Here is a 288358-nt window from a genome sequence, read left to right as displayed (position 1 = left end):
AGAACTCTCATGATTTTAAACACATCTATCATATCCCTCCTCAGCCGTCTCTTCTCCAAGCTGAAAAGTCCTAACCTCTTTAGTCTTTCCTCATAGGGGAGCTGTTCCATCCCCTTTATCATTTTGGTTGCCCTCTCTGTACCTTCTCCATCGCAACTATATCTTTTTTGAGATGCGGCAACCAGAATTGTACACAGTATTCAAGGTGCGGTCTCACCATGGAGCTATACAGAGGTATTATGACATTTTCCGTTTTATTCACCACTCCTTTTCTAATAATTTCCAACATTCTGTTTGCTTTTTTGACTACCGCAGCACACTGAACCGACAATTTCAATGTGTTATCCACCATGACGCCTAGATCTCTTTCTTGGGTGGTAGCTCCTAATATGGAACCTAACATTGTATAACTATAGCATGGATTATTTTTCCCTATATGCATCACCTTGCACTTATCCACATTAAATTTCATCTGCCATTTGGATGCCCAATTTTCCAGTCTCAGAAGGTCTTCCTGCAATTTATCACAATCTGCTTGTGATTTAACTACTCTGAATAATTTTGTATCATCTGCAAATTTGATTACCTCACTCGTCGTATTTCTTTCCAGATCATTTATAAATATATTGAAAAGTACGGGTCCCAATACAGATCCCTGAGGCACTCCACTGCCCACTCCCTTCCACTGAGAAAATTGTCCATTTAATCCTACTCTCTGTTTCCTATCTTTTAAACAGTTTGTAATCCACAAAAGGACATTGCAATCTATCCCATGACTTTTTACTTTTCCTAGAAGCCTCTCATGAGGAAGTTTGTCAAACACCTTCTGAAAATCCAAATGCACTACATCTACTAGTTCACCTTTATCTACATAGTTATTAACTCCTTCAAAAAAGTGAAGCAGATATATGAGGCAAGACTTGCCATGGGTAAAGCCATGCTGACTTTGTTCCATTAGACCATGTCTTTCTATATGTTCTATGATTTTGATATTTAGAACACTTTCCACTATTTTTCCTGGCACTGAAGTCTGTTGTGTTTTGGACATTGAAATGTGGGCCCTTGGTCGCTGTAAGAGATGGCACCTCCCACAGGGCAGGGCCCTGTGGGGACTTGCAGTGATAGGCTAGCTCAAGGCAGAGATGGATACAGATAATTAGCTTTATTGTACTGCAAAGTAGATGGTGACCCGAGGAACGGATGATGATTCCAGCCAGGAGATGAGGAACCAGATGGCAAAGTTCTGTCTGTAGGTTGCAGGGTGGAAACAGCAATTCCACAGTCTCACCAGGTCCCAAGAGGGAGATGGGTCCGGTAGGGCGTGCTGCGATGCACTTCTCACCCAGTACTTTCGCCTGAGTCCTGAAACCATACCTGAGACCTTCTGAGTAACCTGAATCCTTGTCTGAGTCTTCTAAGTAACCTAAATCCTTGTCTGAGTCCTTCCAAGTTCCAAGTCTGGGTCTGAGTCTTCCGAGTAACCTGAGCCCTTGCCTGAGCCCTTCCAAGTTCCAAGTCTTTGTCTTGTTCCTGCCTTCAGCCTCCATCTGGTCTCACGCACTCATCGTTCCCAAGCGGCGGGTCCGAAAGGGCTTTCAAGTGGCTGGAGGGCTACTCCTGATACCAGCATTGCGTTGCTGGGTCTCCTTGGTGCGTGTAGGTCCAGCGGAGGCCTGATCCTGCTTGGTGCTTGTTCCGAGTTCCTTGATTTAGTTCCAGTCCTGCTTTGTTCCTGCTCCACCCTGCTCCCACGGTGTGGCTCGGGGCCCCTCTCTGAGTTGTGCCATGGTTTAGGGGTTCACACTCTCCCATGAGGTAGTGGCCGTGCCCGTGTCAGGATCTGTAGGTCACAGTCGCAACAATACCCATAGCTGTGTCATTATTAAGAATGGATTTGTCCACTAACAAATAATCAATTATCGAGTAAGAATCATGAGAATTGGAATAAAATGTATAAGAGCGTGAAATGGGGAAATACATCGTCCAAATATCTATTAGATGCCGGTCCTCCATAAGAGCCTTCATTTTTCTCCTATGAAATTGCACTAAAGAAGAAAAGCCCTGCAAGTTATCCAGAGCAGGAGATTTAGCTACATAAAATCCCCTCCAAGGATCAAATTACCCGAGCAAGAAAACATGGATGAATACAGGGGAAAAGACCAAAACAAACCACCCCAGAAGAAATACTAAAAGAAAGGAGACCCAGTCTGCAAGAAGTACAAAAAAAGAACTTGACACCCCGAATAACATTCAATGTGACAATAAAGGGTATGCTTTTGAGAGAAAAAAGAAAAGGGGAGCAGTACAAAACCAAAAGTGTAGAAAGAACCCCCTCCCCACCCTCCCCCCAAAAACCTCCCCACTCCAGAACCAATCAGATCTGCTAAGACCTCTATGCAGATCATCTCCACTTGTACCAATAGAGGAATATTGATCATCCACAGAGAATTCTCCCATTACCTACGAGAAAGCAAAAAAGAAACAATACCTGCATAGAACAAAATAAGAAACTGAGCATTTATTAAGATTTACATTTATTAAGATTTATAACCCGCCTAACACTAAAAAGGCCTAGGCGGTGAACAAAAATAACATACACAATTTGAATCAGAAAAAAATAAAACAACATACAATTAAAATTAAATTAAAATATATTTCAATAGTTCAAAAAAATAAGAAATATTGAGTTAAGACAGTTGATGAACACAAGAGTTAAATGATAAAAACAAATTTAACCATAAGCTAAATTAAATAAAAAGGTCTTAATGTGTTTTCTGAATTGGTTGAGCGAATCACATTGTCTGATTTCTATTGGAAACAAATTCCATAAGGTTGGTGCTGCGACAGAGAAAACGCACTCACAAGTTGGCATGTGCATTGTTTTGTTTTATCGGTTCAGGCTTTGTTTTCGGGCCATCAAGGGGAATTCCGTTTTTCCCGTGGTTCGTGGTTTTGTTTTTTTTTCGTGTTTCTCTCTTTTAGGTGTTAGTGCGCACTAACAGGGTTTAGTGCACCCTAACACTATGTTAGGATGCACTAACGGTCAAATTCTAAAACCACCACGCGCACAAAAAACAGGAGTTATGTGTGTGGTTGGGCTTTGTGTGCACCGCGCGCATCTTCAAAGGGTCCCAGCCATGCGCATAATCCTAGTTACACGCCAAAGTGCTGGGTCCAGTTAAGGGGGCGGGAAGGGGCAGCTTGCGGGCAGGGAGGGGAGGTGCTGGAGGTGGCCGGTACAGCGGCTATTTGCCACTGTACCAGGGAAGGGTCGGAAGGTGCGCACAAGTTGCTACTGCTCCATTGCAGTGCCTCCTCAATCTGCTATTGCGTTTGCCACACGTTGCCGCGCAGGAAGAAAGGACCTCTTGTTGGAAACGTTTGCCGTCTGCAGTTCCTGCGTAGAAACAGTGAAGCAGTGGGATCGAAGAGCAGATGTGGCACCTGCAACAGAATGAAGTTTAGAAGTCACTTCCTCAGTGGCGAAAGATAATCCAAAAGAATGACGCCACTGATATTTAATGTTCTCTTTTTGCAAGAAGAAGGTAACTTCATGCAGTTCTTATCAATTTTGAAAGGTAGCATGGGAAAGGTCAGCGTACATCGCTATCTCTTGGCCCTCCCAGGCCCATGAGAGTTGTTTTTTAGCAGCTGAAGCGACCTTTTCTTTCACCATGAAATCGTGAAAGCAAACTATGACATCACGGGGCCAGTTATTATTGGGAGCTCCCAGAGCCCAATCGGCCCAATCCAATTTAACAGTTGGTGGATGACTCTTGCCATCTTCAGAGAAGGACAGGAGGAGAAATGTGCAGGAACGCTCAATGAGAGCCACACAATTGGCATTCTCGGGACACTCCCAAAAACCAGAGAAGCACAAATTGCTCCGACGGGCCTTGTTCTCTAGGTCAGCCAATTTTTCTTTCAGTAGAAAGGTATCATCCTGAAAAGCGGAGCAAACCTCCTGAAGATTTCTAGACATCTCTGCTTGGTAGTCTAGGGGAGTATCAAGCTCATCTACACAATGCCCTAAGGTAGCAATCTCCTCCTTGATTTCTGCCATCATGCTGATTAACTCTTTCTTGTGGTCCTTTAAATCCTTACGCAGACTGCAAAACCATTCCCTGAATTTGTCACAAGTGGATATGTCTGTCAAAATAGTTAGTGGTGTGTTCATAGGATCGGAGCCTTCTTCCAGGCCTTTCGGGTGATCGGCAACATGGCTTTCCTCTTCTTTGGCTGCATCACCCTTGCAATAGGAATACTGATGAAAATCTATCAATTTTCCCTTAGTGGCCATCATACTGGTAACACAATAAAGCAGAGCCACTAAAATAGTAGAACACGGGGTTCTAGGGGCTCTGATGCAACAAGATTCAGTAGGTGAGGAGAAGAGCGTTGCTGTTAAGCTGCCTTCTCCATCAATGTTGTCACTTCCTCCCAGTGTAAAGTTCTTGCTTGCTGCCAGCCTTTCCCCGTCCTGCAGCAGCCCCCTCCCTTCCCCAGTCCCACTCTCCAGGACACTCATTGGTTATATAGCCAGCTACTCCTCTCAGAGCTCAGTCCAGTCACATTGTACAGAAGCCTCCCCAATACTGCACAGGAACTTCCTCCTGCCTTACCCCGTTTCCCTTCTGTGCTTGTAACTTGCCTCCACTTCTCCATCACCCTCCCACCACTCCAGCGCATTCCCATTGACTGTGTGCCATACAGTCTGCTGATTTTATGGTTCCCCAGGCTCTGCTCTGCCTACCTACTCTTTGATGGGGGGGGGGGGGGGGGGGGGGGGGGGGGGGGAACGACACCAGAAGTAATTCACACTGTTTCCTGGGCTTATAAAAAGAGAAAACTAAAACCTGGCTGAGACTGGGGAGAGCCACTGACCCAAAGCAGTACAGCTCTAGATGGAATTTTGCATACTCATTGTTGCACCCGTCGGTCGCAGACGGCTGCGCCCTCTCTGTCTCACCTTTTTTCTTTCTCTTTCTCTCCTCTGGGCAAGATGGGCTGCCTCCGCCCCTCCTTGCCAACCTCTCCAGAGTCTCTTGACCGACATGGGCGATTGCGTTCGCCATTCTTACACTGAGGTCACTTAGGGCATGTGCACACGCGCCGCCCTCACTTTTGAATACATCATGGCGGAAATCTCAGGGGCGTCCCCACCGCATGACATCACTACCTCCAGGTACTTAGCCTCCGATCTCCAATCCAGCTACAGTTAGCAAGAATTCCGCTCCAGCTAATTTTTTTCAGAGGCGTTCCGCTCTGAGTTCTCGCTCCTACCAACCCTCCAGGGTTACGCTGGCTACACCAGGACGTTCTAGGTACCCGATCCACGGGGGTCTTACCTCGCTCCTGTCTACTGTCCAGGTTTACCAGCTCATCAGGACCCTAGGTACACGCTCCCCAGGGCCTTGCACTCGCCAGCCTTCTTTCTGGGTTAAACCTGCATCTACAGAGGACGTCTTGGCTCTGGCGCTCCAGGCCTTGCATCATCTCTACCTCCGCGCTGCGGAGGTCACTTCTCCTGCAGCTACCAGCCTTCATGAGTACGTTCTCTCTTCAGTCTCTCCGCCTTGTCTCACCACAGAATAGATTCTCGGTGTATTCCAGTCCGCGGACCACTACCGGATCTACCATAGCTGACTACGTCAACTGTGACTGGGTTCTCGGCCTACCCCGCTCCGAGGACCACTACCAGACCCTTCACTTCCAGCTTCTGATGAGACCCTCTCTGTGCTTGATACAACACAGTGCCAGGACTGAACTTTATTCATCTGAGAACTACTCCACTGGCTAAAGAACGCAGCCCGCTCCTTGGGCATTGCCTACTGCCGTATAATAAAGCTTCCATTCTCTCTGTGGCCTTTTACTGTAAAGGCAGCCTATTGCTGTATTTTCCCCATGGGGCTCCTCCCCATGGGAGGAGTCATCATTTCAGCAACCAAGGGTCCATAAACATGTCAAACCCACAATAGATTGCTAACTCCATGGACCCAGCTCAGCTCTCAGCCTTACAGGCCATTCCTGGCCTGGCCCAATGGATCACCAATCAACAAAAGACTCTGAAGTCATTAACCATCGCCTTCAACCAGTTGAATGCCCAACTGAATGCCCCATCGGTTCCAGCTGAAGGCTCCTCATCTCAGGTAGTTACTGTCAAGACTACCGTACCTCTATCTACTCCTACACGTTTTTCTGGAGATACACAGATGTGTAGGGGCTTCATTAACCAATGTGGATAAAGGTGAACCGGTAGATATAGTATACTTGGATTTTCAGAAGGCGTTTGACAAAGTTCCTCATGAGAGGCTTCTAGGAAAAGTAAAAAGTCATGGGATAGGTGGCGATGTCCTTTCGTGGATTGCAAACTGGCTAAAAGACAGGAAACAGAGAGTAGGATTAAATGGGCAATTTTCTCAGTGGAAGGGAGTGGACAGTGGAGTGCCTCAGGGATCTGTATTGGGACCCTTACTGTTCAATATATTTATAAATGATCTGGAAAGAAATACGACGAGTGAGATAATCAAATTTGCAGATGACACAAAATTGTGCAGAGTAGTTAAATCACAAGCAGATTGTGATAAATTGCAGGAAGACCTTGTGAGACTGGAAAATTGGGCATCCAAATGGCAGATGAAATTTAATGTGGATAAGTGCAAGGTGATGCATATAGGGAAAAATAACCCATGCTATAATTACACGATGTTGGGTTCCATATTAGGTGCTACAACCCAAGAAAGAGATCTAGGTATCATAGTGGATAACACATTGAAATCGTCAGTTCAGTGTGCTGCGGCAGTCAAAAAAGCAAACAGAATGTTGGGAATTATTAGAAAAGGAATGATGAATAAAACGGAAAATGTCATAATGCCTCTGTATCGCTCCATGGTGAGACCGCACCTTGAATACTGTGTACAATTCTGGTCGCCGCATCTCAAAAAAGATATAATTGCGATGGAGAAGGTACAGAGAAGGGCTACCAAAATGATAAGGGGAATGGAACAACTCCCCTATGAGGAAAGACTAAAGAGGTTAGGACTTTTCAGCTTGGAGAAGAGACGATTGAGGGGGGATATGATAGAGGTGTTTAAAATCATGAGAGGTCTAGAACGGGTAGATGTGAATCGGTTATTTACTCTTTCGGATAGTAGAAGGACTAGGGGACACTCCATGAAGTTAGCATGGGGCACATTTAAAACTAATCGGAGAAAGTTCTTTTTTACTCAACGCACAATTAAACTCTGGAATTTGTTGCCAGAGAATGTGGTTCGTGCAGTTAGTATAGCTGTGTTTAAAAAAGGATTGGATAAGTTCTTGGAGGAGAAGTCCATTACCTGCTATTAAGTTCACTTAGAGAATAGCCACTGCCATTAGCAATGGTTACATGGAATAGACTTAGTTTTTGGGTACTTGCCAGGTTCTTATGGCCTGGATTGGCCACTGTTGGAAACAGGATGCTGGGCTTGATGGACCCTTGGTCTGACCCAGTATGGCATTTTCTTATGTTCTTATGTTCTTATGTAGTATGCATTTTTCTTTGCAACCCAACTACTTCCCTACTGCTATAGCCAAGACCACGTACATCCTTTCGTTACTTGAAGGAAGAGCCCTGGCCTGGGCTTCACCGCTCTCGGAACGCGATGATTCTATCTTGAACGATTTGACCGGCTTTCTAACCCTTTTCAAGTCAGTATTTGATGATCCTGCTCATCAGTCTATTGCAGGATCTAATCTGCTGCATCTTCAGCAAGGGAACAAGCCTCTACCGGACTATGTAATTGAATTTAAGACTAGCATCCGAACTCCATTGGGACCTGGGATGCTTGCGTACCATTTTCTTAGAGGGTCTCAACTCTCGACTGAAGGATGAATTAGTGACTCGTGAATTGCCTGATATGCTGGAATCTCTCTTCGATTTAGCCGGAAGGATTGATCACCGCATTCGAGATCGTACCCAGGAGGCTAAGAGTCTCAAGAAGCCCATCTCAGGAGTACCCGTCCTAAGCCTTTGCACACAGCTCCTACCCCACAATTGTCACCTAGCGAGGAGGACGAGCCAGTGAGTTAGACCACAGCCATTTAACTTCTAAGGAGAGACGCTACCGTAAACGCATGGGTCTCTGCATGTTCTGCGGTCACTCCGGACATGCTGTCCAGACTTGCCCTATCTGTCTGGGAAACATGCAGACCTAGGATCCGCTGGAGGACTCTTCCTAGGTCTAACTACACCTTCTCCTCCATTATCACTTCCTGTCTTGCTTATCTGTGGAAGCCTGGAGTTTCAAACACTTGCCCTCATAGACTCTGAGGCCAGAGGAAATTTTATTTTAAAACAGCTGGTGGAACATCTGCGAATACCTACGATGCCCATGGCTACGCCTTTGCTGCTATCTTCTATACACAAAGAACCACTTCCGGGAGAAGTCTCTCTTACCACTCAGCCCATTTGCCTTCACACGGGGGCCTTACACTCAGAGACCATCTCCTTTCTTGTTCTTGAGAAAGCCATCCATCCAGTGGTGCTCGGCCTACCCTGGCTACAGGATCACATGCCTCAGTTTAACTGGGCTACTCTGGAATTGTCACAATAGGGTCCAGACTGCCATGGTCGATGCCTGTCTAAAATAACCCCTGTGCCATGTATGCCCACCATACCATCGTTACCCGGCCTACCACCACAATACTCATCTTTCCAGGATGTTTTCTCCAAACAAGCAGCAGATGAATTACCTCCTCATCGGATATTGGATTGTGCTATCAACCTGAAGCCCAATACAGAGCCTCCCAAGGGAAGGGTGTACCCCCTTTCAGTAGCAGTGACTAAGGCTATGTCAGCCTACATCCAAGAGAACCTGCAAAAAGGTTTCATCAGGCCCTCTAAATCCTCAGCTGACGCGGGGTTTTCTTCGTGGGAAAAAAGAATGGCTCCCTTCATCCTTGTATTGATTACAGAGGGCTCAACGAGATCACCATCAAGGATTGTTACCCTCTACCATTAATAACGAACTATTCAACAGACTTCAGGAGGCTAAAATCTTCTCCAAATTGGTCCTCAAAGGGGCCTGCAACTTGTTCCAAATCCGTCATGGGGACGAGTGGAAAACAGCCTTTAACACCCGTGACGGACACTTCGAATATCTAATCATGCCCTTCGGCTTGTGCAATGCACCAGCGGTGTTTCAAAATATGATGAATGACATTCTGTGAGACCTCCTGTACCAGTGTGTGTGTATTTAGATGACATCCTGATATTCTCACAGGATCTACAGACACACCAAGAGGACGTGAAGAAAGTACTGCGGAGGTTGTGAGAGAACCATCTGTACGCAAAACTTGAGAAGTGCGCTTTTCATCAAGAATCCTTACCCTTCCTAGGCTACATCGTCTCCAAGAAGGGTTTTCAAATGGCTCCCCAAAAGATGAGAAGCATCCAAGAGTGGCGTCAACCCACGGGGTTGAAGGCATTACGTTGCTTCCTTGGCTTCACGAACTACTACCATTCATTTATCAAGAATTACTCCACCTTGACGGTTCCACTCATGTCCATGACTAAAAAAAGGGCTAATCCTTTCAAGTGGTCTCCTGAGGCCGTGGCGGCCTTTCAAACTCTCAAAGAAGCTTTCCAAAAAAACCCTTGCCTTCGCCACCATGACCCACATCATATTAAGTCAGTACAGCGACTCCAATGTTCTCCATCCTTGCTCATTCTTCTCACGATGCTTTTCGCCTGCTGAAAAAAACTATGGAATTGGAGACAAAGAATTACTCGCTATTAAATTGGCCTTTGAAGAGTGGTGCCCATGGCTAGAGGGCGCTCAACATCAAATTCTAGTATACACTGGTTATAAAATCTTGGAGTATCTTCAACATGCACAGCGACTTAACCACCGACAGGCCCGGTGGTCACTTTTCTTCAACAGATTTGATTTCCTACTCAAATATTGTCCAGCAGAAAAAAATGTCCGGGCAGATGCCCTTTCACGCTCATTTTCTCCAGATGACATATCCGATGAACCTCGCCACATTATCAGCCTCAAGAAAGTGTTTCTGGCAATCAAGCACACAGTTCCTGCCGGTAAAACAGTTGTGGCTTGGAGTATGAGGAAAAAGCTATTAAAATGGGCACATGATTCCCGTCTGGCTGGCCATCCTGGGCAAAGCCGTATACTAGGCATGCTCCTACGCTTCTATTAGTGGCCTACAATGAAGGAAGACGTACAAACCTATGTATCCTCCTGTGCAAGACAGAAACACCCCTAGGGTCTCTAACAACCTCTGCCGGTTCCTGAGGAGCCCTGGACACACATTGCAACCGACTTCGTAGTGGATCTACCATCCTCCGGCGGAAACAATATAATTTGGGTAACTGTCGATCGCTTTTCAAAAATGGCACATTTTGTGGCACTACCAGGTTTACCATCTGCTGCTGAACTAGCAAAGCTATTTGTCAAACACATTTTTTGCCTCCATGGGATGCCCAAGCATATCTTATCTGACAGGGGTGTACAATTTACCGCTAAATTCTGGAGAGCACTTTGTCAGAAGTTTGACATTTCACTGGACCTAATGTCTGCCTATCACCCACAATCCAATGGGCAAACTGAAAGAATGAACAGGACACTTAAACAGTTTTTGCGATCTTATGTGAACACAAGACAAAGCGACTGGGCAGAATTACTATACCTTGGGCAGAGTTTGCCTTAAACTCACATTCTGCCACTACTGGGTCCTCCCCTTTTCAAGTTGTATACGGTCGGCCACCACTACCTCCTCTACCATTACCACTGACTGTGGCCTCACCTGCAGCTCAAGCCACGGCAGCAGAATTACATAAGCTCTGGAGACAAACTAAGGAACTGCTATTCAAGGCAGGCCAAAGAGCCAAGAGAAGCTACAATGCCCATCATAGAAAGGCACCTCAGTTTCAACCCAGAGACAAGGTCTGGCTGAGTACAAAATTTCTTCACCTAAAGCTACCTTCGGTACACTTTGCACCACACTACGTCGAACCCTTTGCCATCCTCCGACGACTGGGAAATTTGACGTACAGCCTAAAACTACCTCCATCCATGAAGATACACAATGCCTTTCATGTGGCTCTGCTAAAACCACTTGTTCTCTCTTTCTCTATCAAGACTCCCGAACTTGCGATTCCGGATGCTGAGGAGGACATTGAATACAAGGTTGATGACATCTTAGAAGTTTGCAAGAGAGGCAAGACTTGGGAGTATCTTATCTCCTGGGAGGGATACGGTCCTGAGGAGAATTCATGGGAACCACTTGTCAACATCATCAACAAAGACATGATTCGTCAGTTCCATCAGACGCATCCTCGGAAACCCAAACCCCCTGGAAGGGGGCCTGGAGGGGGCCCTATGAAGGGGGATACTATTGCGCCCATCGGTCGCAGACAGCTGTGCCCTCTCTGTCTCACCTCTTTTCTTTCTCTTTCCTCTCCTCTGGGCAAGATGGCTGCCTCCGCCTCTCCTCGCTGACCTCTCCGGCGTCTCCGGACCGGCATGGGCAATTGCGTTCGCCATTCTTACACTGAGGTCACTTAGGGCACGTGCGCCACCCTCGCTTTTGAATACGTCATGGCGGGAACCTCGGGGGCGTCCCCACCGCATGACGTCACTACCTCCGGGTACTTAGCCTCTGATCTCCAATCCAGCTACGAGTTAGCAAGGATTCCGCTCCAGCTAATTTCGACTTCCTTCAGAGGCGTTCCGCTCTGAGTTCTCGCTCCTACCAACCCTCCGGGGTTACGCTGGCTACACCAGGGCGTTCTAGGTACCCGCTCCTCAGGGGCCTTATTCACTCCTACTTACCCTCCGGGGTTACGCTGTTCCAGCAAGGATGCTCAAGGCACCCGCTCCTCGGGGGTCTTGCTTCGCTCCTGTCTACTCTCCAGGTTTACCAGCTCATCAGGACCCTAGGTACCCGCTCCCTGAGGCCTTGCACTCGCCTTCCTTCTTTCTGCCTTCTGCCTTCTACAGAGGACATCTTGGCTCCGGTGCTCCGGGCCTTGCATCATCTCTACTTCCTCGCTGCGGAGGTCATCTCTCCTACAGCTACCAGCCTTCGGGAATACCTTCCCTCTTCAGTCTCTCTGCCTTGTCTCACCACAGAATAGATTCTTGGCTCACTCTGCTCCGCTGACCACTACCAGATCTACCATCGCTGACTATGTCAACTGTGACTGGGTTCTCGGCCTACCCCGCTCCGCGGACCACTACCGGACCCTTCACTTCCAGCTTCTGGTGAGACCCTCTCTGCATTTGATACAACACAGTGCCTGGACTGAACTTTATTCATCTGAGACCTACTCCATTGGCTGAGGAACGCAGCCCGCTCCTCGAGCATTGCCTACTGCTGTATAATAAAGCTTCCATTCTCTCTGTGGTCTTTTACTGTAGAGGCAGCCTATAGCTGTATTTTCCCTACGGGGCTCCTCCCCGTGGGAGGAGTCATCAATACAGCAACCAAGGGTCTACAAACATGGCAAACCCACAACACTCATATGGAGCCAGTACAGCCAGGGGTAAAAGTATTAGGTATCGTAGGGCAACCTTACAGCCTTGCACACACATCAGAACCCACCCACCTCACACACAATAAAAAATTATATGGTCAATAATTAAAAGCCAGCTGATTAGTTAAGTTAGCCAGATAAATGTATCTATCTAACAGCCAGGATATTCTGTGTCATGGCCATGCTGCTAAATATATCCAAATAAGTTTACATTTAGCTGGATAAGTATATCCAACTAACTTTAGACCTGATAGGTCTAATTTATCCGGCTAACTTAGCTGAATATCGACGCATCTCCAGCTAAGTAAGCTGGATAAGCTTCTCTTCCTTATTACGCCCCAATCCTGGCTAATGATTTAACCAATTAAGTAGTTAGCTGGCTAAGAGGCGGTCACTGAATGGGGATGGATACTCAGATGTCATCATTTATCCTAAGACCTCTATACATTTCTAGTAACAGATTTTACATGAAAAAGAACACAATGCAATCTTCTGAGGTAAAAATATCACTTACAAAATGTATATTATTTAAATGCACTGCTGTAGTACCAACCAGAAAACTTTGTAAAATAGACACTTGCAACCATATGGTATTAGGCCTATTGTAAAGCATGTTGGTGTGGCCTAGACCCTCAGAAAGCCATGAGTAAACTGAATTACAATATATTAAGCAAGCATCCCATACGAAGATAGCACTAACTATCAGCACTCAAACAGTAACAACCTTACCTATGATAAGGTAACACTGCAAATATTACACCAGACCCTAAACACCAATACACCACCTATTAGGAAAACAGAACAAACCAGGCTACTATAGATCACGACACAGAAACTACACACTAAAATACCCCACACAGACAGACCATCACCAAATACAGAATAAAGAGACCATAAAGTATGAATAGAAACCTGCAGACAAAAACTGAACTGGAAACCACAACAAGCTAGACTTTATATGCTGTGCAGCAATGGGAAAACAAAAACATCACCATGCCACATAATACATCAAACTATGAAATCAAGAAATAGAATTTTACAAATGTAACCACCAAGAACTGTAGATTGAGCGGGTCAAAATTTTTAAATAAATAAATATAAAATAATCATAATAGTAAGATCATACTCATTAAAAGAATATAAACTTTCTAAAATAAATAAATAAAATATTTCAAGACAGTTGATGAATAGAACACCCAATCATTACAAAATCATATAAAAATGTTTTTTTTTAGTTTCCCAAACACCAATAAAATATTTCAAAACAGCAGACACATCAAATAAAACCTAATAATTACAAGTAAGGATAAAAAAAATGCCCTGCTTTCCATACCTGGAAATTTAGATTCTAGTTACCCTGAGATTATTGTGGATTAGTCATTCTCACACAAACTCCTTTATATTCTCACTCACACACATGCTTACTATCACTCTGACACATGCTCACCTGCTCACACGTTCTCACACACATGCTCATTTCACTTGCTCTCTCATGCACTCAATCATGCTCGCTGGCTCACTCGTACTCTCTCATTCTTTTTCTTATTGTCTCACTCACTTTCTCTTATGCTCTTGCTCACAGGTTCACTCGCTATCTCATGCTTTTGCTCATATACATGCTTACTGACTCACATGATCTTTCATGCTCTTGCTCACACACATGCTCATTGGCTCACTAGCTCTCTGTCTTATTTTATGTGTGGGTTTTTATATACTGTCATTCGGGTTTGCCATCACAACGGTTTACAAAAATGTTAGCATGTTCACTGGTTGACATAAGACATAAGAACATAAGAACATGCCATACTGGGTCAGACCAAGGGTTTATCAAGCCCAGCATCCTGTTTCCAACAGAGGCCAAACCAGGCCATAAGAACCTGGCAAGCACCCAAAAACTAAGTCTATTCCATGTTATCGTTGCTAGTAATAACAATGGCTAATTTCTAAGTCAACTTAATTAATAGCAGGTAATGGACTTCTCCTCCAAGAACTTATCCAATCCTTTTTTAAACACAGCTACACTAACTGCACTAACCACATCCTCTGGCAACAAATTCCAGAGTTTAATTGTGCGTTGAGTAAAAAAGAACTTTCTCCAATTAGTTTTAAATGTGCCCCATGCTAACTTCATGGAGTGCCCCCTAGTCTTTCTAATATCCGAAAGAGTAAATAACCGATTCACATCTACCCGTTCTAGACCTCTCATGATTTTAAACATCTCTATCATATCCCCCCTCAGCTAACTCTAACACTCTCAGCAATACACATGTTCACTGACTCACTTGCACTCTTTCATGCTTGTTTAATCCCCTTCCACCTGTAAATAAAGTAATATATTTTTGCTTACATTGGTGGTCAGGAGGAATCCAGGCAGGTATTATACCTCAAAATGTGGTATTAGTCCTTCATTTGCATAATTTTCTTGATTTTGCATATTCATATTTAAGTACTAACGCATGTTGCGATAAACATGCCTCGCGCAGTTACACCCCATTTACTGCGCGAGGCTGCCCTAACGAGGCTTGATGAATGACCCAGTTAACTTGATACAGTGAGGAGGTTTGCTGATCTGAAAGGGCACACTTGAATAAAAAGGCTCACAGTTCAAGGCTGGAATTCAAATAATAAAGCGGTTTACTTCAGCTTGAAAATTAGGATCCATGCAATGATTCCAAACATCATGAATAAAATGGGGAAAATAAACCAACTTTTTCTTGATTTGTCTCTGTCCATGGTGCCTCTTTTGATGACCCTTCTGCTTTTAATGTGCCCTGGTCCAAAAGGCCTTCCCCAATAAGGGTGGGTACATACTCCTCCAATACCAACATGTACCAGGGATGACAGAAAAACTTTCCCCCAGCTTCAAAAATAGATGGCTTCTCAGAAACTTCAGTCTGTCTTCCACCGTGCTGCTAACTAGGCGCAAGATGCAAAACCAGAGATACAGCCCTTCCTTCCAGTGGGTCCTCCCTCTCAGTCAAAAGCTGTTCCAAAATATCCAAAAATCCTCTTAATCTTCTACAAAAATATCTTAGACTCCAAAAACACTCCTCAAATAACTAGGCTTTGGGGACCTACTCCAATTCTCCTTGTCAATGTGTGACTCAGGGAAGATCTCATTACTCTCTTAATATCGCCTTCCCTCTCAGTGTCTCCTAACCCTCTGACTACTGCACATGCTCAATGACAATGAGCATGTCATTGAGGATTTGAGGATGGCTCAAAGCTGGGGAGGTACAGGATATGCAAAAGGCCTACCTACAAAATCCCCAGATGACCAGTGGGAAAATATTCTAATCCCTGCCTCATAGGAAAGACAATCTTGATTAATATGGGGAAGATTGAAGGTTTATTTCTAGAGGTTACTTTAAAGTGGTAGAGGTGTGCACAGGAAAAAGTGTATTTGTTTCATTTTGGGGGGGTTTTTTGGGGGGGGGTTGTTGCCTTTTAAAATTTTATTTTGTTTAGTTTCATTATGCACATAAAAATGTGCTTTTACGTGCGCGTGTTCACGTGTGTGCATAAAATTGATTTTATGTACATAAATATGATTTTCCAAGCATAAAAACTGTAGATGTGCGTGATAGCATGCGAGCGGTCTTTGGCTTGCCAGAAGGCAGCGGATTTATAACAAACGGGAGAAAAATCAGCGGAAATCATTTTGTCACGGACTTTTTTTTTTTGTCATCACATTGAAATTTCCAGGAAAAATAACATAAAAATTAAAAACAAGGGTCCTTAGTCATAGAGCAGTGCTGAGAAATCTTCCTGGAGTGTAAGGCCTGAGAGATCTGCCTAGGCATGATGCTGTAGAGTTGGGAGAGAAAGGGGCAATAAATAAATGTCTGTGTTTGAATGTTTTATGGTATTTTTATTTAAAATGCTAAGTGACACATGCATTCCTCCCTGAGTTCTTAAATCTTTCAAATATCCCGTTTGAAGCTTGCCTCACATTTCTTCTGCCCGGGGCCTGTGAAATCTGGAACTGGGCTGCAGCCTGGGACTGGGCTACACATACAAACACTTCCAGATGTGGAGGGGGATTAAGCAAGGAATGTGGCAATGATACAGTATGTGCTGATCAACCAGAGAAAGTGGAAACAGCAGAACATTAAAAAAAAAAAATGCACTTTTCCAGAATTGGATTCAGAAGGCAGATGAGGAGGGGGGGGGGGGGTTGGATTACACTCCTTAAAGTCCTCCTCCAAGAACTCTCTCTCTCTTTTCTCCGGTCTTCCTAACAGGGCTGGCTGAGAGAAGGGGAGAAGAATACAACTCCTAGGAAATACGCCCCTCCTCACCCCAGACAGTCGGGCTATTTTTGGACTACTTGCCATCAGTACCCTTGAGATACCTCCCGAGTCTCCCTGTACGCCAGCAGCACCAGCTTCAGATCTCCGGATGATGCAGGCCCCCTCCCCCCCCAGTCTAATCTTTTTTTTTTGTTTTTTGTCAGATTTCCGTGTAGTCCCTGCCCGGCTGGCTAGCAGAGCTCAGTGCCTCACCGGGTGGTGCGGGACCACAATCCGACCCGTTTCTTCTCCTAAGAGGGAGGAGAGGGAGAAAAAAATCTTCCAAGGCCTGTCGGTTTTCTTGGAGATCTTCTGCACTTCCAGTAAAAGAAACCACACGACGTTGTTTAAAAAAAAATAAATCTCTTTTACTAAAAACTTGACTGCCGATGGATGGCACAAAGGAGTACACTGTTGAACAACAGTGCACATCAACACAGAGAAATAAAGTTCCAAAAGAAAAATCATGACACACTCACTGATAAATGTATACTCCCTGGGCACTTCCCCAATGGCACCTGCCAACTGGATGTAGCCTCCTTCTCAGCAGGAGACTGTAAGTCCTGCTGATCCGCTTCAGAAGCCCCTAAAACCCTGATGCTTTCCTTTAAGCAGCAGCTCTGGGAACCTTCTCCCTGCAAAGAAGTCTCCTTCTGACTCCCCGCAAAGAAAATCCCTTTTCTCCAACGCTCTTAAAGAGTATGAGATTAAATCCCCTCCTGTTGGGGGCTTTTTCTTTTCACTTCTTTAGGATATCTCAGGACGTCATTCTTGGAGCGCAGGACAAAATCTTCCTGATCCTAAGGGTCTGGGAACCACGCTCTCCTGTCACTCTCTCAGGACAGGAGACAGGCAAACAGGGCCTCTGTCATGGAAAAAGAGCCCCCCATGAGGAAACCAGTTAAACCGAAGTCTCAGCCAGTTAACTCCAAATGGGCTCATGGGTATTGTCAAACTACTCACAACATAAAGGCACCTTCCACTGGAAAGGATCAGGCACAATAACATAGGGTTGGAATATTGCATTCACTTGTGGTCCATGGCCCCCCCCAATCAACACTCGACACATTAATGGCATTTAAATTGGCCGCAGTTTATTGCAAACAAAACTAACCCGAGCCCTTACAATTATAACATATTCAACAACCCCAACAGCCCCTCCTCCTTTTCCTCCCTCCCTATCTCCACCAATTTGTCCCCGGTGGTGAAGTGAAACAGCCCCTCCCCTTACCCCGCCCTCTCCGCCTCAAACCAGCAAGAGTTAAGCTCAAACCGGGAACTTTAGCCCCGTAGTTCTCCGGTCCTCCTGTGTAGCAGCCCCCCCTCCCCCCAACTACACGAGGATCACCCCCATTCCCCACCCCCATAATCCTGCCCCATTCCAAAGACCCCTTGGGCTCGGGTTTACCGCCTCAACTGCGACAATTAACAACAAATACAACACCCCCCCTCAAACACGAACATCAAAAGCAAAGGGTGGGCGGGAGGGACAACAAGTCAGGCCCCCTGCTCCCTCCGGGACTGCTCTTCTGTCTGTTGGCAATTTGCTCCCCCTACTGACTGAAATTTGAACGCTACTATGCCGCCGTGGGTGGTTCCTATTGGTGCTTCCTTCCCGCCTAATCTCACAAACTCCTCCTCCCCCCCATCCTGCTGCGCCCGGCCCGAAACGTAGATTCCCCCCATGTTATGTTCGCAGCACACGACAAGCTTGCGCTGCTCCTCATTTCTCTTCCACCTCCTCTCTCTTTCCTCAATGGAGACACTGAAGTCATTAGTAAGGGACCACGTCGGTGACACTCTTACATTTGGAAGGGGATTTCCCTCTGCCAACCTACCACCATGGTGCTTTGGATTTTCAGAGGGGGAACTTCCCCATCGCAAACATGTTGGGCTAGCTGTTATAATTTGGGCTATAAACCCCTTTACAAAATTTGAGAACACTGGTAGGACCATTTCTGATTGAGCTGTAAGCCCAAAGAAATGGGAATTGAGAGACTCCACTTAAAAAAAACCAAAAACAACCGGGGGGGGGGGGGGGGGGGGGGGGGGGGGAGCGGACAGTAGAAGAGGTAATAATAAAAGGTGCACACCTTTTACTCCAAAAAAGAAAAGTCAGCACATTAGAAAACAAAGTTAGTATCAAAAATAAAAAAAATACTTAGGAATTAAGAGTCAATGAGGAAGCCACAGAGTTGAGAAACAGCAAGTTGCTATTCAGGAATAAAACCTGTACTGCTCCTCAATAAATGCTTAGGCCAGCTACAGTGTGTTCTGGGATTTGTAGTCCTGGGAGATGATATGAAAAGCAAAACTACAAGTTCTGCATGTACTGGTATAAGAGTTAACAAAACATTTGGAATAGACCATTAGCCTAGTGGTTAGAGCAGCAGCGTGAAAGCCAGAAAAAACAGAGTTCAGATTCTGCATCTTCTGCCACTTCTGTGACCTTGGGCAAGTCACTTCACCTTCTATTACTTCAGATCCAAACTTGGATTCTACATACTTGTTGGCAGGGAAATAACTACAGTAACAGAATTGTAACTTGCCTTGAGCTCCGATATGGAAAGGTGAGTGATAAAATCCAAAATAATTGGAAAAAAAGACCAAAATACAATTTGTAAGATTACTGTAGTATATCTGCCAAAAGACCCTGGAATCTCTGCTGAGGATCTCTTTAAAATATGGATTTAAGAAACATATTTCCCATCTTATGACTGCTGCTTGCTGTACTATTGCAACTCAGTGGAAGAAATTAGAGCTTCTTTACTAGCAAATTGGTTGTTGAGAATTTGGGATGGAAAAATTTGGGATGGAAAAACTAACCTATGTAAAGAAAGGCACAAAATGCATTTTTTTTTTAAAGGTGTGCTTTCCCTTTCTGAAGTTTATAGATTGATCTGTAAATCTCAAAGTGCCAGTTTGCCTAGAAAAATATTTATGGTTTTGGATCAGTTTCTTGTTTTGTTATAAAAGATGGGATCTTGATATCATTGGATGCATTATTTGAATACTGTTGATAGCTTCTGTAGAAAACAAACTGATGGTTTGTATACTCTGTACCTAACAATAAATATGAGTATCCTACATTGCTTGCTATGATCCCTATAAAAAAAAATATCTTCAAATATACATAACAAAAAGTAGAACAGGCTCAGTCTCTTGCCAGCAGTTTGGAGTAGGGTTGCTAACTAGTTCCATTTTTTTTCAGGGCAATGTGATCCAGTCCTGTTTTTGTTTTTTAAATCATCTCCTCACCTCCTCCCCCCACCCCTCCAAGTTGCATGCAGAGAAATGTAGTCCTGGTTTTCTAAAATAAATTAGATCTACAAGTTTATGTTATGCAAGAGGTATATGTGAGAAATTACTACTTACGGTACCTCATAATTTCCTTTTCTCTAATGAAGATGGGTTAATCCACAACCAGTGGGTTATGCATATCTACCAGCAGATGGAGATGGAGCAAAGCTGACATCAGAGTACATATACCCCTGCTCTGACATCAGCCTGCCAGTATTCTCTGCAAAAGCCACCTGTGAACAAACTAACAACACTTGATTATAAGCATTAACAAACAGCCACTCAAGCACTTAGCAACAGGAAACATTGAGTTTAGCCAAAGAATGTAACATCACTAATATAGGGGCCGATGCAATACAGTGCGCTCAGCTGAGCACACTGTTTAACCCGCTGTTGGATGCAGTTAAATAGGTGCTAATCCACCCCCTAATGCTATAGGGGGATTAGCGCCTATTTAATGCACGTCCGACGCGGAGTGAATGAGTTAGCGCTCATCACATGCAAATGCATGTGAATGAGGCTATTACTCATTCACTCCAAATGCAAAAAAATAAATGTGCATCTCAGAAGCACATTTATCGCTCAGATAAAAAGTACAGAAAAGCAGAAAAAACTGCTTTTTTTAAAACTTTTTTTAAAGTTAAAAAAAAAAGAAAAAAAACCCTCTTCCAGCCGCTTTGAAGACCGACACCGATATGCTCGGCGTCTTTTTTCGAAACCGGCCGGCTGCAGTAATGAAAACCAACGCCGAGTTTATCGGCATTGGTGTTCATAACCGGCAGACCGCTGGTAACTGCGGGGTCTTGCTAGTGACCCTAGCACCTCCTTGCTAGTGCGACCCTCTAATTTGATTTTTGCATGGCGCCCCCCTTGCGGGCGCTATGCGTGCTAAGAAAGCAGGTGCTGAAAAGTCAGCGCCCGCTTTCCGCAAATGTTATTGCATCGGCCCTATAGGGACTAAAACCAACACTTACCAGTTATTCCCGGAATGAAGCCACTCAGGACAATAGACCCATAAATAGGCAGCCAAGGGTGGGAAGGAAGATTAACCTGTCTTCATTAGAGAAAAGGAAATTATCAGGTAAATAGTAATTTCTCATTTATCAGCATTCAGACAGGTTAATCCACAACCAGTGGGATGTACCAAAGCTATTCCCAAACAGGGCGGGAGGCTGCCCACAGTCCAAGCAACACTGCACACATAGAGGCTTTGTCTTCCCAAGCCTAAACATCCAGATGGTAATACCTGAAAAAAGTATGTAAGGAGGAGCACCTCGTAGCTTGGCAAATCTCAATGGGAGACTTCAGTCGAAGCTCCGCCCATGATACTACCTGAGCCCTAGTGGAAATAGGCCTAACCTGTTTAGGCAATGGTTACTAAGCATCCACATACATGGCCATGATAACCTCCTTAACCCAACGGGCTAACATAGCCCGCTACGCCGACTGACCCTGTTTACCTCCACCATGGAGAACAAACAGGCAGTCAACCTTCTTGAGAAGTTTTAATAACCTCTAATACTGCATCAGATGCCTCTTGACTCCAAGGTCCACAACAAACGATATTCATCCACATTTCTCTCCCTGTCCAACATTGGCAGGGAAATTGATTGATTCAAATGAAATCTGAGGCCACTTTCGGCCTGCAGCTCAGACCTGATGTGTGAGTAAATTGTGTGGAACAGTTTACCACGAGAAACACCATCTTCAAGACTTTAAACCTCAAGGAAATGCTATGCAAAGGCCTAAAAGTGGAATTTTCCAAAATTCTTGAACTAGATTGAGGTTCCATGAAGGCACTGGCAACCACAAGGGAGGACGAAGAAGCCTCACCCCCCTACAAAACCGGGCCACATCCAGATGGGTCTACAAGGGTCAGCCATTCCCCTAACCCTTGAAAACAGGCAAGAGCTATCACCTGCACCTTCAAGAATTTAAGGTTCTCACCCTTAAGGCATCCAACCTGAGATAATTCTGAAATGATTGGGATCTTAACCAAACAAGCATCAATACCTTCGAAACAAGGTGGAAAACACAGCAGTGGAAATTCCATGCTTTATCAACTGAGCCCTTTCGAGGACCACACCGAAGACAAAATCGAATAATAGATCCCTGTTGTAGGAAGTCCCTGAGGACCGGTAACCAAAATGGAGATTCCGCCAGGAGCCTCTGCAAAATTGCAAACCACAGCCTCCTGGGCCAATCTGGAACCACTAGAAGCACCAGTTCTGTGTGTCCTTCAATCTTTCAATCACTCTGCCCAACAAGAAGCTTGTCTTCCAGCCACTTCTGCTCGAGAGCGACTATGTCCAAGGACTTCAGATATCCCCTTCGAATGAAGAAGAGGAGGAAACTTTGCATTGAATGATGTCACCTGCAAGTCTATAAATGGTAGGCCCCAGCAGCCCACTATGAGCAGAAATGCTTCATCCGACAATTCTCATTCTCCTGGATCCAGACTCTGTCTGCTAAAAGATCAGCTCTTACATTGTCTTTTCCACAATGTGGGAGGAGTAACTTTCCTGAAAATGTACTTCCGCTCATTCCAAGAGATGGACTATTTCCTGCGACATTTGCTGGCTCTTGGTGCTTTCCTGGCTATTGATATACTCCACTAGCATTGCAACCTCTGACATTACTCGGAGCGCTTGTCCCGGCCAGCAGTCAACGAACCTCAAACATGCCAATTATATGGCACATGCTTCCAGATGATTGATGCTCCAGAGAGACTTCTCTGCAGTCCAGTGCCCCTGTGCCATCCGGTGGTCATAGAGAAATGTCCTTCTTTAGATGATCTGCTTTTATCCACTACCATATTTGGATGCTAGTCTTCACCGGTAACTGAAGCCGTATCGAGAAGTCTTGACTGTGGATTCCCTCGTGCCAGCAGTGTGTGCTGAAGAGAACGCATATGTGCCTTTGCTTCCGGAACCACTTCTAGGGTGGCTATCATCAACGGAACATCTGCAGGTAAGACCATACCACCGGGCGAATTGCTTCTGTCAGTAGCCACACCTGCACTATCCATGTATGATTGCAGGCCTTCAGCAGGAACACTCTACTTAGCTTTGTGTCAAAACAAACACTAAGACACTCCAGCATCTGAGATGGCTATAACTTGCTCTTGGTCAAGTTCAATACCCAACCTAGAAATTGCAGCAAGGAAACCACCTTGCATGAGGCCTGAAAACTCTCCATGCCCTTGGCCCAAATTATCCAAATGTCTAGGTATGGGTGGACCAGAATACCATCTTGTCTCAACACTATCGCTACCACCACCAGGACCTCGGAGAAGGTTCTGGGCGTGGTGGTCAAATTGAAAGGTAGTGCCAAAAATTGATAATGTTGCCCCAAAACAACAAACAGCCAAAGCAGTGATGCTGCAGCTGAATGGGAATATGTAGATACACCTCTGACAATCCAGAGATGTAAGAAACTCCAACAATTGTACTGCCATTATCAATGAGTGTAAGTTTCCATGCATAAACGAGCCACTCTCAATGACTATTGACTTCTATTAGGATCAGGATGGGTGAAAGGAAACCTTCTTCTTAGGTACAATTAAGCATTGGAACCACAGCCCCCCAGTTCAGGGACTTTGGCAATGTAACCTACAATGTAACCTCCACTGCCAGTCTCATTTCCGGAGAGTCACAGAGAGATGCCATGAAGTCATCCCGAGGAACGCAGAACTCCAGAACATGGCTGTTCCTTATCACCTCAAGAACCCACTTGTCTGACGTGACCTTGACCCACCCCTGATAAGAGTAGACAGGCGAACCCCTATCTCCGGTTATAGGAGATGGAGAATACTGGGGGGGGGGGGGGGTTTGATATCAGCTTTGCTCCATCTCCAGTTGCTGGTAAAGATTCATGACCCACTGGTTGTAGATTAACCTATCTAAATGCTGAGAAAACCTGTTCTGAAGTAGAAGAGCCAATGGTAATCCCTTAGCTAATCTAAGGCCATAAGTAACTCATCATTAATTCCGGCGTTCCTCAGGGCTCATCTCTCTCTCCTATTCTGTTCAACATATATCTGTTCAACATATATCTTCTTCCTTTATGCTATATTCTATCCTCCCTTAATCTTCAATTCAAAATTAATGCAGATGACATCCAATTCTTTGTCCCATATAAATCATCATGGTCAGACACTCTATCTTTAGTTTCTCTTTATATATCTACTATCAATTCTTGGCTCTCCCACAATCGATTAAAACTAAATCCGGCAAAAACTGAGCTTATACACTTAACTTCCATCTCTGATTCTTCATTAGGCCCACCATCACATCTGACAATCAATAATGTCACTATCCCCATAACACGTTCTGCTATAAGCCTAGGTGTAAACATTAACTCAGATCTTTCTCTAAAACAACACATATCCTCACTTACAAAAAAATCGTTTTTCAAACTACGTCTGTTAAAACATCTTCGCCCTCTACTATTCTACCGAGATTATAGAACCATTCTTCAATCTTTAATCTTCTCTGGCTTAGACTATTGTAATGCTCTTTTCTTAGGAATGTCAGACTCTTCACTATACCCCCTTCAACTGATCCAAAACTCTGCAGCCCGAATATTAACCAGAACTTCTCTACGCCATCATATCACTCCTATTTTACAATCGCTACATTGGTTACCCATAAAGTTCAGAATAAAATACAAAATTCTCTCTATCATCCATAGCTTAATTCATAACCATAATCATACATCCACCTGGCTTTGTTCACTACTGCACATATACAAACCGACACGTCACCTAAGATCACTTAACCAAAATTTACTAGACATCCCTTCTCCTAAACAAGCCAGACTAGACCTCACTAGAAAAAGAGCCTTTTCAATAGCTGGTCCAACACTCTGGAACACTTTGCCAAACCATCTTCGCTCAATATCCAACCCTTCTCATTTCAAAAAATCTCTCAAAACCTATCTTTTTCAACTTGCATTCAATACGTCTTCTAACTAAACTCAATCATCAATACTGAACCTACATTCATAAACTTAATTACACCCATTACAACCCCATTTATGCCACTCATAACTACAACATACTTGCTCATTCACACGTCTCCAATTATCATATCCTCCTTCCTTCCCCCCTTTATTATTATATAATTTTTACGTTGTATTTTTCCCCTCCCCTCCCCCCTCCCGTTCCCCTTTCCCCCAAAACAATAAGCCCATGGCCCCAAACTTTTATATTTTTTAAAAATCTTATATACTAGCATCCTGTCTAGTTATTGTCTATTTTTATGTAAAGTTTAAAAATTCCATTTTATTTTGATTATTTTATTTTTGTTTTAAATCTGTGAACCGTTTTTGATAAAATTCCTTTTTTAAAAAATGGTATACAAATACTTTTTAAATAAATAAATAAATAAATAAATAGCTTACATATTAGTTACTACTAGAGATCTCCAGCATAGTTGTTAAACTCTGTCATCAAACCTCTGAAACATTTTACTGGGAAAAGGAAGCAAATGCCTTTTAGTGTGCAGAAAAACCTAGTGAAGTATTCAAGGATTATTGCTGAAAGTTTCATATCTCAATTTAACATTTGCATGTGAAGGACAAAACAAGGAGTCACCCTCTCAAGCTGAGGGGAAATAGATTTCAGCACCTTCAGAGGAAGGGATTCTTTATTCAGAGTTTTAAGTTATGGAACATTTTGTCAAAGGAGACAGTCATGACCATGAAGCTAAATCACTTCAAAAGAAAACTGGAAAAGCTTTTGAAAATAGCAGAGCTGGCCATATGATGTCAGATTCTAAAGTGCCTACTGACATTTCTGGGGGTCAAAAAGGAATGTTTTCCACGCATGCAGAGTGTTTAATTTGTCAGCTTCCTCTGGATTACCAGATAGGGTGGTTAGGCAGGCAGAAGGAGGTCGGACTCTTGATGGATCTCTGGTCTGTTTTTAACCTATGTAACAATGGCACCAGGCCAGCATTATTTATGTATATATATATATATATATATATTTATTTATTTATTTATTTAAAAGGTTTCGCATCCTCCTGACAGCTAGTGTTTGGTGCAGATTGACTACTGAATGACTACTGCCCATTGCACCCTTTCCTGTTTGGCCAACTGAAAGGGCACGCTGAGGCAAGATACCCAGTCATAGTGTTTTGAGATAACAGTACATCAGAGCAGATTCCTGTTGAAATGCTTCTAATCTAAGTGTTTTGGAATTTTTCTGGTAACTTGCGATATTCATGTTTCCTTCCTGATTTTGCGATGCTGTTTATGCTTGGTTCCCATGATCCTTCTTCTTTTCTGTAGTGTTATAATAATGGAAGTGAAGGGTTAGCTTATGGCAGGGACAACAATTCAAATAGATGGGAGAAGCAGTAAATGCCACTAGACCTTTAACTGTGCAACCAAGAAGATGTATTTTTTATTCCTATCCCGATGCTAAAAGTAGTACCACGCCAGGACTTTGATTGGTAGGGCTACCATAGAGCTTCATGTCTGTAGGGAAAGGCAGAGCCAGTCTTGGATTTTTGCTCATTGCAACTGACCTACCAAGTCTCTTATATCTTGTGGGAGTCTATCTCCCATTTTCGTACATGATGGGAGTGAGATCAGGTATGAATTTGCTCAGCTGCTATCTCTAGGCACTGATTCAGAGCCATTGTGTGAGATCCTGTTGGGCAGTTAGAGATGCTACAGAAATAAAGTTCCTGTATGGAATAAGTGACAGCTTTATGAAGCAATTGGTTCAGGAACTGATGAGAGAGGGAGCTATTTTATTTCTAATTCTTAGTGGAGGGCAGGATTTGGTGAGAGAGGTAATGTGGTGAGGCCGCTTAGCAATAGTGATCATAACATGATAAAATTTGAATTAATGACTGAAAGGGGGACAATAAGTAAATCCACGACTCTAGCAAAAACTTTCAAAAGAAAAACTTTGATAAAATTAGAAAAATAGTTAGAAAAAAACTGAAAGGTGCAGCTGCAAAGTTTAAGAGTGTGCAACAGGCATGGACATTGCTAAAAAATACCATCTTCGAAGTGCAGTCCAGAAATATTCCACACATTAAGAAAGGTGTAAGGAAGGCCAAATGTTTGCTGGTATGGTTAAAAGATGAGTGATAGAGGCTATTTTAGCTAAAAGATCTTTCTTAAAAAATTTGAAGAAGAAAATAGGAAAAAGAATAAGCAACAGCAAGTTAAATATAAAACACTGATAAGACAAGCTAAAAGAGAATTTGAAAAGAAGTTGGCCATAAGGGCTAGAACCTTATAATAAAAACATTTTAAACAGATCCAAAACAGGAAGCCTGCAAGGGAGTCGGTTGGACTGTTAGATGATCGAGGGGCTAAAGGGGCATTTAGGGAAGATAAGGCCATCGCAGAAAGACTAAATTAATTCTTTACTTTGGTACTTACTGAGGAGGATGTTGGGGAGATACCCGTTCCAGAGACAGTTTTCAAGGGTGACTATTCAAATGAACTGATCCAAATCACGGTGAACCTGGAAGATATATTAGGCCAGATTGAAAAACTGAAGAGTAGCAAATCACCTGGACAGGACGGTATACATCCCAGAGTTTTGAAAGAACTAAAATATGAAATTTCAGACCTATTACAAGTAATTGGTAACCTGTCATTAAAATTACTGTTGTACCTGAAGACTGGAAGATGGCCAATGTAACCCCAATATTTAAAAAGGATTCCAGAGATGATCTGGGAAATATAGACCGGTGAGCCTGACTTCAGTGCTAGGAAAAATCGTGAAAGCTATTATACAGAATAAAATCACAGAACATTTAGATAGACACGGTTTAATAGGACACAGCCAGCATGGATTTACCCAAGTGAAGTCTTGCCTCACAAATATGCTAAATCTTTTTGAAGCTGTAAATAAGCATGTCATTAGGATCCTGCCCGCGGCTGGATCTGCAGGCAGTCCCCTACCTTCTACGAAGCTGTCACCAATGCCGTCCTCCAGGGCCCGGAGGCCGTGGCTGTCGCCTGTCCCTTGCGGCAGGCTGAGCCGCCCGATGCCTCCTTCCTTCTTCGCGGCTGGAGCCACTGCCGAGGTCCTTGCTTGAGCAGCAGGGAAGCCATCTCAGCCACTGCCTGTCTCCCTCCTCTTCACGACAGGGAGCCATCTTTCGTAGGGCCTTCTACGTGGCAGAGACGCTGCTGCAGACTCCTGCTCCTCAGGCATCCCATAGGCGCATGTGCGCACCTCACCTGCTCTCTTAAAGGGCCAGTGGCAGGAAAAGTCCCGCAGCCCTCAGCAGTGATGTCATCAGTCTTTGCCGGACCAGCCCTATAAAAGGGCCCAGCCTCAGTGCCTTTGGATCCGGTCTTCACAGCATCTGTGGTCTTCTTCCCGATCCAGGTCCTCTGTGGTCTTCCTGTGCCTTGATGGATCTTTGTTCCATGTCCTTCATGTTCCTGAACTTCATCACCTTGGTGTTCCTGGTCTCGTCCCTCGTTGGAGCTCCCTCGTCACCTGTTTCATGTTCCTGATGTTCCAGATGTCCAATTCTCCTCATGTCCTGATGTTCCGTGTCCTGAGGTACCATGTTCCACGTTCCCGAAGTCCGATGTTCCTGTCCTGACTCTGTCCGTCTTATCTTCAGCTCTTCATCCAGTTCCCTGGTCCTTCATCTGTTCACCCTTCCTGGCGTGCCACTGTCGTGGTCCGTGACAAGCTCATGGGGGGCTGTGTAGGGCGCCTCGTGGCACATGGCCTTCTTCTCGTCTGCAGCGCAAGGCTCTGGAAGGCTCCTGTTTTTAATGCCTTGCTTCTGAAATCCTGAGTCTTGAATCCTGTCCTGGTCTTCGGAGTTCCTTGTGTCTGCTTCCGTCCATGCCTAAGACTGCCAGAACCTGCTCCGCTCCAGCGTGGTCCGCAACCAGCCACATGTGGCTGTGTAGGGCGCGCCCCGGTGCAGGCCTCTCCTGAATCTTCGTCATGTCCAGGCTTCAAGTTCCATTGCCTCATCTGGAGTCTGCTTCGCTTTCAACGTGGTCCGTGACCAGCCATGGGTAGCTGTGTAGGGCGTGCTGCAATGCAGCACTCACCCAGTACTTTCTCCTGAATCCTCACCTGAGACCTCCTAATAACCTGAATCCTTGTCTGAGTTTTCTGAGCAACCTGATTCCTTGCTGAGTCCTCCAAGCAACCTGACTCCTTGCCTGAGTCCTCCGAGTATCCTGAGTCATTGTCTGAGTCTCCTGATTATCCAAGTCTACGTCTGAATTCTCCGAGTATCCTGAGTCTTCGTCTGAGTCTTCTTGTTCCTGCCCTCAGCCTCCATCTAGCTTCATGCACTCGTCGTTCGCTAGTAGTGGGTCCGGAAGGGCTATTCTTGAGACTAACATTGCATTGCTGGGACTCATTAGTGCGTGTAGGTCCAGTGGAGGTGTCTGAGTCTGCCTTGTCCCTGTTCCGGATATTCCTCGCCTTGTCTTTAGTCTAGCCATGCTCCTGCTCTGCCCGTGCGCGTACCTGCTCACCTCTTGTGGTGTGTCTTGGGGCTCCTCCCTGAGCTGCGCCGTGATCCAAGGGCTCACATCCTCCCTTAAATAGGACCGCGCCTCTGCGCGCCTAACACACATTCTTTCCCCTATTAGTCTTATACCCCCATTCTCATTTAACTAATACATCTGCTCTCTTACATGCAATCATGACCTTCTACGCCTACATTTTTTTTCCCTCACAACGTGTGATAAGCCATGTCTTTGCCCTCATGGTCTGTTCATCTCTAGAGTTGTTCCCCTCCAAATAAGATATTATTTTTGCAAGCTGTTAATCCTACACGTTTAATTTTACCCTGTGCTTTACTTGACACGTAATACTAAATGATGCCCCCTTTGATAAGTTCCCATTAGTATAACCCCCTCTAATAGAGTTCTATAAGATTTGTACCTCTAATTATAATTAACTTTCATTCTCCTTCCCGGTTAACTTAAATTATGTTATGTTTTATTATTCTAACCTGTTCGCTTAGTTAATTTCTTCTATGCTAATTTCTCTGCTTTACCTGGCATTGTCATTATTCTCTTACGTTAATATTATTTGTAAAGCACTGCTGCTTTTCAGTTTTTAGTTTTTAGGTCCCCTAGTTACAATCAACGTTGTTCAGCTCTTTATCCTCCGGCTCTCCGGAAGAGCCCATCTTCTACTGCCCGGTTTATCCCAGTTAATGTATCCCTTGTTGTGATGTAATGCATTCTTATATGCCAGTTCACGTTCCAGTGTAAACCGAAGTGATGTGTAATTTGTTACATGAATATCGGTATATAAAAATTCTAAATAAATAAATAAATAAATAAATAATTGCTGTTTTTTAGCGCTGTTGCGAAATCTTGTTGATTGTGAACCGATGTGATGTTACTAAACAAATGGTATATAAAAGCCACAAATAAATAAATACGTCTCTGCAGGATGATTTGCATATTCCTTCTGAGACTCTTCCCCCTAATAGTAGGGCTTTTTTTTTTTTTGCCTTCTGAGAAGAAGTCTGAAGATTCATTTGAGAAAAAATAGTCTAGATATTGCTGCTATTGTTGAGGGGGCCTAGCATTATTGAAACTTCAGAGAGGGACACTCTTGGGTAGTTTTGCCTGTCTGCAGGATAAAGATATGGTAATGAAGTTGTACTTTAGGCATTCTTCAGCTTTGTTTCATGGATATAAAATATGGATATTTCCAAATGTCTTCAAAGCAACGCAATTATGCAGGAAAAAATTCCTTGAAATGCATCAAGAAGCATTAGCTTTGGGTGCATGATTTGTTGTGCACTATCCATGCAAATGTATTATTAGCTTCAATGATGTTAAATATATTTTTTTTGAGATTCAAAAAAAGTATGTTTTTTATTGTATATTATATGTTATATGGTATATTATGGGGCAGATTTTAAAAGCTCTGCGCCGGCGTGCCTATTTTGCATAGGCCGCAGGCGCGCGTAAAGCCCCGGGATGCGCGTAAGTCCCGGGGCTTTCGAAAAGGGCGGGAGGGGGCGTGCCGCGGCATTTCGGGGGCGGGCCCGGGGGCATGGCACCGGCCCGGGGGCGTGGTCGAGGCCTCCGGACCAGCCCCTGGGACCGAAGGACAGAGCGGGGCTGCCGGCTGACGCTCGCAAAGGTACAGGATACGCTACGCGCGTATCTTATAAAATCCAGCATACTTTTGTTCGCGCCTGGTGCACGAACAAAAGTACGCAATCGCGCAAGTATTTAACATCTACCCCATTTTGCATAGGCCGCCGGCGCGCGTAAAGCCCCGGGACGCGCGTAAGTCACGGGGCTTTCGAAAAGGGGCAGGAGGGGGCGTGTCCGGGGCGTTCCCGAAACGTTGCGCCATTTCGGGGGCGGGCCCAGGGGCGTGGCGCCGGCCTGGGGGCATGGTCGAGGCCTCTGGACCATCCCCCGGGACCGGAGGTCGGAGCGGGGCTGCCGGCTGACGCGCGCAAAGGTAGGGGGGGTTTAGATAGGGCCGGGGGGGGTGGGTTAGGTAGGGGAAGGGAGGGGAAGGTGGGGGGAGGGCGAAGGAAAGTTCCCTCCGAGGCCGCTCCAAAATCGGAGCGGCCTCGGAGGGAACAGGCAGCACGCGCTGGGCTCGGCGCGCACAGGTTGCACAAATGTGCACCCCCTTGCTCGCGCCGGCCCCGGATTTTATAAGATACGTGCGTATCTTATAAAATCCAGCGTACTTTTGTTCGCGCCTGGTGCGCGAACAAAAGTACGCAATCGCGCAAGTATTTAAAATCTACCCCTATATGTTTTTTTATGATATATCTAGATTATATTTTTATTGTATCTTATGCTATTTTCTTCTCTTTTGTTTTATTTGGTTGTATGCTCAAATCTTTATTGGATCTCCCACATGGAGAACTCTTTAAAGCATTATTATTATTTTTGTTTATTTCCAGTTTTGTATTTATTCTGCTTGAATTTCTGTAGCAATTTATGCTTGTGGTATGATTTGAAAATGGTAAATAAAGAGTAAAAAAAATCAATCATTTTTAAGTTAACATTTACAGTATGTAAGTTTTTTGTAGGCTTAATGTCCCACATTAATTTAAATGCTTGCAAATCGCAGGAAGGCCGATGTAATAAGGTGCACTTGCTTGTGCACTTGCTTGTGCTCACATTTTAGTGCTCACATTTTAGTGCTCCACATTACTACCAGTTTAACAAAGAGTTTCATGCACAAGTAATGGCCCCAATGTAATATTGTGCCTCAGGCTATTGTGCATGTCAGTACGTGGTTCTGTGCACATTTTTTTTTTTTTTACATAGAACTGCACCCCCAATGTAGCATGGAGTTTTATGCACAAAGGGGCAGATTTTAAAACATATGCACGGGCGTACATTTGTGCGCGCAAACCCTCCCCCCACCCCACCTTCCCTTCCTTTCTCCAAACTCTCCCGCCCCCAGCCCTAAGCTAAACCCCCCTAAAAAAGTTATCTTACCTAGTTACACCTGCCTTGGGCAAGTGCAAGTTGCGCGCGCTGGCCGATCTTCCTGCTGGGGGGGGGAAGCGGACGTTGTGCGCTGCGCTTCCGCTCCCCCCCCCCCGACAGGAAGTTCGGCCCGACGCCCGAAGATAGCAGGAGGCCGGTGGCAGCAGGAGAGGCAGCTGATCTTCCTGCTCTGGGGGAGAAAGCGGAAGCTGTGCACGTGCTTGAATGTGTATGTGTGGATGAGAATGGGAGTGTGTGTGGGTGAAAACTGGAGCCTGGGTGTGTATGTGGGTGAGAATGGAAGCTTGAATATGTGGGTGAATGGGAGCTTGAATGTGTGTATGTGTGGTTGAGAATGGGAGCCTGGGTTTGTGGGTGGGTGAGAATGGGAGCTTGAATGTGTGTATATATGGGTGAGAATGAGAGCCTGGGTTTGTGTGGGTGGGTGAGAATGGAAGCTTGAATATGTGGATAAGAATGGGTGCTTGAATGTGTGTATGTGTGGGTGAGAATAGGACCTTAAATGTGTATATGTATGGATGAGAATGGGAGCTTGAATATGTGTGGGTGAGACTGGGAGCATGGGTTTGTGGGTGAGAATGGGAGCATGGGTTTATGTGTGTGGGTGAGAATGGGTGCCTGGATGTGCGTCTGTGTGTGCATAAGAATATAAGCCTGGGGAGGGGTGAGAAAGTGAGAACTTGTATGTGTGTCTGCAGAGAATGTGAGCTTGTGGGGGGGGGGGGGGAGAGCATATGAGAGTGACAGCTTGAGTGTGTGAGAGGGAGTCTGTGAGAGAAAGCGTGTATGTGTGTGTGTGTGTGTGGAAGGGAAGAAGACAGTAATAGAAGAAAGACACTGAAAAGGAATTAGGAAATGAGCTATAAGGGAAAAAATGGGAAAAAGAGACTAGGACCAACTGATTAGAAAAATACAAAGATCAGACAACAAAGGTAAAAATATATATCTATATTTTGAGATGTTAGCAATTTAAATATAAGCAACACAACCGCTCTCTCAAAATTTATGGACAGGTAGGAGCCGTGTATAAAATCGTAATAATAAGAAGGCTAAAGTACCACAAATCACCGTGAATTATGTTTGTATCATTAAGTAAACCTCATACTTAGGCGTAGATGTGAATGCTATGCTGCATAATTTGGCATTATTTATCAGTAAAAAAACAACTAGTAGACCTGCGTGCCTACAGCCCACCCATGTTAACCTTGTGCCCACCCAAAAAATCAATTCTGGCTACGCCACTGACACACATGTATGTAGGCATACAACCAAATCTAAGCAGGACCTCAAGACCTGGCTTTTCAAGCAAGCTTTCACATGACCCACAGCTACCCAATCCCCCTTCAACCTTATCTACCCTTTCCCCTCAGCCTTTACCCCACATCCGCCCTCCCCACTTCCACCCTCAGCTTCTACCTCTCATCCCCCCTTCCCCCCCATTTAACCCCCCTTTGGCCCTTGTCCCTCCCTCCCTTCCCCCCTTCCTGCCCCCTCCTTTCTCTTCTCCTCCCCTCCCCAACTTTCACACCTTCCAATTGTAAATATTTTGCGAAAATCGCCTATAGCCTCTTTACTTACTTATGTCGTGCATCTTTGATCTTCTCCTTGTATACAGATGGATAACTAAAGTAATGAATGCCAGGATGATTATCCCAGGTTTTGGATCCACGGATGAAAACTCTCAGCAAGTTGCTTGGATTACTGGAGGCTGGGTGCTTCTTCATCGACCGCCAGGATCAGCTTCACTGGACCTCCTTTCAGTCTCGTGAGAGTCAATCTTTTCTTTTTGTTTTTGTTTCATAATCTAATTTCTCTAATTTTTGGACGTTGTTTTCTCGAGACCTCTGACTGGGGCCTTGCAAGTCTTCCCTGCACATGGCCATTTCCGCTGTTGCTGCTGGAGCCACTTGCTCAATGAAGAGTACATTGCCTGATTTCTTTTATAACTTCTTGCATTTTTGCAACTCGTCCGATAATTTTGTTTGGGACTTCTCCTTTAGCTGCAGAATTAATAATGTGTTGGGGATATTGGGATAAGTAAGGTGGGGTTAAGGGAAATTTAGAGGGTTTCCCCCTCTTTAAATTGCATCCAGCCCCATGGTGCTGATTTCAGTCCCACTATGGGGATTTGTGGTCCATAAAAATATGGGATTTATTTCAGTGGGGGTCTATTTGGGTGAAGTGGAAAAATATTGTTGGTCATGTACCGAGCCTCTTTGACTTTGGAGCATTTGAATTTTTGAGCTACCCTGGGGTTAGGGTTCATTGGTGTTTGAGAAGGAGCTATTATTTTGTTTGGGTGGGGTATCGGTTGTGGGGCTGAGTGGAGGGTGGGTGAAAAGCAGGCATACTGTAATACATTTGTTGGTACTGCATTGTCTCTGTGAGAGGGTGATAATTTTTTAAATAACCATTTATGTGGGTGAAGTTATTAATATCAAGGGTCCTTCACTGCTATGGTTGTGGTACAAAGGTACTGGAGAAAAATCCAGTGACATGGGAATTCACACTTCGGCTGATAATGAATACAAAGGGTGGTTATGATGTCCTGTGTTAAGTGCATGTCCCTCAATGTACAAGGGATATCCTCACCAATAAAAAGAAAGAGGATATTGCAATCTGCTCATCATAATAAAGTACACAATGGGGCAAATATTCAGCCACAGAGCGGCTAGTTAACTTAGGGCCTCATTTTCCAATATCGCACGGTATACCAAAAAGGGGTGTTACTATATGCTAATAAGCATGTGCTATTAACCCAATTTGGGCTACATTGCAGTTCACAATGTTGAGAGAGAGAGAGAGAGAGACTTGCTATAGTGCCTCTTCCCTAGACAGGTACTTGTATCCCTATGGGAGGCCCACCTAGTAACTCAAGGTGGGGATTAGGTATGAGTGTAGGGGGTTGGGGGCCACTTTCACATTCAACATGAGACGTACGAACAGAACAGTGGTCTCTTGTGAAAATTTGATGGCCTTCGGAGTGAGGAAACTCACTCCAAGATGAGATTTGGACAATGTTCTCTCCACCTAGCTTGTTGTTGCCCAGGTAGAGTGTCCATCCCCCCCCCCCCCCCACCCCAGTCACAATAATCTCTGGACGCTTGGAAATGAAAAGATCCCAGATTTGGAAAGCTAGAGATTTTTTAATCATTATTTAAATTTTGGGGTGTTACTTCATGAGTCTGCTGTTTTGAAATATTTTATTGGAGTGTGGGACATATTAGACCAAATTTATGCAAGTTTTTTAAGTGATTGGATATTCGATGTTTTGAGATTTATTCTTTTTATTAGTATGGTTTTAAAAATTATTAATGATGTTTTACATTTCTTGATTTTATTGCTTGGTGTTTTGTGAGGAATGATGATGTTTCCAATTTTCCATTGTTGTACTGCATACTAGTATAGTCAGGCTTATGGTTTCCAGTTCAGTTTTTATCAGCACGTTTCTAGTTATATATTATGGTATTTCTATTCTGTATTTGGTGAGGGTTTGTCTGTATTTTAAAGTTACAGTTCTTGTATAGCTTTAATTCTTGCTGTGAGAAAGATTGGTCGGGGGGTGACTGGTGTGTGTGAGAGAGAGAGACTGCTCTGGGGAGTGACTGGTATGTGAGGGAGATTTACTAGTTGAGGGTGTGTAACCGATGTGTGTGTGTGTGTGTATGTGTGAGAGAGAGAGAGAGAATGAGAGAGCTGTTGAGCAGGAACAGTTAGGAAAAGGGGACAGGGTAGCTGGGAAGGAAGGGGACAGGGAGGAAGAGGTTAAGAAGAGTTGAAGACAGGAGAGAGGGCGCACATGGAAGAAGATGTATGGGGTGTCAAGAATGCTGTGTAGGAATGTAAGTATGAGGGGATGATCGAAAAGAAATAATTGGGAGAAGTGAGGGATGATGGGGGCAGGGAGTGGGAGTGACAGGGTGCAAGAGACATAGTATATCAGTTTTGGGAATATGCATGTCTTCTTTCTTTGGGCTTTGCTTAGTGCTAGAGGAAATATATTTCTGTTTTGTACTGCATGCAGAGAGGCCTTTTTAGATATGCATTCCAGTATCTGTCTCCACAATTTTAATTTGTGGTCTTTTATTCTATATTTGGTGAAGGTTGGTTCTGGTTGTGTGATCGATGTGAAGTATGCAGAGATCCCTGGGGTCTCTACTAGATGTCCCTAGTCCCAGCCCTTGGGTAGATAGCTGCAGGGGGACATACCATTCTGATCCACACCTCCCTCAGAGGTTGCTGGGAACTGGAAGTCCCTTGGGGAGGGGGGGGGGCTAGTTTAGGTGAGAGTAGGGCAGATAATGTTTGCTTTCAGATGGGAAGGATGTGTATCATCTGTGCTTTCTGAGTTAGGCCCCCAGACTGACATAGGAAAAGAGAGGCATTTGCCTTATGAACTGGAAGGAAGAGGGATATGAAGAAGAGGTCCTATAGCCTGCTATATGGCCCCTCCCAGGGGCGGATTGGCCTATCGGGGGATCGGGCATCCCCCGGTGGGCCGATCGCTCCAGTCCCGTGGTCTGTCCTGCGCCGGCCTGGGCGGCGAATACCTGGGCCAGTCCGACATCGTGAGTCCGCCGCTGGCCCCTCCCCTGAAAATCCAGATTAGTCCTCAGGAGATTCAAAAGGTGTGGGATCCTGAAGGAGACTCGTGAGTTCTTGCTTGATGTGTTTTACTGTTCTGCTATTCTAGTATGTTTGGAAATCTGTACCTTGTCTATAGCCAGAATTCTTGCCTTCATTTGTGCTGTGTGCTGTTACTGGAAAGCGTCTACCATGAAAAGACCTGGATTGAGTCCTGGACTGGAAGTAAGCCTTATCCTTATTGTGAAGTGTCTCTTAAATTTTGCCTGCAGTGCATAAATCAGGAATGTTATATTGTTTCTAAATAATCCACTACTGCAACCTAATTCCTGTGTTAGTGTGCTAGGGGTCTTCAGCCTGACAGAAGAGTCATGAGTGACTACCTGAGCAATTCCTAATTACAAAGGTGGTCTATGTTTGTCTGCTATATGAGTTAAATTGCACTTACATGTAACCCTTTGCTGGAGTTTTGTTGGTTCCCCTCAGGCCATATAAGAATTTATAAGTCAGGGCTGCTCTTGTCATCCTTCCACTCCTTCCTGAACTTCCCAGGGAGTGAGCTCTTCTGTGGGGGGGGGGGAGAGGAAACGCTCTGTGTCCCAGGAGATGGAGAGTCCCTCCTGATGTGTGTATATTTTTTGTTGTGGTTTTCTCCTCAAGGACAGACAGACTGGGTGTTCAAATCAAATCTACTGATCATTTCCAAAAGGTCAATCACTGTCCCACAGATATTCAACAAATGAAACTGTACAGTTGAACTATTTACATGGGGTCTCTGCTGGGTTGCTAGTGTCTATCTCTCCAGGTCCTGGGAGGGAGCTTACCCCTGCCTACTCGTCTGTACAACAGCCCAGTAGAGGCAGAATCCTAGTGGGGGGCCCCACACCATGAAAAGATCCTACCTGAGTCCAAAGTTCAGTTTGATGCCCACAGCCTGTGTCCTGATCCCTTTGGGGTGGAGATCCGATTGGGAGACTCCCAAGGCTTGATGGTATAACCAAGAAGGTCCTCTCAGGGAGAGAGGACAAATGTTCCAGTTCAGCTCACAGCTCTCTATCTCCTTTACCAGGTTGGGTAGAGGGGTGGGACAAAAACTTCCACATGAACAAAAAGGGGAAAAAAAATCCAAAAGTCTGCATCCAAAATTAGAGGTGTGATCGATCGTCTTAACGATCGATTTCGGCTGGGAGGGGGAGGGAATCGGATCGTCGCAGTTTGGGTTTTTTAAATATCGTGTAAATCATGTAAATCGAAAACCGGTACACTAAAACATCCCTAAAACCCACCCCGACCCTTTAAAATAAATCCTCCACCCTCCCGAACCCCCCAAAATGCCTTAAATTACCTGGGGTCCAGTGGGGGTGAGGAGAAGGGGAGGGCGGGAAAACCAGCACACTAAAACAAACCTAAAACCCACCCCGACCCTTTACAATAAATCCCCCACCCTCCCGAACCCCCCCCAAATGCCTTAAATTACCCGGGGTCCAGAGGAAGGGTCCCGGTGTGATCTTTTACTCTCGGACCTCCGGGTGCGTTGTAGAAATGGCGCCGGCGCTACCTTTGCCTTGTCATATGACAGGTCAAAGGTAGCGCCGGCACCATTTTGTTTTTTGTCCCCCGACGTCAGGAGAGTAGGAGATTGCTCCCGGACCCCTGCTGGACCCCCAGGGACTTTTGGCCAGCTTGGGGGGGCCTCCTGACCCCCACAAGACTTGCTAAAAGTCCAGCGGGGGTCCGGGAGGCCCCCCGCTGGACCTTTAGCGGGGGGCCTCCCGGATGGTAAGGGACCGAGTCCAGATGGTAAGGGACCGAGGGCCATCTAGTCCAGATGGTAAGGGACCGAGGGCCATCTAGTGACCAACCAAATGGTTGGTCACTAGATGGCTCTTAAATCTGTATGTGACCAACCAAATGGTTGGTCACATACAGATTTAAGATTTACTGATGAAAATATATAAATATGTTGCTTTTATGGGAGGGTGTTGTTTTGTTTGTGTTCTTTTACAGTATCTATCTCAAGCTTTCAATCAACCAGCCATGAAGAGGCCAATATTTAAAAACAATTTAGATGGATAACTGAAAAGGTATCCATCTAAATGGCTTAGCCACGATATTAAATGGCTTATCCAGCCACATTCTAGCTGGATAACGAGTTATCTGACTAGAATTTAGATAGATAAGTTTCTTATCTATCTGGGACAGGAGGAAGGCATTCTGAGAAGGAGCAGAGGTAGCCGGTTAACCTACCTGACTAACTTTGCTTGTGCTGTAGGGCTGGTCTAAAGTTAGCCAGATATACCTATCTGGCTATATTCAGCGGCACTGCCATATCACTGAATATCCTGGTTAAGTTAGCCGGATAGGTGTATCCGGCTAACTTAACTAACCGTTCCACAACTGAATATCAGCCTCCTAGAAACCAAGAAGAATGACCAAGAAATGCTACTATTTTATCATGGATTTGGGGCATTAATTTGATTCCATATGAGGGTGGGAATGTTTGACTATTCTTGAGGCTATTTTGATTATGCTTGATTATTTCTAAAAATTCTGGAGGTATACAGATGAGTTGTGGGATATTGTACTGTGAATTAGATTTTTCCGTATATATGAAGATTTCACAGATTTGTGTTAAAATATTATGTCAGATGTTCATTAATAAACAAAAAAATCATACATCAAAATTGTAAAATATTTAAAAATTATAAAATCATTGGTGTTCAGTATATTTATTTGTGAAATTTGGTAACTATTTAGTTACCACCCCCCATTCTCCTTTTGGGTATCTGACTTGAAAGAGTGGCCTAGCTTCCTCATCCAGGAAGCTCCAGTGCCTTGGCTAGGATTGGGGTTATTTTGTTTTTCTTTAACAGTATCCCCCTCCTGGGGAGGTACTATTGGACTACGTGAATTTGTTATTTTTTTTTCATGGATTCCTTTCCTATGATTGCAGGAGTACTCTTGTTACTTTCTCTCCTTGGAGAAGTAAAGGTGTGTGTGGTGAAAGTCTGTAAAAGAGTGCATAATGGACTCTCCTTAAAAGTCCAGGATCAGGCATTTAGCTTGGTCCACCTTAAAACAGCCCTCAGGGAAGTCCGAGGGGAGAGGGGTTAAGAAGACAGGTCCCAGAGAGTATATACCCCTGCACTGACATCAGCCCGCTAGTATTCCCCGTTTCCAGCAGATGGTGGACGTGCATCTCCCTACTGGGAATTGCCAAAAAAAAAAAATGAAAAAGGAGTAAAGAAAAAGGAAATTCATTTGCCCCACTCTCCTATGGTGATACCTTACGGTCCCTTTCTCAGTCGAGTTTTCCTGAGGTGATATCTGAAGATCCCTCCCTCAGTATAGTGCCTCGGTCCAGTAGCTGGCTTTCCAGCGTGGACTTAGCTATAGAGAGAGAAACAGCCGAGAGGCTGGTGGGTGCAGGAAGCCGAGTGTGGCTGTGAAGGCCTTTGCCCTCTCTCTCTCTCTCCCCGTAGCCGGAGACTGTCTCTATACTCGGCCGGGACGGGCTGACCTCAGATAAAGAGTAATTTAAAAAAAAAAAAAAAGTGAGGGATTCCCTTCCCCTTCTGGTCTCTGAGCCTTGGCGTGCCGATCTGACATCCATTCCCACCTCTGAGGGAGCTTGGGGAGGCGTGGCAGCTTGGCAGGTTGAACAGACCTTTGGCTAGGCCCTGCTCTCAGGCTTTGCTCAGACTCCGTGTGGTGTTCGCACGCTTTTCTAAGTGCAAGTCTGCCACAGAACAATGTCTGATGTCAGGTCACGCTTGCGTGCCCAGGTGGGCACCTACTTGGACTGTGTATTGGATGCCTAAACTTTTGGGCGTCTGTAGTGCATGCTTATTGGACAGAGTTTGTTTTTGGGCGCCCTGTCCAGGCTCGCTTGTGCCTGGTCAGGGATGCACAGTTGGGTGCACAATTGTCAGACACGTTTGGGAGCATGATGCTAGTGGGTGTTTATCCATGACACCAGTAGCAAAAAAGCCTAACCACCTTACCCTTTGTGCTGCTTGCCATATTCGGGCATCTCAACCTGGTGTCCCCTCTAATTTGTGTCAGCGCTGCTTGGAGGCTCAGGGAGAGTTATCTCCCACTGATTTTGCTGAATGCAGCCCTTCCCAGCATGATGTGGGAATGGGACTGGAGGGGGATCTGCCAGAGGTTTCGCCTGGTTTTGGGGTTCCCCTACTGGTTTGTCAGCAGGAGAAGGGCACAGGACCGATGCCCCCTGATTTTAGTATGGATCCTTATACCCTTTCTTGGGTGGAATATTTTTCAAGGGCTCGGTCCTTTCTTCAGGCACAGTCGGCAGATCTGGCCAAACCCAAGAGTTCAGGATTGCAGCCTGCAGATCCCTGCATACCTGGTGCTGCAGGTAAGCATTGGAATACATCTAGACCTGCTGCATGTTATGTTGATAGGGACCCAGATGGTATGGATAATGGAGGCAATCCTTACTCCCTGGAGGATGGAGAAATTCCTCTGGGGTTGGAATCGTATAGAACAATGTTGCCAGCTCTGATCTCCCAGACACTGAAGATGCTGAGGGGGGCAGGTGCTGATTTCATGTCTGAGCCAAAGAAGAATACCATTTTAGTTTTTTTGCGTAAAGCATTATGGATGCTATTCAAGAACTGATTAATTTTGAAGGGGCTGCCCCGGTAGCTAATTTTAAAGGGGGGACAAGCCTTGGAAGCGCTGTATCCCTGGATCCGGCGGCGAGAGAGCAGTTGTGCTTTCTGAAAGTGGATGCGCTGGTGTGTGCCGTCACCAAACAGATGACTATGTCTGTAGAAGGGGGAGCAGCATTGAAGAATGTACAGGATAGGAGAATTGAGGATTATCCTTAAGCAGGCCTTGAGGCTGCGCCTCTTGCTGCTCCCTGGTGGCTTGCTCTTGCTTGCTTCTCTCTCAAGATGTCGATGAGTCCATTTTGAATTCCAGGGCAGTGATGGAACCGGCAGCTACCCTTTTGGCAGTTGCGGGCTACGACCTGATCCGCACTTCTACCAGAGGGCTTTTTAAAGGATCACTCTTGTTCGGGAGGGAATTTTAAAAATCACCAACAAGTGGGGTGAATCCCAGGTTCCTCGGATACCAGAGGATTAAAAGCAGGCGCCAAGCTCGTTTGTCATGAAAGGTCGCGCAAGGGGTTTGAAACATTTTCAGCCTTACAGAGGAGCAGCTTCTCAGAGGGCTCGATCTTGGGTATGTCTCAGTCTTTCATCCCAGGCAGCCCATACAGGGTGCAGTCTCGAGCGGCAGTGCCCCCAACCCCCTCAATCAGGGTGTGCCAACCCACCCCCCAGGAACAGGAAATAGAGGGTCATCTGTCTCTCTTTTTTTTTTCTTCAGTGGTGGGTTGAGATCACGTCAGACCAGTGGGTTCTGGAGGTGATAAGAGATGGCTATGCTCTGGAATTTCTCACCATTTCTCGGGACGTTTTTGTGGGGTCTCCTTGCAGCACTCCGCAGAAGAGACAGGCAGTGAAGTGTATGTTGTCAAGACTGCTTGGCCTGCGAGTCATGATCCCTGTGCTCATGTCACAAGAAAATACGGGCCGATATTCCATTTATTTCATTGTACCTGAGAAGGAGGGGGGTTTTTGCCCCATTCTGGATCTCAAGGGAGTCAACCGGCTTTTGCGAGTGACTCGATCCCTCATGGAAACCTTACACTCAATGATAATGGCAGTACAGTCGGGGAAGTCTCTTACATTTCTGGATTGTCAGAGGCATATCTGAATATTTCCATCCAGCTGGAACATCAACAGTTTTCTGCGTTTCGTTATTTTGGGGCAACATTATCAGTTTCAAGCTATAACCTTCAGTTTGGCCACCACGCCAGGAACCTTCTCCAAGATCATGGTGGTGGTAGCGGTAGTGATGAGAAAGAATGGCATTCTGGTCCACCCATTCTTAGACAACTGGCTAATTCGAGCCAAGAACATGATAGAGAGTCTTCAGGCCTTGCACAAGGTGATCTCCTTGCTACAGGAGTTAGGTTAGGTGGTGAATTTGGCCAAGAGCAATCTGCAGACATGCCAAACACTGGAGTATCTCTGTGTTCATTTTTGACACAAAGCAAGGCAGGATGCTCCTGTCAGAAATCCACATTCAGAAACTGATGGCGCAGGTGCAACTTAAGAACATAAGAACATAAGTACATGCCATACTGGGTCAGACCAAGGGTCCATCAAGCCTAGCATCCTGTTTCCAACAGTGGCCAATCCAGGCCATAAGAACCTGGCAAGTACCCAAAAACTAAGGGCTAGATTTTAAAAGCCCTGTGCGCGTAAATTTGTCAGGATTTACGCGCGCAGAGCACTCGCGCACCGGCACGCCTATTTTGCATAGGCCGCTGGCACGCGCAAAGCCCTGGGACGCACGTAAGTCCCGGGGCTTCATAGAAGGGGCGGGAGGGAGCGTGTCCAGGGTCAGTGGGCGGAGTTCCTGATGGCTCGCTATGCTGAGAGTTTTGTGACCTTGACCGGTTTCCCAACAGCAGGGCAAGTATACCCTATCTGGGCAGGCTGGATTTTCCAGTTACTTTGACCCTGCAACCAATTAACAGTGGGCAGATATTACTGGACTAGACAAGTTTTGGTGCCCAGTTTTGAAGTAAGAAGGGTTTTTTTTTATTTCTTACCTCCTACTTATGATTTTGAGAGAGGAGAGGAGAAGGCATATTGGACATTGATTTAAATCAGAGGAGGAGCACTACGGACAAAGAAACTACAGCCCTTAGAGTTGTGATTATTCTTTTTATGATAATGATCTTTTTTTCATTTTGGCATGGATTGTGTTTTTTTAAGGGGAAGTAAATCTATTTTTGTTGAAGACTATCACTGGACTGCTGGCTGTGTTTCTCCAAGTGATTCAACTCATTGAGACCTCTTTCCTATGTGAGTACCCTCTGGACTGAGATTGGAAGGCTGTTTGAGAGTGAATGCCAATATCCTGAATTCCCACCACAGCACCTAGAGCCCTGGAAGTCAGACCTCCTTTCCGCTGGTGGAACTCTGGTACCCATTCTGACGTACAGGAGAAAGATAATAGGTCTGGGGTGGTAAACATAGGCCCTGGGACTTGAGTGGCCCCTTTTCAGTCTCTAAAATTAAGACAGGGTTACAATAATATATATGCATCTGTATTCTTGTGCCCATCTTTCTATACTCACTACTTATTTCACCCACTTGACATTTTATTATCTGTTATATGATGTTCTGTTTCATATAATCTACCTCTTGTCTTTTTTTTAATTATTATTTTTATTGAATTTCAATCAATTTTACATTAAGAAGAAAAGGAAATATTATTTCCAACTCAAAAAGCCCATCTATTGGGCACTCGGTAACAATCATCTGTATATTATAACTAAAGTGAGGGGGAGCAAGATAATTAAAGCAGACTATGCAGTAATAATTGCTAACAAATACTACATAGCATCATGCACCTATATTTTTATTAACTAACTCCTTCTCGGGGTTCCTTAGGAGTGTGAATCCAAATACTGTTTTAACTGCTCAACTTCAGAAAAAACATATCTATTATTTTGGAAAATAAGTAAACATCTGCATGGAAATCTCAGATAGAATTTAGCTCCTCTTGCAATAACTTTGTTTTTCATACGTAGAAAACGTTTTCTCTTTTCTTGCATCATTTTTGTTATGTCTGGAAATATTCTAATTTGTTTCCCATAGAATTGAAGTTGTTGTTTCCGAAAATACAATTGTAGTATCATATCTCTATCCGAGACCAGAGTGAAAGTCACTAATAAAGTCACTCTTGTTTCTATATTAGTTTCAAAGGATTTTTCTATTATATCTGATAGATTATCGCTTGCTCCTGATCTTGATCTTTGAAATCTGCTTTCGATGGTGCATATAAAATTTTAGATACCATTGGAATCATTGCTTCAGAAAATCCCAATATATTTAGGAAATAAATTTTTAACAAATCTTTAGAAGAAATCCATTTTGTCCTTGGAAAATTAAGGAACCTTAAATTAGGTCTTCTTAATTCTTTTTCAAAATAGTCCATTTTCCTTATCATATTGGAGTCAGATTTTATTAGCTCACACTGTACTTCTTTAACTTTTTTTTACTTCCTTATCAATTTCTTTCACTTTTGCCTCAGTCTGTGTGGTCATATTCTCTTGGTTTTGAACTTTCCTTAAATTTTCTTTAACAGTATTAGTCAACTCAGTTACAGCTTTATTTAGCGTTATTATTGCCTTCCATATTATCTCCAATGTTATTTTCTCTGGCATTTCCAAATGCAGAGGCAGTAAGATTTGTAATTTGGATTTTTCTCTCCCTACCTCAGAAGGACGCCTCTCCACATCTGAACGTGATTCTGCCTCACTCCGGTCCCTGGAACCCTGCAACGGTGGGCTCTCCGAAGCATACAGCTCTCCGGTGGTGCTTCTCTGGGGTAACGGGGTCCTTGGGGAAAGTTGTTCCATCGGCGTTCCTCGATGTATCTTCCCCATTCCTTCAGGGGGACCTGTTGGGGGAGGCGGCATAGCTGGCGCTCCAGGACTGAAGGATGTTTCATTGGGCCTGGAGTCCAATGGCTGCCCTCCGGTGGAATCTCCCGCGGCCCCTCTTACCGGTTCTGAGTGCATGGCTCTCCCAAAGACCTCCTCAATCCTGGGTTGTCTCGCCGTAGTAATTGGTGTAGAGGTAGTAATCTCCCGTATCCTAGCCTTACGTTTCGTGTGAGGCATTTTTAGAGGTAATAATCACAAAGCAAATTTGTTAAGGCTTCCCAGGAGCTGAGCCACCTAAGTCTTGCTATGCGGCAGCCATCTTGCTCCTACCTCTTGCCTTTAGCAATACCTGTATACATGCTCTAAGCTCATATTTAGTGTCTTTGGATTGTCTTTGGATTGTAAATGTAATTGTAATCTGCTTTGCGACTAACATAAGAAAAGGTAGAATATCAAATATTTATAAATAAGTACATAAAATAACTAAAAAATCTATCACAATTCTCCACCCTCTTATAATTGGACATCATACATTTTGGAGGTAATTTCCAAACTGTGCACATTGGGACAAAGACTGCACATATTTTTTACTCACAGGCTTTCATTTTTAAACTTGCCGTGGGTATAGAGTCTACACCTACTTTTACTTTTAAACTTGCTGCAGGTACAGAGTGTGCACACTCGCTTTCACTTTTAAACTTGCTGCGGGTACAGAGTGTGCACACTCGCTTTCACTTTTAAACTTGCTGCGGGTACAGAGGGCGCATGCTCGCTTTCACGTTTAAACTTGCTGCGGGTACAGAGGGCGCATGCTCGCTTTCACTTTTAAACTTGCTGTGGGTACAGAGGGCGCATGCTCGCTTTCGCTTTTAAACTTGCTGCGGGTACAGAGGGCGCATGCTCGCTTTCACGTTTAAACTTGCTGCGGGTACCGAGGGCACATGCTCGCTTTCACTTTTAAACTTGCTGTAGGTACAGAGCATGCACACTTACTTTCACGTTTAAACTTGCTGCGGGTACAGAGGGCGCATGCTCGCTTTCACTTTTAAACTTGCTGCGGGTACAGAGGGCGCATGCTCGATTTCTCCTGCTTTTTCTGTGGGAAGAATATTGCCAGAAAACTGCATGTGACAATTTAAAAATGCAAATCTACGAGCATACAATGCCTCCCCAGGTCTGAACATGTCCCAGGGAAATGCCTTCCCTCAGTGCACTATAATCACATACACAGTGAAACACCTCGCAAACTTTTAGCCACATCCAGGAAGGGCAATTTTCAGACAGATAATTAATATGAATAAAATGCTTTTTTACCCACACAAATTGCTTTAAAAATTGTCCTCCTAAATATTTAAGGGTTAGCAATCAAAACTGCCCACGGCTCTTTTTTACTCGCTGGCTTTGCACCAATAATCAAAGCACAAATATACACAGACTTTTGGTTTGACTTTTGTCGTGGGAAAAAGCCTTTCCCTTGCAAATAACACACATGAATTTTAAAAATGTCATCTGTGCACTATTTTGTTCTCCATACCTAAACATACCCTTGGGAATGCACAATTTTACATGCATTGAGGGCAGGCAGGTTCTGTGGGTTAAACACAGTTTATTTCTGCAGAAATAACTTTGAAAATTGCCCTCTAAACATTAAGGGGCCAATAATTAAATAATCTTGGGTTTACTCACATAAAAGCATAGTCTGAGTAATGCCCATGCAGAGAAAAGCCAAAAAAAGGAGTGCAATTAGGTTAGGGAAGGGAAATTACACGAGAAGACTGCATAATCTAATCTATGCATAGAATTTAAGTCGTAGCAATTTCTGGCACCTTGCACCTTTGTATGTTGACAGGATTTCCAAAGAGATACTCCCATGAGATGTTTCCCTTTGAAAATGAACTTGCAGTACTGCAGACACCTTGTATCTGTGGTTTTGCAAGGCTGGCAGGGAGCCTCATTATCGCCTTCCAAATGAATAATCAAATTCTGGAGCTACCTTAAGTAACAGCAACACAAACTCCTTCCCACTGACCAGCATACTGTGAAGTAACACAAAACCATGGCCAAAAAAGCACACACTCAGCACCTTTGCAGCAAACCTGCCATATGAAAACAGCACTAACTGGCAGGATTCAAACAGCAACAACTTCTTACCTGTGAAAAGGCAACACTGAGAATATTACACCGGACTCTAGAACACCAATGTCCCCTCCTGTTGGGAAAAACAGCAAGCCAGGTTACTATAGATCCCTTCACAGAAACTGCACATTAGCAGAATACCTCATCTCAGTCACACACACAGCACACAGATATACCCTCACCAGATATGGAATAAGTAACTACAAATTAGAAATAGAAATATGCAAATAAAAGTGAGTCATTGAGGTGACTAAACTCCTGTCCTTAAGGGCCTTGGAGCTTTGCTTTTCCCATGTTCAGAGCACACCTGGGAGTGGGACTCAGTCAGCTTTCCCAGCTAGCCTTCTTCTTTAGTAGTGAGGACATAAGACAGTTACATATTTATTTTATTATTATTTTTTTATTTGTGGTTTTTTTATATACCGCTCATCGTTTGGAACATCTGATCGGTTTACAGTATAACAGCAAAATTCAGCATCTTTAGGTCCTTACATCTCATCTCTTTTGGTTTATTGTAAAGACTTTGCACTATTTTGGTAGCTATTTTCTGGACTGCCTCTACTCTGCCTTCTAGAGATGCAACCTCCAGAATTGACCCCCAGTACCAAATGGTGTCTTACCAATGGATTGGTTTGATGTGTTCACCTCTTTTCTCCTCTTTTTTTTTTTTTCCTGCTGCTTACAGAACAGGAAAAAAAAAAATACATGGTGAAAATGTTTAGCGATGGCTAAGCTGAAAAACAATTCCTCTTTGAGAGCTCAAAGAATTCTTAGGAAAAGCAAGGGAGCTATTTTTAGAACCTGTCTGAGCTGAATATGTAAGAACAAAAACATTTAAAGCGTGAAGAGAAAGGAGAGAGAGCCTTAAATTGAAGTAAAATGAAGCTAAATTGCTCTTTAGTTGCTGTATAAACACGCTCACACAGGATCCATCTGAATTTTCACTGAACGAAGTTTATCCAGACTGGCTTATTATCAATCTTCTTTATTTCTGAAGATAACATTTTAGGCAGATGTTTAATCCTCCTGCTTTGACAGTGGTCATGACACCATTGTATCTCCAGTGGGGTTGGGTGGCAGAGCGTCAATCCCCCACATTGTACAAATTCTCAGTCTCAGACGAAAGGGACCTTCCTCAGCTCAGAGCTCACTAAGTAGTTCAGATCCTGTACTTGAATTGTGGGCAAAAGGCGAGTAGTATGAGTATAGTGGTCAACCCTAATTCCTACGTTACATGAATCCATGTACTACTGTATGTCTTTCATAAAGCGACAAGGCTTCAGCAGAGACTGCACAGCAGCAAGTGACTCTCTCTGAGTCCACCAGAAAAGAAGGTTCTTTCCTTGACATTATCATTTTGCAATTTTTTTCCCTTCTTTTCCTACCTTTGTATTTTAATCATTCTGTATAAGACTTTGGCAACACATGCAAAATTGAGACCGGCTGGAAGAAATCCACTGAGCTCAGTTCCCTTTCAGTTATCCTACACCGGGGCTGTTCTCTGACTGCGGTGCTCCATAATAAGAATGAAACATGGAAGCATAAGAGCAGAAACAAACCACAAGGCCTATCTAGAAACCTGTTTTCCATCTTCACTTCTTCTCTCCCCCGGTTCCCGGCTCTGCTTTTCTGCTTGCTGGTGGAGTCCTGCCTCCCCCACCTGACACACTGCCTGGGGCTCGCTGGTCTATTATAAGATCTGACCCAGAACGACGGAGGCATCTGCACCGGCACGCATGCACCATCGTGTACGAAGGAGCCTGCCCCCTTTGTGTGCTCCTTTCATGCACATCAGAGTGCTGCCACCCTTCTTTGTCTTTTGAACTTCTGGGTCTTTCTTCCCTTTTTTTTTTTTCGGGGGGGGGGGGGGGGGGGATGCTACTCACAGGAACCATTTTCTTCAATATGAATATTCAGACTGTTATTGGCCACGGTCGTTCCAGCCCTATATCACGATGACATTGGCTGTCCTCTAGAACAAGATCAACACCATTTATGCTACATTCCCCCTATATGTCCCCACCTCCTTTCATAATCCCTCAAGTCTTTGTCTGACTTTCAACCTATTTCACACTCTGAAACTGTTGTGCTCGGGGGTGGACCCTTGTCCTGAGGCAGTAGAGAACTGCATCCTGGTTGGGACCAGGAAGCAACTGCCCCCAGGGGGCGGAGCACTGGAGGAGACAGGGCCTAGGTAGGGCTTCACCACTGGAAGCCAGAGGTCCCCCCGGGAGGAGCCCGTAGGGACCCGGGCCGCTTGGACTTAGGTGGGCCTTGCAGGGTCTCCTGGGAAGGTGGAAGTCCGGCGTGCCCATGGGCAGAAGGGGAGCGTGGTCAGGTTCGAAGCAGGAGGTCTGATGTAGCAAGGAGAACCAGAAGAGCGTGGCAGATGACAAGGCGAGGAACAGAGCCAGAATCTAGGGACGTGGTCAGGCAGGCAGAGGTCAAAGTCCAGGAGTCAGTCCGAGGAGTGGTCAGCAAGCAGAGGTCAGGTACCGAAGGTCAGACGAGGTCACAGGCAGGCCAAGGTCAGAAGGCAGGCAGCAGAGAGGCAGGTCAATGAATAGACTGGAGTCAGAGGCAGGCAGCAGGCAGGCGAGTCGAGGGACGGACTGGAGACAGGAGGCAGGCAGCAGACAGGCAGGCAGGTCAAGGAGCAAGCCGAGGTCAGTACCATTAAGACAGTCCAGGGCACTACCTGGGTAGACGAACAGACGAACAGGAAAAGGAGGACGCTGGAGTACTAGGAAGCAGGAATAAGGCAGGAACAGAAAGATCCTGGAACAAGACTTGGGACAAGACAGGAGCAAGAAACAAACGCAGTGACAATCTAGCACAAACGCCGACCCGATTGCCAAGGCAAGGAAGTTCAAGCAATGACTTCCTTATAATGGGGAATCAATCAGGGCGCATTGCGGAGCTAGGACCCGCCCTTGGGCCTACAAGAGGCCAGGCGGTTCGCGCGCGTGCGCATAGGGGCATGGCCAACACAGCAGAGGACGCTGAACTCCAGCGTGAGGCCTGGTGAGCAGTGGAAGGCCTGACGACCGCTGCTGTGGGACGCCAGGGCCTGGAAACGCTAGCAGCAGCCGCTAGGGAGGCCGACCCAGGACCTGCTGTGGAACCATGAAGGTGAGTAGGCCCGTCCGCGGGACAGGCGTGGACAGGATGCGTAACAGAAACACTTGCCACTATCAATAAGTTAAATTCTTCCTCTTCCCCGCTAAATTCCTGTTCCACTGCCCTACTCAAAACTTCCCAACATGAAATCATTAAACCCACCACAAGAATCATTAACCTATCCCTTTCCTCAGGTTTCCTTCCAAAATCCTTGAAATAAGTCCATCTGCAGACCCCTCAGGTTTCTCAAACCTGCGACCCATTTCCTCCCTTCCATTTCTCACTTAGTTAATTGAAGCATCCATTTTGAAGCAATTGACCACTTTTCTTGATACCCACTCCGACTTGAACCAGCACCTATTTGGGTTCAGAAAATACCACAAACAGAAAGTCTATTACTCTCCAGCTATGATTCAGTCCTTAGAGGTTTTGACTCCGGTACATCTTAAATGCTAATTCTTCTCAACATTACCTCCACATATTGACACACTGGACAACAACATTCTCCTTTCATGCCTTTCTGACATTGGATTGCTGGCTCTGTTCTGTCTTGGTTCAGTTCATTTCTCTTAGATAGGTCACAACAGGTTAGAATTGCTGCTTCCTACTCCTCATGGTACCCTATCACCACTGGTGTTCTCAAAGGATCTGCTCTTTCCGCTGCTCTTTTTAATATCTACCTATCTGAGCTTTGTCGTCTCCTATCTATTCTAGACCTAACATATGATTTATGCAGACAACATACAATTTCTTTTCCCCTTGAAATCAACATGATCGTCTACTGATCATGATCCCTTTCCCTCCCCCTACTTTGCACCATGGTCCATTTCTACCCTGTTTTCCTGGTTTTGTTCTCTTCGATGTAATCCTCTAGCAGTTAGCTTTGGCTCTCATGTTAGATTTCATAGAAATGAGACATTATTTGGTGTTCTATAATAGTTTCTCGCTCTTTAGAAGAGCTCAGTACTTATTTGTACCCTTTTCATTCCCAGTTACATGTATCCCTGTTCGATGTAATGCATTCGTTTATGCTTGTTTCATTTCACTGTAAACCGATCTGATATGTTCTTTTGCACATGAATGTCGGTATAAAAAAGTTCCAGATAAATAAATAAATAATAAATACTGCTGATTTTGCTATTCTGCCTATCTAGCATAAAAACCTGGTTTACACACAACAGATTAGCACTCAATGTGAAAAAAAACTGAAATAATCATTTTAGGTTGTTGTCTGAAGTTTGATATCCTCTGACTGCCTCAGTTTTTTCAATGAACCCCTACTCTCCATGAAACCCATTATTTCCACTGTCGTGCAATCTTCTCCTTCGCAATACTGAACCTTTTCCTCCATATTAAACCTTCTCTAAATCCATCATATTTTAGAACAGTTCTTCAATCTCTTTTCTTTTCTTCCTTGGTCTATTCGCTACACATCGGTCTGCCTGAATGCACCATTAGGGCCCTTCAAATTATCCAGAACTCTGCTGCTCGCTTTCTTATTGGCTCAAAACTCCATGACCATATAACCTCAGTGTTGTTTCAACTACATTGGCTTCCAATCACATGGTGCATGCAATACAAAACAGTCTCCAATATTCATAACCTGCTTCACAACATTACCTCTCCTGGGATAAATGCCACCTTAAAGCTGTATACCCCTTGTTGTTCCCTTCGCTCCTTTAGGCAGCAATACCTTGAAATTCCTTCCCCCAAATATGCCAGACTCAGCTCCACCAGAAAAAGGGCCTTTTCAATCAGAGGCCCCGCCCTTTCCAATTCTTTGCCTTTACACTTGCTCAATATTGAGGTCCCAAAAGGAATTTAAGAAGGCCTTAAAAACTTTCCTCTTCTCAGCCGCCTTCAAAGATTTGCTGCCCAAGCAATGTGATAGATGATACATCTCTTGCTAATTCCATCCGAACATTCCTGAACTAAGCCACAAGTTAGGTTCAGCTATTTATGAGCCTGCTGTGGTTCCTGTGTTTGTCAGGATTAGTTCTGTACCAGTGTATTTTGTTTTTAGCTCTTGTTTTAATCTTGTTATTAAGTATGTCCCATAGTACCCCACCCCGAACTTCGGAGGGTGTGGGCTATAAGTGAATTTTATGTTCAAATATTTTTATTTTTATTATTATTAAGCAACATATAAACCGAAGACATGTGGCGAAGGACTCCGTACATCACACATCCATAAACCAAACATTAACTGTAATAAACAAAATCCCAATTGTATCTACCCTTAATCCCCTACTGAACAGCAAAAAGAAATGATACAACGCCATACTGCAGAGAACAGAGGATTAAATAGATTGTAGAGATGTGAATCGTGTGCCAGATCGTCTTAACGATCAGATTCGGCTTGGGGGGGGGGGGGGAAATCTGATTGTTAAGATATGTGAATTGGAATCGTTTCCGATTCCAATTCACATCGCTAATTTTTTTTTTTAGGGAGGCCCGCGCCGCTAAAAAAAACAAACCACCCAACCCTTTAAATCGACCCCCCCCCCTTCCGACCCCCCCAAAACCTTTTAAAATTACCTGGTGGTCCGGGGGGCCTCGGGGGGCCTCGGGGAGAGATCCAGGGGGGCCTCGGGGAGAGGAGAGATCCAGGGGGGCCTCGGGGAGAGATTTCCCGTTCCCAGGCATCAGCTGTTCTAAAAAAAAAAATGGCGCCGATGCCCCTTTGCCCTTACCATGTGACAGGGTATCCGTGCCATTGGCCGGCCCCTGTCACATGGTAGGAGCACTGGATGGCCGGCGCCATCTTTACTCATCAGCCCCTATTATAGAGTATAGTATAATAGGGGCTGATGAGTAAAGATGGCCGGCGCCATCTTTAAAGATGGCGCCAGCCATCCAGTGCTCCTACCATGTGACAGGGGCCGGCCAATGGCACGGATACCCTGTCACATGGTAAGGGCAACGGGCCATCGGCGCCATTTTGATTAGTGGCAGCTGATGGCCCGGGAGCGGAAGATTGCTCCAGGGACTCCCACTGGACCACCAGGTACCTGTAAAAATGTTTTTTGGGGGGGGGGGGGGTCAGGAGGGTGGGGAAAGCTAAGGTATTAGTTTTAAAGGGTCGGGGTGGGTTTTTTGTTTATTGGCTCGGACGCAGCCGATAAACAAAACCGCGATCGGGCCCGATGAAAAAAAAACCACATGTGAATCGGAACTGGAATCTGAACCGATTCCGGTTCCGATTCACATCTCTATTATCCACATCAATTAAAAAGCAGAATGAAAATACAAACAAAAAACAAACTTTGAAATGTTTGCAATCTCATGCCAGATGTCTAAGAAGTAAGATGGGAGAATTAGAATGTATAGCAGTGAATGACGACATAGACTTAATTGGCAGCTCAGAGACATGGTGGAAGGAGACAACCAATGGGACAGTGCTATACCGGGGTGCAAATTATATCGCAATGACAGAGAGGAGCACTTGGGAGGTGGTGTGGAGCTTTATGTCCGGGATGGCATAGAGTCCAACAGGATAAACATCCTGCATGAGACTAAATGCATAATTGAATCTTTATGGGTAGAAATCCCTTGTGTGTCGGGGAAGACTACAGTGAAGGAAGTATACTACCATCCACCTGGTCAAGATGGTGAGACGGACAGTGAAATGCTAAGAGAAATTAGGGAAGCTAACCAAATTGGTAGTGCAGTAATAATGGGAGATTTCAAATACCTCAATATTGACTGGGTAAATGTATCATCGGGATACGCTAGAGAGATACAGTTCCTGGATGTAATAAATGACAGCTTTATGGAGCAATTGGTTCAGGAACCGACAAGAGAGGGAGCAATTTTAGATCTAATTCTCAGTGGAGCACAGGATTTGGTGAGAGAGGTAACGGTGGTGGGGCTGCTCGGCAATAGTGACCATAATATGATCAAATTTGAATTAATGACTGGAAGGGGGACAGTAAGCAAATCCACGGCTCTTGTGCTAAACTTTCAAAAGGGAAACTTTGATAAAATGAGAAAAATTGTTAGAAAAAAACTGAAAGGAGCAGCTACAAAGGTAAAAAGTGTGCAAGAGGCGTGGTCATTGTTAAAAAAATACCATACTAGAAGCACAGTCCAGATGTATTCCACACATTAAGAAAGATGGAAAGAAGCAAAATGATCACCGGCATGGTTAAAAGGGGAGGTGAAAGAAGCTATTTTAGCCAAAAGATCTTCATTCAAAAATTGGAAGAAGGATCCAACAGAAGAAAATAGGATAATGCATAAACGTAGGCAAGTTAAATGTAAGACATTGATAAGACAGGCCAAAAGAGAATTTGAAAAGAAGTTGGCCATAGAGGCAAAAGCCCACTGTAAAAGCTTTTTAAAAGGGCAATCAGAGCAATCAGAGAAGATAGGGCCATCATGGAAAGATTAAATTATTTTTTTGCTTCAGTGTTTACTAAAGAGGATGTTGGGGAGATACCAGTATCAGAGAAGGTTTTCATGGGTAATGATTCAGATGGACTGAACCAAATCACAGTGAACCTAGAAGATGTGGTAGGCCTGATTGATAAACTGAAGAGTAGTAAATCACCTGGACCAGATGGTATACACCCCAGGGTTCTGAAGGAACTAAAAAATGAAATTTCAGTCCTAATAGTAAAAATTTGTAACCTATCACTAAAATCATCCATTGTACCTGAAGACTGGAGGATAGTTAATGTAACCCCAATATTTAAAAAGGGCTCCAGGGATGATCTGAAAAACTACAGACCAGTTAGCCTGACTTCAGTGCCAAGAAAAATAGTGGAAAGTGTTCTAAATATCAAAATCACAGAACATATAGAAAGACATGGTTTAATGGAACAAATTCAGCATGGCTTTACCTGAGGCAAGTCTTGCCTCACAAATCTGCTTCATTTTTTTGAAGGAGTTAATAAACATGTAGATAAAGGTGAACCGGTAGATTAGTATATTTGGATTTTCAGAAGGCGTTTGACAAAGTTCCTCATGAGAGGCTTCTAGGAAAAGTAAAAAGTCATGGCATAGGTGGCGATGTCCTTTCATGGATTACAAACTGGCTAAAAGACAGGAAACAGAGAGTAGGATTAAATGGGCAATTTTCTCAGTGGAAGGGAGTGGGCAATGCAGTGCCTCAGGGATCTGTATTGGGACCCTTACTTTTCAATATATTTATAAATGATCTGGAAAGAAAAACGACAAGTGAGGTAATCAAATTTGCAGATGATACATAATTGTTCAGGGTTGTTAAATCACAAGCAGATTGTGATAAATTGCAGGAAGACCTTGTGAGACTGGAAAATTGTGCATCCAAATGGCAGATGAAATTTAATGTGGATAAGTGCAAGGTGATGCATAAAGGGAAAAATAACCCATGCTATAGTTACACAATGTTAGGTTCCATATTAGGAGCTACCACCCAAGAAAGAGATCTAGGCGTCTGTTGCGTTCGTGCCTGTTCTCGCCCTCGCTCCACCCTCTCTACCTTGGTGGCGACTCCCTTCGGGTCTGATGGACAGATGCTGCCGCGGCTTCTCCTCGCCGCTTCTCCCTGGAATCCCCGGGCTGACCTGACGCTGCGGATCCGCCATGTTCCTGATGACATAAGGGCTCACACGCATGCTCTAGAGTTTGTACCGGCAAGGGCGTGAACCTCGGGGGCATCCTCCCGTAGTGACATCATCCGCTTCCTACTTAAAAGGTCTTTGCTTGCAACTATGAATTGAGTTAGCAAGGGACTCCGTTGGACTAGCTTCGGCTGTCCAAGACTACTTGCAAGGGAAATTCTTTCTCCGCTGCTCTGCCTCCACAACCTTACCTAGGGGTACCCACTCCTCGGGGGCCCTGCTCTCTCTCTTCCTGATTTCAGATTGCCAAGACAGGATCCGGTACTCGCTCCACGAGGGCCTATGTTCCTAATCTCCGAAGACTCCCTTCTGTCTAAGACGTTATCGCAGGTACGGAGATCGTGAGTCATTATTGCAGATTGCAGATAGGAACCGGTACTCGTTCCACGAGGGCCCATGTTCCTAAATCCCTTCTCAACTCTCTTCTATATCAGAAGCTATCGCATACCTATATCTGGTGCACTACTATTTCAGATTGCAGATAGGAACCGGTACTCGCTCCACAAGGGCCCATGTTCCTAAAACCCTCCAAAGACTCTCTTCTATTCCAGAAGCCATCTCATATACAGATATTGTGAGTTCTCATTTCAGACTGCATATAGGAACCAGTACCCACCTACGACTCCTGCCCCTGAATATACTGAAGACTCTCTGTTGCATAGAAGCCATTCTGGTTTTGTATCCAGCATACCCTGTCTACTCACTACCTATAGCCTCTCTCTACAGCTCAGCAACCCAGAGACCGCAATTCCAGTATCTGAGGGACTTCAGCCCTGCCGGGCACATCAGCTCACTACTTCCACCTCTGGTGGTTCTACTTCCTGTCTAATAAAGAACTATCTGTCTTTGTCTCCATACTCCAGCCTAGCCGGTGGTCCCTCTCAGGATATCCTCCTGGGGGCGCTGTCATCTGCCATCGGCCCAGGGATTCACCAATTTACATGAAGTGTTCCTTCCTTATACTACTAGAGCGGTATTATACAGACTGCCACTCTGTGGGAAGCCAACCACTACAGATCATTGACTCCGTCTACAGAGTATTACCATTGTTAGCTCTTCCCCTTGGGAGGGTGATCCATAACAGATTGCTACTCTCTGGCGGACTTATAACAGATTACCAACTCCTCCCCTTGGCGGGGTGATTTGTTACAGATTCTAACTCCGCTCCCTGTGGAGCAGTTTCTAACAGATTGCTACTCCTAGTAGCAGGAAATTGATAACAGTGTGCTAATTCCTCCCTCTCCAGAGGAGATCCATAACAGATTGATAACTCCTCCCTCTACAGGAGATTTCTAACAGGCTGCTTACTCCTCCCTCTCCAGGATGAGATTGATAACTCCCATCTGCTTGCTCCTCCCATCAGCATAGCAGATCACATCAGCGTCATAGTGGATAACACGTTGAAATTATCAGTTCAGTGTGCTGCAGCAGTCAAAAAAGCAAACAGAATGTTGGGAATTATTAGAAAGGGAATGGTGAATAAAACGGAAAATGTCATAATGCCTCTGTATCACTCCATGGTGAGACTGCACCTTGAATACTGTGTACAATTCTGGTCGCTGCATCTCAAAAAAGATATAGTTGCGATGGAGAACTACAGAGAAGGGCGACCAAAATGATAAAGGGAATGGAACAGCTCCCCTATGAAGAAAGACTAAAGAGGTTAGGGCTGTTCAGCTTGGAGAAGAGACGGCTGAGGGGGGATATGATAGAGGTGTTTAAAATCAAGAGAGGTCTAGAACGGGTTAATGTGAATCAGTTATTTACTCTTTCGTATAATAGAAAGACTAGGGGGCACTCCATGAAGTTAGCATGGGGCACATTTAAAACTAATCGGAGAAAGTTCTTTTGCACTCAATGCACAATTAAACTCTGGAATTTATTGCCAGAGGATGTGGTTAGTGCAGTTAGTGTAGCTGGGTTTAAAAAAGGATTGGATAAGTTCTTGGAGGAGAAGTCTATTACCTGCTATTAATTAAGTTGACTTAGAAAATAGCCACTGCTATTACTAGCAACAGTAGCATGGAATAGACTTAAATTTTGGGTACTTGCCAGGTTCTAATGGCCTGGATTGGCCGTTGTTGGAAACAGGATGCTGGGCTTGATGGACCCTTGGTCTGACCCAGTATGGCATGTTCTTATGTTCTTAACAAGTGTATGGGTATATAGGTCCCTCCTGTGGAAGAGAGTATTTGGTAGGTTCCTCTGGTATATAAAGCCAGACCACCATCTTAGAGTGTGTATTTTCTATTTCTCTTTCCAGGGGCAGCATGCTTTGGCTGTCCTCTGATTTTTCTGTTTGTTTAATGCCTCCTTGGAGTCCTTTATTTGGATGGGGGTCTTTCCACACTTCTAAGCTCCTTTTATATTTGTCAATTGGACTATTTGAGTCCTGGGTACCCATTAAATAGGGACTCAGTTACTTTCCATTTTTCTTATTTTAACATCAGAGGGAGAGGTCCCTTCAGTGTGAAGGGACCTGTGGATCTTCAGTATTCAAAGGAGGGATGACTTACAGCCATCCAGAGGAGAACAAAGAGAGAAGAGAGGAAGGAATTGGGATGAACCCCCGAGTAGGGCACATAAACATCTACTGGAGATTTGGAGAAAAGGAGTAAACCTATCTCTGTACTATTGCTTATAACACCACATAATGGTCCTCTAACTACCTACCCCGCCCCCCCCCCCCCCCCACCCCTCTTATTTCTTAACTAAGTTATTCAACTCTAATCTTTTATTAAGATGCCATTTTATATGATTCCACTATTTTAGATAATGTTTTTATGTACAACCCCTTTTACTACTGTTTATTTGATGTTTTTTACTTTTATATAATTTAAATTTTATGTATGTTCTATTGTAAACCTCTCAGATGGATTAATGTAATCAAATTAGCGGTATATAAAAACATTTAAATAAAAATAAATAAATAAATAAATATCCTTTTGATACAGAAAGAGAGAAATAAAATGATTGGTGCCATTCAGGTATTTTGATGAAACTGGGGAGTTCAGAAGAGATGACACCATGGATGAAGTAGGAGATAATTGACTGGGTAAAATGGATTTCACCTTTAATTCTTCACCAACATTGGGAGGAAACTATGGAGATGTCCTAAACCAGTGAGATCGGAGAAACATCAGATTAAAGATTGAATTAATTGGCTTTAACATCTAAACCTTAGAAGAGACTATAGAAAATCACAAACTTATTTAAAGCATTGAAACATGAACTGAACCACTGTAAAGAACATTTTCATCATTTCACACTATATCAGGAAAGGTATTGATGGAAACTAAGTCCACTTTCAATGTGTGTTACTGCATAGTGACTAACACTTATCAGTGCTGTTCTCATCACTTGTATACAATAACTTGGAACTGGGACTTAAGTGTTGCAATGCAAAGGGCCTTGAAAGTTATATTTTATCCTGCTCAGGGAACCCTTAAGTAATATATTTTGACATTATGGGAAGTTTACCACCTGAAATTGTATTTGAGATATGGTCTCTGGTACCATTATCCAGGTACACCCAGCTTAGGAGTTAGATTGAATTCGGATAATATCCTTGTCTCCACCACCTCCATGGAGCTGTTCCATGCATCCACCACCCTTTCTATAAAGAAATATTTCCTTAAATTATGTTGTGCTGTGATGGACGAGAGCACCAGGGGGCGCTCTCCAGCACGGAACGAAATATGTGCCCCTGCGGTGAAACAACTTTACCCTGAGCCTCGACCGAACCTGCATGCTTCCTTGAGATCACCAATGCAATGGTGGTCTCTGAATGGTCCTCCGACCATTCCAAGCCCTTTCAGACTACCGCTAGGGAGCGGCGGGAAGCTGCAGGTCGGACAGAGGACAAGGCAGATGAGGACAAGACACAGGTCGAGGATTCAGACGATGACTCAAGACAGGCAAAGACTCAGACGTTGGAGTAGACGAAGGCTCAGGCATTGAGGTAAACTTGAGAGGAGTGCTGCGACGCCACGCGCCCTACACACCCCAACCGGGATGGCCGCGGACCACATTGGAGGCGAAGCAGCAAGACTGGCATTGACTCAATTATATTAGAGTTCAAGATGGCAATAGGTACTGAAGAGAAGGACTGGAATCCAAGGAGAAGGACATCAGGACAAACAGATGAAGGTAACCGGCCAAAACTCCAGGTGGCCCCGTCCTGACCTGAACCTCGGGAACCCAGCATGATTGACGTATCAATAAAGTCAACAGTAGGAGTACGAACCTCCGACCCGGTGTGGAAGATGCATCATGAAGGTATCCCGAAGTTAGACTTGAAGACGGACCACAGGAGAGAAACTCCAGAACCCTGAACATGAAGAAGATCAGACGAGAGTGAAGATCCAAGACAGTACTCAGAGGGACGAGGAAGAACTTCGATCCGAGATGAAGGAGTATCCAGATAGAGCACTAACACCCACAGCTGGGGGGCAGGCTGCGGGTGCCAGACCGGCCGTCAGGCTATCCACCGGAGCACTGCCCGCTGGGGGCTAGGCGTAGCCGGAGTTCCGAGCATTGAAGGAAAAGACGAGTCTCCAAGGCAAGGATCCAAGACATCCGGAACAGACTCCCCAGACACTCAAAGAAGAGCAGCGGGGACAGATGAAGCGGACGTCCAGAAGACTCCGGGCCTAGGAGAGACAGACAGGAACATAGGTACCCTCAGCTCCGGAGATGGAAGAATCCCACCAGCGCCCTAAACTCCCCAGCCGGGATGGTCGCGGACCACTGGGCCACTACGTGCCCTACCAGCCCAGCCGGACTGGTCGCGGACCACGAGGGACAGGAAGACGGAACCTCAGGAACCTCTGGACTAGAACAGAACATCAGGATAAAGCTGGAACAAAGACATGAGGATAAAGCTGAAACGGAGACATCAGGATACTGAAGACATCACGAAGACAAGAGACCACGAACGTAGAACATCAAAGTAGTCAGGAACAAGGAATGGGATCCCAAGACAAGGATGCTAGGCATGAGCTGGATACAGAGATCCTCAGGAGACCAGCTCCAGGAAGGAAGTTGCTCTTTGCGAAGGCGAGGAAGAACTGACAGTGGAAGCCTTTTGCAGGCTGAAGCAGGAAACACCCTGGGAGGAGTTTGCAGGAGGAGCCAGAGGAACCAATCCCTGCTGGCCCTTTAATTCCAGGAAGGAGGCGCGGCCCCACGCCTAAGGAGAGCAGGCAGAGGATTGCAGGACCACGGATAGCGGCCCTGAAGAACGTCAGCGCGCTGGAGCAGGAACTGGGCCGTGTAGGTCCTGACGTGAGAGGCGGAGCCAGGCGGCGTCCTGCCGTCGAGGAGCAGGCCTCCCGGCCTGACGAAGATGGTGTGGGCATCGGCTCCATGCCACGGAAGAGCCGAAGTTGGGCCGTGCAGGCCCCGACGGGGGAGGCGGCTCCTGCTGCCATGGAAGGCTGAAGGCAGCGGGCTCTCCTGGCTGCGAAGGAACCCTGGCACGGTTCCTGCCGTGCTGGCCCCGGGCCGCAGGAACCAGGACATCCAGTCGCGGAGGAGGACTGGCTCACGGCGGCTCCAGCCACGCAGGAGAATCTGGGGACGGCCTCCAGGCCGCAGAGCAAGCGGGGATGTCAGCGGCCTCCAAGCCGCAGAGGTAAGAGCCTGCTTGCGGTTCCTGCCACAGGCAGGGTCACAACAAATTACTCCTCAGTCTATTCGCTTTCACCTTTTTCCCCGGCCCCTCTCCATTCCTTTGAAAGAGGCCTGCCTCCTGTTCATTGATGCCGCGGAGGTATTTAAATGTCTCTATCAAAACTCCCCTTTCCCTCCTTTCCTCCAGGGTATACATGTTTAGATCTTTAAGTCTGTCACCATTATGCTTCACAGTGAAGACTACTGACCGTTTTAGTAGCCACCATCTGGACCAACTCAACCTGGTTTATAACCTTTAGAAGGTGCAGTCTCCAGCGTTGTACACAGTATGTCAAATGTGGTCTTAACAGGGACTTATATAGTGGGGGTTTTTACACATCCCCGATGATCCTAGTTTAAAGCCCTCCTCGATAGGTTTACCAGTCTGTTCTAGAAGGCACTGCACTTTCTTTGACTGGTGGATCCCATCTCTGCTCAGCAGTCCCATGCTCCAGGAAGCTAAAATTCTTTTGTCGACACCATCTACACAACCATTCATTCAACTCCAGAAAGTGAGCTTTTCTGCCTTTATCCTTGACTGGGAGAATTGGGGAAAAACTATCTGTGCACCTGTCTGCTTCACTCACTCTCCCAGAGCCATGAGGTCACTTTTGATATGATCAGTATACCTAATAGTATCATTCATGCCAACTTGGATGAGCAGCATTGGATTATAGTCAGTAGGCTTGATGATTCTCAGCAATCTCTCCATGATGTCTCAGATCTTGGCAGACAGCACACATCCCAGGACAGCATGTCTGGAAAATAACCCTGCAGAACATCAGTCAGTGCTGCTCTGCAGGTAAAGAGCTCTACATCAAATCTGTGAAGCACCTCTTATAAATTCTAATCTCACTGGATATGAATATCCAGCAGAAATTCTAGGAACAGAGCTGATTTAATTTAAAAAGAAAACATTTACAGGTGTATCTAGAATAGTCTCACTATTTCTGTGCAGATCCTCAGAAATATCCGGTCCATCTCCTGAGCCATCCATTCCTAGAGGTGAAAGGTTCTGTATCCCAGAATCCATTGGAAAGAAATCAGTAGGGATGTGAATCGTTTTTTGACGATTTAAAATATCGTCCGATATATTTTAAATCGTCAAAAATCGTTAGAAGCGCGATACAATAGGAATTCCCCCGATTTATCGTCAAAAATCATAAATCGGGGGAAGGGGGAGGGGAAGGGGGAGGGCGGAAAAACCGGCACACTAAAACAATCCTAAAACCCACCCCTACCCTTTAAAATAAATCCCCCACCCTCCCGAACCCCCCCAAAATGCCTTAAATTACCTGGGGTCCAGAGCGGGGGTCCCGGTGTGATCTTTTACTCTCGGGCCTGCGGTGCGTTGTAGAAATGGCGCCGGCGCTACCTTTGCCCTGTCATATGACAGGGCAAAGGTAGCGCCGGCGCCATTTTGTTTTTTGTCCCCCGACGTCAGGAGCGTAGGAGATCGCTCCCGGACCCCCGCTGGACCCCCAGGGACTTTTGGCCAGCTTGGGGGGGCCTCCTGACCCCCACAAGACTTGCCAAAAGTCCAGCGGGGGTCCGGGAGCGACCTCCTGCACTCGAATCGTTTTGCTGTACAAAATGGCGCCGGCCATACGGCGTATGGCCGGCGCCATTTGTACGGCAAAACGACATCAGGAGCGTAGGAGATCGCTCCCGGACTCCCGCTGGACCCCCAGGGACTTTTGGCCAGCTTGGGGGGGCCTCCTGACCCCCACAAGACTTGCCAAAAGTCCAGCGGGTGTCCGGAACGACCTCCTGCAGTCGAATCGTGTTGCCGTACGGCCGGCGCCATTTTGCACAAAATGGCGCCGGCCGTACGGCAAAACGATTCGAGTGCAGGAGGTCGCTCCTGGACCCCCGCTGGCCTCTTTGGGGACCTTACTAATTCAAACAGCACCCCCTTGTGGTAGAGGCTGTCTCCCGCTGTCATTACTGAGTCTGGTGGGGTATTAAAGGTTGCTGCGTTGCATGGCCTCTAAATGGAACCTCATGGGATGTACTGTTCCATGACCTCTTCACTACTGGGTCTCCTACACAGGAATGGGGTCCAGAATCCACCCAGCAAAGTCTCCCAGGGGCAGGGAGACGAAGCAGAGAGAAATTTAGGCTAGCCATCCTGAAGGAGGATATTACCTGGAGTACCTTGGAAATAAACAATTCATAGAAACATATAGAAACATAGAAACATAGAAATGACGGCAGAAGAAGACCAAATGGCCCGTCCAGTCTGCCCAGCAAGCTTCACACATATTTCCTCTCATACTTATCTTTTTCTCTTAACTCTTGGTTCTATTTCCCTTCCACCCCCACCTTTAATGTAGAGAGCAGTGATGGAGCTGCATCCAAGTGAAATATCTAGCTTGATTCGTTAGGGGTAGTAGGGGTAGTAGCCGCCGCAATAAGCAAGCTGCACCCATGCTTATTTGTTTTACCCAGACTATGTTATTAGCACTTATTGGTTGTTTTTCTTCTCCCCTGCCGTTGAAGCAGGGAGCTATGCTGGATATGCGTGACGTATAAGTCTTCTCCCATGCCGTTGAAGCAGAGAGCCATGCTGGATGTGCATCGAAAGTGAAGTATCAGGCACATTTGGTTTGGGGTAGTAACCGCCGTAACAAGCCAGCTACTCCCCGCTTTGTGAGTGCGAACCCTCTTTTCTTCTCCCCTGCCGTTGAAGCAGAGAGCTCTGCTGGATGTGTGAAGTATCAGTTTTTCTTCTCCCCTGCCGTTGAATCAGAGAACTTTGCTGTATATGCATTGAAAGTGAAGTATCAGGCTTATTTGATTTGGGGTAGTAACCGCCGTAACAAGCCAGCTACTCCCCTCTTTGTGAGTGTGAATCCTTTTTTCCACATTTCCTCTTGCTGTTGAAGCTTAGAGCGATGTTGGAGTCACCGTAAGCCTGTGTATGTTTATTTAATAAGGGTATTTAATAATAATAATAATAATAATAAGGGTTTATTTAATAAGGGTATTCCTGATGATTAAGTTTATTTTTAGCAAAAAGAAAAGGATTAGAAGTAATATTGTAAACAATATAAGTTCTTTAACATGTACCTTAGGAATAATATTTCAAAAAAATGTTGTTAACCATAGATAATTAGACAATTAAAAATTGTAAATTCTTTCCAAATTTTGTTTTACAATAGCAGTGCTAAAACAATATTAAGAATTCTATTCTCTTTTTTATAGGAACCTTATGCTGTATGCAACTCCAAGTCAGATAAGTATTACTTTTATTCTTTTGTGTGTTGGTGTTTACTTTACTCTATGTTTAATTTTCAGATTTTTATCATAAGAAATTAAGTCTTTGTGGGTGCTTTTTCTCGTTTCCAAGCTCTTCTAAAAAACAAGAGTCCCTCTTATAGTAAGTAAACTCTTTTTGTCTTTTGTGTTCGCTGTTCACGTTCAGTGTCATCTTCCCCTTTATGTTACTTTTCTATTGAGCTTAATTCGATTCTGCTAGTTTGCCAGTCTGGCCAGACCTAAGGTATGAATTTTGTAGGTGTATACACACACTTATCTGGGATCCAAGCTCAGTCCATTACAATGCAATCTCTGATGCAATATTGTCTGGCAAAGCAACCATCTCCTCCAGGCGATGGGTCCGAAGGTCACTGGCATCTTGTCTGCATCCATCAGCATTCGTCTTCGGGGGGAGGTGGGGGGGTATCTATTATCTAACTATACCAACTCAAAAACAAAGACTACCTCCCTGGCACCGAGTTATCTTCCGAAAGCTAAAGGTCTTTCTGCTTTGGGTGTACGGTGGCTTGGTGAAACTGTTTTATCAAGCTAAAGAAAATAAATGATAATCAGGAAATTCCTGTCTTTAATTTCAGGGGAACAGCAATTACATTTCGCACAAAAAAAAATCCCACTCCCCTCTAATTAGAACAGGCACATTCCTGTTCAGTTTCTTTTACTATTAATTACCCTGTCCCTTCTTTTCTTTACCTTCAGAGTACAGGAGTCTCTCTGGAATCTGTAATTAAAACTTCTTTTTTTCTCTTTCTTTCAAAACTTCCCAAGACACATTAACTCAGTGACCACAGTGTTACTGGTTTCTGTAGCTGTTCCACTCTGGTGCAGGCTGGTTCCACCACACATGCTTTTAAGGCTTGACAGAGCTAACGACCAGCACTTCTGCCTCCAGCAAAAGTCTCCTGCCTTCCTCTCAGTTTCCCACATGGAAAATCTCTTTCTCCCAGAGCAAATCCTTGCACCACTGACATCACTATAAAATAGTGCCACTTTTAAAAATCTTTACTTTCTCTGGTACTGCCACTCTCAGCCTACTTGGTGACAGGGCAGAGGTAAAAGCAACTTTTATTTAATTGTCCTTATATTTTAAAATAACTGAGCTAGACACCCCCCCCCCCCCCCCCAATGCTTTTGAACTGTACAATACACATCCTGGGTGCCTGTAGGAAAACCTGGACTGGATTCCCAGCAGAGGGACTTTCCCTGGCCACATAAACATACAAAATCAGGTTTGGCAAGTGATGGGGCTAGTACAGGCCACGCCAATACTCAATCTGGTCCAAACACTTATTTTAAACTATTTTTCCTGGGGGCTACATGGACTTGATTACCGGGATTCACTTTTCTCTCCAGGACCCTCTCTCATACAGCCCAGCAGCAGAGGCTATCCTAGCATTCCTTCCTGCTGTCCCTGCTGTGCTCTGTGCTTCAATATACATCTATGACTCCCAGGGGGAGGGGGCTGTGCATCCTGTGACTGAAGGGCTATGGGAGCTTGTCATTGCTGCAGGAGCTTGGTAAGTGCCCCTTGCATTTATTTTAACCTATCTTAGTTTTGTTTTACTTTGATTTCCTTTATTTGACTTTTGTGCCTGTTCCTGCAGTACTGATATAACCTGGCCCCTTTAAGAGGGTGCCGGGTGATGACATCATTGTTGCTGGGCTGCTAAAGTGAAACTGAACCGGCATCTCCTTTTGATCTTCCATGATTGCAAGCAGCAGCAGCCCTTCTCTCTTGCCTCAAACAGCTGATACACCAGGGGAGACACAGCACACAAACAAAAGAACAGCATGCTGACTCTACCTAGCCCTGCTTCTGCAACAGCCCAGGTTACTTTTATTTAATTTTTTTAATCTGTTCATACTAAGGCGTATGTCCCTGTATTAGGGTCATACTAGGCAGAATGGACCAGAGGAATGTACCTTTTTTTTTTTTTACAGCACTCCCACTGGAGATTGTTGTAGTATTTCAATCTCGCTTTCTTATTAGTGAGTGACCCCTCATGTTAAAGACAATGTCATCTAGGTGTCAACGTTGCAAATATGTTGAAATGTTCATCTCAGTGTGCAGCAGCAGCCAAGAAAACAAATAGAATGCTAGGGATTATTAGGAAAGGAATGGAGAATAAAGCAGAGAATATCATAATGCCTCTGTATCGCTTCATGGTGCGACCTCATCTTTGAGTGTTGTGTGCAGTTCTGGTCACCACATCTCAAGAAAGATATAGCAGAATTAAAAAAGGTACAGAGAGGGGTGACTAAAATGATAAAGGAGATAGAACAATTTACCTTGGAGAAGAGACAGCTGAGGGGAGATATGATAGAGGTCTATAAAATAATGAGTGGAATGGAATGAGTAAACTTTAATCAGTTGTTTACTCTTTCAAAAATTACAAAGACCAGGGAACACACAATGAAGTTACTAGGTAATACATTTAAAACTAATAAGAGATAATATTTTTTTACTCAAAGCAAATTAAACTCAGGAATTCGTTGCCAAAGGATATGGTGAAAGCTAAAAACATAACATAAGAACATAAGATATGCCATACTGGGTCCAACCAAGTGTCCATCGAGTTCAGTATCCTGTGTCCAACAGTTACAAACCAAGTCACAAATACCTGGCAAGTACCCAAACATTAAAGGAATATATCCCAAGCTACAAATCCTTATTGATTAATAGCAGTTTATGGACTTCTGCTCTAGGAACTTATCCAAACCTTTTTTAAACCCAGCTACACTAACCGTCGAAACCACTTCCTCTGGCAATGAATTCCAGATCTTAATTATGTGTTCAGTAGAAAAGAATTTTCTCTGATTTGTTTTAAATGAGCTACTTGCTAACTTCATGGAGTGCCACCTAGTCCTTGTATTATCTGAAAGATTAAATAACCGATTCACATTTACCATGGCAATTTCTTATGCTCTTATGTTCTTACATACAGGCTTATACTCTGTCACAGGCTCAGTCATTCACACACGCTCATATGCTCTCTCTCTTGCGTGCTCAATCATATGCACATACACACTTGTTCATTCTCTCATGCTCAACTAAACACAAACATAATATGCTCATTCATTCTCTTTCATATACTCAGCCTCACACACCGCTCACTCGCACATTCTCTCTCTCACAAGCTCAATCATACGCACACACACACACAGACTCTCTCTCACAAGCTTATACCCCTCTGTTGCTGCTGTTGCTCCTTGTGACCTTGGGCAAGTCACTTTACCCTCCATTGCCTCAGGTACAAAACTTAGATTGTAAGCCCTTTGAGGATAGGGAAATACCTCCAGTACCTGAATGTAAACCGATGTGATATCTCAGATGAATGTCGGTATATAAAAAAAAAACATGCTCAATGAGACACACACAAGCTCATACCTCTCTCTCACATCCTCACTCATACACTCACACACTCTCATAAATTCTCTCTCTCTCTCATCTAGCCTCCAGGTTTGCTGAAGCATGGGATGGAGGCCAGTGCTTCTTGGCGTTGTATGGGCCACACTGCTGCTGCTCCTTGAGGCCCTGCCAGACGTGCTACTTTCCACTGTCGGGCAGGGAAAGGGAGGAAAAGACCAATGCTTTTTGTGGCCCTGGGCCTGCGCTGCTCTGCACTACCAGGGCAGGGAGGTGAGAGGGGGAAGGAGGCCAATGTTTTTTGCTGCCCTATGGGCAGCACTACTCTTAATTTCCGGGGCGAAACAGAGAGGGGTCAGGAGTGTGGGCCGCACTGTTCTTCATTGGCTCGACAGCAGGAAGAAGGAGGAGATCTATTGTTTTCGAAGCTCCACAGGTCAATTTGCTATTTACTGCCAGGGCAGGGGGAAGGAGGCTGGAGGCCGATAGGTTTTGCACAGTGGCACCCCTAGTGGATGGTGCCTATGGCTAAAGCCACATTGGCTATAGGCTAGCCATGGCTCTGCCCAGGAAGCTACACAATAAGCAGCAGTGGGGGCCAGTAAACCAACATACCAGTATGGCAGAAGCAGTGGGGCTGACAGGCATTCAACCCATAGGTTCTTCAGCACACTCCCTCACAGCCTCCTCATTTGTGCTTGTCCAGAGACAGGCTGCCCCTGTCTCTGGATAAGCAGCTCCAGCACTCTGCTCTGCTTCGTCCAGGGGCTAGGGGAGCCGGAAATAATCTGAGCTGCTACTGGCTCTGCTCCATTTCCATGGGGGAGCCAGAACTGATCTACTCTGCCAGCTCTACTCTTCCTCCTTAGGTCCTAGAAAAAGGGGGGCAGAATGCAGTTGTGAGTCATTCCACCAGAAATTAAGCCCTAAGTAACAGACACAAAAGGGGGTTGAATTAATTCAGTCTAATTTGAAACTTCTGAGCTATAGTGCTGTTCATCAAAGGCCAAGGTTGAAACCTCAACAATTGACACTACTGATCACAAGTTTCAAACGTGTGCTAATTCAGCCTCTTTATTTGTGTCTATTCTTGCAGTGTCTGTTTCAGGATCATCCCATCCCCTCCTGTTCCCTACTGAACAAAAGGAGGGGGAGTTGGATTTGAGAGCAGAATGGCTGTAGTGTTTTCTGTTTTGTCTATTGCAGGTTCTCACGCTCTCCTCTTCTTCCCTGCAGACCGCCTGGTTGGGAGAAGCTGGAGAACAACCAGCCTGCTGCTGTGTCTGTTAAGTCTAAAAAGAACTGGTGGCACTCTGTTCCAGCATGTTACCCCCCCCCACACACACACACAATTTATGCCCTGATTTTCTGACTTCAAGATAATCTCCTCGCAAGAAGAGAAGATCCTCCAAGGAATCATTCGATCTGTGAGCCCTTTAGATCCTAGCCCCGCCAAGATTCATCTGTAACCTGAGCATGACCTAGGCCCCTGGCTAGCCATCATAAATAATGACATCTTGCCCAAGGGTCCCTACCCCTCTCGCTAAGAAAGGCAGTTTCCAAGCCCATCTCGAAGAAGCCAGGCTCTGATCTGGAAATAACTGGCAACAATCAGCCAGTCTCCAGCTACCCTTTTTGTCCAAGCTATTAGAAAAAAGTGGTTCACTTCTAATTCTTTTATTTCCTAGAAGTGGGCAACTTCCTACACCATCTCCATTCCGGCTTCAGTAAAGGCCATGGAATAGAATCGGAACTAATGGTCATCACTAACAGTATCCACCTACATGCAGATCAAGGTGGCAACTCCCTTCCAGTCCTTCTGGATCTTTCTGCTGCCTTTGACACTGTCAACCACCAACTCTTGATTTGGCATCTAAGAGACCTTGGGACTGAAGGCACTGCCCTCCAATGGTTTGAATCATTCCTAACTAACAGAACACAATCTGTCATATGAGTCAACAAACCAGAGATGTCACCTCTGGGATGCCCCAGGCTCAGTCCTCTCACCAGTCCTTTTCAACATTTATATTTACCCAATCTGTAACCTCATTCAATTGTTCAATATTGAATACCATTTTATTTGCTGAAGACAACCAATTCTGTATAAAAATAGGATCAGACCAAACCTCAACCACTGCCAATCTCAATGATTGTTTATGGCAGTAACCCAATGATATAGCAACCACAAATTCAAATTAAACCCTGCCAAATTGGAACTCCTCTGGCTCATTTGTCAAGGTCATACTTTGCAATCTTTACTTTCCTTGACAGGTACCCCCTTGCAACCTAAGGAATCAGTACAAAGCCTTGAGGTTCAACTTCATCAGAATCTCATGATGGAAATTCATCTCTCTAAAGTGGCAAGGACTTCCTTTATGCATTTGCGCCAGATTTGCCAACTGCACAACTAACTTAATAAACACAATCTTATTACCTTGATACATACATTATTCACAAACCGAACCAACTATTCCAGCTCTCTATTTAATGGCATCTCAGTCTGAAGTGCCTCTAACTTATTTATTTATTTGTTTGTTTGTTTATTTATTGATTTAAAATCCTTTATATACCGTCGTTTAGTAATACAACATCACAATGGTTTACATATAGGCACATATATTTGGTTTGGTTATAGATGAATTTACAAAAGTGCCATTACAATGTCGGTACATGCTCATATAAAATAATGTATAAGAAAAGTGGCATGGATCTAGTCCATGTATATGATTACTTATGTACTTGTATTACTTATGTAGAATACAACCAATAGAATCTCGGTAGAGCTAAAGCAAGTGACCACATGACATCAATACTGCACCAGCTGCATTGGCTCACAGTCAAAAGCAGGATACAATTCAAATCCCTGTGCTTCATCTACAAGTGCGAGAATAAACAAGGCTCTGAGTATCTCTCTCAACTTCTTTTCCCCTCCATTCCCATTATAGAACTCCAGTCCTCCCAAATAGTTATTATTTCCTCCCTCCTCTAGCTTTTAGAGTGCCCTATATGACACTCCGCCTTCAGTTGTTGTGCTCCAAAATCTGGAACAAGGGACTGCTGCCTCTATCCCTTGAGCCCATCTTGCCTCACTTTCAAGAAAAAGGCTAAGGCCTGGCTCTTTGACTACACCTTCCCTTACAATCCTTTCATCAGAGACACTCAATCTTTCCAACCTATCTACCTGAACCGTCAAGTAAGGATTATAAATTATACCCCTGGTACTCTCAGTGCTATCCGTTGCAAATCTGATTCAACTGTGATTGTAAGTGATTGACCAATGTACTGTAACTGTTAGTTAAAACTTCTTTTGTGATTTACCATGAAGTCACTCATGGAAAAAAGGCGGAATATCAAATGTCTATAAATAAATAAATATTGAATGCTTCAGGTGTGTAATATGGATGTCACTGCAAAGAAATGTACCAGATGTGACGTTATTTTCATTCGCGATGTGCCTCAGTAAAGTTTACGTTATGTTGGAACAACACATCTGTGTGCAGAATATTTATTGGAAAAAAGAAAAATTAAGGCATCTTATCAATGCCTAGGGCTTTGAAATTAAGTCTTCCCACCCCCATCAGAGAGCCCTCATCAGGGTTGTAAAGAGGAGTCAGGACTTATCCCTAGTATTGAGTGTGACCCACCTTGCTGTGGGACAGACCTGGAGAGGGTAACATAGATTTAGCCATTAGGTGTCACCGCTGAGTTGTAAGACTCACCTATAGCTTTTACACTGCTCTTTCATAAGAGGTTCCTTCAGATTCCTGGCAAGCAGTCTGGCACTGATGTATCCCAATAAGTTCTTGATGCTGTAGCTTTGGACTGGGATATAAGGGATCGAGTGGCACCTTTTCAGGACACTACTGGACTCACGTTTGGAAGTTCTTTAGCAAGAAAGTTATATGTTATGGTGGGGGGGTAGGGGAGAGAGGGCGAGGAGTAGCATGTATGAAGGACTGGTGTGAGCTATTGAATTGATAGGCATGGACAGAATGAATTATTCATAACCTGCATAAGAAGATTGAAATAGTCAGTGCATAGAAATCTGACAGCAGATAAAGACCTGCAGACCCATCCAGACTTTACCCATTCTCCCTTCCTGCTGAAATACTGCACACCTTACCTGATCTCCAGCTTTACCCCCTCGCTTCCCCACCATCGCTAAGGATCTTCCATGCCTGTCCCAGGATGTCTTAAATTCAGTAGTGTTTTTGCCTCTCCTAAGCACTCACCATCCTTTCCGTGAAGAAATATTTCCTTATGTTATTCCTGAGTCTACCCTGCTTTAAGCCCTGTATCATGACCTCTTGTTTTAGAATTTCCTTTTCTTTAAAAAAACCCCCAAACATATGTGCTTCTGATGCATCATTTATATCGCTGAGATTTTTGAAAGACCCTTGATCTGTTTCTTCTTCACTAGGGCATACACATCCACTCCAGTTCCACGGCCAGTGCAGTTGTTTCACCAGCCATTAGGTGTCACTGTAGAGCAGTGTGCCTCTTCCCCTCTCCTGCAGCCCTGCAGATGAACTGGTCTGGCTCCGTCTGTCCAGGTGACATGGAGTCAGTTGGTAAACTTAGTTCAGGACCAAGATGCTTCACTCCTGATCAGTATTTCTGCTTGAGTGTCTGGCCAGTGAGGGGCAGGGAAGGGGAGCTGTCCCTTCCCTCCTTGGCTTTGCCCATATAAAGTGATATGTTTGACACACAACACTGGGAAAAGTACACTCTTGGTCCTTGGAGAGTTGTTGGTATTTGGATTTACTAAGTTTTTTGTTTTTTTTTTAAATGATCAGTGTCAACTAAAATGTGCCTTCTGTCCCAGAAAGTCAGATGCTATATAAACACAACACAGGGAAGGGAACACGGGAGTGAAAAGGACTGAATGTGAAAAAGCTCGGAAAGGGGGGGGAGGGGAGGAGAGACAGAGGAGAAAGATGCAGAACAGAGCGAGAGACAAGAATGAGGAGGGGAAGAAAAAGAAGTGGAGTACAGAGTAGGAGAAAAGTCAGAGGGAAGGAGACGAGAGGGATGCAGAACAGAGGAAGGGAAAGGAAGGGAGAGAAAGATCAGTGAGAGGGCTGGGAGAATGGCCCAAGAATGGAGAGAGAGAGGAAAAGAGCAGGCAAGAGGAACACAAGAGCAAAAAACAGGAGAGAAGAACTGAGAAAGCAAAGGAATGAAAGGAGAGTGGAAGAGAGAGGGAGTGATGAAGGGAGACCTGGGAAGGAGAAGGGAGGAGTGGAAGAGGGTTGTTTTGAATGGTAATTTTCCTGGAATGTGCTCCCTGCTTACAGCTTGCAGACCTTTGGCAGACTGAAATGTGTTTTGTCTTTAGAAGTAAGGGAGGAGGGGAGGACAGGGAGAGGAAAGGGAGAGAGAGGACCCATAAGGATCCAAGCCAGACAGTGGGATGGTCCAAGCAGAGACCACAGGCCCTCCCCTCAGTCACAACTCTTCCCTCATTCTGCCCTTACCGTATTTTACGACTCATAGGCAGCCAAACCTCGGAAAGAATAATAATCGTTTTATTTAGAGAAGGCCGTCATGTGACCTGCAGGCCTTCCAGTGCTTCAGAATATCTGGGGGGATGCTTATTCTGCATGCTGTAGCAAATGTGTCCAAATAAATTGCAGCTGCAGTCCATAGATGCCCTGAGGGTAAAACCAGGACTGGCTCAGCCTGTCCCTGATGACATGGAGCCACCTGATAGCTTACCTGGTAGAAGGTAAACCATATGGTTTATACTACAGGGTTCCCTTCCTCAGAGCGACTTAGGGATTCCAGGGGAATTCTGTGCTCAAAATCAGAACGGGAGAGGGGAGTGGATTCTAAGCTGAGAGACTTTAAAGAAAGCTTCTGGATCCTGCAGAGGGGAAAGGAAATATTTTATACATTAAAGTCTGTATTAATTGGCAGGAAGTTGAAGTCTGGAGCACTTAACTTAAACACTGGAGATCCAGGCTCATTTTCCAAGCGGTGCACTACAGAACAACACAAATCTCCGAGACACTGGAGGAGGAGATTTTACAGATTTACAGTTTTTCCTGGCAGGAAAACGGCCATTGAAATACCCTAACCCTGATGTTAGAGAGGGAGACGCCACAGGCTGGCACTTGTAGAGTTGCGGAGAAGATTGCAGCGACATCTTAAAAGAAAAGGGCTTTTGGCTGGAAATCCAAGCACAGCATCCGAGCTGTGAGCTGTGAAAGATGGTTCCTTTCGGGCCTTTTGGCTATAAGAACCTGCACAATCTGGGGTGGGGTAAATGCCCTGTCACCTGACTCTGTAAGAACACAGGAAGTGCCAGGCCGGGTCAGATCAAGGCCCAGCATCCTGTCTCTGACGGTGGCCAGTCTGGGTCACAAGTGCCTGGCAGATCCCCAGTAGTTGATCTATGTCCCTGTATCACTGGGGGTCATGATGATGTAACAATCATTGCCAAAGCTGGAGGACTAAATATCCTGCTACAATAAATACATAAATTAAATAATCTTAAAAGAGGAAGTGGCATGGTGCAGAATTACTGCTGGGGTAAGGGGGGGGGGTGTTTCTAGATGCAATGGAGCTATGGGTGGAAGTTTTGAAAGTGATGAAAATAGGATGTGATGCAATTTTAGCAAAAATAATTAGCAGTTTGTGTAAAATGCCAGCAAAGCAATGGCACAAAGATGTGTAGATGCCACTCCTGAGCCCCTGGCCCTTCCAACCTGGCACTCCCACAGTTTCTGTAAGTAGAAAACACCGGATGGGCCACTGAACCGCTCCAAAGATCACGTGCACTTATTATTACCCAGATCGCTTCTCAGTAGCTCTTATGTCAGACAGGTTTTACCCAGGAGAATCCACTGGGACATGCAAGTCTTCACGCCTGTCTGACGGGCCATCCAGCTATTCAATCACCCACTGAAATTAGAAAAACAGATGGGCCCGTGCACCTCCTCCAACTTATTAAAGAGCTTTCAGTACACTGCCAGCAAAGAATCAGTCTCCTTATACCGTTAACTGACCAAACCTACACATTTGCTATGGGTATAATGCTTCCCTATAGCTCTGGATTACATAAGAGCCAGTCCTGTTTTTACCTCATTGCATGCATGAAATGTAGTTCTGATTTCCCAAAGAAAAGCAGGAGCTGCAATCACCTTAATCTTTGCTGTGCAGTACATCCCCTTAACATTACTCAGGGGGAAGGGCAGGTTCTGCTGTCAGTCAGCACCGTGGCTGGGATTAAGTGGGGTTTTTTTTTTTTCCCCAGCTGTGAGGCTTGGCAGCAGAACGTGCTGTGTATGTCTGTACATGCGTATACATGTGTAACCCCCCCTCCCTCCAGCCCAGGCGGTGCCCCTGCTTCAGCTCCTACATGAGAAGTTATGGTAAGCCGCACAGAACACAGGGGCTGGCTCTTCTCCACCCGTGGAGGCCAATCAGGGTGAGCGAGGGCAGTTTGGAACTGGGGAGGCGGATTAACTCCAGAGCAGGACCGCTTGCGAAAATTTATATCTGTTTAGTTTGCTTCCACCTCTCCCTGCCCTACAGCAAGCTCTCCATTCTCCCAGCCAGATGCACGAGAGGGGGAGCGTGAGCTAATCTTCTTTCATTTCCTTTTGCTGCTCTGCCTTTGCGAAGACTCGATGGATGTGCTACTTAGTGCAAGCCCTCCCAAAAACTGAAGCGCGGGGGTTCTTGACCAAACAGCAGAAGAGGGACTTTGGGGGCAGGGGTGCGACATCATGAAGGCCCCGCAGCGGACCCCAGCACGCACGGATCAAATGCTTGGTGCCATGGCTGACATCTTGAGTTCCTTTGCTCTGCCGAGCCATCAATGGGTATGTTCTGAGAGATGCGCTGCCTCAGGGAATAGGGGGAGAGAAGGAACCCAGTCGTCACTGGTTTCCAGCGCTAGATCTTCGTATCTAGCAGTTTTAGGGGCTTAAGAATTTGTGTGCATAATAAGGGGGCAGATTCGTCTTTTACAGCTGCTGGTTGATTTCTGATAACTCCTCGTACAAGGGCCTCTAGAACAGGGGTCCTCAGAAAGGGACATAGACAGGTCTGGTTTTCAAGATATTCATAATACAATCTGCATAGATAAGGTCTAAGAACATTGGGTATCCTGAAAGCTAGACCTCGTTAAAGCCCTCTAGACCCAGAGCTGCAAACCCCTGCTCTAGAAATGTCTCTCTACCCAGGAGATCCACAGTGAATATGATGATTTATCCCATGCAAAAGTCTTTGCCGACATCCTGGAAACCCAACTGGCTATGGGGTCACCAGAGCAGATTTGGGAAGCCCTGCTCAAAGACCTCTTCTTGTTTTGACTTTTTGTTACAATGACTTTCTGCCTCTAAGAACATTCAGTCAACGTCCCATCTGTGTTCCATGCTCTGGCAGTTCACTACTATTATAATATTTTTGTACCATGCTAATACTATGTAGGGAGGAAGATTAGTCTAGACTTAGACATCAGGGAGCACTGGACTTTCATTCAGGTGAAGCCCAGTGATGAGTTCAAGACTTCCCCTCTGCTACTGACTCTCTCTGTGTGACCCTGGAGCAAGACACGTTATCTCACTGTGCCTCACTTCTAACCTCCATTCTGCCCCTAATTATCTGCGTAACCTGGGGGGGGAAGGCATCTCCAGGACTCAGGATGAGAGATATGTGCAAACTAAGTCAGTGCATCCCAAGCCAATAGAGCATAGCTCTCCTGGGTAGGAAGGTGCTCTTCTCCACACTCTGGTGCAGCCAGTTGACTTTTCAATGCATTTGATGCATTTGCAAACATTGGAGACCCTGTATATGCTAATTTCTGGCATGCATATTCATTGTGGATCTCCTGAAAACTCAACTGGCTGTGGAGTCAATAGAACAGGTCAGGGAAGCCCTGAACTAGTGCATTTCTTTCTATGGAAATGATCACTGTCATAAGAACTTTGCCCATGGGTGCCAGCCTGCCTGCCTGCTTCTATAAATCTTGTAATTAGAACTATGGTGTTTTGGTCCAAGATGGCTTCTCATACAAAGAATCTTGATACAAGTGTATTGTTTCCTGTTTTCTTCATTCTCTTTTTTTAATAGTGAGGTTGAGTAGCCTTCCATTAGAGAGGTGGTGCAATGGAGCCGGGTGGCATCCTGAGTGATGCTAGCCAGAGACACCACTGGCACCAGCAGAACCTGTTTAATAATCCGTGATTTTATGGAACCTGCCTAGGCTCTCCCCTCCGGGCAGGGAGTAGAAGGGTGTAGTTTGGATTTGAGCAATCAGGCAGGTCAGGGGAGAGGCGTGTGCCTGCTTGGAGGAGGGAGGGGGGGGAGGGACAGAAAGAGAAACTGATAGCAGAAAAGGAAAAACTTGTTTAATGTCTGGCAAAGGCTGGGTCAGAAGGTTTCCGTGAAGCTTACTTTAAAGGGAGACTGCAACAATAGGATAATGTAGGATTACCAGACTGCATACATTATACTATAGTCAGTCACACTTATATACCACCCTTTTTACCCAAGAAGGGACTCGGAGCAGTTTACAGCATAAAATGCCAAAACGGTTTATATAACAAAAAAATAAGATACATCAAATATAATGTACACAAAACCCTAACGCAAACCCCCTCCCTCCCTACTCTCACTAGAAAGAGGACCAGGCTGTATCACATAACTAAAATAAAACACTCCCTCCCAAATATAAAGGGGCACCTAAAGGCTTATGCCCCCGCAGTGCTCTGACATTCCCTCACCCCCCAGGAGTGATATCATTTGGGCTGGGGCTCAGGAGTCCATGCCAGCAGAGAGAGCCGAAGGGTTTCTGCTGCAGGACTGGCCCCGGGTGCCTGAGGATTGGTCACGCTTGCCTCTTTCTGGGCTGCCCACAGTGCTCTGCCTCAAGTGTTGTACCTGGGCCAGGGGTCGGTAACTTCAGTCCTTGAGGGCCACCAACTGTCCAGTTTCTCAAGATAACCCTAATGAATATGCATGAGATAGATATCAGAGGCGGTGCATGCAAATCTAGCTTCTGCATATTGATTAGGATCGTCTTGAGAACCTGACCAGTTGGAGGTCCCTGAGGCCCCAGCGTTGCCCACCCCTGCCCTAGGCGTTGTTAACCCTGGCCATATGCTAGAGGAGTTCTGAGCTCTGCCTGGGAAAATCAGAAACTCAAGTGAGAGAGATCACTGTGCAAGTTGCGTGGGCCAATTGGTTCTAATCTGCCATCATTTAGTGTGCTCCTGTGTTCTGCCTTATTTTATTGCAACAAATGTGATCCTCTGTATATACTAAATAGCATTTCAAATGGATACATCACGCAGTACACTCACAGTGCACCAATAAAAATTACGATGGCCAAGCAAGGTGACCAGAGTGCTCCAGGTCATCCAAGATAATTGAATCAGTCCTGGTTTTGCTTCCTCTGGAACCGTAATTGCAATGTCTCTAAGGAAACCAGGAACTACAATCCCATAGACGTAATGGAAACAAAATCAGGCTTGACTCAGGTCATTATTTGTGAAATTCCTTAAGCAGTGACCCTGCACACCTGGAAATAGCCCATGCAAGCAAGCATCACCAATTTTTTCAGCCAATCACTGAGTCTAACTGGTCCGTTTTTGTAGCGATGTCACAAATGGCTAGATGAACCAATCAGATGCCATTCCATGTGTGAGGTAATTAGTGACACTGTTCCAAATGTAAGGGTGTCACCAAGGTGTCCCTTAATATATGCATCACAGACAGCACCTCGATGAGCTTTCAGGCTTGCAAACCTCCTCCTCCCCATCTTGCCATCTGCACATATACAATTAACTTTTGCAAATTAATATTGTACATTAGTATGAATACATAGTCTACATTTATAGTACCGGATTTATTGTACAATAAAAGGAGAATAGAACTGGATATTTAAAAACAGCACAGTTCTTCTCAAGTGGGGATCATATTATAGTTTCTTATCAAACAGTTCAAATAGGGAAAGACCGCAACAATACTAATTTAAAAAGTCAATCTACATGAAACATTTTTGAAACCATAGGGACCCTTCATACCAGAAACGCATTTAGCACTCTGTGCTTGAACCTTCAGCATAATCATCAGTCCCTCTAGTCTCTTTCACATTTTTTTGTTAATCCAGTTGTAACTTAATTAAAGAATTCATGAACAATAGATTAAGTTGAAATTTGGAAACATATCTTATCTTACAAAGACCCCGACATAGGACCGTGTTTCGAAACATATTTCTGCTTCGGGAGGACTTGCACAGCTTCAAAGGAACTCGCGCAGCTGTTTTCTGAAATAAAGTAGTAAAAGAAAACACACTCAATGGACCATACTTTTTTCTGCAATGCTATTTAAAAAAAAAAAAAAGTGCTGAAACATATACTTCCTGTACACAATTTGCTGTATGTTAAAGGACATCTTACCACTAAGCACAATCTGCTCCTTAGTATGCTAGTCAGCATTAAATTTAATAAATTACAGGTCACCCGTCTCAACTGGGTTTAACTAACAGTTACTAGCTGTCATCTGACTCTTCCAGGCCAATTGGAACACCTTCTTTTTTTTTTTGGAATGGCTTCATTTTACAAAATACCACCTGGGCATCCCAGGCTAGATTATAAAACTGCTATACCATTCAGTCTTGCTATTTAAACCTGCCAGGTGCATAGTTTCACGTGTAAAAATCCAGTACTGTTCCCTGTAATTCAATTTATTGTTCATGAAGTTTTGAATTAAATTACGATTGGATTAATTAACCAAAAAAAAAAGTGGAGAGACTAAGGGACTCATGATTATACAAAAGTTTCAAGTACAGAGTTATTCAAAGTACTAAATGGGTTTCTGGATATGATGGTCCCTATGGTTTCAAAAATGTTTTCATGTATTTTATAGTGACATACACAGCTGTGGTGCCAACCAAAGTAATAATTGAAAGCCTGTCAAAAAAAACAAACCCCAATTCACGTAGCAAACCTGCCATACTAAAATAGGACTAACTCCCAGGACTCACACAACAATAGCCTTACTTAGGAAAAGGCAACACTGTAAATAAATATTACACTGGGCCCTAGAACCCCAATGCACCTCCTACTGAGGAAGCAGAACAAACCAGAATGTGAAGAACTCCTACACAGACACTATCTACTACCAGAATACAGCAACTGGGTCACATGCAGAACACGGACAGACCCTTTCCATATACAGAAGAAGGAACCACAAATTAGAAAGGGAAATGCAGTAAAAACATAAGAAGCCAGTGTTTGGTTGGGGATACATACAGAATCATTGGCTTTGTAAGAACTTGTCTTAGACTATATTCAGAAAGATAGAAAGTATTTACAGTCTGTCTACTCTGGCTGCTTCCTACATTGACTGTTTCTGGTAGATTGCCATCTGATCTAATGCTGGTCTGCTGGAGGACTGCTGTCATAGAGGATGTTCCATTGCTCTGTTCTTTGCAGGTTACTGCTGCATGTTTGCCTACTGCCGGGGAGACTGTCTAGGTAACCTCCCCTTTCTCATATTTGTTTTGGGACAGCATCCCCTTACCCTGCAAACCTACATCACAATTAAACTGTGTCCAAGAAAGAGACAAACGCATTTTAACAAGAACTGTTAAACTTTGGGAAGAATTGTCCATGGGATGGATGATTATCGTTAGTTCAGTACATAGTCTCTGAATCTCATGAGTGCTTTAGGGTTGTTGCTTGAGCAGGTTGCTTGTGTGGTGGCAAATGGAGAGCCTTGTTGCATTTTTGGGTGTTCGGATTTGCATCTTTGTTGGTTACCTTCCCCTGAGAGACTTGCCTATTCCTTAGGTTTCATTTCATCTGCATTCAATTTACCTCCGCTGTGAGGATGACCCATCTTTTCATTGGCCACTGCAGAATGTTTCTCCTTAGAGGGTAGAATCGACAGACGAATCTACGATTTAAGTGGTATATTTGTCCATAAACTGTAAGGTGTATGACCAAGGGTTGATCTGGTCTACATATGTTGCCTGTTTCCAGAGGCTGGATCTGTTTGGAGAAAAAAAGTTAGACTTACATGGGGGTTGAACTGGAAGGCTGCTGGCTTGCCATCATAGTACTTTTCAGCTTCTTATGCTTCTGGTTATTCTGGTCTTGACTCTTTCCATCACTTCTGGTTTTAATAACAGAATGGCTATTGGCACGTCAGGCGCTGGTCTGGACTGCATGTCATCCCTTTAGGAGGAATATTTTTTCTATTCCAGGATGGTTTGCCAATGTTTTCTTTGTTCTTTTCAACCTTCTTGAAGAGAGGTTTTGCGATCCTGACAGCTGATTTGGTGTTCCCATTGGATTGACTGTTGTACGGAGCTATGAGATGCTGTAGTATGGTAAAACCCCCGATCTTTGGTAAACCATGCAGATTCCTCGATTATGAACTGTCTGAGACCACAGAGTCTGGTACGCCATACCTGCTGAACTGCTGCATCATTGTTTACTCAATTACTGCGACTGCAGAGGTTGTCTGATATCTCCCAAAGGTCTGAGTAATAATCTATAGTGATAAGGAAATTTGTATTATTTATGACAAAAAAAAATCCTAGTCTTACCTCAATCCAAAGTCTGCTCGAGTTTCTTTCTGCTGCCTTATTTGAGCCTTAAGCTTGCCTCACAATTCCCGATGAGGTCTTTAATGTCATTGATATTTGGCCAGTACACCGCAGCCCTTGTGTTTTGTAAGCAAGCTTCTACTCCTGAGCGGCTGTGAGGAAGCCGTGATGAGGTCTCTCTCCTCAAGGCTTCAGGCGTGACGATTCGGTGGCCTTTGAATATGATGTCACCTCGCACACTGAGCTCAGCATGGTAGTTCTGGTATTGCCATGTGACCCCTCCACCCTCAAGGGCTGCCTGGCCATCCTTGTAAAGCAAATATCAAGGTTGGCATCTCTTTATCCAATGGTGTATATTCTCGGACTCTGCGGTCTTTGCTGCGAGATGGGAACATAATAATCATCGTCATTGTTTTTCAAAGTGCAGTGGGAGAATTATGAAATTGCAACAGGTCTGAATGAAAGAGATAAGAAGAAAGTAAGGGCTGCGACCCTGCTAGCTGTAAAAGGGTAAGGATTTCTTTTGCTGGTGCAGCATCTGTGCACAATGCCACCAGCAGACAAGGAAGACCACACTATGTCTTTGAGGTTGTATTTATACCTGCAGGTTGAGGGCTTCATATTCTGGACCCTCTCCATTGTGTTGTCGCAACAGTGCCTGCTCTGGATAGGAAATCTGCAACATACATTTCTCGTCCCTTTCTGCAGCACTGTAGCCGCGGGAGCATACCCTGCAGATGTTTCGGAGCTGATAGCAGTGGGGGGGGGGGGGGGGGGGGGGGGAGGGGGCACGGGTATTTTAACATGACATCAAGAACTTTGTGGTCGATCTCTACCTGAATGCATTTTTGTCCCCTGATATGGTGGTCACATTTCTCACAAACAAATGCAATTGCCGCACAGTCTTCTGCAAACTGTGCATACCCGTGTTCAGCTGGAGATAAGGATCTGTATCCAAAAACTACTGGCTGCACTTCTTGTAAGAGTGCTGCTCCAAGTCTAGTGTCGCTGGTATGGTGACTTCATCTCGTATATACTGAGGTCCATATTCAGTAAGCCAATGAACAGACAAGTTATCCAATTATGGATAGCCAGATAAATTGTCCCAGATATTCAATGGGAAAAAAGATCCCACTGAATATCTCTGATTATAATTATCCAGCTATCCATAATTGGATAATTTGAAACCTAACTGGCTTTTGATTATTGCTGGTTAGGTTTAAAGTTATCCAGCCTCGTGTGGCCGGATAACTTTTGCCGTAATCAGCTATATTCCAAAGAAGGGAGAATGGGTAAAGACTGGATGGGTTTGCAGGTCTATATCTGCTGTCAGATTTCTATGCCCTGACTATATAGCTGGTTATGTGCCAATCTGCATTAAAAAAAAAAAAAACTAAAATGTGGCTGGCTTAGTGACCCTATCACTACCCCCCCCCCCCCCCCCCCCCCCCCCCACCACACTGAACTGCTGAGCTGTTCAGAAACCTCCCCCTACCCCCAAACATCTTTAAAAAAAAAAATGTTAGTTTTAAAAGGGCCTGTATGGCTTTCTCCTTCACCTCCCTGACTGCTCACGGATCCAGTCAGAAATCTGCCACAAATTGCCTTGTTGGACAAATAGTTATCCAACAAGCTGGATAAATGGACACATTTTCATTTTGCTGGATAACTTCTTTGTTATTTGGCTAAATGTATTTGAATATGGATCTCACATAGTTTAATTCTGAATTGACTTGTTTGTAATTTTGCTATTCCAGTTTGTACAAACGCTGAGAAGATCCATTCATGACGCACCCCTGTCTATCTGGCAGTCAATACCTTGTGCTTGCCTTGATTTCCTTTACAAATCATTTTGAATTCTCTTCCTGTGTTGCACTGATGTCATATATGGACAGGATCTCACTGTCGGGGTCTCTGCTTAGGTCATTGTTGTCCACTTCAGCTCTGTGTTGTGTCACTTTCCTTTGCTGTCTGCAAACTCTGGCACAGTGATTTTGTCTTTCCACACGTTCACTATTGTGCCATAGCCTGGGCACTTGGCAGCTCCATGTTGTGCCCCACAGTAGTGACAGCTAAGTTTTCTGTGCATGGCATACTGGCTTTCTTACCATGCTGCTTCTGCAGTTTTGATAGACACCTTTCTCACATGATGCACCATTGCACGCTCAGATGTGCTGGGTTAATGTGGGGATTCTAAGCATTCTCAGCGGAATACCCTTGTCTTTGATGCCTATAGCTAACTGGTCACAAATCAAGTCCTCTTTTAAGATCAGATGCTCAGACAAATCCAACTATTTTGCATATCTCTGTCATTCAGTCCTGTTGCAACTTCTATAATTCTCCCACTGTGCTTTGAAAAACATCCAGTTGTCTAAGACATCACCTGCCATTTCCATGGGCTCAGGGATTTGCAGCCATGGCTGAGGCATGTGTCTCTTGAATTGTGCTGGTTCTTTATTTATTAGATCTTTTTATTCTGCTTTTCGGCACTTCAAAGCAGATTACATTCAGGTACTGTAGGCATTTCCCTATCCTCAGGGGACTTACAATCTAAGGGGTTTATTTTCCAAGCCGCATTATGGGCTTTTTGCATGCGTTAAGGCATTTTTGCATACGAAAAACACCTTAAAGCATGCGGAAAGCCCCATAACACATGGTGAGATGCTAATTTAGAAAAAGGTAGAGAGTCCATCAAGCTAGGTTGAGAGAACATTGTACAAATCTCATCTTTGTGTGAGTTGCCTCACTTCAAAGGTCATCAAATCTTCACAAGAGTGTACTGTTCTAAGAACATAAGAAATTGCCATGCTGGGTCAGACCAAGGGTCCATCAAGCCCAGCATCCTGTTTCCAACAGAGGCCAAACCAGCCACAAGAACCTGGCATTTACCCAAACACCAAGAAGATCCCATGTTACTGATGCAATAAATAGCAGTGGCTATTCCCTAACTTGATTAATAGCAGTTAATTGTCTTCTCCTCCAAGAACTTATCCAAACCTTTTTTGAACCCAGTTACACTAACTGCACTAACCACATCCTCTGGCAACAAATTCCAGAGTTTAATTGTGCATTGAGTGAAAAATAATTTTCTCCGATTATTCTTAAATGTGCTACTTGCTAACTTCATGGAATGCCCCCTAATCCTTCTATTATCCGAAATTGTAAATAACCAATTCACATCTACTCGTTCAAGACCTCTCATGATCTTAAAGACCTCTATCTTATCCCCCCTCAGTCATCTGTTCTCCAAGCTGAACAGCCCTAACCTCTTCAGCCTTTCCTCATAGTGGGGCTGATCCATCCCCTTTATCATTTTGGTTGCCTTTCTCTTTACCTTCTCCATCGCAACTATATCTTTTTTGAAATGCAGTGACCAGAATTGTACACAGTATTCAAGGTGCAGTCTCACCATGGAGCGATATAGAGGCATTATGACATTTTCCGTTTTATTAACCATTCCCTTCCTAATAATTCCTAACGTTCTGTTTGCTTTTTTGACTGCTGCAGCACACTGAGCCGACGATTTTAAAGTATTATCCACTATGATGCCTAGATCTTTTTCCTAAAATGGATCCCAACATTGTGTAACTACAGCAAGGGTTATTTTTCCCTATGTGCAACATCTTGCACTTGTCCACATTAAATTTCTTCTGCCATTTGGATGCCCAATCTTCCAGTTTTGCAAGGTCCTCCTGTAATGTATCACAATCCGCTTGTGCTTTAACTACTCTGAATAATTTTGTATCATCCACAAATTTGATAACCTCCTCGTCGTATTCCTTTCCAGATCATTTATATATATTTTGAAAAGCATCGGTCCAAGTTCAGATCCCTGAAGCACTCCACTGTTTACCCTTTCCACTGAGAAATCTGACCATTTAATCCTACTCTGTTTCCTGTCTTTTAACCAATTTGTAATCCACGAAAGGACATCGCCTCCTATCCCATGACTTTTTAGTTTTCTTAGAAGCCTCTCATGAGGGACTTTGTCAAACGCCTTCTGAAAATCCAAATACACTACATCTACCGGTTCACCTTTATCCACATGTTTATTAACCCCTTCAAAAAAATGAAGCAGATTTGTTAGGCAAGACTTCCCTTCGGTAAATCTATGTTGACTGTGTTCCATTAAACCATGTCTTTCTATATGCTCTACGATTTTGATCTTTAGAATAGTTTCCACTATTTTTCCTGGCACTGAAGTCAGGCTCACTGGTCTATAGTTACCTGGATCACCCCTGGAGTCCTTTTTAAATATTGGGGTTACATTGGCCACATCTGTTCATACGTCTCACTCTGCATGCCAAAGTGGCCCCTAACCCCTACACTATTACCTAAACCTCACCTCGAGTTACTAGGTGGGCCTCATATTGAGGTATCTCTCCCCCCCCTCCCCCCCAGTGGAAGATAGGCTATTACCATAAAACACGCCCCTAGTTTGATGAATCCTGGCCTAAGTTTGTGACAAAATGCAAAGATATAAGAAATACACATTGCCAAAGCTGACACTTTCCAATAACTAACCTTAAAATAAAGGTAGGTTATAGCCACATTGATCCTGGGGGTTTTTTTTTCTGCTTTCCTCATGTCAGTAATTATAAACTACAACTACTTATCATTTTTAAAGTGTTTCTGGACATAAGACTCCTTTTCCAGTATCTCCTTTCCATTTTCAATTTTTTCTTCCTTCTATCTCCCTCACTTCTTCTCTTACATCTGCTCCTTACATTGATTTTTTCCTTTCATCTCATTTTCTTTTCTCTGCTTCTATCTATTTATAGCTTGATTTTAGCCCTCCTTCTCCCCATCCCAAACCTTCTCTCCAACTCTTCCCATCACTGGGTGCCTTCTCTCCTCAGTCTCCAAGTAACTGGCTCCCTTGTCCTTCCTTCTGCAGCAGCTGCCTCCTGTCTGGTTCTCAAACCAACCCCTCAAATCATGCCCACTCTGACTTTTTCCAATCATCTCCTTTTACTTCTCTGACCATTCTCTTTTCCCCCCTCATCCCCTTTTAAATGCGCCCATCCCTTCGAATCACCCCTTCTTATGCTCTCCCACAATCCCTTTACCTCGCTGCCCTCACCACTTTTCCAGTTCTTTTACTGTCTTGCACCCTCACTGTCTAGAGTCTTACTCCTCCATCCCATTTCTTTCTCTCAACTCCCATTGTCCACTTCTAGTCCTCAGTCTTCCTCTTTAAACCTGTCTACCAGCTTTCCAGCTCCCACTCTCACCCCCCTCCCCAGCCTTCTCATTCCCCTCATCTCTCACTCCTTCACCAATCCCTTCCCACCTTCCATCTCTTACCTCTATCTCGCATTTCCAGCCCCGTCTCTTACTCCCTGTTCATACACCCCATCTAATCACTGAATCCCAACTGTTCCCCTCCCACCAATCCCTTTAGTTACTGCTCTCCCAAGCACCTAATCTAATCTCCTTTTCTCCCCAGCCCCAAGTCTCTGCTCTATCTCCCAATCCCTGAGTTTCCACTCTCCCAAGTCTCCACCCAATCCCCCCAATTCTCTGGTCTCCACCCCATCCAATCTCCCAGCCCATGCTCTCCTTCTCATTCCCCACCCTCCCCCTTCCTACCTGACCCAAACTCAGTGTCCACTCTCCCCCCAATTTCGCCCTACCTAGCTTCAAATCTGCATTCCATGCTTGCCTTCTTGGGTCTCTCTTCGTCCTCAGCCCAGCAAGAGTGTTGTGCCAGCCAATGGTGGTTTCTAATCCCACTTCTCCACTTGCAATCAGGACCTCTCCTCTCCCTCCCCTGTGGCTCATATTAATGCAGAAGGGAGGAGAAAGGCACTGGAGGCAGTAGAAAGGAACAGGTTAGAAATGCCAGACCATTCCTCTGCTGCGGGTCAGGGAGAGTTGCTGCTCACTTCTTGGACCCAGGTGCAGGAGGCAGCAGCTTTTCCTCCGTATGCATGGGCCGTATCAGGAGGGAGATGGGGCGGGAGACAGCAGCAGCCACCTTATATTGCATTGAAGGTTTGCCTTAAGGCTTGAAGAGTGGAGTTTCAGGCGAGGGTGAGAGAAAGGGCTGCAAAGTTTGGAAATCCGCTTCTGAGTTACTGCTTACAGAAGAGTCGGCAGGGGGCTCATCGAGAGAGGGTTTCCAGAGTTCACTTGTTGGACTTCAAAGTCAGCATCAAGTCAGGTACCAAGCAGGGAGGGTCCATCTCTATAGAACGCTTCTGCTAGCAGGTACTCTGGTGGAAGAAACCCCCCTTGTGTGTGTGCAGATTGTGCATGGACTGTGTTGCTCTCGTGGGTCCTTGGGCTGAGGCGAGGTTGGTACTGCCTGCAGGGAGGGGCCCTGCAGGTCCTTGCCATTGGCAGACACAGCAGAGAGCAATTGGGGGGGATCTTCACCTATACCAGCCCTCGTTCCCTTTGGGATGAGCCCTTGGGTTCCGGGGCCAGCAGGACTTAGGTGGGGTCCTCTGCTGAAGACGAGGGCGGAGGTCCGTGGTAAGCACAGGTCGAGGCAGGCGGCGGTCAGGTGACTCTGGTGGCAGGCAGAGGTCAGAGGCAGGCTGCAGTCAGACGAACGTGAGGTCAAACCAAGTATCCGTCCGGAAGGAGAGTAAGGTGCAGATATGCAGGGCAGGCAGGCAAGGAGATGAACGGGCAGGCAGGGATCACTGAAGACACTGAAACTGAAGACACTGGACAAGAAGCTTAGGCAACTCACACTACTGCAGGAGTAGACGGACCTGTTGCTGAGGCAATGAGAGGGAGGTCGAGAGGGCCTTTTATAGGCCTGTCCGAATGAGATAATCAAGGGGTGCCACAGGGCTTTCTCCACCGCATGCTCTTTAAGTAAAGCAACGTCGGGCACGTGCACACCTAAGGTGGGTCAAATAGGGCCGGGTCAGATCGGCCGGATGCAGCAGAACCATATCGCGCACCTCGCAAAGAGTCGCGACCTCAGACGCGTTATTGACCAACTTCAACCAAGTATTTATGACAGTGCCGAGATTAAAGTTCATAGTGCGGATATCATGCGCACAAGTGATTCCCTGATGAAGAATTGATTTTCGAAACATTGCAATGTCGGGAATGATACACAGACAGCATGAAGATATCTCAACCATATGAGGTTCTCCCTAGATGCTTTCTCATAATCCTGTTTTTCCCAAGTGCGCTAGACTCCCTTAACCTCCCTTAACTCCTCAACCATCACTGACTCTCACTCCCCACCCCTCCCCAATCCCTTCCCCCCACCCAACCTCACCCTTTCCTTCTCCCTCTGGACATACCAGGCTAATAACTGCCTAGGACCAACCTATGTTTTTGTATCTTACAGTTTTTGTTGATTTATATATTTATCTCTCTCTAATTGTTGCTCAGTTTAAACTCTGCACTGTCTTCCATTGCCCAGGTTTTATGCTCCCTGTTTAATGTAACTTTACTTTCTACCTTGATGTTAATTGGTTTTCCCCTCAGTTACATTGTAAACCGGTACGATAAGACCTAGTCTTGAGCATCGGTATAGGAAAAGAAATTAAATAAATAAATAAATTATATATAAGGAGAAGGTTGTCAGGATCCTGCCGCATGATCGAGCTGGGGGGGGGGGGGGCCCCACGGACCGCCAAACGTAACAGACTGTGATATTTGGACCGTATCCTATTTTTGCTTCCGCCGGTCCCCCCGGTCAAAAACTCACTAAGAAAGCGTGCAATCTCGACAGCTGGACCCACCCTTTGGAACTCTCTGCCACCGGAGCTTCGTCAAGAACCTTGTCATCAAACATTTAAGAAACACCTCAAAACATGGCTTTTCAGACAAGCCTTCCCGGATTCCCAAGACCTTTCTGACAAAGGTCAGAGGACGTAACAGAACATAATTGGGATTTAAGATTTCTCCTATGTCCGTCCCCTTTACGCTCCATTTGATTTGCTATCACATTTACACTTGTTTTCTCATATTTATACTTGTTCACTTGTTCTCATATTTATTCTCATATTTATACTTTATTAGACCCTATGTTTTAATATAACGCTTTAGCTGCTACTGTTATGTTGTTCTATACACTCTATTAGAAGCTTTGTTTTATTGTAATGCCTTAGCCACGATTGTTTTGTTATATTGTAAACCGATATGATTTGTTAATTGTACAAGAATGTCGGTATATAAGAATTCTAAATAAATAAGTCACCTGCAGCAAGTAAACCAGTAAAAGGATTGTTTTGTTTTTTTTTTAACAACTCCCAAACTGGTGTGTGGTGAGATTTTTTTTTTCCTTGTTTGTACTGGGACTGGTTTGCAGGAGGAGCTCCTAAAACCCACGAGCTTTGAAAGGCTTTTGCTTCCCTGCCCACCCTCTCCCCCCCCCCCCCCCCCATCAGGAAAGCACTTCAGGCGAAATCGGTTATAACCCAGCCCCAGTGTGAGCCCCCTACGTCAGACTGACGGGTGAAACAGGGGTTACACAAACATGGATGCTCCTGGGATTTATTGGAGCTGCTTAAGAGACTGCAACCCCCCCCCCCTCACCACCACTGCAGCAGGAAATCTGGAAGCAATGCAACGGCAGGTATTATTGCTCGGTGAAAGGCTACAGCTTTTATTTAATCGATAAGATAATAAATCTCGGAAAGCAAAGAGGAAATGGTGTTAGCTTGCCAAAATTAAAAGTTAGTTGCAAGAAAACCAACCAAGAAGTCGGGTAGCGAGGGCACCAGAATAAGGCTAACAGACGTTTAAAGGCGGAAGCTTTTGTGGGCACTGAAGCCTCTTCTCAATATCTGAGGAAGGGACCTTAGTAATCAGGGCCCGTGCTTCCATTAAGCAAACTAGGCAGTTGCCTAGAGTGCCAAAACGTTTGGGGGTGGCATAATCCTGCCAGTGCGAGGCCCAGCAGGGTGCAGTCCCAGAGACAATACTGCCAAAGAAGGGAACGCTGCACTGGAGCCACTGCCAGTAGGAGGGAACGCTGTGCTGGAGCCACTGCTAGTAGGAGGGAACGCTGCGCAGGAGCCACTGCCGCCAGTAGGAGGGAGCGCTGTGCTGGAGCCACTGCCAGTAGGAGGGAACGCTGCGCTGGAGCCATTGCCAGTAGGAGGGAACGCTGCGCTGGAGTCACTGCTAGTAGGAGGGAACGCTGCGCTGGAGCCACTGCCGCCAGTAGGAGGGAACATTCTGCTGGAGCCGCTGCCAGTAGGAGGGAACACTGCGTTGGAGCCACTGCCGCCAGTAGGAGGGAGCGCTGCGCTGGAGCCACTGCCAGTAGAAGGGAATGCTGTGCTGGAGCCACTGCCGCCAGTAGGAGGGAGCGCTGCGCTGGAGCCACTGCCAGTAGAAGGGAATGCTGTGCTGGAGCCACTGCCAGTAGAAGGGAATGCTGTGCTGGAGCCACTGCCGCCAGTAGGAGGGAACGCTGTGCTGGAGCCACTGCCAGTAGGAGGGAACGCTGTGCTGGAGCCATTGCCGCCAGTAGGAGGGAATGCTGCGCTGGAGCCACTGCCGCCAGTAGGAGGGAGCGCTGCGCTGGAGCCACCAGTAGGAGGGAGCGCTGTGCTGGAGCCATTGCCACCAGTAGGAGGGAACGCTGCGCTGGAGCCACTGCCCGCCAGTAGGAGGGAACACTGCGCTGGAGCCACTGCCACCAGTAGGTGGGAACGCTGCGCTGGAGCCCCTGCCGCCAGTAGTAGGGAACGATGTGCTGGAGCCACTGCCAATAGGTAAATTAGGGGAGGTGGTGCATCACCGAAAGTCTGCACTAATACTCTTGTACCTGCCCTATCAGTAATCCCCCAAAGGTTGTAACTATAAATCCCAGAATTCTGTACGATGGAAAATGAAAACCAAAACAATGACATGACACTTGGCTAGACTGTATCAGTATTCAAGCTGCCATAAATATAAGGTGACCAGCTGGCTCCATTTATTCAGGACAGCCTGATCCTAGATCTCCACGGTTATATACACAGAGCTGTGGTTCCTGATTTTCTTAGGGGAATCATAACAGCAAGCTCAGCCTACCCTCAGCACAAGGTGTTGCGGCTTCTCAAGGACCAGGTCTGAGACCTAATGCCCTACGTTAAGTGGGGTGTAACTTCTGGGGGAAGGGGATTACAGATAACCCAAGTTTGGCTTGTTGACTCCAGTATGACAAGGCTGGGGAGAGGTTAAGGGAAAAGCAGATAAGATTTATTGCATGGATGCCTCTAATTCCCACTCTCTTCCAGCTGTAAAAAAAATGTAAAAACTTCAAAAATAGCATTTGCTCCATAGAGCAAACGAGAGAGAGAGAGATGAGAACTAGAACAGGAGGGCGAAGGGGGGACAAATCAGCTATTAAACTTTATATTTTAAAAGACTGTTTAAAAAGTATATCCAGCACAACCTTTGCTATATCCAGCACAACTAACAAGCTAGAGAACTGAGAGTGGTATCTGTTGTTAGATGTCCCTAGGTAAAAAGCAAAGCCCTTTCTGGACTCTGGAAGTTCAACAAGAAGAAGATCAGAAGCCTGGAGAGGTTGTCTGGGTCTGCGATAAAAGATCTTGGTCAGTTATCTGTGAAAAGGGCGGCCCGTGCCATACTCTTACAGGGTGGCACGGGCCACCCTGTAAGAGTATGGCACGGGCCGCCCTTTGGTCTCTGTTCATTCTGGGAAAACCCCAGAATGAACAGATTCCACTGGGTAGGCGCCTGCACCAAGACAATCGGCAAGGAAACAACAAGGTTGGGATGGAGAGGGAGACCAAGGACCACCCTCCCCGCCTTAACGCCAGCGGAGGCTCAGCAGCAGCAGAAGGGAGAAGCCGCTGCCGCCTGGAGTACACGCGTCCCACCACCAGCCTCCTGTCCCAGCAGGAGTGGCCCAGGAGGTTCAACCACCGCAGCGGACAAACTTGGGAGGTCTAAATGGAACAGCTCTGCCCAATCAGAGACGAACCACAATACTGGGGGGCGCGGAAATGAAAGAACAGTAAATGAGTGAGGAGGGTGGAGGGAGAAGGCAGAGATCTGCGAGAGGTAAAAGGGAAGCCCCTTCCAGGGCATCGTCTACCGGTCTAGAAAACGAGGGAGGTGTGGTGTGCGGGACACTGCTCTGAACAGTGACGGCAGCAAGATCGACCTGCGTACAGGACTGTGAGGTGGCGTGCTCTCGCTGCCCCCAGCCACGCCCTCTTCTCTTTTCAAACAGGAAACCCGGGGTAGCAATCAGCTGGGGGACAGTGATGGTGGCAGCAGAGGGGAGCTGAGGAAAAGAATGGGTGGGGTTTGTTTTATCATTCTTGAGGATTGACCTAGTATACTATTCTTTAACATTTAAATTAAGAAATCACATAACCAGATAGTTAAACGGAGTGTAATATTTGTTCTACCTTTGTTCCTTTGTTATTGTTTTTTTTGTCCCCTCAGGCTGTTTTTAGTCTGTCCTCTGCTCTCTCCTTGTCTGTCTTCTCCTGATTCCATTTCCTGAGTATCTTTTTCTTCATGTGCCTCTTCTCGCTCTTCCTCCCTTTGATTTCTCTTTGACTCTTTTGCTCCACCCTGCCATCTTTTTGACTGTGTACACTACCACCTCTTTTCTTTTGTCCTTCTCCATTTCTCCTCAGGTCTTTCACCTCTCATTCCTCTATCTCCCTCTTATTCCTCCATCTATACTTCCTTCTCTCTCCCTTCCTGCCAGTATCCCTTTCCTTCTCTACCTCCTTCTCCCATTATCCTCCCCATCTCTTCTTCTCAACATCTCATTCTTTTCCCCCTTCTCCCATCATTGTCCCTCTACCCTCTTCCGAGCATCTCCTTTCACTGTTGCTGTCTCCTCCTACTCCCTTTTTCACTCAGGACTAGGGTTAGATACCCAGGGACCAAGGGCAGAAATGAGAGAGCCTGGACAGTGCCATGTGCCCTGAAGCTCTGTCTGACATTAACTCAACTTTGCCAAAGGGGCACCTTGTAGTAATGTGGCCCTGCTGCCCCTTCACCCCAAAAATCAGCCCTGCCCCCAAGCCTTGTCATCATGGATGGTGGCTGTAGAGATGGCGGCCCATAGCATGGGGACAACGCTGCAAAGAGAAGCTGATATAATGCGAAGCAATAAAATAGGCTGTTACTGTAAGCTAATGGCTCATGTTCGTATCTGGTAACTCTCACGATTTCACCCAGAGACTCGGGGGAAATTGTATCAAATGTCAGGTCTCTGGGGAAGCAAGAGAAAGCTCCGGGCCTCTCTGTTAACTACTCCAGAACATCCCCCTCAGGAAGCCTGCAGGGAACGGGGGGAGGAGGGAGGCTGGAAATGGGAGAAGTGCAATTGTTTTCTGTTCTGCACTGTTTGCTCCTACCTCACTCTCCTCCCCTTAAAGAAGCCTGCGGGGAACAGGTGAAGAGGGATGAGCCCTGGAGCACAGGCAGCAGGCAGGCAGCATGTGGGGAGAAACTAGAAAGGGGCAGCAACAGGTATAGCTGAGTCTGCAGCTGTGATGCAGAACTGAGGGGTAGCGTGAGGATGCGCAAGCCAGGGAGATGGAAACAAAAGAGAGTGCTGGGGTCTGGGAGGTGGGAAGGGGAAGAATGATGCAGACGATCCTTAGAGCAGAAAAAAGTTGTGATGATGGGAGAAGCAGAGAGAGAGAGGGTGTCAGTGGATTAGTGTGGATTTGTGAGACGGGGGGTGGGGGGGGGGGGGTGGAAGAGAGAAAGCTGATAGACATTTTTCTTCCCCATCCCCTGCTAATGAACAGCAATCTCAAAGTGACCACAACTCAAAAGTTCCCAGATACGCCCATATTAAATAGCGCATGTTAAACGTTGTGCTAAAACATAGTCATTATCACAGAAAACCTTAAATACATCTCCCAGAGGTGTACTTAAGTTTCTCATGAAAATGGTATTTACATTCATCCGTTTTAACGTGTTATTTAGTTATACAAACATAAGATAATGAGCTGATTTGTGCAATTATGCAACGTATTACCCATTTTAGCAGAGATTTTGCAGCAATATCTAAAAACTGCATTATAAAACAGCAGATATCGCATGCAAATGTTCACAAAAGGGGTAGTGTATGTTATTTGCTGATTTAGCTCCCGACGATGCATTTGAATGCGTCAGCCTTTTTACAGTCCCTGCAACTGCCTTCCTGCCTTTCCCTCTGGGATGTGCTTCTGTTTCTAAAAGCTGGACACATGCATCCTGAAAAGGAGAAACCAGGCTGCCTGCAGGTCTGTGAGTGTGCACCCTGTTGCTCACAAGCGCAGCTGCTCCTGCAGTTCTAGTGACGGCCGCAGAAAGACGGGAGGAGGGGCCGCCACACGTGGGCTTAGCAGGGAGAAGGGGTAGAGGGCAGCTGGGAGTCTCCTGGAAGATCCAGGGGACGTGGGCCGTCTGGGGTGCGATTTTCCGTGCTGCCCTCTCTTGACACAAGGGCGGATCTTTATTTTTATTTGCTTCTTTAACTCAGTTCTATTTTTTTTTTCATTTATTTATTCTTCTATTGGCTTTTCTGGAGTCTCTGCAGAATTTTCCCATGAAGTCACGGCAAGTGACGTGGTTCGAATATCTCAGTTTATCTCCCTTCTGCTATTGGAGACTGGGGATGGAGTTGCTATTTTGGAAAGAAAGCAAAGATCAGAGGGGAACCATAAAGTTTGGACCCGAGGAAAGGGAGAGAGGCCATTTGGACTGAGCTCTGCTCTTAAGGGGACGGCAGTAAATCTTATTAATGGCAGCAACTCGCTAGACATTTGTCTTAAAGAAGCAGTGCAAGCAAAGAATTGCTTTAGATAATTCGGCTGGCAGTTCACAAAGTCATTCAGAGGATTGCCCTGTAGCTCCATGTTAGTAAGGAGAGGCTGAGCCGGTCTTGGTTTTGCTCTCATTTATATGCATGGATTTGTAGGTTTTTCTGTTTCAGGAAGGAAAACCAGATCCAGCTCGGCCTCTCTCTATCCAGAAGGAGCCGTAGGGCGACAATTCTGAAGATTCCCTCCTTTTCACTCCAGTTCCCGAGGCAGTATCTGTGTTTTTAAAGCCCATGAAAGCCTCAGGGCTGGCAGCACGAGAGGCAACCCCCCTCCCAAATCTCGCCTTTCCTCCTTCCACCACCCACCCACTTTACCTTGCTCCCGCCCAGGCCTTCAGCATCGCCCTGAGCTTCCTTGGTGGCAGGACGAGCCCTCAGCTCTGTTGCTCTCTCACCCAGCGGCAGAAGCAATGCTTCCACCCTTTGCCGGCGGATTGAGACCGACCCGCGCTCAGTGTTACCCACTGGAGGCCCTGGGCGTCCTGCTGCTCCAGCTTAAATGGGGAAAAAAAAAATTCAGGACCGGTAAGAGGAGAGGCTGATGGACTATGTTGGCTCACGGTCCCCATGCCCAGGGAAGGATGGACGCTGCCATGTAGTCAGTAGTGGGCTCGCGAGCCATCCAGGGCTTCGAATCGGGGAGGGAATGCAGGCTGGGGGAGGGGGCGGGGCCTGCGACGTTTTGAGGCCTCCACACAGCAGCAAAATTCCTTGCGCTAGGCCTGGAAAGTGCTTTTTACTTAGCCACGCCCATGTAGGTGTCACACTGAGTACAGCACGGACAGCTGAACAGCAGAGCCTCGTCAGAGTCTCGTGTAGCTGACACATTGATGCAGCAAGAACATGAATATAGCATGAGCAGCCTAGAGAAGGAGATTTCGAAAAACAGGGGAGATGGGGGGAGGGGGGAGAGATTATAATAAAAGGGCATGGCAGAGTCTCCCAGTGATAGTGATGGAGGTAAATACATGACTGAAATTTAAGGACAGGAGCAAGCATAGGGGAGTCTTAGGGGTTGGAAAGTGAGGGGGTACAGCAGGGTCAGAGCAAGAATATTTGGCGCCCTAGCTGAACCTTTGGTCATTCATCCTCCCTCCCCCTACTTACCCCCTGCACGGCACTCCTTCCTATCAGCGGCAGTGGCTCCAGCACAGCACCCCCCTCTGGGTCTCATGCTGGTGGGAGTTTGCCACCTCCAAAGTTTTGGCCTCCTAGTTTGCCTAGTGGAAGCACCAGTCCTGGGGTAAAGTCAGAGATCAAGGAAAGTCAGATTGGATAGAATTAGGGATTTCTTTGTGTAAAAGGTCAACATCTCCTAGTCTTGAAAATGTGCAAAAATATATTGAATATATTCTGCTAGGATGAAGAGAAAGAAGATCCAAAATGTGAGTAAGGCTTAAGTGGAAGAACTAGGGTGTACGTTGTGGTTTGCCAGAAGCTCCTAATAGACATACAGAAAGTATGAGAGAACCCAAGGGGTTCCGAGTTTTGTGAAGCCTACACTACTTTTTGAAAAACGCCAGATGTTTTTCAGTACAGTTTGTATTTTACAACACTTTTAGAACTCTGAAAACTTTTCCGAACAAAAAAAAATAATTCTATTGTTTTCTTCAGGAAATATTAACCAGAAGGCCAACTTGCACTGCTGCAATGATACACAGAGTAAAAGATAATTATCAAGCTGCTATCCTATCATTCCTCACCCCACATCCTCTATGTCCCAAAGTAATAACCATCAGCCTTCCCCCACCTATCATTCCTCATCCCGTAAGAATGAATGTAATGAAAACTGCGTACAGAAAATAGGAGCTGAGCATAAGTATCAGCACCAAGTAATGGGAATTAATGAGAACGTATCACAACAGGTTTCTATAACGCACTGGTTCTGATCTCAAGACCTACTACAGAAAGGTCCGGCTTTCAGGATAACCACAATAAACAAATAAGCCCAAATTAAGGTGACATATTGGCTCCATTTTTTTCAGGGCAAGCTGATTCGGTTCTGGATTTGCCCTTCCATTGAAAGCACCGACTTTGGACTTTCCCACTTAGGGTAATGAAACTTAAAAGTCCCTCCGTGTGATAGAGGAAAAAGCCACGTTTGGGTCGGTCTTTCTCTGAAAAAAAAAAAAAAAAGCAAAAAAACTGGAGCCGGCTGGTAATGCTGGAACAAATATCTGCCAGTTTGTCTGCAGTTATCTAAACCATGATTTGTTCTGCTCCCACCACTGCTTCAGAGTATTTCCAATGGGAAAAATGTAAGAGTTTTCCTAACAATTGGCCTTGTGTACTATGGGGTACTTTGCTCAGATAGTTCCTTCGGGCATGGAAATATTTCTGGTGAAAGGAAACTCTTGTGCAATGCCCATGATTCTGACTGCTGTTAAGCAGAATCCCAACCAGCCAGCAAAAGGCAGCCGCACACCATGGCTTAGGCAGAACATTTGCTCCCAGGCTTTGGTGGGAGTGAAGGTAATAACAGCAGGGCGCCAAATGAGTTACTAGATGGAGAGACAAGGTGCCTAGGCACAGAAGACAGAGTAAGATTTGATGAAATAATCAACAGTAAACCAGCAGAGCCCTTATCTGGGTAACCAGAATCTCAAACTTTGAACGGTATGCATCAAGTCTGAGCAGTATAATATTTCAAAAGGGCATACATGCTCAAACAGGCATCGTACTTCAGGCTCTGATCCTGTGGAAATCTCAGGATAAGCAAGGTTGAGCATAGACAATGCTTAGATGGAAGACCTCCTAGAAACACTGGGTGCAGAAGGAGTGGAGGTTGATGACACCAGAGGAGGAACTCATTCCTCTGAGCCAATACCGAAGAGCATGGTGTCTCAGACACTCTTCACACTGATCCAACACTGACCCAATGTCCCAGCTGTTATGGTTTTGATGAATTTGTGAACCCCGGGCCGTGGTGAGAGATGTCTCCGCCCACAGGGAGGAGCCCCGTGGACCTCACCGTTGGTGGGCGTGGTCTCAGCGACATAGGACACAGCTATGAGAGAGACTTTATTAAGGAGAAAAGATAGTACATAACCCGAGGAGCAGGAAATGTAATAAACACAATCTTTGAGCAAATACAGTAGTCAGGATGATGATGTAGATATGAAGGTCCGGAAGTGGCCCGCAGCGCGGGGTACACCCGGGGATTCCTGCAGGCTGATGTGGATACCTCTGAGTGCAGATCTGGTAGTGGCCTGCAGCGCGGGGTATGCCGAGGAAGCTGTACTATAGATGCCAAGGAGGCAGAGGTTGGTGATACAGGAGCCAGGCCGTAGACCTCGTATAGATGGTGTAGTATCCTGAGGCACAGATAGAGTACCGTAGACAGACTGAAGAACGGTAGTGCCCTGAGGAACGGGGTATGCCGTGGAATCTTCAGTAAAGTTGATAGAAGTTGGAGAATGTACTCACACAAGGAAGTCCCAGCAGGAGGGCCCTCCGAGGAGCAGATAGCCAAGATGCAGAAGAGCCCCCGAGGAGCAGGTGCTCAGAGTGTCCGAATGCCAGGAGAAGATCCAAGTCAGAACAGATTTAACAAGCGAGAGAACTCCTTGCTAAGTCATCTTAGCAATGGGCCAGTCCGTATAAGTACACTAGCGGTGTTGACATCATCGGGAGGGGACTCCCCCGAGGATCCCACCATGACGTATACATAAGGAGGCCCTGCGCGTGCGCGCCTAAGTGATGCCGGAAGTAAGATGGCTGTTGGTAGTGCCCACGCTGTCCCGGGGACGCTGGGGGAGTTGGTGTTGGTTGGCGGAGGCCGCCATTCTCCCAGTGATTGACGGTGCAGGGAAAAAAGAGGTGAGCATGAGAGGTCGCAGCCGTCTGCGACTGACGGGTGCAACACCAGCATGGTGTTAGATGACACTGTTCCCCTCTGATCCAGCACTGACCCAATGTCCCAGCATGATGTTAGATGACACTGTTCCCCTCTGATCCAGCACTGACCCAATGTCGCAGCATGGTGTTAGATGACACTGTTCCCCTCTGATCCAGCACTGACCCAATGTCCCAGCATGATGTTAGATGACACTGTTCCCCTCTGAGCCAGCACTGACCCAATGTCCCAGCATGATGTAGAGAACACTTTTCCCTCTAAGTCAGCATTTACCTAATGTCTCAGCTTTGTGTTAGGGCCACATCCAGGCAATTTGGCCCCAATGGCCAAGTGAAAAAGTGCCCCCTCACCCTATTCACAACACAGGAAGCCACTAGCTTGGAGACTTTGTTAAATGTTTGTTTTTTTTAACATTTTAAGCATGACTCTATTACTTGTAATGCTTTGCTGGGTTGTTAATCCCAAGGGCACACAAAACTAATTTATTTCTCTTCAGGGGCTGCTCCGGCTAGCAATTCCATCCCACGCTTGACTCTCAATCCCTGCAGGGGATTCTTTTTATGGGAGGAAGGTCTCGCTTTTGGCCCAGATGATGTTAAAAAGTTCCCAGTGTGTGTATACTGTGTTGGTGCTTCCCGTGAGGTGAATGGCTGAAAGAATTCAAACAGGACCTGGTCTGGGAGTTAAATAAAAGTTTACTGATCAATACTCATAAATTAAAGTCCTTCCATCCATAATACTGAAGTTCCATCTGAATGTTGGTACATGTGTGGTACTAGGTAGGTAGGTGTCCTTTTTTTCAGGCATCTGGATAGTCCCATTGTGATTTTAATGTGTTCAGCGTACCCAGGGGCTGTGAGGGAATCCTAATGGAGGGGTCCCCATCTTTACTGCAAAAATCCTACCTTTGGTCATCTTCTCTTCGGACATCCAGCCCGTCCTGGTCCCTTGGTGTGTGGAGATCTGATTGGGGTCTCCTGCTCTTGTTCTTCCTTCCTTAGTAATTCTTTCATCCTGTATTTACTGAGATTTCTGGGGAAACGTTTTGGAGAAAAGTCTGTGGGATCAGGTTAGATCTCAGCTCTGCAATCCCAGTGGGGAAGGGGGGTCCAGAAACCTCCCCACTCTTTACAGTCAAAAAAATACTTTAAATCTTAAACTGGATACATCTTCTGCCTTCGCTGTCTCTCACAGTAGGATCTATCACTGGTGCTTGCCCACCCAGGGTTTAGAGTGGGACTCCCCTGATGAGAGCCCTTTTGCCCCTAAAGAGTATCAGGCTTAAAATATCTTCTTTCTGTAAATTATAAGAAGGACCCTTTGGCAGGGAGTGCACGGTGAAGTGTCACATCTAAAATAAACTCCATTCGGGTGAAGCTGGGAGGCCTCAGCAGAGTGTAAAACTGAAACATTCCTACTCTTTGACTGCTTCCTCAAAGTGATCCCAAAGTGTCTTAAAAATAGCTGGGCTAAATAGTGATCAGGCATCCAATCCAGACCTTCCAGGTGGGAGGGACTGAGGTGTATGAATGGCTTTTTACTAGAGTGTTATAATACAGTTACAGTGACATCTGGTAGCGAGACTGGGAGGGTCTGCCGAAATAAAAATTGTCTTAGGAAGGACACTTAGTCACGAACAATTTCCTCAGTAAGACATAGAAAACACCCAAATAGTTATAATCAGGTGTTATACCATCTCACTACCAGGGGGTGCACTTCCCCTGGGCAACTATGACCAGGATAGCTGAAAGAAATTATATCTTCCATTGAAATCAAAACACAAATACAATACTTCACAGAACAAATACATCCTATGGCCTTGTACTCCTGTAGAGTGAATAATGGTTAATGTGGCATGGAAGGCAGCACGGTCACGGCTGGAAATGTAGGGGTGCTGCCACCACCCAGAGATGAGGTAGACACTCCAGGTTACTCAACACTGCAACATCTCCATCCGCCATCCCTGTGATAAAAAAAACATTAGATCTTTTCCACTTCAGTACTTTGCCCAGTAAACTAAAGCATCCCAAGAAGGGGATACCAATCAAAACAGAATGCGTTAGAATACTTTATTGTCAACTAGAAATCTCTTCCTCTTATAACTTCTTCTCCTTCCCATCATGTATAGAGTGACAGGTTTCTGCTTAGTGACTGGGACATAGGATTGATATTCCATTTTTCATTCTCCTGCAATTAAATAAAGGATTAGTATGAAAGGTGTTGAATCTTATTAGGAGACTCCACCAGTCAATAAAACAATAGTTAATCACAAAAAATGACAATAAATAAATCAAACACTCATTTTGTAAAGTTTTTAAACTTTATAACCTTTGGATAAAGAGAATCAACATTTAAATATGTCACATCAAGAATATCTGTAAGCAATTCAATCAAATTGGCATAATTGACTCTCCAACAAGAGTGATTTTTAAGTACAAGTCTCTTCCCTGAAGGGCTGCACAGTCCATACACTGAAGAACTTTCTTTTCTTCTTGGCCTCTGGTCCAGGCCAGGTCATCTCCTCAAGAGAAACATAATCTCCGCATGGAGTACTATTCCACCCTCTCCAGAGGGGATAAGCCATCCTCACCCTCCCATGAAGGGCAAGCAAAAAGTCTCTTTAACAGGAACAGCTACCAGAGTCTCTGAGACTGGAGCACCAGCCCTGCAACAAGGCAGAAGACTCACACCAAAGAGAAGAAGAGACAAAACGGAGTCTCTTCTGTAAAACAGGAACAGCCTTTGGTTTTTGGTTTTTTTTTTCTTTTTAAGATCTTCTTTACCCTACCTCACAGGGAAATCAAGTCTTCACTTGGAGCCTCTTCCTTCTTGGGAATCCTATGGCGCTCATGGTGTTCAGGGCTGGGTTTTTTTAACGGTAATGTTGTTGGGCAGGAGGCATTTTATTGAATAGGGTTTTTGACCTCCATTGCGCAGATGGTAGATTACTGCATCCTCGTAAATATTTCTGCCAAGCTCTACATCCGGCACTTTCCGGTCCAGTGCGTGACGGCAGTCAGGGCGCCCTCATATTCCCTGAAGTTTTGTTGAGTCCCTAACAATCAGCTTCTTGGCTTGCTCTGCTAGCCACACGTCCCAGGTCTCCTCCATAGTTCATCACATAAACCAGGATGTATGGATACTGGAGGCCAAAGATGCCATGAACTCTGTGGTCAGTGATCCATTGGCCCTGAGAAAATCTGTAAATATTAGGGATGTGCATTCGTTCAGGACGAATTAGGCAATTTCAACGAAATACTCTGCTTCAACGGCAGGGGAGAAGAAAAACTGATACTTCACGCATATCCAGCATAGCTCTCTGCTTCAACGGCAGGGGAGAAGAAAAACAATCAATAAGGGCTGAATAACATAGTCTGGGTAAAACAAGCATGGGTGTAGCTTGCTTATTGCGGCAGTTACTTCCCCTACTACCCCTAAATAATCAAGCTTGATATTTCACTTGGATGCAGCTCCATCACTGCTCTCTACATTAAAGGTGGGGGTGGAAGGGAAATAGAACCAAAGAGCTAAGAGAAACAGATAAGTATGAGAAAAAAATGTGTGAAGCTTGCTGGGCAGACTGGATGGGCCGTTTGGTCTTCTTCTGCCTTCATTTCTATGTTTCTATGTTTCTATTGTTTCGGGGACACCGAATCCGGATTGAATTTTTCCCAAAATTTTGGGAAAAATTCATTTTTGGATTAGTGCGCACTAACAGGAGTTAGTGCGCACTTACTCCCCGTTAGTGCGCGCTAACGTTAAAGCATGCACTAAAGGGAGTTAGTATGCATACTAACAGGGAGTTAGTATGCACTAAGAGGGAATTAGCGCGCACTAACCCAAAATTCAGGTCCCCCTGAATTTCAAAGGCCCAAACCACGAGAAATATGATATTTCCTGCAGCGGGCCAAAAACAAAGCCCAAACCTTTTGGTTCGGGCTTTGCACATAACTAGTAAATATTAGGCCGCTCTCCAAGGACACTGGGTACCACCCAATACTGGTCTCTCACTGCCAGGGGCAAGGGCTGGTCGATAAGGTCTCTATTGGCAGATAGGTCAGGAGGGACCCTGTTGTCGCCATCCTTCTGCTGGCTGCATATGGTGACTCACTTCAAAGCACTGACTCTGCTCCGGAGGAGATTCCTGAACTTGAAGTTAATGATGGCAGCTCCATGGCCATACAACAAAACTCTCTAAAGGTTTTGGGCCCTTTTGCCATAAGGTTACATTTAGATGATTCCATGCATCTCCTCAGCTTGCCATTCTATTTGCCACTGTTAAGATACCGACCACTGATGGCCCAATCATACTGAACTGGTCGACGCACTCTCCACAGATTTGTAATCACCTCGAGCCAAACAGGGTGGTAGCGCTGGCTTAAGATATCAGGGATAGAGTCACATTGGGAGTGACAGCCACCTGAGTTCAGTCTCCACTGCCTTCACTGATCGCCGGCCTCGCCCAGTTATGGAAAGTATCATTTCTGTTTCCAGCTTGCGTTGCTTCTGGACATCCATTTGCTCTGCCCAGGAGAGAGACCTGGGATCTCCGCTGGCCCCACCTGCAGGATGTTCCTCCAGGATGGCTTCCACCTCCATGCCTGGGCCTTCACTACTCGCAGGGTTTAACCGGATACATCTTCTGCCTTCACGGTCTCTCGCAGCTGGATCCATCACTGGTGCTTGTCCACCCAGGGTTTACAGTGGGGCTCAAAAGTACTTGGTCCCCTGGCGAGAGCCCTTCTGTCCCTAACGGGTATCATGTTTAAAAATCTATCTCTCTGTAAACTAGAAGCAGGACCCTCTGGGAGGGAGTGCACGATGAGGCATCACTTCTAACAGAAACTCCTTATGCAATAAGGGGATTAGCATGTCCAAAACGCACATCCAAACCAGCTCACAGCTAATAGCGCTCATCACATGTAAATTCATATTGATGAGGCTGTTAGCTATTACCCACCTATGCAAAAAAAAAAAAAAAATGCACCCGACGCACACATTTTACTCTCAAAAATGAATGCCTGCCCCGGAGGAGCCCCTAAAGTTAACCGAAAAGCAGAAAATACTGCTTTTCTGTAGTTCCTCCAACTTACTATTGTGGCGATATTAAGTTGGAGCAACAGAAAAAAGGAGTAAGGGAAAAAAAATTTTTAAAAGCTAATATAGCCGAGAGAGACCAGTCAGGTTAGGAAAACGGACGCTCATAAAAGTGAGCATCCGTTTTCCTAACCCAAATTGACAGCCACCTCTCCTGGGCGCCCGACGCTGAGGAGGCACTAGGGACGCACAATTTCCCCTAGCGCCTCCCTAGCACATGATTTTTTTTTTTAAACTTCCCGTCCAAAGAGAAGAAGAGTGGCTGCTGGGCCCGAAGAGAAGCCAGTGGGGCTGCATCAGACAGCCATGTGGGGCTGGGAGGCCCGCAAGGCTGCGGCAGAGCCCGTCCTGCCGCGGCTGGAAGAAAGCCCAAACAGAGATTACTGAAGCCGCTGCAGCACGATGATGACTTGCCCACAGGGATGCGGCGACATGGTGATGACGATCCTGTCCCGCGGCAGCACCCTGACGATCCTACCCTCCCGCAAGCACATAAGCACGGCCACGGCTCAGTGAAGACCTGCCCGCGAGGATACCGTCTCCTGCGAGCTGAAGACCATGGTGAATTGGACAGGCCTCAGGAGGTGCGGGAGGCAGGCTGTGGAAGGGAAGGTTAGGAGGAGTGGGAATGTCTCACTCCCTCGGCCTCCTCCCTTCCATTTCCATCTGCCTCGGTGCTCAGCTCCCCTTCCTTCCCTTCTCTCCCTATTTCTGAGAATGGAGGGGAGGAAAAGGGAGATGAGCTGAATAAGTGAAAGGGAAGGGAGGGGGTCGTGAGTGAGAGGAAAGGGAAGGGAGGAGTGAGAGGAAACGAGTATATGAAGATAAGAGGAGGAGGAATGAGTGGAAGGAAAGGGAAGAATAGTGAGAGAAGAAAAGGGGGTGAGTGAGTGAGAGGGGAAGGGAGCAAAGGAAAGAGCAGGAACAATGTTGGCAGTGAGAATGACTAAGACTGCTGGGGATTGGTAGACAGTGAGGGGTGATTGTGAGACTCATTTCTATTGTGTGTGTGTGTATGTGTTAGTGTGTGTGAAAGAGAGCTTGGGGGGGCCTGAGTGTGTGTGTGTGTGAAAGAGAGCATGGGGGGCCTGTGTGTGGGGGGAATCCTGAGAGCAGGAACCTCTGTGTGTGTGTGTGTGTGTGTGTGTATGTGTTAGTGTGTGTGAAAGAGAGCTTGGGGGGACCTGAGTGTGTGTGTGTGTGAAAGAGAGCATGGGGGGCCTGTGTGTGGGGGGAATCCTGAGAGCAGGAACCTCTGTGTGTGGAAGGGAGCTTGTGAGGAAAAGGATGTGAGAGTGAGAGCCTGTGTGTGTAAGAGAAGAGCGATGCTAGGTTCCATATGAGGAGTTATACCAAAGAAAAAAGACCAAGGTGTCATAATGGAATATACTTTGAAATCCTCTGTTCAGTGTGTGGTGGCGGTCAAAAAAGCAAACAGCATGTTTCTATGTTTATATATGTTTGGAATTATTAAGAAAGGAATGGAGCATAAAACAGCGAATGTCATAATGCCCTGTATCGCTCCACGGTGAGGCTGTACTAAGGAGGAAATTTTCAAAGAAGTTACGTGAGCAAATGTAATGTATCGTAGCAATTTTCAAAAGCCATTTACACACGTAAAATGCACTTACACATGTAAGACCTATTGACAATTCAATGGCATATAGTGTGTCAATTTTCAAAAGCCCACTTACATGTGTAAAGTACATTCACACATGTAAAACCCAGTTTTAAGTGTGTAAAGACGTCTGAAAATGACCCCCTTAGGGTACTGTGTACATTTCTGGCCACCATATCTCAAAAAAAGATTTAGTTGCATTGGAAAAGCTACAGAGAAGGGAGACTAAAATGATAAGGGGCATGGAATGGCTCCCCTATGAGGAAAGGCTAAAGAAGTTGGGTCTGTTCAACTTGGAGAAGAGATGTCAGAAGGGGGATTTGATAGAAGTCTATAAAATCATGAATGGAATAGAATGAGTAAATGTAAATTGGTTATTTACTTTTTAAAAAAATACAAAGACTATGGGGCATTCCAAGACATTAGTAATTAGCACATTTAAAACAAATCTGAAAAAATTATTTTTCACTTAGTGAACAATTAAGCTCTGGAATTCATTACCAGAGGATGTGGTTAAGGAAGTTAGTGTAGCTGGGTTTAAAAAAGGTTTGGATAAGTTCCTGGAGGAGAAGTCAATAAACTGTTATTAACAAAGTAGACTTAAGAAATGGCCACTACTTATCACTGCACGATAGCAGCATGGGATCTATCTATTTACTCCTTGGGTTCTTGCCAGGTACCAGTGACCTGAATTTGGCCACTGTTGAAAACAGGATACTGGGCTTGAGAGAGTGAGAGACTGTGTGTGTGCGTTTGGGAGCCTGTGAGAGCAAGAGCCCATGTGTGAGTGTGTAAGAGCCTGTGTGAGAGAAAAAGGAGAGGATGTGAGAATGGAAGCCTGTGATTGAGAAAAGAGAGCATGTGAGAGCAAGAACATGTATTTGTGACTGAGGGAGGAAGAGAAGAAGATTGGAGGAGATAGAAGAAACAGAACGAGAAAAGAGACCCTGAAAAAAGAATTAAGAAAAGACAGACAAGGGGAAAGTGGAAAAAAGAGATCAGGAACAACTGATTAGAAAAATAAAAAGATCAGACAGCAAAGGTTTTTAAAAAATGAGTTTTTAGTGACTGGAATATGCCATCTTTGGGAATGTGCATATAATCCTTTATTTTTCTTATATTTTTGTGTTTTGCTCTCTCTTTAGAGTTCCACTATTCAGAGTCTGGTTTCTCAGGCTTTCTATTTTGGTTTTATCTGCATGTTTCTGTTTCTAATTTGTAGCCCCTTATATCTGTATTAGTTAAGGGTGGGTCAGTGTTCTGTGTGTGATTGACGTGCAGTATTTCTGCTAGTGTGTATTTTCTCGGTAGGGATTTGTATCAGTCTGGCTTGTTCTTTTTGCCTAGTAGGTGGTGTATTATTGTTCTAGGGCCTGGTGTAATATTTGTATTGCTGCCTTTTCATAAATAATGGTGCTGTTTGATTCCTGAGAGTTAGTACTGTGATTGTATGTTATGGCAAGGTTCTAGGTGTTTTTGTTTTTTTACAGGGGTTTGTGTCACTTCACAAAGTGTTTAGCGGTGGAAGGATTTTGTTTTGCTGAGGTGACACCAGAATTTAAATATCTATAATATTTTTTGCAAGTTGGGTTGTAATGTGAACTGTCCTAATTCTGCTCTGCCCTCGTTTATGTGGTTATTATGATTATTGCTATTTTATTGTAGTTATGACGATCTCTTCCTTTTTAGAAAGAGGATTCATGAAAGAATACATTGATATTTGTTTTATTACATGATTGATTGGATTTGATGTTTATTTTCTTTACTTCTTAACATGATATTTTTGTCTATTTATAAACTACAATAAATATAAAATTATTACAGGTTAATAAGGAATTTTTAATGTTGGTAAGTGCTTGAAATAAGTTAAAATATTTTAAAGTTTCACTCATGATGCATAACAGCTGTTGAACTTAGAAGTTCTTTGTCAGGTGCCCTCTCAGCCATTATTTATAGATAAGGGTACAATTAGTAGGGCTCAGACCTGTACACCTACTGCCGTCCAGAGTACCCTGAAAAAAATAGGCCCATAGGTATAGAATAGAAATATGACAACAGAAAAACACCATATGGCCCATCTGGTTTGCCCATCTGTCCAATTTATGTAGTCCTTACAATTCCCATCAGTTCCTTAGAGATCCCCTGTATTTATCCCATGCTTTCTTGAATTCACTTACCATTTTATTTCTCCTCCAGTTGGTAACCCTAAGTTCTGAGGCAGATTGTTCTTTACAGCAAGAGAGTCCTATTCAACTTCTGTTGGTTGTATAAGTCCGCACTATATCCACCATTTATGGAGAGCAGGGCTTCCCAACCCTGGTGACCCTTCAGCCAGTCAGGTTTTCAGGAGACCCATAATGAATATATATATATGAGAGAAAATTGCATATACTGGGTTTCCTGTATATGCACATATATCTCATGCATATTTTCATTGTGGATCTCCTGAAAAGTCAACTGGCTGCATCAGAGTGTGGAGAAGAGCACCTTCCTACCCAGGAGAGCTATGCTCTATTGGCTTGGGATGCACTGACTTAGTTTGCACATATCTCTCATCCTGAGTCCTGGAGATGCCTTTCCCCCCAAGGTTACGCAGATAATTGGGGCAGAACGGAGGTTAGAAGTGAGGCACAGTGAGATAACGTGACTTGCCCCATGGACCCCAGGATGGGTTTGGGAGTTCTGGGGAATGTATAGATGGGGTATACACAGTTGCTGGAAAACAAGAGGGCGGAAATCTATCAGGAAATACCCACTAGGTGAAGAGCCACATAAGGGGCCAAGACCTTGAGCAAGCTGGAATCAGGGACGCCAGCTGGCTCTTTCTTTTCCCAGCAAGCTGACTCAGTCCTGGTTGTACCCTCATTGCATCCAGAGATTTGTGGCCCTGCTACTTTTCCTAGGAAAAAAATCACAACTTCACTTCTGTGCACGTGCAGGGATAACACCCGGGCTGGATCAGCCGTGTCCCTAAAAAAAAAAAAAAAAGGAATGGAGGCAGCTGGCAGCCCTAACTGGAATCTGGAATAACGGTTCTTCCCCCTTCTCTCCCCCACCTTTTGCTCCCTGCAGCTTTCTGACTCTTGCGCGGAGGGCGGCGACGACGGGGAGCAGCCTGCAAACAGCGAGGATCCCGGGGAGGGAAAAGAAGAGCAGGAGGAGGAGGAGGTAGAGGACGAGGAGGAGGAGGAGGACCAGCAACCCAGCCCTGGTCCCCAGCCAGACGCAGACCCCGCGAAAGAGGGTGCAGCGGGGTCCCCCTTGCAAGTGCTCAGCCCCGGCGCCGGGAGGGCCCGCCGGCTCTCGGACTTCCGCAGCTGCCTGTCAGGGGAGAGCTTCTTTAGCTCCCAAGAAGGTAAGGGCTACAGCCAATAAGTCTCCTTGTGAAGTGTCAGACTGCCTTTGTGCTGTCACAGGCCCCGCCCCCGGGTGCAGGCGGCTCGCCCTGTGACATCGCTTACATCCAGTCTGGGCTGCATGATCACCAACGGTTTCCAAAGTAGCGTTTGAAGCTTGTAAAACAAACAAACAATATCGTTTATTTTAGATGGTTTCCCAGAAAGCTTAAGTGAAGGCTCTTCTTGATAGTTCATTTAGCAGCAGCTGAAATGAAGACTTCATAAGATAGTGAGCAGCTTCATCCATTTTCTATGAAAAGAAAAAAAAAAACTCAACCATATCCGAACTGCAGTGATATAAAAAAAAAAAAAACAATTTCAGGGGCAGGCGCTAGTAATGAAAGCTTCAATCTTAAAGGTTTGTCATGGCAGGAACTAGGATTGCCAACGTGCTCCAGGTCGTCGGGGACAGGCTGACCCGGTCCTGGTTTTATCTGCTGGACTTGTAGTTCCCGCCAAGCTTCGCGATTTGGAACTACAAGTCCAGACGGGGGGGGGGGGTTAAAACCAGGGCCGGATCAGCCCCACCCCCCACCCTGATGACCTGGAGCTTGTTGGCAGCCCTGCGCTGTGAAAGGACCTCTCTACTCTCAGTCCTACATAGAAAATATACAGGAATAGGCAGAAGAGCGCCAGCACACAGCACCATTCTCAAAATGTGCATGATAATACTAACAGTAGTAAAACACAGAGACTGTGAATTTTACCTGTGATTAGTACCTTACAGGTACGCATGGTCAGGACCTACATCACTAAACAATCGATTGTCTTTTATGATATATTGTAACTGAATCTATTTGGCACCTGTTAGAATGTCCTAGTGTACGCATTCACCTAATTTAATTTATGTGCCCACATGTAAACCGCTGCGATGGTAGATAACTTAGCGACGGTATAGGAAAGATTTTAAATAAATAAGTAAATAAATAGTTGCAGCTATGTTTGCCTCCCATAAGGAAAAGAGACCATGATGATAATTAAAAGGCACATGGCAAGCATAGCAAAGCCTGGACACAAAACAGGCGCAGAACAGAGAGTCTGGCAAGAAGCCAAAAGCATATGGAGCTTAAAAAGAGAGAAAAAAAAAAGGACCCTGACTCATCAATCAGGAGACCAAAAATAAAGAAATAAATGGAGATTCTGCTGTCATGCAGCAAATATGGCAAAAATGTACAGAGGTTTTTGCAAGCTTTGGACAATCCTGGCTTGTTTGCATCCAGAGTACGGGTACACGGTGTTCTGCTGGCATATGGAAACCGTTTCCAGTGCCTTCAGAAGCCGCGGCCCACCCCCAAGAGGTTCCTAGGCTTAATGCTCCCAGGGGCAGGGTGGGATTCTAACATCTGATAAGCCCCTGTGGCTAATGGATTAGCTAGGGAGTTTTATCTCCTGTCTAGGGCTGGACTCCAACTGAAAGATAGAATATGTAGGGGAGAGTGGTTTAAGGATCAGGCAGGACTGCTAGGAGGGAGCCAGAGAAAAATAGGTTTTGTGTTCAGCTTCCTTGTCTCCCCCCCCCCCCCCCCCCCCCCCGGGACGATTCCTTCATGGTGGAAGGGAGGGCCCTAATGGTAGGAGAAGGCGCTGCAGGGTCCAGTGGAAGAGGGAAGATCTCTTCCCACGCCTTGGGGCTCCCTTTGGTGCTACCAGCAGGGGAAATGTTATCGAAGCAAATAAGAGGAAAACAACAATTTTAAAGCAGCGGTTTAGCTCCGCTCCAATAATGCTCCCTCAGAGCTATTGGGAGTCTGACCTGGAGACTCTGTCTCTGGTTTATCCAGATGGCCGAGCAAGGTGATCGACGTTTCAGAGCTCCGAAGAGACAAATCTATGGCTCTGCCGGGAGTCTTAGTACTGTGATGCTCAAACTAGTCTTCCAGGTTGGATTTCCTGATGAATATGCATGAGATACATTTGCATGCTTCAACTTAGAGGCTTCTATTAAAAAAAAGGTGAGCTCATTAATTAGGTTCCTATTTATATTTAAAATTAGGGGCCTAACCCTTAGGATAGATTTAGGACTGCTATTCATTTGCCTAGATTTAGGCTCCTAGTTCTGAAAATCAATGCTAACTTTCCTAATTTCTTTTATCCCACCCTGTTTCCGGTCCCTGTATCCGCCCACTTTGTAGGCTCCTAAATTTAGGGTCCTAATGAAACTAGGAGGCCCATATTCAGACATAGTCTGGATAGCAAAGTTATCTGGATAAACTTATCTGGCTAAGGGGCCGATGCAATAAAAAGCATGGAAAGCGGGTGCTGAAAAGTCAGCGCCCGCTTTCTTAACGTGCGTATGACGCCCGCAAGGGGGCGCCATGCTATACCCAAATTAGGGGGTTGCGCTAGCAATGCTAATGTGACCCCACCGCGGCTGCCAGTTATGAAAACTGACGCCGGTAAACTCGGCCAAGTTTATCGGCGTCCATTTTCATTACTGGCAGATGGCCAGTTATGAAAACCGATGCCGAGTTTACCGGCGTCGGTTTTTGTAACTCAGCGGTCTGCTGAGGTTTGTTTTTTTTTTTAAGTAAAAAAAAAAAAAAGAAGTACAGAAAAGCTGTTTTTTTCTGCTTTTCTCTACTTCTTTTACATGCGTTAATAACTGAGAGCAAAATGTGCGTCTGAGACGCACACTTTTTTTTTTTGATTGCGGAGTGAATGAGTAATAGCCTCTTTGTCTGTAGGGAGAGACCGAACCAGTCCTGGTTTTCTACCTAGTGCACGAATATTTCTTAATAAATTGGAACTACAAGTCCATGCATTAAATGCATAGAAAAAGCAGTTTGTTTACCTGTTCTCAGTATATGGCAGGATGAATCTACTATAACGCGTTGGCGATATCATCTGATAGTGCCAGCACAGATTCAGGTCTCAGAGCTCAGTAAAAGACTCACTGAGCATGTGTGGGATTCCTGCACACAGATGCTGCCTCGTGAGCCCCTCAAGCTCTTTCAGAGCTTAAGATATAGTGAGACTGTCGACTGTCTAGGGAAGCAGGTGGGCATTAAGCTTGGCTGATTCATCCTGCTGCCTACAAAGACACCTCTTTACAGGTAAGGAAACTTGATTTCTCCAGCAACAAGCAGGCATGAATCAGTCATAATGCGTGGGGAGTTCCAGGCTGAGGGTTCCATTGCAGAGCAAGTACTAAACAGAGAGCTTGAAGCTCCCCTGTCCCCTGCCCACCCAGTGGAGAGCAGAGTGGACTACTGGGTGAACAGGTTACACAAAAAAGCTTGTCCAAAGTTACTTTTTCCTTGGGACATGCTGTCTAGACAGTAGTGGGATGTGAACAGATGACCAAAGAGTAGCTGTCCATATGTCTTCAATGGAAGTGGACTTCAGATGAGCGACCAAAATCACCATGGCTCTCATCTGATAATTCTTGACAGAGTCGGTAATCTGTAAGCTGGCCGGCCCATAACAATGCACAATTCAGTCCACTAGCCAGTCAGACAGAGTTCTTTAGGAAACTGCCAATCCCAACTTATTGGGATCCTAGGAAACGATCATTTGAGAAGCTTGATGGTGAGATTGAGTCCTCCTCAAGTAATACGCTAGGGCTATCTTGCAGTTGAAGGACTGAAGAGCTCATTCTCCTCTGTGTGCACGTGGACTTGGGAAGAAAGAAGGCAGCACGATAGCTTGATTAATGTGGAATGCAGATACCACTTTTGGAAGGGACTTGGAGTGAGTACACAGAATAACGCTGTTATGAAAAAACTTCCAAGTTGGGTGAATAGTAAATCAAAGCCTGTAATTCACTTACTCTTCATGCTGAAGTGACAGCAACAAGAAGGAACACTTTCCAGTTGAGAAGCTTCAAGTACATTGACTTGAGAGGCTGAAATGGAGGCTTCATGGGCTGAGCTACGACTACGTCGGGGTCCCAAGCCCCTGAAAGTTTACTGGCCAGATGCTTGGAATGCCGCAGACTTTCATGAACTTTGGCACTAAGGGATGGAGAAAGATTGGAGCCCTTTCCACCTGCTGGTGATACACCACAATGGTGCTGAGATCAGAACTTTATGGTTCAACCTTTCTCATGAATCTTTGGTGTTGACAATTACACAGGAGAGCAACAAGAAAAGAAAACAGCACTGTCCTACCACCCACCAGTTCATTATTCCCGTAACCCCCCAGAGCAATCCACCAACAGAACATATGAGAGAGAACGTAGAGCATCTGAATTGTGCAAAAATGATAACACAAGTAATAATTTAAAACATAGATTATAGCCATGACAATATACTACAGAGAAAGAAAGCAAAAGGAAACAAAATTGAATTCAAATTTAAATTTAAATAAGAAGGAACTTTATACAGTCTCTAGTCTTCTCTAGTCTTCAGATAATGCAACCATATATGCTTCCAAATCTGACAAAAGAAGGCTGTGAGGGAGTGTATAGGCGTCTCCCTCAACCTACTTTGAAGGACCAGGCTCAGATATCCTGCCCGGTCCTCCTTAAGCTTGGACTCCCCAAGGTATCCTAGGAGGAGGGAGGAGTCCAACCCCTGAGCATAAAACCTGAGGACCTAGACAGGGTAGACGGGCCCTAGGGAGTTGATGGAGTTCCCCTGTATGGTCAGACCACTTATCTGTAAGGTTGGTAAATGGCTTGTACTTAAAGCTTAGAGACTGCCTGAGTTCAAGGAGTCTGTTCTTTTGTTTGCTGCCACTTGTGTGTCTTGAAGATCACTGTAAATAAAGAGCACTTTAAGCACAGCCAAAGATCCTGTGTGCTTTCCTCTGGCTGTAAGCACGTCACTGACTGCTTGAGTGCCACAAAGGCATACATCTTTTTTGTGCCCATCATCACCGACTGGCATTCCATATACGTCAGATCTGCCATGCGAGTCCAAGCTCGGCATGTCAAGAAGCTTATTAGCCAAGCAAACAATATACATGTTTTAGCCATCAAGTAAGCTTTAGCCAGGAAGAATTTGAGAAATTTACCAATAAAATTTTGCTCCTCTAAGAGATTCAAGAAACAGAATGCAGCAGAAGACAATATTTTACTCCCAGTCACCACACCCAAGTCTTGAACAATACTTCTGCAAAAGGATCGGGCATTTCCATAATCAGTGGCACAAAGTACCAAGGGCCCCGCTTTTTAAACAGGCTGATTGAGCAACTCCTGCTCTATATGCCCTTAGTAGAAAAAGAAAATCCTATGGAGAATGCAAATTTACAATTGTCTGCAACCAGTATTTGAGGTAATTCTGAATATCATTAAATTACAAGGATAAAGGGCCTTTTCCTTCAAATCACTACCTAAATCTCTCTTCCATACTCCAGTTAATGATCTCATAATTCCCTGTGGGGGTAATTTTCAAAAGGAGTTACATGCGTAAATGTAACTACTGTTGTAACAATTTTCAAAAGCCCAGTTTTACTCGAGGAAATGCTTTTTAAAATCAGGCCCTGTGGGTGTAAATTCAGAAGAAATGTATAGAAACTGGAGACGGTTACAGACTCTTGCTCAAAGAGATCTGTGAGTGAGCCAGACTTTGAGTCACATTGCATTGTGGGTGAAGTAAAACTTGTGCTCACAAAGTGTCAAATTTACAAGTAAACGCAAAAATCTTGTCGTGTGAACCCTTGCTCCTCGAGACAAAAACCAAAGGATTGTAAATTAACCGTTTTTTTTTTTTTATCAGCGCCCTTATTTTTTATCCCAACCTTAGCCAGTTTAGTATAAGCCCGAGGTAGCAATGCAGGGGTTGCCTAAATGAAAGGTTAAGCAAAGGGGAGTGAGTGTGAAAGATTCAGTTGTGACCTCACAAACCTTCAGGCCCTCCCTAGCCGAGGAAATTAGAAGATAAATCAGGCCAAAGCGTAATTTTTTTCCAGCATGCAAAATATACTTCAAATCTAGAGGAGATACCATTGGAGTCAACATCCAGATCTATATCATTATGCACAGGCAACCCCTGGGCTGGAAAACCCTGATAATAGACCCAAAAGCTCACGTTTCACTTTTGCACAGTCCTTGTTACTCTACCATTCCACTCTGAGTGTCCATGATCTCCTGGGGGTGGAGGGAAGATCAACTTCAAAGCCCTTTTATGCTGTTTACTCCAGATCACACTTTTAGTCTTCTGTAAACAGCACTGATGATCTCCCACTACAACAGCAGCAATAATCATGCTGGAAATAGTCTGGGTTCCAATTCAACATTCTAAAAGCGAATGGATGGTTCTGTACAGTTCAAATTGAAAAAAAATAGCCAATTGAGTGTTTCAAAATTTGTGACCCTTGTATTCTCTTCCAGCAAAATTCCTCCAATAACTCTGAAAATTCTTTGGGTAATTTGGCCTTTTCACCTTACCATTTAAGGTCCATGCCCTCCCCCTGGGAATGGGGCAGATTTTTTTTTTTTCAATTTGTAATTTTACTGAGCAAAAAAATTCAAATTTCAACAATACAACTTTTGCTATCAGCGCTGTATCAAGCAAACACAGAATAGCGTACCCGTGCAGTAACAGTATACTCAATATAATTTTATCATTTTCTCCCTCCCCCCCGACTGGAGATTCAACGCTGGAAATCAATACAAAATCAAATAGAATTAGCAGGGTTTTTTTTACACTTTTGTACAAAAATGCCTGACGACTGGGTACCAAATTCTCTGAACTACCTCCTCCTTTCCTCCAGCAGCACATTTATCACTGGACCTCCCTCCCAAAATAAAACCCGTCTGATCCCTGTTAACTAACTTCCTCATAAATTTATCCAACCTATTCACTAAAATCTTAGCAAAAATCTTCATATCTGTATTCAATAAGGAAACTGAAGCACAGTCCGCCCAAGGTTCCCCTTTATGAATCACTGTAATAACTGTCTCATATAACGTCGGAGGTAAAACTCCTTCCTCCAATATATTTTGATCTGCCTGCGCTAAGATTGGGGCTCGCTGTTCTGCAAAGTAGTGTTTATAAAAGTCTATCCCAAATTCATCTTTTCCACAAGCTTTCCCACTGCTCAGATTTTTAATGGATCCCATAACCTCTGCACCCAGTCATGGGCCTATCCAGGATCCCAGATACATCAGCCGATAGCTTAGGCAGCGTAACCGATCTAAAAAAAAACAAACTGTATTTCCTTCCTGTCCACCCCACCTTGAGCTGAACATAGGCCTTGGTAAAAAAAAAAAAAAAGCTTAAAGGCTTCTGCAACATCCTTAAGTGGGAACTAAAACTTTCCCGTCACATTTGATTTCAGCCATGAGACTCTGAACTTTCTTCCCTCTCAAGCGACGGGCAAGCAACCTATCAGGTTTATTGCTCTTCTCAAAATAAGTAGCTTTTGTAACTTTCATTAAATCGCCTATCCTGTCTTGTAATACACTATTATATTGAGCCCTCAGGATGCCCAGCTCTTGCAGAGTCGCCACCTGGTCCGTCCGTTTCTATTCATTCTCCTTGCCCTCAATTTCCTTTAATAAATCTTGCAGTTTAGACTCCCTCTGTTTCTTCTTAAGTGCCGCTAGACGGCGAAACACACTTACCCCTCAGTGTAGCTTTACCAACGTTCCAAAGCGTTGTGATGCTCAGCTCTGGAATATAATTAAAAGTGAGATATTCAGTCCAACTGTCAGCTACACCTGGGCAAGCCTCTGCATCAGAGAGAAGGGATCCATTCAGGCGCCATAAATGCCCAGTTCTGCATTCTCCAGAGTCCCAGATCAGTCCCATAGTTACTGGGGAATGTTCGGAGATCACCATGGGCTGAACAGTACAATCCATCACCCTCCTTCCCAACCCACCACATATCTAACCGACAGTATGACCCGTCTGGGGCCGAAAAGAAGGTGTAATCCTGCAATTGTGGATGTTTCTTATGCCAAAATGTCCTCCAACCCAGCTAGCCTTTCGACTGTTACTCAAAAACAGGATAGCCTTCCAACTTTCCCTTTACCAACAGAAAGCTGCCTTCCGGGTCACGGATCACGTTTCCTATCTGGAACTGAACAGATCTTCTGATCGAGATAGTCACGCTCCTCTTTTTCCTCCTTTAAAAGAGGCAGATAGGCACTCTGAGATGCAAGGGGCCTGTAATTTATAATATCCCGGGCAGCCCAGCCAATGCGTCTCCTGTAAAAATATTTTGTCAGAATTCATCTTAGCCAAATGCTGAATAATCTTTGCTCTCTTAACTGGGTGATTTACATTCCACGAGCAAAATCTAAGAACACCTGGGCAGAAAATTGTATCCCAATTTACTTCTGGTATAAAAGCAAGTCCCGGTCCTCATACCTTTCTGGTAGTCTCTCTTTGTTCCTCACTTCTCTCTCCAATGGGGGCACCAGAATTCTCACTCTTTCCAGATGACTCTTACCTGCATTCGTAGCACCAGATCCCAAAACCATAATCCTGAAATTCCTCTTTTCTGAGAATCTATGATGGTCCATTCTTAACCAATAACATCTCTTCTTCTCGGGTCCCTTCTAGGTAAAAAGACACTTCCTTCCTCAGACACCCCACTCAGTAAGATAAATGCAAACAGTTCACTCAAAATGGAAACCAATTTAGAGGCAGGAAGGGTGGAAAGAAAATATCCTCCTCACTTAATCAAAAGGTTTCCAACAAACCATGGCCAAAAAGGTAGGGATACGGTCCTCTGGCTCCATATTTGTCCCAGTCTCTGTTTTAGAGAGACCCCCAGAGTCCTAACCCAGGAAAATAATAATCGTGGAACAGCATAATATCTGCTGCCCTTCAGGGGGTTAACTCAAGAAATCCAACTAAAAAAATCCCATGCTCTGAGCTGGTGGCAGGGTTTTATAAAGGCTTGGTGCACACCATCTCCTTCTCCCACATGGGGGAGCAAAACCCCAAGCTCTGCTTAACTAGTCTCTCTGTACCTCCCCAGGAATTTGGTTCACCCCTTGAGGTATGGAACCCTTACATGTATCTAACAGCCAATCCCCTAGAAACCGAAGAATACAGGCCATGTTGGAGAGCTTAAAATCGGGAAATCCTAAAGTGCCTACTTACCTCAGTAACATCACTGTTTTCAAAGTTAGACATGTTATTTTCCCCTCCCAAATAAACTTAAGAGTTGATTTAAGAGTGTAACATCTTTACAGGCCGATGCAATAAGAAGGGCGGGAGAGCCGGCGCGCCTCCTTATTAGCGGAAGCGGCGGCTGTCAGCGGGTCCGACAACTGACGCTTAATTTTACCGGGCAGATTTTTTTTTTTTTTTTTTTGGTATTTTTGGTGCCTCCGACTTAATATCGCTTAGGTGTTTTCAAGTTAACGGCTGCTCTTGGGCTTGGCCGCACATTTTACTTTCTATATTCCGGGGTAATAACTAATAGGCTCATCAACGCGCATTTGCACGTGATGAGAACTATTAGTTTCTGGGGGGTTGGCTGTGCGTTTTCCACGTGCTGTTACCCCTTTCAGTATCACTGGTAATAATAGCGAGTCTAAAACGCGCGGCCAACAGGGCCGAGTGCACAGTTTTGTATTGGCCTGTTAGTTAATAAAATCACAGGGAGCATCTGCAAAGTGTACCACACTTTTGGCAAAATTATCATTTTAAACAAAACTATTCTCCCCTGGAGAGACAAGCTGAAACGTTCTCTAAATTTTTATTAATATCTCTAATAATAGATGGGATATTTCGATTATAAAGTATTTTAGGTGATTTTGTGATCCACACCCCCAGATATTTAATCAAGCCTTCAGTCTATTTAAGTGGGAAATTATCCCATCCCATCCTTAAATCCCCCAACACAGCTAAGGCTTCTGATTTATCCAAATTAAATTTAAATCCAGAAGAAAGCCTGTGGCTTTGGAAAGAAATTTCTTTGCTTCAGACAATGTCAATAAAATATCATCTGCAAATAATAATTTAATATTTTTCTTTCCCACAGAGATACCCTGAACTTCCGTAGATCATTCCTTTTTACGAATACAAGGTTCTAAAGTTAAGATAAACGGAAGAGAGGACAGAAGGCAAACTTGCCTAGTGCCTCTGTGCAATTTAAATGGGGAAGACAAACAATCATGCATATAAATCTGTGCAGTTGGACTAGAATAGAACACCTATGGTATATAAAATCCATAATTAGAACATAAGAACATGCCATACTGGGTCAGACCAAGGGTCCATCAAGCCCAGCATCCTGTTTCCAACAGTGGCCAATCCAGGCCACAAGAACCTGGCAAGTACCCAAACACTAAGTACATCCCATGCTACTGATGCCAATAATAGCAGAGGCTATTCCCTAAGTAAACTTGATTAATGGCAGTTAATGGACTTCTCCTCCATGAACTTATCCAAACCTTTTTTGAACCCAGCTACACTAACTGCACTAACCACACCCTCTGGCAACAAATTCCAAAGCTTAATTGTGCGTTGAGTGAAAAAGAATCTTCCCCGCTTAGTCTTAAATGTGCTACTTACTAACTTCATGGAGTGCCCCCTAGTTTTTCTATCACATTTACCCTTTCTAGACCTCTCTTTATATCCTTCTATCTTGGCTCAGTAAAGAAATAGATTTAAAAGAACATGGTTTGGTCAAATCTCGATCTGGCTTTGGAATAATTGTAATTGTAGGACCTTGCATGGAGTGAGGCAATAATTTTTGGCCTTGACATTTCAAGAAACAGAGATTTCAATGGCTAAAGGATTTGGGAACAGGCAAATTTGTATAATTCTGCATTTAGTCCATCCGGACCTGAAGATCTGAACTTGGACAAAGCACCAGTTACTCCCACAATTGCTTACAAAAAAGAGCACTGCATGTGGTTTGTTTGCAAATGCAATTGTGACAGTCGAGGAAGTGCTAAGCCATCCATAAATTTCGCTCTTACTGGACAGTCTTCCACTTCTGCAGTATACAAACGCTTGCAGAAACGATAAAACACCTCACAAATTTGTTTTGAAGAATTAAATGCTTTACCATTTCCATCCTTTAAGGCGGAAATAAACTTAGGAGCCCGAGTATGTTTTAATTAAGTGTGATAGAAGCCTCACACATTTATTATCTTAAAAAAAGAATTTATGCTTTGCTGTCTGTGAAGAAGAATGAGCCCTTTCTTGTAACACATTATTTATAAAAATGCTGCACTTCAATAAACTTCTTCCTTGGCTTTTCTGTTTTCATTCATTTCCCTTTTAGCTAAATTTAGTTGCTTTTCTAATTCTGTTAAGGGTAGATTTTAAAACATACGCGCGCCTCCATGTGCGCACACTACCCGGCGCGCGCACATGCACGCGAGGTTTTATAACATGCGTGCGTTGGCGCGCGCATGTTATTAAAATCCGGGCCGGCGTGCGCAGGTTGGGGGGTAGATGTGGCCAATTTATGCGTTGCGATGAGATCGGGCCTCCCCCAGTCCCCCCCTCCCCCAGTCCGCTCCATTTAAGCAGTGGACTGGGAGGGAACTTTCCTACTCCCTCTACCTACCCTCCCTCCCTCTTCCCCGACCCCTTTTCACGGCCTACCTTTTTTTTTTTTAATTTATTTCAGAACTTACGCCAGCTCCTGAGCTGATGTAAGTTGCGCGCGACGGCACTCTGCCATCGCGCGATCCCCCAGCACAGCAGCAAATGGCCGCTTCCCTGGCCGCCTCCAGCTCCGCCCCCTCCCCACCCCCGGCCCGCCCCTTTTCTTGGGCCTGGCACATCTGCCCGTAACAGGAGTTACCCGTGTGTCTGGGCCCTTTTGAAGATGCGCACAGCACGGGCAAGGCCCAGTCGCGCACGTAGCTCCCGTTTTCCCCGCTCGCAGGGGATTTAAAATTTTGCCGTTATTTTCTTATTGGATTTCTTTCGTCTAGCAATAAACATAACCAATAATAATTTCACCTCTCATAACAGCTTTGGCAGTTTCCCAATAAAGAATAAGATCATCTGTATGTTGTGAATTATGATATGCATAGAGTCCCCAGTTTTAATAAACTCTTTGAAATTCTTACCTGCACTAAGTCATAGAGTTAATTAACTCCAACATTCGGTATCCTAGTATCGGTAATACATGTGACAGGAGAATGATTGGAAATAACTAAGGCTTTCAATATTTACTGCTTCAGTTAATGGAGAATATTGACTCAGAAATTAATATGAAATATATTCGGGATTGCGTTCCATGAGCTCAAGACAAATGGGGAGAATCCCTACCCACAGAATTGAGTAGCTCTGCACACCCCCATCCTGTGTGGGAGGGAGACACATAAACAGGGTGAACACGTGTAACACGCCCACACAATTAAAGGTTCTCGCAAGGATGGGAGGAGAGGCTGGAGCAGAAAATGAAACAAACACAACAACATAAAACCCATAAGAGGTAATTTTCAAAGAAATGTAACGTGCCATCGTAGCAATTTTCAATAGCCCATTTACCCACTTAGGGACGGATTTTAAAAGGGTTACGCGTGTATATTACGCGCGTAACCCCGAAAACCCGCTCCTGCGCGCGGCGAGCCTATTTTGCATAGGCCCGGTGACTCGCGCAAGCCCCGGGATGCATGTAAGTCCTGGGGCTTGAAAAATGGGTGGGTCGGGGTGGGGCAGTCCGGGGACGGGGCGTTGGCGTGGCCAGTGGCGTCTCCACTGCTGCTGGGCCCGGGGATCACGCGCCAGCACTTGGCCGGTGTGCGCAACCTACACCTGCCCGGAAGCAAGCGAAAATAAAAAAATAAAAGTAGGGGGGGATTTAGGTAGGGCTGGGGGGTGGGGGGACGGAAGGAAAGTTCCCTCCGAGGCCGCTCCGATTTCGGAGCGGCCTCGGAGGGAATGGGGAAAGCCATCGGGGGAATGGGGAAATGGGGAAAGCCATCGGGGCTCCCCTAGGGCTCCCCTAGGGCTCAGCGTGCGCAAGGTGCTCAAGTGTGCACCCCCTTGCGCACGCTGATCCTGGATTTTATAACATGCGCGTGGCTGCACGCGCATGTTATAAAATCAGGGGTAGATTTGTACGCGCCGGGTTGCGCGCACAAATCTACGCCCACGCGTAGGTACAAATATCTGGCCCTTAATGTGCACTTAGCGCAGGTAAAATCTATGGACAATTCAATGGTGTATACTGTAGCACAGAGGTTCCCAAACCTGTCCTCGGGGACCCCCAGCCAGTCAGGTTTTCAGGATAGCCACAATGAATATGCAGGAGATTAAATCTGCATGCTGTGGAGACAGTGCATGCAAATTTAGCTTATGCATATTGATAATGGATATCCTGAAAACTCGACTGGCTGGGGGTCCTCCAGGACAGGTTTGGGAACCACTGCTGTAGCAATTTTCAAAATCTTACTTACATGGGTAACATGCATTTACATGTGTAAAACCCAGTTTTATGCGTGTAAATCCTTTTGAAAAATTACCCCCATATTTTATTACTATTGTAAGTAATGCACATAAAATCAGTGCATGCTTGTTTAAAAAATGTATTAGGATTCTTATACTCTATAGCATGGTTCTTGTGGCCTGGTTTGGCCTCTGTTGGAAACAGGATGCTGGGCTTGATGGACCTTTGGTCTGACCCAGCATGGCAATTTCTTATGTTCTTAGAGACACATGGCAGTATAGTGAAAGAAAAAGAATGTTAGCATTGGAAAATGAAGAAAATCAGTTTTGCAAGTTAGAAAAGAAAATGACTAACCCCACCCTAAATTTCAGTTCAGGTCACTTGCAGAATATTTCAAAATTCCCACCTAAATTCTGGCCAGAATAATAGATGTAAGTTCTCAGTTAAGTATCACACGATATTGTTATCCTTTCAGCAGTCCAGATGATTGAGGAAGCCCTTGCATATTCTTGAAGTCCAGGACTCACTGCAGATTCAATGTCCACTTGCTTCATTGAGATGAATGTCCAAACTCACAAAAAGAAAATATTCTCTTTATACATGTGCGACAAATCTTCTTAAAGTCCCTGCCACTACAGATTTGCTTAATATTATAATTTGCAAGCAGCTATGATTGTTCAACTAATTTGAAATAAAAACAAAAATCAGGAAATCTGAATATCACTTTCCTTTCCTTCACTGCAAAATAAGAACATAAGAACATGTCATACTGGGTCAGATCAAGGGTCCATGAAGCCTAGCATCCTGTTTCCAACAATGGCCAATCCAGGCCATAAGAACCTGGCAAGTACCCAATAACTAACAGGCCGATACAGGACTGGACACATGTTTTCCCTTACCCCTTATTCAGTAAGAGGCCGAAAACGCGCGTCCAATCCACCGAACCTAATAGCCTAGCCGCACATTTTACTTTTAGAAATTAGCGCCTACCCAAAGGTAGGCGCTAATTTCTTCGGGCACCGGGAAAGTGCACAGAAAAGCAGTAAAACTGCTTTTCTGTGCGCCCTCCGACTTAATATCATGGCGATATTAAGTCGGAGGTTCTGAAACTTTCCAAAAGTTAAAAAAAAAAAATTTGAAGTCGGCCTGTGGCTGTCGGGTCGAAAACCGGATGCTCAATTTTGCCGGCATCCGGTTTCCGAGCCCGTGCCTGTCAGCGGGCTCGAGAACCGACGCTGGCAAAATTGAGCGTTGGCTGTCAAACCCGCTGACAGCCGCCGCTCCGGTCCAAAAGGAGGCGCTAGGGACGCGCTAGTGTCCCTAGCGCCTCCTTTCACCCGCTCTCCCGTGGACTTTACTGAATTGGCTCATTAGTCTATTCCATGCTACTGTTGCTAGTAATAGCAGTGGTTATTTTCTAAGTCAACTTAATTAATAGCAGGTAATGGACTTCTCCTCCAAGAACTTATTCAATCCTTTTTTAAGCCCAGCTACACTAACTGCACTAACCACATCCTCTGGCAACAAATTCCAGAGTTTAATTGTGTGTCGAGTGAAAAAGAACTTTCTCCGATTAGTCTTAAATGTGCCACATGCTAACTTCATGGAGTGCCCCCTAGTCCTTCTATCTGTTCAGTACTGCTGTACAAGTACTTTTCTTCAGATAATGCTACAAGGAAACATCTATCTTACCTGAATTCTAGGCAGAAGCTGGAATTAAACCTTCACAGTTACATCTCTGCATCTCTCCCTACCCCCCCCCCCCCCCCTCTCTGTCTGATAAAGGCAGCATTATCTTTTTCATACCTAATTAAAAATGTTCATTAGTAATCGATCACCTGATCCTCATTGGCTCCAGGCAGGTATTATTACACACCCAAGTTCCAATTTCAATTGGTCCATTTGAATCAAGATTAGAGTTTATAACAACTAACCTTTCATGAAAATGAAATATCTCCCCTGTCCGGTAACATCCACTAAGTTTCACTGTAACCTAGCAAACCTGTTGTGACACAATATCTTCCCCCAGAGACATCAAGAACCATTGGACATTTACTTCAAACATAAGTCATTACACTTCCTTTGTTTTTCAAAACAACATTTGTTTACCTCCATTTGGTATTCTGGACTTTCAAAAGGAATTGCATAGAGCTGTCAGCGGTCCCTTTGGCCTTTTAAAATCAGCTTTGTTGAGAACAGGAAGCAGCAATTTGAATTATAGCTGCTCTGTTATCTTTATTCTTGCTGCAGAGGAAGAAAAAATAAAACTCAAATACTTTTTAAGTCACTGAGCTAAACCTCCATGCATCAAGAACCTATTGCGTAGATAAAACGAATATGCTTTTATCTGGCACCATGGGTTTCTGTGATTTATCCAATGAGGATCTAAAACACAATTACAATCCCCACCAATAATCATAGGATATTGCCCTAAGGACAAAATGGTGGCTATAAACAGGGCCGGATTTAAGATTATGGTGCTGTGAGGGAATCTGTAGGAAACTCCTTCAGACTACCTTAAGGGACTGGGCACAGATATCTCATCCAGTCCTCCTTAAGATCCAAACCCACAGGGAATCCTGGGTGAAGGGAGGAGCCCCCTCACTAGAGAATAAAAACTCGGGGCCTAGAATGGTTAAGCTGGCCCTGGGGAGCAGGCAGAGAACCACCGTATGCCAAGACCTGTTGTGTTTAAGGTCTGCGTATTCCCTGAAGCTAAGGTGAGCTGCCTTGCTTGTTTTGAATTTACTTTTTCACTGTAAATAAAGTGCACCCAGGGAATAGCCAGAATCTGTCTCCTTATTTCTCGGGCTGTTCCCAAGTCGCTATCGCCCAAGTTACCACAGGTGCCCATAGGTAGTGGACTGGGAATCGAGGGTGGGGGTTCGCTCCTGGAAATCAAAGAGTAGCAGGGAAAGTCCCAGTTTTTGGGTGCCTTCACCTGTGTTGCTTATGTCCAAATAGTTGTCAGGTACATAAACTTTCCGTACAGCTTTCCCAGCAAAACTAGAAATCTACCTTTGGGGTCACTAATAGACTGTTCCAGTTAAAAAGATGCACTTGTATGCATCAAAACAGCAACCCAGCAACTTTTAGAATTTCCAAAAAAACCTGCGAGCCCCACTTACGCTTCAGTTTAAGGTTCTCTAACCTTCTAAGGTGAGTCTCCTGCAGGAAAAGATATCTGCGACGTCAGTGTCTGTAAATCAGACAGCACTTTCTCTTTCTTCATAGGAGTATGAAGAGTAGCCACATTCCCAGCTGCATGCGTAAGCTGCGTCACCATCTTTCAGTATCCAAATGAAGACTGAATGAATCTGTCATCTTGCCTGCTGCCTCCTGGCCTAAGCAGCTGCATTTCCCAAAATTTGCTGCACAGCCCTATAACTTGAAGACAAAATAATCCAGTGTCACCCCTGGGTGGGATAAAACCTGGATACTGGACTCAAAGGCACACAATAAAAGATCAGGCCCTATTTGCCGTGGTCCTCGGGGATACGTTTGAATGGTCCAGGGCTCCCCCCCTTGGATGGAAGCAAAGCTGTAAGGCCTTTTGCATGCATCACAAATACACAACCCATTAGATCCCTTAGCATACAGCACTGATAATCTCTAAAGTCTATGCCAGCAATAAAATACACTGGAAGCTGAATGGTTTCCAACTTCTTTTACTGATAATTGATCAATTGGATGAAAATTGCTGATTACAGCTCTTTGATGTTAAATTTAATTGATGTACATCCTTGAAAGCTGCAATAAATCTGTGACCTTACTCTTCCAGTGAATACCTTCAGAATGTATGAGAAGCCAATTCTTGGAGAATTTAGCGTCTTCTCCTTTCCAATGAATTTGCCAAGAAAGTGTAACCCTTCCCCCAGAATTTCTAATTCTCTGCCCACACTTGGAATTGGTAGAATATTGTCCCAAGTACTCTCTGAAATATCAAGTCCTAAATCTCATACCTCACCAGTAGTCCTCAGTGCTCTCAATCCCTCCAGTCAAATCCAAGTAGGCAACTCATCTACTCTTCTTTTTCCAAATATGTCTCGCCTGGGACCATATTTGGAAAGTCTCAGAAAAAGAATTGAATCTTTACATCCTTCTCTCTGGCAATGGCTGCAAATCCATTGCTCCTTGATGATACATCTACTCCTCAGGAGCTTTCGAGGCGAAAGACTGCATTCTGGTTCCAAAATTAATTTTGAGACCCTAGATCCTAGGGTTCTCAGTCAGTAAAGGCATAGACAAAACTCTTAATGACAAAGGGGAACCAAAAGAGAGAAAGGAAGGGGGAGGGGGGAGGGGAAACTTCCTTCTCCAGCAGTAAATGGTCTTCAAAACTCTGGACTGAAAAAAATGGGTTAAGACACTGTGTTTCCCCTTCTCCTTACCCAGGCCCAGGGGTGGATTGCAGGAAAATGTCAGCCCAGGGGGTATCTGACTCCCACGTACTCTACAGCTCCCTGAAGCACGCCAAGTCGACTTTAAAATCTGGCAGAATTAAGCCTAAATATCTCCAAAATAAATTTCGCAATTTCATAAATAACTAAGAAATAGAGCACACTCTAGACAAGCAGTGAGTAAACAAAGCTTTAGACCCCGTTCCATCCATTCAAATCGGTTAACATACACATGCACGCAAATCCTGGTCTGGCCAACCAAGCAGCTCTTGAACTAATGAAAGTTATGAAACAACTACACTGCCAGCCAGTGTCAAACACACACATAAGAACATAAGAACATGCCATACAGGGTCAGACCAAGGGTCCATCAAGCCCAGCATCCTGTTTCCAACAGTGGCCAATCCAGGCCAAAAGAACCTGGCAAGTACCCAAAAACTAAGTCTATTCCATGTTACCATTGCTAATGGCAGTGGCTATTCTCTAAGTGAACTTAATAGCAGGTAATGGACTTCTCCTCCAAGAACTTATCCAATCCTTTTTTAAACACAGATATACTAACAGCACTAACCACATCCTCTGGCAACAAATTCCAGAGTTTAATTGTGCATTGAGTAAAAAAGAACTTTCTCCGATTAGTTTTAAATGTCCCCCATGCTAACTTCATGGAATGCCCCCTAGTCTTTCTACTATCCGAAAGAGTAAATAACTGATTCACATCTACCCGTTCTAGACCTCTCATGATTTTAAACACCTCTATCATATCTCCCCTCAGCCGTCTCTTCTCCAAGCTGAAAAGTCCTAACCTCTTTAGTCTTTCCTCATGGGGGAGCTGTTCCATTCCCTTTATCATTTTGGTTGCCCTTCTCTGTACCTTCTCCATCGCAATTATATCTTTTTTGAGATGTGGCGACCAGAATTGTACACAGTATTCAAGGTGCGGTCTCACCATGGAGCGATACAGAGGCATTATAACATTTTCCGTTTTATTCACCATTCCCTTTCTAATAATTCCCAACATTCTGTTTGCTTTTTTGACTGCCGCAGCACACTGAACCGACGATTTCAATGTGTTATCCACTTTGACGCCTAGATCTCTTTCTTGGGTTGTAGCACCTAATATGGAACCCAACATTGTGTAATTATAGCATGGGTTATTTTTCCCTATATGCATCACCTTGCACTTATCCACATTAAATTTCATCTGCCATTTGGATGCCCAATTTTCCAGTCTCACAAAGTCTTCCTGCAATTTATCACAATCTGCTTGTGATTTAGCTACTCTGAACAATTTTGTGTCATCTGCAAATTTGATTATCTCACTCGTCGTATTTCTTTCCAGATCATTTATAAATATATTGAAAAGTAAGGGACCCAATACAGATCCCTGAGGTACTCCACTGTCCACTCCCTTCCACTGAGAAAATTGTCCATTTAATCCTACTCTATGTTTCCTGTCTTTTAGCCAGTTTGCAATCCACGAAAGGACATCGCCACCTATCCCATGACTTTTTACTTTTCCTAGAAGCCTCTCATGAGGAACTTTGTCAAACACCTTCTGAAAATCCAAGTATACTATATCTACCGGTTCACCTTTATCCACATGTTTATTAACTCCTTCAAAAAAGTGAAGCAGATTTGTGAGGCAAGACTTGCCTTGGGTGACTTTGTTCCATTAAACCATGTCTTTCTATGTGTTCTGTGATTTTGATGTTTAGAACACTTTCCACTATTTTTCCTGGCACTGAAGTCAGGCTAACCGGTCTGTAGTTTCCCGGATCGCCCCTGGAGCCCTTTTTAAATATTGGGGTTACATTTACTATCCTCCAGTCTTCAGGTACAATGGATGATTTTAATGATAGGTTACAAATTTTTACTAATAGGTCTGAAATTTCATTTTTCAGTTCCTTCAGAACTCTGGGGTGTATACCATCCGGTCCAGGTGATTTACTACTCTTCAGTTTGTCAATCAGGTCTACCACATCTTCTAGGTTCACCGTGATTTGATTCAGTCCATCTGAATCATTACCCATGAAAACCTTCTCCATTACGGGTACCTCCCCAACATCCTCTTCAGTAAACACTGAAGCAAAGAATCATTTAATCTTTCCACAATTGCCTTATCTTCTCTAAGTGCCCCTTTAACCCCTCGATCATATAACAGTCCAATTGACTCCTTCTCAGGCTTTCTGCTTCGGATATATTTATTCCAACCTCCCTCTCCAGGGTTTAAGAAAGCAAAGAAATTCTTCACCAGCTCGGCTCTCACTAGCTGATGGACCCTCTGAGCTGAAGTTGGAGGAGAAATATCCTCTTCAGAAATCCACATTAGTTAATCCTCATTAAGGGCTGCTGTTACCGGTGGCACCGAGAAGGAACTGCCTCTGATGTCCTCTGTGTCTGATGCATCTACATCTCCTGCTAGCCAGCTTGATGTTCGATTGTCGGTACTGGTACCTTCTCCTTCTGTGCCGTAGTCCTGCTCTCCATAGCAATGGGGCTTTTGAGCTTAAGCGCCAAGATGCTCTACTCCAATAAAATCGCAGGAGCCTTAGCATGCCACATTGAGGGGGCTGACTGTGTCTTAGTATGCGTTCTCTGTGCCAGTGATATGGACATTGCCCTGGTTGGTGTCAGGTCTGCATAGAACAGATTGGGGATTTTCTGCACCATTAAGGATGATGGCACCTGCGCCAAGAAGGCTATTTCCCACTCTGACTTTTTCTTTGGTGCTGAGGGAGATGACCCTGGAAGGGATTCCTCATTTCACTTAGGTGCTCCTTTTGGTATCTCAGTGCACTCTACAGACTTCCATTCCACACTTGACCCTGACCTGTGAAGGATCTGAAATCTGGCGATATGGGGACCATGGGCATTTCCATGTTTTTGGTTGTTTCCTTTCTGACATGAAAAGTTCTGTAGAGGGTCTACCAAGGCAGTGGCAAAAAAAACATAAAAGATGCATCAAAGCAGAATTAAGCCAACTAACAAGGCAAAAAAAAAGCAAAATTGAAGAGAGCCTGGGGGCACGTCCATGCTGTAGTTATCAGAAGAAGAAAGACCGAGGCGTATTTGCAGGGAAACCCTAACACATGCTCAGTAAGACTTTTACTGTGTTCTGAGAGCTGGGTCCCTGTTGATGCCATCAGATGACATTGCCCACACGTTATGGTTAATTTGTGCCTGCTTGTCGACAGAGAACCAGGTCTGGTTCAACTTCTTCATACAGGTAAGGAGTATTTGGTAACCCTAGGACCTAGGCCCTTCTTTGTAGTTAGTTAACCTCTCAGAATATTTTTGATGGAAAGAAACAGGGTTGCCACCTCACTCTAGGTCAACTGAACAGGCTGATTCCATCCTGGTGTTGCCCTGTTATTTATGTATTTATTTCAAATCTTTTCTGTACCGCCGTTAAGATGGATACCGTCACAATGGTTTACAGTAAGGCACATAAAATAATGATGCTAAAATATGGTTCGGTACATAGTTTTTACACAATAATAATTGGTTTGTGATAAATAATGTCCAGATCTTTATATCAGTTTTGAATACAATACTAGCTTTATAATTGTAAATTTATCTTATAGTGATGAACGAAAAAAAAAAAAAAAATACAACTACACACATGTTGATTACTTTGGTGTGTGTGTGGGTGTTCAGTTGTTCGTACCTTGCACTTCGCCGGTTTTTATTCCCCCTATTTTATTTGATAAGCTTGTTTAAATAGCCAGGTTTTTAAGCTTTTTCTAAAGGTTTTGCTGTCTCTTTGTAATCTAAACTCCAAGGGCATGGTGTTCCACAGTATGGGTCGTGCCAAGGATAGCACCCTTTCTCTTACTTGTGTTAGTCTTGCTGTTTTTGATTGATGGAATACATGTTACATGCATGGACTTGCAGTTTTGATTTTCCCATTGAGTTCTCAAAGAAAATCTGACTTACGAGTCCATACATGCTATGGGGCAAAACATGGACTGGATCAGCCTGTTCATTCAATGGTCTCAATGTACAGTATAGGAAACATGTTTTGCTTTTGGCATCAAATTATTTAATTTGCCCCATTTTCTGTGCCACTTGTATTTGGGCCGAGCCCTCCAAACTGATGTAATAAATTCAGCACTGTTCTTGCAAAGTAAGTCACTTACCCCCCTGTTCCCTCCTGCCCCCTCCACCCCCGAACCTTCCAAAGAGAATCTGGGGCATTGATTTTTTTGCTGCTCATTCACATTTCTATTTTTCTCCTGCTCCCTTGTGCTTTTAGCTCAGTCAGAGCCAGCGTCTTGTGGCTATGGCACCTTGCTCCTTCATTAGCAACTACCCAAATTTGTTTTCTCCATTTTAAAATTCTCGCCCCCTTTTCTTCGGCCCCCTTCACCATAGTGACAGCCCGTGACCAGGGGCCACAAGACGTGGCTCCCTCTGGACCTCGGTGTGCAAGCAACCCTTTATCTGGCCACTAGGTGTTGCCACTGAGCAATGGCTGAGTCTCTCCCTCTCAGGGAGCTGTGAGCGCTGCGTCTGCAGCATCCTTGGCTGACCCGGGGAGCAGAAGGATGGGCTGAAGAAGTTCATTAAATACTTTATCTATCGGATGAAAATCTCCTGGCTGCTGCCTACTTTCCATTAATGCTGAGAGGCTCTTTAAACATCCATCGATCACCGCAACCCCCTGCACTGGTAATGGGAAGCAGGGCACAGGAGAGAGGGCTCCCAGCTGAAGATGGTTTTACTGCTAATGGAAGAGAGAGAGAGAGAGTGCATGTTTTGTGTACAATGTGAATGTGTGTGTGTGCCCAGTATAAAATATACTATATGTGTGAATAATGTGTGGGATAGTGCTAAGATCTGCATTACATTACAATGATAGAGAGAGACAGGCAGCGAGAAAGGGAGAGCATGGACAAGAGAAAGAGACAAAAAAAGAGAAGATGAGAGAAAGAGGATGTGTGTAGGTATGACTAAGATGAATAAACAGTATGAATGCTTATAGTTCATGAAATTGGGGATGCCTGGGAATCAGGCTTTGTAGGAGGGAAGAGGCTGTGCTAGAAAGCTTTACCTTGGGTTCTGTCATCCACTAAATCACTTAAAATGGAGAAATCAAATCCGATTCAGATTTAGACAACTTTATTGGCATGGCAAGTTTACATGTGTTGCCAAAGTAATATACAGAATGATTAAAATAAAAGGGTATGACAAGAAGGGGGAAAAACAATCTCAAAATGGTAACAAGTCAAGTAAAGGTACAGGTTATGGGGAGCACAGCACGAGGGCCAAGTCTCAGGATTTGGTTCTGGTCATTACTGACCCTGGTCAAGTTTATATTTTGCTGCTATAGCTGCTCTTTCTCCACTTTTCACCAGGATTATAGAGTTATATAGCTTTATAGCTGTCAAACTGTGCTCACTATGGTCCAGCTTTAATCCTGGCAAGATCCTAAGAACAGTTTATTAGTTTAAACTTTGTGCCACTGCCTTATTTTTAATAATTACACTCAAAGCTTGCATTGCTACTGCCTGTGCTGTACCTGTTCTGTGGTGGGGCAGTGTGTTTGTGTGAGGGAAGCTTGCACTGCTGCTGCCTGTGCTGTACCTGTTCTGTGGTGGGGCAGTGTGTGTGTGTGAGGGAAGCTTGCACTGCTGCTGCCCGTGCTGTACCTGTTCTGTGGTGGGGCAGTGTGTGTGTGAGGGAAACTTGCACTGCTGCTGCCCGTGCTGCACCTGTTCTGTGGTGGGGCAGTGTGTGTGTGTGAGGGAAGCTTGCACTGCTGCTGCCTGTGCTATCCCTGTTCTGTGGTGGGGTAGTGTGTGTGTGAGGGAAGCTTGCACTGCTGCTGCCTGTGCTATCCCTGTTCTGTGGTGGGGCAGTGTGTGTGTGTGTGAGGGAAGCTTGCCCTGCTGCTGCCTGTGCTGTACCTGCTGTTTGGTGGGGTAGTGTGTGTGTGTGTGTGTATGTAAGGGAAGCTCTCACCGCTGTTGCCTGTGCTGTACCTCTTCTGTGGTGGGGCAGTGTCTGTGTGAGGTAAACTTGCACTGCTGTTGCCTGTGCTGTACTTGTGCTGTGGTGGGGCCAGGCCCATAGGGTCCATGGTGCACAGTGGTGCTCAGGCACCACCAACCTGAGACGCTGTTGTCCTTCGTGTTCTTCCCTGCGCCATGCTCGCCTGTATTGCACCAGAGAGTGCGCATTCTCTGTAGCCGCCCTGAGTTTATGGAACGCTCTTGCCAGAGGCTTTACGCATGGCCGATAGCTTGAAAACCTTACAAGGATGTTGCAGACCTGGTTAATCAAGCGAGCCTACGACTAGGGATCAGGACTTGACTTCAAACATTCTCAGTAGCCTTAACGGGGCTGGTCCCATTTCCTTTTGTGTTTTTGTGTGTTGTGACTGTGTTGTAACTTTTATGCTTGCATCTTTTCCTTTCTATCACACCAGTCCTCCGCAGGCCGCTTTCCTGATTCGTGTTTCTCCCCGCAGTGTGACTGTTCCCCCCCCCCCCCTACCACACCACACCACACCAGTCAGCTTCCTGCTTTTTTTTCCTTTCGGTGGCTAACAAGCCATGGAAGGCGTGAGAGGGGAGAGAGCATGCTCGGGCTGCACCAAAAGGCCTTCCCGGTGTGCGCTCCACTCGCTGGGGGCCTCACTCCACGCTGCAGGCTGCAGCTGCTTCCTCAGCTTTCCCTTCGTCTGGCACGGAGACTCCCCCGGCTCCACCTGACTTTTTCCCTTCTGGGCAGCCGGCAGTGACGTCCCTGACTCAGGTCCACTGCCGCGGCTCTGCATTGCACCGCTTACTGCCGTCGCCTGCCTCCCTCCCTCCCTCGGGACTCAATCCTGCAACTCACTGCCCTGGCAAGGGGCTTGCACCACGGGCTGCAGCGGGACCGGAGCCTGCTAAAGAGCATTTATGAAATTTAAAAAAAAAAAAAGGAAACCAGCTTGGCAAGAATGGATGGGGCTAAACATGTATGGTAGTGACCCCCATCTCTACTCCTGGACCCCCTTCCTGATCCGCTGCCTTCCCAGCATCCTGCTGCATTACTCAAGCCTGGTGTTGGGTTGTCTGGGGGTGGGGGCAGGTCCTCCTTGGATTATATGGACCAGCCCTGCCAGCCAAGATGGTGGTTGTCTAGGGGTTAAGGGGCACATGCCACTAAAGCGGTGACATTAACACTGGCACTCAGTCCTCTGATGAGGCGCATTGGTATCCCCCTAGGCCTGACACCTCGGGCAGTTGCTTGCCACACTCCTTCCGACAGCCCTAGCACCCCTTCCCCCGCCCCCCCCCCCCCCAAAAAAAATCCTCTCTCTCTTCCCTATGCCTCCCTGCCAGCAAGTCTGAGAGAGGATCAGATTTATTTCTGTTGGAGCATTTCAAAATTCTAGTTTTTCAGTCAGGTGCCAGCAGCAAATTTTCTGGTGCACCAGCAACTTTGGCTGTCACTCAAGCCCCGGGGTGGGGAAGTGTGTGTGAGAGAGAACCTTCACTGCTGCTGCCTGTGCTGTACCTGTTCTGTGGTGGGGCAGTGTGTGTGTGAGGGAAGCTTGCACTACTGCTGCTTCTGTTTAACTGTCTGCTCCATGTGACTTGTTCACACAAGTTGCTCTTTTCATCTTACCTTTCTGCTCTAGACTACTACTAGAAGTAAGTTAAAAACTTCCAATTGGGGGGGGGGGAGGTTTCTTCCTGGTGGTTCACTCCACTCATTTTCCAGACTGGATTCCAGCCCCTGGGGGGGGGGGGGGGGGGGGAAGGGGGCCAGGACATTGCAATCATTGCACAATAGCAATGGCTAGTGGCCAGACTTATGGTCTGCCACTAGCCCCCAGCGGAATCCTGTCGCTGCAATGACTGAGCTAAGTGAGGGGGAACAAGGTATGAAATGGGGGAAAAAAATCACCAGCAAGTCATGTGTGGAGGGTCATGTAGCCCCACAAAGGCCGGTTGCAACTGAGCTGGAAGCCCAAAGGAGCAGGAGGAAACTGCCAAGCAAAATTAAAAAAAAAAAAATCAGCCCATTCTCACACACTTTTCTTTACTCTCATTGATGGAGTAGCCCGTTCTGACTTAGCTGATTAAAATACCAAAATTGTAAACATATCAAAATATTTCAAAATAAATTCCTTTTTCCGATTAGATGCAGGACTTGGCTCCGGCCTGTAAGTTTGAGTCTGTCAAAGACTGCCACCTAGTGGTGACAGTGAGACGCTGCAGCCTGGTGAAAAGCAGTGAGGATGGAGAACGGGCTCTTGCAGCGATCTCTGCCACGGAAAGAGATTGCAGCTGCAGGCGATGCGAATATTATTGGATTGCTGGCAAGTTGCACATGTCGGTGGTTTCAGTTGTCTACACTAGTTCAGAAACAAATCTTAATTGTAAGCCCCTGTCTATAATATAGGGATATTCTGATGGAGTGGGGATTTATCACTCTGTTTATAAACCTTGGAAATCAGAGTGGGAGCAGAAATGACCAGGCCCTTGATATGACCTTGTGCATAAAGGAATACATTTAAAAAAAAAAATTTGCCTTTCTTACTCTGTCTACACCTTTTCCGGAGACCAAGTCTCCAGAGGTGGGCACAGTATTCCGGCCAGCTGTGTTTGAATTAAGAAGTCAGCACAAAAAGGGGAACAGTTTTCTACTGATGAGGCATGCAGTCTATAGAAAGCTGAGTTTGGCAGTTCAGGCTGTCTTATTTTTTCCTGGAATTGGACTGGAGGATCTCTGCGTGATGCAGCGATGAGGAGCCGGGAAGGACGTTTGCTGAGAAAGCTGACAGCGAAGCACAGCAGCACAGAAAATCCATCCAATCTGGCCATGCCTGATGCAGTGCCGCAGAGCCTGCCTGACCTCCGGCTTCACCCTCGCAACCTAAGGACCTTCTTTGCTTATCCCAGGCTTTCTTGAATTTTGTTATCGTTTGGGCCTCCCTCCTCTTCAAGTGGATGCTGTTCCATGTATCTACAACCATTCCCCCCCCCCCCCTTGGCTCTGTGCTGTACATGACCATGTTCCCGGCTTTGACACCTGATCCTTTCTTCTGCTGCCCTGTGAACATGAGGGCTCCGGCCACACTGTAAATGGGCAGTGGTTGGCGAGCACAGGAACTGCATCATCCCATGACCCTGCGCTCCCAGGCCCTGCCTCCTGCATGGCGGCCCAGATTGGGCAGGAATTCTGCGGGGCCTGCGAGAGCGCATGGCCATAGGCTGACTCAGGCCTTGTGCTCGCTGCCGTCGCTTCAGAGCGTGGCCGGGTTCCTCAAGGTCTGGGGGAAAAGGGAGGTTGGACATTGGAGGGGGTTGGAATTAACACTGTAGCTTGGGATGAAGGCAGGATTGGCAGCTCACGGGTGGAACGGAAGGGCAGAAAGATTTGCCACCCCTGGCCTTGATCCACTAGGCCTGTGAATAAATCCAGGCCTGTACTGCAGAACTTCTTGTGCTTTCTTTATACCTGTGAGGTATTTGAGTGTCGCCATCATACCCCCTCGTTTTCTCCTTACCTCCGGGATGTGCATATTTAGGCCCTTAAGTCCCATCTCATAGGGTTTCTGATGCAAGCTGTACCATTTTGGCAGCCCTTCCCCTGGACTACCTCCATCCACTCTGAATATATATATATATCCTTCCGGAATTCTGCCCTCCAGAACTCCAGATGAGATTTCCCCAATGGGTAAAGATAAAAACATCAAATTTTAACTGGAATCCCGGAGATGATGGGAAATGAATCCAGCTCACAACTGAGATATTCGTTTACTTCAGTCTCTGTTTAATTTCTTTTTACAGAGGCTGAAGAACTGCCTTTTCCTCAGGTTACACTCAGTGGGGGCCGATGCAATCATTTTCACGGAAAGCGGGCGCTGATGTTTCAGCGCCCGCTTTCTTAACGCATGCATGGCGCCCGCAATAGGCAAATTAGGGGGTCGCGCTAGCAAGGAGGCGCTAGGGGTCGCTTGCGCGACCTTAGCACCTCCTTGCTAACGCGACCCCGCGGCAGCTGCCGGTTATGAAGACCGACGCCGGTAAACTCGGCGTCCATTTTTATTACTGGCAGATAGCCGGTTATTAAAACCAACGCCGAGTTTACCGGTGTTGGTCTTCAATAACTTGGCAGTCTGCCAAGGTATTTTTTGTTTGTTTGTTTTTTTACTGAAGATATATTGCATCGGCCCCAGTGTGTGAAGATTACTCAAGATATTCAAGTATCTGCTTTCTGTTTTCATTACTGTGTTTTTAGGTCTTTTTACCAGTTTTCCTTTGCTTGTTCTCCCAATAGCTTATTTCTTACATATTTACTTTTTTTGAATAAAAAGGCTTGCTTTTCATTATGGCCATACCTTTTGTTTGCAAACATCTTTTCCCCTTAATCCTTTCTTCAGCTCTCTGTGCTGTATTCATACTTTCCATGTATCACTGTGATCTCTGCATAGGATTCTGATGACGATCTGCTCTTCAGCTGTCTGTGCTGTATTCATGATTTCCACATAGTGTGATGTCTGCATGGGATTCTGATGAAGATCTGCTCTTCAGCTGTCTGTGCTGTATTCATGATTTCCACATAGTGTGATGTCTGCATGGGATTCTGATGATGATCTGCTCTTCAGCTGTCTGTGCTGTATTCATGATTTCCACATAGTGTGATGTCTGCATGGGATTCTGATGAAGATCTGCTCTTCAGCTGTCTGTGCTGTATTCATGATTTCCACATAGTGTGATGTCTGCATGGGATTCTGATGATGATCTGCTCTTCAGCTGTCTGTGCTGTATTCATGATTTCCACATAGTGTGATGTCTGCATGGGATTCTGATGAAGATCTGCTCTTCAGCTGTCTATGCTGTATGCATACTTTTTGGGTATTGATGTGACTCCTACATGGGGTTCTGATTATAATCAGCACAGCAGCGCTCAGTTCCTCTCCCCTTCCTCCCCTTTCCCCAATCTACTTACATTCATAAATGGGAATGGCTAAGCAAGTGGAGCTTTCAAAAACTTTAAACACTAATATTTCTTCAGAAATGAAATATAAAACAGAATGAAAACGGAGATCTTAAGGATTTTGCCAACTGAATTATCTAAAACATTTTTTTGTATTACTTGGCACTGAGGGGAATATTTTGTGGGTGGAACAAAGTTGAAAAACTTGCAGCTGCCAACCAGCTCTGATCCATGAGCTTGTACCTCCAGTTTCCCTTCCCTTGGCTGAGCAGTTTGGGATTATTCCTGCCCTTGTCCATGGGGACAGTGAGACTACAAATTCCCGTGCATTTAGCAACGAGTGTTTTCAAAATTACAGACTGCAGACATTTCTCCAGTCTGGCTTCCAATCACAAGCCTTTGACCTGAAGTTACTTCGACAATCAAAGATAGCATTGACCTGGTTCTTAAAAATGTGTTATTTGCTCTGATAGTTTGGGATTCATTTGAGTATATTTGCAGGATTCAGATATCTGATGAAGTTGAAGACAGCCCAAACCTTAGACTGCCTCATGCATTCACATCAGAATCAGGCAAGTGTTGGGATCCCAGTGGAGCTGTGAATGGGGTGGATTTATTTGATTATTGATTATCCACACACATACCTGTCTCTGCTCCTCTCCTCTGCACCTTCTGCTCTGATTTGGATGGGGTCTGGACTGGATATTAATATAAACCAGTTCAGTCACCCCTGTGCCAAAGCACAGGACTGAGAGCTTGGGGCTAATTGCTGAGGGTGAAACATGATAGTTTTGGGTTTTTGTTTTTTTTTTGCTTTGTTTTTAAGCTAAAATGAGTTTGTGTCCCCATATGAGAAAGGGAGACAGACAGCAAGAGGCACAGAGGGGAAGGGAGAAAACAAAGGCAGGGAGATGTATAGAGAAGGGCAGAGACCTAAATATGGGGGAAGGACAGAGAATGAATGAAAGTCAGACCGAAGGAAAGGGAAACACAGACAGAGAAACACATTATTATAAAGCTATACAGAGGGAGGAAGCTAGACAGAAAAAGCGAAGCGGGAAAGCAGATCTGGAGCCCCAGAGGGTTTAGAAAAAAAAGCAAAACAAAAAACGAAGCACAGAAGAGCGACAGAAACTGTGGAGAAAGATGTTTCCCGTTTAATCCCTCTGTAGCTTTAATGGTATTTAGGGAACAGATATTATTTGGCAGCTGGCTGCATACTTTCCAATGCGGCCCATGAAAAAAAAAATCTTTTGACCATTTTTGTAAATTTTTTTTTAACGTTTGGTTACATTTCCTGCTGCAGGGCTGGTACATTTTGTGGTTTAAATACAGAGGGGAAGGATTCGTTTTCTCGCCCTCTTTTATTGGATCTTGTCCTCTAACAGCAACTCCTGGACAGGGGGCCTGCCAAGACAACCCCCCCTCCCCATACTGCAGGATTTTAGAAGAGAACCGCGACTAAAATGGAACTTGAAAGCAGTATAGGAGGTAAAATGAAACATCAAGAGCTTTTTTTTTTTTTTTTTTTTTAAAAAGGAATACCGAACCAAAAAACCACAGGCCTTTTCAAGAAAAAAAAAAAGAAGAAATTAAAAGCATATTTGGTTGCAAATATATCTCGGGCTCAGCTCAACAAGTGAGTGGAAAGGCAGCACCATTTCAGGCTGCCGAAATGAAAGAGCTGAAAGCGAGCCAGCAAGAAGGAAGGAAGGGGAAGGCTCTCAGGACAACCAAAGCCTCTGCGGGTGCTCGGACTCAGTCCAGCAGGGGGCGCCCTCCCCACCCTGCAGCCGCTCTTTGCCCTTCGGTTCTTGTAACTTGCACGTAGCGCATCTCTGATGACGAACAGTGCCGCTGCACCCCTGGCAACCTGGGTCCAAAAAAAAAAAAAAAGAGGACAGGGCAGTTGTTTCTTCACCCTCTTTTGGGCTTGTAGTTGAGGCTGATGCCTCTCTCTCTCCCCCCCCCCCCTCCCAAGCTGAGTCGAAGGCACCCCTTATTGAGGCTAATGCTTCTCCCACCCCGGACAGAGAGGCGCAGACTAGGGCTCTCTTGGCGCCAGGCAGTAGGTGTCGTTGATGCCTGGTCCTCCTGGGAAGGAGGAGTGCGAGCATTTCCTGTGCCCTGGCTTTTTTTTTTTTTTTTTGGAAAGCGGATTGCTGCTTTTGAAGTTTAAACGGCGCTAACCCTGGGGGAGTGAGGGAGGGGGGGGGGGGAGTGTTGGAAGGTGGCGGTGCATGGGAAAGCCTCTCTCTTCCAGGACTCGTGCAAACGGGGAGGGAGGGAAGGAGGAGGAAGGAGGGAGAGGGAGGGAGGGATGCTTGCTCCTGGAAGAGCCGGCTCCGGCAGGCTCCTCCTGCTGCTCTCAGGCTTGCTGCTCCACTCGCACACAGACGGCGGGGCAGAGCTGCCCCCCTGCCCCCTTGGCAGGCGGAGAGGGGCGAGCGCCCGTCCATGGCTGGCACCTCTTGGCCCGGGCGCCCCGCTGCCATGCCGCCCCGAGCCGCAGGGGCACAATGAAAGGGGACCGGCCGCCGCACAGCTGCTCCTGCCAGCACTTGTTCCGGAAAGTCCTGCTCAAATGCACTTGCTGCTATTGCCGGGTACGAGGTCAGTGGCTGCGCCGGGGAGGGGGAGGGGGGTCGGGATCGGAGGGGGGGGGGGGGGTAGCAGCAGCCGCCGCCGCCTTCGCATTCCTGCGCACATCCGCCGTTCCTTTCGGCCGAAATGACAGCCAGGTGCATCGTTTTACCCCCCCTGTCCACCGTGCGCCGCTTTGGCTCCGGTGAAACCTTTTAGGTCGTCCTGGAGAGCACCTCGAGCCTCCCCCCCCCCCCGCCCCTTTCCCCTGTCTCCTGTGCAGAAACCCCGAAGGTGGTCGGGGGTGGGGGAGGTGGCACGCGAGGGATCGGAGCCCAGACGTCTCGGGACGAGCCAAAACTTTCGGATGCTGGAAGTTGAAGGCGGAACGGCGATGTCCCCCCCCCCCCGGGGGACTGGGGGCAGGTTGTTAGCTCTCAGGGCGAGGGGTGCCACCGTATTTTGGGGCACAGTCTTACTGGTTAAAGGAAGACAACAGAAGAGATCCATCTGCAGAGGAGGCTATGCCCACACAGGAGGCACTGAGAGGCGGCCACGGAAGGGCTGCTTAATGAAATTGTTTGACTGCATCTCCCAAAAATGTCCCTACCTTTATTTATCTGCCAAAGAAGGAAGAAAACTGGCAATTCCAACCCCCAATCCTGTGATCTTCTGAAGGACCCATTCACTTGATAATTTAACTTTTCATTTGCTAGGCTGTAGTTCTTGTTACAGACATCTTATCTTAGATTCCGCAGAGGCTCCTCAAGCATTTTTAATTTTCATTTTACTGTTATTTTTACTGCTGCTGAAAAAGTTAAGACTGACCTTTATTCACAAGACAGGTATAGCACTGGTAGAAGCAGGGCAAGCTTTCCTCTCACACACTGCCCCACCACAGAACAGGTACAGCACAGGCAGCAGCAGTGCAAGCTTCCCTCACACACACACTGCCCCACCACATAACAGGTACAGCTCAGGCTGCAGCAGTCCAAGCTTCACTTACACACACTGCCCCGACACAGAGCGGGTACCAGTTCACTTAACCAATTAGAGTTAACAAATGACTCCATGTCAGGCAGAACAGGCTGAGCCAGTCCTGGTTTTGACCAATGGGTGACCCTAACTTTTGGGTGCCTTCATATATTGTTTGTTATCTGGGATCGATAGGCATTTTTCTCAAAATTAAATAAAGAATGCCTCATGACTGTCCATCTGCCTCTCTCTGATCTCCAGTCCGCAGCAGAAGTACCAATTTGGATTAAAGTTGGGAGGTGACAGGTATAATAAACAGCCAATTGCACATTAGAGTCTGTAGGTCCTGGGGTCTCATGGCTGACACTTCATGAGGGGCTTTCTGGGTGGAGGTTATCTACTGCTGCACTGCACTAGCTGCGCTGCTGGTGTCTACCGTTCCTCACTGCAGCAAACAGAGGTACACTATATGCACCGTCTTAGATTGCTCTGGACTCCCAATAATAGCACAGCTAGTGCACTGCCCAAACTTCCTGCCAGTAAAGAGCGCCATCCAGTCTCCTTTTAAGACCCCCTGGGATTGGACTCTTCCTATTTGTTCTCCTTGCTTGCGAGACACTTCAAAGAGGATTGCGCTCAGGTACTGTAGGTAACTGCGCACCATTTTAAATAATGTAATGCCATAGGTATGCTACTGCACCATATCACTCGTGTGGTTCCTTCCCAAAATACTTCTCATAAAAAAAGTCCTGCTAATGATCAACAACTCATCCTTCTCCCCTTCTCTTTCCTTCCATCAGGCCAACCCATCCCTCCTACGCTGTGGTTCAGTAAAGCCACTGCAGACCACCCACAAAATCCTTGCGAGTGGATTCCAAAGACCAAATCCTGCATCCCTTACACTCCAGATCCCTTTCTCAAACATGTTCCTCAAAATAATTTCGCAAAAGTTGGGTACTCTTAAATATTATGAATGTTTAATTTGTAAACTGCTTTTATTGATTTTTTTTTTCTGTTTATATGGTATATTAAGTTATTTATTCCCATGGAAATACATAAAGGACATGGAGAAAGCGTGCATGGGGGTAACTTGCTGGTGTGGTGGTTACTACCCTTAGCAGAAGGCATGGAGATTACTAACCTTAGCCAATAAGCCTGGATGCTTTTATTGGAACTGCAACGTTGCTCCCCGTTTCAAAGGCCGGGGGGAAAAGGGGAATTGGATTCAGACAGCAACCAAGAGGGCCCTGACTTCTTTGCTCTGGGGTGCTGATACGCAGACATAAGGGAAAAAGCACAGGACTGCTTCTACGGCCAAGTCAATAAGCAGAGCACGTCAAGCAGCACTGTCCGAATTTTCAAGAATGCTCATCACCCAGTAAAAAATGTTGCTAGCTGCAGTTTTTATGGATTGTTATAAGGTTAGGGGATACTGCACAGAGCAGTAGCTACTACCCTTAAGAGAAACATGGGAGTAACCTGCAGAGTGGCAGTTACTACTTTAAGAAGCTTGCTGGGCAGACTAGATAGATCATTTGGTCCTTTTCTGCCAACATTTCTATGGCGATGGGATCATAGCCCTTCACCGTATACAGACATATTTCTCAACTCCCCCTAATTGTGAGGGTTACCCTCCCATCTAGGGTTGCCAACTGGTTCCAGATTTTCAGGACAGGTTGCTCCAGTCCTGCTTTTACTCCCCTGCATGCAGGTACTAATAGGCTTGCTTTTCTTAGGGAACGCAATAGGGAAATCAGAATAAGTCCCAGCATGCAGTGGGGAAAAAGCCAGGACTGGATCAACCTGTCCTGAAAATCTGGAGCCATTGGCAACCCTAGATCTCATAGGAAGGCAGACAGCCTCCTGCCCCTGTCATTCATCTCCGCTGACTGAAATAGCCTCATCCTCTTATTTATTTATATTTTGGCCCATCAGTTTTCCTCCTGCTCCCTTGGGCTTCTAGTTCACTTGGAACCAGGGCTGGGATCTGATACCTTCAATCCTGACTACCTAGGGACCTATTTTCTCTAGTTTCTATATGCTCCTTCCCAAATTCCTCCCAGAGTCCTGGTCTGTGGGCTGCAGAGCATGGCTCCTGCCAGAACACAGCTAACATGAACCCTAAATCCGACCTCTAGATGTCACTCATGAGCAATAAAGTGGGACTGTCTTAACCCAAGGGGCTGTAAATGTTGCTTCCCTCTGCATCACCATCTTAAACTTCCCTTCCCCCAAGGTCATTGGTAAGCAGTGTACTCTGAGCACCTGATTTATGGTTAATTAAGCCATTCAACTGAGCTGTGGTTTGGTAATATTGTTTTGCTACGGAGAAGTTTTGCAGTTGTTTACTGTGTATCTGAACAAGGGACCTGTGTATTTTCAAAAGCCCTTGTACAACAACTTGTCTCATCTTTAGAGGAGTCTTATCTTGGCCCAAGAAAGTTTATTACATTACAGAGATTCCAGTTTCCCCCTAGGACAATTCTGCGTCCCAATTCTGGACGCAGACAAGAAGGCAGTGAGCATGTTCATCAGGCACTGATCCTATCTCTAGATCAGGGCTTCCCAAACCTGTCCTGAGGACACCCCCCCCCCCCCAGCCAGTTGGGTATTCAGGATATCCACAGTGAATATGCAGGAGATAAATTTGCATATAATTTGCATATACAGAGTCTCCATGGTAAGCAAATTTATCTCCTGCATATTCATTGTGGATATCCTGAAAACCTGACTGGCTGGGGGATCTCCAGGACAAGTTTGGGAAGCCCTGCTTTAGATTGTTCTGTTTGGAAGCCTGTCAGAGGACTAAGTGGCTTTGCCTCATTGCATTATGGGACTTGTAGTTCCAAGTTTATTCAGAAAAGTATGACCTATAAGTCCACTAGTGGGGGAGGGGGGTGGGGTTGTGTAAAATCAGGATGGGATCAGTTTGTAAACCCAGTGCTTTGTTTTGTAGGGAAGCAATTCTGAGTAACCCACGTAGCTGCAAAGTAGATGCACACTTTTAGTTTCCAGTGTAAAGCACACATGCATTGCACCCACTTCTTGTGCGGATGGCCGAGGAGGAGGAGGAATAGCATGTGTACTTCAGGAAATGAAATGTAGGCATCTGGTTTTCCTCCCCTCCTGCCCCCCGCCTCCCTGGGAATGCCACATGGTATCTGTGCAGACTTTCAGCTGATTTGGTGGAGGGGAGGCATTTTACCTAGGTAAATAGCTTTCAAAATTATCCTAATAGTCTGATCCACATTCTGATTCTGTAATGGACATCTCTCTCTCTCTCTCTCTCTGTGTGCGTACCTCTCTCTGTCTCTCTGTGTGCATTTCTCTCTTTGTGTGTGTGTCTGTCTCTCTCTCTCCTCTGTGTTCTGCCAGCTCTGATTCTAACCCTCCATCCCCCACGCACCTCCTCCCACCCTGTGTATGCTCAGATCCCTTAAGCCAAACGTGGACTGTCTTGATGGTTGCTTAGGGTTTGAGTGGGGGTGGAAAGGATCCTGCAGTATTGCTTAGGTGGAGCGCTGCCAGCAGAAAATGCTTTTCAGTTTTTTATGGAGTGCAGTCACATGAGGGGGGGGGGGGGGGCGGCCAGAAGAGAGATGGCATTTGGGGCCAGGGAAGTTTAAGACATGAGCTAATCCTGCAGTGTAATTCTGAGAGAGAAACAACACAGGGGTAACCTACACCCAGAATATGTGTGTATGTGTGTGTGTGTGTGTTTTCAACACAGAGGATTAATGGGTAGTCACGTGCAGAGCAATGGACAGATCCCATTCTGTTTATGGTTTTAAGCTCCTTGTCTGCGCCCCCACTTGCATCAGGCTCCCTCTCCATCTCGGCACTTTCAGCACATCTCTCCTAGTAACTCAAGAGGGTGAAGAATAAGATGCAACAGTCATCCTTCCAGTCCCATAGTCTGCACACCTGCCCCCCTCAGGGTCACCCAGACCAGCGACCCAGGTTCAGCTCACTTCCCTGGACTCTGGGCAGCTGCCGTGAACGTGCAGCGGACACATACCTGCAACGTATGCCAGAATTCATTGGCACGTGCTGATTGTCCTGAAAAGCAGACCCGGCTGTGGCCTTACCCTGGGAATTCTGCCAGTGACAGGTGTGTATACAGTGTCGAGAGGAAATGTGGTGTGTCGATCTATGCACACGTGTGTGTGTGTGTGTGCATGAAGGGTCTTAGTGAATCACTGCACAGAGCTCACTTTTCCCCGCACTCTCCATCTTACTCATCCCTTTCTCTATCTGTGTAAACGGAAGTGGAGAGAGGACAGAACCCAGCTGGCATGTGCCCCAGTAGCTGCCAGGCCTTTCTGCCACGTATCAGCTGTGGAAGTGAGCTCGGTGCCAGGATCCCAGTTCATCATATTAATCAGATCTGAATAGTGCTGCATGCTTAGGGTTGTGCTAGTGTTGCTCGACTCTGGAGAAATAATGGTCATGCTGTTTTGGGGGGGGGGGGGGGTTTTGGGGTTTTTTTTATGCCACTCTTTATGGAGGAGGATGTGATGCAGGGGTTGGAGCAGCAGATTGTGGCTGAGGACCTTCATGAGTTCACATCTTGACTCTGCTACTGCCTCTCTGTCAGGACCTTGGTCAAGCCACTTTTTTATTTCCTGGGCCTCCTTGCCCAGATGTTATTGGTTACTAATAATCTCCTTTCTCCCACGTCCCCTTTGGAAGATGTCATACAGAATGGGCAGGAAAATTGGTAGCCCAGGTTATCTGTTCCAGAGATGGCTGCGTGCTTGACTATGAAATAATTGTGAATCTGAAGCATATCAGGATCCTGATAGATTGAAAAGTATTATAGGGATCCTTTTTTTTTCTAGGGTGAGAGATAGGGTTGCCAGCTAGCTCCAAATTTTTCAAGACAGGCAGATCCATACCTGGTTTCACCCCATTGCATGCAAGGACTTGTAGTTTTGATTTCCCCATTGCATGCCCTGAGAAAAGCATGGCTACATGCACGCAGTGGGGAAAAACCAGGACTGGCATAACTTATCCTAAAAATCTGGAGCCAACCCTAGTGACAGACTTGCTGGACTCACAGGACAGGGTAATCATAGCTTGATATCTTCCCTCTGAACGATGTGCTGAATTTGCCCTGTGTTATAACTCCATCTGGGAAACACATAAAACAGAAGGGCTGATGTAATAAGGTCTGCTCAGGAGAGTGCATAGTTTTACCTGCAGTTGTGTGCACATTCTTTTGTACATAAACTGTACTTCTGATGCAGCAAGAAGTTTTGCATATAAAAAATGTGCACACAACAGTGTGCGAGCATCTTCTCATGCAAATCCCAGTTAATATGGCATTAGCCATTACCCTCCCCCCCTTGCAGAGAGGTGTTTTATTAGCGCTGGAAGCTTAATTCCTAGTCCGAGGTGGAGCAAAATTTCCAGTGCTAGTGTCAGAAGCTGGAGTTATGATGCCAGGACTTGCATTTGGGATTAATATGCATAGAAGGTGATTTGTGCACATAATCATGTTTTTGTGCACATAAAAGACTTATGTGCACACAATATGTGATTTGGGCTTTTGTGCACATAAACCTCTTTCTCCCTGTGAGTTAAAATGGACACTCAGCCTATGCAAAAGGCTGAGCACAAGTTTCAACTCGTTTCCCTGCCTTTTAATTTCTGATTCATTAGCATATTATATGCCTACTATATTGCAAGTTAAAGTATTTATTGCAGTGAATTTCAGCACACATTTTTATTTTTACTGAATATCTTGTTACATCAGCCCTGGAGAGAGGGAGGGATACAGGGCGGAAGAAGTAGCAGGTGGCAGTCAGTATGAAGGTTTATGAGCAGGACGGGGGGGGGGGGGGCAGAGCTTGTGATCAGACTCTATTTATAGCTACAGTGGGGTACCAGGCGTATATTCGTACCTAATAAATACCCCTATTTTCCTTTTGCCTGGTCTTAAGCTACAGGGGAAGTTAAGTGGCTCTTGCAGGAAGTGATGTTACCACATGGCTCTAGATCTCTTAACACAGGTTAACCCCACCCTGGCTTTTATGACCCTCACTCCACCTTTCCATGGTATCCGTCGACTTGTAGTTTCAGTTTTCTTAGGGCAGAAGTAAAAGTGAGCCGGCAAGTTGTAGGGGATGCCTGAGTTCCAGTGCTTTGACAACACATGTAAAATTGTCATGCCAATAAAGTTATCATTGGACTCAGTACATTTATGACTAACTTTTGAGTGTATTGAACTGATGAATGGAGCATTGATATCACAACTTAGTCACAAATGTGTTAATACAGTACAAATGATCACCTACAACTTATTTGTACACCCTTAGTTCTATGTGTCCAGCCAACTAGCATGGCTACTACTCTGCTTTTTTCCGTTTCCTGAAGAAAACCAGAAACTACAATTCTACAGATGCAATGAGGCAAAACCAGGAGTGGATCAACCTATCCCTTAGGCCAGGGCTTCCCAAGCCCGTCTTACGGACCACACAGCCAGTCGGGTTTTCAGGATTTCCACAGTGAATAAGATTGAGATATATTTATATATCTTATAGAGACACAGTATATGCAGATTTATCTCATGCATATTCATTGTGGATATCCTGAAAAGCCGAGTGACTGGGGATCCTCCAGAACAAGTTTGGGACCCGCTACCCTGCATCCTTTTTGCACTTACCAGTAATGCAGCGGTAGGCAGCTCTGGTCCTGGAGTGGCACAAACAGATGTGGATTTCAGGGTATCCACAATGAATATACATGAGGTATATTTGCATACTATGGAAGTAGTGCATGTAAATACACCCCAATGCATATTTATTGTGGATATCCTGAAAACCATATCACTTTGTGACACTCAAAGATTTGAGTTGCTTACCGGTGCAGTAATGTTATGTGTCCCCCACCAGTAATGTGTATTTATCACCTACGTCTCTTTAGTACAACCCAATAATGTGTATTTATCCCTACTGGTAACTTATTTATTTTCCTTCATAGCTTTTACACTAACCAGCAATGTGAGATGACATCCCACTCAAACTATAAATTCCCATGGTCCCTCCCCATTTTCTGTTGAACTGTACCTAAGCCAGGGGGTGGCCAACTCTATGCATGAGATATATTTGCATACAGAGGAGGCAGTGTATGCAAATCTAACTCATGAATATTCCAGGCCTGTTTGTGGCTCTTGAGGCCTGGCGTTGGCCACCCCTGACCTATACCATTATAAATTGTTCTACTTACCCAGTATATCCATAACCTGCTATGCTAATTTGTAACACACTTTCAGCTCTCCTGTTGGAAGAGCGTGCCATAAATAAACGATGACATGGTAAATCCTATTTAAAAAGCAAGGAGAGGGACGAGCAGTTCATGATGCCTTCTTTCCTTCTTTGACCATAGGCATTAACCAGTGACAGGGCAGCTTTCACAATGCTGGACGTCAACCAACGGCAGGGTAGAGTTAAAAAATGCTCAATGACATCATCAGGCCCTCTGATCTCCTGGAGCTTGCACGTGAACCAAACTGACCTGTTTCCTTCGGAAAGAAAAAGAAACAGGGATTTGTGAGGTGGGGGTACATCGAGTGTACATAAAAATGTGAATTTGGTGGGGGAGGGGGGGTGTCACTTGGTGCTTTAATATCTGTGGTAGAAATCTGAAGGTAAATTGTAAAACGGTTCCAAAGTTATTGGCTGGGGATGAGATGGGGTAGGTTGGGGGAGCACAGGGATGGACAGGTATACATGCATGAGGATTTTCTTAGACCAGTCTCCCTATGGAAAACTAGTCTAAAATCGTCTTCACTCCCTATCCCCTCCCCGTTTCAGTAAGCAATTTTTGAAAGGCAGTTTCATGTCTGTTATATATGCAGCCCAGCCTTAGATTAAATAAAGCATTAGATTATAGGCAGATTTCTATACTGGTTAAGATAATCTTATAGGTGTTTAAGAGGTATCTTCTTTCCAACTCAGCTGCCATGGGACAACAACATCAGCCATTCTTCCTGGGTTTTCAAGCTTTTCTGCGCCTGAGTTCTCTGCAGTTCACTGGAGTCTCCTCTGGCATGATCAGCCACTTCAATCTGCATTTTGCCACCCTATCAAAATGTGACCCCTGTTAAGATCTAAGATTGGCAAGATGGGATCCCGTCTTCCCACCCTCCTTGTCCCGCATGTCACATTTTAAGTCGCAAAGCTTATGTTAATGATTAACACCTTTGGATGAAGGCATGAGTTTTGGTTTCTGTTATATAGCTGAAACAAGGCTGACACACAAGCCATTCATTGTGAAAGCAATAGTCACTCTAGAATAAAAAAAAAAAAAAAGCTTGTATGAGACAAGGTCAATACATTAGGAGAGACAGATGTTTTGTAAACATTTTAGGGGTTGCATTGAGAATGTTTTTGAGGGGGGGGGGGGGATTTGTAGGTCTTTGTGTTGTAGAAGAATTGGGACTCAAGTCTATAGATGCAAAACCAGGACTTGCTTAGACCAGCCCTGCCGTTTAAGAGTGGAAATAAGTGAGAGGAGGAGGAACAGAGGGAGAGAGAAGCACAGAGGAGGAGGAGGATCCGTCCTCCTGAACATTCCCCTGACTTCTGTGGCTCCCTTTTATCATGTGCTGAGTGGTGAATGGAGCAGACAGGCAGAACTTCCTGGATAAGATGACCGAGGTGAAAAATGTGAGAGCTGAATTCTGAGGGGAGGAGGAAGAGTGAACTGCCATGGGAAGCGCCAGGGAGGGGGGCTTCCACCCACTCACTGAACTACTGTATCAAGATTATCACTCTGAGCAGGACTGCTATCATCTCCAGTTCTGCTTAAAAAAACAACCCAATCCCTGTTGTATTTGGGACTTACCCATTCTACGTGCATGTGTGTTTTTGTCTCTGTATTTTTATTGGGTATGTTTGTAATTTTGTTTTCATGTTTGTGCAACTGTGTGTGTGTGTGCTTGTTTGAGATTTTTGTGTGTTGTGTATTTTTATGTTTGTGCTCATGTGTGTTTGAATGGTTTGTGTTTTTTGCATGGGTTTGTGTAGTTGTGTGTGGCGAGAACGCTCGGGGGCCGGGGAATGGAGAGAAAGGGTCCGTGGGGAGCAAATACTGGCCCTGGTCAGTGTTAAAAGTTAGCAACCATACCCACCCCGCTGGTTCCTTGCTGACCAAACAGCATGAATGGCCAACCAGTGCTTATGCTGATTGGTCATTGACATTTGATGACATCATAGACCTTCCAGCATGACATCAGGTCAGATCCTGAGGCACAATGACACAATACTCCTCTTATGTATATTATATCTATATCTATATCTATATATATATATATCTCAAATAACTGAACAGAACTTTCCTGTTACACTGTCTTTATGGTTTAATTTATTGAGATGAAAGTAATGGAGGAAGGTCTCTCTGTACTTGGCTGCTTCCAACATTATAGCACCAAGCAGTAACTCAGGATTTTGTTTCTCATGATAAAACCCACATTAGTCAGTGGCTGTAAACAGCATGGGACTCTCGGTTGAGCAACCTAAAGCATCTCTCCACTACCCTCCTCTTCCCCCTCCACTACCCCCACATCCAAAAAAACCCAACAGGAAGGTGTGGCCATAATTAAATAAATGTAAAAATAATACAAGGGGGGAAAGTCTGGGGAAGGGAAGAGCAGGAAGGATGATCAACATTGGAAGGCAAAAATGTGGTGAAGCAGCTTAAGGCCAATATTCTGAAGAGCATGTGTGAGATAGCAGATGGTCACATTTTCATTGGCTCTGCAAAGACTTAAACACAGCCCTCTTCCTATGTGTGAAAAGTGAGTTTTTTTTGCTCGGCAGATATCCCAGTAAAGGTCACAGATTTGTGAATATATTTGTGCCAGATTTTAACAGCATGAAAATCCAGCAACCAATGAAACTGGGTGTTGTTTTGTGTGTTTTTTGGGGGGTGGGGGGAAGCAGGAGTTGCTGTTGAAAGGACAATATTGTACACCGTTGTTGTGTAGTATTGTACAGGCAGCAAACCACAAACCTGCTGCCAAACATCCAGTCTGCAGTACATGAATGGGGGGGGGGGGAGGCGTGGACGTTTTTTCACTCTTTCTCTGCTCTCTGTTTATCTTATTTTAAATTCATCTTCATTTTGGATGAATGCATTTCATTTCTGGCACTCTTTTTTTTGTTTTCATTTCTTTGGAATATAAAGGCCCCCTCCAGAAGAGGTGGAAACGACAAGGATGGCAGTGGGGGGGGGGGGGGGTTCAAAAGGAGCGTGGGGTGAGCACAGAGGATCCCTAGTGGCTTAGAGGATGGAAATGAAGAAACGGGGTGACCTGTGGTAACTTAAGGTGCGACATTTCTGCGTGGGAATAACCTGCTCAGAGTGGCAGTTACAACCCTAAACATTTTGCTGGGCAGACTGGATGGACCATTTAGGGGTTTTTTGTATGCAGATATTTACTACATTACTAGATAGAGTGCCGGGGGCTTTTTCCCCAGTTCTTTAAGTTTTGGGAACAGCAGGAAGCTGCAAAAAAAAAAAAAGTTGTGAGCATCTTTTCTGGTAGACTGGATGCGGTTTATGTTGCTAAGCAACCGTGTCTTTATTCTATAGTAAATGGGAAGGGGGAGGCAGAGGGAGGAGGATTAGTTCTGCATACCTGTAGCATGCTGTACATTATTTCAGACTAGAGAGCTGCAATTAGGTAGTACGGCAAGGAAGCAGGTCTGGAGAAGCTGGAGAGAGAGGGAAGGCACTGGAAACAGCTCGGGGGTAAAATGTGGGATGGCAGGGATGGCTTAACCGTTAGGCAAACTAGGTGGTGACCTAGGGTGGCAGCTTCTGGGGCGTGCCAAAGAACAGCCCCAGAAGTCACCGCAAAACAGTAGTGCTGTTTTGGTACATCAGGCTTGCTACCCAGGTTCTCAATGGGCCTTTTTTATTTTGCAGAGTTTTGTGTTACTTCAAAAAGTATCTGCTAATGGAGGGCGTTTGTGTCACTGAGGTGACATCAAAATTTGAAAATGATTTTTTTGTATGGTGAGTAGTAAGAGAAAACACTTTAGTTGAGCCCAGCCAGCTGTTTTGGAGATTGCCTTTAGCCAACGTGGTATGGATTTCCTTTAAATTATACATTTATGTATTTCTTGATTTTTATTTGCAGTCTACCCTTACAATGCAGAGGTGACACAGTCATCAGATACCATGGCATTTGTGGAGCATATTTATATTATGTATGTGTGTGTCCACCGTACACATATGAAACAAAGTTTCATTTTTAAAAGTCTGATGTCTAATTGTGCGTTTTACAGGAGAGGTGGTAGTAGGGTGATAGCGATTGTGGAGTTTCATTCTGAAAATCTGACCTGAAAGTTAAATGGGGCTGGGGGAGAGGGGGCACAATGCTGAACATTTGCACAAGGCACCTACCGTATTTCCACGCATATAACCCGCGGGTAATGTGCGTTTTTACCTACCCCGCATGCCCCCCGCGGGGTATAAACGTGGGCGGGTTATCCAGAAAAAATTTTACAGCAGCGGTTAACATCTCTCTCCCCCCGCCCCGGCGCTTCACGCTGTATATCCCTCCGCCCACTCCGCCGCGGGCATTGACTCGGCTACACGTGGACAAACTTTCCGACCAATAAAGTTTCCCGACTCTGAATAGAAGCGAAGGAGGAAACAAAACAAAGCGTCAAGGAGAGCGCGCATCTGATAGGCTGCAGCTGAGAGGAGTCCGTCCTATCCCTGCGCCCGGCCGCTTCCTGATTGGTCAGGAAGGAACGAGGGGACAACGAGAGAGGAGGGTCAAACTCCCTCGGGAAGCAAAGCGCCGGCGATGTGAGAGGGAGCGGCTCGCACCCCGGGGCAGGCCATGAAAATGCTGGGCATGTACGTACCGGAGCGCTTCTCGCTGAAGGCGTCCAGCGTGCAGGACGGCATGGGGCTGTACACGGCGCGCAGAGTGCGCAAGGTCAGTGTGCCGCCGCCCCCTCGGACAAGCGCCCTGTCTGCCCGCGGGTTATATGAGGAGGCGGGGTATATTAAAGGTTTCTTACATAAATTTTGAAAACCTGCGGGTTATGTGTGTGGGCGGGTTATATACGTGGGCGGGTTATTGTCGTGGAAATACGGTAATCCCATTGCACTGGCCCTGATGGCAGTGGTGATGGTGGGGGCGTTCTCTCTTCATAAGCAGTGGGCTATGAATGTCTTGGACGGAGGGCTTGGTATAAAAGACTCTGTACTCAGTGCATCGGATGCAGATTTCTGAGAGTTCCTGTGGGATTTGGCAGCACAGGAGAAATCTTCCCTAGTATCAGATCTCTGGTATTTGCTTGCATGTTGCTGTTTTCAGTTGCTTTTTGTAAAATGTGATCTGCCTGCATGCTTTTGTTTGCAGGCAGGATTGGGAGGACGTCAAGGGCACGCATTTGCACACACAAGGTGTTAGTGTCGCACAAGATTTTCTCTCTTCAGTTCCTGTCTTAAATTAAGAAAAGGGCTTCGTGGTGTCCTCCCGCCGTGGGTCTAGGAGACTGCCTGGTGGCAGTCCTCTCCGAGAGAAATAAACCATGTACACCTGCAAGACAAGGCCACCCTACAATTCTCAGAATCAATTAGGGACTTGGATTTTACAATCGATCCCGAATTTACATTTAAAAAAACATATTTCAACGAAAGTGAGAGAGGGCCATGCAAAATTGTTAATGCTCAGACGGCTGAAACCGTTATTAGACACAAACGATTTCTGCACGGTCTTGCAGGCGCTCGTGTTTGGGAGTTTAGACTACTGCAGTTCCCTTCTGTTAGGATTACCAGCGTCCACAATCCGACCACTTCAGGTCCTGCAGAATGTGGCAGCCAGAATTTTAACCGGGGCCAAGAAAAACGAACATATCACGCCTGTTCTATTTAAGTTACACTGGCTGCCGACTGATTCCCGAATTAAATTTAAGGCTATGTGTATTTTACACAAATTGATCCTTGCTGACCAGGTAGACTGGCTGAACGCTGCAATTAAATTACACGTCCCGCAGAGAAATCTACGTTCAGCAAATAAGGGTCTGCTAACTTTACCAGCTGTCCAATCGGCACATTTGAATCAGGTGAGGGACAGAGCGTTGTCATTAGCTGGCCCGGGAATTTGGAATTCACTACTAGCAGTCCTGAGGTTGGAGTCCAATTTTAAAAAGTTCAAACGTGAGCTTAAGACTTGGCTTTTTAGTAAAGCTTACTCGAGCCAAGCCTAAATACATTTTATGTTGTCGTAACTGATATCAGAATTTTATATAGAAGAACAACTACATTTATTAGAATCACAACTGATTTTAGAATTTTATATGGAAGGACATCTACTGATTGTCTTATCATTTGTTTTAATTAATTTTATGTTTCACTTATCAAGTATAATTTGAAGTGTTCTTGGGATACAAGTTGAGTTATGCTTTATGTTTTATGACTCCAGGTACTTTTATATTTTAAGCTAGGAAATATTTTTATGTTATGTTAATATGCACATTTTAGGCATTTATAATGTACATTAGTTGCTAGGAAGATTGCATTTTAAACTGTTGTGAACCTTTTTGATGGACTCTGAGCAACGGTATATAAAAAAATGTTAAATAAATAAATGTATCTGGAATGTATTGCCCGGTCTGCTGGCCAGAGAAGCAGCAGAGGGAAGTCCCGATAAGCGCATGATATTAAACAGACAGCAGCCTGCAGACTGGACTGAATGGAGGAAAGTGCAGGATTCTGCAGCCTGTTCAGTGACTTCGCCAGGTTAGGGAGTCTCTGAGATTGGGAGATTGTATTGTTGCGCCTGCTCGTATGCTGGAGACATTCTGGTTGTCTCATTCAGTTATGATGGGATACCATTCAGTTAGAAAAATTAATGCAAAACTGAAAAGAAAATTATCAGAATGTATCTGAAATTTGGATATAATTGGTGAGCCAGGTGTGGCTTACTTCAGATGAGGTTTCAGGCTACATGAACAGTATGGTGGTTCTGGGAGGTTTTTTTGCTTTTGTTTATTTTTTTAATGTTTTCCTCTTATTTGAACAAACTTTCTGATATTTGCATTTGCATCATGGAGGAAAAGGGTTTTGCTGTTAATTGGAAATCATATTGAGCTATGTTGTTTTTAAGGCTTCATTTTCATGTTAGGATATTTGAGATGCAATAAAGAATTAAAAGCCAAAAAAAAGAGGCAGGTCTCCTTTTAATGCTTCACACATTGTTGCCTGAGGAAAAGGCAGTTCTTTTAAATACTATACTCATGCATGCCACCTGAGGAAGAGACAGGTCTCTTCAACAAGGCAATGATCTGTGCAGTCTGGGTAAACAAGCATCGGGGTAACTTGCTTGATGCGGCGGTTACTGCCATTAAGCCTTATGCTCACCTTTGATGCAACTCCAAAATTACTCGCTGCATCAATAGTAGGGGGTGGCAGGAAACTTGAATCAAACAGTTACCAACAGCGGCGGACTCATGATGTTGGACCGGCCCGGGTATTCGCCGCCCAGGCCGGCCCAGGACACGTCACGTGGTCTGCCGAGCGCGGCTCTGTCACAGCCGCGCACGGCAGACCACATGACTGGAGCGATCGGCCCACCAGGGGATGCCCGATCCCCCCGATAGGCCAATCCGCCCCTGGTTACCAACAAGGGCCCTGAACTTGGTGGTTGGTGAAACAAATACGTATGGGAAAATAAGTGTGGGAGCTTGCTGGGCAGACTGGATGGGCCGATTGGTCTTTTTTCTGCCGTCATTTCTATGTTTCTTTTTAACCCCACATGTGGATTATGTATGAGAGAAAAGCAGTTCTTCTTTGTACTGCACCTGAGGAAAATGATAGATCTTCCTGTAAGACACTCTCTTTTTTTTGCCTGCATGTAGTAGTTTGAATTGTGTGTGTTTGTGTTTTGAGAAGCTCCAGCATTGCAGAATATCCAAATTAAATCTCTGCCTGGCATTCCATCAGCAGGTAAGGGCCTTTGGAACGGTTGCCATGGTTTCTACCAGCATGGGGGCTCTCTGCTGAGGCTACTTGCCCATACACTCAGTCCATTTACTTTTATCTACCTAGGTTATGGTCACAGCAACCAAGTCATAAGGAGCCAGGTGGCTCCGAGAAAGAGTTGAGCTAGTCCTGGTTTTGGCCCAGTGCGTCTACTCTAGGGACGTCCCATTCTGTATTTTTTGGAAGTCCTAGATTAAGAACCTGAACCCAGGAGTGGCCCAACCTGTCTGCAATGTGTCTGATAACCCAACATCAGGATCATCGGAAGGGAATTCTTTCATCAGTGATGGTGTTACAGCGCAACAGGATTATTAATTAATTAGTTACTTAATAATGGGGTAGATTTTCAAAGGGTTACGCGCGTAACTCTGAAAACCTGCTCCTGCGAGCGCCGAGCTTATTTTGCATAGGCTTGGCAGCACGCGCAAGCCCTGGGACGCGCATATGTCCTGGGGCTTTGAAAAAGGGGCGGGAAGGGGGTGGGGGCGTGGTGCCGGTCCGGGCCTCCGGCACAGCGGCTGTGCCGGGGGATGGCGCGCTGGCAGCTGGCCGGTGCGCGCAAGATACGCCTGCCAGAGGCAGGCTTAAATACTTGAAACAAGGTAGGGGTGATTTGGGTAGGGCTGGGGGGTGGGTTAGATTGGGGAAGGGAGGGGAAGGTGGGGGAAGCAGAAGAAAAGTTCCCTCCGAGGCCAATCCGAATGGGGAAAGCCATCAGGGCTCCCCTAGGGCTCGGTGCGCGCAAGGTGCACAAGTGTGCACCCCTTTGTGCGCGCTGACCCCTGATTTTATAACATGCGCGTGGCAGCACGAGCATGTTATAAAATCGCGTGTACATTTGTGCGCACTGGGTAGCGCGCACAAATGTACCCCACGCGCGCTTCTTTTAAAATCTACCCCAATGTGTTTTGCAGGTTTTCTGCCGTATTTTTCCATCAGTTTTTTTTTTTTTAGCTGAAGTTAAACCCTGAGATTTCCCCTATTTTTCCTTCAGCCGGGGGGGCATCTGGATAAAACAGCCTAGCTTTTATTTATTTATTTAAATGCTCGGATACCGCAAACTTCCATACAAAGTTTGTGTTCAGAACTTTTCTTTGACCAACATAAGAATCCCTTGGTAATGATGTATGCGGACTTTCCAGACCACCCAGGTCCCTTCTGGTCGTGCCCCTGTGCTCATAATGTGTGTGGCAAAAATCTCTTATCAAGATAGTTTGGTGTGAAGCTGGGATTTTAATGCGAGATACAAAATTCCCTTGCTTTGAATCTGAGGAAAACGAAGGTGACTTTACTCTCACCTTTTCCAGTTGAGGACATCTCTGCTAGTACTGCACTGAACAAATTTCAGATCCCAATCAGGTTCGTAATCTTGGGGGTTCAGTCAGATGTAGCACGGCTTTTTTTAAAGCTGCATTTATTGCGTAACATTCAATCTTTTCAACAGTGGTTCAGGCTCTTGTTATATCCCTGATTAATTATGGTAATTTGTTATATTTATGCTAACCGCAGTCCACTCTTCGAGCTCCCCAGTTGATTCAGAATGCACCAGAGTGGGGACTGGTTCTTCCATTAGGGAGTTGTTGGTTTTTTTTGCAGATTATGTTGACTCCCTGTTACCTGGCAAGACAGGTTTAAAATTTTGACCCTTGTGTTTGTCTATCGATAGATTGGCTCCTCAGTCTTTTAATTCAGTTTTAAAGTTCTAGCATCCATGTTGCACACTTACATCGTCTTGTCAAAGCCTGCTTGATGCGCCTCCTTTTATATAGTAACATGGCAGATGATGGCAGAAAAAGACCAAAATGGTTCATCTAGTCTTCCCAGCAAGCTTCCCAAGGTAGTAACTGCCGCTCTGTACAGGTTCCCCCCATGTTTCTCTTAAGGGTAGTAACTGCCGCTCCATGCAGGTTACCCCCATGTTTCTCTTAAGCAGGCCGAAACAGTAAGGAGCGGTAGGGAGAGCTGCGTTAGTGACGGGCGCACCTGCGGTTGCCGCACGCACAGTGCAGCTCACCTGCCACTCAATACTGTATGTAAATAGCTTGCAAATGCAAGCTGCGTCTAAGAAGCGTCCGTGAAGCGTTAGGCCCGCGCAACCCATTTTACTCTATAGAGCTCTATACAGTATCCTGGGTGCACTGGCCTAACGCTTCACGGACACGCTGGTATCTGTCATTTCAAATGACATTTGAAATGACAGGTACCCGGAAGTGGACGGTTCTCCTACGCTCGGGATTGCCAGTCCTCTCTCCTCTCCTCAGCAACGAAAGCGGAAAAAATGAAAAAAAAAAAAAGCGAAAAAGCGAAAAAAAAAAATAGCAAGGGAGAGAGGATGCCGTGCGATGCGTCTATCTTCGCGGGCAGCTGGAGGCAGGGGAGCTGCGTCCGTCGTCACCGATGTCCGTCTCCGGAGGGGGGGCTGCAAAAAAAAGTAAGTCACTTCGTTGCTTTTCACTGCCAGTCCTCTCTCCCCTCCTCCCGAAAAGCAAGGCTGCTTTTTGTGCCTTGCTTCAGGAGGAGGGGAGAGAGGACTGGCAATCCCGAGCGTAGGATTGCTCGTCCTCTCTCCCCTCTCTCTCTTGCTACTTTTTTTTTTTTTTTCGCTTTTTCGCTTTTTTTTTTTTCTCGTTTTTTTCCGCTTTCATTGCTTCGGGAGGAGGGGAGAGGACTGGGGCTGCCCCGGAGATCAGCACCCATGGACGCGGCCAGGGCAGGTGAGCGAGGGCTGGGGAAAGTTTGCCACCTACCCTTACCCCTGCCTCTAACGCAGGGGTAAGGGTAGGCGGTAAGTTAGCAGGTTAAACGTGCGGCAAAACGGCAGGGTAAAAAAGCGATAGTTGGGGCACGTGTTACTGTATGGGAGGGAATAGCTAATTCGATCGTTTACATGCAATATACATGCTGCGCGCGGAAGGTGTTACCCAGTGATTTAAAGAGGCGGTAAGAGTAGGTTAAAGGGGATTGTGGATTGCAGGAAGGGCTAATGCGGTCGAAAAGTGGGTAGAAAGCGGGTTAGGAGCAGGGTAACCGTGGATGCACTTTACTGTATTGACCTGAAGGGTAGTAACTGCTAGGGATGTGCATTTGTTTGCGACGAAATAGAAAATAGAGACGATATTTCCTATTTCGTCGCATTTTGGGAGGGCGAAGAAACGATAAGAAAACCCACGAAATTTCGTGTGGTTTTCTTATCGTATTTCGGGGGGGGGGGGGGGGGAGGAGAAAGGGCACATTAAAAAAAACAAAAACCTAAACCTACCCCAACCCTTCAAATTTAATTAATTGCAACCCAGCCGTCCATTGCTCCTACCATATGACAGAGGCCGGCCAATGGCACCGATAGCCCCGTCATACGGTATGGGCAAAGGGCCATCGGCGCCATTTTGATTAGTGGCAGCCGATGGCTCGAGAGTGGGAGATCACTCCCGGGACCCCCTCCGGACCACCAGGGACTTTCAGTAAGTCTTGGGGGGTCGGGAGAGTGGGGGGTTTGCAGTTAATTAAATTTGAAGGGTTGGGGTGGGTTTGGGTTTTGTTTTTGTTTTTTTACAACCCCCATTGTAATTCGGGGTGCGTTTCGGGCTTCGTTTCAGGGGGGAAAACAATGTAAAATCCACCTGAACCGCGGGAAACAAAATTTCCCATGGCGGACCAATAATGAAGGCCAAACCAAAAGGTTCGGCCAAATCACATCTCTAGTAACTACCGCCCCATGCAGGTTACCCCCATGTTTCTCTTAAGGGTAGTAACTGCCGCTCCATCCGGTTTAGCTTTTTTATTTATTCCCATTGTCTAGCCTTTTAGGGATCCACAGTGTTTATCCCATGTCCCTTTGAAATCCTTCACAGTTTTAGTCTTCACCACTTCCTTCCACTTGTAAGGTTGGTGGAATCGCGTGAAACAATGTTTAGTGTTGCAGGACCATCCCTTTGGAATAAACTCCCTGAGGTTCTGAAGAATGAAACCTCATTCATTCATTCCGTTTACAAAACAACTTAAGACGTATTTATTTTTTGAAGCTTTTAAATACATAAATTGGTATAGATTGATAGTCTGTGGGGATATTCCTCTTTTAGATTGGCTAGGCCAATTTGTTTAATCTCTTTTATGCATATTTAAAAGGGTTTTAGCTATGGTCTTTCTTTTAAGAATGGTAATATTATTTTAATGTTATAGATGACTTAGTTGCAGTTGAAAAAAGGTGTGTATGAATATAGGCGAAGTTACTAGAATGCTATTATTACTGTCTCACACTGAGAACTTTGTTTATTACAATGCAGATAGCTGTATCCGATCTGGAGTGCATGATAGAATGAATTATGCAGAGTGCTTAAGTAACGTATGGCTAGTGATATTATGTAACCATCGTATAGTGGAATACTTTAGTACCCTGCCTTATGCATAATCATCGGTCAGAAATTGAATTTTTTAAATATTTTCAATAATATGCCAAAGTGATTGTCCATCACCAACTTGATACAAAATTCTTAGTTTTCAGACATAGTACTTATCTTACCTTAGTGATTAGCATTGGAAGTTCACAGTTCAAGGCCGAATGTCCAGAATTCACGCTAGTGTATTGCCAACACTCGACACGGGACCGTGTTTCGGACCATTGTCCTTTGTCAAGGGCTTAGTAGTAGTAAAAAAATTCAATTTCTGACCGATGATTATGCATAAGATCATATTTTTGGATCTTGTCAGTTTGTATTTTGCATGATTTTCCAATGATCCTAACATAAAAAGTTCGTCCTGTGCATTATTCAGCAAGTAGTTATATTATGTGTCATGTTTGTTTTTTTGGGGTTTTTTTTTTAATGGGCGTTGCCTTGTGATTGACTTAGAGTGGCTGATAGTGCAGAATATAAATATATGAAATACATTTCAATGTATTTATGGCTGGAAATTTAAACTATTGTTGGTATTGGGGTTGGCAGTAATCCACGATACAGTGTTTTCTGGTAAAAGTCATCGGTAGTCTTGCCAAGGTTGAAAGCACACACTAGAGTCCAAGGCTCTTCAGGTTGCCAGGGAACTTAACCTATGCGGTGATTCAGAGGAAGGCAAAAAAGATACCATCACCCTGCACCCGCAGACAACTCTGCAGCACACGGAAGAAAACGTGCTGACTCCCAAATATTAACAATCAAGTTTTAAGTCTCTGGATTAGCTCATCGGGACCGCTCCCTGTCTCTCCCATCCCAACCCTCACACTCCTTCTTTTTCTTCCAAAAACCTGTTCCATTTACTGTTGAAATTATTTAGTGCTGCAAGCATGGCCATGCCCATTGGCAAAATATCATGTAATTTCACGAGGCTGAGTAAAGAATCCCTCTCTCTCTGTCTCTAAAGATTGTAATATCTATCTACCCATTCTACCGTTACCTCAAGAGAAAGCAAATGATTATTTTTCATAAATGATTTTTAACAATCCAGTATGTGAACTTGTCCGGTTCAGACAAGAAATCTCTTATTTCAAATCCCCTCAGTACTGCTAGTCCTGTGATTATGCATTATGTGGAAAAAAAAAAAAGTTTCATTGCAAACTTAGGGTGACCTTATAACATCATGTCATGTGGATTTTAGATCTGATTATTCACCTTTCCAAACTGGAACTCGAGGAATGCTCTATTCAGGTCCTTAGAGGGCTTGCAATCTGAATTTGCACCTGAGGTTTTGGAGGGTAAGGTGACTCGCCCAGGATCACAGGGAGAAACAGGATGGGGATCCTGGTTCCTAGCCTGCTGGTATAACCATTAAGCTACTCCTTTACTCCTTGAGTTGAGCCAGTCCTGGATTGACCCCCCCTTGCATGAAATGTAGTTCTAATTTCACAATGGAGTTCTCTGAAAAACAGGAGTGTATTTCCCTGCATGTAGCAGGGGTAAAACCAAGACTGGCTCAGCCTGTCTTTTTAGACATGAAGCTGTCTGGTCACCCTATGTGGTCTTTTGTAAGAGAAGACCACAGGTTGGCAAGGAAAAAGAAGAGGTCTTTGCAGAAGAAGAAAGATTAATAGAAAGTCAGAAAGAGGACAAATAATGAAAGAATCAAATATATAGCAAAAATAAATAGCAAATGGGAAAGAAGAAATAAACACAGAGAGAAAGAAGAAACAAAAAAAAAATCAACAAAAACAGAAAGAGAATCCAAGGAACAAACGGGCCGATACAGTAAGGAGCGGTAGGAAGAGCTGCGTTAGTTCCGGGCGCACCCGCGTTTGCCGCACGCACAGTCCGGCTCACCTACCGCTCGATACTGTATTAAAATGGCATGCAAATGCAAGCCGCGTCCAAGAAGCGTCCGTGAAGCGTTAGGCCCGCGCAATCCATTTTACTGTAAAGAGTGCTATACAGCGCCTATACAGTAACCTGGGTGCGCTGGTACCTGTCATTTCAAATGACATTTCAAAAGACAGGTACCAGAAAGTGGACGGTTCTCCTACGCTCGGGATTGCACCCATAGACGCGGCCAGGGCAGGTGAGCGGGGGCTGGGGGAAAGTTTGCCACCTACCCTTACCCCTACCTCTAACGCAGGGGTAAGGGTAGGCGGTAAGTTAGCAGGTTAAACGCGCGGCAAAACTGCAGGTTTAAAAAGCGATAATCGGGACGCGCGTTACTGTATGGGAGGGAATAGCTAATCCGATCGTTTACGTCTCATATACATGCCGCGGGCGGTAAGGATGGGTTAAAAGGGATAGTGAATCGCGGGTTGGACTAACGCGGCCAAATTGTGAGTAGAAAGTGGGTTAGAAGCAGGGTAACCGCAGCCGCACTTTACTGTATTGACCTGAAAGGGAGGTAAAAAAAAAATGGACATTAATAAAAGAAAAAGAAAGACAATAATGGAAGAGAGATTCTGTCCTCTCACGACTATACAGATAGCTAAACTCTCTTTCAACGTCGCATAAGGCGATTCTTATAAAATGTTTAGGAGTACATCTTCAAAGACTTATGCGAGGTTTGCTTAAGTAGCGTTTGTTTTAGGACGCCAGTCCCGCTGCTGTGTGGAACAGTCGGTGCAGGGAAAGAGAGGGCATCGCGCGGGCGTTCTGGGGCAGAGAGGGAAAGTACGCGGCACCCTCATAAGTGGAGTGTGCGCATATATCGGCTAACGTGCACGCATGCTTTTACATCTGCCACTCAAGTCGCGGAAATGCAAATCCGCCTTCACTTTCGTCTGCGGTTTTTGGGGGTGGTGGGGTAGAGAGTATGGGGCTAACTAGCTGGGAAGTCTTGCTGAACTGGAATGTGGAAGTACACGCACAAGTATTTTCATGTGTGGGATGTGTGCATACTTCGTCCAGCTTTATAAAATACCTGCCTCTGTGCATAAACCAAGGGTTATCATGCATCCATGTAACAATTATTTTGCATGTAAAATATACGTGCATGCGTCTATAAAACAGATGTACCAACTATGTGGATCCCTGCATTAAAAAAATGTGTGCACTGAAATACACTTGTGTACATTTGGAGCAGTGATATGTAGAATTTTGTACACTATGTGGCTCCCGCAGCATAGTTTATAAAAAAACAAACATAACTTTAGGTGCACCTACTTATGCGTGTAAGGACTGAGCTATGCACACTATTGAACATTATTACACTCTTAAAGGGACAGTTTCAAAGCCGTTTACACAAGTAGAGTAGCTGTCTGAAAATCACCTACTCTTCGTCTGGCTAAGGCAGGGGTCCCCAGACTATGGCCCAAGGGCTGAGCCTGACCTGCAGAGCTCCTAGGGCCTATCTCCATGTCTTTTCTTTGCATAGCCAAATTCATCCCTCAGAGGATGGGCTTTTGTGTTCCTGCGGTGGCAGCAGAAAAGCTTGTAGGGAGCAAAGACCCCAGGACTCTGCTGGTGGGGATGCCAGACACCCCTGCCCCCTTCCCCCACGTGGGAGAGTAGGCCCGGGTACCTGCGCTGCTGAAGGATGCCAATGGAGGGGAGGACCAGGCCCCACCAATGGAAGGGCAGTGGCTGAGTGAGGGAAGGGAAAGGAAGGAAGTGAATGAAAGGGGTGAGTGAAAAGGGGAGGGAATGAGATGGAAGGGTGGGGAATCTGCTGAGTGGCGAGGAGGGCGAAAGGGGGGGGTGAGAGAAGGAAGAGAAAGGAGAGGAGGAAATGAGAAGGAAGGGAGGAGAGTAGGGTGAGAGAAGAGTGGAGTGAGTGAAAGGAGGGGAGTAGGGTGAGTAGAGCGTGGGGTGAGTGAGAGGGAAGAGACGAGAGTGAATTAAAGAGATGAGGGGAGGGGAATGGGGTTGCGAGTGTGGGGGAGGGAAGGGTGAGAAAGAGGGGGGAAGGAAGAGAGAGTGAAAGGGAGGGGAGTGGAGTGGAGGGGTTGTGCCTCACACACGTTTGCATGTATCTCAGGGGATACGATTTATGTATTTAGTGGCATACACAAGGTATGCCACCCATGCCAGAGCTCTCAGCGGCTCACAATGTGGCATGCATAATCTTAAAAACAAACCTAACAGAACATCGACGTAACAACACAGCCCAGCATGCAGGAGGATTTCGTATCAAAACAAAAAACAAGATACAAGAAAGCCCACCTGAATGAATGTGTTTTCAACAGGTCCTTGAAGCTTTTGGTACAGGTTGTTACTACAGGCAATTCCTGTGGAAGCAGAAAAGGCCCCCTCATGTGCCTCTCTTGCCAGTTGGGGGTGACAGACAGTGGGGACATCCAGCAGGCCTCTCTGCGATGATTGCGAAGCCTGTGATGGATCAGGGATGCGCAGCATCAGGTCTGCCTGAGGAAAAGAGCCTTCTGAAAGGAGCCCGTGCACAAGCATTGCTAACTTGTAGGCCACTCTTGATTCAATTGGCAGCCACTGGAGAGAGAGATGATATCTCACAGCGCTTCCCAAGATTAAACGAACTGCTGCAGAGGCAGGGGAAAAGGAACGCAGGGGGTGAGGTTCTTTACAGTGCGGCAGGATTGCCAACCTTTGAGAAATATTATGGCTAGAGTGTGGTCTGCCACACCCCTGGTAACCTTGTTCCCTCTCTCAGTTTATCGACTCCATCCAAAGGGACAGATACGCTCTCACCGCTTACCAAATTCCGAAATGAACATCCTCCCCTTGCCCCTCCCCCCCCCCCAACCTCTGTCCCGGAAACTCCACATGGGGACGACTGTGGCCCTCTTGAAGATTTTAAGGTTAAACGTTTTTATTAGTATGGATAAAAAAAATGAACAATGCCGTCACATTTCACCCCCTAACCCCTTCCTACATCCCACCTGACATCCAGACATTCCCACTCGGAAAGCCCATTACTCTGCGAGGTTCACACCCCAGATTTCTCTTGGTGATTTTAAATTTCCTCTGTGGCCTTCCCTCGAAAGGTTTGGGACTCCACATCATGGTTACTTTCAGGGGCGATGTTCCTGGGCGTGCGTTCTGAAAAGAACGTGCATAGACGGAAAGTGTCAAATCTACATGTGGTAGTTTCCAGCAAAATGTTGCCTGCACTATGAGCAGGCGCAAAAGCACAATCTGCAGCGATTCTCAAAGGAAAAGCACAGGTGTAGTCTGAAACTTGGTGCAAAAGTCAGAAAGTACTTATGTACTGTGAGAAGGGCAGCTTGAAAATTGCTTCAGTAGTCCGGCACGTTTTGGGTGTACTTAGATGGAGAGTTATTCTGTCTGCCAAATCAGCAAAAGAACCGTGACGACATTCATCAGTAACTGCATGCTGTCCCCTTGGACATACCTTAATCGGCATTTTGGTGCATTTGGACATAACTTCATGCACTCGTGGCCTTTCTTCATTGTTCCACCACTGGGCTTTAAGATGGGGAGAAGTTTTAGAAGATAGAATCTAACATTGTGCAACTACAGCAAATACACTGACGTAGATTTAGCTGTGCACCTGGAAGAGTGCCAGTACGCGCATGTTATAAAATTGGATGGCTGCGCGCATGTGCGGGTGGCGTGCACAGAGGGGGCAAATTTTCATAAAATACGCGTGGCAACACAATCGGGCCTTCCTCAGGTCCCTCCCAGTTCCCTCCCAGTCTGCTCCAATTATGGAGCAGACTGGGAGGGAACATCCCTACCCAACTACCTAAACTTCCTCCCTCTTCCCCTCTCCTCCCCACTCCCTAAACCTAACCTACCTTTCCATAAATTTCTTATTTTATTACTTACTGCTCCTCCGGAGCAGAAGCAAGTTACGCACGCAGGCTGGCTGCCGGCACTTGCTTCCCTAGAACAGAGGCTAATGGCCGCTGTCCCAGCCAGCCTCCGTCCTGCCCCGCTCCTCCCCCCAGACCACGTCCCCAGACCGCTCCTTTTTCAGGGCTCGGCCCTTGTGCGTGTATCGGGGACTTACGTATGTGGCTGGGCCTTTTTAAAAATGCGCGCAGCACGCGCAGGGCCCAGCCATGTACATAAGTCCCGATTTTGACACGCATGGCCCTTTGAAAATTCAGCCGAGTACGTTCAGTCTTTCCTCAGGTTTTGTCTAATTTCTCATGATACTTATCTGTCATATTTTGACCTGGCCTTTTGTGCTAATGTAACTGTCCATTCAGACCTCATGCTTTCCTGCATTTGCTGAGGTCAAGCCATGGCTTTAAGCACCTGTGGTTTCAGAAGAGAGTTGTGTCATCTGTAGGCTTAGATTGTGCCACAGTTCAATCCTTGTAGGCCTATAATAATGGTGGCAAATTTAGAGACATTGTGTTACAAAATTGACAAAGGGTAGCAAGCCTCCGATGGCGCTGGTTAATGTCCTGTTGTGGGCCAGCATATTGATGGCTGATGCTTGTAGTCAAAGTCCTAGTCTGCTGGAGAGGCCACAGGGCTCAGTAAAGCAGCTCACTTGGAGTCTGTGTTCTAATTCTGGTCCTGACTGCATGTTTAATTTAGTTTATTGATTTAATTAACTACAATTTCATCAAAACATCAGTCTGGTTCCCATTAATACATTACATAAGATAATAAATACAATTGTAATATCTGAAGCATAGCCATAGCAGTAGACCTGAGACTTAGTCACAGGAGTGTGAATCTGTCATGCTTGAGTTCTCTGAGTATCTGTTTTTCAATTATTCTGCCCTCACTGCGTGTCACACTGCACGATTGCACAGAAAGCTAAACCCCATCACACTCAAAGTCACACTGATTCTTAAAGCCCAGAAAGCATTTATTGACCATGCAAACTGGAAGACATAGATCTTACTGGAGGATGAAATGAAGATAAGAATAAACATGAGTACAGACTCTGAACTGTGTCATAGAAGGACTGAGGCCTTCTTTGAACAAAAAAGCAATGCTTTCTGTGGGCTGTCAGAGAGGCAGGGAACAGGTAGCGCCAGGCTTAGCTGAGAGCTGCGATCTAAGGTGGAGGGTTCTCATGCAGTGCCCAGCTTCCTGCCCTAGGCTTGACCAGTCAAAGCAAAGGTTACAATCTGCATTAAGCCAATTTTTAAGTAAACCTGTAACAGCCATTTTTTTCATACCACCATTAGGTGGCAGCATATCACACAAACATCGGAAGTTCTGTATATACAGGACAAGAGAGAAACCAGCAAATAGAGGCCCCAATACAGATATAAAAAGGTGCGCTAGGTGGTGCATACAGTTTTACGTGCATATGTGTGCACATTTTTTTGTGTGTGTGTAGACTTCATTCTCCATACAGCAAGGAGTTTTGCATGCAAAAAAATGTGTGCACCATCCAGCATAAAACTGTGCACAAATTAGTACTCCTCCATTTAAATCTCATGTTACGCAAGCCATTAGCTATTACTTCCCAATACAGAATGATGCTTAGACTTAACTGCTGTTTTCTTAACACTGGAAATTTAACTCCTGGTAAGAGCTGGAGCAAAGTTACTGGGTCTAGTCTTATTCTGTGGGACTGAACCAAAATTTCATGGTGCAGGAGTCCTGTTCTCAGCATTGATGTGCATAAAACACAATCGGTGCATAAGTTGAGTGCTTTGTGCACAAATTGGGGCGGATTTTAAAAGGGTTACGCGCGTAATATACTTGCGTAACCCTTTTAAACCCCTCCTGCGCGCGCCGAGCCTATTTTACATAGGCCCGGCGACGCACGCAAGCCCCGGGACGTGCGTATGTCCCGGGAGTTTTGAAAAAGGGGGCGGGGTGGGGCTGGAGCCTCCAGGCACAGCGGCCATTTGTTGCTGTGCCCGGGATCGCGGGCCGGCTGTTGGCTGGCGCGCGCAACATACACCTGCCCGGAGGCAGGCGCAACTTATAAGTTAAAGGTAAGGGGCAGTTTAGGTAGGGGAAGGGAGGGGAAGGGAAGGAACGGAGGAAGGCTGTGCAGCTCGGCGTGCGCAAATTGCACAATTGTGCACCCCCTTGCGCGCGCCAACCCTGGATTTTATAACATGCGTGTGGCTGCGCGCGCATGTTATATAATTGGGCGTAGATTTGTGTGCGCCGGGTTGCGCACACAAATCAACGCCCGGGCGTAGGTACGAATATCTGGCCCATTATGTTTTGTGCATATAAATCTTGTTTTGTGTGTAAAAATGCTATTTTATGCACATTTTTGGGTTAGTGTGATTTTATTGAAACTCCTGATGCATTAGCATACCGACTGCATCAGGAGTTAACTCCATTTTTACCAGTTGAGAAAATGTAAACTAAAATTGAGTTTACATTTTTTACTCACATTTTATTACATCAGGCCAGGGAAAGTGAAACTGAAAAAAAAAACCCAGAGAGAATGACAATTAGATAGTGAAAACAGAATAAAAATATAGAGAGGGGACAGTTAAAAAAGAGAGATGGTGAAACTAAAAGCCAGAGGAGCAGAAGGAAAGAAACAGAAATAGGAGACCATTTTCACCCACTATGTGTGCAAATAAACGTATCTGGCGTCTTAGCTAGGATGTGCAGCCATGCTGCTGAATATACCCTCCTGTCTTAAAGTTAGCTCGAGAAGTTTATCTGGCTAATTTTAGGGCTGCTTCCCTTTTTCATTTGAAGATGCATCTGTTCTCTGATGTTGCATAGGCAATCCAGACCAAGAGCAGGAGGTTTCTGTTGATGGAATTTGGTTTCTTTTATGGTGGACCGGCAGACTACTGGAAAGGAAGGAGGAGTTTTGCTTTTGTAAATTCTCAGCTTTATTTTCAGCAAAGTTTGTCTTGGATGTAAATATAAAAATTTCAGTAAATATGAAAATTAAAAAAAAAAACCCCCACCCAAATTCTCAAATACAGCAGTGGAGACGTCTGGAAAGCATTAGAGAAATTATGTAACCTGATTTTACTTTCTGGCCATTCCCCCTGAGACTGATTAGAGGGGTTAATTTCAGCAGTCTATCAACTCAATTATAGCGGCATCTGAGTCAGTACTAACATTAGCAAATTGTTATATAATACCCATAAAAGAGTACTGCAGGTCGTAACAAACATAACCCTGTGCAGAGTCAGATTGGATTTCTCCCCAAACACCGAACCACTGACCACATCTTTATCTTACAGATGCTGATTAACAAGCATGTAAAATAAAAACACTCCCTTAGGGAGAATATTTGCATGTTTTACTGGATTTAATAAAGCATTTGACTCTGCATCCTGACCTCAAACTCAAACTACTGCAGACGGGTTTGGGGCAAGTGTGCGCGTGGGTGGGGGAACTACAATGTAGTGAAATCTACAGTATGTATTTCTCAATCAGCTGTAAGGTAAAGTTAAATAACATGCAGACCGACAGCTTTGGGCAGGAATGAGGAACCTCAGACCAGGACTGAAACTTGAGGCTGTTTTAATTATAAGTGCTTGCTTTTATTATTTACTTATTTCGATTTTTAGCATTGTTTTATTATATATGTTTTTTGTTTATCTGTTATTTGTGAATATGATGTAGTTTTCTTAATAATCTTTTTATTTTGTATATTTTATATGCTATTGTTATTGTGATTGTTATTGTATTATATGTATTGTGAACCTTTTGCTGATTTCTTAATGGAACTTGGGTATATCAAATAGATGCAAGAATAATATAATTGTACAATCCCTGTAGTGCTTATACTGCAGATTTTGCATCTGCTTTGGGGAAGGTGCAAAGTATACTCTTGAAAGTTCTCAATCCAGTACATGTACATAGGGCTGGTGCAAAGATATTAGGCCGCATCCCTTTCTCTCGCCTTGCTTAGCATCCATCTCTCACACTCACCCTCTGGGCCTAGTCCTGCGTCCCCCTCCTTTTGCCCCCAGTTTACAGAGCCCAGCATCCCTTCTCTCTATCCCCTTGTCTAGCATATCTGCTCTCTTCTTCTGGCCCACCTCTCAAACTCCTTCTCCCTCCTCAGCAAACCAGCATCACTCCAATCTCTTCCCCCCCTTTATGCATTGCCCAGAATCCTCTCTCTCTCTATCCCACCCTCACCTACCTAGCACCTTCTGTCTCTCTACCCACTCAACACCTTTTCTCCATAACTCTCCCATCCGCCCAGCTTCCTCTCTCCATCCCCCACATCTATCATTCCCTTGTTTCCCTGCTCATTCTTTTGTGAGAAGTATTTGATTTTCTCTGTCAGTTTTGGGAAATGTGCATCCAGTGCCAGTGCCAGGTTATAAAGTGCCCTAGGCGAACTTTACAGCCTCACGCTTTCCACACAATTAAAAATTCTACATTCATAATAATGGATTGTACATGAAAAAGAACATTCATAATTGTATTTTTCACAAGGATGTAGATGCCTGAATTCAGTTTTTATGCAAATAAAGGGGCTTTGGAAGATGGCACGGGGTTTGTAGGTGTAAAAGTACACTCAACAGCGATTTTGTGTGTACTTTTATGTGCACTAGAAAGAGGCATTCCAGTGGGTAGAGTTGGGGCAGGGAAACCATTTTGATTTTCAAAATCTACATGCACACGCTTACATTTGCTGAGTTCAGTAGCAAATGTGAGTGTGTATGCCGCCAGGGTTCCTCACACCCCTACTCATTTTCAGAGTGGATTTATGCACACAAGCCCACTTTAAAAATTAGAGCTAAAGTCTGCATTAAATTTTTACACACAGACTGTTAATTTTAACAGTGTGGGCTGTTAAAATTACGTTCTTCTGAGGTAAAATACCACTTGGAATATTATGTATATTATTTTTACATGTACTGCTGTGGTGATAACCAGAAAATCCTGCAAAAAAGACACTTGAAACCCGAATGGTATTAGGCCTATTTTAACACACGTTGGGTGTGGACTTAGTGTTCAGAAAGCCATGAGTAAACTGAATTATGATATCATAAAACCTCCCATACAAAAACAGCAATAACTGCCAGCACTCAACCAGTAACAACCCAACCTATGAAAAGACAACACTTCACATTTTACACCAGGTCCTAAAATACCAATACACTTATTAGGAAAACAGAACAAGCCAAGCTGTTATAGATCCCTATGCAGAAACTACATTCTAGCAGAATAGCTCAACTCAGTCACATCTGAGAACACAGACAGATGCTCACCAAATTCAGAATAAAGAAACCATATGGTATAAATAGAAACAAGCAGGAAAAAACTGAACTGGAAATATCAAGAAACCAGATTCTGTATACAGTGCAACAATGGAAAAACAGAAACATCACCCTTCCTTATAAAAACATCAAATAATAAAAATGTCGGCAGATGAAGACCAAACGGCCCATCCAGTCTGCCCAGCAAGCTTCCACACTTATTTTTTTCTCATACTTATCTGTTATTCTTGGCCCTTATTAGTAACTTTTTGGTTCTAGTTACCTTCCACCCCCACCATTGATGTAGAGAGCAGTGCTGGAGCTGCATCTAAGTGACATATCAAGCTTAATTGGTTAGGAGTAGTAACCGCCGCAATAAGCAAGCTATTCCCACGCTTATTTGTTTACCCAGCCTGTGCAATTCAGTCCTTGTTGGTTGTTGTCTGAATATAAATCCTCTTCTCTTCATCCTCCTGCTGTTGAAGCAGTGAGCTGTGCTGGATATGTATTTCAAGGGAAAAATAAATCACTCTCTCCCAACATGGGGTTTGAACCCATGACCCAGAGATTAAAGGTCTTATACTTTACCATTTGAGCTACTCAAGCTTAATAGTAATAATAAATCAAGAAGTATAAATCATCAATAATAATAGTCAAACCATACCAATAAAAAATATTTCAAAACAAAATTCATGAGAAAGAATTTGAATTTATATTGTAGTTTTTTTGCTTTTTCTGGAAAAATCTTACTTTTTGGTTTTTGCATGTTCTGGATTTACTTGTAGAGCCCCTGATTTGCAGTAGGATCTCCAGGAGATTTAAAGGTGAATTTTAAAAGAGGTGTGTGCGTAAAATTGAGCCCACGCGCGCACAAATAGTGCATATGTGTGCAACTGCTATTTTATAAATCTCAAACATACACGTGCAAGTACAAGTGTGCAAATAAATGTTCTCGTATAAAAAAGGGTAGGCTGGAGCATTCTGGGGAAAGGCTGTTTTATAACCTGAGAAGTGGCTGTTTTATAACCTGAGAATGCAACATATGTATGGCTGTTACCTGCGCATATCTGCTAATTATCAGGTATAAGTCAGAATATAAATCTTTATAGGCAAACTGGAGGAATTGCAGACTTGTCTTGATGACCTAGAGACAGACTGGACAAACAGGGGGATTATTTGGTTTAACTCATGATTTCCTTCACACAAGCATATTTTAAAATGTAATAATTTACATGCATAAAAGCTGATAAGTGCTAAGGAAAATATGTGAGTTACATTTCCGCTACTTATTCCGATAATTTTTTACTTTAAAAGCGCTACATAGCTGAATAAGTAAAATAGCCAGATAAGTCTTAAAATGCTGGTTATGTGTGTATCTTACTTATCCGCCTACGTAGTGCTTTTCTTTTACTTATCCGTCTATCTTAAATAGCCAGATAAGTCTTAAACAGCTCTACTTAGCCGGATAAGTTGCCACAATGCTTCTTAGCTGGATATTTGTCACCACTTAGCTAGATAAATCAAAATGTATGCAGCAATGTTTAAAATACGTGCCGTGTATTTTTTGATATGCAAATATGTCGGGCAGAGTTATGCATATTGGGCCGGATTTTAAAAAGATTACGCGCGTCGGGCCTATTTTAAAAAGGCCTGGCGACGGGCGTAAAGCCCCGGGACGCGTGTAAGTCCCGGGGCTTTACAAAATGGGTGGTCCGGGGGCAGGGCCAGAGGCCTCTGACAGAGTGGCCATTGCCGCTCTGTCGGAGGATCGCGTGCTGGCAGGCTGCTGGCGCGCGCAAAAGGTAAGACAAGAGTCAGGGGGGGTTAGAGTAGGGCTAGGGGGGTAAAGGTTAGGGGAAGGGGTGGGAAGGATAGGTTAGGGGGAAGGGAAGGGGGAGGGAATGGAGGAAGGCAGCACAGCTCAGCACTCGGAAGGTGCACAATTGTGCATCCCCTTGCGCGCGCTGACCCTGGATTTTATAACATGCCTGCACATGTTATAAAATCAGGCGTACATGTGCGCACACCAGGTAGCACGCGCACATGTAGGCTGCACATGCTTCTTTTAATATCTACCCCAATTTATATAGTGTGTGCACATTTGCGTGCACAATATAAAATGTGTGCATAGTGCATACACGCGTCCATATAACTGCGTGTATGGGCGTGCTTGCAAATGTTTTAAAGTTATCCTCTTAGGTTCCCCTGTAGACCTTCTGGGCTAGGGGATAAAATGACCAGATCATCTGCCTAGCAGGCACTTGGTGTCAGTCTGAGCCATTTAGTTTTAGTCCTGAGGCTGAGGATCTACTGTCAGGAGATCACTGATGCGGATATTAAAGAGGGTGGGACTCAGGCTACATCCCTGTCTCACTCCTCTGTGAAGCTGTCTGTCTGCATGTTGTTTATTTTTACCTTACAGTTGATGGATGAATGCATGGATTTATTTATATCATAGGCTTTTCCCACAAATTCCAGTTTTCAGTAGTTTAAAGTTGAGGCCAGGGTGCCAGATTGAATAAAAAGGCTTGTGGAGTCAATGAAACATGCAGATATTCTCTCCATGGGGGTGTTTTTCACATGGTTGTTAATCAGTGTTTGTAAGCTTAAGATATGGTCAGTGGTTCAGTGCTTTTGGAGAAACCCAGTCAAAGCCTTTGCTTTCCTGCGGCAGATTTTTAAAGATTCTGTGGCAAGAGTTAGCAAATTCTGTGGCAAATTTGCATAATTTTGCATAGTAAAATGCCTTTTTTTTTCTGACATTTCTGTGACCAGTTAATTTGGATCTTTACTTGAAGAAAAGGGATTAGTGATCGAGGCTGGAGAGGAAGGAGGGGAAGGGATCTCAGAGGAGGGAAATGAACACAGGATCTTGGGCAGGAGGGGTAGAAGAATATGAATGGAAGACGATGGAAGTACAGAAGGGGGAGAGGATGAGGAATTAAAGGGAGGATAAGTTAGGGAGGAGGGGAGGGAAGAGGAATCAGGAATGGGGAGGAGGGAGGATCGGGGATGAGAAGGTGGGAAGAAAGGGAAGATTGGGGATGGGGGAGGAGAAGGGAAGATCAGGATGAGGGGAAAGGAGGAAGAAAGCAAGGGAGGAGTGGAGGATTAGGGGAAAGAGTGGGAATGGGGAGAAGAGAAGGAAGGAGGAAAGATCAGGGATGGGGAGAATAACAGGAGAGGAGGGAGGTCTTTAGGACTTGGTGGATGGGTGGGAGGAGGCTAGGTAGATCAGAAGAGTGAAGTGTTCCTTTCCTGGCTCTGCTCCCTCTCATATCCAAACCCCTGGTCCCCACCTTCTCTCACCCCCTTCCACCCTGTACTCTTTCTCTCTCCTTTTGTATCGACACCCCCATTTTTAAATTGTCCCCCATCCCACCTGCCCATATACCTCTTTCTCTTATCCCCCCCCCCCCAGCCTCTCATTCAGCTCCCCATCACCTCCCATCGCCCCCTTATCTCCCTGGGCCCCTCCATTTTCACACAAGCCCCCAATCACCTCCTTCTCTTTCCCTTCCACCTCCAGTCTCGCTATGAACTCCTTCCCCCCACCCTCATGGGGCGGGTCATGCTGCAAAGAGGGGGGAAAAAAAAGAGTGGTAGCCCGTCGGGCCTGGCCAACAGAGGAAGAGGACACAGCCTGACATTCTGCCGCTCTCCATCACTTCTCCACGGGATTAAGGCGTAGGACGGGGAGGGGAGTGGGGAACCAGGAAGGGGTTTGGTGGCAGCAGCTGAAAGCACTGCAGTGGGACAGGAGCCTTTCCCACCTGACCTGACCTGCCCCGACTGGACCCAGGTCCTTGATCTCCCGCAGCAATTCCATGAAAACCCAGCAAATTCCACGGGGAAAGGGGCAGATTTAGTGGCCTTCCCATAGCTATGGAATCATGGGAAACCAGCGGCCCTGACCCCAATCTGACTTCTGTGCAAGCGTTTGCTTTTCATTGGGAGCTGTAACATTCATTTGTTGAGGGCACTGCTAATGTTACTGTTGACACAGATCCCTCTACAGTTTTTTGGATTTGTGACATCTCCATGTTTATAGATCAGTAACATATTACTGGGACCTGATAGTATTTATCCCTGGGGTCTAAAGGAACTCTACTACTACTACTACTACTACTACTACTACTACTACTACTATTAACATTTCTATAGCGCTACAAAATTACAGAGCACTATCCAGGAAAAGAATCTTGGAGTCATTGTGGACAATAGATTGAAAGTCTTAGCTCAGTGTGCGCAACGGTTAAAAATGCACATCGAATGTTAGGACAAAATTGAGAATACCATAATGCCTCGATGTAGATTTATGGTGCATCCTCATCTTACGTACTGCATTCAATTCTGGTTGCCCCATCTTAAAAAAGATATAGCGAAACTAGATATGGTGCAGAGAAGGGCAACACAAATGGTAAAGGGGATGAAATGGCTCCCTTATCAATAAACAGGTTAGGGCTCTTCAACTATAAGAAGAGACGACTGAGAGAGGATGTGATAGATAGAGGTTTATAAAATCATAAGTCGGGTGGAAAAGGTAAATATGCAGTTCTTATTTACTCTTCCAGCTAGTACAAGAGCTAGGAGACACTCCATGAATCCACTGAGAAGCAGATATAAAAAAAAAAAATTGGAAAAAGTATTTTCCCCCTTGAAGCACAATTAAGTTATGGAATTTGTTGCTGGAGGATGTGGCCAAGGCATCTAGGATCTAGGACAAGTTCCTGGAAGAAAAGTCCATAAACCATCATTAGCCAGGTAAATTTGGGGAAGAAAGCCTCCGGTTATTCCTAAGTGTGGGATCTGTCCTTTGGGATATGCTAGGTTCTTGCTAGAGATCTGGATTGGCCACTGTCAGAGATATGATGCCGAGCTTGACTGTCCCTTGGTTTGCCCCAGCATGGCGCGTATTACGTTCTTATGGCATAATTAATCCTTCTGATTGTATCTTAGGGAAATAGCCAGAAAGCAGAATCAAGTCCAATAAGTTTACAAGTGCTTCCAGAACTTGTCCAGTGCTGAGTTTGAGCATTTCATTTATTTATTTATTTTATTTTTATATTCCGCTTTTTGCACTTTTTTCAGTGCTTCAAAGTGGATTACATTCAGGTACTGTAGGCATTTCCATATCCGCAGAGGGCTTACAATCTGTTTGTACCTGAGGCAATGGAGGGTAAAGTGACTTGCCCAAGGTCACAAGGAGCAACAGCAGGACTCAAACACTGGTCTCCTGGTTCATAGCCCACTGCTCTAACCACTAGGCTACTCCTCCATTCCCCATCAAGGCCCTCTGCTTCTAGTTCCAGCCCATCCCCTCCCACGCAGCTGTAGAGAACAGGAGAGGAGGGGTTGAGGCTGGCGCAGGCAGAGCAGAGCAAAGAAAATATGTTCTGCTCCTTAATCCGGCTCCTCCCCTCCTGAGGCTGGATTAAGAAGGGGAGTTTATTGGGGGGGGGGCAACAGCACCAGCAGTGCCTAAGGGCAGCAAAAACTGAAATCTGTCACTGGATAACAGGAAGCCTGAGCTGGAGGAAAGCCATGGCAGGGTCTATGAGTTAGGAATGATCCGAAAAGGAACGGAGGCCCTGTGCTGACTTTATTCTTTTGCTCTTGATAACACTAAGTATATAATAAACCTAAGGAGGCGGGGGCCCTATAACCTTGAAGGGCCCTTAGGCACATGCCTACTATGTCTAATGGGTAATTAGTGCTTAATATATTATTTTGACAAAACCTGTACAGATTTTCATGTCGATAAAGTTGTGTAAATCTGAAGGTGAAGTAAAGAGCTGGAAAAAAGAAGAGGCAAAGAAAGATTTATCAGAGAGAAAGAAAAGAGAAACAGAAAAGCGAATGTAACCCCTGTTCCAGTTTTGGAGCATAGACAGCAAGGGCACACTTTCTCCTAGTCTTACCAGGCCCTGGGTTGGGAGGGGAGAAATAAATCATCCAAGCTGCTAGTGGGGCTCTCAATAACACTGTCCTAGGGAGGGCATCAGCTCACGTTCACCACTGAAGGATGTGAGTGCCAACGAAATACTCCCGAGGCTCAAGTTGAGCGTCCAAAATAAAACTTTGCTGTAGCACTTCTTAAATGGCACTTTCTTTACACATCAGATCTCAGCATAAATAGCTTGAAAACACACTACTATTTCTATCTGTGCAAAGTGTCTCTCAGTCCATGGGCCAATTCTGGTCACCGCATCTCAAAAAAGATATAGTTGCGATGGAGAAGATACAGAGAAGGGCGACCAAAATGATAAAGGAGATGGAACAATTCCCCTATGAGGAAAGACTAAAGAGGTTAGGGCTGTTCAGCTTGGAGAAGAGACGGCTGAGGGGGGATATGATAGAGGTGTTTAAGATCATGAGAGGTCTTGAACGAGTAGATGTGACTTGGTTATTTACACTTTCGAATAATAGAAGGACTAGGGGGCATTCCATGAAGTTAACAAGTAGCACATTTAAGACTAATCAGAGAAAATTCTTTTTCACTCAACGCACAATAAAGCTTTGGAATTTGTTGCCAGAGGATGTGGTTAGTGCAGTTAGTGTAGCTGGGTTCAAAAAAGGTTTGGATAAGTTCTTGGAGGAGAAGTCCATTAACTGCTATTAATCAAGTTTACTTAGGGAATAGCCACTGCTATTAATTGTATCAGTAGCATGGGATCTTCTTAGTGTTTGGGTACTTGCCAGGTTCTTGTGGCCTGGTTTGGCCTCTGTTGGTAACAGGATGCTGGGCTTGAGGGACCCTTGCTCTGACCCAGCAAGGCAATTTCTTATGTTCTTATGTAAAGCTCTGTCTCCAGGACTTGGAAAAAGCAAGGCTTCCCAGGCGGACAGGGCATCCCTTCCACAAATGCTGATGGACAAAAAAATACAAAGATTCAGTCTCTGCACAGTCTCCCACTTGTACCTTTTCTCCCCAGGGTGGATAGGAGCTTCCAAATGTAACAAAAGGCCTTACAGTTTCTTCTTACAAAAGATCCAGGCAGCAGGGAGCCAAAACAGCTCTCTTGGTTGTCCCCCACTTCAGGCCAGGAAGGGTGGCAGCAAATCATCTCCCTAAAACACAAGCCAAAATCTTCACAAAAGGCTTCAAAAAAAAAATCTGGAATTCTTTGTGAAAGCAGCAGAATCTTCCCTGCTTCCTCATCTAACCTAGCCAGAGAACTCCCCGAAAATCCTCTGAACCAGGGGGACCGGCACGTGTACAGGAAAAAGTCTCAAAAGAAAAGTCCGAATTTCCTTAAGCAACCCCTGGGGCTAGCACCAGAAAAGTACTTTTCCCCTTCCTACTCAGTGTAGGGTTCCAAGCCTTGAGGCCTAGTAATCGGAATAGGGGGCAGGCACCTACAGCTGAACAGTACTCACTTTGGTTCTGTGCATCTCAAATGGCCGTAGTTGCCTTATCCGGAGAGCTTACCTTTTGGTTTCACTTTGTAAAATGGCCTTGCAGGCCCAGCTTGGGCAGAGTCTTGCATACAAGTTCACTTTGGTCATACTCCTTCCAACTTCAAGTGCTTACTTCCATACTCCTGGTTTAATGCACTTAAGTTGATTTTCGGGTTAACTCCTTGGCCTGAGATGGAGCAAAATTTAGTGGCCTTCATATTCTGTTGTTGGGCCCGTGTGGTAGTGTCTTTCTAGAATAACCTTGGCCGCCAGAAATGTGAGTTTACTCCATCTCACACCAAAAAAAGGCGTAAGCTCTCTGGAGCTTGCACCTACAGCTGAACAAAACCTAAGCTCTCTGGGAAGGCACCTTCAGCCGAATGGTTTGCTCTTGGTGTGGTGCATCCTGACTTTGAAGTACTGTTCAGCTCCAAGTGCCCACCCCAGAGAGCTTGCGTTGGAAATGTAAATCCTCCTGGGTCTGAGGTGGAGTACCACACTAGGCATGAACATAGACAACACCGGCCACCAGAAATGTGAGTCTACTCCCACCTCAGGCTCAGGAGTTAAATTTCCAGTGTAAGCTTTCGCAGGCAGGCACCAGTCAGAGGTTTTCTTTGTTTTCCTGATCAGCTGGACAGCACGTGTGGTGCTAAAGCATGTACTGTTCAGCTGCTGGTGCCCAACCGGTCGGCCTGTGCTTTGTTCATTTAGCTGTAGGTACCTTCCCCAGAGAGCTTATTCTTTTACTTGCCATGCCTTGTGGGCCTTGAATGAGAGAATGTGCCCACAGGTTGGGATGCACAGCATCAGCCTCACCTGCTATGCCATTTTGGCAAGGCATGGCAAGTAAAATCAAAGCATAAGCTCTCTGGGGCGGGCACCTTCAGCTGAAGAGTATGCGCTACTTTTGGCACTGTGCATCCAACTTTGGTATCCTGTTCAGTTTTATTTACTGCCTCCTCTCCCCCCCCCCGAGAGTTTATGCTTTGTTAAGCTAGCTGTAATTTAAGCAGCCCGGGGTGGGCATCCACCGTTAAACGCCAAATTTGGATTCACAGTGCTGGTGCACTGTTTAACTGTAGGTGCCCTCCCTAAAAGAACTGGAAATTAAACTCCTGGCTCCGACGTGGAGTAAATTCACATTTCTGGTGGTCAGAGTTATTCTGTGTGGTAGAAGCAGCCAGACACCAGGGGTGTGTAGTTGGGGGGGGGGGGGGGGGGGGGTTCGTGTCATTTTTGCTTCATGCCATTTTTTTTTTTTTTGCTTGATTTCATTTTTAACATGGTTCGTTGTTTTTTTTTTTTCGTTTTCCCCTAATTTTGTGGTTAGTGCGCACTAAGTTCTGTAAAAGCGCACTAACGGGTCCTAGTGTACATTAAATCCAAGTTAGTGCACACTGAGATCAATGCTCAACAGCCTTTTAGATAGATAACTCACCAGTTATCCATCAAAATGGCAAATTTGGCATGTTCAGCCAAATAGCCAGCTAAATTAGAGCCGGCTAAGAAGTTATCCGGCTACGATTTTAGCTGGATAAAAAAAAAAAGGTGTTCCGGGGAGGGGTTGAGTTAGCCGGCTAACCTAGCCGAATATCGGGTATATGGGGCTAGGTTAGCCGGCTAACTTTAGACCTGGGTCAGAGCAGAAAGAAAAGCAGCAAATAAATAAATGGGCCATCCCCCTCCCTCCACCCCAAAATATCTTATTTAGGGGCCGTGCCCACCTCACACCCCCCCCCCCCCCAAAATCCTTAAAATGTTACCAAGGCCACCCCGTGCCGGTGTTTTCAAAATTCCAAAATCATGCTGCCCCCACCCGCCAGGATTTACAACATCGTGCCGCCCTCCCCTACCCCTGACCCTCCTGATTCCCCCCCCCCCCCCCCCCAAACTCTTATATTTGATTGCTAGGAGCAAGGGACCCTCCTGGTGCCCCTGCGTTGCTTTATCTAGAGCCAGCGCTTTGAGTGCAGTTGCCCTTAAACATAGCCAGTTAGGTTTCTGTTACCCACCTACAGGTAGCCGGATGTTTATTCCGCTGAATATATGGGATGTTATTTGGCTAACTTTAGCTGGGTACCTCTCCCAGCTAAACGGCCTATTGAGTATTGGCCTCACTTATGTCCAGTTAGTGCGCAGTAATGAAACTTAGTGAACACTAACACAAAACTAAAAAAAAAACCCCCAAAAACCTGAAATTTTGGCCCATCTTTCTTTCGTTTAGTGGTTCCAAGAAAATGAAGTGAAATGAAATAGACAATGTCTTTTTAAACAAATGCACATCTCCTCTAGACACGACCACACTGGGCACGGCAATAGTATAATATGGCAACCAGAAATGTGAGTTAAGTTTGACTCCTGCTCTGAGCCAGAAGTTAAAATTTCCAACATTAAGAAAATGTGCTTTAATTGTCTGCCCTTTATCCCACCTTCCTGCATGGCTGGGAAATAGCACATTGCCTCTTTTACATGGGATTTGCAAGCACCTACGTTAATCCTAGTGCTAGTTTTTACACCTGTTTTAGTGTGCCTTTTTCAGGAGTTAAAACACCTGTTAACTTCTAAAAAAAAAAAAAGCACGCGAAAACAGGAGTAAAAACCTGCGCTAACGTTAGCGTCCCTTATTATACTGGGCCCTCTAGCTCAAAAAGAGGATTAAGCACTAGGGCCATATAGTGAGGATTCTCAAAGAGTTGCCACAGAAAGAGAGAGCATAAATTGGAGACAAAGAACAAAAAAAAAAAACAACAACCTAGAAACGGAGTAAGATGCAAGGATGGCCTGAGACAGAAACGAAGTGCGTGCAACTCTGGACACCACAGACTGCTATTTGGTTTGCTTTGAGTATGGTTTTTTTTTTGGTTGTTTTTATTAATCAGTACAGTAGCAGGACATTTAATTGGGGAAGTGAGGTGGAAATTGAATCACACAGGCCATACTAACCCAGGCAGATTCAGTAATTAAATCAGAAGTGCTGCAGAAGCGGTAACCTGCGGAAACTGAACTGCTGCACAGGCCTGGCTCTGGTGCCTTATGTCAGGAGTTAATGAGTAGCAACCAGGGCACGCTACAGCTGTGGACTCTACAGGCCTAAGGGCCAGTAACCCAGCAAGAGGGCATCTGGCTTCAAGGGCTTTTTGAAGCAGAGTTTAGCTCCACGGAACTAACAAAAAAATCTTTTTAGTCCATGTGAATGGGGAGCTCTTCAGGGTAGACCTTTTTACTTAGTAATTGATTATTTTCTCTCTTGCTTTGTTCCCTATTCTCCACCCCACACCTCCTAGGGTTGTTTGTATAGGGCTGTATAGCTTCCTTTGCTTATGGAGGGAGACAGAATATGAGCTGAAACAGTGGTTTCCTTGTGACCACAATAATAAATAATAATCATGACTTTCTATCTTTGTCACAAAAAGGGACAAGATGTGCAGCAAATTCACAAATTTTGTAGGAACCTGACAGGGGCCAGACAGTGAACACCTTTGCTATGGGCTTCTGGAAAGGGATTGGGCCCCTTTTTTAAGCACCTGCTGACCTGAGCTGGATTTGAAACAGTGATCTAGAGGTGAAAGGCTCTGGAGCACGATGACCATTCCCTTCAGCCATCCAATCCCCAACAAATGGGAAGGAGCCCTCACACATAGTGCCAGTAGTGGGATCCTAAAAGTTTCTCTGGCCTAGAGGATTAGATAGGAAAAGGCAGGGGAACAATGGTAACAGAATTCAATTAAGCCATGAGGCAAGCACAGAGGATGCTCAGTACAGAAAAGCAAGGTGTGAAACTAGAGAACAAGTACATTCTGCAGTATTGTAGCAGGAAGGGAGTTTGGGCTTGGAGGTGTTTCCTTGCTTAGCTCAGCGGCAGAGAGAGAGAGAGAAGGTTGCCTCGGTAGCATTCTATTGTGCTTCTGTGCATTCTCTTGCTCAGTCCACTGCAGCGACTCGCAGCTGAAATCTGCTTTTTCTATTTTTAGTATGGGCTTTATTGATTTGAATTTTTAGGTTTTTCTTTTTTTTTTTTTGCTTGTTGCTGGTTTATATTTCATTGGCATTTTGACATTGCTCACTGGTACTGGTACGCTGTATCCTTTAGCGAGGAACAAAAATCCAGAGGTGGCCTTAGCAGACATTGTGCATCTGTACTCTCAAACACCCCTGAGGGAGTAGATACACAAATATGAGGAGTGATCCAAGGAAGCTCGAAGAAGGGACAAGTGCTTGGTAATTAAAATGCAGTGCAAAAAAGCCTTGCAGAATCCTGCATTTGGGGGTGCAGAAATGCAAGGATGCAGAACATCAGGGGGTGAGCAAACTTGGGGGGGGGGGGGAGGGCGGCTTGAACAATCCTGAAGGGGGCTCACAAGCAGGGAAGAAAAAAAAATGGCTATGCTGATGAATCTTGGTGCCATGGAGACACTGCAAGCTCAAGAGAGAGGGAGCTGTCAGAACGTAATGACATCATTATAAGCATCACAAAAAGAAGACCAAAGATACCTCTTTTTTTCTCTTTTTCAAAACATTCAAAGGACATTAATAATAATGTCCTTTGAATGTTTTGAAAAGAGAAAAAAAGAGGTATCTTTGGTCTTCTTTTTGTGATGGCATCTAATTGACTGAAACCTCGAAAAAAATCAGAGAAGTTTTTTCCACCTATCATTATAAGCATGCATGGTTGGATGTGTACCCTTATCAATGGACGAGGGAGAGGAGCTGCTGCTTCTGTGGCGGGCACAGATGGGGAGCTGCTTGCTCTGCAGCAGAACTCGACATGGGAATAGCCACTGCAGTGTTCCACTGCCCTCAGGCCTCAGCTGGCGAGGAGACCCTGCTGCTGCTGCTGCTGCTGCTGCTGCTGCTGACGGGTACCTCCCCAGGGAGAGAAATCACAGCTGTTGCCTGCTGGGGTGTGGGGAACTGGCAAAGAGGCCAGAAAGAATGAGAAAGTGAAGGGGTAAGAGGGAGGAGATGGGAAAGGGAAAATAAAGGCAAAAAAGTGTAAACAAATAAATTAAATCAGCAGATCAAAACATGAGAAAATAAAAAAGATGAACAAACTAAGAAAAATACAAAAATAGAGGGAAAAAATTAGTGAAAACATAAAGCAAAAAAAAAAAAAAAATTGGGCAGGGTAGGATGGAAGTTTTTCCCAGTCCCTAAAAATTTTTGGCTGGCACCTAAGCTTTTTGTTTTTTTTTATTTTCCAGCCCTTACCATTGTGGTGTGTAACCTGGGTGTGGTGAGGAATTTGTGTCTCTGCGTTTACCTGGTGTGCTTTGGTCTGTGTGTGTTGTCTCTGTCTGGAGATGGTCTGTCTTTAGGTCTGTCTGATGTCCGAGGGTAGTGTGTCTGTCTGTGTTCTTCTGTCTAGGAATGGTAAGAACATAAGAAATTGCCATGCTGGGTCAGACCAAGGTCCATCAAGCCCAGCATCCTGTTTCCAACAGAGGCCAAACCAAGCCACAAGAACCTGGCAAGTACCCAAACACCAAGAAGATCCCATGCTACTGATGCAATTAATAGCAGTGGCTATTCCCTAAGTAAACTTGATTAATAGCAGTTAATGGACTTCTCCTCCAAGAACTTATCCAAACCTTTTTTGAACCCAGCTACACTAACTGCACTAACCACATCTTCTGGCAACAAATTCCAGAGCTTAATTGTGCATTGAGTGAAAAAGAATTTTCTCCAATTAGTCTTATGTGCTACTTGCTAACTTCATAGAATGCCCCCTAATCCTTCTAATATCCAAAAGTGTAAATAACCAATTCACATATACTCGTTCAAGACCTCTCATGATCTTAAACACCTCTATCATATCCCCTCTCAGCCGTCTCTTCTTCAAGCTGAACAGTCCTAACCTCTTCAGCCTTTCCTCATAGGGGAGCTATTCCATCCCCTTTATCATTTTGGTTGCCCTTCTCTGTACCTTCTCCATCGCAATTATATCTTTTTTGAGATGCGGCGACCAGAATTGTACACAGTATTCAAGGTGCGGTCTCACCATGGAGCGATACAGAGGCATTATGACATTTTCCGTTTTATTAACCATTCCCTTCCTAATAATTCCTAACATTCTGTTTGCTTTTTTGACTGCTGCAGCACACTGAGGTGACGAATTTAAAGTATTATCCACTATGATGCCTAGATCTTTTTCCTGGGTGGTAGTTCCTAATATGGAACCTAACATCGTATAAGTACAGCAAGAGTTATTTTTCCACATTGTCCACATTAAATTTCATCTGCCATTTGGATGCCCAATTTTCCAGTTTTGCAAGGTCCTCCTGTAATGTATCACAATCCACGTGTGATTTAACTACTCTGAATAATTTTGTATCGTCCGCAAATTTGATAACCTCACTCGTCATATTCCTGTCCAGATCATTTATATATATATTGAAAAGCACCGGTCCAAGTACAGATCCCTGAGGCACTCCACTGTTTACCCTTTTCCACTGAGAAAATTGACCATTTAATCCTACTCTCTGTTTCCTGTCTTTTAACCAGTTTGTAATCCACGAAAGGACATCGCCTCCTATCTCATGACTTTTTCGTTTTCTTAGAAGGCTCTCATGTCTCTGTGCCTTTCTGGTTGTTGGGTTTCTGTCTCTCTGTGGGGTGTCTGTGTCTGCCTGTGTGTGGGGTCTCTATGTCTGTCTATGTGACTGGCTATCTGTTTTGCTCTCTGTTGGTCTAGGTGTGTGGTGTCATGTCTTTCTAGATATCTATTTTTCTCTGTGTCTGGATATGGGGTGTCTGCCTCTGTCCTGTATGTATGTATGAATGTATGTATGAGTTTACTCCTTTCAGCTTGTGGCTGTCTGGTGAATACCCTTCTATCTATCTATATACTCACACATATATAAGTATATATAGTAACCTATTGTAAAGATCTATTGCTTAATTCTCCTCCAGCTTGCGAGCGATGCTGTGAGCTGCTTGGATTATCTATCCAGTCCTCCTGGCCCTGTGCCTCTCACATCCCCCTTTCAGCCATCTTGTATTTATACTGAGGCAGTCTCATCAGTCAGTTGCCAGAGTTTGGACCTACCTCCCAGCTCTTGTACTCTGATTTGTTTTTGTGTCCAGAAGACTTTTTCGTCTCCAGGTTCTACTTTCATTGTTTCTGCATGATCTCCTCCCTATTCTTAGATTTCTGGTTTGTTCCAGCTCCTCGCTCAGTTCCAGGCCTCTAGCTCTTTCTTCGTATCAGGAGCTACCCTCATTTCTCATGCCTTGCCAGCCACCAGTCCTTGTGGGCACAACCCAAAGGGAAGGTGGCTGTCATAGGCAGAATATCTTCTACTGTCAGCTGCCTGGATTTGACTCTCTTGACACTAGGCTGCTTGTTTCTGGAGTAACCCACAGACAATGACTATCGCATCAAGTTCTGGCCACTACAGACTCCTACCGAGCTGGCCGCACATTTGGAAGCCTAGGGTAAACTCCTGGGGGAACGGAACCAGCACTTAGAAGAGCAAATTTAATCACTTGCTCAAGATCTCTCTGGGGACCTTTAGATCACAGTCTCAGGAGGTGCCTCCTGCTGTTCCTATATCCTTTGCAGCTGTAGACCTTATGCATAAGGAGACCTGTTTGGAAACCCTCCTGCACTTTTCTGGAGATCCAAAAGCCAGTTGGGGCTTTCTGAATCAGTGCTCTATAATCCTTACCCGGTAGGCTTCCCGTTTTCCTGACCATAAGTCAAGAGTGGCACCATAATATTACTATTGACTAGGAGGCTCTGGTCTGGCCTCCCCACTCTGGGAAAAACAGGACCGCTTGATTTCAGATTGTGATGCTTTTGTCATGGCATTTCAATGCGTTTTTTATGACCCAGCCAACTTGATTTCAGCTTCTATCTTCCTTCTCCACTTGAAGCAAAGGACTGGGTTGGATCAAGGATAAGCTGACCTGCCAGGAACTGAGCTGACCTGCTGGGAGCTGCCTTTAGAATTGGATGCCTTATCCTCTTCAGAGTTTCAGCTTTCCATCATGAGGCCTCCACCTCATGCAGTTCTGTGGGCCAACTTTGCCCTGCCACTCAAGGAGCCTATGGAACTGGGCTGTACTAGCACTTGCCTTTCCCAAATGGAGAGAGATCACAAGAAGTAGCTGGAGCCTTGTCTTTGTTTTGTTGACCTTAGATACTTGGTCAAATATTGTCCATGTAAACCCAGGTCTGGTCAGCATTCATCTCTGGCTTCACAGGAGCAGATTCCCTTGGACCTTTTAGAGGTGTCCCTCAATCATGTGGCCTAGCATCTCTCAGTCTCAGTCTCCTTGTGTTGGCCCTCAGGATCAGTGGAGATCCTTGCCCTTATCGACTCCAGAACAGTGGACAATTTCATTAGTCTGGATTTTGTCCACCTCCATGGAATTCTTATTCAATCCAATCCTCCACCGGTCTCCATTGTCGCCATTGAAGGTCAGTCCTTGAACCAAGGAGGAGCATAATGGGTCTCAGTGAACCTGAATCTTCTAGTGGTTATATGAAACCATTTTGTTCTGGGTCCTTGACTTATTTTTTGCTTCTCTTCTTGTGCTCTAGACCCAAAGTCTACAGCTTCCACTCTTGTGGAGTCTGTAGAGGAAATACTCTGGGCCTTCCAATGCAGTACCATGCTTTTGCAGATGTTTTTAGCAAGAAGCAAACGGAGATGCTCCTGAGGCATTAGGAGTATGATTGCGCCATTGAACTGCTTTCTGGAATCCTGCTGCTGCATGGCCAGACATACCCATTGTCAGGCCCGGAATCAAAGGCTACGTCCAATTTTATTCAGGAAAATCTGGCTCAAGGTTTCATTCAACTGTCAGAGGCCCCTGCTGGTACAGGATTCTTCTTTGTACAAAAGGATGGATCCTTTAGGCCCTGTTTTAATTACTGGGGCTTCAATAAGATCACAGTTAAGGATCGTTATCTCCTGCTGCTAATCCCTGAATTCTTTGATAGACTTCAGGGTGTTCAGATTTTTATCAAGCTGGACTTGCGAGGGGTTTATACTCTCATTTGGATCCGACAGGGTGACAAGTAGAAGACTGCTTTCAAAACAAGAGATGAACACTGCGAGTATATGGTCATGCCCTTGGCACTTTGTAACACTCCTGCCATATTCCCTGTCTTTGTCAATGATGTTTTTTGAGACTTCCCCTCTCAGTATGTACTGATATACCTTGACAATCGTCTCCTCAGACTTGGCCACCCATAGGCAGCATGGAGTGGAAGTCCTTTCTGATCTTCATCAGCACCAACTTTTCACCAAGTTGAGAAGTGTGTGTTTCAATGAGATATGTAATCCCGGCTCAAGGGTTTGAAATGGACCCAGATAAGGTAACTGTGGTACTTAATTGTATGATACATTTATGTCTCAAGGTGTTCCAAAGCTTTTTGGACTTTGCTAACTATTACCAGTGCTTCATTCAAAACTTCTCCAAGATAGTGTCTCCATTTACTACCTTTACATGTAAGAGCACACCAAAGAATTCTTGGAAGCCCCTAGCTCAGTGGGCCTTTAAAGAACTGAAGCAACTCTTTGCATCAGCTCCGATCCAGCCAAGCCTTTCATCTTAGAAAGAGATGCCTCCAAAGTTGGTGCAGGTGCAGTCTTGTTTCAGAGACCCAAGCCGGATTCTCAGCTCTACCCATATGGTTACCTTTTCTGAAAGTTCGCTCCTGCAGAATGAAGCTATGATATGGGAAACCAAGAACTCCATTAAGTTGACCTTGGAAAAGTGGAGACACCTGCTAGAAGGGGCCATGTTTCCCATTACAATTCTTATAGTTCACAAAAATTTACTTTATGTTGAGGCCACGAAACATTTGAAACTCTGGAATCTTCAGTCCAGGAACCTCTTATAGGGGTTCCTATCGGGTGTACTTTTGTTCCAGGCTCGTGCTGCCCAGATGTTTTAAAATGGAGAAATGATTCTAAACTCTCCGGACATCCAGGGATTAAGAAAACTTTTGAACTGATTTCTAGGGTTTTTTTATGCAAGGATCGTAAGAATTATGTCTTGGCCTGTCCAGTATGTACTAGAACCAAGGTTCCTCGTGCTATACCTTCAGGTGAATTGCACCTGTGACCGTTTCCTTCTGTACTATGAAATCACCATCTCTGCAGATTTCATTATGGACTTTCCGATTTCCATTGGCTATACTGCTATCTTGGTGGTAGTGGACTGTTATTCCTGAATGGCACACTTCATTCCCATCTCTAAGATGCCTTCAACTGGCCATCATTTTCATTAGGGATGTGGTCTGTTTACATGAAATCCTGTCCACTGTCTTATTGGATCAGCGTCCCCCAATTCATTGCCAAATTCTGCAGGGCCTTATGTAAAGATTTGGGTATCAATTTGCAATTTTCTTTGAGATACCATGCCTTTATGGATACAATGGCCTTATGGAGAGGACCAACCAAGATTTTTAGCAGTTCCTTAAATGTTTTGTCTCTGTTCATCAGAATGATTGGACCAAATTGCTCCATTGGATTGAGTCTGCTCACAGCAATAATGTTAGCCAATCTACAGGGGCTTCTCCATTCTTCACAGTTTACTGCCAACACTCAGTTTGTTTATCTCCTGCTGCTCCAGCTACTAAACTTTCTGCAGCCAATGTGCAATAATTTGTAGAAAACCATGATCCAGCAGAAAAAATGTACTCACCGTCATCATAGACATGAACCCCAGTCAGCTATAAGGTCTGGCTATCTACGATGAATCTATTTCTAAAGCCACTCTGTACTAAGCTCGGTCCTAAGTATATAGAGCCATATGGTATTATTGAGAACATAAACTGACTAACCATGCGCCTTCAGCTTCCCAGCACTCTTAAGATGCCATCCTCATTTTACATGTCCTTGTTGAAGCCAGTCATGCCAGATCCTTTCATTAGGCAAGGAACATCTCTGGATCCGGTTCTAGATTATGGCCAGCCTGAATTTGAGGCTAAGGAGATTCTGCACTCTAGAATGCCCCATAACAGAGTACAGTACTGTTAGGATTGTGGACCCTTGTGTTGGGGTGAGGTTGATGCCACCTACAGGGGTGCCCTGTAGGTCCTCACCACTAACTGGTGGACCAGATTAGGCACAAAGACTCTTGGGTTGAGTCTTTGGGTTCTGGGAGCTAGAAGGTTTTAGGTGGAAAAATCTGGGGCATAGGCAGTAGATCGGTGTCACACCAAGGTCGGAGGTAAGCGGCAAGTACAAGTAGCTAGAGTCTGGGCCAAAGTCAGTGGGAGGTGGCAGATAAGGATAATGAGAGTCCAGGCTAAGGTCAATACCAGGGGTCCATCCGAGAGGGAGAAAGCGGTAGACTGGGCGAGGAGGAAGAGGCAGGCCAAACAGGAGATATGAGGCAGGCTGGTCAAGGCTGGAGTGATGAAAGCAGGAATGCAGCAATACATTCTACTGGAGGTAGTTGACCTATTGCTGAGGTCAATGCTGTGTTGCACAGCCAGGCTTTAAATACTCGGCTGTGTGATGTCATCCAAGCGCACCGGGGAGAGTTGTTCCTGCCGTGGGGCCTTCATAGGCCAGTGTGTACTCCTAGGGGAAAGTCCCAGTGGATGATGGGGGCGGCGTCCGGGCCGTGTGGGAGGTGATAATGTTGGCAGGGCTGGCAGTGCCAGGTGAGTGAGCCAGCTCTCGGAGGCAGTCCACTAGCTGGCAAACATAACATGTACTTGTCCATTGGAAGGAGTATGGCCCTGAAGAAAGATTTTGGGGCCTGATTCATTAAGCATTTTTCCCATAGACACAGAATGGGAGAGAAGCCTTAATGCATCAGGCCCTTGGGTTGATGCATCTGGTCTCCTTGTACCTCATTTTTTGAATAAATTTCTTGCAAAGCAGCGCAAAAAGCCATTCAGAAGTCGTCCCTTAAGGGAGCTGGTACCAGAACTGTAGCCGGCCCATTTGGCACCTATGGCAAAGTGAAAAAGTGCGCCCTCACTCTAAATTGGGAGACTCTGTTAAATGTAGAGGGCTTTAGTTTTTATTCTGACTTAGCAATTTCTTCCTCCTCCTTTAGGAACACAGATCAATCAGAACCAGTATGAGATCCTGAAGCCATTTATTCACAACCACTGGAGATCTTTTATATCCCCTCCCAACATTTTATTCCAGTCATTGCGGTGGCAGTCCTAGGCTGCAGGCCATGCACCAGGGTTCCATTCAGATCCCTTCAATCCTGGGTCCCTGAATCCAACCACTAGATATCACTCTTAGGCAATGACCAGGACTCCTTCCTCCGTGAGCATTGTGCACACATGCCTCCACAACATTTCCTGTCCCGGCCGACCCAGGGAGCAAGGGATTGACCCAAGGATCTTCTGCATGGCAGTACATAGCGCCAAGTTGGCCATTGGGTCAACCCTAGATTTATTTTTTTTTATTTAAAACATAAAACTATTCTTATTGATAATCTATCTGTGACCTTAGTCCCAAACATGTGACTCTTCAGTCTGTATGGATGCAAATTAGAATAGAAATGACCATTAATCTCTACCTAGCTGATTAGTGATCTACCTTGTTTATAATTAAAAATGTTACTCCTTCCTCAAACATTTAAAGCAAAGTACAACTCGTCCATCAATACATAAAACAACATAAATAGTACATCATATTACAGATAAAAAAAACTACCCAACCCATTCAATTAAAACTTACTCACTCCCAGTTAAGCAATAAGGAGGTAATTTTCAAAAGAGTTACGCGGGTAAATGTAACGTACTATTGTAGCAATTTTCAAAAGCCCACTTGCTCGAATAAAGCACATTTATTAGAGTAAAACCCAGTTTTATGCATGTAAATGCTTTTTAAAATCAGGCCCTAAGGGTTTTAAAAGGAGTTGGGCTTTGAAGCCATGATGATATCAACCACAGATCTGCAACAGTGACCACAAATTTGAAATATGCAAAATGTGCAAAATAGAGATCTCATGAGTCATTCCCTAAGTTGATATATTCCATTCACTAAACTGAAAATATTTTTTTTTCCTACCCCCCTGCTGTCTGGACATTTTATTTTTCTAATCAGTTTGATCCTCATCTCTTTCCTCTTTCCACGTGTGGCTCTCTTAACTCCTTTACAGAGTCTTCTGTTCATTTTCCATTTCATCTCTCTCCTCCTGTATTCTTCATTTACTCCCCTACATCTCTAATATTGATCTTTCCCATTTCTCTTTATCTCTGCCTCTCTATCCACACATCTAGATTTCCTCCTCCCTTCTCTCCCTCCAGTTGGCTGTGCCAATCCTACACCACCCCTCCATCTCCAGTCATTCCTTTTACCATTTCCAGCTATCTAGCTCCCTTGACTTTCCCCTAAACAGCTGTATCCTTTTTTTGTTCTCTTAATTAAACCCCTTTCACCCAGAAATCCTCCTCCCTTCCCCCATGGTCATCTTCCAACCCATCACATTAATTTCCACTCGGGCTGATGTTCACAAGGCTGATGCAAGGGTATTAGGCTGCCTAAGCCAACCTTACGGCCTTGCGCTCCCCCCACCTCCTGTCATGCTCTCCCCATTCACAATTACGATAAAAATGATGCATTTATAATAACAGTTTTTACATTAAAAATTACTTTCCGAGGTAAAAAAAAATCTTAGCATGTATATTATATTTAAATGTACTGCTGTAGGGCCAACCAGAAAACTCTGCAATAAATAAGTAAAAAAAAAAGACATTTGGAACTTATTTGGCATTAGGCCCATGTAGGGACTTTCTTTTTAAATGTTTATTTTATTTTTCCCAGGAATTAGGTTTTATTACCACAAGAAAGAAAATGGGGAAATCAGTGGAAAAAATGGCTCGTCATTTATATAGGTAAATATCATTTTTGTTCTTGTTGTAAAAACATTGATAAATTCCTGGGAAAAATAAAATAAAAACTGAAAACGAGTGTCTTTAAGGCCTTTAGTAATTCATGTTGGGGGTGGGCTTGGCCCTCAGAAAGCCATGAGTAAACTGAATTACAATTGCAATGCACTAAATACCCCATACCAAATCAGCACTAACTGCCACCACTCAAACAGTAACAACACTACTGATGAAAAGGCAATATTGAAAATATTACACTAGGCCCTAAAACACCAATACACAGCCTATTAGGAAAACAGAACAAGCCAGGCTGCTATAGATCCCTACACAGAAACTGTATGCCAACAGAATACCTCACCTCGGTCACACATGCAGAACACAAACAGACCCTCGCCAAATATAGAATAAAGAGACCATAAAGTACAAATAGAAACATGCAGACACAAACTGTACTGAAAATTGCAACAAGACAGACTTTGTTGCAGTGCAAAAATGGAAAACCAGAAACATTGCCATTCCTCATAAAACATCAAACAAAATCAGGAAATGTAAAACCATATAAAAAAAAATAAATATTTCAAAATAGCTAATAAATAGAACATCTAGTATTTAAATACTCATTTATAAAGCTTTTCCAAATGCCAATAAAATATTTCAAAATAGCAGATGTATCAAATAACATCCAAGAATTAAAACTATTAAGGATAAGAAAAACTCCCTTGCTTTCCATACCTGGGAACTTTTGATTTCCAGATGCCCTGAGATTGTCATGGATTAGGCAGGGAGAGGGGAGGGGTTGTTGCACACAAACTTTAACCCATCTGTCTTTCTCGCAGGCGCAGTCATACGCTTGTTCACTCTCTCATTCATACACACACTCATTTGCTCTCTCTAGCTCTCAGTCATACACATACACACATATGCTCTATCTCTCAGTCATAGACACTCAGACACATTCATTTGCTCTTTCAGTTACACACACACACATACACACATGCTTGTTTGCTCTCTCTCTCTCAATCATATACACACACGTGCTCTCTTAATCATACATACATTCATGCTTGTTCACACTCTCAGTCACACACACGCACACGTGCTTGTTTGCACTCTGTCACACACATGCATGTTCACTTTGTGTTGTGCACATAAACGTTTGATTGCTTTCTGTCTTACACACATTTGTTTGCTCTCTAGGTCATACACATACATGCTCATTTGCTCTCTCATGTACACATATGCTCATGTACACATATGCTCTCTTAACCATACAAACATACACACTTGTTCATGCTCTCAATCACACATACATATATGCTTGTTTGCACTCTCTCCCAATCATACACACACACACTTCCTTGTTTGAGCTCTCTGTCAATCACATACACGCTCGTTCACTCTCTTTCTCAATCATATACACACAAACATGCTCTCTCTCAATCATACACACACCCCTTATTCGCTGTTTTTTAATCACACACATACTCGTTTGTTCTCTCTCTGTCATATACACACACACACTTGTTTGCTCTCTCTATCAGTCATATATACACACAAACATTCTTGTTTGCATTCTCTCTCAATCATACACACACACCCACCCCCTCATTCGCTCTGTCTCTCTTAATCACACACACACATGCTTGTTCACTCTCTCTCTCAATCATATACACAAAATACATACTTGCTCATGCTCTCTATCAATCATACACACGCACACACCCTCATTCCCTCTCTATCATACACACATTCTCTTTTACTTGTTTCCCCCATTAGATGCACAAGGGGCAGCAGCAGCAGCTTCCTTCAGTCCCCATGGCCTACAGATTGTTCCAGCCTTCAGGCAGTGCTGCTCCTTCTCCGGTCTGTGAGGAGATGGGACGGCCCATGCTTCTTCTTGAGGCCTGTGGCTGCACTGCTCCTCAGTATGGCGGGGGAGGAGTTAGGAGGCCGATGCTTCTTGTGGCTTCGTGACTGTGCTGCTCCTGACTATTGCGGGGTTGGGAGTTGGGGGAGAAAACCAGTACCTGAAGTGGCCCTGCAGCTGCATTGCTCCTTACTTAGGTGAAGAGGGAGGAGGCTGGTGCTTATCACTGCCAGGGAGGGGAGGTGGGAGGGCTGCGCTTCTCCTTACTGCTGAAGGGAAGGTAGGAGGCGGTCATAGCTTCTGTGGCCCTCAGCCACCCTGCTTCTCATGAAAAAACATTGCTTCTTTCGACCCTGCTGTTTCTTGTGGGGACAGGGGGAGGGGAAGTGCCATGCAGGCCACATCTGAATTGGACGGCTGCATTGGTCCAGATTTCTTTGTTTCCAGGTTCTACTTTCAGTGTTTCTGCATGATCTCCTCCATGTTCCTAGATTCCTGGTTTGTTCCAGCTCCTTGCTCCGTTCCAGGCCTCTTGCTTGTACTGGGGGCTACCCCCATTTCTCATGCCTTGCCAGCCACTGGCATCTGAAGGCTCTGGTTTTGACTCCGTCATGCTAGGCTTCTAATTTCTGGGGCAACCCACAGACGACTGTCAAACCTTTCTTGGGGGACCCCCAACCAATTGCATGAATAGAATGGAGGGCCATGGCTCAGAAAGGTTTGCTCACACCTGTAGTTCATGATGGTGGATGAGATATTGATGTTCATCAACCAGGAGAGAAATCTTAGGGGGGATCATATCTGATGATCTCAAGGCAGTAGTTAAGAGCTAGAGGGATGCTAGGATGCATAGCTAGTAGAAAAAAGGGAGTGATAATGTATCTGAACAAAGTGTTGGTGAGACTTCACCGGGAGTATTGAGTTCAGATATGGAGACCATATCTTCAGAAGGATCCAGACAGAGTAGGGGGTTCCAGCTACCAAAATGGTGGACAGCTTGCAGTAAAAGCCATGTGAGATGAGACTTAGGGTCCTAAACATGTATACCCTGGGGAAGAGAAGAACAAGAGACATTCAGATACCTCAAAGGTGTAAATAATGTACAAGAATCTATATTTTGTGAGCGGAACAAGAGATCATGTCCCTGGTGACCTAGCAATCCCATTTACAGCACTCGGCCCACTAGTAATACTGTGCTGGTGTTGTAGAAAGCATCAAACCGTGCTCATCTTTACTGAAGCTTCAGGGCCTGTGTGTGTGCTGAACTGCTCCAGCACTTTTCCTTTCAAATGTAGAGTGTTTATATAATAATAAGCTCAACGGGTCATTTTTTTGTCAGCTTTATTAAACTAAACAGCGTGCAAATGTGAAAGAAAAAAAAAATGTTGGAAGCGCTTCAGGATACCCTGTTGGTTCCAAGCCAAGTTTTAAGCCTGCAGGGGAGAGGGAGAATTACTGGATCTCTTTTATTTTTTTATTTTCTTAGTACTTAACCCAGTGTATACTGCAGCGTGCAGGCTCTAAAGCAGGAAATTTGGTGGATCTGGGGGGGGGGGAGGGGGGGTGTTGGGACGCGATATTGTCTGGGATTCTGGATAAAAGTTACATTTTCAGAAGTTCTGAAACAAATTCCATGTATCCAAATTTAGGGTTAATAATCCGGGTCATTAAGAACAGCCTTGGCCCCTCCCCCCCCCCATGGCATCTCTGAACTTGTAGTTCCTGCTGCGCTTTACCAGTCCATAGACGCCCTGGAGGAAAACCAGGCCTGGCTCGCAGAAGCTTCAGGGCATGAAACTGGTTGGGCACCATACAGGTAACCCTTCCTAATCCAAAAACATTCTCATGATTTCAAAGGCCAAATAAAATCCCCTTTTAAAAAAAAAAAAAAAAGAGAGAGGCAGACGGAAGCCCCCCCATCTTCTTCTTCACCCCCCCTTATTTGAAAACCAGTTGCTTCCGCCTTGCTGCTGGAGGCTTTCGGGTATTTTCGGAAATGAAAGGAGCCGCACCGTTCTGGGGTCTCCCGGGCCTGCTGCTTCTAAGAACCAAACCGAGAACTGCATCCCAAAGATTCTCTGGGTCATCGGGCTTGGCCAGATTAACCTCGCTGGGCCTGCAAGGGTGACCGGCTGACTCCATCCCTTCAGGGCCAGGCCAAGCCAGTCCTGGCTTGCACCCCCATCCCCGCTCATGGAGTTTTAGATCCGGTTTCTGTTAGGGGAAAGCGGGAACTGCAGGTCCTTGGGTGTAATGGCGGAGAGAGGTGGGTGGTTAAGAGTAGGACTGGCTCAGCCTGTTTCTGATTACCCTGAATATCCTCTCCCAAATACACTGACTCCTCACACCGCAGCCCCTGAGAAAAGCCAGCAGCTTCGGGGGTCTTGGTCATTTCCTCACAGAGAGCCCCCCCCTTTAATGATATCTCATCTCTTGGGATGACTTTTTCCTCTAAATGCAGCTTCTGTGGTGGGAAGAAAGGGGAGGTCACTAATTCACACGGCCTGATTAGTAACCAAAATAGCATTATTTTTTCCTTTCAGCAGATTTAACTTCCTGGTTAAAACTGAATAAATAGAATTTTTTTTTTTTTTTGGACGATCCCTCGGTACGCCTGAGTTTATTTATCTGTGTGAGGTCTCACTTGAAGGTCTGTGGAAGCGAAGGGAAGAAGCAGGGCCTGGGGGACACCCCCCCCCCCCCCCAGCCAGCCTTGAACTGAAGTTAGACTTTCCCGAAGCAGAAACAAACTTTTCGTTTCAGGACGGATCAAGTGAAAGGAAGAGCCTGGGATGCCGACATTTGCCCGGAGGTGCGGCAGCCGCACCGATGTCTCCTACCAAACATTTTACTCAGTGGAAAATATGAAAATATGTGTATTTAGTCCAGGATAAAACAGCATTTTTTCAACATGGCTGGGCTAAAAAAAAACCCTCTGTCCCTCTGTCCCTGGTCATCTGAGATGACCAGGGACAGAGCCCTGGGTTTACTCCCATTGCTTGGGGGAGGGGGAGGTTGCCAGGGGCTCCAAGGAAATCAGGGCACTGAGAAGCGATGGAGGCAAGGCCGGGACTGGCGCAGCCCTGGCCCTGCTGACCTGGGTCTCACACACACACAGGTAACCTCTGCTCGCTGCTGGCCCAGCTTCATTCATCTCTGCATCTTCCAGGAGCTTCCAGTGGTTCAGTAGCCACCTTGTGAAAGACCACCCTGCCTAACTCGAACATAATCCTGAAGGACCACTCCGCCGTCTAATCCAGCAAAGCCGAGACCAGTAGGGGAAGATCCCCCCAATCCCTTCTTCTCTCCTACAGTCCCCCCCCTAGCCTGGGATTATTTTTAATTGCCAGGATTTTTTTTTTCTTCTTCCTGTCTCATTCTCTTTCTTCACTCTTACTAGGAAAACAATTGACAATGCAGACACTGTGATTTCATCAGAGGGAAAGGACTGGTGGCTATAGAGCAGAAGAATATTCCTTTTTAAGGCAGGACTGGCAGGTGTAGTCTCTTCCCTCTGTGTGTCTGGGAAGCCTGGACGGTGCCTTATAGTAATTAGGGTGGGGCTTCGTTTGAAAGAGCTTTAAGTGCCTATATAAGAGAAGTGAGCTCAGACTCTCCAAGTCATTAGGTCTGCCTAGAGCTAAAAGCCAAACTGTGCGGCTAAGCTAATGCACTTGCCCAGACTCCTAATAATTAGCAGTGCCTGCTGCAATCCAATATCTTAATGAAAGCTCATGTCTTCCTTTCTGCTGACTTGTAATGTTTTGCTTGGATAAATGTATGTTAGGAGACATCATAATTAAGCTCAAGAAGATGTTTAGGTCACCAGGGAACATCTTAAACCAAGCTCTGTTTTGTAGCATCGGTGAAAAACTCAGCTATACTGCGGAGGGACATGGATTAATGCGTCTCTCTTCTGATTTACTGAGCTCACAGCCCGGCTCTGCCAATGCACCTCACTGCTGCCCTGCAGCACACTTTGCTGTTCCAGTACTGACAACCCCTCACACCCTCAGCTCTGCCAATGCACCACACTCCTGCCCTGCAGCACCCTCTGCTATTCCTGTACTTACTGACACCCCTCCCACACCCACAGGTCTGCCAATGCACCTCACTTCTGCCCTGTAGCACCCTCTGCTGTTCCAGTACTGACACCCCCCCATGCCCACAACTCTGCCAATGCATCTCACTCCTGCCCTGCAGCACCCTCTGCTGTTCCAGTACTGACACCCCCACGCCCACAGTTCTGCCAATGCACCTCACTCCTGCCCTGCAGCACCCTCTGCTGTTCCAGTACTTACTGACACTCCCCCACATCCACAACTCTGCTAATGAACCTCACTCCTGCCCTGTAGCATCCTCTGCTGTTCCAGTACTGACACCCCCCATGCCCCCAGCTCTGCCAATGCACCTCAGTCCTGCCCTGCAGCACCCTCTGCTATTCCAGTACTGACACCTCCCATGCCCACAACTCTGCCAATGCACCTCACTCCTGCCCTGTAGCACCCTCTGCTGTTCCAGTACTGACACCCCTCACACCCCCAGCTCTGCCAATGCACCTCAGTCCTGCCCTGCAGCACCCTCTGCTATTCCAGTACTGACACCTCCCATGCCCACAACTCTGCCAATGCACCTCACTCCTGCCCTCCACTAAAGCCCAGTCATGGATAATTTCTGTTCTGTGATTTATCTAAGGATTCAGTGTTGCCAACAGTATAAATCCATTTGGGACATCGATGACTTTATTTAAAATATTTGTCACCCACCCTTCCATGGTTCAGGGCAGGGTACAAAATACATACATAATAAGCAAAAACATGATAAGCAAGGACAAAACTTAATAGTTCTGATCTAAAAATGCAGTTGTGAGCTGGTCTCTATCCGATGACTGTAGGGAACCCCAGGAGGCTTGGCTAGGGGCCAGAAACCTGCAAGGATGTTTTGGGGTGGCCTGAAGCACTTTCTGAGCTGGGAGGGAGAGGAGGAGGAATGCCATGAATGATATAGTAGGAAGGGGGATAAGAGAAAGAAAATGCAGAGATGTATCTTCTTTCCTCAACCTGCTTTACTGTGGCGCAGAATGAGGTAGCATTCAGAAAAGTGTTGCACTGTGCAGTGGGTTCTGTTTTAATTAAAGTCATGTCCTCCCCCATCTTTGGCACTTTTCTTCCTTGTCTTGCAAACACTCCCAGGTCTTGCTGCAGCCTTGGGAGGTGCAAACACGTGGCACTGAATTACCACTTCAGAAACAGGATGCTCAAATTCATGGACCCTCGATCTGACTCAGTATAACAAATTCTTATGTTCTTATGGGGCCCAGATCACTGTCTGTCCACTCCTGGTCCAGAGCTTGTCTAATGGTTGATGGTAGTGAGTTCATAAGAACATAAGATTTGCCATACTAGGTCAGACCAAAGGTCTATCAAGCCCAGTAACCTGTTTCCAACAGTGGCCAAGCCAGGTCACAAGTAACTGGCAGGATCCCAAGGGGTAGACAGATTCCAAAATGCTTATCCCAAGAATAAGCAGTAGATTTCTGCAACTCTATCTTAATCATGGTTAATGGCCTTCTCCTCCAGGAACTTGTCCAAAACATTTTTAAAATGCAGCTACACTAATAGCTTTCACGACGTCCTCTGGCAACGTATTCCAGAACTTAATTATGTGTTGAGTAAAAAAATATTTTCTCTTATTAGTTTTAAATGTATTACCCAGTAACTTCATTGTGTGTCCCCTGGTCTTTGTACTTTTCAAAAGAGTAAACAACTGATTAAAGTTTACTCATTTCATTCCACCCATTATTTTGTAGACCTCTATCATATCTCCTCTCAGCTGTCTCTTCTCCAAGCTGAAGAGACCTAAACTCTTTAGCCTTTCTTCATAGGGAAATTGTTTCATCTCCTTTATCATTTTGGTTGCCCTTCTCCAGGGGTAGATTGGCCTATCGGGGGATTGAGCATCCCCCGGTGGGCCGGTTGCGCTAGTCACATGGTCTGCCAAGCACGGCCATGACAAAGCCACGCTCGGCAGACCACGTGGTATCTCCTGGGCCGGCCTCGGCAGTGAATCCCCGGGCCGGTCTTCATCGGGAATCCGCCGCTGCCCTTTTCTGTACCTTTTCTAATTCTGCTATATCTTTCTTGAGATGTGGTGACCAGAACTGCACACAACACTCAAAGATGAGGTCGTACCATGGATCGATACAGATGCATTGAGATATTCTCAGTTTTATTCTCCATTCCTTTCCTAATAATCCCTAGCATACTATTTGCTTTCTTGGCTGCTGCTGCTGTACACTGAGCAGAAGATATCAATGTGTACTATTTTCAACGATAATACCTAGATCCTTTTTCTGAGTGGTGACTTCTAATGTGGAACCTTTCATTAAGTAGCTATAATTTGGGTTACTCTTCCCTAAGTGCATCACTTTGCATTGTCCACATTAGATTTGATTTGCCATTTGTGTGCCCAGTCTCCCAGTTTTGCAGTGTTGTCTTGCAATTTCTCACAATCTTCTTGCGATTTAACAACTTTGAATAATTTTGTATCATCGGCAAATTTGTTCACCTCACTTTCTGTTCCCATTTCCAGGTAGTTTATAAATATATTAATTAGCAGTGGTCCCAGAACAGATCCCTGGAGCACTCTACTTGTCACCTTTCTCCATTGGGAAAATTTACCATTTAGCCCTATTCTCTGTTTTCTATCTTTTAACTAGGACACTGCCCCCTATCCCAAGATTTTTTAATTTCCTAACAAGTCTCTTGTGAGGGACTTTGTCAAATGCTTTCTGGAAATCCAGATACACTATATCAACTGGATCATCTTTATCCACATGTTTATTTATGCCCTCAAAAAATGTAGCAGATTGGTGAGGCAAGACTTCCCTTGGCTAAATCCCTGTTGGCTTTGTCCCATTAAACCATGCTTATCTAGCAATTTTATTCTTAATGATAGTTTCTACCATTTTGCCTGGCACAGAGGTCAGACTCACAGGTCTGTAGTTTCCTGGATCACCCTTTGATCCCTTTTTCAAAATTGGCGTAACATTGGCAACCTCTAGTCTTCAGGTACCACAGATGATGTTACTGATAGTTTACAAATTTCAGAGGGCTGGAACTACACCTCTGAAAGTCCTCTTCATGATGCTTATGAGACAAAGTTCCTTCAGTGCTGGAACAGCCAAACGAGCTTGTGCTAGCGAGCGTAGGGAGCAGGAGGGCATGAAAGGTAGGAGATGGTAGCTGAATTAGAGCAGCACATTGCTTGTAAGGACTTTGTGGGCTAGAGTTAGCATTTTAAATGTGGCCCGGTAGGGCATTGTGAGCCAATGGAAGGCCTTTAAGGTTGGTATGATCTTGTCAAACTTTCTTCCATTTGTCAGCATTTGTGCTGCAGTGTTTTGAATGAGTTGTAGCCACTGGTTTGGTTTGGGGGGCGTTCCAATAAAGAATGCGTTGTAGTAGTCCAGGCGGGAGATCACGCCTGGGTGGCTGCTGCAAAGACTGAGTCTTCAAGGAGTGATTGAAGATGTTGTAGTCAACGTAGTTGGGGGAGAAACCTCTGCTTTTGTCACTGCTTGAACTTTGGCTTTGGCAGTAAGTTTAGAGACCGGTAGGAGTGCTAGGCTTCGAACTTGGTGGCTGTAGAGGACTGTACCTTCCAGGGTAACCTTTGAGGTTAGGTAGTTGGGTTCTCCTTTCTCAAATCAGAGTACTTTGTGTTTTTTGTGGGCGAATTTCAGTTTGTTTAACATCCTTTTTAGGCCAGTAGTAGGCAACTCTGGTCCTGGAGTGTCACAAACAGGTCCTGGTTTTCAGGCTATTCACAATGAATATGCATGAGATATATTTGCATGCAATGGAGGCAGTACATGCAAATAAACTTCATGCATATTCATTGTGGATAGCCTGAAAACCAAACCTGTCTGTTGTACTCCAGGACCGGAGTTGTAAACCCCTGTTCTAGGCAATTGTTAAGGTTGTTTATGGCTTTGATTGGGTCAGGACCAAGTGGTATCATTAGCTGAATGTTGTATGCTTAAAAATGGGAGGTGGTCTGGTGGCCTCTGATGATTGTTGTAAGAGGGACCAGGCAGGTGTCGAAGATTGTGGGTGGGAGCACAGATCCTTGTATAACTCCATAAGGGAGTGAGTGGAGGGAGAGTGATAAAGCAGGTCCCAGAGAGACTGTCTGGTAGGTAGAGTGGTCCTGAAGGAAAGATGTGAACCAGTTGAGTGCAGATTCTGTTAAACCTAGGTCGAATAACCGAGTAATTAGAACTCCATAGCAACTCCTCCAACAATGACTGCAGAGCAGAACTAGGACACTTCCCTTACTACTTACCATACAAAAGTAATAATCAAATTATGATGTCATCTCAATAACGACAACACAGACTGCTTCCACTCCCAAGAACACTGTGAAGGAATACAAAACTCTGCAAAAAAAACCAACCCTCCCGCAAAGCCTATAGATCAAATCTGCCATGCCATCACACACCCAACTACCAGACTCACAGGTCGATTCAGTACAGTGCGCTCCGACGGAGTGCACTGTTAATCTGCGTTTGGCTGTGCATTTTCGACACGCTAGCTTTACCCCTTATTCAGTAAGGGGTAATAACATGTCAAAAACGCGCAGCTAACTCCCCGAAACTAATAACGCCCGCAACATGCAAATGCATGTTGATGGCCCTATTAGGTATTCCCACGCGATTCAGTAAGTAAAATGTGTAGCCAAGCCGCACATTTTACTTTCAGAAATTAGCGCCTACCCAAAGGTAGGCGTTATTTTCTGCCGGCACCGGGAAAGTGTACAGAAAAGCAGTAAAAACTGCTTTTCTGCCCACCCTGTGACTTAATATCATGGCGATATTAAGTCGGAGGTCCCAAAAGTAAAAAATAACTAAAAAAAAAAAAAAATGCTAAATCAGCCCGCGGCTCGCGGGTTGAAAACCGGACGCTCAATTTTGCCGGCGTCCGGTTTCCGAACCCGTGGCTGTCAGTGGGTTTGAGAACCGATGCTGGCAAAATTGAGCATCGGCTGTCAAACTCACTGACAGCCACCGCTCCTGTCAAAAAAGAAGCACTAGGGACGCGCTAGTGTCCTTAGCACCTCTTTTTACCACCGGCCCTAATTTGAATTTTTTTTTTTTACTGACTCGTGGGCGCTTGCCCGCTCTCCTGCGACTTTTACTGTATCGGCCTGTCAATCAGTAACCCTACTTATGAAAAGGCAGCAATGCAAATATTACCTCAAGTCCTAGAACAGCAATACACGTCATACTGGAAAACCTAACAAGCTGAACTGCAGAATAGCTCACTGTGTCACACAGGCAGACCCTTGCCAAAGAAAAAAGAAGTGACTGCAAATTAGACACATGCAGACAAAAATTTAAATGGAAGCTCGGAGAAGCCAAACTTTGCATGCAGTACAGCACCAGAGGAATAGAAACAGAAATGCATTTCCTCCTGTACTGAGCAAAATACAAAGTGATCAGGGGGACACACATCCCAAAAAAATTGACATATTCTAATCATTAAACTGAAAATAAAATGTTTTTATCTACCTTCCTTGTCTGGACATTTTCATTTTCTAATCATGTTGCTCCCAGTCAGTCTCTCTTCCTCTTTCCGCCATCTTTTAATTAACTCCTTTCCCTTTTGTCTCTTCTCCTTTTCTAGCTTTTCTGCTTCTATCCACTCATGGATAGATTTCACCCCTTCTTTTCCCCCTCTCTCATTCTCCCTCTTTTTACTTCACCCTCCATCTCCCTCTCTCATTCCCTTCCTAGTCCATTTCCCCACTGTCCCATCCCTCTCCAGCACTCGCCCTTTCCCCAGCTCTCATCCCGATCCCTAGGCCCCCACCCTCTGTACGGACCTCTTCCCCAGCCCTAATCTACCTTCCTCTGTTCCTCATCCTCTCACCAGCCCCAGCTGCTTTCCTGTCACTCATAACCTCCCCTACCTCCAGTCCTTTTCTTCTCTTTCTGCTTCCCCAGCCCCCTGCTCCCCATCCAATTTTCCCCATCTCTTACCTCCTTCACAAGCCCATCCTTTTCCATTGCATCTCACCCTTCCCCCATCTCTTTCTACTGCCTTTCACCCCTTCCCAGTTTGCTATGCCCTTCACACCATATCTCAGCCTTTCCTCACTCAGCTCCCTCCTCCTACCCGACATCTTATATCCACAGCCCCATCTCATACTCCCAATCCATCTAAAACAGCCCCATTCATTTTTCCCCCATCTAATTGTCAGGTCCCTAATCTCCCTACTCAGTCTCTGAGTCCCTGCTGTGTCCCAATCCCAAAGTCATCACACAATTCCAAACCAGTCTCTGAAAGCCCACTTTTCCCTCACAAACCCAACACTCCCCCTCTCCCACCCCCAATCTGGGAGTTCCTGCTCTTTCCTTTCTCTTCCCCACCCCTCTCCTCCCCCTCAATCTGAAAGTCACCAGTCTCTCCTCCCTCCCTTCCCACCCACCAAATCTAGGAGTCCCCTCCTCTCCTCCCCCTTTGAATCTCCAATCTCCCCCTCCTCTCAATCCCTCATCACCTCCTCAGACCCAGTCTGGAAGTCCCCACTTCCTCTTCCCCAGCCCCTGAATATAGACAATCTCATAGTTCCTGATTGCTACCCCTCTCCCTCCACCCAATCTGGGAATTCACACATTCCCCAAATTTGGACGTCCAGACTCTTCTCCCAACCCACTGGGTCTAAGAGTCCACACACTACGCATCTCTCCATCATTCCCAAGTCCCCGGGTCCTCCAGGAGCTTTAATCTTTTCCTATGAATGACCTTTTTTTTATTCCCCTCACCTTCCATCTCAGTGCTCTGCATTTGTAGCTCATTTGCTCCTGCTTCTGCGATACTGGTGCCTCTTCTCTTCCATCACACAGGCATGGTTCAATGACAAATGACTCTGTGTCTATGGAATCCCACGTGGTTCAAATAGTTTGTCATAGGATTGTTTGGGCCATGGACATACTGGAAGAGGAGAGGAGCCAGCAGGAGCGATCAGATTACAAGTACCAGACAGGGTACAGAGGTGGGGAGGTGAGCGAGATTAAAAGGTCAACCACAGGCAAGAGATTAAAGCTCTGGGGGAGAACCAGAGACTTGGGGCACTGAGGAAGGGACTCAGGGCATGGGCCCTGTGTGCTCATAGCTAACGATGCCCTGTCTCCATTCCTTTCTGAATAATTTCTAGCATTCTATCTGTATTTTTAACCATCGCCACACATTGAGCTGAGAATTCCCACGTATTGTCCACAATGACTCCAAGATCCTTTTCCTGGGTGGTGACTCCAAATACGGAACCCAGCACTGTGTACTTGTAGTTGGGATTGTTTTATACCTTTGTGCATTACTTTGCACTTGTCCACATTAAATTTCATCTGCCATTTAGATGCTCAGTTTTCTAGTTTGGCAAGATCATTCTGCAGTTTCTCACAGTCTGCTTGTGTTTTAACTACTGTGCTCTGAATAATGTTGTGTATTCTGCAAATCTGATCTCCTCACTCACTGCTTCCTCTTCTAGATCATTAATGAATAAGTTAAACAACACTGGTCCCTGAGGCATACCCTGAGACACTCTTCTATTTACTGTACCTCTTTCCACTGGGAAAACTATTTAGTACTATTGTCCTATCTTTTAACTAGTTACCTATCCACTGTAAGAACTCATCTCCAGTTCCATGACTCGCTACTTTCCTGAGGAATCTTGAGGGAGTCATGAGGGAGTTTATCAAACACCTTCTGAAAATACAAATGTATTGTGTTGACTGACTCATCTTTGTCTACATGCTTATTCACATCTTCTCAAAGAATTCTAATAAATTAGTAAGACATGACCTTCCTTTACTAAATCCATGCTAGTTCTTCCCCATTAAACTACTTTTATCCATATGTTTTGTAAATTTGTTCTTAGCAATAACTTCTAGGGATGTGAATCGTTTTTTGACGATTTAAAATATCGTCCGATATATTTTAAATCATCAAAAATCGTTAGAGGCGATATTTAATAGGAATTTCCCCGATTTATCGTCAAAAATCGTAAATCGGGGGAAGGGGGAGGGCGGGAAAACCGGCACACTAAAACATCCCTAAAACCCACCCGACCCTTTAAAATAAATCCCCCACCCTCCCGAACCCCCCCAAAATGTCTTAAATTACCTGGGGTCCAGTGGGGGGGTCCCGTTGTGATCTTCCACTCTCGGGCGTCGGGCGCGTTGATAGAAAATGGCGCCGGCGCTACCTTTGCCCTGTCATATGACAGGGCAAAGGTAGCGCCGGCGCCATTTTGGTTCCTGTTCCCCGACGTCACGAGCGTAGGAGATCGCTCCCGGACCCCCGCTGGACCCCCAGGGACTTTTGGCCAGCTTGGGGGGCCTCCTGACCCCCACAAGATTTGCCAAAAGTCTAGCGGGGGTCCGGGAACGACCTCCTGCACTCGAATCGTGTTGCCGTACGGCCGGCGCCATTTTGCTTACGGCAATATGGCCGGCGCCATTTTCTATCAACGTGCCCGACGCCCGAGAGTGGAAGATCACAACGGGACCCCCCCACTGGACCCCAGGTAATTTAAGACATTTTGGGGTGTTTCGGGAGGGTGGGGGATTTATTTTAAAGGGTCGGGGTGGGTTTTAGGGATGTTTTAGTGTGCCGGTTTTCCCGCCCTCCCCCGATTTACGATTTACATGATATTTAAAAACACAAAACCGCGACGATCCAATTCCCTCCCCCCCCCCCCAGACGAAATCGATCATTAAGACGATCCATCACACGATTCACATCTCTAATAACTTCTGCCATTTTACTTGGAACTGATATCAGGCTCTCCCAGGGGTCTGTAATTAGTCATCACTGGAGCCCTTTTTGAAAATTGGTGTTAGATTGGATACCCTCCAATCCTCAGATACAGAGGTAGATTGGAAAGATTACCAGTAGCAGATCAGCAATTTTGTATTTTAGTTCCTTTAGAACACTGAGGTGAATACCAAGAGGACCCGGTGATTTGTTATTATTTAATTTGTGAATTTGCTCTATCTTCTCTTCAAGATTCGCATTGATTTGTTTCAGTTCCTCCAAATCATCACCTACAAAGAATGGTTTCCGTGTGGAAATGTCCCCAAAGCATCCACAGGAAAGACCACAGCAAATAATTATTTAGTTTTTTCCAGTGTCTTTTTATTTTTATTTGATAGCCCGCTTTTAACCAATCGTATCAGCAGCTCTGTCACCATTACCCTATGTACCAGATTTGCTTTCCACTGAGAACTAGATGTAAAGTCTTACCCCTCTTATTGGTTCTAGGACCAGTTGCTCCAGGAGTACCTCCCCATACATCAAAGTAATTTTTCTCTGTGGTGACTGCTAATGTTTCATTTCTTTCCTTTTACAGAGTCGTACTCCATAGCTGGCAGTGATGGCAGCATCTCCACCTCGGTGGCCTCCATCCAGCCACAGCCTTCCACCAGCTCAGCCCCCAGTTCTCCCGGCTCCAAGCGTTCTGTCAACACCTTGAAGAAGTGGCTGACAAATCCTGTGCGGAAGCTGAGCAGCGGCAGCAAAGCGGACCGGCCTGTGAAGAAGGTGGAGAGCCGACCAAAAAGAGGCGGGGAGGGGAGGCGGAGGAGGAGCGCGGATGACGGAGGCCGAAGGAGCTTTGATCTAGGTGTGCTGGGCAAGATGGAAGACCCTCTCATGGTTCTCCAGGACACTAAAGGCATGGTGAGGAGACTTCTACATTTTGTCCTTCTCTGAGCAGGACAGTGTGATATAGTTCATACTATTCGTATTATATGAGATCTTTGGGATCCTTGTGTGTGAATACTCCATGCCCATGTCGCCTAGCACCTCCTTCTTCTCCTTTACTAGTTAAATGTCCTCTTTACATATATATATATATATATATATATATTATACAAGCCATTAAGCCTGTTAAAACGGGCGAGATGTTTGTTCCAAATGCCAATTAAGCATTGTGTGTGGAGGTGTCAGGATGCGTACTCTTCCCCCTCCACCCTCTCTCCCTTTCCACTCCCCTTGCACCCAATGCTCCCTCCTCCAGCTCCCCTCTCCTCTTACTCTTCTGCTGCCCCATCTCCCCAACCCTCTCCCACGTTCCCACTGCTCCTCCTCATCTCTCATTCTCCCAATGTTCCTCCTTTCTTCCACAGGTCCTCTCCTGCAGTCACTTCCCATTCTATCACCCCCTCTCCCCTCATTCTTCGATTATACTCCCCTTTCCCTCACTGCTCCTCACCTGCCCAGCACCCTTCTCTTCCTTATTCTCCCACTCTTCCTCCTCCGCCTCCTCTGGCCCTCCACTTTCCTCTTACTATCCTCTTCCCCCGCCACCCTCTCTCCCTTTGCACCCAATGCTCCCTCCTCCAGCTCCCCTTCCCTCTTACTGTCCTGCTGCCCCATCTCCCCAACCCCCTCCCCCTCTCACATTCTCCCAATGTTCCTCCTTTCTTCCTCAGGTCCTCTCCTGCAGCCCCTTCCCATTCTATCACCCGCTGGTCTGCTCCTGCAGTCCCCCTCTCCCCTCATTCTTCCATTACCCTCCCCTTTCCCTCACTGCTCCTCACCTGCCCAGCACCCTTCTCTTCCTTATTCTCCCACTCCTCCTCCTCCATCTACTGTGGCCCTCCCCTTTCCTCTTACTATCCTCCTTCTTCTAGTCCCTTCCTACCTTGGTCTCTGACATCATCTTTGTGCAGCTGGTAGGGCCTGGGATACAGCCCTTCTGCTGCTGGTGAGTCCATGTTTGTGTTTATTTTTGTTTACTGTGAGGCCGACGTGCTCTATCGCCCATGCATGCACGGCACGTCCGTCAGAGCCGCTCTGTATTGCACATTGAGCTCTGACCGACGTGCTCTGCAGGTCTCTCTCTCTCTCGTGCGTGTGCACGTGCCTCACCGCAGCCCTCACATGGCTCTATTTCCTCCCGGCTCTGCTCTGCTCTGACCGACGTGCTCTGCTCAACGTGCTCTCTCGCCCGTGCATGCGCGGCACGTCGGGCAGAGCTGCGCTCTACTGCGCATTTGCGGGCCGTTGGTCAGAGCCCATTTATATTGTAGATATCTATATACATATATATGTTTATTTGGCATAACAGTTCCTCCTTCTCTTTTGGCCCACCAGCTCAATCAGAAATTGCTTTTAAGGGCTATGGTACCATTAGCCTTTATTCACAACTACCTGGGATGTTTTACCTGTTTTTATATTCCTTGCCCAACTCAGCCCAGTAATCATAACAATAGTCCTTGGCCAAGGGCCACAGGCCATGACTCCCTCAGGAGCGTGGCAAATGTGGATCCTGAGTCTAGCCACTGGGTGTCACGGTTAAGCAAGGCTAAGAATCACTGTCCCCAGAGTCCATGAATGCAGCTGTTGTGGCATCCCCAGCCCTGGCCAGCACAGGGAGCAGAGTCCTGGGAATCAAACGCAGATCCTCTGCATGGCAGTGCACAGTATTTCTGAGCTACAGGCTAGCCCCAAAAAGACTTCTTTTTAATGTACACACTCAGTTACTGCAGAGGGGAAAGGAGATGGAGGTTCAGGATGTGTTGCTTCCTGAGTTAATGCCACCAAGACAGTAGGACAGCAACACTTCACTGATACGGACCACTGTAATTGCCTGTTGGACTGAAAATGGATGTTTCCTGGGTCACATTCTGAGCTTCTGCTCAGTATTCACACTAGAAGGAGATGGCAGTGGACTAAAGGCATAATGCAAGGACATGAGGAGTTGTGGAATGAGCACATTACCATTACAATATTCAATATACTGGCACCGCACAACTGAAAGTAGACAAGGCTATGGCATCTGATGGGTACATCCTAGAACACTAAAGGGGGCTAAAGGAGGTGCTGATTTATATCCCTCGCTGCTCTGTTCAATTTATTATTGGAAATAGAAGAGATTGCAAGAGACTGGGGAAGGGCAAAAGTGGTACCACTTCACAATAATGGGGCAAACTGAAGATCTATTAATTGAACATTCATGGTTAAAAGTAATGGAAACACTTTTGAAGGACATGCTAGTGCAGTACCTTGAAGCCAGTAGGTCATTACAGGATCATAGGTAACATGGTTTTTCACAAGGGGAAAATCCTGCCAAACAAATTCTATTGAATTATTTGAGGTAGCCAGAGTAGCAAATTAGGGAAGCTGCAGTAGATGTGGCTTCTCTGATTTTCAGTAAAGCGTTTGATACTGTTCCATATAGAAGAGTACAGTAGCTAGTCTGGGAGACGCTGGTCATTAGGGTCCACTCTGGTGAAGGGAAAGAGACTAGTGGAGTGCTAAGTTCAGTCCTTGTCATTGTCTTTATAAGTGACATTGTGGAAGGACAAGAAGGGACAAAGCCAACATGGATTTAGCCAAGGGAAGTCTTGCCATCCAACTTGCTACGTTTTTTTGAGGCATAAATAAACATGTGGATAAAGGTGAGCCAGTTGATATAGTGTATCTGGAGTTCCTGAAAGCATTTGGCAAAGTCCATCATGAGAGACTTCTTTGGAAATTAAAGACATGGGATAGGGGGCAGGGTCCTGTTGTGGATTGGGAAGTGGTTAAAAAATAGAAAACAGAGAAGGTCTAAATGATACATTTTTCCAATGGAAAAAGGTGAATAGTGGAGTGCCCCAGGGATTTGTTCTGGGACCACAGATTTTTAGAATATTTATAAATTAACTGGAAATGGGAACAATGAGTAAGATGATCAAATTTGCCAATGACACAAAATTATTCAAAGTTGATAAATCACAAGAAGATTGTGAGAAATTGAAAGCAGACCTTGCAAAACTAGGAGAATCGGCATGCAAATGGCAAATGATATTTAATATGGACAAGTGCAAAGTAATGCACTAGGGAAGAGTAACCCAATTTATGGCTACAGAATAAAAGGTTCACCAGTCAGGAAAAGGATCTGGATGTCATCTTTGATAATATGTTGAACTCTTCTGCTCAGTGTTCAGCAGAAGCCAAGAAACCAAATAGAATGCTAGTGTTGTGAGCCATTCTCCCCAGACTCAGAGCTGCATAGAGAAAGGAGGTGAGCAGCAAAGGTCACAGCTGCCTGCAACCGACGGGCGCAACAGTATCCCCCCTTCTTAGGGCCCCTCCCAGGGGGTTTCGGCTTCCTAGGATGAGCAAGGTGGAAGTGATGTAGCATCTCTTTGTCCAGTATGTTGGCAGCAGGTTCCCAACTGTTTTCTTCTGGTCCGTATCCTTCCCAGGAAATGAGGTACTCCCAGTGCTTTCCTCTTTTACGATCATCCAATATGTCATCCACCTTGGACGCGATGTCATCTTCAGCATCAAGGGGTTGCGGATCAAGAGTCTTATGAGAAAACTCTGAGAGGATAAGTGGTTTCAGGAGTGAAACGTGGAAAGCGTTGTGTATTTTCATTGAGGGTGACAACCTTAAGCTATAAGTCAAAAGTCCCAAATGTCAGAGGACGGTGAAGGGTCCAATGTATCGCGGAGCGAATCGAACTGAAGGTAGCTTGAGCCAGATATATTTGGTACTGAGCCATACCTTATTTATTTATTTATTTGTACAGTTTTTATATACCGTTGCACAATAAAATTCCATCGCTACAGTTTACATAATAAAATCATAAATACATAAAATTACTAAAAATACATCATTAAAATACTTAATACAATCTTCATAACCTAAATACTCTCAAAAATAGAACAAGAAAAATCAGATAAGAAACAAGATTATGTATTTCAGCTTTCATTTTCACTCTCAAATGCCTGCTGAAAAAGCCATATTTTTAATTCTCTCCGGAACTTTTTCTTGTCTTGTTGTAGCTTTAGTTCAGATGGTAATTGATTCCACAATTTTGGTCCAGCTTTTGATAATGAACGATCTTATCCTCGCTTAGATGTGCTAATCTTATATTAGGTATCACTAGCAAAGCTTTGTTCACAGATCTTAGATCATGTTGGGGTACATGCAATCTGATAGACGTGTTCAACCATTCTGTCATTTCGCCATACAGAATTTTATGAATAATACATACTGTCTTAAATATTATCCGTTATTCAATGGGAAGCCAATGCATCTCTTTTAACACAGGGATAATATGATCTTTCTTTCTCGTATTAGTTAATATACGCGCTACTGTGTTCTGTAAAACTGGAATGGTCGCAATGTTGATTTATGTAAGCCTAACATGGTAGCATTACAATAATCTAAACTTGTAAAAATCATAGCTTGTAATATCGTTCTAAAATTATCCTTAGTTACGAATGGCCCAAGTCTCCTTAGCATCATCAGATTTGCAAATCCCTCTTTTATTTTTTTTGAGATATGAAATTTCATGTTTAATTCAACATCAATGAACAAGCCTAAATTTCTCGTAGTTTCGGCTATTTTAAAATTTAAATTACTGCTAAAAGTAATTACTCTCTGTTCGATCATCATATTTTTTCTTTCTAATAACATAAAAACAGATTTTTCTACATTTAAAACCAACTTCATTTGTGCCAACAACTGTCCAATTATATTCAAATACATTTCTGCCAATTTACAGGTTTCCATAAGGTTATTCTTAATGGGGATTAAAAACTGGATATTGTCGGCGTAAATAAAATATGTTAAACCAAGTACGGATAAAACATGGCAAAGTGGAAGTAAATAAATATTAACAAGAGTAGCTGACAATGATGAGCCTTGTGGAACACCTGTAGTTAATTTTACGTTATCAGAACTACTATTCCCAATTCTAACTGTAAAAGTTCTATTATCTAAAAAGGAAGCAAACCATTTTAATGTGTTATCTAGCTTGATGGACTGTCTCCCTGGGTAACATCAAGCTAGGTTGAGAGAACATTGCACAAATCTCATCTTTGGCTGAGTTTCCTCATTCCGAGGGTCATCAAATCTTCACAAGAGAGCACTGTTCTGTTCGTACGTCTCACATTGAATGTCAAAGTGACCCCTAAACCCTACACTAATACCTAAACCTCACCTCGAGTTACTAGGTGGGCCTCCCATAGAGATATAAATATGTATCTAGGGTGATGGCTATAAACGGTAAATTTGAAATTGGTCTAAAATTTTTAAAATTAGCAGAATCTAGGTTTTTTTGTTTTAAAATTGGCCTAACTACCGCATTTTTCAATATGTCGTGGATCGACCCTTCTTTAAACCAATAATTTATTAGAGATGCAATAAAAGGAGTAATGATCTCTTTGCAGTTTTTTAAAGTTAATATATTAATATATTTATTTATTTATTTATTTATTTATTTATTAACTTTTATTTACCGACATTCGTGAAGCACATCATGCCGGTTTACAATGAACTCAGGTGGAAAATACAGTATAACAGTAACAATATTAATAATAATAATAATAATAAGTAACAATAACAGTTAACAATATGAGGGGATGAGAAGGGGAAGGGGACAAGGTAGAAGGAGGATGAAGTAAAAAACAAATTAAATAAGAATGGAGGGAAAACTATGTACAGATGAAAAAATGCATAGGAGTCAATAACTTAAGAAAAGATACCAGTAGCTTACGTACGGGTTTCATTAACTTAAGAGGGAAATAATGAAGAGTTGAGTGACTGCAGTATTAACTAGGCGATGGAATTCTCTCGGGAATTCGCTCGGAAAGAGATTATTTAAAGGAAATTGGATGGGTAAGGGTAAGTGGTAGACTAAAGGGAAGGGGGGCGGCCAGGAGGCGGAGGGTCATTGGGAGAGTTAGGAGGGAAGGAGGGTAGGGGTGGGTTGGCTGGAAGGGGAGCAGGGGGGAGATGGTCGAGCAGGGAAGGGCTGATGGAGGGGCTGAGGAGGAGAGAATTAAGTTTGGTTTGTGTTGGGGTAGGCCTGTCGGAAAAGCCATGTCTTGACTCCTTTCTTGAAATTTTGGAGTGATGTCTCTTGACGTAGGAGGGTGGGGAGGGAGTTCCAGAGGGTGGGGCCAGCGATGGAGAACGCTCTCCCTCTGGTGTGAGATGAATGTGCTGATTTGAGGGATGGGGTGTGGAGAGTGCCTGTACGGGTAGTTCTTGTGGGGCGGTCAGAGGAACGGTAATGAGGCATTTCATCGAGCCAGGTGTGGTTGTATTTATGTAGGGAGCTGTGAAGGATGGTGAGGGTTTTGTATTGTGAGCGGAAGGAGATGGGCAGCCAATGCAGGTCCTTAAGGATGGGGGTGATGTGGTCCCTTTTCCGAGTGCTGGTTATAATTCTAGCCATGGAATTTTGTAGAATCTGCAGGGGTTTGGTGGTGGTGGCAGGGAGTCCTAGTAGCAGGGAGTTACAATAGTCTAGTTTCGTGAGCATGGTGGTCTGTATGACTGTCCGGAAATCGTGTGTGTGGAGGAGGGTTTAAGTTTTTTTAGGATGTTTAGTTTATAGAAACCTCCCTTTAGAAGAGCTTTGATGTGGGGTTTAAAGTTTAGATGTTGATCTATGAGGACGCCTAGGTCTCTTACAAACTGGGGCTGGGAGAGAACTGTGGTTGTGTTCTGTGGAATGTTCTGTCGTATGGGGAGAGTAAAACGTTCAGGCTGATTAGAGATGACGAGTAATTCTGTTTTGGATGTATTTAGAGCTAGGTGGAGCTCAGATAACAAAGCGTTTATAGTGGTGAGGCAAGATTCCCAGCGTTGTAAAGGTTCGCTTATGGACTTTTGAAACGGGATGAGAATCTGTACGTCGTCTGCATATAGGAAGAATTTCAGGCCTAGGTCGGAGAGGAGGTGGCATAGTGGTAAGAGATAAATATTAAAGAGGGTGGAGGATAGGGATGAGCCTTGGGGGACACCTTGCGTGATAGGTATGTGTGAAGATTCGTAACTGTCGATTTTTACTAGGTATTCTCTGTGTGTGAGGTAGGAGGAGAGCCATGCGAGGGCGGTGTCGGTAATTTATCACGTTGATCACGTTTATCACGTTGATCGGATGATTAGCTGGATTTAGTTTATTAATTAGATTTTCTATTTCTAAAGGAGTTGTATCATTGAAATGTGCCCAGGCTGGTATATCCTTAATCAAATTTATGGTTTGTTTTGGAGTGTTTTCAAAAGTTTATACAAGCGTATCTATTTTACTCTTAAAGAAGGATGCAATTTCATTACAGCAAGTTTCAGGTAATATTTGAATATCAGATGTAGGGTAATTAATTAATTTACTAACAGTGTCAAATAAAACTTTTGGATTATGAGTGAATCTTTTTATTTTGGAATCATAATATTCTTTCTTGGTCTTATCTCCTGGCTTAAACTGGGAGCCGCTTGTTGATGAGATTGATAGAATCTTTTTGCTCATTGCCCAGCCTTATGTAGAAGCTCCTTGGTCTGAGTCCAGAGTTGGTGAATCTCATCAGCGGTAGCTTGGGCAGCCGGTGATGTACCAGTCAATGGTATGGGAAGTGGTAGAAGTGGCTGACGGCCATACACAATCTGAAATGGTGTGGATCCTGTGGCGGATGCCAGATGCAAATTCAAGACGAACTCAGCCCAGGGTAGTAACTCTGCCCAATCATTCTGCCTAGAGTTGACATAGGCGCGGATGAACTGCTTAAGGATTCTGTTCATTTTCTTCGTTTGTCCATTAGATTGGGGGTGATATGCAGAAGTCAAATCCAGAGAAATATCGAACTTTCAACACAGTGCCCTCCAGAACTTGGCGGTGAACTGGACTCCTCTGTCTGATACAATGTGTTTTGGCATCCCATATAAGCGAAAAATATGCCACACAAATAGTTTGGCTAGTTCTGGGGCAGATGGCAGTACAGGTAGAGCAATGAAGTATGCCATTTTCGAGAACTGGTCCACGGTAACCCATATCATATTGTTCCCACTAGAAGGTGGTAGATCGACCACGAAGTCGGTTGCAATATACGTTCAAGGTTCATCAGAAATGGGCAATGGTTGGAGCAGACCCCAGGGATGACCGGCAGGAGGCTTTTGCCTGGTGCAGGAGGTGCAGGATTCCACATATGCTTGCACATCTTTTCTCATAGATGGCCACCAATAGTATCGCTGTAGGGTAGCAAGGGCACAGGCTGCTAACTTAGAGTTGTGAGCCCAATTCAATAGTTTCTTCCTTAGAGACAGAGGAACCACCGTTTTACCTGTGGGAGCTGAATGGGTAGCAGCCAGCATTATCTTCTCAGGGTCAATGATGTGACGTGGTTCGTCTGGGACATCATCAGGAATAAAGGACCGAGAGAGAGCATCTGCCTGAACATTCTTCTCAGCAGGACAATATTTGAGCAGGAAGTTGAACCTGTTAAAACACAGTGACCATCTAGCTTGGTGATGATTAAGCCTCTGAGCATGGCAAAGATATTCCAGGTCCTTGTGGTCAGTGAACCCGGTTATCTGATGTTGGGCACCTTCTAACCAGGGGTGCCACTCTTTGAACGCAAGCTTGATGGCAAGCAGTTCTTTATTGCCGATGCCATAATTCCTCTCTGCTAGTGAGAAGCGTCTCGAGAAGAACGAACAGGGATGTAAAACGGGTGTATCACTGTGCTGGCAAAGTACAGCCCCAATGCCGACATCTGAGGCATCCACCTCGACAATGAACGGCTTGTGAGGATCAGGGTTGCGTAAGCAGAGTTTCTGGAGGAAGGCTTTTTTGAGCACTTGGAATGCAGAGATGGCCTCAGGAGACCAGTGTGAAGGGTTAGTCCATTTTTTAGTCATAGCAGTGAGAGGAGCATTCAAGGTTGAGTAGTCCTTGATAAAGGTGTGATAATAATTTGTAAAGCCAAGGAAGTGGTGTAGAGTCTTGATACCGGTGGGTTGCAGCCAGTATTGTATGCTTTTTGCCTTCTGGGGGTCCATCTGAAAACCCTTACTGGACACGATATACCCAAGGAATGGAACAGACTCTTGATGAAAAGCACACTTTTTAAGCTTAGCATACAGGCGGTTATCCCGAAGCCACTGTAAGACAGTAATGACATCAGTTTGTTGGGTTTGCACATCATGGGAAAAGATGAGGTTGTCATCTAGGTAAACGACCACACACTGGTACAGTAGATCATGCAAAATGTCATTCATCATATTTTGAAATACAGCCAGGGCATTACAGTGGCCAAAAGGCATTACCAAATATTCGAAGTGGCCATCGCGAGTATTAAAGGCTGTTTTCCACTCATTCCCTTGACGGATATGAATGAGATTGTAGACGCCTTTTAGATCCAATTTTGTGAAAATCTTCGCCCCCTGGAGCCAATCAAATAGTTCTGAAATTAACGGTAAGGGATACCAGGCTTTGATGGTGATCTCATTCAGACCTCTGTAGTCAATGCAAGGGTGAAGGGATCCAACCTTCTTGCCAACGAAAAAGAATCCGGCTCCTGCCGGAGATTTGGAGGGTCTAATAAACCCTTTCTGCAGATTTTCTTGGATATAAGCCGACATGGCCTCAGTTTCCTCTGGGTGGCTCGGAATCGGGCTTTAAATTGATTGCACAGTCAAAGGGTCTATGCGATAGAAGTACATCTGCAGCTTGCTTTGAGAATACGTCTTGAAAGGAAGCTTACTGTGGTGGTAGACCAGGAGGAGCGGAAGTAGTAGCCATACATGGCAGTGGAGTTATTTTTTTTTAGACATCTATCATGGCAGTCAGGGCCCCATTGCGATAGCTCCATAGATGATCAATTAAATTGAGGAGAGTGATCTTGTAGCCAAGGTATGCCAAGCACTATGGGGTGGATGGCCTTTTCGAGAACCAGGAACGTGATGGTCTTTGGATGCAAGGATCCCATGTGGAGGCAAATAGGCTGTGTGGTGAGCGAAACCTCTCCAGGCAAGGGCTCGCCGTGAATAGATGAGAGGAGCAGCAGTGTGGGTACTGGCTCAGTAGGAAGTCATAGGTGTTCTACCAATCTTTTAAGAATAAAGTTCCCACTTGCACCCAAGTCGACCAGGGCTTGATTGGCAAATTCGAGAGGGCCAGAGATGATGGAGACAGGAAGAGTCAGTGGAGGAGAAGGAGCAGTTAGACCTAGGAAGAGTCTTCAGGACTAGGTGCAGCCTGGACCGGAGTGGATGGCAGATTCCGTGAACGGATACCACTGGATACATGCTTCTTCAGAGGTTTTACCTCAATCGAGCATTCACATATACAGTGGTCAGTACGCCCAGCAAGGTCCATCAGTGAGCTTAAGTGTCAGGTAACTCCCGGGCGGCAAGTTCATCTTTTATGCGGGAATTGAGACCTCGTAGAAATATAGCTATTAGGCAACCTGAATCCCATAGCAGTTCGGAAGACAGGGTCTTGAATTCAATCACGTAGTCTGGGAGTGGCTTGGTTCCCTGTTGTAGGTCCAGGAGTGCTGAACCGGCAATGGACTGGCGAGCGGGGTCATCAAAAACGGACTTAAAGAGAGCCAGAAACCCAGGCAAGTTGTTTAGGATTGGGTCATTGCGTTCCCAAAAGGGTGAAACCCAGGCCAGGGCTTTCCCATCCAACAGGGACAAAATGTACATAATCTTGGTAGTAGCAGTAGGAAAGTAAGCTGGTTGTAAAGGGAAGTGCATACAGCATTGATTGAGGAAGCCCCTACACAACCAGGAGTCTCCTGTGAAACGTGTGGGGGCTGGTAGAGAAACTGTAGTTCACCTGGTAACCACCGGGGGCAATTCATTCTCGCTGGAAGTAGAAGAATCCTTCAGTCTGGAATGCAGCTGGTTAAAGGCGGTAGCCAATGTATCGAGAGACCTCTGTTGCTCGGTGATCCATTGGGCCAGGCCAGGAATGGCCTGCAAGGCTGAGAGCTGAGCCGGGTCCATGCAGTTATCAATATGTTACGTTCTGTGTGTCTTTGAACTAATAGTGGGCCCTTGGGTCGTGGCGAGGGAAGACTCCGCCCTCAGGGAGGAGCCCTGAGGGTATTCATCACAATAGGCGAGGTCTCAGCAGTGATAGTCAACAGAGGAAACAACTTTATTATACAGCCAATGGTGATCCGAGGAGCGAATCAATAGCATCAGCCATAGAGTATGACCTGTAAGCTGATCAGTCCGATAGTAATCTGCAATGCAGAGTAGTCCGGTGAATACCTTCTCTAGGCGTAGCTTGTGCTGGCAACTCTGGCTATGGCTCTCATATTACCTATCAGTACATACCTATCTTATAAAATACAAACAAAAATGAAACTCACATTATTAAAAGCGGACATGACTTCTTAAAATCATTCAAAAGCCAATGTCGGATCAAGCAACCCATTATATATCACCTGAAAGTAGATTGACAAAGCTCTCAGCCAATGAAAAATCTACAGAATGGCTCAGCAATCAACTCTCAGCTTACAAAACCAGCGCCAAATTTAAAACACATCAACTACAAACAAACCAATATATTTCTTTATTAAATCCAGCTGAGAGTAGATTGGCTGAGCCATTCTGTAGATGATTTATTGGCTGAGAGCTTTGCCAGTCAATTTTTTTATTTATTTATTTATTTATCTGTTGATTTTGTATATCGTCGTTCGGTAGGACCATCATAATGGTTCACAATATGATAAATTAATACAATAAATAGTGAACATAAAATACAATTATTAGTTGTAATAATAAAATAGAAAGAAAAGCAATAATACGATATAGTAACATTGTTATTAATAATAGGTAGTAAAAGTAAATAATAGGGAAGACAGTAATAAAATAATTAAAATAATTAAACACATCATAAAAGGATAAAAAATAGATTAAGACAAGCTCAATAAAGTGATATATAGTGGACTGCTTGATCTGCTGGCTTTTGAATGATTTTTAAGACATCATGTCCGCTTTGAATAATGTAGGTTTTGTTTGTTAGTATTTTATGAAATAGGTAATACATTTCTGATTACTTTATGTCCTCTTTTTAGTTACGAACATCATTTTGAACCCTGAGGCAGTCACGATGTACCAAAACATTGCGATGTCAGGTCAGGTCAGAATCCACACTACTGACAAAATTGGAAGAACCAAATGTAACCTTCTCATTTTGATAAAGTATTAGTGATGGTTTTCAGTTTAAGTTTATAAATGAATGATCCATTTCTAGTATTGATAGAAATGTTACAAAATGTTTTGAGTGGAAAATTCTTTTGAGTTTTAAATGCTTCGATGTTGTGTGCTTGTCTAAAGCCCATTGCGGGCAAAAGGCAGCAGATTTCTTCTCAAGCACTTCATTTGTCTGGTGCCACTTGTAAGCATTTCTATAGAGATTGTACCTATTGTGACATATGTTGCGTGTGGGCTTGGCTCTCAGAAAGCTATGAGTAAGCTAAATTGCAATTAAAATATAGTAAACCTCTTATACCAAAGCAGCACGCAAACAGTAATAACCCTACCTATAAAAAGGCAACACTGCAAATATTACACCAGGCCCTAAAACACAGATGCACATCCTATTAGGAAAACAGAACAAGCCATGCTGCACAGATACCTTACCCTAGTAGAATACCCCAACTCGGTCACACTTGCAGAACACAAACAGACCTTTATCAAATGCCGAATAAAGCATAAATAGAAAAATGCAGATAAAAAAAAATGAACTGGAAACTGCAACAAACCAGTGCAAACCAGTGCCACAATGGAAAACAGCCTGCGTGGCTGTTTCTAACCAGTCACAACTGAAACCCCATTTTAAACTTCATTGAACTTTGCATATCCACAGTTAAAAAGTGGCTATCCCACAACAAACGCAGGGCAGGATTCATCATTCTTTGCGGAATGATGAATCCCGCAAAAAAGGGGGCGGGGAAAAGGGGGGGCGGGCCTGCGAAAGGCCGCAGCCGTTCACACCGCGGTGGTGCGATTTCGCCGGCCGCAGCAGCCTTTCACATAAATAGCACCATCGTAAAAGGTGGTGCTATTCGCCATGTTACTGCCGGCGAGAATGTTCCTCACATTATCGCTGGCAGTGGTGCCGCAGCCAACACTTCCCCCTCCCCTCCCCGACTCCTCCCCTCCCAGTCATTTACATCCTATTGCATGCGATAAACCTTTACAAAATAATCCCCTTAGGCCTGGATTTATCAAAATGCAGTAAATATCGCATGCGATAGGAAAAGGGGTGTATTTTATGGTAATAGCCTGTTTATCACAAAGTGCATTTCGCATAGGTATTATTGCAGACTGCGATAACTTTTTCACACTTTGTGGTAAGTACCACAGTTGTTGCAATTCCTACCTACAACCACGTGGGGGGTGGGGGGGGAGAGAGAGAATGAGAACCTAGCTATAAGGCCCTTATAGTACGTAGGTATTTATACCTCTATATGAGGTCCACCTAGAACCTCGAGGTGAGGTTTAGGTAGTAGTGAAGGGGTTAGGGGCCACTTTGACATTCAGAGTGAGATGTATGAACAGAACAGTACACTCTTGTGAAGATTTGATGACCTTCGGAGTGAGGAAACTCACACAAAGATGAGATTTGTACAATGTTCTCTCAGCCTAGCTTGATAAATGACCCCCTTAGTCTAAATCTAATAAAAACTGAAATAATGATTCTAGGACACTCACAATTTGAAAATATTCCTAACTCCATTTTCCTTGATAACACATCCATTAATATCTCCAAACAAGTTTGTAATCTTGGTATTATATTAGATCCAAAACGCAATCTGTCTACTCATATTAAATCCATTGTCATAATCCTCATTCTACAAACTTCGATTACTTAAACATATCAAGCCACTACTTGATCTCAGCCTTTTCCATACAGTACTTCAATCTCTAATACTTACTGGGTTAGACTTCTGTAATTCTCTTTGCCTAGGTCTACCTCAATCTGCTATATGCCCACTTCAGCTTGTACAAAACGCTTCTGCAAAGCTACTCTATAACCGTAGACCACATGATCATATAACTCCGATCCTCTTTCAACTACACTGGTTACCAATAGGGATGTGCATTCGTTTGCAACAAAATAGGAAATAGAGACGATATTTCCTATTTTGTTGCGTTTCGGGGGGGGGGGGGCGACAAAATGATAAGAAAAGCCACGAATTTCGTGTGGTTTTCTTATCGTATTTCGGGGGGGAGAAAAGGCACATAAAAAAAAAAAACTCAAACCCACCCAACCCTTCAAATTTAATTAATTGCAACCCCCCACCCTCCCGACCCCCCCAAGACTTGATAGCTCCCCCCCCAAGACTTACCAAAAGTCCCTGGTGGTCCAGCGGGGTCCCGGGAGCGATCTCCCCCTCTCGGGCCATCGGCTGCCACTAATCAAAATGGCGCCGATGGCTCTTTGCCCTTACCGTATGACAGGGGCTATCGGTGCCATTGACCGGCCCCTGTCATATGGAAGGAGCAATGGATGGTCCACACCATTTTTTTAAGATGGCGCCGGCCGTCCATTGCTCCTACCATGTGACAGAGGCCGGCCAATGGCACCGATAGCCCCTGTCACACGGTAAGGGCAAAGGGCCATCGGTGCCATTTTGATTAGTGGCAGCCGATGGCCCGAGAGGGGGGAGATCATTCCTGGGACCCCGCTGGACCACAAGGGACTTTCAGTAAGTCTTGGGGGGGGGGTTGGGCAAGTCTTGGGGGGTCGGGAGGGTGGGGGGTTGCAATTAATTACATTTGAAGGGTTGGGGTGGGTTTGGGCTTTCTGTTGTTTTTTTATAGCTCCCCCATGGTAAGGGTTGGGGCGGGTTTCATGCTTTGGTTTGCGGTCAGACGAAATAAAATTGGCCCGAACCACAGGAAAATGAAATTTCCTGCAGCGGGCCGATAACAGCTCTAGTTACCAATCAAATGGCGTATTCAATATAAAGCCCTCACCATAATACACAATCTTATCTGTAATAACAATAACTTCTGGTTATCTGCTACCCTTCACTTATACACTCCCTGCAGAAATCTTAGATCAAAAATCAATTTCTCCTACAGGTTCCATCCCCCAAATTAACCAGGCTGACTATGACATGCGAGTGCACTTTTTCCATTGCAGGCTCATCGTTATGGAATGCTTTACCTTTTGATCTCAGATTATTATCCAATAACAAAGACTTCAAAAAAGCATTAAAACACCACCTTTTCAAACTAGTTTTCCCAGATCTCTGCGAATTACCTTGTCCATAAGTTTAGCTCAGTTATTTTATATTATTTTTGTTTTGTTATTTTATATTATTTTAAAGTTATATATTGTAGTATTATTTTGTTATTTTATAATTAGGGTATATTATTTATCTTACATTCATTTACTAAATATGTATGTTTTTATTTGTAACCCACCCCGAACATCGGAGGGCACAGGAAATAAATACTTTAAAATAAATAAATAAATAAATAAATAAATAGATAGATAAGAGACAAGCAGGCTATTTTTTTTATCCTTATTAGTTTTAATTATTGGGCGTTATTTAATCTGTCTGCTGTTTCAAAATATTTTATTGATGTTTGGGAAATGTTTCAAAAAAAGGTGGAATATAAATGAATATAATTATTAGATATTCCATTTGTCAGCTTTTTTGAAATATTCTTTTTATTAGCACGGTTTATTATTATGATTATTTTATCTTTCTTGATTTTATTGTTTGATATTTTATGAAAAAGCCAGTTACTTGATAAAATCTGCTTTTATGCGCATAAATGATTGTTATAGAATCGACTGGGGTTCTGTTCATGTAAAGCGTGTGCCGAAATCCAATTTCATGCGTATTTTTATGCAAACTGAGTAGGGGCACCGGAGAGCGGGGGGGGGGGGGTGGGGTGGGGGGGGGGGGGGGAGAAGGGGGTTGGGGCAGAGTCAGCACTGACATGCATATGTACTGACTTTCAGGCGCCTCAGTGGACATGCACAAAGAGAAGGCATAACTTTATATAAGTGAATCTTTGCCTTTCTGCCACTTATCCGTGCATTTTGAAAATGAACTTAATTGGTACTGAAAATTCTCAGTAAAGTCGGCTTGTGCATTATAAATGCCAACTTTACCGCTATGCACGGAGTTATAAAATTACCTTCCCTGTGTTCTTTCTCTTGGTGTGTTGCCCAATGTGTTGCCCTGACAGTCATGTTTGTTAGATGAGTTGTGTTTTGCCAAGAGAGAGAAAAAAAGGCTCCATTTATTGCGTATGACTATGAATGGATTTTCTATGTCATGCACAGACCTTTTATTCAGGACACTTTGCAAGAAAGCCAGCTGCAGCATGTCCAACCTTTTTACTGCCCTCAAAACATGTGTAACAACAAGTCAAAGAAAAAGGTTGCTACAAAAAATGCTGAAAAAAACACCGTGTTCAGAAGCAGAATGGCAAATCGGGGGGGGGGGGGGGGGGGGGGTTGGGGGGGTGGGAGGAACACTCCCCCCCCCCAAATAGAAAAGCTATGAGGTTCCTGTGCTGAGTGTGGGTGCACTAGAGCAGGGCAGGGATGGATAATGCAGTGACTCAGGCCTCCAGGGAAGTGTGTACAGAACCCATAAGACAGCCCAGAGCTTTCCTGCTGCTGCCACCGCCCAGAAAAATATTAATTATTATCAGTTTTGGATTTTTTTTTTTAGCCCTGCAACTGTGAGGATCAAGAGCTCTTGGAAAAGCCAGAAGAAGGATCTGACTTTCTAATGTATTTTTTATAGCTCTCCATGGCCCGAAGCACTATGAATAAGTATATATTTTGCTTTGATCACTTTCTCTGAGCCCTTGTACTGCCTACATAACTTAAGTCAGAAGAGCAATGATTGGCCTCCCAGGGGAGATGGTGGAAATAAGGACAGTAACAGAATGCAAGGAAGTCTCGTAAAAGCACAGAGGATCCTTAGTTGCAAAGAAGTGAAGGAAATGCCAGAGCCCAACTGGAGTCTATGGCGTTGCATCAGGAAGTAAATTGGGCAGGCTAGATCGGCCTTACAGTTCTTATCTGTTGCCACAATTGTGATTCTATGAATTCCTTCTTAAGGAACCTTAAATCAGAAATGTGATATTATTTTTCCTGGAAAAAAGAATCTGCTTTCTTGATTTGGCTGTCATCCTGGTATCTGAAAAAAACAAGAAGTACTGTAGTGTAATGGCTGAACATGCTGAGTGGGTGAGTGTGTGCGTGTAGGGTGTGGAGGGGGAACCGTGCTGCTGTGACTCGGAGCTTGTAAGAGACACTCTGGTTGCAGATGTAAAGCTTTCTCCAGTAAGAGGCACTGTTTCTAGACCCCCTAAGCCCCCACTTCCTCTCCCTTTCCTAAGAATGTTAGGCTGGGCAAAATGATCCTTGAGGTTGGCGTAGCCTAGTGGTAAGATCAGAAAGCTGTGATGCTGGCAAACCCAGGTTCCAATCCCACTCCTGGCACCAACGTGTTAAGTGAAAGCCGGTCATGAGAGCACAGAGAGTCATACCTGTAGACCCAGGTTTCAGTTCCATTTCCTTCACCTCCTGGAGTAAGTTGCTTTAAGTACCTGAGCTCTAACTTATGGGCTCATTTACTAAAGCGATCGCGCGCGAAAAGGGACTTTTCGCGCGCGATCACTAAATGAGGGCGGCGTCAAGACAGGAAGAGGAGGAGTCGGGGCGGACGCCGCGAAAACGGCGCTGACGGCGAAACGGCAAGCTTCCGTATCGCTGCCTATTTCGCGCCGAATAACTACACCTTTTATGGTGTAGTTATTCGGCGCGATGCTGGCAGCGATCTCACCGTGGAGGTGCGATCGCTGCCAGCTATCACAGGACCGCCCCCCTGTGCCACGGGATTCAGAGAGCCCAGCGGTGTTAGTAAATCCAGGCCTTAAACTCTAAACTGTTGGTCTCAGGGACATTGTAACCATATGGTAAATCTTGCACAGAACAGTGTATGCAGGCAAGGCGATAGGTTTACTAAATATTACCCAAAGTATAGTTTACACCCCAAATCTTTTGTACAGCGTCATCAAAGCAGCACAACCCTGTTTTTCAATGGCATCGTTGCTAATGCGTGTGGAGAAGCAAACCACAGCGTCATCAGAAGTGCCACAGATTGTTCCATTGAAAGAACTTAACGATTCAGCTTCCAGCATGGAGGGATTTGCAAAACATGCCTGTGGAACATGCCAGGATGATGCAGTACCCAAGCTTTTGGGAGTGCACTAGCCTCTTCTTCAGATGCCTTTGTTCAGATGGAAAGGTAGGCCTTGTAAACAGCGACTGTGCTTTCTGTCATTCTGCCACAGGACTGGAAAGGACAGACTTTGCCTTCTGAAGAGCGTGTCACAAGCCTTTCTGCACTGAACAGCCTGCTGCAAGGGGAAGCACAGGAAGCCATCAGAGAGGTAGGGAGGCTGTCGAGGCAGGTGGTAACACTCATTCCGAGAGGCATTAACCTGAGGGATGCTTGAGATCCCAGGGATGGGAAGCCACTCAAATGTTTTAAACCCTGCTTTGTAATTGTCCTACAGTGCTAGAGAGTTCTGAAGGGGCACATTATCTTTTCCAGCTGCAAGATTTTATTGTGGGATTGGTAAAGGGATACAGGGCTGTTCCACCTCAAAATATCGAATTCACTTTTTGTTTCAGTTTGGTAGTTTGTGCTCTACCTGTTCTGTGGTGGAGCAGTGCGTGGGTGTGAGGAAAACAGAGAAACATGACGGCAGAAAAAGACAGTATGGCCTGTCCATTATGCCCATCCATCCAATTAATTTAGCATTATAATTCTCATCACTTCCTTAGAGATCCCCTGCTTACTTGAATTCAGATACTGTGTTTGTCTCCACCACTTCCACTGGGAGGCTGTTCCACACATCCACCACCCTCTATGTAAAGAATTATTTCCTAAGATTACTCCTGAATCTACCCCCTTTCACTCTCATCTCATGACCCCCTCGTCTAGAGCCTCCTTTCCATTGAAAAAGCTCACCTCCTGTGCATGGAAACCTGAGAGATATTTCAATGTCTCTTTCATATCTCCCCTATCTCACCTTTCCTCTAGGGTGTACATGTTTAGATCTATAAATCCTTCCTCATATGCTTTAGAATGAAGTCCACTGACCATTTTAGTGGTCACTCTCTGGACCGACTCCACCCTGTTTATAACCTTCTGAAGCTGCGGTCTCTAGAACTGTACCCAGTATTCCAAGTGAGGTTTCACCCAGGGATCTATATAGGGGGCAATACCATCTCCTTTTTCCTGCTGACCATTCCTCTCCCTGTGCAGCCAAGTATCTTTCTGGCTTTTACTGTCCCTTTATCCACCTGTTTGGCCACCTTAAGATCATCAGATACAATTACCCCCAGATCCCACTCTTCCTTTGTACTTAGAAGAAGTTCACCTCCAATATTGTTCCTTTCCCTTGGGATTTTGCATCCTAAAAGCATTACTCTGCACTTTTTGGCATTAAATCTTAGCTGCCAGACCTTAGACCATTCCTCGAGCTTCACTAGATCCCTCCTCATGTTTTCCACTCCTGCCTAGCTGCCCACCCTGTTACAGATTTTGCTTTAATCGGCAAAAAAAAAAACAAAAAACCTTTCCCGACACTCCTTCCGTTATGTTGCTCATAAAAAATGTTGAAAAGAACCGGGCCAAAGACCGATCCCCGAGGCACACCACTAGTAACTACCCCCTCCTCAGAGAAAACTCTATTTACCACTGCCCTGTGTCGCCTCCCGCTCAGCCAGTTTCTAATCCAGTCCGTCACTACTTCTGCCCCGATTTACTTGTTCTCTGGTGCAGTTGTGTGTATAAGAGAAGCTCGTACTGCTACTGTCTGTGCTGTACCTGGGCTATGGTGGGGCAGTGCATATGAGGGGAGTTTTCACTTCTGTTGCCTGTGATTTGCCTGTTCTGTGGTAGAGCTGTGTATATAAGTGGAGCTTGCACTGCTGCCGCCTGTGCTGTACCTGTCTTGTGGTGCAGCAGTGTGTGAGAGGGAGGCTTGAGGTGCGACTGCCCATGCTGTGACAGTGCATGGGAGGGAAGCTTGTCCTGCTGATGCCAAGACTTTTGCCTCTGTCATAGATTAATGTAAGCATTTCAGTTTCCATTTCAGTCAACATAACATCTTCTGAGCAGCACTACTGAAATTATATTTTTTTTGAAAGAGTATTGCATCCCTCTCTCTGAATTTTCAGCTCAGTGATAGGGAATATTCAGAAAGCAACACATTTTTCTTCACTTCTTTGAGACAGTAGCTGTCTTGCATCATTTTCTCATTAACAAGTTTGAGGGTGCAAAAGAAACACTCAAAATACCACCTGGCTGGTAATTTCCATGTGACTCATAGTCCCACAGCTGCAAACAAGAGAATTAATGCTGATGTACATTTCTCAGGTCTCAGGTGCTAATTTATACACTGAGAAAAATATGCTGCATTTGGTTCTCAGTTTACTCCACATATGATGTAGCGACTGACTTTGAAATATACATGTGTCCAGATAAAGACCTTGTGGTCCACTTTTTCTGTTCAGTAGCACCTGCCTACTGTATAGTCACAAACTCTACTCGGTCTTTTTTTTTGTTTCTCAGCCCTTCCCCTGCCCTGAAGGTCCCTTTAAGTTTGCACATACATGCTTGAATTCTGCCATGTTTTTAGCTCGCATCACTTCTGCTGGAAGTCAGTTCCAGGTATCTACCACCTTCTAACTGCATACAAAATCCATTTTCTCCAAGTCTCGAGATAAAGATCTCTGAAAGATAAGCAAACTGAGGCTAGCAATGTTAGAAATGAGAGGGTCTTCATCGCAATACATGAAATCAGTGATTGGAGGAATGAGGGAGACTCCATTACGTGTATGAGGCCAGTAATGAGAGAAATTAGGGATGTGTATTTGTGTGAAATGAATGGGTAAAATATGACAAATAAGTCCACTTTCAGTTCATTTAATTATTTCTGAAATGAATAGATGGTGCAAATGTTTCATTTGCTTGGTGACACTATAGGGCAAGAAAACTGTACTTTCTTTCTCTGCAAACCAAGGTACAAGGAAGAAGAAAAACCAATAAAGGTTAAGCATGTTTTCAACCAGCCTATCCCAGTTCATGTCCTAATTTTTTTTTAATGTCAAACTGAAAGCAAAGTGTACCTGTTTTGTTCAGTCATTTGTCTGTTGGATTTCAGAGAGAGAGATTCTTATTCTGAAGCTTTTTTCTCATAGTGAGAGAAAATGTTTAGGAAAACAGGAAATAATGGTAGGCTTTCACTGTGTCAGAGGAAACATTGTAATCTCCGTGTTGACTTTTACAGGGTTACTTTACCACTCAGTAAGGGTAAGAGTGTGTTTTGTCTGTAGCAGGGAGAGATCTGTGTTTCATAGCAGTGGCATACAGCTGCAGCGACTCTTTACTGGCAGCCATGAGCAGCAGCTTTTTCTTTGACGTTCTGTATGTGGAAAAAGGAATCAGTGTTGTGTACAGTATGTTTGTGACTCTTCCACAAACTGTCACTTTATAATTTAAAGGTGTATTTACTAAGACGCAATAAGGTGATATTGTGCATTAAATTAGGTTAAATTAACCTAATGCATGCAAAGCAGCTCATCAGTAATTAATCCCATACATATACAATAACACAACTAACTTAGAAAAAAGTAAGCCCTTTCTTTATGTTGCATTTCGAGAAAGTGTAAATAAAAAACAACAAGAGGGCATTGGGATACTGACACGCATCCCGATGCCCCTGTGCTGTTTCTTAAAGGGTCCTAAACTTCCCCCACATGCAATGTGCTTAAATCCCCCCTTGGGGTGTATTGTGATGCCCCATCCGCCCCTACCAACTTCTGAAGCGGTGGCGACCCCAAAAAGTGTGAAATAAAAGATAAATGTTTGTGTGCGACACCCTGCCATCCTAACCTAATCCCTCCCCTGTTAACAAAATTCTTCCCTGCCCAATTAAATCCGCCCCTTTCAAGTACCCCCAACTCTATCCCCCTTGCCAAAAATCATCATCCTTGAGGTCTGGTGTGGATCCCATCCCACCCTCCAAACAACCCCTGGCCAGTAATTCAGAGTATCAGATTTGTGTTCACTGGGGGCCTGGTCGACCCCGTTTTGCAAAATGGCATCGACCTAACTTTTCCCCTATTACATGATGGGGCAAAAGTGCAGACTTTGGACACATAATACAAAGTCCAGTCCCTGGGGCAAAGTCTGATCCATGCCATTTTCCAAAATGGTGTTGACCGGACCCCTACTGAACACCAGTGATGATACTTTGAGGTACGATGGGGAGGGGTTTGGAGTGGGGGTCTGGAGGTTCACTCTACTTCGACCCATCTGCTGTTGTGTAGGAGGTGGATCCTTGGGCTGAGGTGGGGTTGACGCAACCCATAGGCAAGGGCCTACGGGTCCCCACTGTCAGCAGGTGGAGTGGAATGAAGCTGGAGGCCTCTGGAGTTTCACCTATACCAGCCCACGTTCCCCTCGGGTTGAGCCTTCGGGTGCCGGGGCCGGCAGGACTTAGGTGGGCCTCAAGGTTAAGTACTGGTAGGAGGTAGTTCAGCCCAGAGACAGCAGCCAGCAGGTGGCGTGTCCTATCCCGGACGGGACAAGGAACAGAAACTCAAGCACCAAGGGACAAGAAGGAACTGAAGGTGCCTGAGCAAAGGAAAGCTGAAGCCTTAATAGTCCATGTCTAGAGGATAGGGACAGAGGCATCACTGTCAAGCTTGAATGGAAGCTGGCGGCACTTGGAAGGTGTAGCAAGCAATGTGGAACTCTGGACTCAAGAAAGTCTGAAGCGAAGTTGTTTGTAGCAATGGTCAAGGCACAGAGAAAGCAGGCGTGTTCAGATGTAGCAATGGTCAAGGCACGGAGAAGGCAGGCGTGGTCAGACGTAGCAATGGTCACGGCATGAAGAAGGCAGGCATGGTCAAATGTAGCGATGGTCAAAGCATGGAGAAGGCAAGCGAGGTCAGGCGTAGCAGAGTCAGGCTTGGAGAAGACAGGCGAGATCAGGTGTAGCAGAGGTCGGAACCAGGTAGTCGATCCAGCAGACGAAGACAAGACAAACACAGGAACCAGGAACTGAAGACACAGGAACACGATCAGGAGACATGAAGAAGCAACAAGCATTCAGGACCTGAATCAGGAAACAGAGGAGACCTGGTTGCAAAGGCAACGCTGAGGAGCGCTGCCTGAGCTTTTATGTGTTGAGGGAACTGACGTCAACATCCAGGTCCTCGGTCAGGTTCCCGCTGCAGGCCCTTCAAAGGTTTCACTGGTGCGCGCGCGCCTAGGGAAGTGCGCGATGCTGCTTACGGCGTCTCTCCGCAAACCCCGCAGAGAGGCCCGATGAATGGAGGCATCCTGGCTGAGGTCCTGGGAAGCGGAGCAAGGCCAGAGGTGCTGGTGGAAGTCCAAGGTCGGGACTGGCGGCCCACCGCCGCCAGCGACGAGGAGCTGGAGCCTGAAGCTTGTGTAGAGAGGTGAGAGGGCTGCACCGTGGGGCTGCTGCGGGCAGCGAGCATAACATCTGCATCGGTTCTTCCACCTCTTGACTCGGGGTGGTGTTAGGATTGGGAGAAGGCATACACCGAATTCAGGGTGCACCCAGTGCCATCCTTTAGGAAGCTCTAGCCTCTAGAGAACGTTCTTGAAGGCGACGATCGATACATCCGGCAAGGTCAATCAGAAAATCCAGGGATTCAGGAAGTTCCCGGGCCGCAAGTTCGTCTTTAATATGTGGGCTTAGGCCTTCAAGGAAGATAGCATGCAGACAGTCCGAATTCCAGTGAAGTTCAGACGAAAGGGTCCTGAACTCAATGATGTAGTCGGTCAAAGACCTGGAGCCTTGTTGGAGATGGAGAAGAGAAGATCCGGATATGGTTCTCCGACCTGGATCGTCGAATACAGAGTGAAAAAGGGCAAGAGAGCCTGGCAGATCACGAAGAACTGGGTCAGCTCGCTCCCAGAGAGGTGACGCCCGGGCCAAGGCCTTACAGTCCAAGAGTGAAAGGATGTACATCGTTTTGGCGATCACATCTGGAAAATATGCGGGTTGTAGGCAAAAGTGCATATTACACTGATTCAAGAAACCCCTGCATATAAGAGGGTCTCCTGAGAAATGTGGGGGCGCTGGCAAGGGCACCGTAAGCCATAGGAGCGGCGTGTGAGGAGCAGGATTAGGTTGGTAGATGTCGAGTCAGAGTCCAACCGGGTACGCAGCCAGAGTTTCTAAGAACTTTTGTTGTTCAGAAATTCATTGTGCCAGGCCAGGGATGGCCTAGAGAGCCGATACCTCTGCTGGGTCCATGGACTTGGCAATCTGTTAGGATTTGTAGGTTAGTGGGCCTTTGGCCCAAGGTGAGAGGTGGTATCACCCACGGGGAGGAACCCCGTTGAGCCTCACCATCAGGAGGCGAGGTCAGAGCTATAGGAAACTCAGCCCAGTGAGCTGGAAGTGAGTAGGAGGCTGGGCCATGGGAGAAATGAGCCAGATAGGATCCCCCTGGTGGTGGAGTGTTGAACAGGCCCCAAGGGGTGGGGAGTGCAGACAGGGAAAGGAGGAGTGCTAATGAGAGCGACCCGGGGTGGAGCCACCGAGAGAGAGTCTGCACAGGAGGGATGACATATGTTACCCGAGACACGGGAACCCAAGGGGTCTCTGGCAGTGCAAGGGAACACTACCCCGAGGAGCGGGGAAGTGTGGTACAGTCTTGACGAGTAGGCAGGATGCTACCCTGAGGAGCAGGGAGCAAGATGTAGTAGCAGGAACAAGGCGTAAGCCCGAGGAGCGGGAGAGCGCTGAGCAGATGAGCCAGAGGATCGGAGGCAGCTAGCCACTGCCGCGAGTCTTCCCAAAGGAGAGAGGGCAGTGAGGCACGAAGTGAGTAATAGCGGTCGCAGCCGTCTGCAACTGACGGTCATAACAAACAAGATGTGTTAAAAAAAAAAAAAAAGACAACCAACCAAACTGATTTGTAATCAATTAACTGAGCACATGAGTGGGAAGACACAGAGCCAACAGACACAGGTCTCCCTTTCACATAGCAAATGATGCTTCAAATTATTCAGTCTGCAGACAGAACAAATAATTCCATTCCAATTCCACTTCTCTTTCAGATGTTTTTGTTTCATTGAATTTCTGACTAGGTTTGAGTTTGTATAGGTTTTTCCTGGATCCTCCTGCTTAGTCACTTTCACTGTTCTGGATGTCAGCAAGCTCAGCTGAGGGGATGGTGTGTGTGTGTGGGCCTCTACGGTCATCAGTATAAACAAGAGAAGCCCAGGGACTAGAATCTGCCTGCCTAGCATCTTCAGGCTCTATTAATAATGCATAGGGCAGTGACATACATCAACAAGCAAGGAGAAATTAGCACTTTAAATGCGTATTACTACAGCCACTTTCTTTCTTTCTTGCAATGGGAGTCGAGCAGCTCCTCATGAAGAGTGTGCAGCATGTATGATGCATGCTCCTGAAACATGGAGGGATGCTTGCACTGCTGCTACCCAAGTTGTACCTAGTCTGGCTGAAAATTCCATGCTTTACGGGCCAGGCTAATCCAGTTCCAGCTTTACTCTGTTGCATGCATGGGCGAGTAGTTCTGCGCTCCTTAAGAAAAGAAGCAGTACATCTGGAAACCTCCAAATTATGACCTGCAGGCTTGATCTGGCCCGCAGAGCTCGGTTTTCTGGCCTGCCATACTTTTTTTTTTTTCAGTGGCTGGAGCCAGACTGCAGAAGAAGGGTTTTTTACCCCACCCTCACCTTCAGATGTGGTAGCAGCAGCAGCAGCTGCAGAAAGACTGGTAGGGTTTCCCAGGCCCCACCAATGGTATAAGAGCCATTGGACCATGGCCTTGGAAAGAGCTACTGATAGAGGAAGCCAGGTCCCACCAGGGGTAGAGGAGCCACTGGACTGCAGCCTCAGAAGGAGCTGCTGGCAGGGAGGCAAGGTGCTGAGGGGGAAGGGGGGATTAAATGGGGTTAATGGAAGAGAGGGGATAGATGAACATGAAGGGAGAGAGGAGAGGGGGAGGAAAAGGAAAGGGAGGGGAGAGAGTGTGTGAGAAAATGGTAAAGGTGAAAATAAGACAAAAGGGAGGTAAGGGAGAGGGGAGTGAGAGAGAGTGGTGAGTGGTGAGTGAGAAAGGAAGGGATGTGTGAAAGAGGGGAAGAGATGTGAGAGTGAAACAAAGGGAGGCAGAGAGAGTAGGATGTGCGTGTGTGTGAGAGAGGGTGAGGGGCAGGACTGGAAGGGGGGATGCAGTGATGGGGAGAGGAGGGAACAGAGGAGAGGGAAGGGAGTGTGCTGTATGTACATGCACAAGTACGCACACATATACCCCCAGATGCACCTTGGGGGAAGGGTTCCCAGGAGTCTGGCATAATTGTGAGCTTCCAAGAAATGTAGAAATATTATTACTAACAGTGTCCTCTTATAGACAGATGAATACCATCAATGTGACCAGTCATAATAGGCACTTCCGGCCTGTATTAAACCTTTGTTTTGCTTTATACTTAATCATCGGCCAGAAACTCTTTTGTTTTTTGTGATAAATTGCAACAAGAAAATACTTTCCTTAGTTTTTCTTGTGTAGTCAAGAAGGAACCCCGATATGGAGCCGTGTTTCGGAAACCTGCATCAAGGGGTGGTGATTCCTCTATTACCGCTGCAGTGCATAATTTGATGCCAAAACATTTCTACTAGAATGCAAAATGCAAGAAAAATTAAGATAAGTATTTTCTTGTTGCAATTTGTCATGAAAAAAACAAAAGAGTTTCTGGCCGATGATTAAGTATAATGCAAAACGAAGGTTTAATACATGCCGGAATTGCCTATTATGACTGAGCATGTCGATGGTATTCACTGTCTATAAGAGGATTGTTAATGATTGTTATTTTGTATCCTCACTATTTTGCATCGTTTTTGTTTGACAAAATATTATTACTAACATTCTTGATAACCCTGTCCCCTGCTTCCATCTTTCCTAGCATTTCAAATCAACAAACTCCCAGCATTTCAATTCAACATCATGTCCTTCCCCTCCCCATCCACAGTAAAATCCCCCTGACTCAGCCCTCTTGGTGATCTGAAATGTCTTATGAGGCGCTGTACCTGTTCAGTAGTGGGGCAGTGTGTTTGTGTGTGTGAGGAAAGCTTGTACTGATGCTTCATGTTTTGTACCTGTTCTGTGGTAGGGCAGTGTGTGTGTGAGGGAAGCTTGCACTGCTGCAGCCTGTGCTTTACCTGTTCTGTTGGGGGGCAGTGTGTGTTTGAGGGAAGCTTGCACTGCTGCTGCCTGTGCTGTACCTGTTCTGTGGTGGGGCAGTGTGTTTGTGTGTGTGAGGGAAGCTTGTACCGATGCTTCATGTTTTGTACCTGTTTTGTGGTGGGGCAGTGTATGTGTGAGGAAAGCTTTCACTTCTGCAGCTTGTGCTTTACCTGTTCTGTAATGGGGCAGTGTGTTTGAGGGAAGCTTGCACTGCTGCTGCTTGTGCTGTACCTGTTCTGTGGTGGGGCAGTGTGTGTGTGAGGGAAGCTTGCACTGCTGCTGCTTGTGCTGTACCTGTTCTGTGGTGGGGCAGTGTGTGTGTGAGGGAAGCTTGCACTGCTGCTGCTTGTGCTGTACCTGTTCTGTGGTCGGGCAGTGTGTGTGTATGTGTGTGTGTGTGTGTGTGTGTGTGTAAGGGAAGCTTGCACTGCTGCTGCCTATGCTGTACCTGTTCTGTAGTGGAAAAAACAAAAGCTAGACCGATGCCTTGGAAAGAATTTTATTAGACAATATTGAAAGTGCCCGACTCTGGCCAAAGTTTCGCCCTATTGCTGCATCGGGGCTCTACAATAAAATATAGTAAATTAGAATTAATAATAAAACAACCCAATATTTTTAATAACAACAAAAATTTTTGATGAATGAAATAAATCATATTAAACAGCTTCATATATATATAGCAAAAGAGATGGAGGAGAACAGGTAAGATGTAGAACAGGGAAGAATTATTCAACACTTCCTTTAATATTATCAACGTATGGAGACAAGGCTTTAGTACGATGTAAATGCGCAGCTAGTATCTACTAAAATAAAGATAAAAATTGTAAAAATTAATGGAAAATAATGAAAACTAATGAAAAATAAAAAACTAAGAAAAAATAAGAAAAATAAAAGAAACAAATTTACCTGGTATAGTATGTTAAAAAAGATTTAGAACATCCTGTAAAACTGTATAGTAAAATTTAAAAAAAATAAAATGATGATAACTTTTTTTTTTTAATTAAAAAAGAAAAATCAAAAATTAGGTTAAAATAATAATAAATGCTGTATGGATTACTCAGACATAAGTGGAAAGCAGTTATTTTACCTTGAGAATGGGTGTTACACAATCTCCGGTATAACCAAACGATTGAAATCTTTTTGTATTCACAAACAGGGTTCGCTTCATTGGTAATTTTTCAAAAGCAGAACTTCTGCCATTAAATGAAAAGATGAAAAGACAATAAATGCAGAATGAAAACTTGTATACCATTAAACATGCTGTATTGTTTAAAGTTTGCTTGGCTTTACAATACAAACTTATAAGGGATGCCGAAATGTATTCTTCAAAGATCTTTAAGTTAATTAGTTCAAAAGTAGTCCTGTGACTCTACACACAAGCATGATCAACAACACATCGTGCGAGTAATATTGAGTGTGTGTTTTTTTTTACCACCATACTTAGGAAGCAAGCAGAGAGCCATTTATAAGATTAAAGAGCCATTTATAAAATTAACCGCATCACAAACATCCATCTCGTAATGAGGTAGATTTTAAAAACATACGTGCGCGCGTATGTTTTGAAGATCTACCACCTAATATTACTCGCACGATGTGTTGTTGATTATGCTTGTGTGTAGAGTCACAGGACTACTTTTGAACTAATTAACTTAAAGATCTGTGCAGAATACATTTCGGCATCCCTTATAAGTTTGTATTGTAAAGCCACGTGAACTTTAAACAATACACTACAGCATGTTTAATGGTATACAAATTTTCATTCTGCATTTATTGTCTTTTCATCTTTTCATTTAATGGCAGAAGTTCTGCTTTTGAAAAAATACCAATGTAGCGAACCCTGTTTGTGGATACAAAAAGATTTCTATCGTTTGGTTACACAGGAGATTGTGTAACACCCATTCTCAAGGTAAAATAACTGCTTTCCACTTACGTCTGAGTAATCCATACAGCATTTATTATTATTTTTACCTCATTTTTTATTTTTATTTTTTAATTTTTTAAAAAAAAGTTTTTATCGTTTTATTTTTTTTTAATTTTACTATACATCTTTTATCAATTTTACAGGACGTTCTAAATCTTTTTTGACATACTATACCAGGTAAATTTGTTTCTTTTATTTTTCTTGGTTTTTCTTAGTTTTTTATTTTTCATTATTTTCCATTAATTTTTACAATTTTTATCTTTATTTTAGTAGATACTAGCTGAGCATTTACATCGTACTAAAGCCTTGTCTCCATACGTTGATAATATTAAAGGTAATGTTGAATAATTCTTCCCTGTTCTACATCTTACCTGTTCTCCTCCATCTCTTTTGCTATGTATATGAAGCTGTTTAATATGATTTATTTCATTCATCAAAAATTTTTGTTGTTATTAAAAATATTGGGTTGTTTTATTATTAATTTTAATTTACTATATTTTATTGTAGAGCCCCTGATGCAGCCATAGGGCGAAACTTTGGCCAGAGTCAGGCACTTTCAATATTGTCTAATAAAATTCTTTCCAAGGCATCAGTCTAGCTTTTGTTTTCTTCACCTTCGTGGCTTTTCTAGACCGTCTACCGTCTTGTTTTGTGGGTCCTTCCCTGTTCTGTAGTGGGGCAGTGTTATGTGAGGGAAACTTGCACTGCTGATTCCTGTGCTTTAACTGTTCTGTGGTGGAGCAGTGTAGTGTGTGAGAGGGAAGCTTGCACTGCAGCTGCCTGTGCTGTACCTGTTCAGTAGTAGGGCATTGTGTGTGTGTGTGTGTGTGGTGTGTGAGAGAGGGACATTTACACTGCTGTTACTGTGCTGTACCTTTTCTGTAGTGAGACAGTGTGTGTGTGTGTGAGGGAATCTTGCACTGCTGCAGCATGTGCTTTACCTGTTCTGTAGTGGGGCAGTGTGTGTGTGTGTGTGTGTGTGTGTGTGTGTGAGGGAAGCTTGCACTGCAGCTGCCTGTGCTGTATCTGTTCAGTAGTGGGGTAGTGTGTGTGTGAGGTGAGTTTGCACTACTGATACCTGTGCTTATCTGTTCTGTGGTGGAGCAGTGTGTGTGAGGGAAACTTGCACTGCAGCTGGCTGGGCTATACCTGTTCAGTAGTAGGGCAGTGTGTGTGTGTGAGAGAGAGGGAAGTTTACACTGCTGCTACTGTGCTGTACCTTTTCTGTAGTGAGACAGTGTGTTTGTGAGGGAAGCTTGCACTGCTGATACCTATGCATATGTGTTCTGTTATGGGGCAGTGTGTGTGTGTGTGAGGGCAGCTTGCACTGCTGCTGACCATGATGTTCTATAGTGGGGCAGTACATGCACCAAGGGCCTCATTTTCCAATATCGCATTGGTAACGCATTAAGGGGCGTTTCCCATGCAAATGAGGCTTTTTTCGTGCAGCGGGGAAACTTCGCGTGCCGCGATGTTTTCGCGATTTGCGCAAATGTATTCGCGAATCGCGAAAACATCTTCACGGTGCACGATAAAACAACCAACAAATCATCGCAGTGCACGAAAGTGTTCTGCAGGGGAGAGAGAGAGAGAGAGGACACTCTACCTGGGCAACAACAAGCTAGGTGGAGAGAACATTGCCCAAATCTCATCTTGGAGTGAGTTTCCTCACTCCGAAGGCCAGCAAATATTCACAAGAGACCACTGTTCTGTTCGTACGTCTCATGGTGAATGTGAAAGTGGCCCCCAACCCCCTACACTCATACCTAATCCCCACCTCGAGTTACTAGGTGTGCCTCCCATAGGGATACAAATACCTGTCTAGGGAGTAGACATTATAGCAAGGCTTGCTTGCTCTCTCTCTCTCTCTCTCTCTCTCTCTCTCTCTCTCTCTCTCTCTCTCTCTCCTACAGAACACTTTCATGCACTGCAATGATTTGTTGGTTGTTTTATCGTGCACCGCGAAGATGTTTTCACGAATACATTTGCACAAATCGCGAAAACATCACTCACGGCACGCAAAGTTTCCCCGCTGCACGAAAAAAGCCTCATTTGCATGGGAAACGCCCCTTAATGCATTACCAATGCGATATTGGAAAATGAGGCCCTAAGTCAGCTAAAATGTCCTTACCTGTCAACAAGTACTGTGTTTTGCATTTCACTTTCAGGGAGAGCACGAGCTGTCTTCTTTAACTTCTGTCTTTTGATAAGCTGACCCTATCTGTTTTTTTTTCCAGAGCCCCTATATATCCTACCCCTCAGGTTCCATTCTGAGACAGGAAGCTCCCAGCCAAACCTACCCTGCAGCAGACAGTGAAGAAGAGAGGAAGAGTGCGTTAGAAAAGAGTATGTAAGTGATTTCTCCTCTCCTGAAAATAATTTCCTCATTTTCATCTATTGCACTACTCAGCTTCAAGCCATTTTAAGCAAGTTTGTCCTACAATCGCTGTCTCATGTAGAGGAGGCTTGTCATGGCAGAATGGAATTGCCTAAGAATCGTTGGTTGGCAATATGACTCTGTGTTGAAATTGTCAAAACTCCTTTTAGAAATTTAACTTAGTTGAGTCAAATAAGAAACTTTAAAACTATAATCCTTGTCTTCTGTAGTTCTTGGGGGAAGAGGACTCAGAAATGAGTTTTTCTGGCCCTTCACTTTTCATTTGGGCATTAGGGATAGAAAATAAGTAAAGGCTGGTGGATGCATGGAATGCCTCCCTAGAGAAGGTGGTGAAAACAAGAAGGGAGTGGGATAAACAGAGAGGAACCCTAATGGCTATAGGATGTAAATGAAAAAACTGGGATAACCTATGTTACACGTAAAGTTAATATTTCTGCATGGGAGTAACCTAAGTAACCTAAACGGAGTAGCAGTTACTATCCTTAACAGAAGGTATAGGAGTAACCTGAACAGAGCGGCAGTTACTATCCTTAACACAAGGTATGGGTGTAACTTGCATGGAGCAGCAGTTACTACCCTTAACACAAGGTATGGGTGTAACTTGCACGGAGCAGCAGTTACTATCCTTAACACAAGGTATGGGTGTAACTTGCACGGAGCAGCAGTTACTACCCTTAACACAAGGTATGGGTGTAACTTGCACGGAGCAGCAGTTACTACCCTTAACACAAGGTATGGGTGTAACTTGTACGGAGCGGCAATTACGACCCTTAACACAAGGTATGGGTGTAACTTGCACGGAGCAGCAGTTACTACCCTTAACACAAGGTATGGGTGTAACTTGTATGGAGCGGCAATTACGACCCTTAACACAAGGTATGGGTGTAACTTGCACGGAGCAGCAGTTACTATCCTTAACAGAAGGTATGGGTGTAACTTGCACGGAGCAGCAGTTACTACCTTTAACACAAGGTATGGGTGTAACTTGCACGGAGCAGCAGTTCCTACCTTTAACACAAGGTATGAGGTAACCTGCATAGAGTAGCAACTTGCTGGGTAGTTTTGATGGATCATTTGAATCGTTACCTGCCATCATTTTTATTATGTTACTAAGTTGTTTGTCTGCTAAATATACAATAATTACTAGAAAACCAGCAAAGTATTTGAATAGAAGTGACACCTTTTATTAGCCCAGAGGTTTTAAAATGCATGCTTCTTGGGTGACTAAGGTCCTTTTCTTTAAGTAATGTCCCTGGCTTTAGAAACAGTTTCTGGGAGAGCGCCTCCATTAATTAGAGGCAACAGAAAGGAGTATTTAGAGGACTCTTCCATTAGTTAGAGGGTTTGTAAAGAAGTCACTGGGAGACCTCCCCCAGCTTATAAGCCGTTGTTGGACTGGATCAGAGGTAATCGAGATGTTATGTGTTAGGAAACTAGCAAATTCTGCAGGCACTCTGGACGTTTGACGCTGGGGGAAGGAGTGACAGTTAACGTTGCATCAGTAGCGGTCAATTTATTTGGGTTGAGTTTGTATTATTAATTGTGTGCATTTTATGGATGTTTTCCAGTCTTGCTTAGGACTAAAGGGTTACATGGAATAGAAATATTTTAAATAAATAAATGATAAAAGAATTTGGAAGGGAACTGTGGGGGAGATCTCTCATCTATTTATTGGTCAATGACTGTGAAAGGCAAATGCTGGGGGAGTGCTTCCATTGGTTGGAGAGTGAATTTTCAAAGGAGTTTCACACATAGAAATAGCATGTACACGTTAGTAGTAAGTATACACATGCCTGCTGTTTTATAAATGTCAGGAGTACCTGCGTATATTCAGTTTTCTGTGCACATTTTACCATGGGGGAATTCTGGAGTGGGGTTCCCAAGTCCACGCAGTAATTGCTATTCTGTAAGAGAGAGGTGCATATACGTTGCCAAACTTATTCGAGTACTTCTACACCTCCTAATGGACTCATGGAAGTGAAATCAGAGCTGTCCTCAATTTTTTGGGTGGGATATGTGGGTGAACTGGTAGAGAGGGTCCAGGCTGAAGGTGCTAGAGAACCTAGATGAACTAGAGAAGGATTAGGTGAACTGGTGGCAGTATCATCAAACCAGTGATGCCCCGATACACGTGCAAGTTGGCGTTTTCAAAATGGTACTTGCGCAGTATTTTATAAAATCGCAGCTTCCGCGTTTAATTCTGGGTGTTTATTCTCTAAATAATGGCATCTGCAAGTAGGTGCGCAACTAGATGTTAAGTAGGTATATCATAAAAATATTTCGTTGTGATAATCAGCGCAGTGTCGTAATTCACGCGTAAAATGTACCCACATATGTTTTTAAAATGGGTAAAGTATGCATTTTCTTGCTTTGGAAATATTTGCACGTACTGAAACATATGTGCATACTTTTGGTGTTTTATAAAACTTGCGCAGCTCCCGCCGCATAGTTTATAAAACGCTAGCATAATTCTCCGCTTGTCTTATTTATGCGCGCAAATGCTGTACCATGGATAGGTTTGAAAAATAAGCTTCCTGGAAGGGAGTCATTGGAAGAACTCTATTGTCTCTCCCTGTGACAGTGAAGCCATCATGATGATCTAGTCAGGGGTTCTCAATTCCTGTTCTCAAAGGGCCACAAACCGGTCCTGTTTTCAGAATATCCACAATGAATATTAATGGGACCTAATTGCATACAATTGGTCTCCCAGCCTGGTTAGTCAGCCCACTTACGTTCCTTTGAAGAGTAGGCAGCACCATGGCATTGGAGTTGAGCACCCTTGATCTAGAGGGATCTGGGTTCAAGTCCTCCACTGCTGAAATGAATGATGGTACTGGAGCAAATGACTTTCTCTGAGTGTTTCTTTTCCCTTTCTCTGCCAGGTACGTCCTCATGGAGCTGATAGAGACTGAGAAGATGTACGTGGAGGACCTCAGACAAATTGTAGAGGTTAGTGTCTTTTAAGCAGGCATTCGGGTAAGCTTAGTTATTATATCTGCCATGGAGCAGCCAGATCTGTGTATGAGGACTGAGTGTGCCTGTACCAAATCTGCCTTGGCACCACACAGACTATAGAAGACTGAGAGGTTTGTATTCAGTCATTGGCTGGATTGCAAAGCTAGCCAGATAAACTATTGAATATAAACTATTCAATATAAACAGCTGTCTTAAAGTTAGCCGGATAAGTTTATCCGGCTAACTTTAGGACAGCTCTACAGCACGATCAGAGTTAGCCAGATATGATATCCACCTAACCTAACTCCTCCCAGAAACATTCCTGGAGCGCCCCGAAGTTATCCAGCTAAATTTTAGCCAAATAATGAGATATCCAGTTACAGTATAGCCAGATAAGTGGGGGAAATATTTAAAAGTCCGCATTTAGCCGGATAACTTGTAAGTGTCCGGCTACTTGCTTCTGAATGTGGACCTCTGAGCGACCCCCAAATCACTCTACCAGAGCATAACAGGGACTGTGTAGAAGGGCTGAGTGTCCCTGTGCCGCTCTACCAGGGCAAAGCAGGAACTATGCATGAAACTGAGTGCTCTTGTAAACCTACCATGATATGGAATTAGGGTCACCAGTTGGCTCCATTTGTTTTTTCTGGGAAGGCATGATCCAGTCCAGGTTTTAACCTTGTAGTTCTGATTTCCCTAAGAACAGCAGAAACTACAAGTCCATGCATGCAGTCAGCCTGTATCCGGGACTGGCTTGGCCCATGCAGTTAGTAAGCAAGCACAGCCTTGACACCAGAACGGCTGCGCCCTGAACTTGGGAAGAGGGCCAGCAGGCTGCGTGAGAGAGTCCCCTCTCTTGTCCCTTGCACTCGAAGGACCCTGAGCTGTGTTTGGAATTCCATGGTTAATGAGCGGGAGACTTTGGCTGTTCTGCTCTTAGGCCACTTCCAGGGGCAGGGGAAGAAGTTGCACAGGGGAAGAGAACTGCATCTCACAAGCCCGCCCTTCTCTCGCCCTACCCACAACCCCTAAAGTTTGCAGGAGCATTAGAGACCTCCTGCTGTCAGATCAACTGGATCCCAGTCAGATTAACAGCAGCTGCTGCCTTTTTGTCCTGTTCCCAAATCCATAGGGGGAGGGATGGTTGGGGTATGTGGGGAGAAACATCTGTGCAGGGTGATAGAATTACATTCTTCTAGGAACTACTGGCAGAAGCTATTAAAACTCCTTTATTAAAACTAAATTGAAAAGTACAGCACAAGTAAACATGCATATTTAAATGCAGGTTAAACATAGTCTTCTAACTCATACCTAATCATTTATATAATAATAAATGATGATGATTATGATGATGAAGAAGAAGAGTTACACAGGAATTTAATATGCAATCAGTTATTTTCCAAAATACAAAGCACATAACACCCACTGTGATACAATTGGTTCCAAGCCATGGCTAGGCGTGCAATTAAGAGACAGGTTGAGGCTGTCCTGGTTTTACCCCATTGCATTATGGGACTTGACATCCACACTGGGATGAAGACTGCAGGTACTTTTGCTCACAGGCTCTGCAGTGTAGGATTGCTTTTAAGTTGATTTGCCTTACTGAAGTGGTTTTTACTAAAGAGAGACCTGAGTACTTAAACCAATCTTCCTCTTACTTATAAACTTTGAGATCTTCTCAAATGGAACTTTTATGCTTCCTTCTTCAAGAGATTCCGTTGGAAAGTACCAAACTACTTTCTAATCACCAGTTCCTGCACTTTGGATGTAAGAAGAGAGAAAAATGTTATGAAATTTAGGGAACTTGTGAAAGCCTGGCTTTTTAAACATTTTGACTTTTCTTTAGTTTCTATGTTTGGTTTTATGCTGTATGCTTTACATTATAATAGCTACAACTTTTTAATTGCTGAATTTTATTTTAAGAACATAAGAAATTGCCATGCTGGGTCAGACCAAGGGTCCATCAAGCCCAGCATCCTGTTTCCAACAGAGGCCAAAACCAGGCCACAAGAACCTAGCAATTACCCAAACACTAAGAAGATCCCATGCTACTGATGCAATTAATAGCAGTGGCTATTCCCTAAGTATAATTGATTAATAGCCATTAATGGACTTCTCCTCCAAGAACTTATCCAAACCTTTTTTGAACCCAGCTACATTAACTGCACTAACCACATCCTCTGGCAACAAATTCCAGAGCTTTATTGTGCGTTGAGTGAAAAATAATTTTCTCCAATTAGTCTTAAATGTGCTACTTGCTAACTTCATGGAATGCCCCCTAGTCCTTCTATTATTCGAAAGTGAAAATAACCGAGTCACATCTACTCGTTCAAGACCTCTCATGATCTTAAAGACCTCTATCATATCCCCCCTCAGCCGTCTCTTCTCCAAGCTGAACAGCCCTAACCTCTTCAGCCTTTCCTCATAGGGAAGCTGTTCCATCCCCTTTATCATTTTGGTTGCCCTTCTCTGCACCTTCTCCATCGCAACTATATCTTTTTTGAGATGCGGCGACCAGAATTGTACACAGTATTCAAGGTGTGGTCTCACCATGGAGTGATATAGAGGCATTATGACATTTTACGTTCTATTAACCATTCCCTTCCTAATAATTCTTAACATTCTATTTGCTTTTTTGACTGCTGCAGCACACTGAGCTGACGATTTTAAAGTATTATCCACTATGACACCTAGATCTTTTTCCTGGGTGGTAGCTCCTAATATGGAACCTAACATCGTGTAACTACAGCAACGGTTATTTTTCCCTATATGCAACACCTTGCACTTGTCCACATTAAATTTCATCTGCCATTTGGATGCCCAATCTTCAAGTCTTGCAAGGTCCTCCTGCAAGACTTTTGTTATTGATTAATGTCTTATGCTTTTTTAAAATTGTACCCTGGTTTGATATGTGAAAGTCAGTACAGAAAAAATAAATTACCATTACTTTCACTAATTTGCGGGTACAGAATGGGCACCTACTCTCAGTTTTAAACTTGCGGCAGATACAGCATGCACACGCTCGCTTTCACCTTTAAACTTACTACAGGTATAGAGTGCGCATGCTGACTTTCATTTTTAAATGCGCTGCGGGCATGCTGGATTCCCTGCTGAATCTCCCGCAGTTGCACAGTCTGATTCAGCTTCATTAATTGCTCCTCAGTGATTTTAGGAAGTGCAATGGAGTGCAAAAAACTTTGAATATGCTGCACTGTTCCTGGGGTCGCAGTATATAATGCCTGATAAAAATTCTTTGAACACCGTCTATATGTCCTTACCAGAATTCACCGATGCTCCATGCACTAATAATGCATATCATAGTTATAAATTTTGAGCCTGCCCAATTTTTTGTCAGATTAGCAAGGGATCTTCCAACTTTGTTTCCAATGCCGACAGAATTTACTTCTGTAATACATTATTCCCTTTTTCGCCCTTTGATGAACAAAAGGAGTAAAATGTTCTAGAGAGATATAGGGGTAGATTTTAAAAGGTGGGTGCGCGCGTTTCCCGGCGCACGCACATGGACGTGCAGATTTTATAACATGCGCGCGCTGGCGCGTGCATGTTATAAAATTGGAGCGGACTGGGAGGGAACTTCCCTACCCCCCTACCTAAACCCCCTCCCTCTTCCCCTCTCCTCCCCACCCCCTTAACCCGTCCCAGATACTTACATTTTTTTTGTTTTACTACTACTGCTCCCCTGGCGCAGAAGTAGTTTGCTTGCGCCAGCCGACTGCCGGCCCGCGCTTCCCCAGGACAGTGGCTAATGGCCGCTTTCTTGCCAGCCTCCGTCCCACCCTGCCCTGCCCAGACCAGACCATGCCCCCCTGTCCGCTCTTTTTTCAGGGCCCGGCCATTGTGCGCGTATCGGCACTTAAGCGTGTGGCCGGGCCCTTGTGAATATGTGCGCCGCATGTGCAGGGCCCGGCCAGGTGCATAAGTGGCAATTTTTACATGCGTGGCCGATAGTTAAATTTATGAGATCTCACATGTAATGTTATCCTTTCACACTAGAGTACTCCTTTTTTTTTTTTTTATAATCCTCAAAGGAGTGTCCTTCGGCTTAAGTATTTGAAGTTATGGATTTGTAGAGCACTTCTGCTATGAAAACGACCATTTTGCAGTGTTGGCTAGCTGACGATCCACCAACACTGACTCAGTACCAGATGCGTCTGTTTGAAAAGCATGTGGAAAAGATGGATATGCAGCATGCTCTGCTGCTCCTATAAACGTCCTACTGTTTGATGCTGCTAAATTTCTTGTAAGCCTTGTGAATGCCTCTCTGTCTGAAGGTCTGTACCCTGCAGCTCTCAAATCTGCTATAGTGAGTCCCTTTCTAAAAAAAAAAACAAAAACCGAACTAACCTAGATGCTTTAAATCTTTGCAGCTATCATCCAATCTCTTCCTTCCCACTTTTACCCAGGGGTCATAGAGAAAATAGTGCTCGCTCAGCTTCAAGATTATATTCAAGATAATAATATGTAACATCAATCTCAGTTTCATTTTCATTCGTATCAAAAATACTGAATCATTGCTGCCTGACAGCCTCAACACTCTCCGCCATGGTTTTGATAAGGGTTCTCGTTTCTCGTAGGTCCTACTAGACATATCCTCAGTGTCTGACACTATTAACCACAGTCTGCTGTTAGCCCAGTTTCCTCAGCTGTACACACTTGGGGGCCGATGCAATAAAGTGCACCCAGGCTAGAGCACTGCTTAACAAGCGGGGCGCGTCCATGACCCCCAATGCAATAAGGGGATCAGCGCATCCAAAACGTGCATGCAAACAAAGTCATAGCTAATAGCGCTCATTACACGTAAATGTCATGTAGATGAGGCTATTAGCCATTACCCCGCGTTGCAGAAAATCCCCGTGCACCCGGGGCGCACTTTTTAACCTGTAAAATTTTACATCTGCCCTGGAGCAGGCGTTACGCGTGTCAAGGGTACAACTTAAAAGCAAAAAAAAATTGTTTTTCGGTAGTTCCTCGTGATACTAAGCAGGAAGAACCCACAGAAAGCACCATGCAATAAAAAAAGTCTTGACGTAAAAAAAAAAATTGGGGGGAGCACAATATACATCCACGGTATACACGCTCTGGGCCATGTATATTGTGCGTGCGGATTGTGCCGGTAAAATAGCTGCCGTGGGATAAAACAGGCGCTTGTAAATTGAGCATCCGTTTTCCTAACCTGCAGACAGCCACATCTCCTGGGTGCCCCATGCTATGGATGCGCTAGGGACGCACAATTTGTCTCTTATAAGTTATGAAAAGGAGTTGATTTACACACTGCAGCTAGCAGAGACTGCAGTTTGTAAATCAACTCCTCTTGTTAGAATTTTCATCACTTACAAGGTGTAAAATTCTTTAATGATGTCAGTTTTACAATGAATACCTCTGAATGTGTCTGTAACAACACCCCCCCTAATCCCAACCGACCTCCCGAAAACTCACCCCGAATCAAAGTGCCCCTTACAATGGTTCATATTTTGAGTGTCAGGTTGAGCCATATAATGAGGTTCTCTCTCTCCCTCTCCCCCTCCCTCCACACATAAGATAAGTGCACAGAGCTGCAGACATACACGTGTGAAGAGTATTTTATAACCTACGTGTATACTTTATAAAATAGTGCGTATCTTTGCGCACAGCCCTTTTAAAATCTATCCGATATTTTTTGGTGTCTGATAATCAATACAAATTGAAGCATAAACTTATTGCAGGTACAAAGTGCGCACGCTCGCTTTTACTTTTAAACTTGCTGCGGGTACAGAGTGTGCATGCTCGCTTTCGCTTTTAAGTTTGCAGGTACAGAGCACGCACGTTTGCTTTCACTTTTAGACTTGCTGCTGGGACAGAGTGGGCAACTGCTTTTGCTTTTAAACTTGCTGTGGGCAGAAGGTGAGCTTGCTCGGTTTCACTTTTAAGCTTGCTGCAGGTACAGAGTACGCATGCTCGCTTTTAAATTTGCAGGTACAGAGGATGTACTTTCACTTTTAAACTTGTGGGTAAAGAGAAGTGCATGCTCGCTTTCACTTTTAAACTTGCTGCAGATAGAGTGGGCATCTACTTTTACTTTTAAACTTTCTACAGAAAGGAAGCGTTTGTTCATATGTGAGGAGAAGATTGCCTCTTTTTGCGCCAGGCTTGGTTACTGGGGGGAAAAAAGGCAATCCTTTTCCTTGTGCTGTGGAACTGATGCTCCTGCCTATTGGGCATGGCAAAATGGTGTGCATGCTTTAATGCAGATGGAGAATATGGACATTACCAGATCTTTTAAAAGTAAAATGAGGTTCATAACTATATGGGATAAGTACATCCAATCGTCCTCCCCTAAAGCGAGAAGTATGGTGTCAGTTATCCTTAATGGTGGATGACCGGACCTGATGCTGTATGCAGTTATGTTTATAAGGGAAGATTTGATCAGCTCGTACCTTGTTGTTATTCTTTTGCTTTGTTGTTGTTCTCTTTGCTTTCTGGTTGAACTTTTGGTGGAGTCTGTCAGAGGGTGGAGTTTGAAGGGGGTGTGTGGGAAGGGGAGGGGAGGGGATGGGGGAACCTAATGTCAATGAAAGCTGTCATTGATGTTTATGATTGACCTGGTGTACATCAGAGCTCTGTGTACACTAGGGGGGCTTAGTTTCTTTATTCTTGTTTACAATAAAATGTTTTCAAATGAACTTGCTGCAGGTACAGTGTGCGCATGCTCGCTTTCACTTTTCAACATGCTGCTGGCACAGAGTGCGTCTGCTCATTTTCACTTTTAAGCCTGCTGTGGGTACAATGTGTTCATGCTCGCTTTCGCTTTTAACTTTGTGTGGGTAGAGAGTGCCCACATTTCATTTTTAAACTTGCTGCGGGTACAGAGTGCCCATGCTCGGTTTTCCCTCCTTTTTTCTGTGGGTAGCATGTTGCTGGAAAAGGACGTGTGAAGATCTGAAAATGCAAATCCATGAGCATACAGTGTGCTGTCCGCAGTCTGAACACGTCCCTGGGAACACCTCTTCTCAGTTCGCTATAATCACACACACAGTGAAACACAGCGCAAACTTTTAGCCACATCCAGGAAGGGCAATTTTCAGACAGACGATTGCCAAGAATAAAATGCTTTTTTTACCTGCACAGATTGCTTTGAGAATTGTTCCTGAATATAAACTGGCCCTGCCAGAAAGTGATCAGGTCCTGGGTTTAGCTTTTGCCTGCTCTTCAGCTAAAGGAGTCCTTTCTAGTCCTTTTAACTTTTTCAGTTTCTGCTACCTGCCAAAGGCAGTTTTCTAAAAATAAAAGTATGGGATCGATGCCTGTAGCCACCTCCACCTTCCACTGTTTCCCCATGGGAGAAAGGGAACACATCCCTAAAGGTTCTGGATTGGTGATCTGGTATTAGCTGCTGCCGCCTCGGGATCCTGCTAATGGATTATATCAATGCCCTCTCCCCACCCCCCACCCATCTTCCAGGAGTGTTTCTGGCATGGGAGGGAGCGTGGGAACCAATGCAGTGATGCTGGGGTCTCTCCTCCGCAGGGTTACATGGCCACCATGAATGCCAGAGGCGTGCCAGAAGATATGAAAGGGAAGGACAAGATTGTGTTTGGGAATATTCATCAGATTTATGACTGGCACAAAGAGTAAGTACTGAACGCGGGTTGCATGCGGTGGTGCTGGAGAGCAAGGGTCTGTTACAGACAACAAAGTCTCGGAGGAGACGTTCCTCTGAGCCCCATTCCCTGCCGGCGTATTTACCTAGGCCAAGACCCCTCCTACAGTGATGGAATCATCAGTTCAAGGGATGAAGTATCCCCTGTGATAGTGACGGAGTCCCCCAATATACAGGCATGTCTATGTGATAATAACAGAGTGCCCCCTGCACACAGCTTCCGTGTGACAGTGACTGAGTCCTCCAATATACAGGCGTGTCTATGTGATAGTGACAGAGTGCCCCCCGCACACAGCTTCCCTGTGACAGTGTTGGAGTCCCCCAATATACAGGCGTGTCTATGTGATAGTGACAGAGTGCCCCCCGCACACAGCTTCCCTGTGACAGTGACGGAGACCTCCAATATACAGGCGTGTCTATGTGATAATAACAGAGTCCCCCCTGCCACCCAGCTTCCCTGTGACAGTGGCAGAGTCTCCTTGTTCCTTGTATAGCTGAGACTCAGATGCCAGAATCCACCAGGCTCCTATCTGTCATGTGCTGCCTGCTAGACTGTAGACCAGGGCTTCCCAAACTGTGGGTCAGTACCCCCTCTGGGGGTCACAAAACCTTCAACTGGTGTCAGAAGTACCTTAAACGGCAGCGCCCTTCAGGAGATGAGGAGGTTAGCTGAAGAGGAGATGATTGCGAACAGAAATCTGCTGGAGGGGATGGAGGTTGAGAGAAAGGGTGGATTGCAGGGAGGGTAGGAGAGGAGTGATTATTGGAGAGGGACAGCATCCATGCTAATTTGTTTGGGTCATCCTCTGGGGTCACGTGAATTTTCAAAGGCTAAAATGGGGTCATCCTGGCTAAAAGCTTGGGAAGCCCTGCTGTAAACAGTCCCACTGTTTAAAAAATGTTCTGTTGTTTTTCTAGGATGTATTTATAATCTGACACATTCTCTTCCACCCTGCAATCTTCCCTCTCTGTTACTCTCTTTCTTTACTTTTCTTTCACTCTGATTCCCTTCATCTCATCTCTTCCTCCTTTTTCCTCTCCCTCTCCTTCTTCCCCTTTTCGCTGTCTCTGACTCTTCCTTTCTCCCTTCTCCTCCTCTTATCTGTCTTTCCTCATTACTTCCTCACCCCCCTCCCCCTCACCGCCCATTTCTTTCTCAGTTACTTTCTCAGAGAACTGGAGAAGTGTCTGCAGGATCCTGACCGCCTGGCACAGCTCTTTATAAAGCACGTAAGTTCACAGGAACCTGAACTTTTCCAGCCCACAACAATCTCTGTTCTACATCTGTGTCCCCCCCCCCCCCCCCCCCCCCCCAGCTGGTGAAAGACACCAGACAGGCAGCCCTGGAAAAGTTTGAATTGAAACCACCAACACATGCCAGAAAGACCACCATGCCCATGGGCATAAGAACTGGCCTCTCATCGCAGGCAGGTGACTTGCACACCTTCTGGTCCAAGATCCATGAGAAGTTCTAGGGCTAGCAGATGGCGCCATGTCATGTGGACAGAGTGAGCCAGTTGGTTTGTGTGTGTATACGTGTGTCTGGGGGAGGGGGAGGGGGCAGCAGGTAAGCAGATTCTGATTCGCTGGTGTCTGCTTACTTACGGGTTTTGTCTCCTCTTCTTTTCTAGGAAAGGCGATTACACATGTACGTTGTTTACTGTCAAAACAAGCCCAAATCGGAGCACATCGTGTCCGAGTACATTGACTCCTACTTCGAGGTAACGGAAAGGAAAGGCTGGGTGGCAAAGGGGGGCAATGTGTTCAGGGTTTTCTGCTCCATCTCCTGGGATTCCAGAAGCCATTGGAGCCAGCTCCATGCGCCAAGTTTGCCAGATGGTTCCATGTCATCAAGAGTAGGCCATGCCAGTCCTGGTTTCCCCTCGTTTCATCTATGGATTTACAGGTTTGTTTGTTTGTTGGTTTTTTTTTTGAGAACTGCAAGTCGTAGATACAATGAAGAAAAACCAGGATTGGCTTGGCCTGTTCCCGAGGATGTGGAAATAATTGTTAAGCTCCCGTTCTGCTGCCTGCAAACCCTTCCAGGTCTGATATGTGTGTGTGTTTGTTCTCTCTGTTTTACTTTGTGAATTGTTTTGGCCCCTCTCCAGGACCTGAAGCAACAGCTGGGTCATCGGCTTCAACTGAACGATTTGCTCATTAAACCCGTGCAAAGAATCATGAAATATCAACTGCTTCTAAAGGTAAGAGGCATGGTGAGGAGCAGTGCATCTCGGATAGATGAGAAACCTAACCAGACCCAAACCATCCACTACCGGTGTTGTAAAAAGCACTTTTAATTAAGGAGGAGGGAACTGTGTTTTACCAAATTTAGAGCCCACTAGGCTTCTGCGACTTTGAATTTCAGTGGCATAAGAACATAAGAAGTGCCATGCTGGGTCTGACCAAGGACCATCGAGCCCAGCATTTTGTCTCCGGCAGTGGTCAGTCTGGGTAACAAGTAACCGTCAGATCCCCAATAGTTGATCTATTTCTTGTATCTCACTCCCAGGGATAAGTGCTCACTCTCCCAAGTCTACCTGGCTAATAACTGGTTAAGGACTTTTCCTTTGGGAACTTGTCCAGTCCTCTTTTGAACCCTCCCACTATGATAATTGCCTTGACTATGTCCTTGGGCAACAGATTCCATAGCTTGATTGTGCGCAGAGTGAAAAAATACTTCCTACGAGTTGCTCTAAATCTGCTGGTTGCTAGTTTCATGGAGTGTCCCCTAGCTCTACTGTTGTTTAAAATGGTAAATAAACATTCCCTATTTACCTCTTCCACCCCACTGATGATTTTATAAATTTCAGTTATATCCCCTCTCAGACATATCTTTTCCAAACTAAAGAGCCCTAATCTGTTTAGCCTTATATTTATTGTTTATGCTTATTACTACTTGATTAATCGCAATTAATTACAAATGGAAGCTTTTCCATCCCCCTTATCATTTCCGTCACCCTTCTTTACTATGTCCGTTATGTCTTTTTTGAGATGGGGTGACCAGAACTGCATACACTACTCAAGATGTGGTCACACCATGGAGCTATACAAAAGCATTATGATATTCTCAGTTTTGTTCTCTTTTTCTTTCCAAATAATTCCTTTTTGACCGCCACCACACACTGAACCAAAAATGTCAAGGTATTGTCCACAAGGATTCCAAGGTCCATTTCCTGGGTAGTGAATCCTAACACAGAACCCAGCATCACATACCTGTAGTTGGGACTATTTTTCCATACGTGCATTAATTTGCACTTGTCCACGTTAAATGGTATTTGCCATTTAGAAGCTCAAGTCTCCAAGTCTCACAAGGTCCTTTTGCAGTTCTTCACAATATATTGCCGATGTAACAACTCGAAACAATTTTGTGTCATCTGCAGATTTGGTCACCTTACTTGTCATTCCTTTCTCTACATTATTTATGGATATGTTAAATAGTTCCACTACAGATCCCTGGTGGACTCCACGAATTACCTTTGTCCATTTGAAAAACTGATCATTTAGTCCTACCCTCTGTTTCCTGTCTTTTATCAATTTACCAATCTACATAGGACACTAGAGATGTGAATCGGAACTGAAATCGGATCCGATTCTGGTTCCGATTCACATCTCTATAGGACACTGCCTCCGATCCCATGACCTCCCAATTTCCTGAAAAGTCTCTCATGAGGGACTTTCTCAAATGCTTTCTGAAAATCCAAATACACTATATTGACCGGCTCACCTTTATCTGCATGTTTATTTACACCCTCAAAAAAAATCTAGTTAATTGGTAAGGCAAGACTTCCCTTTGCAAAAATCATCTCTCACCCATTAAATCATGTCTATTTATGTGATCAGCAATTTTATTTTAAGAACTGCTTCAATCATTTTGCCCGGCACAGATGTCAGGCTCACCGGTCTATAGTTTCTTAGATCACCCCTGGAGCCCTTTTTAAAAATTGGCGTCACATTGCCCGCCCTCCAGGCTTCTGGTATTGTGGCTATTTTGAATGATAGGTTGCAAGTCACCAGAAACAGGTCTGCAGTTTCATTTTTGAGTCCCTTCAGAACTCTGGGGTGAATACCATCCGGTCCCTGTGATTTTTAAGTCTCTCAATCTGAGTTATTATGACCTCCAGTTTCACAATGATTCCATCTAGTCACCCAGATTCATCACCATCAAAAAATGTTTCTGGTGTGGGTATGAACCAAACAACCACTTCAGTAAAGACAGAGGCAAATAATTTGTTTAGTTTTTTGCTATTTCCTTGTCCTCCCCGACCACCTCTTTTACCCCTCTGTCATCCAGAAGCTCAGCTGAAAAAGTTTTACTTACTTGTTTATACCTCTATGGCAAGCTTTTTTTCTAATTCTCTCTTAACCTGCTTAATCACTTTTTTACATCTATCTTTCCAGTGCTCATGCTGTTTCATTAATGCCTCATTTGGGTCTGCTTTCCATTTTTTTAAACGATGCCCTTTTGGCTTTAATTGCCTCTTTCACCTCATTGTTAAACCGTGCTAGCAATTGTTTGGTTTTCCTTCGACATTTTTTTAATGCACAGAATACATTTTGCCTGGGCATCAAGGATGGTAATTTTAAATAGTGTGTATACCTCCTGCAAGTTTTTAACCTTGTGGCTTGCTCCTTTCTGTTTTTTTTCTAACAGATTTCCTCATTTTATCATAACCTCCTTTTTTATAGTTAAATGGTACTGCAGTAGTTTTGCCTAGTATTCACCCTCCAGTGATTATATCAAATTTTATTACAGTATGATCACTGTTGCCAAGCAGATCCACCACCCTTATCTCTTACCCCAGGTCCTGCCTTACACTGAATATTTATTCATTGGTTCCATAACCAACTTCTCCATGAAGCAGTTATTGATGGCATCTAAGAGATTTACCTGTCTTGCATGTCCTGATGTGACATTCACCCAATCAATACTCGGGTCTCCCATTATTATTGTGTTGCCCATTTTACTAACCAGTCTAATCTCGTTTAGCATTTTGCAGTTTGTTTTGTCTCCTGGCTAGGTGGGTGGTTATAAATATCCCCAGTAGTATACTCTTCCCCTTTACCCTTGGAATTTCTATGGATAAGGATTCCGGAGTGCAGTTGTTTCCTTCAAAACTTTTATCCTGTGCATCCTGTGAGAGAGAGTGTGTGTGAGAACATGGGCATGTATATGAGAGAGGAAGTGTATGAGAGAATGATTGTGTTGTGTGTGAATGTGTGTGTGTGTGTGTGTGTGTGTATGAGAGAGAGAGAAAAAAGATCAGGTTTATGCAGTCCACAACAATTGCAGAGACTGGAAATCAAAAGAGCCTCAGGTATGTACAGCAGAACATTTTTAATCCTTATTAGTTTTAATTATTGGGTATAATCTGATGTTTCTGCTGTTTTGAAATATTTAGGTTTTGGGGGGGAAATTAGAATATTTTTTAAACATTGGATTTTTTTTATTCATCAGCTGTTTTGAAATATTTTATTGGTGTTTGGGAAATTGAACAAATTTATGTATGTTTTTAAAATTATTGGATGTTGGCTTTTTTGTCATATTTATTCTTTTTATTAGTATGGTTTTAATATTATGAATGATGTTTTACACTTCTTGCTTTTATTGCTTGCTGTTTGCAAGGAATGATGTTTCTGTTTTTCCATTGTTGCACTGCATAATACATTTGGGCTTGTGGTTTCCAGTACAATTTTTGTTGGCACATTTCTATTTATACTTTATGGTCTTTCTAGTCTGTATTTGGTGAGGGTCTGTCTGTATTTTAAAGGTCCAGCTCTTGTGTAACTTTAATTCTTGTTGTGAAAATGATGGTACGTATCTCTGGCTTTTACAGCATAATGGTCATCTCATCCTCATTTCTACTTTAAACACGTTTGTTCTTGATTAATTTCACTTATTTATTTATTTAAGTTCTTTTAATATACCGATGCTCAAGACCAAGTCTTATCGTACCGGTTTACAGTAAACTAGGGGGGTAAACCAGTTAACACAGAAAGCGAAAGTTACATTATAACAGGGAATGTATAACAAGGCCGTTAGAAGAATAAGGGATAGATTAACAATTTCTAACTGGAGGCAATGCAGGTAAGCAGAGAACAATTGCTTACATGGTAAAATGATATACAGTTTACATAGTGGAGTCGATTTGACAAGTTATATGCGAAAGCAGTTCTAGCATAACAGTTCCTTTGTGAAGCGGAAAGAGGACACAACCGAGGGGTGTTGGTCCGTGTGGGTTATCATAAGCCTTCTTCATGGATATGCTTGGGCGAACAGCCATGTTTGCAATTTTTTTCTGAAGGTGATATGACAATGTTCCTGGCGTAAATCTGGCGGGAGAGAATTCCAGTGATGCGGTCCAGCAGTTGATAGCACTTGTATGCAGAAAGCAATTTTCACTGTTCTTGCAGAAAATATTTTTCATATACATATTTTACAGTAACTGCTGTTAGTAAATTAGGCGATTATTTTAAGAGATGAACTTGGCTAATGCTCCCTGTAAGAACTTGGTTGCTATGAACATAAAATTGATAGACGTTTTGCATCAAAGAAAGTAGTGCTTACAGGGTAATGTAAATAAAAACTTTTGCACACAGCAAACCAATCCTCACAGGGAACATGGGCCACTAGCGGAGCCCAACATGAGGAGAAGTCGCAGGCCACCAGCAACCATGGAACAGCCCGCCTGCATGCGCGCGCATGTGTGTGTGTGTGTGTGTGTGAGAGAGAGAGAGAGTGAGAAAGGAAGCTTGCCTGCCTGTGTGTGTGTTTGTGTGAGAGAGAAAGGAAGCATGCCTGTGTGTGCGTTTATATGTTAGAGAGAAAGCATGCCTGTGTGTGTGTTTATATGTTAGAGAGGAAGCATGCCTGTGCGTGTGTATATGTGTGTGTGTGTGTGTGTGTGAGGGAGAGAGAGAGTGAGGAAGGAAGCTTGCCTGCCTGTGTGTGTGTTTGTGTGAGAGAGAAAGGAAGCATGCCTGTGTGTGCGTTTATATGTTAGAGAGGAAGCATGCCTGTGCGTGTGTATATGTGTGTGTGTGTGTGTGTGTGTGAGGGAGAGAGAGAGTGAGGAAGGAAGCTTGCCTGCCTGTGTGTGTGTTTGTGTGAGAGAGAAAGGAAGCATGCCTGTGTGTGCGTTTATATGTTAGAGAGGAAGCATGCCTGTGCGTGTGTGTGTGTGTGTGTATGTGTGTGTGAGAGAGAGAGAGAGAGAGAGAGAGGAAGGAAGCTGCCTGCCTGTGTGTGTGTTTGTGTGAGAGAGAAAGGAAGCATGCCTGTGTGTGTGTTTATATGTTAGAGAGGAAGCATGCCTGTGCATGTGTGTGTGTGTGTGAGAGAGAGAGAGTAAGGAAGGAAGCTTGCCTGCCTGTGTATATGTTTGTGTGAGAGAGAAAGAAAGCATGCCTGTGTGTGCGTTTATATGTTAGAGAGGAAGCATGCCTGTGCATGTGTGTATGTGTGTGTGTGTGTGTGAGAGAGAGAGTGAGGAAGGAAGCTTGCCTGCCTGTGTATATGTTTGTGTGAGAGAGAAAGGAAGCATGCATGTGTGTGCATTTATATGTTAGAGAGGAAGCATGCCTGTGCGTGTGTGTGTGTGTGAGAGAGAGAGAGAGAGAGTGAGGAAGGAAGCTTGCCTGCCTGTGTGTGTGTTTGTGTGAGAGAGAAAGGAAGCATGCCTGTGTGTGCGTTTATATGTTAGAGAGAAAGCATGCCTGTGCGTGTGTATATGTGTGTGTGTGTGTGAGAGAGAGAGAGAGAGTGAGGAAGGAAGCTTGCCTGCCTGTGTGTGTGTTTGTGTGAGAGAGAAAGGAAGCATGCCTGTGTGTGCGTTTATATGTTAGAGAGAAAGCATGCCTGTGCGTGTGTGTGTGTGTGTGTGAGAGAGAGAGAGAGAGTGAGGAAGGAAGCTTGCCTGCCTGTGTGTGTGTTTGTGTGAGAGAGAAAGGAAGCATGCCTGTGTGTGCATTTATATGTTAGAGAGGAAGCATGCCTGTGCGTGTGTATATGTGTGTGTGTGTGTTTGTGTGAGAGAGAAAGGAAGCATGCATGTGTGCGTTTATATGTTAGAGAGGAAGCAGGCCTGTGCACGTGTGTAAAATGGCAGCCTGTCCGGGATGTATGTGGGGATGGGAGCCTGCCTGGGGATGGGGTTGTGGATCCCTGGGTTGGAATGAGGTTGACACCAGCTACTGGAAGGGCCTGGTAGGTCCTCACTGCCAAAAGGTGAGGAACGGATCAGAGGCGGACTGGAACTTCGCCTTTACCAGTCCCTTTCTGCCGACAGATCTTAGGAGAATGTCTCTGGTGGCGAGGGGATGAAGACAAGCTGCGGCTGGGGCTGGAGTCTGGCTCCACCTGTGGCAACTGAACTACCAGCGAGGTAGACAACCCCTGGCTGAGGCATGGAGCGCCAGGAGCAAGGCCTTTATAAGGGCTGAAAGCAGTGATGTCGGTGATGGGCACCGTGGGGGATTTCCCCGCCGTGGGCCCTTTAAATCTCAGCCGGAAGTGGATGCGCCTAGAGGAAGCATTGGTTGTAACCGGCGGCTTCTTGTCTCGGGCTATGTTGGGCCTGCAGAAGTGCAGCAGTCGGCTACATCACGGTCGGGAGGATTTGCCATGGAGTCAGGGCTGGAAGTTAGAGTGGCGGTCCACAGCCTTGCCCCGTTGACCAGCGAGCGCAACACCTGGGATTTGTGTGTATGTGTGTGAATGGGATCCTGCTTGGGTTATGTGTGTGTGTGTGTGTGTGTGTATGTGTGTGTTTGAAGCTTCCCCTCCTCTCCTCCATTAATCCATGACAATCTCGGGACATCTGGAAATAAATAGTATGGAGAGAGGGATTTTTTTTTATCCTTATTTGTTTTAATTATTGCTTGGTATTTGATGTGTCTGCTGTTTTGAAATATTTTATAGATGTTTGGGAAAGTTTGGATATTCTATTCTTTAACTGGTTTGAAATTTGTATTTTTTTATGAATATGATTTTGCTATTATGATGTTTTATATTTCTTGATTTTGTTTAATATTTTCTGAAGAATGGTAATGTTTCTGTTTTTCCATTGTTGCTCTGCATATAGAGGCTGGCTTGTGGTGGGTTGCAGTTTAGTTCTTCTCTGCATGTTTCTATTTATACTTTCTGGTCTCTTTTCTCTGTATTTGCTCAGGGCCCATGTGTTTTGCATATGTGCCCGACATAAGGTATTTTGCCAGCATGTAGTTTTCATGTAAGGATATATAGCAGTCTGATTTGTTTCGTTTTCCTAATAGGAAGTGTATTGGTGTTCTAGGGCCTGATGTAACATGTACAGTGTTGCCTTTTCATAGATAAAGTTGTTACTGTTTGAATGCTGGCAGTTAGGGTTGTTTTGGTATGGGAGGTTTACTATATTGTAATGGTAATTCCGTTTATGCATGGCCTAGCCTACACTCAAAATGCATTACAAAAAGTCTAATTCCATAGGAGTTCCATGTGTCTCAGAAGACTACTTTTGAATGTTCTTTTTCATGTAAAATCTGTTATAAATGCAGAATTTAAGTGTGTGTGTGTCCCTAGAGGATGCTTGTGCAATGCTATAAAGTTTGCCTAGGGTATCTACTACCCTTCTCTTGACCGTGGGTTCGATTGGAGGGGGGTGGGGAATGGGAGTTGGAGGGTGTCAGTTTTTAATGATATAGGGGTCAATATTCAATAGGCAGGTTAATGGACAAGTTATCCGGCTAAAGTTAGCCGGATAACTTGTCCCATATATTCAGCAGGATAAAAGGGTTCGGGGGGGGGGGTCCGGTGCCCTGATTTGTCCTTGTGGGTGGGGAAGGAAAGGGGGGGAGGCAGTTAGATCCCGTGTTTAAGTTAAATTGTGACTGGGGTTCAATTCCGGCACATCTCAAATGTCTAAAAAGATTTGGGGGGAGGGGGGTTAGAAGAGTACGGCCTGACAGAACCTTAGCATTAGCTTTGGTGGGGGAGAAAGGGGATTGGGCCGCTGAAACTTTAGATTGTTTCCTGATGTCAGTGCTACTTAAGCCAGATATTTTCTAAAGATATCCGGTTAAGTAGCATTTATCCAGCCACACAAAGCCACATAACTTTAGACCTGCTCAGAAGCAGGTGTGAAGTTATCCAGCGATGCCAGCCGGATATCTCAGCCCCTCCCTAAAACACTCTTTTCTTATCTGGCCAGACTAGAGCCGGATAACTATTTATCCGTCTCTAAATTAGCCAGATAAGCGGCTGAATATGGCGGTGTTGCCATTTAGAGGGATTACTTGTGCGTTATCGTTCAAATGGCTTTTGTTTATTGACCTCCCAGTTTGCTGGAGCTGTTTGATGGGCTTTTTTTTTTTTTGATGGGCCCAGAACAGAGAATGAATGAATCGCCAGGAGGGAAGGGGAAGGCGGCACGGTAATTGTTTGCACTGGGCAGCAAAAAAGCTAGCACCGGCCCTGCCTGGAGGGCAGGTCCTAGCCACAGGCTCACTTCCTGCCACACTGAGATGATGGTGTAGGTGACTTTGCTCCTCCAAAGCAGTACAAGAGCTGCTAGACTGGAGCTAGGACCAATCTACTACGTCCCTGAAGGTCTCCGCTATATACCTCTCTGTGTGCCTCATCTACTCCAGATCTGCCAATCTAACCTCCAGAGATCGGACTCATTCTCTTTGCACCAGGTGCACACATCCAGCATACACGTGGCACTCTGTGCAACAGACTGAATAGCCCCAACTCGCTGCTGGCCTTCTGTCTGCAACTTAATTTACTGAATTAATCAAGTCTTAAAGGCTGATTAAGGAGTAGGTATTTCTCAGTTTAAGGGCTGTTAAATCTGATTTGGATTTGTAAATGTATTTATTAAGTGTCTTTTAAAATCTGTGGTTTTTAAAGTTGATAACTGGGTGATTAATGACCAGCAACAGGACTAAAATTAATCAGTCACTAAAATCGAGTTAATTGAGTGTTATTTTAAGTCACTAACTGACTTATTTTGAAGGCTTTTCTCTTAGAAGGGGTGATTATATATCAAAAAATGAGACTGGGGTGGGTGGGAGGGTGGGAAACAAACTATTTATTTATTTAACAAGTTTATATTGCTCACATATCTAAAATTCAAGGTGGGTTACATGATAGCATTCATAATAAAACATGTAAAACAAAATAAGAAAACGTAAAATAAAACAACAAGACAAAATAGTTTTGTGAATTTCATTTAGGCATCCAGGATGTAAGAAAACACGTACAGGTGGATTTTAAAAGCCATGCGCGCGCCAAAACCAGGACGTACGCGAGTATCTCGGGCCAGCGTGCACCGTGCGTATCTCCCTCTACGCGCACAAAAACGTTTTCCTCAGAAAAAGGGGCAGGGCGGGGCCGTGGGCTGGAGGGGGCATGGGCATTTCCGGGTTTCTCAATGTAACCAGCGGGTAAAGACTTAACATGCACAAGCGTGCGCCGGGGTCCCCCTGCCGCGTAACTTTATTTCTGCTATGGATGGCGTGCAAATCCTAAAACAAACCAAAAGAAAAGAGGTGAGTGGGGTTTTAAGGGTTGGGGTTAACAGGTTAAAATGCAGGCTAATTTAACCGGGGAGCTGGGGGGGTTAGGAAGTCCTGTCCCTTACCTGGGCAAGCTGGGAACGAACTGGGAAAATGGCCGTCGACGTGCATCCCTTATAAAATTCCCCTACTTACACGCTAGAGGCAGCTTGTGCGCGCACATGCATGCGTCCGTTATAAACTTGTGCGCACATCTACGTGCGTCCAGCCTGTTTTAGAAAATGGCCGCGTCCTTCTGCGCGAGCCAGCAATCGTGCGTACATGTGCGCCCTCGCGCTGCTATTAAAAGTTACCTTTTAAGACAGTAAATGTTAAAGCAGGCGCCCGGGCACGCATGTACACGTGTATGGCAGCTTGTACGAGTGGACGTGGCCATTTTATAGCAAACACATGTCTATGTGCCTATGATATAAAATCCGCTGTGCGCGCATATGTGTGCGCGCAGTTTTGTATGGACCCGCACTTATGCGTGCAAAAGCCGGCTTTACTGTGTAAGTGGGGGGATTTTATTCGATATGCATGCCGATGCAATTACCAGTTTCCCCAGTCTGTTCCAAGTTCGCCCCGGTAAAGGCTCCCGACTTCCTAACCTCCCTAATTAACCTTCCTCCCTTTTACCCTATTAGCCCCAACCCTTCAAACCCCGCAGATTTTAAGAAGCACCTTATTACGCGTGTTATCTCACGGGGTGGGGTGTGGGTGTGGTCTGGGTGGGAAAGGTAATTTGAAAAGCGCGTGTAAGTATTTTAAGTGCTGAAAGCAGGCGTAACTTTGTGCGCGCCGGCCGGCAGCCCCGCTCCGTGTTCCGGTCCCGGGGGCTGGTCCGGAGGCTGTGGCCACGCCCCCGGAACACCCCCGGGCCGAAACCACGCCCGCGTCGCCGCCCCCAAAACGCCGCGTCGCTCCGGCCATGTCCCCGACACGCCCCTTTTAGAAAGCCCCGGGACTTACGTGCGTCCCGGGGCTTTACGCGCGCCGGCGGCCTATGCAAAATAGGTGCGCCGGCGCGCGAGTGCCCTGCGCGTGTAAATCCTTCCGGATTTACGCGCGCAGGGCTTTTAAAATCCGCCTCAGTATGTGTAAGTGTGTGTGTGAGAGAAGGAAGTGTGAGCGGCTCCCCCAATCCACAAAAATCTCAGAGTTCCCAGGTATGGACAGCAAGGGCTTTTTAAAATCCTTATTAGTTTTAATTATTGGGTATTATTTGATATATGTGCTTTTTGAAATATTTATTGGTGCTTGGGAAATTATTTAAATATGTATATGATGTTAATTAATAGAAGTTATTCTCTTTATCAGTAGTTTTAAAATAGTCTTTTATTAGTATGGTTTTACTATTATAACTGATGCTTTATGTTTCTTGATTGTATTGGTTTTATGAGGAATGGTGGTTCTGTTTTTCCATTGTTAACACAGAGTCTGGCTTCTTGGGGGTTTCCAATTCAGTTTTTGTCTAATTTGTGATCCTTTATTCTGTATTTGGTGTGGGTCTGTCTCTGCCTTGTGCGTGTAACCAAGATTAGAGATTCTGCTAGCTTGTAGTGTCTGTGTACAGATCTATAGCAATTGGGTTTGGTTTGTTTCCCTGGTAGGTGGTGTATTGGTATTCTGGGACCCAGTGTAATATTTACATTGGGAGGGCGGGGAAGGGGTACCATTTCATCCTTCACCTCAGGCAGCAGATTGCCTTGAGCCACCCCTGCTGTCTTGTATTTTCAAATTTTATTTCATGAGGTGATGGTAAATTTAATAACTGCAATTGAGATGATCTGAGAGTTGTAACAGGCCACTAAGGTACTAACCAATTAGGTACCGGTACTCCTCTGTAAAAGGCCCTATAGGCAAGGCAGAGAATCTTAAAAATGATACCATCCCAACTGGTAGCCAATGAAGTTCCTGAATTAATGGAATATTTTGCTTATATTTTGAGATAAATTGCTCGGCTGCGTTTTGCAGGAATTGAAGCCTTCTTAATGAGATTTCAATGATTCGCATGTACAAAGAATTGCAGTAATCTATGCTGGATGACACGAAGCAGAAGTAAAGGTTGTGAGCCCCCATTTCCCTAAAAATGATTTTACTCTGCGAAATATAAGTGGAAAATAAAAACTGATTCCATTAAACCAGAAATCTGACTAGATATTGAGAGAGAACTGTTCAGATTCATCCCTAATAACAGCCCTCATCAGCTGTGGGGGCCAGTTTGTCTTTAATATTAGATCTACTAGAGCAAATGTCTTCTGATTTCTAGAGATCAATTTGTAGTTGATGGTAATTTCTGAAGGTGTAGGGGACATGGGGTGAGGAATAATTGGAGGGGGCAGGTTGATGGCTATTACTGTTTTTTTTATTTATGAATAATAAAGCTATTTCTGTAATTTGTTGGAGAGGAAGTTATAATCATAGGGGCCGATTTTAAATCCTACACATGCGGGATACATTTGTGCGCGCTACCCGGCACGCACAAATGTTTAGTTTAGTTTAGTTTAGTTTATTAGTGTTTATATACCGGTGTATCAGATGAACCTTCACATCGGTTTACAAAATTACAACAATTTAGAAATACATTATGATAAAATAGTAACAGCTAAAAACTACACAAAGTAAAAGATAAATTAGCTGCTAAGAATAATCTAAGAATCAGTAAAATTAAAAAAAACAGAAATCAAAGTAAAATACACATGGTAATAAAAACAATAAAAGAAACATATAATAAAACAAAATACAGATAAAAATAATAGTAGCCCGTCAAAATTAAAAGAGTATGCATGCTCAGTAATTGTCGCTCATTCATACTATTACATGCTCTTCTTAGCGTTCTGATGTGTAGTTTCGTACTCAATATAGGCACATTTAAATAACCAAGTCTTTAATTCGGATTTAAATTGCTTTTTTTCTGCAGTGAGCCTTAAAGACGTTGGTAAAGAATTCCAAAGTTTAGTTCCTGCGATAGATAAAACACGCTCCCTTACGTGGCTAAGCCTAGCAGATCTAATAGTAGGAACTGATAGAAGACCTTTATCAGCAGATCGCAAATCCCTCTGCGGTACATGAAGGTGTAAAGATGTATTAAGCCATTCGGTGTGTTCTCCATAAATGATGTTATGAATTAGAGAGGCGACTTTATATTGGATATGATATTGGATTGGGAGCCAATGTAACTTAATCAGTGTTGGGGTGATGTGATCACATTTTCTCTGACCCTTCAAAATACGTGCGGCAGCATTCTGCAATACCTGAAGAGGGCGAGTGCTGGACACCGGTAGACCAAGAAGCAAGGAATTACAATAGTCCAAATTTGCAAAAATAAGAGATTGTAAAACGAATCTAAAATCTGTAAGCTCCAGAAAAGGTTTTAACCTACGCAAAGTTAACAATTTGTAATAACCGTCTTTCAACTTCATGGAAATATGTTTCTTAAGAGAGAACTCAGTATCAATGGTAACGCCTAAATTACGAGTATTAAAACAAGGATTTATTTTTATATTATCAGTAAAAATCAAAGAGGGAATGGTACTGAGATGGCATTTACGTTCAAGTAACAGAATTTCTGTTTTGTTCATGTTTAAGATTAAACGTAGGTGTTGAAGTAATTTTTTTAGTGACAAAATGTAAATTTTGATAAGCTCTAACGTATCTTCTATTGACGATTCTAAGGGGACTAAAAATTGAATGTCGTCCGCGTACATATAAAATTTCAAACCTAATCCGTTTAAAAAATGACAAATAGGCAAAACATATATATTAAAAAGTGAGGCAGACAGGGTAGATCCCTGGGGAACACCTGTGGCCAAAGTAACTTTTTCCGAGGTGACATTATTAATTCTTACTTGGTATGATCGATTATTAAGAAAAGAAGAAAACCAATCGAAAACTGAACCACGTATCCCGATCTCTGTTAAAAGTTTCAATAAAATAGAATGATCCACAATATCAAATGCAGACGATAAATCTAATAGAACTAAAAAATAACTTTTCCCAGTATCAAAACCCGATTTTATAACATGCGCGCGTAACCCTTTGAAAATCTACCCCATAATGAATCACTTGTCCATTATATGCCACAGAGGCAGATAATGAAGAATTTAAATAGATCAAGTAAGCTAATTTCTGATTTCCATAAAGTTAAGTTAGTTTTGCCTGTTGCTTATGTTAATGTTCATTCCTTGCATAATATAGGTCTGAGATTGTTTCTGAATTGTTGCAGGATGGAGAGCTCAGTCTCCTGTGTTTTAGTGAATCTTGGTTGTCTCCTAAGGATTTACCATTTCTGAGTTTATTATTCCTATTGGATATTCCTTTCTAAAGATATTTGGAAGAATAGAAAGGGTGGGGGGTAATTTTATTTTATAAATCATCCTTAGCCTTAAAAGTGACTACTATTTCACTGGAATACTTACAAAATCCAAAACACCAATTGGGAGCCATGAAATGTCAAAAATCAACAATATAATATCAAAAAGGCAAATCAAATATTAAAATATTAGCACAGATCCTCTGTTAACAGATAGCCAATATCCAATATTGAAGAGGCATCAGCAAGCCAGTTGGTGTGCCAGTTGGTGTGCACTAATATAAACGGGCCACCCAGTCTTCTACATCATTTGCGGATTGTGCAAGTCTGGTTTTTAGTTATTTTGAAATGCACTTAAAAACGATGAATAGTTAACAATGATCGTGGCTAACACAGGCCAGTGTTTCGCAAAATGCCATCGGACAAGTGGTCTCAGCAGATCATCTGAGAGATGGCAGGAATCACTGTTCCCTTTCTCTTGCATGTTATAAAATCGGGGGCGACGCGAGCAAGGGGGGGGGTTTTGAAAATTGCCATTTATGAGTGGCGACGAGATCGGGCCTCCTCCAGTTCCCTCCCCCTACCTTCCCTCCCTCCCTCCCTCTTCCCCTTAGAAGGCCCTACCTTTTTTTTTCTTGTTTTAGAACTTACACCAGTTCCTGAGTTGCCGGTGCATGATCCCCCGGCACAAAGGCAAATGGCCGCTGTACCGGTCCCCTCCAGCTCCGCCCCCCCCCCCCCCCCCCTTTGGCCCGGCTCTTGTGCATGTAACGAGGGTTATGCACGCGACCGGGCCCCTTTTAAAATGTGCGTGGCGCGAGCAAGGCCCAGCCACGAGCCGTAACCCCCCCTGTTTTTTATGCGCGCCAGGCATTTAAAATCAAGCCGTTAGTATTATTTATTTGCTAAAAGAATCTTTTTTAGATATTCTGACTTCTTTATGTAACCAATCACTTTCTGAGGTCTGTCTTCCAACCTCATTAAAGTTATCGACAGTTCATCTAGTATATAAGAAGGGGGATTTGGCAGGGGATGATCCTAAGAGTTATAGACCAATTTCTAATTTAATCTCTATGGGAAAATTATTAGAAAAATTGGTCTATAAGCAGTCTGATGAATTTCTTACTGATAAGGTCATTTTTCATCGATATCAATGCGGATTCCGCAAGAATCATAGTACAGAGACTTTGTTAGTCTCGGTGCTTGATTTTCTTCTCCAACATTTAGATAGGAATGGTCAAGTAATTGCTGGGTTCTTTTAGATATTTCATCAGCTTATGAAACAATTAGTCATGAGATTTTGCTTTTTTGCCTGAGGCAAACTGGAATTTCAGGTATTTCAGCCTATTTGAGTGAACGGAAACAGCAAGTTAAAATCGCAGATAAGCTTTGGGCCTGGTATATGAAGAGGTTAGGAGCACCACAGGGTTCTATCCTGTCTGCCCTTTTTAATGTCCGTCTGGTCCCGCTTTGTACCTTGTTAGATCAGTTTGACATTGAGTGTAGACTCTCTATGCTGATGATTTACAGTTGTTTTTGACAGTCAACGATTCTTAGTTTCAGAACTAAATCGCATTTCTGATTGTACTACACTGATTAACAACTGGATGCAGGAGAATAACTTGTGTTTAAATTTGTCTAAAACTGAGGTGGTGCATTTCCACTGGAAAAATTCTCCCTCCACCTGATTTTACCGTTCGTCCTATCAGGATAAGTGGTATTACGATACCGTTTAAAACAGTCACTAGAAATTTGGGGATTTTGTTTGATGAAAATCTACATTTTTTTGCCTCAGTTAAATATGGTAATAAGCTCTGGTTTTCCAAATTATGAACGCTGTGCCATATGCAGTATATCTTGGAGCAGAATGATTTTCGTACTTTGGCGCAATCAATCATTCTTTCATCCATAGATTACTGCAATGGTTTCTATATGGGATTAAAGCACAGCAAAGGTGCAGAGTAAAGAGCAAACACACACACGTAGTGAAATCAAAGGGAAGAATATGTGGCTCAGAAAATAATGAGGCACAGTTCAATACATAAGTCCCCAATTTTTATTTAATTCCAGGCAACAGGAGAAACCTTTTCAGAAATACATTACACCACTTACGGGATTGCCAGGAGCCAGTATCCGCGCTTTGCAGATATGCGTGGCCGGCCTTGGGTCCATATTACCCCGATTTTGTGTGAATTACATTGGCTGCCGCCCCCTACTTCATATTCATTTTAAATTTCTGGTTTTAATTTTTAAAACATTGAAAATGGTCGGCTCCTTATATTTGCAGAGTTTATTTCAATCTTATATCCCAGGACGGTCTCTTCGTTCCCCAGATCTGGGATTGTTGAAAGTCCCTTCTGCTAGAGAGGCTCGCTTAATCAGAAACAAGGAAGCGGGCCTTCTCTGTGGCTGGTCCCGTTAATGCGGATTTCCGATTTGAAATTGTTTTGAAAAGAACTGTAAACATTATTTTAGAAGATTATGAGAAGTGAAAATAAGTTGTATTTTTAGTTATTTATGTAAGCTTTTTTAAGGGAATGTAAATGTACTGAATGAATGTATTTGATTTGTTTTTTATGTAGTGTAACCTGCCCAGCACTACAGGTTTGATATGGGTAGAAAATAAATATTTTTAAATAAGTAAATAAATACTGTTGGTGCCTTTCTGATTTCAGGTCATTAACAGCAGCTTGAACCAATCCTGGATTTACTTCGTTGAATTTATCAATTTGTAGTTTTTCTATGTAAATCGTGAACTACAGGTCCATAAATGCAGTGGGGCAAAACCAAGAATCGCTCAAGTTGTTCCCATTGCATGAAGCTTGTTGCTAACCAAAAGTGTTCCTTTAATGCAGTGGCTTGCAAGAGTATTTGACCCCCTAAAAAGTCAGCAGATTTGTGTGGATTACAAATCACACACAGATTGTCCAGAGAGTATGTGTATTGCAAACCAGTATGCTCTTAAACTAAATTTTCAAAGTCACAATTCATTATTTCTCTATATTTTTTGTAAAATAAAATTAAAAACTGAAAAATACTGTTTGCATACGTATTCAACCCCTGTGCTGAGGTGGCTCCAAGTTTACACAGATGAAAGATATTGCCCTAACAATTGATTTACAATTGACCTTTGCCTGTGAATCAGTAAAAAAGGTCAGCTTTTCTGGATAAATCCCCCTAATTCCAGTACCATTGTTCAGACTGAATCTGAAGGAAAGCTGTGAAAATGAAGACCAGAGAGCATTCTAAGGGAATTAAAGATATAGATATGGATATTATTTTGTAGCCTCTTCCTATCTTGTACAAGTGCTTGGATATCCCAGTGAGCACTGTTGGATCAATTGTGAGGAAATGGAAGCTGCATCATTCCACCCAAACACTGCCTAGACAAGGCCATCCCTCAAAACTCAGCATTGGAGCAAGGAGGAGACTTGAAGGAAGCCACGGAGGCCAACAATTACTTTGAAGAAGCTACAGAGTTCAATGGCTGGGACTGGATCGGAGGTGCACCTCCAGTCAACCATATCAGGAACTCTGTATACAACTGGCCTGCATGGGAGGGTGGCTAGAAAGAAGCCATTACTGAAGAATAAACACATCAAAGCATGGCCGGAGTTTGCCAGAAAGCATCAGAGAGGGATAAGTATTGTGGTCAGATGAGACAAAAATGGAGCTTTTTGGCCAAAATCCAAAGTGCTATGTGGTGCAGACCTAACATTGCCCATTCCTCAGCGGGGACTGGGTATCTTGTTAAAACTGAAGGAATGATGGATGGTGTAACATGTAGGGAGATACTGCAAAACAACTTGCTTCAATCTGCTAAAAACCTAAAACTTGGGAGAAAGATCACCTTTCAGCAGGGCAATGATCTCAAGCACAAGGCCAGAACAACACAGGAATGGCTGAACAACAAAAAGGGGAATGTTCTACAATGGCCAAGTCAAAGTCCAGATCTCAATCCAATCAGGAATCTGTGGCATTATTTGAAAATCACAGTCCATAAGCACCATCCAACCAACCTGAACAACCTGGAGCAAATCTGCCAGGAAGAATGGACAAAACTCACTCCCAAACAGTGTACGAAGCTGGTAGAAACTTACCCCAACAGGCTTAAAGCTGTTATTACAGCAAAATGTGCTCCTACCAAGTAAGTCTGAAGGGGTTGAATACTTATGCAAGCAGCATTTTGCCGTTTTTAATTTTATTTTACAAAAAATGCAGAGAAATAATTAATTGTGACTTTGAAAATGTACTTCTGGTTTAAAATTAACATACTGTCTGGAGCAATTTGTGTGTCATTTGTAATCTACACAAATCTGCTGACTTTTTAGGGGTCAAAAGTTTTACGAGCCACTATATATCTGATTTGAAATAGCACAAACTTTGCGAAAGAGGTAAGTGTTCTTAGAGCATATCTCCCATAATAGTACAGTGACTCAGTAGAAGGACTGTGTGTTTCTCTAGTGTATTTTGTCATCTCTACACAGAATTAATTTGGTTAAAGTAATGAAGTGCAATCCAGTTATTTGGCTATGCCAAGCATTTTTCTGGGTCTTTTTTTTAGACATATTTATTCTTACCACATAAGACAAAATATACTTCAGAAACAGCATTACCTTCATTATACAAACTGAACTGGGTGTGGTTTGTCTGACAGTCAGTGAAGCCAAGCATAAATATTCCTTAATTTTAGCTAGAGCAGGAAAATATTTTCAGAAAATCTCCATTGAATGTACTAGAAAGATACAATACATTTGGCTTCACTTTAACTGAAGAATCTCCTATGTTACTTTTTGTCTTGGGGAAACAGGATTTCCTTAAATACTACAGCAAAGCTGGAGCCGATGTTATGCAGCTTGAGGTAAGGCTATTTACCCAGGGATTATATTCAGACATTTTAAGCTCTTTCTGGCCTGCAACACAGAGACAGTGAGGGAAGGGGAGACCCAACCCTAGCCCTGGGAACAGGAAAGTCCTGAAGTTGCCACCTCACCCAGCTCAACTCAAGTGGGCTGACCCAGTCCTGGTTTTTATTTTTTCCCCAGTGTGGTGTTGAGGCACATGATTTCTCTAAGAAAGGGCTGAGCCTGTCCCTGATGGCCCTGGGACTGTTGGATAGCTCTAGCCTCGTGGCGCAGTTTTATTTCCACCTGTCCTCATCAACTCGTTGTCTCTTCTTGCAGAAGGCTGTGGAAGTCATGTGTTTTGTCCCGAAGCGCTGCAACGATATGATGAACTTAGGCAGACTCCAAGGGTTTGAGGTAAGAGCATGGGAAGAACCCAATCATGGGCGACTCGCAGGGGAGGAGCCAGCCATGTAGGATGGTTGGGAGCAGGGCAGCATGGGAGGAGCCAGCTATGTAGGATGGTTGGGAGCGGGGCAGCATGGGAGGAGCCAGCTATGTAGGATGGTTGGGAGCGGGGCAGCATGGGAGGAGCCAGCTATGTAGGATGGTTGGGAGCGGGGCAGCAGGGGAGGAGCCAGCCATGTAGGATGGTTGGGAGCGGGGCAGCATGGGAGGAGCCAGCCATGTAGGATGGTTGGGAGCGGGGCAGCATGGGAGGAGCCAGCCATGTAGGATGGTTGGGAGCGGGGCAGCATGGGAGGAGCCAGCCATGTAGGATGGTTGGGAGCGGGGCAGCATGGGAGAAGCCAGCCATGTAGGATGGTTGGGAGCGGGGCAGCATGGGAGGAGCCAGCCATGTAGGATGGTTGGGAGCGGGGCAGCATGGGAGGAGCCAGCCATGTAGGATGGTTGGGGGGAGGGGGAGGAGCCAACTATTCGGATTGGGTGGGGGAAGGGCAGCATGGTAGTTGGGGGTGGGATAATGTAGGGGTGTAGGGGAAGAATGGCATTGGCAGTGGAAGGGAGTCTGTGTGTGTTTTCTGTAGCTTTAGTTATGAGCTTCAGATTCCATTTACTGTTTCTAGGAACTAAGAGGTCAACATTCAAAAGCCATTTAGATGAATAACTCAGTTGTGTTCTTATCTATCTAAATGGCACGTGTTGGTATATTCAGCCCCTTATCCAGCTAGATTAAAGCAGAATAAGCATTATCTGGCTAGAGTCTAACCGGATTAAAAAAATGAGGTGTTCTGGGAGTATACATGGGAGGGGGCTACTTATCTGGCTAATACTTATCTGGCTATGTCTGAATATTGGCCTAAGTGTGCAAAAAGAAAAAAGGGAAACTTGTAATTGAGCAGATCCCAGCTGAGGGTCACAAAGTAGCCGCATTGCACAAATGGGCATCCCCCAAAATTTCTTATTTACCCCCCAGTAACCTGCAAAAACTAGGGGCGGATGCTTGACGAGTTAACCCCTGGCTGCCTTCCTGCCCTCAGTGTGTGGGCTTTTGTGCTGTGGCATTGCTTCGTTTTGATGGGGGAGCTTTCATTTGTTTCCACACACCCCCCAACCTCCTCTGCAGGGAAAAATCACAGCTCAGGGGAAACTGCTTCAACAGGACACATTCAGCGTGGGAGAGCAGGATGGAGGTTTCCTGCCCCGCTGCAAGGAGCGGAGGGTCTTCCTGTTCGAGCAGATTGTCATCTTCAGTGAGCCCATTGACAGAAAGAAGGGTTTCTCGCTGCCTGGCTACATCTTCAAGACCAGCATCAAGGTGAGAAGGCCCGGCGTGGGCCCTGTGCACGTCTGCCTTGCATCTGGATAGGGAGGAAAGCTGTTCCAGACAGCATGTGACTCACTGCAGCAGGGGAGATTAATAAACTTAATCATGCTGGCTAATATTTATTTACTTTTCATTTTCTAATGCTATTCTCTTCTTCATGGGTGTATGAGATGAGAATGTGTATTTTGCCGACACGCTGGACCGTTGCCCAGTGTGTTTTATGGGAAGAACAGGCTGGTTGTTTTTTTGGGTTTTTTTTGCCGCCATCAGATATAAAAATCAAGCCTCTCTTTTTCCTATCCCTGCATAAGACGATCAGATCGCTCGAGGGACAGACTAATCCAGTTCTGGTTTTATCTCCATTGCACTATAGAACTTGTAGTTCTCACTCAGGTGTAGATTTTAAAACCTGGGCGCGCCGAGTTTATAACATTGTGCGTGCCGGCGCGCGCATGTTATAAAATCTGTTGGCCGCGCGTAAATGCGCGCCGGATTTTAAAATCCGCTCATGCATGTGCAGGTGGTGCACACTGGGGGGGGGGGGGGGGGGGGGGCCGAATTTTGCATTGATATGTCCGGCGACACAAATGGGCCTCCCCCAGTTCCCTCCAATTAAGGAGCAGACTGGGAGGGAACTTCCCTATCCCCCTGCCTAACCTTCCTTCCTTTTGCCCTCTCTACCCCGCCCCCTAAATCTAGCCTAACTAACCCTTTTTTTTTTTTTGTTTTGTAACTTACCTGCTCTGATGAGCAGGAGTAAGTTACGCGTGCTGGCTGGCAGCCAGCGCGCACTTCCCCGGGACAGCGGATAATGGCCGCTGTCCCATCCCGCCCCCACCCCTCCCCACCCAGACCATGCCCCCCCCGGCCCACCCCTTTTTCAGGGCCCAACATTTGTGTGCATAATGGCACTTATGTGCGTGGCCGGGCCCTTTTGAAAATGCGCACGGTGCGTGCAGGGCCCGTCCACAAGCATAAGTGCCAATCTTTACGCGCGCGACTGTTTGAAAATTCAGCCTTAAGAGCAGTAAGAACTGCACGTACTTAAAAGTAATGGGAGCAACTCCAGGACTAGCTCAGCTTGTCCCTGTTGACCTGGAACCTACCTGGTGACCCTTAACTCTCTATGTCTCCTTTCCACTGCAGGTCAGCTGCCTGGGCTTGGAGGAATGTGTGGACAATGACCCCTGCAGATTTGCATTAACCTCCCGTGGTGCCGACAGAAACATTGTACGATATATCTTGCAGGCGGCAACTCCTGATGTGAGGTGGGCCTGGGTTTCTGACATTAGCCAGATCTTGGAAACGCAACGCAATTTTCTCAACGGTAGGTATCTCCAAGTCTGAAGAATCCCTTCTCCCCGATGCAGGATCCAGACTTTCATTTAAATATTAATATTCTTTTTATTATTTGGATTGTGTGCTTTCTGTCCAAACAAGGCACTAAAATGTTTTACACATCATCAGGAAGATCTACAGTGCCTTCTCTTAAGTACTTTAGTTACACTTTGTTGAAGAGGGAAATGAAGATGGAGACAGTGATGAGAAGGATCATCCAGATGAAAATGAGGATGAGCTTCCAAATGTCAAATTGAATTGAGAAGCTTCATTTGGACCAAGAAGATTCAGGAGATACCTGCCAAGGAAATTTAGGAGGCCACTAAGGGATCACCCTGCTGGAGGAGAGACCTCAGAAAAACCATTCAAAATCTGAGCAGAAGAGAGATTTGATAACCCCGAGCAACCCTCCAAGGACAGAGACAGAGTTGCTCTGGAGAGGCTGGGACTCCTGAGCATCCAGAAGTGGGTATTTTTAAATGTTCTGCAAATGCTCATGCAAGAGCATGCTACGAAAGAAGACCAACACAGCAAGCGAAGTTGTACAATACAAGGCACACCTGGTGGCCAAGGGATTTACCTAACACAAAACCATTGACTATGATGAAGTTTCGGCACCAGTTTCAAGGCCACCCGGGATGACGGTATCACATACCATGAACAGGGAACCATTGACATTATATGCAGGCACGAACTAGGTGGCATAGTCCAAGAGCCATAAGAGAACCACTAGATATTCAGTGATCCTTGCAAGCATGCCAGTTCTCTGAAGAAGCCCAAAGTAGATAGCAATTACATTCAGCATGATGGAAATGGAGTATACGGCCTTTGTCAGCAGGTCTGAGAGGTGAGCTAGGTGAGAGAGCAAGCACAATTTGTCGCTGAAGCCACACAAGTAATGTCTGACTGTCAAGCAGGCATCGTTCATTCTAAGAACTAGACAGGTTCAGGACAAAGCGCATCGCCATCAAACACCATCTTGTGAGAAGGAAGGTTAGAGATGGAACTGCAGAGCTAACGTTCATGCCAAGCGAACAAAACAGTGCGGATATTCTCACCAAACCACTGAGCAGCACCTCTGTGAAACTTCACTGAGATAAACTGGTCAGACAGTGAAGTGAACATTGACATCAATGGGATTCCTTTGAGGGAATCAGTTCACTAGAACAATAGCATTTGGTTTTTATTGTTGTATTTTTTTCTATTCTCCTGAAGAGGGCAGCAGTGCAAAATGTTTACAAGCGTAGCATCAGGAGAAGAATACGTTTCTTCATCCTGTTCCTGTCTCTGGTGATCATGATGTGCCGTACGCTTGCCATGTCTGAGTAAGCATGTCATGCCAACTCAGCTCACTTGCATTGACATCGCATTGCTAACCTGCAGAGATAACATGAAAGAACCCAACAATCAGAGAAGTCACCTTTAGGAACAAAGACATTATCTTCTGATTGTGCAAATAGAAATAAAGGTTTCAGCCCCAACATTTTAAACCAGGGGCTTCCCAAATCTGCCCAGGCGATTCTACAGCCATTCCAGTTTTCAGGATATCCACAATGAATATGAATGGGACAAATCTTTCTCCTGTGTATGCAAATTTCTCTCATGCGTATTCATTGTGGATCCCCTGAGAACCCGACTCGTTCTGGGGTCACTGGGACAGGTTTGAGAAACCTTGATTTAGGGATTAGGGATCCATTTTCCATTAGATTAAACATGGTATTCGTTAATAGCTGGAAAGTGTGTATGTGTGACTGCATGTGAATATGGATGTGTGACTGTGGATGTGCCTCTCTGTATGGATTATTGCTTTCCTCACCAGCATTTCATGCTCCTCTGTTAGCGCTGCAGTCACCCATCGAGTACCAACGGCGAGAGAGCAAGTCCAACAGTCTAGGGCGAATAAGCGGCAACCAGAATGCAGTGGCCACCTTCTCCAGCATGAGACCCCATTCCTCCGCCTCCATGGATAGGAACAAGGTGCCCAGCCTGAAGCACTATAATGCATCTCTACCCTCCCTTTTTCTGCCCAGCCCTCACCGGCCAGACAACAGGCAACACGTTAACCAGGTAAAGCCCCCTCCCAGTCATGGGACAGGCTGAACCTGTCCTGGTTCAATCCCCATTGCATTTCTGGTCTTGTAGTTCTTTCTTGGCTGTGACAAGTCCATAGAGCCGGGGGTGGCCAACACCTGTCCTGAAATCCACAAACAGGCCTGGTTTTTTTTTTTAGGATATTCACAATGAATATGTATGAGATGGACTTGCATACACCGGAGGCAGTGTGTGCAGATCCATCTCATGCATAATCATTGCAAATAAGCTGAAAACCTGGCCTGTCTGTGGCTCTTAAGGACTGGAGTTGGCCACCCTTTCTCTAGAGAAAGAGCAAACTAATTTGGTTCAATAGAAATATGGGAAAATATTGCACAGCCATGCATTCTAACATGGAATGAACTGCATATGGCAGGAGACAGCAACCTGGAAAACATGAACTGGATTAAAGTAAAAGTATTACATAGAAACATGATGGCAGAAAAAGAGCATTACAGCCTATCCAGTCTGCCCATCCATAACAAATGCTATCCCTACCACTCCCTTGGAGATCCCCTGTGTTTATCCTCTGCGTTCTTGAAAACGCCCTAGGCTGATAAGCTTTTTGATAAACATCTTCCCTAGGAATCACATCTGTCTTGTCGAAAAGAGTGCTGAGTTTTAGCAAGGTTTTGGTTCCTAGAATATACATACAAGAGACTCTTCGCTTAATAAAAGGAAAGATGGCTGCTGCTGGGTCTGCATTATGATCTGCTCCTGGAAGCAGAAATAGTAAGATGGTCTATGACAAGATCTATAATTGCTTTTACTTTTATCTTCTAAAGATTATCAGCCAAGCACAGTATATCTACAAGACTTTCCTGCTTGCTTAGGGCCATGCTACTCTGAGGAAGTCACATGGTCCTGGCAGAGGCTCTCGATGCCATTCTGAATGCATCGTATCCAGAATGCACCAAATATATCTTGTATGCCTCTTATTTTGTCATAAAGGAATGAAATTCCTCCTGCTTCTCTCTCTCTCTCTCTGCTGAAGTTTGCACCTCATTCCAAAATGTAATTAACTATATGGATTTTTTACAATTTGCTATGCAGGGTTGCCAAGACTTCCTGAAGCTGAAGGGGAATTACTTGGGGGCACACCTCTTTCTCTCTAGGTGAGGGCTGGTACGGTTGGGGGTCCTGCTTCATCCCCCTGTGCTTTGTTCCCTTTCTGATCTCAGAATCACTCTGCACAGACCCAGAGCATTGACCCTGACATCATCCTGAGCCCCCGAGCCCTGTCTCCCGCACACATAAACCTCGACTTCCCCAGCAGTCCACAGACGGCACAGCCCACGCAGATCTCCAACGGAATCACCCAAGGCAAAACCAGGGCCAGAGTGAGTATAACAGCCTCCTCCCCGAAACACCCCCCCCCCCCCCCACCTCCACCTCCACCTCACCCCAACTCCATGCCATGAGCGGGGGGATGGGGTTACTACACAACTCCCAGTTAGCTAGGACAAGCTGAATTTAGTTTATTTATTTATTTGTAGAATATTTACCGATCGCCATTTCAAAGGTCACGGCTATTTACAAAACAACATTATTCATTTTCAGTTAAACAACAGATATGAATCATTCAAATGATTAAATCATCACAAAATCTAATTAAAATAATTAAAGCTAATCGTCAAATTAAAAATTATCAGTACCATAACATTACAAACAGGCTCTAAAAATGTAAAATAAAATAAAAATAATAATAAAAATAGAATAACAGTATATCCTTCAATCCTAGTCTGTCGTGGCACTACCCTTCTGCATACCTGGAGATGGAATTCAATTTCATTAGGAAATTCATGCAGTGTGATAAAATCGGAATTGGCGTAGCCTGTTATAGCTGACACGGAGCCATCTGGTAATCCCCCTCAGAGGGGCTGAGTGATCCTGGGCTTCCTACTTCACTGTACATCCTTCCCTTGCTGTTCACTGGCCAGGGATTGGATGATGGGAGGGAGATGACCAGAGACTGAGCAGAGTTTGTGGTGACATAATTGGTGGGAGAGGGGTGGGGGGTTGCTAGGAAAAGTTCAGGGTGAGCCGAGTGCTCCTTATCTTACCAACACTTACTATGAGGCCAAGATTAAAAAAAAAAAAAAAAAAAAAAGAACAGAACACATACCTTTAGGCCTGCTATTTACAGAAACATAGAACTGACGGCAGAAAAAGACCAAACGGCCCATCCAGTCTGCCCAGCAAGCTCCCGCACTTATTTTCCCATACATATCTGTTTCACCAACCACCAAGTTCAGGGCCCCCCTTGTTGGTAACTGTTTCGAATTTCCTGCCACCCCCTGCCTGTTGATGCAGAGAGTAATGCTGGAGTTGCATCAAAGGTAAATCCTAAGGCTTAATGGTTATTCACACACCTATCTTCAGTCCCCAGAACTGAATCCATCCCCCGGCCCTATCCACTTTTTAAGCCCTTAAATTGTTTGACTATCAGCCTTTATGACACTATGGATATTCCCTGGAGTAGGGAAGAAGCCCAAGCTGAGAATGAACCCCATCTGACTTCTCCCCTGACATGCTTTTTGCAGAAGCCTACGGAAAGCCAGTTCCATTTTTTTTTTTTTTTTATCGTAAACCTTCTAGGTAAATTAATTTCTCTCCCTGTGGTCTCCCTTTGTCTCTCAGAAGCCAAGCGAAGGCAGCTGCGAATCACCAGACTCCATAGGGGCCCCGAGGGCCTCCCCCCAGGACGACGACAGCCCTCTCCCCACTGCCAGACTCGCCAAACTGGACGAAGACGAACTGTGAAGCCCCGGACAGGATTCCACACCGGAGACAAAAAAAGAAAAAAAAATATCCGGCAGGAAACACGTTGGGGGAAAGAGAAGGACCGTGTGGAAGTCTTTCTAGCCACAAAAAGCTACAGGCATGTCCTCCTACCCACTTTCTGCCTTGGCAACTGTTTGCCTCATAAGGCTAGTAAAAGAGGATTATTGTTCTGCTCTGTTCGATTACTTTTGTTGTTCTTTGATGTAAATAAGCACAGCGGACAAGGGAAGAGTGACGCCGCCATTGGAGAAAAAGCCATTTGTGATAAGGGGCACTTTTGTTCTGCCTTTATCCTGCCCCTAATGTGTGACGGATGCCTTTTGGGGGGGAAGGGAGAGGCCTGTCGGTGGTTTCAGAGCACTGCCAGTCCATGACTCTTGTTTGAAGCAGTGCCAAGGAGCTTGCTCCCCCTCCCCCCCCCCCCCCCTCTCCTCGCCAGAGCTATCTTCCAACAGGTGGGCTGAGCGCCTTGTTTCCTTCTTCTGAGCACTTGAGGACTTCACCAGTCAAGGCCCATGTGACGGCCATTCCTTTTCTTGTAAATAACACGTCCGTAGCTTTTTCACCCTGAAAGTTCCCCGCTTTCTGCTGCAAGAGGATCGGAGCACTCCAGGCTCTCGTCTGAGGATCGTTCCTACCCACATTCAGCCCTTTCCAGTCTCTGCCATCCTCGCCTTCAGCCAAAGGCCCAGGCATTTCCCCCCCCCCCCCCAAACAGAAGAACTGACCCTATATTCCTTTCAACTGGTGCAGGATCAGGCCGTAAGAGTCACTGCTTCTTATCCAGCCATTAGAGGCCTTCAGGCAGGAATAGGTGCCAGCCTCCCCGAGGAGATCCTTTGCTATGCTAGATGCTGGTACTGGCAGATCCTCGTCTGCTGATAAATGTCACACCTCTTGAATGAGATCTGTGTCTCTCCTATCCACCTCTCTCATCGTCATCTGGCTCATCTATTCTGTATTACGCAGTTCAGTTCCATTTGATTTTATTCTCTCCTGCTTCATGACTATGTTTCTTCTAATTTATTCCTTAACCAGGGGGTAAGGCAGGACTCCCGCGGCAAATCCCCCCCCCCCCCCCCTCCTCTCTCCCAATAAAATCTCTGCACACAACATTGGGTTTACAGAGGCCACAGTTTGTTTCTAAACAACCATAATCTTAGTCAACAACAAAAGAGTAACTCACATTCCCCCTCCCCACCTTCATTTCCACAGCACAGCAATATGCAACTTGCCACTAATGCCCAGTGGCAGGCTGCGGAGATTCCCCCCCCCCCCCTCCCCTCCACCAGGCTTGCCAACTTCTCCAGAGGCCCGCTGCCACGTACCAGTCCTTGCTCCGCCACATCCCAGAGGCCCGCAGCCTGAACAACGACCACACTGAACAGCATTTCCTCATGAGGCAGCCCCCCCCCCCCCCCCAACATCAACACTCAGGTCATCTTGCCTTAGCACAATCCCCAAATTTAGGATTAGGTTTTCCACCATGATCAAGATTGCCCCTGTCCTTCTTCCCCCCCCCCCCCCCCCCCAAACTACAGGCCTACGAAACCCTGATAAAACAGTCTCCAAAGCTTCTTGGAGTGAATTGTTAAAGAGGTCAATCCCAACATCCGACAAATGGACCCCCATCTGTCTGAAACAACCAGGGCAAACATCCCACGCCCACTCATGTCTGATCCAAAATCCCCTTGGCGCCCCGACCCAAGATCCAGTTTGCCTATTCACCTTTTTAACTCCCTGCTTCCAAAGAGGATGATCCCTAAACTTTAACCATACCACAATGTCCAACCACCCTTAGGTTCTGCCCCATAGCACCAACACAACCACTACAGAAAACCCTTCCAAGAAAGCTTATGTTTTTGACTTCACCCACCCCACCAGTCAACGCTCTGCATACCTCACCCCACACCAATACAACCCCAAAACCCATTGCACCGGCTGCATCAGAATACAGCTCAATGTCAACACCTGCTCCTCCTGCATCATGCACGCTCCATTAAATGCTCTAGAAAAGTAACCCAGACTCCCAGTTCATCCCATATACGCCTAGTTACCCAGATGGAATGATGAGCTGATGTAACCCCCGCCATCGACACTGATAACCTGATGAATGCCCTTACCATAGGAATTACTCTGCAGGTGAAATTTAGTGAGCCGATCAATGACTGCATCTGCTGAAGCATCACTTTTTTGGCACCACGTACCAACTGTACCAAATCCCTTATCCTAACCAACTTTCCCTCCGGTAACCTAGACACCGTGCTTTCGGAATCTAACTCAGTCCCCAAAAAGGTAAACCTCACCATGGGTTCCATCTTACCATGGGCAATTGGAATTCCAAAATTACCTGCCACCACCAAAAAACCCGACAAGTATTTTCACCCACAGGACCTACGAATAAGAAATCATCGAAATAGTGCAGCATGCTATTTGAACCCAAGGACTGCTTGGTTACTCATTGTACAAAGGTACTTAACATTTTGAAATAAGCATAAGACAACATACATTCCATAGGCAAACACCTATACATGAAATACTGTTCCTGAAAAACAAAACCCAACAATGGAAAACTAGCTGGGTGAATCAGAAGCAGCCAAAAAGCAGATTCAATGTCTGCCTTAGCCATCAACGCACCCCTACTGACTTTCCTCACCAATTATACCATTGCATCAAAAGACATGTAACAGATGGAACATTTATCGCTTGGAACAAAGTCATTTATCGAAGAACCAGACGGGAAGCACAAATTCAATATCCGTGTGAACTTACCTGCCTCCTTCTTAGGAACCACCGCAAACAGAGACAAATGCATCAAGTCGAATGGAGGAGCCTCAAAAGGCCCTACAATCCAACCCAACCCTAGTCACCTCTGCAAAATGACTTGCTAATCTAGCATTATGAGCGGATCCCCCAAATCCCGGTCTCTCATATAGCATCTAGAACCCTTCCCCAAAACCCGTCCTCAGTGCCGCCGCTGCCCTCCTATTTGGATACCCATATAACCACCCCAACATGGCTGCAAGACTAACTGGTGGCGGAGCATTCCCCGATAATGTCTTGGCACCTCTACTCATCTCCTCTGTGGGTCTTTTTCCACACTTGAAGGCCGAACACCCTGCTCCTCATACCGAGCAGGCGTACTGAAATTTTCAGTCCAGGAAAAGACACACCAACTTGTTAAACCTCCAGTCTGCATCAGAAGTACCTGCTGACACTTTAGCAATGAACCTGATTTTCCCAATTCCCCCAGAATCCCGAAAGCAACCAGACTGCAATGCTCCGGCCCCCTCCCCCCCACCTTTCCCCCTCCCCCATGCCCCTTATTTGTTATCTGGGTAAGCCATAAATTAATGTCTTGGGCACCCCTTGTCATGAAACGGTTTCTCTTCATTTTATCCCGAAACCACTCATCAAAAGTGAACCACGCCCACCCTTCATAATCCTTGAAAGCCCCTATTATGCCATCCACATATGTCAACAATGCACTGTACTGCCAAGGGTCAAAATGACCCACCATGCTTGCCATTGGGTGCAATTAAGTGTTCCTAGGAACCTTCTTCACTGAACGCCCCTCCTTGCTCTTCTTCCCCCTTCCTTTTCCGCTTCTTGTTGCCCCGTCTGCCCTCCAAAGGTTTTAAAATACCAAAACACTTTCGCTTCTTAATCTCCCTCCTCAACCGTGTAGGAATGCCTTCCCACAACTCCGAGGCGCTGCTAAGGCCGGATGCCCCGTGCTCTGCCCGGGTCCATCGCCCACGACTCCCCGGCCTCCCAGCCGCAAGATTTCCGATGACGTCGACGAGGGGAACGATGAATAAGAAGATGACATAGAACTCAGTTCCCTCCTCCTCTTCCTGCTCCCCCACCCCCTTGTGTAGCCTCAGAATCCCTTTTCCCTTTCTCACCGGCCTGACGTCTGTGCGTGCTCCCCCCCCCTTCCAACGGTTCCTGTTGTTGCTCCACCAATTCCTGCTGCTGCTCTGAATCCCTGGGCCTCCTTGCTCCCACTGCAATCGAATCCTCCCCGCCTCCTGCTGCGAATCCCCCCGGTTGCTCTTCCTCCAAAGGACCTGAAACAACGGGCACAGGGCCCCCAATACTGCGCAGAAACTGCAAAGCCCCACTCCTACCTCAAGGAGCTAGCGGAACTCGCCCTTGATTCATAATCCTTCCACACTGAAATGCACCCCTCACCCCCGACTCCCACTGATGAACATCTCCCATACCCCCCTACTTTCTTCGTTCCCCTGACAAACCCCCATGCATCAGCAAAAGGCGCATGAGGACCTCCCTCCCCAATACCTGCTGAAGGTACCACTCCCGGAACCCTCCTGCCCGAAAGACAAGACCCCCGCCTCCCGATAAAACCCACCATCCCCACCCGAACCCCGCACAGCTACCGAAACACCTGAGCACCTTAATCACCTTCCCCTTTCTCTTGTTTACCTTCCTTGAGCCTCTTGCCCCTGCACCTCTGTTTCCCGGGCCTTGCACATGAAAAACTATGCACGGTCCCCCTTGCTTGAGTACTCTTATGTCCTGCTCGCGCCCGCAGCCACACGCTGAGGAGCGCCGCCCCTGCTAGATGCCCTCCGTGCGGGCCACGGCACGCCCTCAGGTCCCGCGACACCGCCCAGCCTGGCCCCTAAGCTCATGTGACTGCTCTTCTTCCCTCCACTCCCGACCTCACACGCGATGGGCAGCGTTCCGCTCCCCTTTCGCGCTCTCCGCTCGGCACAAGGACATTCGCCTCTGCCTCCCCCGGCCACGAGTCCTTCTACTTCCAGCGAGACCCCCCCCACCCCTAAACTCACCTCTCCCCACCCACGACAGGACGCTGCCTGGCACTCCTCCAGTGCCACTCCCCCCCCCCCCCCCCCAAGCCTTAAACATATGTCTAGACTGGTTTTTTTTAATATTCTAATTTACATTTATTTTATATCAGTTCCGTGCTGTTTTATATTTAAGATCTATGCTGCCTTCTCTTGGGTTCTGTTTTTATATCTCTCTTAATCTCTTCTCCGGCTTTATGTACTCTCTTCTTTCCTGTTTCTGTGTCTTTCCTATTCTGTTCTCTCTTCCTGCCTGCGTCATCCCTTCTGCTTTCCGTGGTTCCTGTCCCCTCTTCTGTTCTGTCCACGTTGTCGGCCTCCTGTTAAGTCTCAGCCCATTCCAGCCTCAACCCGTGCTATGGAGAATGGATTGGGAGAGCAGGGAGCTCCGGAGGCAGAGAAGTGGCAGGTAGGGGGGAAAGCAGACAACGATTCAAACGCTGCTGATCTTACAGAAGAAGGCCCAGCGGAATTCTTTTTTTTTTTGGGGGGGGGAAGGGGGTAAATCAGCCACTCAAACCATCATCTTCCACGTGACACACACACACACACACATTTGAATTTGATGTTTTAAGCTGTTTTTCTGTTGCCACAGATCTGTCCGTAGTGGGCTCTTTGGCCGTGTCCCTTGGATAGAGCCGGGCACTGTTTCAAAGGGCCACCCAGAAACAGCGGTGTTCTCTCCCCCCTCAAATAGAAAATGTGACTGCTGGGTATGAAACTCTTTAAAGCAGCAGTTCCCAGTCGAGACCTGGAGGCACAGCTAACCAGTCCAAATTTTAGGATTATCTATAATGAATATGCAAGAGGTCAATTTGTATACACTGGATCTTCAGCCTATGCAGATTAGGGATGTGCATTCATTTTAAAGGGATGGCAAATCCAAAACGGGAATGACCTTGCCCGAAAATACCAATTTTGGGGTACTTTGTTAATTAAAAAATAGATGGCCTCCCTGGATCCCTCCAATCCCCCCTTTTGTCCCCCAAAAATGTAGTGGGCCAGGGTCCTTTCTGGCACCCACTTTCCCCTACCATAGGGTCAATGGTGAAGAAAGGACAGGAGCAATGCCCACTCACTCCTTCCCTGCCACAAATCATTTTAAATTGTTGCCAATCAGGTCAGCACCATTTTTACATGGGGGAAGGAGGGGGCAGGAATATGGTCAGAGGTACCCAGGGAGACCCCAGTAGGACCCAGGCCACGCAGGTGGTGGAAAGGGGTTGAAGGGCCTTAAAGACCCTGTTACTTTTTATTGGGATTTTTTTTTGTTTTCTTAATGTTTATTTTGGTTCAGGTATCAAGCCAAACCTAATTAAACATAAAACAATAAAAAAAAACAAACAAACCCCAAAACAAAAAAATGAACAAAATAAATTACTTGCACCTATGCATCCCTAATGCAGACATAGCTTAAGCAGATTTGTTATCCTGAAAACCAGACCAGTTAGGTTTGTCTCCAGGACTGGGTTGAGAACCACAGTGGTTTTAAAGCCACTGTGTTCTCAACCTCCCCACCCCCCAAATTCACACACAAGTGCTAGGTTGCAGCAGCTGTGGTGTCACTGCAGCATCACATCCAGTATTGACCAATGGAATTCAGTGCGTATGATGTCTTTTGTGACTCCAAGTTAGGGCTGCTGCAAGGCATGCTGGGAGATTGCAAGGGCAGAGTGCATGGTGGCTCAGCCTATCTTCTCTTTCCTCTCATTTCCTCCTCATCGATCCTGGGAATGGATGACTGTATCATGCTTTTGTATATGCATGTTTATTTTTGTCATGTATTTTATGAGCTCTCCAGGTCCTGTAAGAACTCCGCCATTGTATCCTACCAAACCGAAGTTCCTCAAAGGGGAGAGAGAGAGCAGGGGCTGGCGGAGCAAAGAAAGCATCAAATTTGAATTCTTGTTTACTAGTAAAGCTTTTGGTATATCAAAACAGGAACCAGCGTGTGGACTCTCCTTCCAGGAAACAGGACAAAGTTCTGCCAATCATTTCTTCTGATTTGGGATTTATTGGAGTGGGTTTTTAGGCTGTATTAGGAAAATCTCATGATACACACAGAAACATTTTAATCCAGTTGGCCTGTTGTACCTTCGGGCTTCTCATTTCACTATTGCCAAGAAAACCAGGACCAGCAAATCCCATAGATGTACTGGGGCAAAATCAGGAGTGACAGCCTGTCCCTGATGTCCTGGAGCCATTTGGAACTTTGATTTCAGTGGAAACTATGCATTATCAGACACCTCCCCTACCCCCCCCTCCCCTCCCAAATACCTCTTATTCCTAAAATGTATTGAAATGTTATTTTAAATAGCTCTTTTGTGTATCAAAATCATTATTGTAGATAGCCTAAAAAAACTGCATAATAAAACAGGTGCTCTAATGTTCAAATGATTATGCAGTGCCCTCTAGTGCTCAGATGGGGTAGTGCTGAGATTCTAATGGCATCCCCTCCCCCGTGAGTTTGGAACGCACTCTTCTAACTTTAATTTCTTCAGCTGTCATTGAATGCATTTACAGTGTGCTTGAAATCCAATTTCAAGTGCATTGTAAGAGAGCAAGATGAGGACAGTACTGGATTTCAGCACACTTTGTGTAAATAGTTTTGCTCTTAGGAAATGAATTTAAGATGTCCCTTGATAGATTAGGCCCTTCTATAGGACTAATGGGAGCAAAGGCCAGGCTCCCAACTGCTTGCACTATTTCTGATTTACCACCAGGGGATGCCCCTGTAACTTGTACAGTTCCTGCCTTTCAGGGATCCTGTGTGTCTGCTTCATGTCTTCTTGAGAGGGAGATCTCTAGGACACATGCTTTAAACTTTAAGAACATAAGAAATTGCCATGCTGGGTCAGACCAAGGTTCCATCAAGCCCAGCATCCT

General features: G+C 45.0%; 1 protein-coding gene and 1 long non-coding RNA gene across 5 annotated transcripts; both read left to right on the top strand.

Annotated features, from left to right (window-relative positions):
• The first annotated feature begins 67141 nt into the window (after window positions 1–67141).
• On the top strand, window positions 67142–72334 carry LOC115087560. The gene is made up of 3 exons (XR_003855539.1): window positions 67142–67320; window positions 68944–69130; window positions 70094–72334. It is a non-coding gene; the product is annotated as an uncharacterized LOC115087560 (long non-coding RNA).
• A 3982-nt stretch (window positions 72335–76316) lies between these two features.
• On the top strand, window positions 76317–287416 carry ARHGEF25 (Rho guanine nucleotide exchange factor 25). Of its 4 annotated transcripts, XM_029594922.1 has the most exons (17): window positions 76319–76686; window positions 109845–110127; window positions 209302–209630; window positions 228034–228132; window positions 241169–241281; window positions 244212–244278; window positions 251809–251912; window positions 253102–253171; window positions 253573–253662; window positions 254053–254145; window positions 272602–272652; window positions 272975–273052; window positions 274224–274415; window positions 275571–275751; window positions 277603–277829; window positions 279035–279193; window positions 280494–287416. In XM_029594922.1, exons 1-17 carry the CDS (start codon window positions 76591–76593, stop codon window positions 280614–280616), a joined length of 2355 nt encoding a protein of 784 aa, XP_029450782.1. In that variant the 5' UTR covers window positions 76319–76590; the 3' UTR covers window positions 280617–287416. The 4 variants fall into 4 exon arrangements, with proteins under 4 accessions (XP_029450783.1, XP_029450782.1, XP_029450784.1 ...); XM_029594923.1 differs by lacking the exon at window positions 228034–228132 and having other exon boundaries at window positions 76317–76686; XM_029594924.1 differs by lacking the exons at window positions 76319–76686; window positions 109845–110127 and adding an exon at window positions 141122–141384.
• Window positions 287417–288358: the final 942 nt, after the last annotated feature.

The sequence above is a fragment of the Rhinatrema bivittatum genome, chromosome 3 (assembly GCF_901001135.1).
Source record: "Rhinatrema bivittatum chromosome 3, aRhiBiv1.1, whole genome shotgun sequence".
Lineage (NCBI taxonomy): Eukaryota > Metazoa > Chordata > Amphibia > Gymnophiona > Rhinatrematidae > Rhinatrema > Rhinatrema bivittatum.
The sequence above is the reverse complement of the archived record's forward strand: the minus strand, read 5'-3'. Positions and strand labels throughout refer to the sequence as shown.

Bases quoted from the DNA above. Each gene is read 5' to 3' on its own strand.
- ARHGEF25 (XM_029594922.1), top strand. From the start codon at position 76,591: ATGAAGGCCCCGCAGCGGACCCCAGCACGCACGGATCAAATGCTTGGT. The intron at 253,172-253,572 runs GTAAGTTCACAG...CTTCTTTTCTAG, and splicing joins CACAGCTCTTTATAAAGCAC to GAAAGGCGATTACACATGTA. The intron at 273,053-274,223 runs GTAAGAGCATGG...CCTCCTCTGCAG, and splicing joins GCAGACTCCAAGGGTTTGAG to GGAAAAATCACAGCTCAGGG.